General features: G+C 43.5%; 1 protein-coding gene and 2 long non-coding RNA genes across 3 annotated transcripts; 2 read left to right on the forward strand and 1 right to left on the reverse strand.

Moving 5' to 3' along the window:
- Positions 1 to 33644: 33644 nt before the first annotated feature.
- LOC308300032 (limbic system-associated membrane protein-like) lies at positions 33645 to 242748 on the forward strand (the record flags this gene model as incomplete). The annotated part of the gene is made up of 8 exons (XM_080743801.1): positions 33645 to 33802; positions 122617 to 122761; positions 124247 to 124334; positions 160697 to 160822; positions 235065 to 235196; positions 237629 to 237749; positions 241530 to 241678; positions 242651 to 242748. 8 exons carry the CDS (start codon positions 33645 to 33647, stop codon positions 242746 to 242748), a joined length of 1017 nt encoding a protein of 338 aa, XP_080599927.1.
- LOC308300038 lies at positions 89652 to 94921 on the forward strand. The gene is made up of 3 exons (XR_013962794.1): positions 89652 to 89763; positions 93638 to 93777; positions 94598 to 94921. It is a non-coding gene; the product is annotated as an uncharacterized lncRNA (long non-coding RNA).
- On the reverse strand, positions 100115 to 104605 carry LOC308300036. The gene is made up of 3 exons (XR_013962793.1): positions 104494 to 104605; positions 101272 to 101411; positions 100115 to 100451 (listed from the first exon to the last, which is right to left on the reverse strand). It is a non-coding gene; the product is annotated as an uncharacterized lncRNA (long non-coding RNA).
- Positions 242749 to 261199: the final 18451 nt, after the last annotated feature.

Genomic DNA, 261199 nt, shown 5'->3' on the forward strand with positions numbered 1-261199 from the left:
CCTCCTGGCCCACTTGAAAGGAGTCGAGACATTCCCGAAACCTGTCCACCCTCTCCTCTGAGAGACGGGCCGACATGTCGGATGAGTCCAGAAGGACCCCAATGAATGTAAGACGACTTGCTGGAGTCAGCATGCTCTTGCCGTGGTTGACTATGAAACCTAAGGCCTTCAGGTGAGCCAAAACCACTTGTGTGTGACGCGCCACTTCGTGGGCGGAGCTCGCTGAAATCATCCAATCGTCGATGTACGTCGCCAACCTGACGCCCTGCCGTCTCAGCGGGGCGATGGCTGCTTCGGTCACTTTCACGAAAACCCTCGGGCTCAGTGACAGACCGAAAGGGAGTACTGTATACTCGTACAGGCGACCCTCGAAGGCGAACCGAAGGAATTTCCTGTGTGGGGGATAAATCTGGACGTGCTGATAAGCATCCTTCAGATCCACTGAACAGTGGAAATCCCCTTGCCTGACCGACCGTAACATGGTGGGTACTGTTAGCATCCTGAAAACGTACTTCTTCAGGTACACGTTTAGTGCCTTTAGGTCCAGGATGGGACGTAGCCCCCCCCCCTTTTTGGGCACCAGGAAATAACGGCTCCAAAATCCCATGCGGGATTGGGTCCTGTCCAGCTCCACTATAGCACCCTTGCTTAGCAATGAGCTGATCTCTTCTCTCAAAAGACTTGCTTTTAAACCACGTGCTCTGGTATGAATAACCCTGCTCGAAAGCGGGGGTATGTCTGCGAACTGTAACCTGTAACCCCTGGTTATCGTTCGAAATACCCAATGGCTCGGGTTGCATAACTTCCACTGGCGCGCACAGCGTGCTAGCGTGTTTTGAGCGAGAGAAACCCCACCACTGTGCTTCCGTGACGGCGGAGCTTTTTGGCGGCCGGACCGGAAGTGGGGAACCTGCGTATCCGTATACGGAACGACCGGATGCGGAGCGCAAGGGTTCAATAGGCCGCATGGCGGAAACACCTTCTGGTTGTACCGCTTGACTAGCGGAGCTATTTTGCGGCGGGACCGGAAGTGGGGAACCTGCGTATCCGTATCCGGAACACCCGGATGCGGAGCGCAGGGGTTCAATAGGCCGCAAGGTGGGAACACCTTCCGATTGTACCGCTTGACTAGCGGAGCTCTTTTGCGGCCGGACCGGAAGCGGGGAGCTAGCGAATCCGTATCCGGTGAAACCGGAAGCGTTCGGTTTTGGCTCGATAGAGCGACAGGAAGAGCAAAGCGATTCGACTGATAAACAGACTCGCCCACAACTAAAGCATTCTCCCCTGACAGGAGAGGAACTTTTACGTTTAATACCTGCTCTAAGGCCTTTATGCTTGTCCCTTGACCCGGGCTCATAGTAGGCCGACAGAATTTCTGACTCAAGGTTAAATTCATAGCATCGCTCACGCGAGGGAAAATCCACTCGCGCGCATGAGGAACCATATAATTGTTTGACGTTAACATTACTGGTTGTTGATAAAACCTCTGACTGATTAAAGAGTCCTGACGGGACTCCATCATTCTTACAGGAGGCATGCATAAAGGATTCATATTGTCGACGCGAGGGATATCCCACTCGCGCGCTTGAGGAACCACATAATTGTTTGACATTAACATTACTGGTTTCTGATAAAACCTGTGATTGATTATCGAGTCCTGACAGGACTTCATCATTACTACAGGAGGCATGCACGATGGGGTCGTCTGTGCTAGTGCGAGAGAGTTGGACAGAGACAGACTTTGTTCTTTCAACATGTTTATTGCCGACACAGGAGGCATCAAAATTAACATTTTCATTTCCCCGACACGGGGTACCGAAAAACGCCCTCGTTTGGGGGGAGGGGGACCGAGAGACACCTCGGACCCCCGCCCCAGCACAATTCCCCTCTTCAGAGTGTCATTTGCGCTGTCCCCTACCGCGGCCACCGCGGTATGAAGACTGCTGCCTGCCATCCTTGGACGGGCGGCGCGGCTGAGCGCGCTCGGGAACCACAGCCTTGGTGCGGGGCCTGTCAGGCGCCCTGGCTGCAGAGGCTCCCCTGGAGGAAGACGAGTGCTTCTTAAAAGAAGCAGAGCGGCCCCTTTCCTTGGCGCGGGAGGAGCGGGACGTCCTCCTAGCTTGCTGCGGTTCATCCTGTGGCACTGTGGTGGACTCGACGATGTCCTTAGCCGCCTTGAAGAAGGTAACTCTACCCTGCAGCAGCTCCAAGCCCCCACCCATGAGGGTGGTGGGACTGTTCTCCATATTTATGAGAGACTTGTACATCTCCCCGCGAGGACCTAGAGGCTTCTCGCCCACGTCCCTCTTAGGCTCGAGGTCGACATAGTCGAGCCAGCGGGCTCTCTCAGACTGGAGGTTGTAGTCCATGGACCTGCCCATCCACTTAACCGCATGCCAATTGACCTTCAGCATGATGTCAAATAGAGTGTTCAGTTCAGCTGTGTGCTCCCCCGTGGGCAGACCTTTGACCAGGTCCTTGGTGGAAGCGAGCAAGAGCTGGATCAGATTTAGGTCCTTAGCGGCCAGAGCAGCGGACCGGTAGGCGTTACGAGCCCTGTCCGACTGCAGCTTGTCCTCCAGGACAGTGAACCCCGGCGGGTTGGTGCCGACGGGGCCAACAAACGGCCCGTTTTTAGCCGTGCCTACATCTTTGTACTGGGGTCTGACGGAACTCAGAAAAGATTGTGCCAACAGGTGGTCCAGGTTAGGGCAGGTGGACATGCCTGCCTCCGCACCGCCCACCAAATCCAGCACAGAGAAAGGCAGCTTCCTGGGGTCTTTATGTGTCTTCCATGAGGAATGGAGGGCCTTGGTGAAACCTTTCACCAGCGGCAGCCTGGAGAGGACATACGGGGCGGGAACCGAAGGCTCCTGCCCGGGCATTTCATCATCATCCTCTGCCTCTTCAGAGGGGAGAGGAGGTGGCAACTCCTCTCCAACTCTGGCCAGAGCTCTCATGTAGACTGTGAGATGATCCAGCATTTCTGCTGCAGAATCGACGTCCTCTGCTCCCGCTTCACTCGCTTGACTGGCGGGTGGAGGGGCAGTGGTGCCTGAGGAGGCCTGGGAGCTCCCTGCGGCGTCCAGTTGACGTGCTGGAGCCGCAGGGGCATTACCTTTCACAGTGACCGTGAGTCGAGAACCCTCGTCCTCGACGGAGTCCTCCTCCTCCTCGGCCGTGTATCCAGAGTATTCAGAACCAGAACCCTCGCTCTGACCGGAGCTCAGGTCCGACTCTCGCCTGAAGGTCTGGACTGTTTTGGTGATGCTCACGTCGAGGGGGACGTCCCCGACGGTCACATCCAAGCGTTTCTTTTTGGGCACCGCGCCCGAAGGGGAAAAGGCTACCGGAGATTTCGTCTGGGTGTTAGCCTTCTTGGTCGCCTTCTTAGCGGCGACTTCACCAGACCCGCCAGCTCCAGTGACAGTGGAGCTAGCTGCGGTCGGTTGCGCGGCAGGCGGTGTCTCATGTAGCACGGCGCCATCTTGACTTGGAATGGCGCGCTGGTTGTCAAGCGGATCTCCGGAAGGCAGCGCCGCACCTTGACCAACGGTGCGGGCCGCCTGGGGAAGGAAAGACTGGGCTGTGGGGTTGAGAGCAGTGGACCCACCTGGTGGAGCGCAGGCCCCGAGGCCTGCCCTGGCTAGGAAGAACCGGTGTATCAGTACATCGTGGTCGTAGGCCACGCAGCAGTTACAGAAAGGTCCTGCTCTCCCCTGAGGACTCAGTGCAGAGAAGGCGTGTGCAACGCCCATGCAGCCGACACAGAGATGGTGAAGATCCTGTCCGTCGATGAGTCCTGGACAGCCTGGACATTGCCTCGGCAGGAAGGCCAGAGGATCCATGGCGAAGCACTGTAGATAGAGTTAACCAGAAGCAGACGAGCTAACAAGCTAACGGCTAAGGCTAGGCCACGCTTGATTCGGGCAGGGCCTGAACAAGCGGTGAGCAGTGTAGCTAACGTTAACAATAGCAGACGAGCTAACAAGCTAACGGCTAATGCTATGCCACGCTTGCTTCGGCGGAGGCCTGAACAAGCAGTAATAATCCTTTGTTATAAAAGGAAATAACCGTCGATTTAGGACGGAACAAGAATAAGTATTCTTAAGTACGGGTTAATTCAACACTCGCCAGTGGGCGACTCCTAATGCCACCGCTTTAGGCTAATGCGCGAAGAATAATAATACAAAGGCTGAGTTTCAACTTATCTGAATGTGATATCGCAGAGAGTGAAAAGAGGATGTTACTTCCGCCTCCGGGGGCTTATATAGCCTGGAGGCGGGTCACTCCGGTTTGAGTGACAGGCCCTTCCTACCTACGTTAGTACGGGAGCTGAAGTAGTTTCTCTGAATGATCGCCAGGGGGCGTCATTACCCAAGTGGGAGGTCATCCTGGAATATTGACAGTAAACCATCTATGGACAACACACACAGCTGACCAGGCCGCTATAGAGGAAAACGTCTTCAAAGGGGTCCCGATACTTTTACTTCTACTCCACTAGGCCTACATCTCGGAGCTAAATATTCTACTTCAACTCCCTACAACTATTTGAAAACTTTACTAGGCCTAGTCACTTTGCAGATATAAATGATTAAGCCTATTTTAGGCTGTTTGAATCTACGGACTTTTATTTAGGCCTATAACAAACGATTTGTACATAAGTTAGCCTATACTGGACACTTACTTTGGGACAAAATGTACTTTTTTGTTTTTCACCACTGATTAAATGCACTATTTGAAGGAAACCGAAGCCTATAAAGACAGTCCATGTTTTTTGTCTTATCTGAGTTTTATTTTATTTTATTATATGGTGGTTAACGTCTTGTTTTATTGGGGGAGCGTGGGCTGCGTGGCTGCATCTGCACAAAGCACTCAAAGTTTGTTATAATGGGCTTCAGTAGGCTGAGGACTGAGTAAAACAAACAAACAATTATGTTACAAAAAAACCTAATGGTCCAATTATGACTTCAAAGGAATAGAATCCACCGCAGACAATAGCAGACACTCACTCTCACTTTCTGTCTCTCTCTCTCTCTCTCTCTCTCTCTCTCTCTCTCTCCCTCTCCCCCCCTCTCTCTCTCTCTCTCTCTCTCTCTCTCTCTCTCTCTCTTTTTATGCGACGTTCGCGAACGAATCTTTTGAACGGCTCTTTGAAGTGAATGACTGTATTATGTCCATGTAAATATTTAAATGTTGGCTATTTTAAAATAGCCAACATTTAAATATTTATTTATTTGCTCACATGCCCACCCACATTGTGCCAGGCCTAGCCAGTTGGTAAATCCTGGCTATATACGCCGCTAGGGAGGAGCCTGCTTGCCTGCTTGTTAGGTGTTGCATGAATAACATTAAGGTAGCTTAATACACACATGTTTTATAAAAAGGGTAAATACAAAATTGTGATCTCAACTGTCAGCAGAGGAATGTGGTGCTAGACCGTGCCACCTTGTGGATTCATGTTTCAACGAATGCTTAAATATATAAATATGCAATGAGCCAAAAGAGCCAAATGTGCCATGTCTTTTGAACGGCTCTTTTAAGTGAGCCAGATCCATGGCTCTGCATGGCTCACTTCAAGTGCTGTTCTCCTGTTCTCCTGATCAGTTCAACAAATACTCAAACCTGTTGTTTTGTCAGCGATGCTTCTGCTTCTGTGTTATCCAATTCTCTCTCTGTGTTTGGCTCTCAGCAGCTGGTGTTGAGACGCGCATCGTAGCCAAAAGCCAATTTGCTAAACATAATTCACCCGGTGCGCCTAGAATATCTGACTTACAAGCTCACATCGCATTGCGGAGGCTATCGTTGTGAGCTTTGAAGTCTACCGTTCTCTGATTGAACAAAGTATTCATAGCTGTAGGAAATTATGGATCATAATAATTGATCATAATTATGGATCATATCCATTATTATTATGACTGATATTAAATAATGTATTTATTTAACAAATATTTATATTCGGGTTGACGTCTCGAGAGCGTAACATGAAAGATGCTTAACAATAATTACACGCACGAACGCGCGCGCGCACACACACACACACACACACACACACACACACACACACACACACACACACACACACACACACACAGAGAGAGAGAGAGAGAGAGAGAGAGAGAGAGAGGGGAGAGTAGGAGAGAGGGGGAGAGAGAGAGAGAGAAAAAACCGACTGTCAGAACTATTAGGCTACTGACGGTCTTTTGGGCAGTTGGTCAATAATAATTCACCGACGCTGGCAAAAAAAAACTGCCTCCGTCGGTTTTTTTTTCCGGCCGTCATTTAATTTTCCGACAGCCAGTAAAAATATTGACGGTCGTTTTATTGACCGACGGTCGGTAGAATAAACGGCCGTCACTGACGCGCCATTGACCTGTCACTGCCGCGTCAGTGTCGGTAGTGGATCTCGCTGGCTCTCCATAGCCAGCAACATATCCATCCAAACTCCCATAACCCTCCTCACTGACAGTCTTGATGTAGCCAAAAATCTCAACATCTACTTCACCTCCATGGCCAGAAATCTGGTCAATAAACTGCCCGCTCCATCTGGGCTGTTTGGTGTTAGGCACATCCTGAAATTCTACAGGAACCTTGGGGTATGCAAAGACAATTTTAAACTTGCCACGGTGACAACTGATGAAGTGTTTAAAAAACTGCGCACCCTACCTCAATTCAAGGCCGCTGGCCATGACAAAATCGCCCCCAAATTTCTCATAGACTCAGCTGCCACCATTGCCCCAATCATTACCCATATTATTAATCTATCTATCAAGCAGGGTTATGTCCCCCAGGACTTCAAATTAGCTAAGGTAACCCCCCTGCACAAAAAAGGCAGTAAACTTGACCCTGGCAACTACAGGCCAATCTCAATCCTTAGTTCCATCTCTAAGGTAATGGAAAAAATTGTCTATGAACAGGTGGCTAAATATCTTGAAGAGAATAAACTGATCTACGAGTTCCAGTCTGGCTTCAGAGAGTCCCATTCCACAGATACATGCCTCATCTATTTGAATGATTACATCAAACGTGAAATTCACGATGGCAAATATTGCGGCATGGTCATGCTGGACCTCCAGAAGGCATTTGACACCGTCGATCATTCTATTCTGATTGAAAAACTCAAAGCTATTGGTCTTGATAGCACAGCAGTGAGATGGATGCACTCTTACTTGGTGGGGAGGGAACAGATGGTGGAAGTCAACGGAACCCTGTCCCCCCCCCCTCCCAGTAAACTGTGGAGTACCTCAAGGGAGTATACTAGGACCACTGTTGTTCTTAATATACGTAAACGACATGTCATCTGCTTGTGACTGCAATCTGTTTCTGTTCGCGGACGACTCGGCTCTCCTAGTCTCAGGCAGAGACATATCGCAGGTTGAAAAGGCCCTTAACTGTGAACTTAATAAGATCTGCACCTGGCTCAATGACAACAGACTATCAATTCACCTAGGCAAAACTGAATGTATCCTCTTTGGATCTAGTCAGAAACTTAGCCTAGTTGAGAACTTCACAATTAAAGTAGGTGACACTGTGATAGAAAGAAAAAACTACATCTGCTACCTGGGTTGCATCCTGGAGGCTAACCTATCCAGTGAAAAAATGACCACCAAGGTAATCAATAAAGTCAACCAACGAATTCGCTTCTTGCAAAGGGTTGCCCCGCTGATCAATATTAAATCCCGAAAGACACTAGGAGGTGCTCTTATTGGGCCCCTCATTGATTACGGAGTCCTTGTCTGGTATCGCGACGCTCCAGCTGCCTTAAAGTTAAAGCTCCAAACAGCCCAAAACAAACTAATTAGGGTTGTGCTTGGTCTCCCTCCTCAGACCCACCTTACCGATCATCACCACGAAAGCGTGGGATGGCTCAAAGTAGCTGACAGAGTACAGCATCTTGCAATGGGCCTGGTGTACAAGATACACTACACCTCCAAGATTCCCATGTACCTGACAAACTACTTCTTAAAGGTCAAGGATGTTCACAATCACAACACCAGAGGCAGCTCCACTAATCATCATCAACGTAGATTTAACACTAAACAAGGCTCTAACTCGTTCTCCTGCTACACCATCAACATGTGGAACGCCCTTCCACAAGCCCTAAAGGAGAGCAAATCCCTAGCCTCCTTCAAAATTGGTATGAAAAGTCACCTTCAGACAGCTGCTACCCGTGACTTGTAAATAGACTAAGCCCCCATGCTCCCCCCCCCCCCCCTCTTTTTTGTTTTTGATGTTATGCTTTTGAAACTGATATTATCCTAGATAAAGTACTATGTTCTATCCGTCTGTCTGTGTCTTTCAATGTTATATGAGATACTTAAAGTGTGGTTCCTGTGGAAATAAGCCTCGGCTTTCTAGGATCTCCTTTTAGTTGACCTTGTACCAGTGATTTGTACTGTCATGAAACTGTACTTTTTTCTATTGCAAACTTCTAATAAATTCTTCAATCAATCAATCAAAAACGGCCGAAAAAAGCAATACCGCTACTGACCACTAGTTGAGCAGCTTCCACAGTACAGCTTTAACAGCAACTATAAAGATGTCACACAAGTAGGCTACATCTTTGCCTATTAATAGAATGGAAATATACTAAAAGCACTAGAAGATTGTACTTGAGTACACCGTACTACACAGTACTTGAGTAAATGTAGTTCCTTTCCATCACAGATTGTGGCTCGTTGGAGCAAATAGGAAGAACAAAATGTAGAAGAGATTTTCAAGCCACTTTGTTTTGGCAGTGGAACAAAGAGTGTTGTGAATCCATCCCATTAGTAGAGCTGCTAGAGGCCATTTGAAGGGAACAGATAGTAGCAGATAAATTCTCCCACTTATATGGCTCACTTTTGTTTTTGCTCAAACAAATTGCTTTGTAAGTAGAGAGACACTTCAGTGCTTTTTAATAGACTTAAGAGGTCAAAATATAAAGAACAATTTGTATTCAACATGATTCAACTGTTATTTGTGACCCAGTCATCTGATCAATTCCTATCAAGTACGGTCAGCTCAGGCAAATATGGAAGAAGTTCAACAACCATCCGCGCCCATCCATCGCATACTTGATTTCATGTGTCATTCTTTTCCTGAGACAAAATGCTATATGTGTAGCCGTAGGAAGAAAAAACTAAAACATGGCCGTGGGTCAATGCCAGCTGACAACCGAATCAGTCAAGAGTATGGATTTGTAAAATATCGCTGAATAACGACGTGGCAAGGGATTCAGTTCAACCCGACACAAATAATTCACCATCTTTGTGAGCTGTTGTCCTTGTTGATGGTGAAGTGCTGATGGGGACTAGCTGAGGAAAACAAAGGCTGTGGTAAATTCGGACTAATGAACCTTCGGACTAATGAACCTTCGGACTTATGGGCAGTCCCCACACTGACAGCAGCCAGGGTGAAATAGTGTTGATTTTGTCTGCAAATTTTGATTTATATTCTAGTCACATGAAATGTTTTTAGTCGACTAATTCTACAGTTGATATTGTCAACAAAAGTGGTAAACCAGCCATATTGGACTGCCAAAATGGCAGTCCAATATGGCGTTGTAATGCCTGGTTTTACACTTGTTTGAATGCTGAAAATAGACGTTCTACAAGCTTGCCACACGTTGCAGTGCAACGCATTGTAAGCTTGTAGAATGTAGATCGTCTATTTTCAGAGAGTGACACCTGAGCTCAACCAAACATAAAATTACTTGTCTTTAGTTCTCCTGGATCTCTTCTCCACTAGTCCCTCCATAACATTTTAGTCTAGTTTGTATTTGTTGACGAAATTGTCAGTATATATATTTTTTGGTCATAGTTTTAGTCATCGTAGCATAGTTTTTATTCAGTTCTTATTTAGTTTTCGTCAGATTAACATTATTTTGCAGTTTTCTTTTTTTTCATAGAATCAAAGGTTTTATGGTCATGATTCACCAGGATACTGGATGGCTTGATTCTAGGCTTGAAATAATTGATATAAATATGTTTTGTAAAAGTTCACAGGAAAAAAATAATTGCCACCTTTTTTGTGGCACCAGTAAACCGCTGCTATTCCCTATGACTATACCATATCGTCGTTGTCGGGTGGAAACCTTGTCCAAAACCGTTTGTTTTGTATTTATCATTTTAAAAGTGATTTAAACGAGTGAAAACAGCAGATCTACGAGCACACAACGCCTCGCACCGCGAGGCGTTGTGTGCTTGTAGATCGGCTGTTTTCACTACTTTTGTGCGATGGCCTTGTATGATGAAGCAGGGCTTTACTTTGCGAAAAATGTACAAATTTGAAACTCGGAGATACGAGGTTTCTGCCCGACAGTGACGATATGTCTGTTAATCAACTTTATGGTGTGTTTGCTCCAGGCAACACATCCCTCTCCTCTCCTCTCCTCTCCTCTCCTCTCATCTTTAAGCTGTAAATAGACTATGCTCCAGGGTGTGCTTTGAGGTTGCATTGAGTAGGCGAGCCTGTGGGCTGCGCTTTAGGAGAAGGTACAGTATGTCAGCATGGCCTGTCTTTTAAAGCAGCAGGTAACAGTATATTCACACAGACAGTAGTGCACTTGCGGTGAGATGTGGAGGTTCACTCAGGACTATTTGCCTTTTTCCTATTGCTGTCGAAAAATTAAGTGAATGTTGTCCAAACTAAGGCTGGGCGATATTAGGAAAACCTTCGATATTCGATGACATTGTTGAATACCTCGATATCAATATTACTCACAATATTAGTCAAAACATTCTGCTTTAGTCCACTGCCTGACTAACCCAGATAATGAATAGTATATCCATGAATGCACACTGCACAGTACACATAGAATAAAGAAATGAAATGCCTTATTTCTATTTACCGAAAATGGCTCTGGCTCTTCTGCAGGTTGTTAGTGATCAAACTCCCCCCACCTCCCCAGCCTCCTTCTCGCAGCATTTAGTCAGTGTGGTTGGTAATATTGTAATATTGTAAAAAAAAGAAAAGAAAAAAAGAATCATCTAGATCTCGGGATCAACATGAGAACGGACCTCGTGTCACCAGCCTGTGAAAATCGTTGTTTAAGGTTTAAGCCCCATTAAATCAGATCAATTATGTCAAAAAGCATAATTAAACATAGGCTAATATTAATGGAGGTGCTTGACAGTGACCTACTGCTGGCAGTGTGCACATTAACTGTGGTGCTGATTGGACCAGTGGTTTGTGAGATTAGCTACTGACACACAGGCAGACACCTTTAAAAAGTGACTCACTCACTCACTCACTCACTCACTCAAGTCTCTCTCTCAAGGTGGCTCTCCACCAAACTGACTACAACTTAGACTATTGCCAACTCTTTCAGACAGGCAGTCTGTGGCATTTAGTTAGCACAGACTAAGCACAAACTCTAGTTTTCCGAAATAACATTGTTTTTGCGCTGATCTCTGTGTGTCTGTGTTTCCATGTCTGCTCAGCTTGTTTTAGGGTAAAGTGGCTTGTAAATATTCTTAATTGCGGGTAGCTTTGGTTTGGGCTTGTTTTCCGAAGTGTAGTTGCTTATTTTGGCTTGCTTTAAAGATTATATCTTTAAAAAAAGCTGATGTAATAGGGCTCAAGTGGTGAAACCGGTTGCTTCTTTTGGGCATGTTTTCATAGACCTTTTTGCTTCGTTCACTCACAGAACTTAGCAAATGTGACAACACTCTCTGCTTCGACAAAAACAAACACAGCACTAGCTTTGCTTTTGATCAATTCGTTTTCATGGGTTGCATTTGTAGTCCTACACCAGCCATTTTGAGGACCAACACAGGAGTTTTGATTAATGTAGAACATTGATTCTATGCCAATCAGACAAATTGAACACCTGTGTTGGACCTCAATATGGCTGGTTTAGGACTACAACTGCAACCCATGAATAGGAATTGAGAGTTGATATTGAGGTATTGAGAATATGGTATTTAGTTCAAATGTGTGACGGGAAAATGTCTAGAGGCAGACTAGGTCCACTCTTCAGTGGAGTATTTACCCCTTCATCTCTACCGAGGCTAGCCAGGGCGTTCTTCATCGACGCGTTCCGAGAGCGCCAATGATGGCAAGCGTCTCTTGCCGACAAGGTGCCGACGGAAGCTTGTCAGCAGCAGACACTTTCTGACTTCTTCACTGAGTCGGGCCTTCGCACGCACGCACGCACGCACGCACACACACACACACACACACACACACACACACACACACACACACACACACACACACACACACACGCAGAAAGGAGCCCAACCACTCTAACCTTAAACCATTTCTATAGCAACCTAAATCAAAATGCATTTCTCATTAGCATTTGACACGTTCTCACTTGTCAGATGAGTAACATACGTGGTGACATAAGTCAGACAGTTGGAGGCTATAAAAACAGGTGTGAAGAGAATGGCAAACACTTTGTGACAGCCCATATGTGCTGCTGTGCATCATATTGTTGGGTGGAAACCTTGTATGTCCAAAACCGTTCATTTTGTATTTATCATTTTGAAAATTATTTAAAATAGTGAAAATAGACGATCTACAAGCACACAACGCCTCGCGGTTCGACAGCATTGTATGATGAAGCAGGGCTTCATCTTTTGTGTCTTTTTAGACACATTGAGCCGACACATTCTTTATTACCATTTATTACAGTAACACTACTATTCCCCATAAATCACACCTAACCATGAAAGATTGCGGTTCATGTTGGGAATGGGCTTATTGTGTCTAAAAAGACACATATTTAGCTGAAATCAAACTCTCTAAAATATCTAAATCGATAGAAAGCAGTAAATACATTATAACACTAATCTTTTCTGTTTTCTATTTACAACCTAAAATATGAACCCTTGTTGTAAAAAAACAAAGTCTAGAACTAGGCCAGGTTCAGAACTAGGCCAGATCACTGCCCATATGGGGATGATGTTGACGTCATTACTAGGACGTCATATGGAATCTTTTTGACAGGATTATTGTTATTGTTTGTAATGTTAGTTGAAATATGAGCATGTAAGGTTATATTCTGGGACATATCTGACTAGTTATGATATTTATCTGGCCTCGATCGGACCCTCTCTGATTAATCCAGGACGTCTGTTTTTGTGGGCAGGATTTATGTTGGTTGAAATCAGGTGATATTCTAGGCCAGATTTGACTAGTCATGATTTGACTTGATCTGGCCCCAATCGAGACGTCACTGACTGGTCCAGGTCCTGACCGTGCTTGCTGGGATCAATACCGCAATGTAAACAAGTTACAAGTAAACGTCCTGAATTCAAGATTTAAGCCCTTTGCACACAGGACAGTTGCGTTTTTTCCGTTTGCTGTATGAATAAAACGCATTGGATTTGGTGTGCAAGGCTGTGCGGAATCGGCGCTGCGGATCCCAAAAGGAGTCATAAAAGGAGTGATGAGTTTTTTACCGCATGCGACAAGACGCACGAATCGAACTGGGTTCGATCGAGAAAAAAACGCACGGCCGCAGCCACTCGTCGCACGGCCAATTCGGATCCGGTGTGCATGAGGTCGTAGAGAATCATTGTTTTCTTTTTAAAAAGTGAAATTGTCCGTTTTATCCGTACGGATAAACGCGCCTGTGTGCAAAGGGCTTTACTTGAGTAAAAGTAATCAAAATGTACTTAAAGTAGGCCTACCAAAAGTAAAAGTACTCATTATGCAGAATGTCCCATTTAAAGTTTTCAAATATATACAGATCTTTTGAAAATAGCAGATCTACAAGCTCACAATGTGTTGCACCGCTGATGTCCGAAATGAAATGGTTATATGATTTGTAATAATCAAAATCTGCAAAGTAACTAGTAGCTAATGTTTTAAAATAATTGTAGTAAATGTACTTAGTTAGTTTTCCAACACTGGTAATTATTGAATGAAACTAAATGGAGTCAACGGCGCCGCTGGGGCAGATTAAGGCCACATCACGCCACATCCATCCCCTCCCAGTGTGGCTTCTGAAGGATTTATATTTCTCATTTCCATCCACCTGCCGCTGGGGTGTTAGTCAAACGCAATACAGAGATCCGATATGTCACTTTTGATCAACATGATAAAGGATGGTGCTTCGCACAGCGCACTTCTCCTTCAGACAGCACTTTATGGTTCATGTTACCTCTATTCATTTTTCTTTTGGCCCAGAACAGATATTTCAGATGGCGAGTGAGATTTCACAGAGGGACTCTGAGCAAACAGAGAAAACAGACTGTCTGTTCTGAAATAGCTAGGTGCGTGGATGCTCAGTGAAAAGGCATCTGACCAGGGACGTGCTGGGGCCCTGATTCAGCCCGGGAAAAAGAGTTGGAGAGGCCCTCATTGCGCGCTATAGAGAGAGATCTCTCTCTATAGCGCTGCTGCTACTCAAAGATTTCGTCGTTGTCGTGTGGAAACATTGTATGTCCAAAATCGTTTGTTTTGTATTTATCATTTTAAAAATGATTTAAACTAGTGAAAACAGCCGATCTACAAGCACACAACGCCTCGCGGGTGCGAGGCGTTGTGTGCTTGTAGATCTGCTGTTTTCACTACTTTTGTGCGACCGCCTTGTATGGTGAAGCAGGGCTTTGCTTTGCGAAAACATTTACAAAACTTGGAGATACACGGTTTCTGCCCAACAGTGACGATTTACTTTGTTGACTGCCCAGCCCCCAAAATGGAACGAAGGCATTTTATTTGTAATTTTTTCCTAATGGCCGGCCTGGACCGGCCGGGAATGAACCGGCCGTTCGGGAGTTGTCCCGCTTTTCCCAATGGCCAGCATGTCCCTGCATCTGACTCTAGGCTGTGAGACGCAAACGCAGACCCTTTTGATGTGTCTGTGTTTAAAGGATGCTATCCAGTATCCACCCACTGCATTCTTACTGATTGTGATGAATGTTCTGCCCACACGACAACATTTGCATTTGTAGATACACATTAAACTGCAACGACTGGTAGGAGGAAGAAACAAACCTCATTATGTCTGAAACTGTTACTTTTCAGGATTCAAAATCAAAAGCATTTCTATATGGTACTTTTACTTAAACGTCAGACGGCGTCAAAAAATGAACCGGGGCAAATTTGAGCGTTGTTGACGTTGGCAGTGTAGCACTCTTAATTAATTAAAACGGGAGCGTTCCAAGCGATGACGTTGACGCGTTGCTCGACATGCCCGTTGGAGCCGGGGGGTTACCTGGTGAGCAACTTACTATTCAATGCAATTTAAAAGTCAGTGCTGCAGGAACAAGACTGCTAGACAAAAGAGCATAAGTCAATCTCCGATAAGAACATACCATCACCATTCCTCTATTACTTTTGTATTGCTGCAATCTATGGCAGAAGGCCTTATTTTTTGCCATTGAAGATCGTTAACTCTGTTAACATCCCATGTTCAGAGAAAGCGCAGACACACACAGTTTCAACTGGGAGCTAAATAATTACACAACAATGATTAAACTATATAGCCTCAGCTCTGAGCTCTCTTTAGATAGATTGGCCCAAATCAATAGGCACACACACACACACACACGCACACGCACACGCACACACACACACACACACACACACACACACACACACACACACACACACACACACACACACTTTATCTTTATACTGTACTAGAAGCTCGGCCGCCTATTTGGGGACCAGCCGATGTAAATAGGGAATGAATATCCCACCCTTTAATGCAAACCCCATTATAACCGTTGTCATAGGACCCGTTTCGACCATCTGTTTGCCTGTGTCCATTTATGCCCATATATGGACATATCTGTATCTGTCTGACTGCATCCATTTCATGCCCATACAGTATATGGAGATCTCTGTATCTGTCTGTCTGTGTCCCTTTTATGCCCGTATATGGAGATCTAGGTATCTGGCTGTCTGTGTCCCTTTATGCCCATTATGGAGATCTCTGTATCTGTCTGTGCCTCTGACTGTGTTGCAGACACAGTGCCGGTTCCGGAAAACCATGATGTCAGACATCAGCTCCGTATACGGCGATTCCGAAACTTTCGTGCCGGTTCCGGAAAACCGCGTATCAGGTCCGGGCCGGGCACTGCACTCCGCGCTGCGGCGGGGAACGCGCGCGCCAAATTTGAAGCCGGTGGGACACACGGTTCTCGAGATACGTGGGGCACATACTCACATACTCACATACTCACATACTCACATACATACTTACTCACAGAGATTTCTCGCATTTATTGTAAGATGTGTAAGAACATGGCCTGTATTGGCAGGTGTGTGTGTGTGTGTGTGTGTGTGTGTGTGTGTGTGTGTGTGTGTGTGTGTGTGTGTGTGTGTGTGTGTGTGTGTGCGTGCGTGCGTGCGTGCGTGCGTGCGTGCGTGCGTGCGTGCGTGCGTGCGTGCGTGCGTGGTGTTGCGTGCTGTGCGTGCTGTTCTAAGGTAAGACTCAGTTCAGCAACTCACTCAGCAGAATGTGAGACTGGCAGCTCTCTGTCAGTCAGGTGCTAGATTAGATGATGGTCTCTCTCTCTCTCTCTCTCTCTCTCTCTCTCTCTCTCTCTCTCTCTCTCTCTGTCCTAATGGAGTGGGTGGGTATTAAGTGTAGCGTCTGATACATCAGGTAGCAGAGCGGGCACAGCATCCTGCCAGCCTCTCAGCTCTCCGTGGCGTCATTGACTCCAACAGCTGAGTGGAGAAATTAAGATGCAACCAGCATGCACTGTCATCTGTCTGCCTTTCAGCCTGTCCTGTCCATCACTGGCTGACAGCATTTGGAAAAGGCTTATCACCCAAAAAAAGATGTAGAGTGATTTGTTTGTAAGAGTATTTCAAGCTGTACAGATTACCTTGAAATCCATCACACAAGCCACAGCATCAATGCAGTTTGAACTTAAGTTCAAACTGTACAGGTAGTCAAGTACATTTACTTAAGTATTGTACACTAGTACAACCGATTGCTACAGAAAACTAAGAAAAGCCCTCTAAAGGACAGATGATGACCCTAGCCTGTCCACCGATTACAAGATAAAGAACTGTGTATAATTGAGGTCAACATCTACGGCCTAAGAACAAACATTGGACAACTAGTCAACCTGGGCAAGATCAAAGAACCTACCATTGTCATCGCGGTGGAAACATTCCTGCAAGAGATTCAAGATTCAAGATTCAAGATGTTTATTGTCACAAGGGAATGTACAAGTACATGCACTGTGAAAAACTTGTGTTGGGGGGTGCTCCATAAAACACATAATTAAAAACGGTACATAAATAACAATAATAAATGTATCTAAAGTTAAGAACAGTTAAAAACAGTTTAAAAGAACCACAGACAACATACAAGGCCTTGGCACCACAGAAATGTTCATTTCATAGACTCGTTTAGCAGTCTAACAGCCTGGGGTAGGAAACTGTTCTTCAGTCTACTCGTGCTCGCTTTGATGCTTTGATACCTCTTCCCTGAAGGCAACATCACAAAAAGTTCTTTGTGGGGGTGTGTGGGGTCCTTAATGACCCTCAGGGACTTCCTGAGGCAGCGCTGTGTGTACAGCTCCTCCAGGCTGGGCAGCTGACAGCCAGTGATGCGCTCAGCTGTGCGCACCACCCTTCGGAGGGCCTTATGGTCCTTTTCGGTACAGCTCCCATACCAGCTGGTGAAGCTGCTCGTCAGCAAGCTCTCGATTGTCCCCCGATAGAAGGCCTTGATGGTGTGCGGACTCAGTCCAAACTTCTTAAGGCGTCTGAGTCCGTACAGGCGCTGTTGTGCCTTGGAGACCACCTGCCTTGGAGACCACCAGAGATGTATGTACCTCCCACGTCAGCTTCTCATGAATGTTCACCCCCAGGTACTTAAAAGTTTCCACCCTCTCCACCACAGCTCCGTTGATGGTGACAGGAGGTTGTAGCTCCCTCCCCCGCCTATAGTCCACAATGACCTCCTTGGTTTTGGAGACGTTCATGTGGAGATGGTTCTCTCCACACCACTGCTCCAGGTTGCTCACTTCCTCCCTATACGCTGCCTCGTCATCCTTGGAGATCAGCCCCACCACCACCGTGTCGTCTGCAAACTTGACGATGGTGTTTGTAGGATGCAGCGCCACACAGTCGTGTGTGTAGAGGGAGTACAGGAGTGGGCTGAGTACACAGCCCTGTGGCGCTCCTGTACTCAGAGTCAGCGATGAGGAGGTGCAGTCGCCCACTCTCACCACCTGGGGGCGGCCCGTCAGAAAGTCCAGGATCCAGTCACACAGGCCTGCAGGCAGACCCAGGTCCTGGAGCTTACTGACGAGCCTAGATGGTATTATGGTGTTGAACGCCGAGCTGTAATCAACAAAAAGCATTCTCACATAAGTGTTCTTTCCCTCCAGGTGGGAGAGGGCAGTATGAAGGACGTGTGCTATGGCGTCCTCCGTACTTCTGTTGGAGCGATAAGCGAACTGCAAGGGGTCCAGCGTGGGGGGAAGCATGGGGCACATTAATGCTTTTACCAGATCCTCGAAACACTTACTGGCTATAGGGGTGAGGGCTATGGGGCGCCAGTCATTGAGACTGGTCACTTTCTGCTGTTTGGGGATGGGAATAATAGTACTGGACTTGAAGCAGGTGGGAACAGTTCTGAGGGAGAGAGACTTGTTGTATATTCCCGTGAACACCCCTGCCAGCTGGTGGGCGCAGGCTTTCAGGACGCGTCCAGGAATGCCGTCTGGGCCGGCTGCCTTGCGAGGATTAATCCGACGAAAGGAGCGGCGGACGTCAGCCTCACTGATGGTAAGGGGCTGCTCGGCGACAGAGGGGGGGTGAGGGGGGGTCTGCTCTCCCACAAGGGTGGAGGTGAGGGAGGGGCCAGCCGTACGATACTGTACGGAGCCGACTAGACTGTAATATAGGGATACACCATGTACTGTAGTAGAGACAGAAACCGTTTTGGTGGTGGAATTGCTGGGTTTTCCATGCATGGAATTGCCATGCATGATGCACAAAAAGATCCAAAGGCTTGGAACTGATGTGGTTTACAGTCACTTTACACTCCCAGAAGCTCCTCATAGGCATTCCCAACTACTATCCTGACACTGAAACATTGTCCACAATGACACTGTTTGGTCACACTCTGTCATGTTGGTTGAGGATTTAAAGGGATATTTCACTTAAAAAAAAAACTCTTGGTCATTTTATCATCTAATCAGGCTTTTGTGACCACCCTGGACAGTTTTTAATTTGCTTCATTCAGTTTTTAGATATTTGATGTAAATGTTATCAGGCCCTCGTCGTCCAGGCCAGGGCCTGTTCCCATACACATCCATTGTAACTTTAAACTCCATTTTAACCATGATAGATTCATCAAAAATCTTCATCATAAAGAATAATCATAAGATTCATCATAAGATTCGTCATAAAATGACCAAAAGCAGTGTTACTGTACAGCAGTTTCTAACATTTCAAAAGGCCATAACTCGTAAGGTAAGCTCTGTTCTCCAAGTCATCAGTTTATTGTCCCGTTTAGGAGAGGAAAGCTTTTACTCTCCGTTGTGCCTGAAGACCATGTCTCATCACATTCCATTTAAATGGAGAGGGCGTAGAAATGTCAGACTGTGCAAAGTGCATTTTGCACATCCTGCAGTCCTGCAAACTTTTAAAAGCCTGAACCCTGCGTTTCTAAGCTTTATGTTGTATTCTTTATATCATGTGTGGACTTTCTCTCCTGCATGCCTCGAGGATAGCGTTCCCTATCTCCTCTCTCTTCCTCTCCCTCTCCCCTCTCTCTCTCCTCCTCTGCTCTGTGCGTGCATGTGCGCGTACATGCGTCTGTGTGTGTGTGTGTGTGTGTGTGTGTGTGTGTGTGTGTGTGTGTGTGTGTGTGTGTGTGTGTGTGTGTGTGTGTGCGTGCGTGCGTGCGTGCGTGCGTGCGTGCGTGCGTGCGTGCGTGCGTGCGTGCGTGCGTGTGAGTGACTGAACATACAGACATATGGACGGGTTCAGAGCTTTCAAACCAGGCCAGATAATGATTTATGCTATAGCACTCTACAGTAGCTACTGTACACAGCAGTCTGTGCACAGTGCCATGCCCAGTAGCCACACGGTGCAATGCCCAGTACACCAGAGATGGTGAATTGAGGCCAAACAGGTGGTCATTTCATTGTGGACAGAATGATCATGCTGTGTAATTCAAGCAGGTCACAGAGCGTCACATAGAGGAAGTGGAAGTTGCTTTTATGCAGCTGGCAAAAGTGAGGAAGGAGTAGACATTAATGATGGCGTTGTCATCAGTCAGACACCTTGTATGTCCTTGTCCATTTCTGTAAATGAATGCCTTACTTGAGTTCTGTAGCAGGTCTCCAAGCACGCAACTAGATAATAACCAGTAAGACTCCCTAATCGGGAGATAAGCGACCGTATGTGGCTTATCTCCACAAATAGGGCAAAAATGTGTTTTTCCAAAATCTTCCTGATCCATGTTGATGACATGAGTGTAGACATGCTGTGTAGTGATATTCGTGATTTTAGGGCAAAAACTGTAGGAGCAGTGTCCAAAAATGTGTTTTAAAAATCGGCCTGAAGGTGGCGCTAGAATAGGGCCATGTGAGAAATGAGGGGTGGGGTCTCCGCGTTGCCTTGGCGGACGAATAGGTACCGGCCCCGGCTCTCCCGGACGCTCCTAGCCCGAGTTACGGCATTTTATGTGCGCTGCAGTGGCAGGGGGTCCTCCACTGGGGGCGCCACCACTTTTGCATCCGTTCTGGAGCACCAGGAGTCGGTGGTCCCCGGGAATTCCCCGTGAGCAGCCCCGTTGGGGTGGTCATTTGGTCATTTTTGCACATTTGGTCATTTTTTACATCTGGGGGTCCCCCAGGGACCTGGGGGTCCCTGGGGCTCCGGGGGTCCTTGGAGGTTGTAGTTTGGCAGGCAAGGAGTGTGTGTGTAAAATCTGGCATGGATCGGGTCAACGGGTGCGGAGATATAAGCAGGGAAAAAGTGTGACGTGTGACGTGTGAGCACATTTGGTCATTTTTTACATCTGGGGGTCCGCCAGGGACCTGGGGGTCCCTGGCGCTCCGGGGGTCCTTGGAGGTTGTAGTTTGGCAGTCAAGGAGTGTGTGTGCAAAATTTGGCATGGATGGGGGCAACGGTTGTGGAGATATGAGCAGGGCAAAAGTGTGACAGACTCACTGACTCACTGACGCACAGACAGCCGGTGGAGGTTTTGGTAGTAAATGCGACCTACGGTCGCAACTACATTGGAACATCATGTTACGCTTTCCATTTCCCGAAAATAAGCCGTTTTTATTTTTGACCTGAAAAGAAGCCGTTTTTTTTTACAATTGTCAAAACCCTTTTCTTCCTTTTCTTAACAGTTTTACAGTGTGCTGTATAATGTATTGTCCGAACGGCAGACCTTACAGTACATGATAAAATATACAACCGTTGATAAACCAGTTTATAAACAATAATGCAGCTCTATAACTTTTAGCAGTGCATGGTCATGCCACCTAAACTTACTTCATGCAGCACTTGCATTGCATCCACAATAATATTTTTTTTGTTCATGAAAGTTTAGTCATTTGTCAAGGTGTTGTTATGCAAATGCTATTCCGATTCTGTTTTGCTATGTAACAAAAGAGAGAGCCATTTAAAAACTATTATTTGTACTAAATAAACACTATCTTCACATTCTAATGAAAATAAACTAAACAAACAGAACATTCTGACTTCTGACTACCAATTTCTCTTAAAAATACAACAATGAAAAAACACCAATATCCCATATTGTCCTATATCATAGGACTGTTCGGTACAATGTGGCCCCCTGAACAATTGAATACCCCTGTTCTAATAAGTGGTCTAAAAGTATTGCATCTGCAGCTACTGTATGCACGAGTGTGCAGCTATTACTCCTTTATTATTTCGCCAAGATGGAATGGAGTCCTTCACCTCGACTGTTTTGGGGTCATAAAAAAACAAAGGGGTTCTCTGGTGGCTGTCTCTATTTGTAGGTCAGCTAGTTTTACTACTATGCATACATCAAGGCTGTGTTGTTGATACAGTAGTAACATAATGAAGAAATGATCACAGGCATGTCAACTACATCCCAGCACAACAAAATAAGTGTCATTCAAACGTCCACAGAGGCTGTTTGATTTCAAACGTAATCACTTTCCCTTTCATGCATTTACTGTCAGGAAATGAAAGAGAAATACAATGCCTTGAGGCCGGTCGTTTTAAGTTGATTTCACAACTCTTTTTGCCTCGGGTGTTCTTGACAGGGCTGTTGCTACTTAAGCAGTGGATTTGTTTCCTTCTGGCTGGATTAAGGCTCATTTTGCATGCATGATTGACAAATCGGCTGCTTTTGGGAAGGAATGTTTTGCAAGGTTATTATCAGGGTTTATGTGCCAATAGCATTCATGTATGCTGCCATAATATATTTGCAACCAGGGACGTGCTGGCCATTGGGAAAAGCGGAACAACTCCCGAACGGCCGGTTCATTCCCGGCCGGTCCAGGCCGGCCATTAGGAAAAAATGAAAAATAAAATGTCGGCCTTCTTTCCATTTTGGGGGCTGGGTGGCCAACAAAGTAAATCGTCACTGTCGGGCAGAAACCTCGTATCTCCAAGTTTCAAATGCATAAACTTTTTCGCAAAGCAAAGCCCTGCTTCATCATACAAGGCTGTTACACAAAAGTAGTGAAAACAGCAGATCTACAAGCACACAACGCCTCGCGGTGCGAGGCGTCGTGTGCTTGTAGATCGGCTGTTTTCACTAGTTTAAAACATTTTTAAAATGATAAATACAAAACAAACGGTTTTGGACATACAAGGTTTCCACCCGACAACGACAAAATATAACTCATGTACAGTAATTAGCCCACTGGCTTGTGACTTGTCATGATCTGAAATGGCAAATCTTTGAGTAGCAGCAGCGCTATAGAGAGATCTCTCTCTATAGCGCACAATGAGGGCCTCTCCAACTAATTTTCCTGGGGCTGAATCAGGGGCCCAGCACGTCCCTGGCCAATAGCATTCATGTATGCTGTCATAATGTATTTGTGTAACTCTTCTACATGTAACATTCATGCTTTGAATAAAATAAGAAAGTTGATAACAAAAAAACATTCATGTCTGCTGTACCAAGACACTATTGCTGTTATATCTTGCATACAGTAGGTCTCTAGTGCTTGTCTTAAGCGAGATACTGTACTGCATATTATCCTTTGGAATGTCCTGCATTAAGCTAAATTACGAATCAGTACTTTTTAGGGCTGGGACTTGATTAATATATATCTAATTAATTAGAGGCTTTGAATTAATCAAAATTAATCACGTTTAATCGCATATAAATATTTGACGTGAGAATCCATTTTATTTAAATTAAAATACATTTTGGTATACGAGTGAGTTTTTTAAATCAACATTTCTCATCCACTGGGCCGAGCAAATAAGCGGTCTGATCGGCAGCTTCTCCCATTGCGTGCGCTGGGGTTTGTCAGGTGAGAGAGGTTCTATGTTGCAAACAATAAGCACAACTTTTTTTTCATTGCGTACATTTTCTGTAATGAATTAATCAAAATTAATCAGTTAAAGTACTTTTCTCTAATTTAATGACTTGGTTCTTTTAACTCAGCTGAAGAGTTGAGTTAAAGCTTAGCAAACGGTTGCTAATCTAGCATTGGAAGATCACATTGGGGTGGGGTTTAGCGAAGGGTCCCACTCCCACTGCTCCAGAATTTTGAACGTTTCTATTAATAAATTAATAGAATTAATATGTTTTCAGCTTCAAGTTTTAACCCTGCAAGGCCCACTGTCGCTTTTTGGACACATTTATATTTGATTTAAAAAAAAAAATAGTTTAACTAATTTGTTTTTCTGTTATTTTCTCACCTAAACATTAACATCACCATTGGATCCTATTGTTTAGTATTACAATGCCATTGGCCACAATATACTGTATGCATATGAATACCCCCCACAGAGGCTGAAATTCACACAACTTCAAGATCTCTGGAGTCCAGAATCTGGACGAACAACATCTCACTTTTTCACTGAAGCTATTCCTCACAAAAACATAAGTAAAATGCCTGTAATATATATTTTTTGGGTGATCATTAGAATGTCTAGATTAGAACATGTACATTATGTTATTATTGTGAAAGATATCCCCAAAATGAACTCTCCAACTCCTCTCCAAAGTACTCCTACAACACCATCTGAAAGGTTGATTTTTTGTGCAAGTAGAAATTAATTCGGGCCTTACAAGGTGTTTTTTGTGGAGTGACTGTGCTCCTATCATCAAAGGCACTCCAACTAGAATAGGCTGACTATACTCCATACCAGGCCTGGTGTGAAGCCGGATTCAGCTCAGGTTGACAGACAGAGTCCGTGTCTTTGTACCGCTGCCTCCAGCCTGCTTCGTGTCTCACCTCATTAACGATACAAAGGTTCTTGTCGAGGTGATGAAACTAGCAGAGCTGGCTGTAACAGGAGCTGAACTCCAGGTGTCTCAGAAATATTTTTTTATTGTGTCTTTCATACAAAATAAAAGGCAGCTTCTCCTTGTTAGAAGTATGGCAGTTTTTATATGAGAGAAAGACATTCATGTAATGCAAGGAATTACTGTAAAGCGTGCCGTTGACGTGTTGACAGCATTTGGATCAAGGTGTCATGATGGAAATGGACCGAGACAAAGCTGTGTCTTTTTTTAGTTTTTGCGACATGTGAAATGTATTCCCCACAGCGCAAAATCCTCTTTCCATGCCATACCTGAAGGCAGCATTCAAGAAAATCGTCTTCAATACAGCATCTTTGAAAAAATAGCTCCCTCTGTGTAGAAATCTATGCCGTTATGCCACATCTCCAGCATTGACATGATTATATGCTTACTTCAATGTGCTATCAAGCACCGAAAATAGCCGACCTCCAAGCTCACAGCACGACACGTTGTGAGCTTGGAGGTCTGCTATTTTCAATATTTTCTCCCCAAAGCCCTTTTATAAATTTCGGCCCCTGCGCATCCCTGCACCTACGCGTCGCGGGTTTGAATCGGAAGCTTAGGCAGGCACAATGCATGAGATAGAAATGTCATTTCACAAGGACACTCTTTGTTGATAACTCTGCACTTTCTCGTACTCCACAAAGAGCTAAAAGGATGCTCCCCACTCCGCAATATGTGACCTTGTAGATAAGAGCATCAGCTGAAGGTCGCGCAGCACCTGCACCTCCTTCCAGAAGTGGACATCTGGCAGAGGGACGATGACCCGCAGGGGTCAACATAAAACTAATGTTTTACGAGGAGACGTTTGGAGAGTTGTCTAAAATTGTAGCGCGGCAGAGACAGACAGAGAGGGTGTGGGTGATGATGGATGAGTCTGAATTTCATCATCTCCTGGAGGTCGACAACATCCCACACTAATTCATGGAGCTATAGAATAACAAAGTCATGATGTCACGCGCTCATCCCCCGGTTCATGGAAGAAATGTCTCTATGGAGAATAACACTGAGTCATCTTAAAATCGTCTCATATAAGCATTGCGGTACAAAAATAAACAAACGGTCTTCGCGATATTGTCGGCGAGGTGGCTCTGTGTGGTTTATGATAGTCAATCACTCATATTTGAAAAAGCCTGTTTCTAGCGAAAATGTAACTAATATGGCAACAGTAACATTAGCGTTTTCTCACCATCAGTTGATTTTTCATATCCGTATGAGTCAAACCGCTGAGATAATTTGTTTATAAATGGAACACATTCTTCTTATATGACGCGATATGATAAAGGTCTATGGGAATTCAGAATGGGGAAGAAAACCACAGAACAAGTAGGATGTGTAAATTACGTCACACTTCATTCACTACTCTATAGCATCTTCCTCAACCAAGGAGCAGCTGGAGCCATGACCACTGGCACCTACAACTGACCTGTAATGCATTTAGTCCTCAGTTTATTAAGGAATACATTGTGGGAACAGATGAGAAACAATATACATACATAAATTACACACACGCACGCACGCACGCATGTACGCACGCACACACACATACACACGCAATGAAGGCCTCTCACACACATTTGTCATGAGTAGGCCTAATTGATTCTGGGATGTTTTGCTGACGTCTTCCTTTTGTGGTGTGGAGGGTTTTCAGAACATCCAGTCTGCATCGTTGAGGGGAAAACATCAATTAAGCCGATAGACCAGGAACACAGATCTTTAGATTTGAACCACTTCAACCATTATTTTATGCTTTAAATATTAAAAGCGTGTGCACCGAATCGATAAAATGTGTGCAAGTGTTGAGTATATTGACAAGATTCTATAAATGTCTTAGAAATCCTTCTTCTAAATCAGTGGTTCTCAAACTTTTTTCAGGTCAAGGACCCCCGAAATTACATGTAGTAGTGGAGCTAGCGTCCCAGGCAGCATGGACCAAATGGGACCTACCCGAGAGAAAGATCACATGGGGAGATCTATGGAGATTGCAGCCTTTCCGCAGCTCCTTCCTGCTAAGGTCGGCGTATGACACACTCCCCACACCGACAAACTTGCACAAGTGGGGCATGAGGGAGGACCCATTGTGCAAGCTTTGCGGGTAGAGGGGTCCCATATGGCACACATCCTGTCAGTGTGTAAAACCGCACTCGCCCAAGGAAAATCGGGTGGAGCTCGCTAACACCCTGGAGCAGGAAAGATGCAAAATTTGGCCAATATGACCCTGGGCGTAAAACAAACTTTGATCGCTTTGTGCCAAGATGTAGGCCATACCGTACATGTATATAGGCCACATTTCAGAGCCCGGACAAAGCCAGATGTTGGAGTAAAGCTCCTTCCAGGAGCACCGCTCAAAAAAGGTGCTTAAGAGAACTGCTCCTCGCCGCGAAGAGGAGTGCTCCATGGCGTCTTAAATCATAGAAACGCATGGCAGGAAAGCACTGGCAGATCATGAAGCGCTTTCTGTGGGCAGGGGCCGTTGAGGTCTAGGCCCATAGTACGGTAGGAAACCAAGTGTGCCTCTGGTCTGTCCTGAGATGTAACATTAGAACATGGTGTGTAACGTGAAACCTGTAGTCCTGCTTCGTGCCAGCCACACTGTATTGTAGTGCTGTATTTTACTTTCTGCTGACCGAGAGACAAGGAGAAGAAAGGCTTCAGGGGATGTGATTTGTGTGCGTGCGTGGGTGTGCGTGCATGTTGCGTGTGTGTGTGTGAGTGTGTGTGTGTGTGCGTGTGTGTGTGTGTGTGTGTGTGTGTGTGTGTGTGTGTGTGTGTGTGTGTGTGTGTGCATGTGTGTGTGTGTGTGTGCATGCGTGAGTGTGAGAGAGTGATAGCCTACTGCATATCGCAAGTGTGTTGCGTAAGCTCTTTCCTTGGCATCATCCTTTTTGCGGGCAAGTTGCAGGTCTTGATACCAATGCCAGAGTATATTATGCATGCTTTAGTATAAAGAAATGAGAGCCCCCCCCCCCAACCCCCCCATCCCCCTGGGTTCTACATTATGTTCCCCGCTTACATTAGTGTGATGGTCCTCCTTTGCTAGAATAAAAGCTATCTATAATGAGCGTCTCCCTCATTGATCTTCTACAGTATGTACTGTAGTTCATTGATTCTCAAAGTGGGGTCAGGGGACCCCCAGGGGTCCTTGAGGAGTTCCAGGGGCTCCCCAGCTGAATGATAGTTAATTTAACTCTCAGAGTTAAATTAACATTGATTTAACTCTGACAGGCATGTGCACATGCCTGTCACTGTCATAAGCAGTGCTCTGGTATCTGTCATAAGCAGAGCTCTGGCCTCTGGCAGTGATGTGGGTATAATTTACCTTGAAATATAATTCACTATAATCAGTCGTGGAAGAAGTAGGCTACTCTGATTTCTTACTCAAGCAATCCACAATGTGGAAATACCGGTACTCTGTAAAAGTCCTTTTTTTTTAAGTCATGTTAGATCTGCTATCTTTAGAGGAAAAAAACAAATCCTGGAAACCTTTGCAATTGTCTGAAAAACTTTGGGCTTTTCTGAAACAATTTGACTTGAACAATGCCATGCCCAAAATAGGTTGAAAGTTATTCTCTTCATCCAGCTACTTGTTCCTGTACCAGTTTCCCTGTGGCTTTGCATGGAGATTAGACTAGCACTGAAAGCAGGAAAGGAGGTGCAGAGCAGAACATATTCTTTTAGTGTTCATATCAGCTTTGGAGAAGCATTAAAATGTTTCACCCAGCAGCTTGCAGAGTTGTTCTGCAGTTCTCAGTTCTCGCTGATCAGTAATTGGGAGCCATTTCCATATGACTTATGCAAAAGTTTCCCCCACTGTGCTGGAGATGGAATTAAGTATCTGTGATATGGGCTTTAACCCATTGAGACCTGGAATAATGTTATACTTTAGCAGATATACAAGCCCGAGCTTGTAGATGTATGCTATTTTTTTTTTGCATAAAGGTTCTGTTTTGGTCATTTTGACCAGTTTTAAATTTTCATTTGAAAAGAAAAGTGGCTTTCCACCTGAAACTTTCTGGCCTTAAAGATTCTTCTGTGATTAACATGTACACATTTTCTTTTTGCACTACACCCATGCTACACCCTCTTTACCCTCTAAATCCTCTAAAAAATATACAATTTTAACTTAACATATCATCATCATACATCGACTTTGTCTCAATTCCAAACAATTAAGTAAGCAATTTACCCCGAGTGAGAGGACATTATGCTCTCATAATGTCCGCAGTGAGGTTGTTATCGGACGAGGCGCAGCCGAGTCCGATAACAACCTCACTCAGGACATTATGAGAGCATAATGTCCGACCCCGAGTGGTAAATAGCTTTTCTACCACTTTTTCCCGTATACATGAAAGAAAACACATAGTTGTAACTTGCAAGGATCTTAAGTTACAATCATTATTGCCTATAAAACTTCCGCGAGACAGCAGATAGTTCCACAAACAACATCTTCTACTCACCAACAGATGGCGCCAACTCCATACTAATCCATGCGTCTAGCTTACAGCTAAGCTAACGTCAGTTAGAAGTACCGTTCCGGCCGTAAATAGAGGCTGTTCGCTTCCAGAAAGGCATAGGTTCAGAGAAAAGGGGCTTTAAAGTTGGCGGATTGCATTGGATCCAAATAAATCGGCGACTATAGCATGCACGTTAGTAAACATAGGACCGTTGCCACCGTCATTTGTTGGTTGGGGGAAGTCCCCGGATGTACACTGAGGCGCATTGATCTCGGACACACAACTTTGCGGCAGTTGTCCTCTGATAACCTCCGGAATTTAGCCAATCAGAATCCAGTATTTGAACACGTGACTCGAAAAAGTGGTAGAACATGTTCTATATGGTAAAATAAACGTGAGTTGAAGCATCTGGCAAGAGAAAGTGCTGTTCAGTGTGTCAGCAGACAGGAAGTCAGACTGCTTGCATCATTGCTGTCGGACGGAAGCAAATAATGAACCGATGGAAATTTAAAAATCAGAGAGAGAGAGAGAAGTCAACATGCCAAATTTTTCATTTCCTGAAAAGTATTTAAATATTTTTGGACATATATGGTTTCTGCCCGACAGCAGAGATATGGTAAGAAAGAGACATTTCCAATTCTGAACATAAATGTTCAGGACCGCCTGTCTCGATAAAAGAAGCACAACAAGGCAGTAAAATGCTCACTGTCTACCAAACTGAGTATAATTATACATAAACACTCCAATTTGTTTCTGCCACAGCATGTTGGACTGATATTGAGTAGCAGAAGAGTGTCTACACAACTGAGTTTCCCACCGTTTAGTCTCGGCTCTTTGAAGAGCACGGAAAGTAAACAACAAAATAATGGTTAGGTGTGGAACATATTTATGTGTCCACTAAAGTAAGCTTTCAACTCCCAACTCATACCTTTAGTTTGGTGAGGGGCGAAACAGTTTTTGTTATTTTCGGACCAGCTTTCAAGTTTTGCTAAGCCGGGGTGGAGGTAGAGGAACATTAGCGTTAGGGAGAACTCCACTAACTCTATGGACCAGAGCTAGGCATAATTATGATGGCCGACTGGTGTAACTCTGACTCTGCATTTAGGCAGAGTGTGGGATAAACGATGGAACAAAGAGATTCCATTTTGGGGAATGAAGTTCTTTGAAGAGAAAACAGCACTTGATATATTATTCAACACACAGGCACAGGCTGAATTCATGTTTCTAGTTGGTGATCATCTGTGTCAGAGTTTATCTTGATGTGGCTACATGCTTGCAGGTGGTGGACTGCAACAAAACGACTGCCCAGAGATAAGTTTAGACCTCGGGTTTGAAAAACGTATGTTTCTACATATCAGAGGTGTTTTTTTGTCTAGAATGATATGTATTTGACCACGGAACCCCATCTCAAAATATTTTGTTCCAGGGACCCTGAGAAAGAAAGATTTGAGTTACAAATGTTCGCTTTAAAAATATAAAATAATTAGTTACAACATGCTGATGTGTTATAGTTTTACATCTGCATTAATCATTTCCTGAAATAGATCAATGCTAAACACATTAACTTAATCGTCACTTTGCAGTTCATTAAGCGTATGCTTGGATGAGCATTATTAGATAAACAGTGCATTAGGCTCTGATTGGCAAGCAGAACAATGACAAGATGACGTTGTCAGGGACGTGCAGAGAATGTTAGAGAGGCAGGGTCTGAAATTTCTAAAAGGGCACAAAGGGAAATGCAGACACAGATAGGCATAATGAGAAGGTCTATTTGTATACTTATAAGATAAAACAGCAAGGTTACATTGTTTGTACAAGTAAGGTTATACTTTAATGCAGTGCAGTACAGAATTGATATTTCCCTAACACTATCTGATTGGTAATATTAGCTCAAAACTTATATAAAATATAATAGTTATTTATAGTCAGGGAAAATTAGCAGAATACCTGTCAAATCTGGGAATGAATTCCTTACCAAACACATTGATGTCTATGTGTGCACGTGCCTGGATGTTGTGATGAAAGTGAAGCGAGTGCACCTTAAAACATGACATCCTTCATCTGAATGACAGTGTTGTGTTTAAACCACAGTCTCTGCAGGCTGTGTAAACGGACTCGATCAGTCAGAGATGTCTGTCTGTCTACACTGTTTATGTTTTGTGTAGTAAACATGCCTACTCATAAATAGAATAAAGTGGTAATAGTAATATTTTTTACAGAGGTCTTTCTTTGCCCCGTACTAACACAGATGGCTTTTTACTTGCGCCAGTCAGCAAAGCGAGGCGCAGGTATTGCGTTCAGTTAGATGTTTTTTCGTCTGTGTGGCACAGATAATAATATTATAATATAATAATGTAATATAATATATCATGCTCCTCGTCAGAGTGCAGTTGTCTATTCTTGTACCTATACCCAGGGACGTCACACCAAATTCTGGGCCCTGGGTACAAGGATTCACTGCGGGCCCCCCATGAATGTTAACTATTGAAAAATAGAAGAAGAAATAGAAGAAAACTAGACCAGGTCACCTGGTTCTGCCAGACCCGCAATGAAAATCAGAATGCAAGGAAGGGGGGGGGGGGGGGGGGGGGGGGGGGTGGATCAATCTTAGTCTGGCCTCTCTCCTTTGACCTGTCCGGCTGGCTTAGGCTTGTTTACCAGATCTGAATCATGCAACTTAAGGAAGTATTCCTTAGTGGATGTGAAAGCCATTAGAGCCTGCACAGGGCTATTGACGAAACAAAGGTTGCGCTCATCAGGAGAGCCTGTATTGTTAACAAATTTAAGGGGAACTCTGACAGAGTTGCGGCGGAACATTTTCAACACTTAATAGCAAGAGCTTGTAGATCGGCTGTTTTCACTAGTATGGCACTGAACTAACACATGAACACACAGGATTGTATAGGCTGAGCAGCTGGAAATGTTTCTGAGCTTGTAGATGGGCTGAGGAATTTATAGTGTCAGCAGCTCGTCAGCCAACTCAACTCAGCTGGTCCTGTACAGGTGACGGCACTCAAGGCAATCAGCCGAGCAAGGGAAGGGAGGGGCAGATGAGCAGTCAGAGGCAAACACAGGCACACTGAGGAAAAGAGGGACCGACCGACCGACCGACCGACAGACCGACAGACCGACAAAGCCTTTTGTAGGCCGACCCCCTGGGTCTGGCAATGATATGTATTTGGCCACGGACCCCCATCTCAAAATATCTAGTTCCAGGGACCCCCCAGAAGCAAAATTTGAGTTACAAATGTTTGTTAAAAATACATATATTCAAAGATTTGCACACATTTTCACGACTTTTCAAAAAATAGCAGATCTACCCCCCCCCCCCTTGAAACGCCCCTGCCTATACCATCACTTCAGACTCCACCTCACCGCCTATCACTTCACTCTCCCCTTATCCCTGCTTGCCAACCATTCTTTTTTTCCATTGATGCTATAGTGATTGATTGTTCAATATATGGCGACTATACTCTAATGCAATTTTAATGCGATGTTTTAACCTTGTTTATTGACTAGAGTTGGTTTACACCAGTGGTTCTCAACCTGTGGGTCGAGACCCCCATGGGGGGTCCACAAATTATTTTGGTGGCGTCCCCAGATGATTAACTAAATGTGACAGTTATGCAAAATGTAATGCCCCAACTCTTAGTGCTCCTCAGGGTGGGGGGTCTCCAGTTACAATATGATTATTTGGGGGGTTGCGCCCTGAAAAGGTTGAGAACCACTGATTTACTCTACTAATTCCAATGTCATACTTGTAAGTGCTCTGGATAAGAGCATCCTATTTAGCTAAATGGCTAAAACTGCAAATCTCCTGTCTCATCATCCCATCTCCATGCAACCGTTATGTCTCTCCTCCACACCACACAGTGTGTCTGTCTGTCCTCCACACAGTGTGTCCTACAAAGAGCCAGGGACCCCCATGAGGAGGTGCTGTTGTCCTAAAAACCTATAAGGGAGGGACACAAGTCTCCTGAAGGGAGACAGCTGCTGTATGTGTGGAGAACAGGCAAGGGGTTTTACTGATGTGAGACAGTGATTGACAGAGAGAGAGTGAGTGAGACGTGGAGGGGGGAAGAGAGACAGAGATGGAGAGAGACACACAGACTGAGACCTCCCTCTCCTCCCAGAGAGAGAGAGAGAGAGAGAGAGAGAGAGAGATATCGCTGTTGTCGGGTGGAAACCTTGTATGTCCAAAACCGTTGGTTTTGCATTTATCATTTTAAAAATAATTTAAACTTGTGAAAATAGCTGATCTACAAGCACACAGCGCCTCGTACCAGCTATTTTCACTACTTTAGTGCAACACTCTTGAATGATGAAGCAGGGTTTTAATTTATGAAAGAACATACTATTTTGAAACTTGGAGATACAAGGTTCTGTCTGAGAATGACGATATACATGCACGCACGTGCACGTGATGCGCGCCCACGCACACACAGAGGGGGATCAGTGGTGTTCTGCCTCCCCTCTCCCTCTCCCTCTCTCCCTCTCTCCCTCTCTCTCTCTCTCTCTCTCTCTCATTGTAGCTTTGCACTGACTGAGCAGTGAGCAGTGTAGCCTAGGCATCCGTGGAGCCAGACAGACCATAATACCATGTTGCACTGAATAAGAAGCTGTTACAGTATAAGCTGCTGCTGTGTCCGCATACACAGCATCACCTACACAGGAGTAGTTGGACATAACACATTTTGAGAAGTTTGGCTGGATAACTATTTAATTTAATTTAATTTGTCACTTTCTCTTGGATCTATCGCAGCACGCTTCACGCCTGCGTTAAGATGCAGGTTGGACAGAGATCACCGTATTGGAGACAACTGCAGGCTTCTTTTTTCCGACTCCTGTGTCTCATTCCCACAGGGTTCCCCGTCCGGAGTGTGGATATGCAGCGAGCCACGGATAACATCACCATCCGACAGGGAGATACAGCCGTCATCAGGTAGGACTGCCCGCCTGGGTACCAACTTGTGTACTACTACTCGCAACGCAACATATTCTCAGGGTGAAGCAGAGGGGGTGAGAATGGGCTGCTACTCTGTGTGCGAAGTAGGATGGATGCTGAGGAGAGCAACACTGAAAACTGAATGAATGCTTCCAAGTTTACTCCACGGAACGGTTCCATAGATCAGTGGTCCTCAACCTTTTCAGGCCGCGACCCCCAAAATAATCATATTTTACCTGAGGACCCCCTCCCACCCTGACGAGCACTAAGAGTTGAGGCATGACATTTTGTCTAACACGGTTCTATTGTGAAAATAGCAGATCTACATGCTCACAACGCCTCGCGACGCGAGGCGTTGTGAGCATGTAGATCGGCTTGTGAGCATGTAGATCGGCTATTTTCACAATTTCTTCCTCTCTTTAATTGTCATTTTAGAGAAAAAGTCCTTTATACACTTACATTGCATTATGTTGAGTTGTTTGATGTTGAATGAGAAACAATGTTTACGTCTGGGGACTCCCCAAAATAATTTGGTGACCCCCTGGGGGTCCTGACCCACAGGTTGAGAACCACTGCCATAGATGTTATCACTGTGTCTGTACAGCAGAAAGGATGGCTAATAAAGTCACACAGTATCAGTGATGCATTATGGATTAATGAACGAAAAAGCATCTTTATACACAGCTCATAGGGCTGGAATGTATTCTGCTCTAGGTTACCAACTTAGAAAATAATGTATTGTACGGTAATTACAACGATCCGCACTCCTCCAGTCTATTTGATATCTTTGCTTTGTGTCCAATCAGTTCTATCTATGTGGCAGGAAAAAAAGCCATTGATCTTATCGTGTAGACAAATTTGTCCTAGAGACTAATTGAGTACCTGAGACGAATAACAGTATAAGTCCATATTTGATTTTTTTATATATTTTTGGTTTTACCAACAAACTAGTTGTTTTAATCAGTTAAATTGTTAATGCACTCCCCCCTCATTTTGTTTAATTGTCAGTTTTAATGTTATCTGCTCCCTTTGTCTGCTGAATATTGCTTGTACGGACTTAGACTGTTGTTCCACACACTGCTGGAGATATACTGTTTTTTCCACTTTCCATAAGTATTATGTCTTATAATTCATAATATATTTGAGTTAAGTAAAAACATCTAATCCAACAAAATGAGAGGGGAGTACATTAAGACTTTAAGAGATTAAAAACTTCTAGTTTGTGGTTTATAGCCAGGTAAATCAAAAAAATATCTTTATCCAAAAAATTTAAATACGGACTTAGTTATTCGTCTCAGGTACTCATGTTGTACAGCTTCTTTTTCCACTGTATGTAAAGCACTTTGTGAGATCTCTCTGTGAGAGGTGCTGCTGCATACATACAATTAACTTACTTACTAATGCAAGCTGTCAACTGTTAGCTGTCAGTGGACACGTGACTCCAGGCGTGTGTTTGTCTTGGTTATAAAATTCAGAGAGGATTTAGACGTGGATTTATATAAACAAGGCTCTTAAAGGGATATTACACTTTCAAAAAACTTTTGGTCATTGTATGGTCTAATCAGGCTTGTATGAACACCCTGAACAGTTTTTAATTTGCTTCATTCAGTATTTAGATATTTGATGTAAATGTTACCAGCTCCAACACGCCCAGGCCCTCTCCACATACACACCCATTGCAACTTCAAACTCCATTTTAACCATGATAGATTCATTAAAAACACCCATTATTTTTTCTGGTGACTCATAATACCCTCCTAATACGTGAGCAGACCGTGTTTTTTCAATAACTTTTTTCATTTATTTTTAATAATTCTTTGGGAAAATGGAAAACATTAAATACAATAATATTTTATTGAAAATAAATGAAAAAAGTTATTGAAAAAACACGGTCTGCTCACGTATTAGGAGGGTACTATGAGTCACCAGAAAAAATAATGGGTGTTTTTAATGAATCTATCATGGTTAAAATGGAGTTTGAAGTTACAATGGGTGTGTATGTGGAGAGGGCCTGGGCGTGTTGGAGCTGGTAACATTTACATCAAATATCTAAATACTGAATGAAGCAAATTAAAAACTGTTCAGGGTGTTCATACAAGCCTGATTAGACCATACAATGACCAAAAGTTTTTTGAAAGTGTAATATCCCTTTAACCGCCACACCCCATTCCTCCCTTATTTCTCAAAATAGGATTCAAAGGAGTCTGGTGTGTAATATTAGTGATTGATTGATTGATTGATTGATTGATTGATTGATTGATTGAATACTTTATCAGACAAAAATGTAAACAGCACAGGGTCAGTCAGACATTTCGGCTAAAAGGATAACACAATAAACACGTGTGTCCATTGTGGTCTTAACTCAGTTAGCGCCGGGCGACTTTACGAGCGACTAGTTCACTATGGCGTTTGGTGCCGAGCGACTCGGAGCGACTTTTATATAAAAGCATTGTTTAAGCTTTTAATATGTGTTTATAGACGGAGCGAAATGGTTAGCTTACCTCAGCTAATGTCCACACGTAAACCGTGAAAAAAAAGGATACGATTATGACGTCACCTTTAAACCAGGGCTTCCTGTTGACAACAGGCCTCTGCTAGCGTTAGCCTCAATGCAACCATCCGACCCTCACGTAGCTTCACTAGGTCGGATTTTGATTCTGAAACTTTCTGTGTGGCATCTATATACGTCCCGATGCCCATACCAATGGTGGTTTGAGACGATCAAGCACGAATTGAACAGTATTGAGCTGAAATGGTGACCGGCGGCCCGTCCATGTTAAGTCAATGAGGACCAAGTCAGCGTCTCATCCTGTTATGTGGATTTAAACAGGCTTAACATGGGACCATGTCAGTGTATGGTGTATGGTGGTCTCTAGTGGTCATCTGGTGGTATGGTATGGTGAACGTGCATTCGTTAAGGTGGTCTGGTTAAGGTGGTCTGGGGGGATACAAAATAGCTATTTCCTGGCGTTATAAGCGCACATTCATATTCATATTTTGGAAATCTGGCCCTGTATGAGTTAAAGAAAGGTCCTTAAAGGGCCTACACCATGCTTTTAAAACTATATTTTTTGTATAAATATATGCTCAAAATTGAGTCTTAGACAGGTTTTAACCCTCAACAAACACTCTGACCATTCTTTTTGTTTGTTCTAGCTCTACTATAATGAGGCTCTCCAGCTGCAATACCAAAACGGCCTCTGTTTGCTCAGGGGCGCATCTAGTGGGGTTTTTCCAGAAAAAAATAAGTTTTCTGAAAAAGAAAAAGTTTTTTGAAAAAAAAAAGTTTTTTGAAAAAAAAAATTTTTTGAAAAAAAAAAAAAAAAATTAAAAAAAAATGTTTTTTGAAAAGTTTTGAAGAAAACATTTTTTAAAAAATTTTTTTTTTTGACTCTGCATTGCATTTTTTTGAAGAAAAACAATTTTGAAAAAAAAAAATTTTGAAAAAAAAAAAAAAAATGTTTTTTTTTTTTTTGACTGAAAAAAAAAAACGTGAATCCGTGTGACGTCACACGGATCAACTCTCAGAACAGCACTGTTCTGAGAACCTGTGGAAAGCTTTTCATCTCTGTCTTCCCAAAACCAGAGAAAGACACAATGTACAGAAATAGGACTTTGTGAGGATAGAAGGTGCCAGTGGGACCCCAAAAAAAGGTTTTAAAATAGAAAAAGTGAAAATTCATGGTGTAGGTCCTTTAAGTTATAATTATCTCACGGAAGCACCACAGTCAATTGTGGGTTCAGATAATCAATATGGCAACCTTTCACATCGGGAAGCGCTTTAATTTGTGGTGACGAGCAAGCACACGAAACCCCTAAGTGACTCAATACACCCTTTGTCAAGTCCCGCCCGTTGTTCCGCCCCTCTTCACACCCATTGGTTGCAGTGACTCGGTGGGACCCTCCATCCACTACCATTTTAATTCAGTTGCTTCGTATTGTTATTCTGTGTGTTCAATTCTAATTTCAAACTAGGTTTCAGTTAAAATGGAGCTGCTCAGTGCCAGTATAGTTACTCAGTGTGTTTTTAAATGTTTTTATTTCTCCAAACACTATGTTTTTGCAAATTCAACATAAAAAGGCGAACCAGGGCAGGACAAGGCAGATAGAGCCTGGTTGGTCAGTCAAGGACCAACCAGAAGGCTAACACTGGGTGAATTCAGTGATGGAAAGAGGGTGGGGGTATAGGGAGGTGCTTATCCCTGACGCTCACAAATCATTTTAAATACTAGAACTTCAAAAAAGTTAAGAAAAGAAAAAGAGAGAAAAAAAAACCCACTAGACTATTACTTGTCATAGCATCCTCGTAAACACGATGTGTTTCACACTGTGAATGTTGAAAGTCAGCGTCTGAACAGCGAAATCAATATTAAACCAAGTACAGTCGATACTACACTACATTAGTCGCAATATATAACACATTCCCATAGGCTACAAAACAACAGCTCAATAATAACACAATGAAAGAACAATAACAGAACCACACAATACTGTACTTTAACCTAAAGTAAACTATAACCTAGACACACACGCACCAACGCAGAGACGCACGCACAACACACACACACACACACACACACACACACACACACACACACACACACACACACACACACACACACACACACACACACACACACACACACACACACACACGGTGAGAGGATATAGAGAGCAATACATTCACTTAATGGATTCCGTGTGGCGAACAGGTGCCTTCCATTCAATTACAAGGATCCGATTAGTCATTATAGACTCACTGAGCGGTGAACCTGGCCAGAGATCACAGCTTTTCGTTACACATGCTGTGGGTGCGTGCAGTCTGTTTCCAGCTGTTGAGTCATCTCCTGAACTAACACCAGTATAATACCAACCATACAGGCGCTGACTCTAACACACTGCACAGACTGCATTACATTATCAATGTATTCATTCCTCAGTGACACTATGGTGTGGTTATTGGGCTGATACAGATTGTTCTGCATAGATGGTGTGTATTTGAGTTGAGAGTTTGTGTGATTGTTGTTTACTCATTTTGATGCCTAACTATAGTTTTGTTGCTCTTAGTCAATATACTGTAGCCAGGGACGTGCTGGCCATTGGGAAAAGCGGGCCAACTCCCGAACGGCCGGTTCATTCCTGGCCGGTCCAGGCCGGCCATTAGGAAAAATAAATAAATAAATGTCGGCCTTCGTTCCATTTTGGGGCCTGGGCGGCCAACAAAGTAAATCGTCACTTTCGGGCAGAAACCTCGTATCTCCAAGTTTTTTCGCAAAGTAAAGCCCTGCTTCATCATACAAGGCTGTCGCATCATACAAGGCTGTCGCACCGATCTACAAGCACACAACGCCTCGCGGTGCGAGGCGTTGTGTGCTTAATAGATCTGCTGTTTTCGCTACTTTAATTCATTTTTTAAATGATAAATACAAAACAAACGGTTTTGGACATACAAGGTTTCCACCCGACAACGACGAACTATAACTCATGTAATTGGCCCACTGGCTTGTCACTTGTCATGATCTGAAATGGCAAATCTTTGAGTAGCAGCAATGAGGGCCTCTCCAACTCTTTTTCCCGGGCTGAATCAGGGGCCCAGCACGTCGCTGATAGATGGTGTGTATTTGAGTTGAAAGTTTGTGTGACTGTTGTTTACTCATTTTGATGCCTAACTCTAGTTTTGTTGCTCTTAGTCAATATACTGTAGCACTCTTTGTAATCTTTCTCTGACATATTGACTATTCCACCCGATAGCGACAATATCCTCTAATCATTGCCCACAAACCGATGTGTGTGGTTAGACTGACCTCAGAATTTTACTTCAGTCTAACTCATTGTCTGCGTTGCCACATTAAACTCTAACCCTGGAGGCTCAAACAAACAAATAACCAATGTTTTTTTTCACCCCCATTTTCCCACTGAGGAATTGGATAGGGTTAGATTCAGGGCCTCAGTGTGAGCAGCCTGACCGAGAGGCACAATGTGGATGGTAATGTGTTGAATCTGATTCCATAAACTACTGTATGTGAAAGGCTGAGCAGGTCTAGGTGACCTGGAGGAGTAATATATATGTCACGTTTTTTTTTGCGTCTCAGAGAATTAGAGAAACGGAGCGCTTGCCGTGCCGCACAGGGCGGAACAAGCGGTCGCCACAACAACGTCCTCCAGGCGGAGCCACTCGATTGTCCACGACATTGCAAGCGGCGCGAAGGCCAGCGGACCTTGGTCCTGCTCTTCGCCCCCGAGCGCCGCAGGCGCGAGTGGCCGCGAAGCCGTGGTGAATGCAATCGTTTTATTTATGCCCAGGCCGTAAGGCCTGGGCAAGCCCACGATAAACGCCCTGTCCAAGTGACTACAATGGAGCTAATGGCTAAGCTAGGCTAGGCTAGGCTAGGCTAGGCTAGGCTAGGCTAGGCTAGTAAATAAAGAAAGAGAGTCGCAAACGAGTGACGTCAGCGCCTTCACTATTGAATGGCTGCGTCGCCATCTGGTGGTGATTAGTGTGTGGTGAACTACAAAACGAGCGCTCTTACCTAGGTCTCCCTGAGTTACCCAGTTACCCTGTAACATAATCCCTGCTCTCAGTGCGGCAAGGAGAGAAGGGAAATGTATGTTTACTGGGGGGTGCAGCAACAATGAACTTTACTATTTCCTCTATACTATTAATAATGTTTGGAAAAAGTGAATGTCAAAATGTTGTGGGTTGTTTGAGAGCCATTATGAGCGAGTTACAGACGATTGGAAGGCTTAACAAGCTCTCTGAGTTAATTACCATAGTTACCATAGTTATAGTCTTACAAATAATAGTAGTAGTCCACCTGCATAGTAATTGATCCTTATTAATACTCATACTGTAGATGACACATAGCCTACCGTATGTACCACTGGCGCCTATTCAATAGAGCCAAGGGGAGCAATGGCTCCCCCTATTTGCCAGTCGGGGGAGCCCGGCTCCCCCTCCCTGCTTTTATTTATTCACGATCATATAATCACAAAATGTGATTAAGAAGAAGAACGTCAGAAATTCGCCTTGTTTGACCCTTTGAAGCACCCATAGCATGGCTTCTAAGTTCTAAACCAATCACAGCGAATGGGGGGCGGGAGGTACAGTATAGGTCTACTGTGTTATATGCCAAGTCTGTGCCTTTAAGGGGGCGGGCTTAGGAGCAGTACGGGATGACGTTGACGCTGTGTTTTGGGACCAGCGCGGAAGTGAATGTGCGGGTGTAATGCTGGGGAGAATATATTAGTGAGAAGTTAAGTTAATACAAGTGGATTAATAGTGAAAACATGACGTTTATGCTGTATGTTCCTGCCTGGCCCTGGAAGTAATAAATCATCGTTATCTACACAGAAGTTGTATGGACTATTTGAATAAGTTACCACATGACACGAGCCAAGTTATTGCTACAAACAGTGGAAAAGGTAACAACTGGTTTCTCAACCAATCAGTGACTGTCTGAACCTCGGCTGACAGAGCGCTACACAACAACAAACATGGCATGCATGGCTTTATCTAAATAACAGAATGAAACAGTTGTTTCACAGTGGAATATGCTACCTGGGGTTAACTACAGACATCCATAGGACATGTGGATAGCTTTTACATTTACCATACGTGAACTAAACTTTTTGACGCTGTTCAAAGAAGCTGGATGACATGGCACGTTGTGTTGTGTGCCTCCAAGGAACTTTCTTCTGGGCACCTCAATATAAAATTGGATATTTTCTTGTCATTTTCTCAAGGTAAGACATGGCTTTATTTAACTAATTGTTCACTGTGGAGCCTCTTCTCTCCTCCTCCGTGTGTGTGTGTGTGTGTGTGTGTGTGTGTGTGTGTGTGTGTGTGTGTGTGTGTGTGTGTGTGTGTGTGTGTGTGTGTGTGTGTGTGTGTGTGTGTGTGTGTGTGTGTGTGAGTGAGTGAGTGAGTGAGTGTGATGAGATGCTTGCTTGCTTGTAAATATTGGTAGCTGCTGGTTGCAGATCTTTGGTCATGGTTGTGGACTTGTGGTCAGTGTGGTTGTGTTGTGCGCACATTGTGTGTTGGCTTGTTGGGTGCCCCGCGGACCGCAGGGCCGACTTTAGAACCGCAAATATCCGATTTTTCGCTGCGCCAAAAAAAACAAAAAACAAAAAAATGGATTTGTGCTCCCCCTAGTGGGGACAGAGTTAGGCGCCGGTGGTATGTACTATATGGTATACATATATGGATGCACATATCTACATGTTCTCTATCTTATTGGTGGGCTGTGGGCAGTTCAGAAACCTGCCTAAAAAATGACATCATCGATGAGGTTTCCAAGCTAATGGAGACACACGGGCGCCTACAAATTCACGCCCACAATTGAGACAGCGGCCCCACTTTGGGTAAGGGTCGGGAGAACGGTGAACTGCAAGCCAGCCCATAGAAAGTCATTTTAATTCAACTGTGGATAGCCTACTCTTAAAATAATCCTACATGAAATGAAGACATAATATTGATTTAAATACAAAAAAATATGTTTCCAAATGTATGGACTGCCAACATATCTTCTTGTTTTCTAAATAAATTATGTGTGTCACATTTAATTGCCACTTCAATGGATTACCCATAATGTTAACAGAGAAGAGGGGAGACGGCAGACAGAGAACCTGTCACTTTTCAGTGACATCGCTGTCTTTACTGCAATGTATTTATGAGCACCGACCTTGAAGATCCTGACTTTTTCAACTACAGAGTGAATTCTCCAGGTTAGTTAATCAAACAATAACTTGCAAGACTCCGTTTAGAAGAAGCAAGATGCGATAATTTTCCAAAGATAAATAGCCTAATTATACATGAGAGACAAGCATATCTGGGTAATGAAAACCTCAAGGGATGTGTCCATGACGTGTGTACCATGCGGCCACTTAAAATGTCCATTGCTAGCACTTTTGACTCACCGATGAAGTATATTAAAGTATATTGTAGGATAGTATATCAAGATGACCGATATGCCATATTAAACACATGGGACACTATATTAGAACACACAAAAAAATGCTACAGCATCAGTAGTCAACCACTGAAATTATGTTATGTCACGATGCCTCTCATTGGGATTGCATTGGCAGCTGCAGTACACCGTTCTCCCTTACCCGAAGTGGGGCCGCTGTCACAATATGGGGCATGGATTTGTAGGAGCCTGTGTGTCTCTATACAATATATTGTATAGAGGGGAAAATCACACCTAGTGGGAAGTGAGAGGTGCTATTTATGAGTTAAATTCAGGAGAATTGTCCAAAGTCTCCTGAACTTATCTTATGTTGAAAGAATTGCCCTCTCTGTGTAATCCATGCCGTTACACCACATCTCCTACGTATTGACTTGATTATGCTTAGTTCAGTGTGGTATCGTCCAATCTCACAACGCGTTTCAATATTTTCACCAAATTGGCCCTTTTAGGAATTTCAGCCTCTGCTTCTTTAACATTCTCTACACGTCCCTGGACAGAAATGTATCAAATATCAAAGTGCTCGCATACAGTGGATGAGAGTAAATCAGTGCAAACACATAAAGTTTAATAAGCACATCAAGCCTAAAATATATCATATCATAACACAACCTCAGAACCCGAGTCCAATTTCCAAGCTGTTCACTGTCTGCAGCTGAGGAGAAGGACCATTAACAGTCCTGTCTCTGCTCGAAGTGACATTTGCCCCCAGGAGAACCAGAAAGAACATCAATCATAGAATATTAAGACTCGGCTCATCGCCCAATGGCCATGTTTCATATACAAAAGATTTAGGTCGCGGGAAAAATGGCCCACATTTCTGAGAGGCTCCTCAGAAAAATGTGACTTTGCCTCATTTGATAGAGAGGATAAAGAAGACAAGCCAAATGAGCCCATAGTGATAGGAAAAAAGTTCCTTTGCCACAATAGTTTACTTTTTAATTGCTTTTTCCCTGTGTTCTCGTTGAGTGAGTGTTGCCATGTGGGGATTTAAATGCTGGAAATTGCTTATTAAAGCATTAATGACACATTCTGTGTGATTGCTCTCCTCTAGGTCAATTAACTGTGAGGGCTTTGACAATATCCTCTTTCTGCCTCATCATGTTCAGCTATAAGAAATTGTTTTATCGCATGGGTCAATGTCAATGTCACAGCTAAGCCCCCAGATCTTTTAATTTGAGTGTGAAAGCACAGGCATGTGTGTGAATGCTGCTAGAGGCTCAGGCATTACACAGGAGGTGACATTAGACAAATCGAAACTGCCTAAAGGATCACCGATCCTTATTTCAATTTGTCTTTATTTTAAAACTGTCTTGGTGAACAGCTCTCTTATGATTTTTGAGCGGTGGTAGTCTGGTAGACCACTCCTATACGTGGCTGTGTGTGTGTCTGTAGCCTTTTTCCTCAGTGTTTTGCCATAGCAAAATGTGTGTACGTAGCATCATGTTTGTCTAGTGATGTCGTATGTCTGTAGCCTTTTTCCTCAGCATTTTGCCATAGCAAAACGTGTGTGTAGCCTGTACATCCTAGACTCAAATCCTAGTCTGAAGACGTTATGCAAGCACGACCACCGCTCACTTCACTTTGGGTGTGATTTTTTTGTTTAGTTTTACAAAGCAGTGTATTTAACTGTCTTGGTGAACAGCTCTCTTATGATTTTTTTTTGTTTCGTTTTACAAAGCAGTGTATTTCCGAATGCCTCTGAGCCGTTTGAATCTCCTCATGCTTTCATCTGAGGTTCAGTGGGATGCGAAAAGTGTCGCGCTGAGTCGCCTTTGTCAGCAGTTGGATATAAAGTTGTAATGCTCTCATCTGCAGTTCCCGGAGTGGAGCAGAGTGATCCAGTCTCACTGTAGTCAGGGGATATCTTATAAAGTCCTGGAATAAATTCCTTACCAAAAGATTTCATCACCAATGTGTGTGTAAAGGTGTCTAGTAACACATCTCACAAAGACTGAAATTCTGTTTGAGAATCCGTTACAGCTGATGAAAGTTGGGGTCCCATTAAATAAACTATACACGATAAAACACACCAAAATAAATATGCTTTAAGTAGCGTGTGAGGGGTCAAACTAGGGTTTTTGGTAGCACTTTATAATGAAGTACCTCAATAAAGGCTAATTAACAGCTAATAAGGCACTTATTAACAATTAATTGACAGCTAATAAGGCACATTAACAATTAATTAAACACTTAAAAGATACTTATTAACCTTAATATGTGCTTATACATCTTAATAAAGCAATAACAAGGGGGTAGTGTATTTATGAGATACTTAATCGTTATGTGCTTATAAGTTTCTTGTTCTATCTTAATTAATAGTTATAAATGTATTATAATACTATTTAGATTTATAAATGGTTAATAAGACTTAATTAATAATTATTAGTCCCCTTATGGGAAATTTAATATCCGTTGAGTCCTAATATTGCATTTATAAACCCTTTACTATGCACTTATTATGAGATCAATTAACATTAACAAATCCTTAATACAATCTTTATTATAACAGTATAAACAACAACAAGTCATTAATTAAGCCTTTATTAACACTTTATTAGGCAATTTACAGCCACCTATTCTAAAGTGGGAACACATAGGTTACACCCGCCACTTCGACATGTCTCCTTTCCGACATGTCTCCATTCCGACACTAACCCTATCTCTAACCCTTACCCTAAACTTAACCTCTATGGAAGTGTCGCCACTCCGAAATTGACTTCTTATTGTCGGAATGGAGAGCGACACCCGAACACATTGTATAAACGTTAACAAATCCTTCATAAAGTCTTTATTCACATTGTTTATAAGGACCTTATTAAGCATTTGTTAACGTTTATAAGAAGTGATCCCACTTTAGAATAGGTGGCTGCAAAATGTTTAATTATGGTTTTATTGATGTGAATAACACATAGCTCGATTGTTTATAAGGACCTTATTAAGGATTTGTCGGAAAGGAGAGTGAGACATGTCGGAGTGGCGGGTGTAACCGATGTGTTCCCACTTTAGAATAGGTGGCTGCAAATTGCCTAATAAAGTGTTAATAAAGGCTTAATCAATGACTTGTTGTTGTTTATACTGTTATAATAAAGATTTTATTAAGGATTTGTTCATGTTAATTGATCTCATAATAAGTGCATAGTGAAGGGTTTATAAATGCACTATTAGGACTCAACGGATATTAAGTTTCCCATAATGGGACTAATAATTATTAATTAAGTCTTATTTACCATTTATAAATCTAAATAGTATTATAATACATTTATAACTATTAATTAAGATAGAACAAGAAACTTATAAGCACATAACGATTAAGTATCTCATAAATACACTACCCCCTTATTATTGCTTTATTAAGATATTAAGGTTAATAAGTATCTTATAAGTGTTTAATTAGTTGTTAATTCATTATAATTAACTAGTTAATTACGGTTTAATAACGTTTGAATAAGAGTTAATTAATTGTTAATGTGCCTCATTAGCTATTAATTAATTGTTAATAAGTGCCTTATTAGCTGTTAATTAGCCTTTATTGAGGTACTTCATTATAAAGTGCTACCGGGTTTTTTTCATGATTCTGAATCCATTGCAAGCATTTGTTTTGCACGAAAAACATTCCTTGGGGTAAAGGCGGCTCCGACAAAACTGTGAAAAGTGATGACTCACTAAACCATATTTTTGTGTGGCCGTTTCTAGCCCAATGAATGTTTTTCGTGCAAAACAAAATGCTTGCAATGGATTCAGAATCATGAACAAACCCTAGTTTGACCCCTCACATGCTACGTAAAGCATATTTATTTTGGTGTGTTTTATACTGTATAGTTAATTTAATGGGACCCCAACTTTCATCAGCTATCAAGGATTCTCCTAGGGAAACTGAATTTCAGTCTTTGCAAGATGTGTTACTAGACACCTTTACAAACACATTTGTGAAGAAATCTTTTGGTAAGGAATTTATTCCAGGATTTGACACTATTTCTGAAGATATCACCTGACTATGGTCTTGGTGAATAACTCAGGGAGCCCTGTTAATGGAAGGTTAAGGGGCTTTAAGGAAATTTTAAGCCTTTTTGTCATGCCATGCATTCAGAAACGTAGTCAAATAATAGAAATATATCATCGTTGGGTGAAAACCTTGTATGTCCAAAACTGTTCGTTTTGCATTTATCATTTTAAAAATGATTTAAACTAGTGAAAACAGCCGATCTACAAGCACACAACGCCTCGCACCACGAGGCGTTGTGTGCTTGTAGATCTGCTGTTTTCACTGCTTTTGTGCGCCGGCCTTGTATGATGAAGCAGGGCTTTACTTTGCGAAAGAACGTACAAATTTGAAACTTGGAGATACAAGGTTTCCACCCGACAACAACGATATATTTGTATTTTTTTGTTACTTTTCCTTTTTTTATCTTTTATTTGCTACTCTTTTCTTGTTCGTGAATAATGATAAAGACAAGCTGGAGCGCTCCTCTTTGAGTAGTGTTTTAGTTGTGTTAATTGTTAATTACGCATTTGGCACATCGTTCAAACAGTACTCTGTGCCAGTGTTTCTCAAGCACTGTGCCTGGGGACCTTTGGTGTGCCCCTGAGAAGGTAGCGGGGCAGATAAATGCATTTTTGCACTAAAATACTTCACAAGTGGAAAGAAACCTAAAACTTTTCACAAGTACTCCTTAGGGGTTGTTCCTATGATAAAACACGTTAGACACTGAAAAATCAAAATGGCTGCCATGTTTCCAAGATGGCTGCCTCTGAACAGTAAGCCAGCCAGTTAATGTCCGATTTTCATAATATTAGAGTTGTTTTGTATGTTTTAAAACATTCTGAGTTCATTTATTACACTTTTAAAGCAGCCAGAATATCCTTTCTGACTTTTGGTTGGGGTCTTTCCTCACCTGGGACCCCCCAAACAGACCCCTGAGCCTATTTCAGTAATCGCTCTGCTCCTGCTCCAGAGCAATGTTAAATTAGATCATAAATGAAGCATAAAAGTTGTTGTAACTGGGCTCTGAAAGCAAAAATTAGTAGTAGCAAATACCAGGGGTCTTCCACGGGGCATCCGGGACCCGGGGGTCCTCAGAGTTACTACAGGGGGCCTGCCGAATCTTGATGGGGACTTTTCTTTTCTTTTTTTTTTTTACATTTGAAACAGTTTTCATTAGTATTCTCAGTATTATTTACCAGTAAGACTCCCTAATCGGGAGATAACATTTTTTGTGTTAGACAGACAGGTTCACAGCTGTTACTGCAGGGATTGCAAGAATTAAGGTATTGCAACTTCTCACTTTGGGCGCGCAGACTAACATGTCCATTTATTGCTCTACACTCACACTGACAACACAACACACACACACCTCTTTGTTATCATCACCCCAAAACCCGCACCCTATCCTCTTAAAGAGCTCACGGTCAATTGTACCCAAAGAAATTCACTACTATATATGTCCTCCCTAATAGTGTTGGCAGTTTCCACTATAGCATTTGCAGGGAGGGAGGAGTGCAAGGCAGGTTATTGTTTGAGCAGCTGCACCGTCCCTTGTAACCTGCTTTGCAGCCACATTTGATGAGCTCAAGTACTGCCTTTAGAGCAGGGAGGGCAAGAAACCTGACTGGAACATACTAGGCCGGGAGCCAATTCTGAAATTGGCACAAATTGGTACCACCCAAGGTGACCGTACGTTTTTTACATTTTCGTCTTCGTACATGTCTCTAGTTTACATTTTGGTATGATAACCCTTTCTGAGACCCAGCTTAATTGATGTTATCACCCGCTAGAGTCGGTCTCCCATCGACTTTCTATACAGGAGGAAAATACCATGAAAACTTTTTTTTTCTGGGTATTTAAGTAGGATGTGAGGGGTCTAACTAGGGGTTTGTCATGATGCTGAATCCATTGCAAGCATTAGTTTTGCACGAAAAACATTCCGTGGGCTAGAAATGGCCTCAGAAAACAATACACGTATGGGTGAGTATTCATGTTAGTTGGAGGCCTTAGGGTTTTTTTTCTCGTGCCAATCAGTCTAAAAGTGCAAAGTTTTGCACAGATGTAGCTCAGGGCATGCTCTAATGATTTAGCTAGGGCGCCCGAGTCGGCGACCTTCGGGGTCACCACAGCACCCACAAAACTCTGAAAAGTGATGACTCATCACTTTTCATCACTAAAGTCGATGGGAGCCCAACTTGATTTGGCCGCTGTGGCGACCCCGAATGTCGCAGACTCGGGCGCCCTAGCTAAATCATTAGAGCATGCCATGAGCTACATCTGTGCAAAATTTTGCACTTTTAGACTGATTAGCACGAGAAAAAAAACCCTAAGGCCTCCGACTAACATGAATACTCACCCATACGTGTATTGTTTTCTGAGGCCATTTCTAGCCCACGGAATGTTTTTTGTGCAAAACAAATGCCTGCAATGGATTCAGCATCATGACAAACCCCTAGTTAGACCCCTCACATCCCACTTAAATACCCAGAAAAAAAAACTTTTCTGGGTATTTTCCTCCTGTATAGAAAGTCGATGGGAGACCGACTCTAGCGGCTGATAACATCAATTAAGCTGGGTCTCAGAAAGGGTTATCATACCAAAATGTAAACTAGAGACATGTAGGAAGTAAAAAATGTAAAAAATGTACGGTCACCTTGGGTGGTACCAATTTGTGCCAATTTCAGAATTGGCTCCCGGCCTATACCCTCCACTCTCTGAATTTCATCTATTTTCTTCAATTGGTGGAAGCTCAGGGCAATTTATCAGGTATGACAAAGTAGGCTTCATAATACGATACCTTCATCAAGGGACATGATTTTGAGGAAGTGCAAACACGTGAAGATTCCTTATCAAGTCCTTGCCTCCGGTATAGGCGGCCCGCCGGCCATTTGAGGCCCGCGGGGGGTTCTGTCCGGCCCCCACCAACCCCAGTAAAAAAAAGAAACAAATATTTTGGGGGACCAGTGAAAGTTACAGGTATGGTGAGTGCGATATGAAACATAAGCTTACCTTAATCACAGTAATCCTTAATCATTTTCAATCATATTCAAGGGCTTTTGGAGAGAAATGTGACAGACAGAGCACTGCAGAGGGAAGGTGCGTGTGTGTCTGTGTCCAGCTGATGCCATTAAGTAGTTGACAGCCCCTCGTTAATTGATCAAAGGAAGGCAATTACTGTATGTCTGCACTGTCAACTAGCTGCTGTTATACAGTACAGATGCATACTTTTCAAGCAGACTGGTTAATTGGTTCTTAACTTATTTTGTTTCAACTTTAAGGAGTGTATTTGTCATAATAATTATAATAATGGTGGCATAAGAGCAGCAACAACGCTAGTATATCTGAAATGTCACTGGAGTATAGTGGGATCACAGCCATCGCACCCTGCAATGTTGTGGCCCTCGGCTTGGTACCCTAGACATAATTCTTACTGTATTTTAGTGAATCTCTTAGGGCGTAATTGACCATGGGCTCTATAAGAGGATAAGGTGAGGGTTTTGGGGTGACAATAACAAAGAGGTGTGTGTGTGTGTGTGTGTGTGTGTGTGTGTGTGTGTGAGTGTGTGAGTGTGTGAGTGAGTGAGTGAGTGAGTGAGTGAAATAAATGGAAATGTTGTTCTGCGCGCCCACAGTGAGTAGTTGCAATTCCTTCACTATTGCAATCCCTGCAGTAACAGCTGTCAACCATAACTGTTTAACACAACAACTTTATAAATAATACTGTGAATACTAATAAACCATCAAAGTACAATACATAAAACCAGGATACATAAAAACATTCAAAGTTTCAAATGGAAAAAAAAAGAAGAAAGATCTCATCGAGATTTGGCAGGCCCCCTGTAGTAGCTCTGAGGACCCCCCAGGGGTCCCGGACCCCCCATGGAAGACCCCTGTTATTTGCTGCTAGTCATTTTTTATTTCAGAGCATATTTATTCAGATCTAATTTAAAATTGTTCTGGAGCAGGAGCAGAGCGATTACTGAAATAGGCTCAGGGGTCTGTCTGGGGGGTCCCAGGTGAGGAAAGACCCCATCAAAAGTCAGAAAGGTTATTCTGGCTGCTTTAAAAGTGTAATAAATGAACTCAGGATGTTTTAAAACCTACAAAACAACTCTAATATTATGAAAATTCAATATTAACTGGCTGGCGTACTGTAAAACATATCCGAAAAGGCAGCCATCTTTAAAACTGGCGGCCATTTTGAAAATTAAGTGTCTAATGTGATTTTTCTAAAGAATGACCCAAGAGGTACACTCTGTCACATTTTGGTGCTTCTTTCCACAACTGAAGTATTGTTATCCTTAACTGCCCCGCTAAGGGTCAAGTGTGCCCCTTGAAACTGCTTGAAAGCCAGTATTGTATTTATCATTTTAAAAATGATTTAAACTAGTGAAAACAGTTGATCTACAAGCACACAACGCCTCGCACCGCGAGGCGTTGTGTGCTTGTAGATCGGCTGTTTTCACTACTGTTGTGCGACATCCTTGTATGATGAAGCAGTCCTTTACTTTGCGAAGAAACGTACAAATCTGAATCTTGGACATACAAGGTTTCTTCCCGACCGTGATGATATTTACACCCCCGTATTATGTTGGTGTGCCCATGGATTCTTTTGACATGAAAAGTGTGCCCATGCAGAAAAAAGGTTGAGAAACACTGATCTGTGCGATTGGGGGGGGGGGGGGGGGGGGGAGGGTGAAGTTTCAACATTGTTGCATTTGTAATTTATCGCGCTTGCGTTCACTCTTCACTTTGTCATCAACCGCTGCAAGGAACCAGGTGTTTCCTCCCGGATCTGTGCATTTGACGTGGATTGCATTCACACCCACAGCGAACCGCAAGCGAGACCACAGTTCTTTTGTTGATTAGAATTTGTTTGTTTGATCCGCACCAGAAATTCAGACAAGCCTTCACAACCAGCCCAAACGAAGCACACTTTCCGACAATACGCTCCAGGATTCGTCTTAATCGCAGTAAAACATTGTGGTTTTGAACACGCCCTAAAAGGCCAGTTCTCTTGAGTTCCACTTACAGCTTCAGAGTGGTGCTTTTCGTGGTCAAAGGTGACACTCACATGGTGCTTATTACTTTGCTCAGCAACTTATTCTACCCTTGGAGAAGGATCGCCACCATGTAATGATGGCAGCAGGGTTGATGTGTGGGCAGTTATTCTTCATACTCTCAAGGATCCACAAAATTACCATTGTGCTGAGGATTATTATAGCGAAACGGTACTGCGTGGCTATGAGGTCATCGGTCCTGCTGTGTGTGTGTGTGTGTGTGTGTGTGTGTGTGTGTGTGTGTGTGTGTGTGTGTGTGTGTGTGTGTGTGTGTGTGTGTGTGTGTGTGTGTGTGTGTCAGCACAATGCAGTCCACCCATGCATTAACATTCTGCCCTCTTAAATCTCACTGGCATTTTAATAGGATGTTTCCAAGGTTCTGGGCAGAGAAGGGGTGACGTCTTCACTGCTTCCAAAAACACCACCTCTTGGAAGAAGAGCTGCTCAGGGGCGTCAATTGGGTATGGCAGGGGTATGCAGCTGCCATACCCTGGGTCCAGGGGGGAAAATAAAAGGTACTTTTAAATATAAATCCATGAATGTCTCTTTGTCTATCTGTTCTGGTTATTATGTTGTTAAATTACAGTAAAATAACTACAAATGCATTTAACAAAATGGTCACTTTAACAAGGTATTATAATTATATTCTCCACACTTGTATTCTCCCCATCTTGACAGAATGGTATATTCTCAGGTTCCGCAGGTCAGCTGCACAGGTGCAGTGCATTATTGTTAATTGTGACACGTTTACTAACATGCAAACTTTAGCTGCACTTGAAGAAACCGTAGAAACAGGGGGGGGGGGGGGGAAATAGAATGTACTTCTTAAAATTAATGTATCATGCCTGTTGCTAAGGTGTGGCAACAAATTCCACCAGTCATGTTGCCATACCTTAGCTTTTTCTGAACTGACGCCAAGACACCAGTAATGTTGCCATACCTTAGCTTTTTCTGAACTGACGCCACTGGAGCTGCTCTTTCAATAAGGACCCATAATATAATGGGTTTGGTAGTAATTGGATGCTTGTGTGAGCAGCTGAGCGCTGGTGCAAAAATGACTGATATTGTCCTTGTAATGCATGAGGAGACTGCCCTTTGTTATTCAATTTGTTTATTTAATATGTGAATTTGACATTTACTTGTGCATTATAGAAGATATTCACGTGGAGCTTGAAGTTCAATGGGTTTGTATAGGAGGGGGCATGTCTGAACAACTGAATATTGAATATCCACATATTGAAACCACCATCACAACGTGGATCCCTTTTTTAACAGCCAATACATTAGGGCTTATGGTGTAAGTGTATGTTTTATTTAGGTAATAACCTGAAACAATTTACTAAAAACTACAATATTTGCCAGGGACGTGCTGGCCATTGGGAAAAGCGGGACAACTCCCGAACGGCCGGTTCATTCCCGGCCAGGCCGGCCATTAGGGAAAAAATAAAAATAAAATGTCTGCCTTTGTTCCATTTTGGGGGCTAGGCGGCCAACAAATTAAGTAAATCGTCAATGTCGCGCAGAAACCTTGTATCTCCAAGTTTCAAATGTATACATTTTTTCGCAAAGCAAAGCCCTGCTTCATCATACAATGCTGTTGCACAAAAGTAGTGAAAACAGCAGATCTACAAGCACACAACGCCTCGCGGCGCGAGGCGTTGTGTGCTTGTAGATCGGCTGTTTTCACTAGTTTAAATCACTTTTAAAATGGTTTTGGACATACAAGGTTTCCACCCGACAATGACGAAATATAACTCATGTAATTGGCCCACTGGCTTGTCACTTGTCATGATCTGAAATGGCAAATCTTTGAGTAGCAGCAGCTCTATAGAGAGAGATCTCTCTCTATAGCGCGCAATGAGGGCCTCTCCAACTCTTTTTCCCGGGCTCAATCAGGGGCCCAGCACGTCCCTGATATTTGCCTTTGAGATGTAATGGAGTAGTAGTGAATAGTAGTGAAACATTTTCATACTCAAGCAAAGTACCTCAAAACTGTACTTAGTTACTTTCCACCATGCACAAGTCAGTAATTCAGTAATCCCAGACTAGTGTTTATACAGACCAGTAAGACGCCTCAGGGCCTCAGCGCCTCAGGGCGCCAAGGGCACCATGGCGCGCGCCATGTCTTGGCTGTCTGGCCAGTAATGTAAATCGGACCAGTTACCCATACATGGAGATCCATTTACTGTATATGGAGATACGCTGTGAGACCCGTTTAGACCCATGCTTACGCAGTTATTCGTTATGTGAAAATCCTATGACGTCTATCACATCTGACATCATACAATCCCTTTTATGCCGATACATTGAGATCCCTGTCTGAACCAGCCACACATATATGGGCTGTCTTCCTCCATATATGGGCATTCCCATGTGAAGTCCTGTTAGATATGGGCCTATTATTGATGACATCATGGATCTCCATATATGGGCATAGAGTGGTTCCCATGACATCACAACATACAATCCCTTTTATGCCCATACATGGAGAGCCCTGTCAACCAGCCACACCACTGTGATGTCACCTGTTTATGCCCATATATGGAGATCCCTGCTCTGAGTATCTTACACCACTGTGATGTCACAGTGATGTGTCAGGGGAACCACAGTGTCAGGCGTTACTCGTACGGACGACGGACAAGCTGTGACGGTTCTGATAGTAAACTGCGACCATCCAGTGTCGCAATTGGGGCCCTATTATGATCCAGGTCTTATGCCTTATGCCTTAACTTCTTTACCTTTTTTTCACTATTTTGAAAAACATTTTTAAATACTTCAAATACTGATCTACATCTGCACGTTGTGAACTCGCAGATCAGCTATTTGAAATATTTAAAAAACAAAAACAAAATAGTAAAAAAAGGCAAAGAAGTTAAGGCATAAAGCATAAGACCTGGATCATAATAGGGCCCTAGTGTCCTAGACTGTCCTGGGTCACGCAATTCAACTCACTGCTTGTACCCCCTGTCCCTCTGACACATGATGGATGACGCCAAACTGTGACCTTAACCAGCACTGTATGTTTGAGTTTTTGAGCAGAGGATTCAAGCCATAGTGCTTTCTTGGGTTTCGTGTGTATACAGCTCTTATTTTACATGAATTTCAGCCATCAGTAAAAATTCCTAGCTCTTTCAGTACCTATTTAATGTGATCCATCCATCCATCCATCTTCAACCGCTTATCCGGAATCCGGAGTATACCGAGGCGTTCCCAGGCCAGTCTGGAGATATAATCCTTCCATCTGGTCTTAGGTCTGCCACGGGGTCTCCTCCCAGTGGGACGTGCATCGAGGACCTTCCTAGGAAGGCGTTCGGGGGGCATCCGTACTAGATGCCCGAACCAACTAAGCTGACTCCTATAAAGCATAAATGCAAACATTTAGCATTTATATCATATTAATTGTTTGGAATTCAGGCAAAGCCAATGTATGCTGATGATTTGTTAAGTTAAAATTTATATTTATATTTTTTATTTATAATTATATATTTTTTTTTTCTTTTTTTTTTTTAAACCAAATATCCCCCGGGTCAAAATGACCCACAAACAGAAACATGGTGAAGTGAATACTAATCTCTGCGACCCCAATCTACATTGTAAAATCCTCCGTGTTCATTTACATGAGACCCATAATCCTGGTGGTCCCCGGACCCCACACCCATGAAATGTGTCATGACATTTAGAGATGATTTGTTTTTATGTTAAATTGGATGTAAATGTCCACTCACATCGGCATTAAATCGCTCCAAGTCGTGAATTTAGATAATTAGACCATGATTAGCATAATAATGTTAGCTAGAAATACCTCCAACATTACTCCTCCTGAGGCTAGGGCCACCAAAAAACGATGTGTCCAACCCGCTCCGAGGCCTGACCCTTATATTTCCCACCGCTTTTCCCCCTCCTTTCTTTTTCTTGGAAGGAGGGCAGTCACTGATTAACACCGTCTAGCAAACGTGTTCTAATGTGCAGTGCATGCAGCTTGCCTGCTTGTTATCCTTATGAGGCCTATCGCCTACTGTATGTTGATTATTAAATATACTATAACATACACTGCACGTCTGGACTCACTGGCTGCACACTCATCCTGTAAGTTTCTGCGTCTGGAAAATAGCCGATCTGCAAGCTTGCAACGCATCGCGGATGCATGGCGTTGCTCAGTAGACTACACTGCACGCAACTGCCACAAAATAAACTTCCAATGCAAGGTGGGGAACACGGCACCAACAAGCAGCGAGCTCCCTTCAGCAGAGCAACACATTTACCTCAGCGCTTGGGACTGCAAAGATCAGGTGCGGCACTAACTAGCCAATGAGCGCTGTTCACAAGTGCCACAGTGCATTCAAGCGGAAATATGAATGAGTTCGTGAATGATCGTTCATTGAACATGTTCGGGCACAACACAGGGTATGGGTGCGACCAGTGTTCTCAAGGTCAAGGATCTTTAGATTTCTTTGTATCCCTTAACAAGACTGGCTTACTTACCACTCTACGTATCACTTCGCACACCAGACTAGTCTCCATATAGTAACTTGTGATATGACAGAGTGATGTCAAAACGTGACATCATCAGTGACACCAGTATGGCTTATAACTATCTTGTGCGTTGGAATAGTCTCCATATTCACAGTAGAAAGAGAAAGCGGGAATCAGACAAAAGGACACACACACAACAATTACCATGTCCCAACAACCAAATACCCATGAAACTCTACGCTCGTATGGAGGTGGCCAAAGATACCCTGTACTCCCAGGACAGCAGTACCCATCCCACCCCCTGCCTGGACAGGCGTACCCATCGCCTGGACAAGGGTACCCACAACCAACGAGCCATGGAACTCCACCACAGTATGGTGGTGGCCAACTATACCAACTATACCGTGCAATCCCAGGACAGCAGTACTACCTACCCCAAAACGGGGCCCCTGTTAACGCGCAGCCTACTGCCTATGTGAAACCGCCCCCACTTGCAGAGCCGGTCGATACCCACATGGGATACTCCATCTTCACCATGTTGTGCTGCTTCCAGCCTCTCGGCATCGCTGCCTTCATCTTCTCCATCTTTGCCCGTAATGCAAACCAGTCGGGAGACCAGCTGCTGGCGGAGCGGAGCAGCAGGACTAGCAGAACGCTGAACAATGTGGCGCTGGGAATTGGCCTCGCTATCCTCTTCCTGGTCATCATCTACATCTATAACTTCGACGACTGATTTCCCCGAAAGCATCTAACCTATAATGGGGTGGCCAGAGCTGAATGGTTAGAGAGAACCTGGGACTCCGGAGGTCCCGGTACGATTTGATTTTTAGGCCCTCAGCAATGTGTCGAAGTGTCCCTGAGCAAGACTCCTAACTTAACCCCTATACCAGTGACGAGGATATGCCACCATCTGGCGGAGTCAGGTTACATATGAATGTTGTCCAAAGGTAGAACTCTTTAACACTTCCTGCACCTGAACTTTTGTGATTTTGGTATAAAACTTCTGCTTTAGACGGAGATCTCTGGCTTAGCGGGGGGTTTTTTTTTTTCTTTTAAAAAAAAGACAGGTGTCTCTCCTCTGCAGTACTGGCAATCCTGTTGATTGGAATGGGCCAAGCACTGTAGAGGAGGGGTGCCTATTCTGGTTATTTTGTATGTATTTATTATATGTGTTTGGCACCTGACATATATTTATTGAATTATAGTTATTGAAAATACGTTAAAAGGCATAGTTAATTGTAGGTCAAATCATGAGCCATGGTTTGCCTTGTTTGAGCTGATTGATGCAATGTACTTAATTGGTGCTTGGTTTGCCCCACCTGTTTAAGAGCAGGCATGCTGCAGGTGAGGGGAGTTCAGTCTGGCTTGAAGCTTGCAAGAGACAGCATCAGGGGAGAACTGCCAGGGGCCTCATGGAGGCATAGCCTTTTAGCAGTGTCTCAAGTTCCTGTTTTGTTGTTTTTCTTCAGTTTAGTTTCAAGTGTTAATTTCAGTTTCCTCATTTTGGAACATTTACTTTTGGCCAGTGTTTATTTATGTTTGTACCTGTCGCTGGCTGTTCACTGTCTGTGTGTTGTAGAGGTAAATAAAATGCCTAAAAATGCACTCATGGACCTGTCTGCTTTATGGAGCCTCGAACCATCGACCAGCCTTTCCACATGGGTTTGGGGACCATACCACCGTACAGTGCATCCTGACGATCAGGAAGTTCTGTGTCAAGACGAAGGGCACATGCTCCCTCTTGTATCCAAACTTCTTCTTTTTGTGATCCAGGAAATGGCCAAAGTCTATGTGAAACAGCTTATGTGAATATGCAGTTCAATACACCATGTCTAAAACCAAACAATTAGTCCTTGCACATTATAGAAGGCAGTCAGGTGTATGTGTATATAGAGCACAGGCATTGCTGCCCCCGGACGTGGGTTGCTGCTGGTGACGTTTCTGGAGGCATTCTGGACTGTCTTTTTCTTTCTTCTGACACCACAAGTGAAGTTGTCCGAGCGGCCAAGGCTCCCAAAAAACAGTCCAAAATTGTCTTTCAGGGTTTGTATTTTTTCCCCCAGATCTTCACCAATCTCCCAATGCAGATTTTTACAGTGCACACCAAAAGTCAATAGCAAAAATAGGATCGGCCAAAAATGAATAGAGCAATAAATAGGGCAATGCAACAATATAAACACTCAGGCAAACACTAAAACAATACCCAACTGTTTAGGAACTCTCTTCAGGCAATACCAGGCCCTGTAGTTCCCCCACAGGGTTGTTATGCGTGTTTCTGCCCACAACTGGCAGCGGTTGCCGTAGGGGATCCCGCCTGGATCAGCGGCAGCCGTGCCGCGGTTAGACACAAAAGTTACACACTCGCTCAGTGAGTATTTCACAAATATGAACACAATCCATCTCTCACCGCCCGCGTACGCATGCACAAACGAGCATGCTCGCGGGGGATTTCACGGGACCGCGCCCGCTCGCCTCGCCGCCCCAAAACGTCTCTGCGCGGCCAAAATAGCCGCCCGCCTCCCATTGAAAATGAATTGCTTGGAGGCGGTGACCGCGTTCCATCTGGAGGGCGGTTAACACCCATTCCATGTTGAACGATTGTTTATTGAACACGTTGCCGGAAACATTTATAATTTCTCTTTGGAGCTCTACGTACTAGTGCTGTCTGCTATCAGGAACGAGCCGGAATGTGTTTTTGATGTCACTTCATTCTTGTAACCCATTATAAGACCTGAAATTATTTTATTCTTTAGCTATAGCTGCTGTTTTTGAAGTCGTGAAAATGTGTGCAAATATTTGAATATAATTCAAATCTATGCACAGTGTATGTACTTGTACTTTTTCCTTAATAGTGTATCCAGGGTAACAGTGGGCTTATACGTGTTCTTATCCACAAGGAACAGGTGGCAGAGTACTAACAAAAAGTCCCAGAGCGACAGCAAATGACAGCTTTCTGTTGTGTCTTCAAAGACAGAAGGAAAGGCAATGTTTTTGTTCTGCTCAAGCTAAAGAAAAGAGTCTAGCTGCCATTGATGTGTGTGTGTGTGTGTGTGTGTGTGTGTGTGTGTGTGTGTGTGTGTGCGTGCGTGCGTGCGTGCGTGCGTGCGTGCGCACAGTAATAAAATAGTACAGTAATGAAGCATTATAATTGCATTAAGTAAAAAGAACATGTTTTCCTTTTTTATCATTTACTCTTATATTTTAATTATTGTTAAACATCTGCAATACTTAATTTACAAGAAGTCTACACTATTAGAGGATTTAGAAGAATTGTCATTTTGATCGACATCTGCCTGTTATCTCTCCTACGGTACCAACATCAATACAGCATGGCATTGTGGACAAAACTTTATTCAATGACACAATATTCAAAGTTTTGGGTCTTAGAGGTTAAATCTCATCCAATGGTGGTCCATAGAGTTGTGGGGCCCTCCTTAATTGCATAATACAGTATGTATTCATGTGGCTATATGAGTGTGCACAAGCATGTACAGGGCAGGAATTTGATGGTTGCCCCTCAGTTTGGCATTGTGCCCCTCAAACCAATGGCATGACCTGAGGCCACAGTGGCTGTAATGCCCCAGCTGATTGTACCACTTTTTCCTCTGTCTCTTTCTGGTCAATATGTAGACAGTAGACACCGGTGTCTCTTTCTTGTCATGTAGACTTTTGTTGAGATTCTGAAATCTCAACAAAAGTCTCCATCTTTAAACCAATCCAGTGACTTTGATTGATCAGATTGTAAATACAATTCAACAAATTCTTTCAATGGACTAAAATCTTGTTTTATTTGATGGCCTTCCTGCTCTGGCATTTGGCCTTTGTGCCCTCAAAAAATGGACAACACCAAATGCCAAGCAATGACGGAATTCCAGGCTTGATGCACACAATAGGCCTATTTGGTTTGTGTGCATGGGTCTGTGCGTGTGTTTAGCTCATAGTTATGCAGGGTGCAAACCTGTAATTGTTTTAATTATTTAGGTCACCACCATGATGAGTGACCTTATAAACATTAATTAATTAACCAAACATAAGTGTTTTTTGGGGTCATTTTCACCAATCAGCTGACAGGTGGTTGTCAAGTCAAGTATTTCCATGTGTCTCCTATAGTGAAGGGAGCCTGTATGCTAGCCAGGTCTTCAGCTATAAGCTCCTCTCCTTCTCTCCATGCACGCTCACAACTTAAGGAGTGTTCCGTCTTCTTGCTATAGAGCAGGGTTCCCCAATAGGCGGCCCGCGGGCCATTTGTGGCCCGCGGGGGGCTACTGTCTGGCCCCCACCAACCCCAGTAATAATGGTGGTATAAGAGCAGCAACAACACTAGTATATCGTCGTTGTCGGGTGGAAACCTTGAATCTCCAAATGTGTACGTTCTGTCGCAAAGTAAAGCCCTGCTTCATCATGCAAGGCCGTCACACAAAAGTAGTGAAAACAGCAGATCTACAAGCACACAACGCCTCGCACTGTGTGCTTGTAGATTGGCTGTTTTCACTAGTTTAAATCATTTTTAAAATGATAAATGCAAAACGAACGGTTTTGGACATACAAGATTTCCACCCGTCAACGACGATATCTGAACTGTCACTGGAGTAGCGGGAACGCCACCTTCGCCCTCTGCAATGTTGTGGCCCTCGGCTTGGTACCCTAGACATAACTCGGCCCTTGGGGAAAACGAATTGGGGAACCCTGCTATAGAGCATCGCAGTGGGTGTGGTTTACTGGTGCCACTGAAAAATCTCCTGTTCATTTCGTTATAGACTTTCACGAAAAGATGTATGACAATTATGTTAAGCCTAGAACCATCCAGGATGTCAGTGAATCATGACCGTGAAACCTTTGTTTCTGTGAAAATACATTTTAGAAAATCGCTAAACAGAGGTTATTTATTATATGTAGTATATCAAATAATTAAATATTAAAATATGTTTTCACACAACACACACACACACACACACACACACACACACACACACACACACACACACACACACACACACACACACACACACACACACACACAGCCACACTGTAATCACTAATGAGACAAGGATGACCCAAAATGCGGAGAGCACCTCGCTCTGCAGATAGTTAAAACAACACGAAGCGAACTCACCGAAGTAGACGTTGGGAAAACAACAAACAGAATAAATAAAACCGAGACTAATTTCAATATACAAGCTTCGTAATGAGCTCCAGAGTTGCATCTACCACTGCTGACAGTGACCGAGTCCCAACTAAACTGAACACTGTGGGAAGAGTGCAGAGTACAGGGGTTATATAGGGTAACACCAACACACACCCAGGCACACTGGGTGTGTTTAATTAACATTAATAGATGTTCCACTGCAGTGATTGATTACTGTTCCCTCCAGTGGGAGTTCTGGCCAGAATGCTGAACAGGACCAGAGCGTCCATCACCTGTTTGGTTCAGCACCCTGGACAGCACCCTGTAACCATAAGGTTTTCAGTACTTTAAAGGATATAGTCAACGTTTTCTTGAAAAACGGATGCTAAAATAACAATGATGTTTTGAAAATATTTTATAAAGAAAATTAAGCTTCTAATATGTGTTTCTTTTCAAAAATGACCACAAAAAGCATAAAATAATGATAAAATAATCATTTGGGCCGTTGTCAGGCTGACTTTGTTTACATTCCTCTTCTATTCTTGACTTGACTATAGCTCCTTTAACTACAACTCAGAGGCAGATATGGGGGGGGGGGGGGGGGGAGACTGAGTTACTAGGGCCCAAGGTGGAGGGGCCTTAATTATTTTATTCATATTCCTTCCCAGTTCATAGGCATTTTAGAGATCCCAGTAAAACATACAAATTTGAAACTTGGAGATACGAGGTTTCTGCCCTACAGTGATATACCCCAGCGTTTAAATGAACCTGGGCGTTTATTTGGACGAGGTGTTTAATAGGCAAAATGGTCTCAGACCCTCGGTGGGTATTTGGTGCCAGGCGGCTATTTGCCCCCGGGCTACAATTTGGAAATACAGTTTGGTAGCTTCGGTGTCGGTGTCGTGTCGCACACTGAAATTAGCAGATTCACAAACGTACAACCCTCAGGAATGTGTGTTTGGCTCAAGTGATGTGTCCATATCTCCGGTGTCACTAAACTACAGTATGTGGGCAGGCATGTGCACATGCACACTGTGTATGTGTGTGCTTCCATATTGTTTGATCCCCAGACGGCGCCTGACATGAGCGCTCCACTCTAACAGGGTTAAAAGGATTAAATGATCCTCCATTGTTGTCCAATCAGCCGTGTCAGAATCCACCACAGAGGATTGGTGATTGGATGGATGCTCTCCATTGACTCCAACACTAACACCACAGTCTGTCTGCTCCTCTAGATTATAGAACGCTCTGTGTCCCAACCTGTGGCTTGCGCCCCTCTCGGGAGTCGTGCCAAAGTTCAAAGAGGGGTGTGAGGCCTTGTCTGTCTATGAGGACTTGTCTGTCAAATCATAACCCACAAGGGCTGTCACGACATTTTACATGACAATTATTAATTAGCCAGTAGCTATGCCCCTCCCAAAAAACGTTTGTCCAGGTTTGCCTTGGCAACAGCCTTGGCAAGCTGCCGGTTGCTAAGCTAGCATTGGACAAAAGCTTTTAGGGGAGGGGCATAGCTATACTGGCTAATTGTCACTCAGATAATTGCCATTAACGATTTCATTGTGTTTTTGTCATTTACAATTACATTTCTGTTTGGCTTTTAGGCGTTGAAGTTACACATGGCAGATATGACACACAACCTAAATATACAAATAAATTCCTGGCATGTTTGACAACTTTATACTTTAAAAAAAGAACATTGATAGTGGAAATAGCAGTCGCGTCGCTTGCAGATGTTTGAAAATGTTTGAAAATATATGAAATTTTTTCAACATGGAAACAATAACAACGATTATGACAAAGTAATTGCAATTATGTCAAATAATTGTGATTAGACGATTATGTAATAACTGTGATATAGGCCTATAACGCCCACATGTGATTGTGTCATTGTAAAGCACACTCATAAAAAGTGTTAAATACGTTTTCTCGAACGTTTTATAAAAATATAACAAAGGTAGCAGACCTACAAGCTCACAGCGCGTTGCAATGCGAGCATGTAGATTTATTGTCATTATTGCTCGTGCGAGTGCTTAAGTCAGACCAACATGCACGTCCAAAGTCTGTCCCGGACCCGGTCTGACTCGAGTCAAAAGCGATCAAAGCTGAATACTATTGTCTATTGGAATCATGTGTTCAAGCTGGGTGTAGAAGAACTGGTCTGTTCTGTTTGGATGGATGGAGAACGGTGTTGTTCCTTCTGAGGCAGGCATGGGCAACTTGGATGATGGAGAGGGCCACTATATTTCCACTCTCACTCCAGAGGGCCACATTGCATGTTGCTACTGTCGAGCGAATACCTCTCATCTCCAGTAAGAGTAGCAAAAAATAGCCTATCAACAAGCTCAAAACCCGTCGCAGCGCGACGGGTTTTGAGCTTGTAGATCTGTTATTTTTTGCTACTTTTAAATTGGAATCCCGAATTATCTTTTGTTATTTTTTAATTGGAATATTGAAATGTAACATATTTTGTTTAATTTCAAATGCATTTAGTTGTACTTTTGTTAATTTTATGAACTTAAATACAAATACATTGGACATAAAAAAAGACTACTAGTCATTCAACTACATGTACTAATATGGACTGAAGTAATTAAAGCAGGTCATGTTTGTATGTTTGGAATGGTAACAGCTGAAATCAATAATATATCAGTATTCCAATATTAACCTGCGGGCCGCATTAAGCGAAGGTGGGGGCCGCATGTGGCCCCCGGGCCGCCAGTTGCCCATGTATGCTCTGAGGGATGTTTATGTTAATGAACATCTTGGGATCTATTTTCGTCCATGCCTTAACCCCTTATCCCTAAACCCTTTTGCCATTGTGTACTATTTTGAAAAACATTTTTAAATATTTCAAATAGCCGATCTACAGCTTGTAGATCGGCTCTCTACGTGTCAATATAGATTGTCTATTTGAAATATAAAAAAAAAAAATCAAAATAGTGAAAAATGTAGGAATAAGGGGGTCGTCGTTGTCGGGTGAAAACCTTGTATGTCCAAAACCGTTCGTTTTGCATTTATCATTTTAAAAATGAATTAAACTAGTGAAAACAGCCGATCTACAAGCACACACCGCCTCGCACCGCGAGGCGTTGTGTGCTTGTAGATCTGCTGTTTTCACTACTTTTGTGCGACGACCTTCTATGATGAAGCAGGGCTTTACTTTGGGAAAGAATGTACAAATTTGAAACTTGGAGATACGAGGTTTCCACCCGACAACGACGATATAGGGCCTTGTCTCTTCTCAGGCGGTGACTTTGACACACACTGTGACGAGATGTGATGCGATGGCCGATGTGGGCACATGATGGGGCTCCCCGGAATGATTGTTGCACGGCTTGAGTACAAAGACCGAGTCTGAGTGATGAAAAGTCGATGACGCACACAGAAAACTGCTGTATCTCTGTCTCCCAGGTAGCAATTGTGAGAGTTCTGTGCCGCTTGCGTCGGTCACTTTGAAGGTTTGTTTTTTGCATCACGTCTCTCCAACTGCATCTGTGAGCAAAGCCAGATAATGACTGAATAATGGTTGCACTGCACCCTGACAACTATTATTATGGGATAGAGAGCCTCCTCCTCTGTTGTTCTCTGTAGCCTGGACAACAGAGTGCACATGTTCTACGCCACGTATTTACTTGCGCCAGCAGAGCGTGCAAGTACTGCGCTCGGCTGCGTGTGTACGTATGTAGCCTATGTACAGTACGTATGTACAGTGTCGGTGTCTGCCCGTGTTTAAGCCTGTGTTGCCCAATCAGGGACCAGCATTTCTGGCAATTTCATTATTAACAGCCAATGAGGGACCAGCATTAATGGTGATGCCATTGGCATCACCAGTGGTTATTCCAGGGGCGAGCGAACCTCATGGGGCGCTGTGCTGGTGCACAAGTAGGCCCTACAAGGCCTACTTGTGCGTCAGCACAAGACGCAAGTTGGCACCTCGACCGAGTGCAGTTCTAGTTTAACACTGTACTCAGGAGAAGAAGTGTGATGAACTGATGATGATGATGAGTATGATGATGATTATTATGATGATGACGACTGCTTGTCGACTGCTTGTCCTTATCTTTTCTTGCTAAGCCAGGCATATGGAGAGAGAGAGAGAATGTGTTCATCAGCTGTGGGAAGAAACAGAGGCAGAGAGATCATAGGATTGTTGGAACAGTGATGAGTTCATACCCTGAAAACAGACTCAACAGACTCAACCTGAGGGCAGGGGCATAGCCAGGATTTACCAACTGGCTAGGCCCGGCACAATGTGGGTGAGCACAGATGCAAGCTTGTACATCGGCTATTTTAAAGTAGCAAACATTGAAATATTTACAGGGACACAACAGTAATTTTTCATGGAACTTCCCAAGCAATATGGATACGTTTTAATTTCAGAAATCGCTTCATTCGAACTGAGCTATGATCGAATCAAACTGTGGTGTCTTTCTTTGCTTCCTAGATAGCCACGCATCGCCGCATCACGCCGCAATGTTTTACTTATTTTTGGGTGGGCACAAAAACGAAATGGGTGGGCATAGGCCTATCCAGGCCCACCCTTGGCTACGCCCCTGCCTGAGGGCTGTGTTTCCATGCAGACATACTGTAGGCCTGCTTCACCACAGCTCCTGGTGTGCTGTGCAGTGCGTTCCCTGGGAGGTGAAGTTGAAGTAGAGGTGTGTGGTTCATGCGAATGTGGCTCGCTGCCTCTCCCGCGCTGGGTGTGTGTGGCTGCCGCGGTGACGCTGTGTCTGCGTGTGAGACGGAGATAACAAGACAAATACAGAATGAGTAACAAGTTATGTGCTAATTGGCTGTACGAGCGTGCATGCTTGTGTGCGTGAGTGCGTGCATACATATACAATCAAATGCATGATTATGCATGTCCTTTGTCATATTCTTTTTTCTTTTGTTCTTTTTTATATAGTGCCTTTATCCAAGGCGCTTTACAATGATTGTGCCTTACATTCACACACACACACGCATGCACGCACGCACGCACGCACGCACGCACGCACGCACGCACACACACACAGGGGCGCTCTCCATTCCGACATGTCGCCACTCCGACAGTGACTTCTTATTGTCGGAGTGGCAACACTTCCATAGAGGTTAAGGTTAGGGTTAGGGTAAGAGATAGGGTTAGTGTCTGTCGGAAAGGAGACATGTCGGAATGGAGAGATGCACTCCACACACACATACACCGATGGTGGAGGAAACCTAGCCTCGTGAACCACCCTCCCCCCGGAAATCTTGCTTTAGATTTCCGGGGGGAGGTTGATTCATGAGGCTATAAAGGAAACCATGTAAGGCACCAATTAACCTTAACCTGCTCATCGGGAGCAATTAGGGGTTCAGAGTCTTGCTCAAGGACACTTCAACACTAACTCTGGGGGAGCCCAGGATCGAACTCGGAACCTTCCAGTTGCCAAGCGGCGGATCTATCCCTGAGCCACCTGCAATTATGCATTTCTTTAATTTGAACCACTTTCACCTCCTCTCCTCTCCTCTCCTCTCCTCTCCTCTCTTTATTCTAACAGCGTTGGTCTCCTGCCTCCTTTTAATAGTCTGTTATTGTCAGTGCTCAAGGACAACACTGAGAGGAAAGGTGTGTTTGAGTTTATGTATATCTGCTTGTGTGCTTGTGTGCGTGCGTGCGTGCGTGCGTGCGTGCGTGCGTGCGTGCGTGCGTGCGTGCGTCACTCCCACCCAAGAACATAGGGATTTGTGGAGAGAGAGGTCCATAATTATAATCAACCATAAAAGCAAAGCTACTTGTGAGACAGGCAGTCATCCAGTCAACACCCCAACGCTCAGCAGCGAGGGAGACATGCTCTTAGTGCATTTACTGAGTACTGTACTTAAAGGAACACTCATTTCCAACCTTGTCCTCTCATAACTGGTCCTCACCAATAACCAAGTAGACGAAAATATTATAATAAACATGCATTGAGGACCAATTATATGAAGTGCCTCTGGCAGAATTTGCATTAACATTCAGGATGGGATTGTCGATGCTGAAGCCAGCATCTCCATGTGGTAAGAACAAGGGATAGGCAGGGATAGTCATACACAGGGTGGAGTGTATTGATCCCTTAATGTCCATATATGGAGAACACTGACGGCATCAGTAGGACTAAGTCCATGCGTGTCAGTGTGACGTCAGTGTGATGTAAAACAGATATGTGCCCATATATGGAGATCTCTGTATCTCTCAGTCCTTATCCCCTTGTGTGGGGATATTGGTTGGTATCGGCTGTTATACTGAAAAGTGTTGTTTTGTACAACTGTACATCATGCAAGTACAGTAACAGCAGGGGAAGTAGCTATCTGTGTGTGAACGTTGGAGTCTGTAGAACCAATGCATGTGCTGTGAGACCCTGTCCGTGTGACTTGGGGCCCATCTGCCTCTACTTTGCTTCAATAAACCCTTTTGTAAATCCCGCCCCATTCTGCCCTGTTACTATGATGGGACATTAACCCTGGGCAGATTGTTTTTATAGTGGAAGTGGATGGGATTTTTTTTTCCCTTCATAGCCTCATTACAGCTATATAAAGTACCAAAGGAAAAACACCTAGGTGATATTAATAAAAAGGGAAGACAAAGGTACAGTAGTTACATTGCAAAACAGGGGGTTTACCCGAAAATATATGTTTTAATGTGTTTAATCCCAGTGGGACAGAATCCTCTTTGCAGATTCTTTTATAGTGGAAGTGGATGGGATTTTTTTTCCCTTCATAGCCTCATTACAGCTATATAAAGTACCACAAAAAACACATCTACGTGATATTAATAAAAAGGGAAGAAAAAGGTACAGTAATTACATAGCAAAACAGTAGTTTTCCCCCGAAAAATAAATGTTTTAATTAGTTTAATCCTCTGGATCAGAGATAGAAAGAGAAGCGCATTGCATCTTGGGTACTAGGAAGAGGACAGAGAGAATGTTTCTCCTCACATAATAGGCTGGCTTTTCGTAATTCTGCCCATTTAAATTATATGTACCCAATCGTGACTCTTAGACCATTGATAAGGTACATGTGAACTAGTTTGTTGAAGCTTATTCGTTATGATGAGCGAGATCGCTTGACGCTTGCCGTCGCTATCACCGTACCGGCCGATCTCCGTGTCGCGCACTGCGGACAGTTTTTGAAAGCCTGAAGCAACATTCTCCACTGCACAAACTCCACCCCCGATAGCAAAAAGTGAATGTTTTTTTCTGGTTGGCCAGTCAGGGAGTCTCAGGGACCAATCAGAAGGCTGACAAACGGTCTATTAGTAGTTGGGATGGGATGGGATGGGATGGGATATACGTGTACTGTGGGCTTCAATCTGATCGCTGTCATTCAGGTTACTGTACTGTACCTTCCAGCGCATCGACACTGATTAGTTATTTAAATCACAATGTCCTGGGATTGTATATGAGCCTTTAACTGAATGAGATATACAAGATTGTATATGAGCTTCTAACTGAAGGTGATATACAGAGGAGGAAGAGGAACACAATACAGAAACACATAAATGTTGTTGCTGAGGCATCCGGGCCATGGAGACATTGTCCGTGGAAACTCTTGACAGTTCAACTCAATGTTGTTGTTTTTAGATAGTTCAGCACCTTTAGAAATGATGCCGAATGTATGAGGACACGTCCATATGTCAGCTTACTGTATATGCTGGCTGTTGACTGTAGCTATGAATATCATATGTCCTGAATGTGTGTGTTGTATATTACAGCCTTGTCAAGGAGATGTGTGTTTATATTTATCTATAAAGAATCATTCATATTAATCATAGAGCAGCTGATGATGATGAAGATGATGATGATGATGATGATGCTGCTGCACAACAAGACGTGGAGGCGTGGCCAGGGGAAATGAGCCTTGGCTTTAAAAGGATGTGTGAGAGAGACTTGAAGGCTTCATGCATTAAAAGTTGATGTTAATGCTGAGGCGTTGGATTTCATTTCAGTCGGAGAGCAGCGAGAGATGAGAGAAGTTGGAGGAAAGGTCAAAGAAGAGGTATGTTTGAAATAGCATAAAACATGAATGCAAAGAAAATCCAATAGCAGATCCGGCTGGCTCAAGGCTAAATATTCTGACGGCCTGTAAGGCGTAAAATAATTAAGGAAGGAAATATGGCTCTTGATCTTGATACGTGGAATCAAAAGGAATCAAACTGTTGTTAGTGAAAACGAACAAAGGGGTGAGTCAAAGACTGCCAAATGCCAATCACTGCTCAGAGCGAGAGAGAGAGAGAGAGAGAGAGAGAGAGAGAGAGAGAGAGAGAGAGAGAGAGAGAGAATGACTATAAATGGGGAGTGTGTCGATATTTCAACATAACATTTGTTCGACGTTCCATTTGTTCGACGTTCCATTTGTTCGCCGCTGGTGAATGTTAACCTGGTGAAATGCTAAACCTACCAACGTTGGTGAATGCTAACCTGGTGAATGTTAACCACTTTGCCTAAACCTAACCCAAACCCTTACCCTAACCTCAGTAAACCTAACCCTAAAACCTAACCCTAAACCTTAGTCGAAATAATGACACGTAGAAATAACGAGAATTGCCCATATAAATGTCATCGGTCTGGCTCTAAATGTAAAGGAAAAGTATCATACTGATCTTTCTCCCAACAGGCCCCACATTACATCACACCACACCAGCCTGTGTGTCGGTGTGCACCAGTGGAGTTTGGCTCCCCAATTAGGATCCTGTCTCCATCCTCCACCTTGCATTATGTGCTCCCACTTATCATGTGATAACAACTGGCTGCTGGCTGCCTGTCTGTATGGAAATCACAGCTCCAATTAGACTAAATGCTTGAACGGCTGCCGCTCGTCAATACCGTCCTCTCAGCTGAGTGCTTTTGGTTGACTCCTGCCAACTCAGTTCACTGTGTTATGTCTTCATTCAGTGCCGTCACTTGACCTGCACGTGTCTCCTTTTTGTTGGCTTTTTCACCCAGCCATGTCAACAAAATGCCACACAGGAGAAATAATGGAGGCCATTTCTGATGACAAGCACTTCCCCTGTCAAGGGCAGAGCAGGCAGTCTGAGGCAGCTTTTAGCTCACAGACGGACACATATCAAGGAGAATGTCAATATTAGGTTATAAATATTTTCCTTTATCTATACAGTAACAAGAGTGTGCACACATGCTTGTGTGTGTGTGTGTGTGTGTGTGTGTGTGTGTGTGTGTGTGTGTGTGTGTGTGTGTGTGTGTGTGTGTGTGTGTGTGTGTGTGTGTGTGTGTGTGTGTGTGCATGCGTGTGCGTGTGTGTGTGTGTGTGTGTGTGAGTATTCGGAAATAGTCTCACTAAATCTCGCAAACTGCTGGACTGTTCAGCAACATATTTCTGTCCACGTATGTTTTAAGTGTTAAATGTCACTGGCTGGCAGTGTTGGGAAAGTTCACTTTCTACATGAACTAGTTCAGTTCGTATGTATAGTTCATACTGTAATTCAAAGATTTTAAAACGTTCATGGTTCCAAAAAGTTATTATTTTGTTTTCCTTCCCCGATACGTTGCTGTGAGCTATTAGTTGTCCAAATTATTGAACTATATTCTATACCATATAGAACCACATACAGCAATTATTTCATCCACTTTACTGTAACATTTAGGTGCCCACTCTTCCTGCACCCCTTTGCAATGTGAAATGCCACCGAATCTGTTATCCTTTCCACGTCGCTTCTGTCATGTCATAGAGCTGATAAGCTTTTATTGTGAAGGCTAAAGTTACTAAACGTCCCACATCCTGCAAGTTTCTGCACGGTGAAAATAGCTGATCTACAACGTGTCGTGGATGCGACGCATTGTGAACAGCTATTTTCGGCATGCAACACGTCGTATGACCAGTCAGACTTTACTTGGCAGACGTGTGTTACTGTTGGACGAGGTGGCGATTCACACACAGCGCTTTAAAGTGAATGCAATGAAAGACGAGGCGAAGCGCGACCGAACTGAACGAGCGCCGTTCACAACGCCTGAATGAACGCGTTCACATTAACCGCTCATCAAGAGGAAATGCAGTACGTTCAGTTCACGTTTGCCCCAAAATATTCCAAAAGTTCATGAACGATCGTTCATTGAACGCGTTCAGGCACTGCTGGCTTGTCACATAAAGTGTGACATCCACATCAGAGCCAGGCCATTCCCATTTGGATGCAGATCCATATCGATTTTTTTACTTCCTTTTCAACTCGGATGTCCTCTCTGTGTGCAGACAGACCACTAGAGACAGACTAGAGTTCTCAACGGGCCCGAAAGCGTGTCGATATTGTGACGTGGCATTTCACAATATCAGGCTAGATGCCTGGGGACTGCTCATAAGTTTGAAATCTCATTAGTCCTACATCTCATTAGTCGGAATTTAGTTAGGGTAAGGTTTTAGGGTTAGGTTTAGGTATAGTTTTACTGAGGTTAGGGTTAGGGTTTGGGCTAGGTTTAGGTATAGTTTTACTGAGGTTAGGGTTAGGGTTTAGGTTAGGTATAGTTTTACTGAGGTTAGGTTTAGGTTTAGGCATAGTATTTTTCACCAGGTTAACATCACCAGATTCTGACTAATGGGATGTAGGAACAATGAGATCAGATGCCTGAGTAAAGTTCACTTTGAGCTGCATCCAAATCGAGAACTCTATTGCAGGCAGACCACTAGGCTAGATGTCCTCTGTGTGTGCAGACACATCACTAGGCTAGACCCAGAGGGGCTCAGCTATTATACCGTTCTTCCCTCTAATTGGCCAGCATGCTACTCAGTAATCCTCACAGGTCATTACATTTTTTTTTTATTGGACGATCAATCATTAAACGTCCTCCCAAATTTCCCATGGTCAGTGATTCCATCGGGCTGACAGGACAGGCTGCTGTATCCTCATCCAACCTCCAGGCTCCAATTAGTTACCCCCACTGACCTTAGTTAAAGTTGTAATCATATGGGGCGGCAGTGGCTCAGGGGTAGAGTGGCCAGTTTGATCCCGGGCTCCCCCAAAGTCAGTGTCGAAGTGTCCTTGAGAAAGACTCTGAGCCTTTCATGGTTTCCTCAGCCATCGGTGTATGAATGTAATGCACAATCTATCTAAAGCGTGTTGGATAAAAAGCGCTATATAAATACACAGTTTACCATTTATACAAAATGGGGTCCTCAGATTTACTACAGGGGGGCCGGCGAGAGAGAGTGAGTGAGAGAGAGAGAGAGAGAGAGAGAGAGAGAGAGAGAGAGAGAGAGAGAGAGAGAGAATATTATGTAGGGATAATATGTGAAAACATTAGGATTTCCACAATACTCAAGATGCATATTGATCTGGAATGAATGTTATTAGCAGTGTTATCCAATGAAAAATGAACTGGGAGAAGAAGGCTCTCAGCGATATCTAATGAAATGCGTGGACATTAATCAAGTGGTGTAGGAAAGATTATGTAGCATCTAGTCACCAGCTCAAAACTAGCGTTTCATACAGTTTACAGTATTTTCCAAACAACCAATTCATACAGTAGATAGGCTACTCGATCTTATTCAGAACTGTTAGTGTTGTCTTTCTCAATGCTAGGGTGTCTCTGCATCAGCTATTGCTATTGCCTGAATTGTGATCATTACTACCTTTGAAATATATACTGTCATTAAAATCTCCATGCCTCTTTGACCAGACCCTTTGAACAAAATAAGAACCATTAAGAGCTCCTCTGTCCAAAAGGAGCGTTGTGAAGTTCAGAGCTGTCATAATGTCTCCTTAGGGAAACAGCAGAGCGATCGATTCCAACAATGGAACGTCATTTGAGTGGAAAGTACAACCGCTGTTCCACTCCTTATTTAAACTTCCACCTCCACTACTGCCAGCGTTTCATTCATTTACTTATAAACTGATCCCAGTGCAGCCAGTCAGTGTTAACAGCGTTGTATTCCTTTACTTATGAACTGATCCCAGTGCAGGGAGATGAGCTTTGCGCTGTAATAAGGTGACTATGTTTATACTGAGTCAAGTATAATTCTCTTGTTCCCCTAGGACAGGGGTGGGCAACTTTGATGATGAGAGGGCCACTGCATTTTTCACACTCACTCCAAAGGGCCACAATACATATAAACAGCAAAAATAGCCGATCTACAAGCTCAAAACGTGTCACAGTGCGATGCGTTTTGAGCTTGTAGATCTGCTATTTTTGCTTTTTTTGATGTGGAATCCTGAAAAGTAACTTTTTTTTAAATTGTATTTGTTAATTTCAAATGCATTTATATTTTCTTATGTTAACTTTGTGAACTGAAATACAAATACATTGGACATGAAAAATACAATAACATTTTAATACTAGTCATTAAGCTACTAATATAGACTGAAGTAATTTTACTTTTTTGCAGTTGTAACAGCTGAAATCAATAATATATCCGTACTCCAATATCAACCTGCGGGCCGCATTAAGTGAAGGTGGGGGCTGCATGTGGCCCCCGGGCCGCCAGTTGCCCATGTATGCCCTAGGACGTTTTAAATCGGACAAATCAACTTTGGCAAATCAAAACTGTACCTTTTGATCATTTGTGTTATTCATTTACATATTCTCATTTCCTTTGCATATTATTGTTGTGTTTTGTATAGCTATGTTTTGTAAATTTGTTGTAATCTCGGCACTGCTGAAAAAGACGATACCAGCCCCTCAGTGTGTTACCGAGAAATATATCGTCGTTGTCGGGTGAAAACCTTGTATGTCCAAAACAGTTAGTTTCGTATTTATCATTTTAAAAATGATCTACTGTAAACTAGTGAAAATAGCCGATCTACAAGCAACTGCGAGGCATTGTGTGCTTGTAGATCTGCTATTTTCACTAATCCTGTGCGACAGTCTTGTGTGATGAAGCAGGGCTTTGCTTTACGAAAAAAAACATTCAAATTTGAAACTTGGAGATACAAGGTCTCTGCCCGACAGTGACGATATAAAGGTTGAAATAAATGATTAACACTTAATTTCTGATCTGGCCTGAATATGAGCTGAGAGTGCAAGAATGAAGTTGTTGATCAGGCTGATTGGTACAAATGTAAACCATTTGGTTGCATTTGTACACCTGTCTGAGTCAGAAATGGATTTTACAGACCCCTTAAACTTCCACCGACAATGGATAAAAGCCTGCATACAATTATTTTCTAGACGAACAGACGGCAGAAAATTGTGTTTAACCCATTTAGGCCTAGGATTATTGAATGCTTTAACTCGGTGCCGCGCTGCAAGCTTGTAGATCTGCTATTTTTGAAAAGCCGTGAAGATGTGTGAAAATCTTTGAATATATGTATTTTTTAAGCTAAAGTTTGTAACTCACATTTTGCTTCTGGGTGGTCCCTGGAACTAAATATTTTGAGATGCGGGTCCGTGGCCAAATAAATATCATGTTGGGGGTCCTTCACATGAAAAGGTTTGAGAACCACTGACATAGTAGTGTCTCAATTTAAGTGAAAAGGACCTTTTCTTTGACAATGGCTGGCCAGATTGCTGACATAGAAACATAGGTTTTTTTCAAAAAACCTTAGAAGGATTCAAAAGACACTTTATAGAATCGGGTCAAAATTCGAATTTTCACGATTTTTCAAAAATAGCAGATCTACAAGCTCGCAGCGCTGTGAGCTTGTATATCTGCTATTTTTCAATAGTTAAAGCATAAAATAATGATACACAAAATGTGTACCCGTTCTAAATGTGTTTAATGTGGAAGGAGGTGCATTGCTGTGAATTTCTCATTGACACATCTGTCTAGGGAGGAGAGATGATTGCCACAGGCGAATGTACTGTAGATTGCTTAGATTGCTGGGAAACAACAGTTGATTTTGACAACAGGATGCTTCACAATGAACCAACATAACAGTTTAGTGGAAATGTGTCAAAGCACCTGAAGACGCGCCCGTGTTTAACACTTCCAAGGTTAGTGCGATGCAGCACTACAGAGCTTTATTGGGTGACAGCGTGGCACGTTTGTCTATGTAATTTCTCTGAGGACACAGCTGTTAACCAAACCAGATGTATAGTGATTTCTTCCTACCATGTTGCACTTGCTTTTACCTGCTACATGTTTTTGATTATGTCATTTCCGTGATACATGGGGAAATATAAGTAATGAGAGATGGCCATATTGTGCCCTGCAGGGCCAGACTAACCATTGGACTAAACTGTGCTTAAGCGCCAGGGCCCGCCGCCTGGAAGGCCCTGTGTAAATCAAATTAAAAAATAAAAATATTTTTTCGCATCGTTATTTCTATGAAGACGTCTAATGGTGAGTCACAGTGAGGCCGTTATATGCACGCACACTCTCTCTCTCATTATGGTTCATGCTCTCTCTCTCTCTTCCTTTCTCTCTCCCCCTCTCTCGCTCTCTGGCCAAGTGCGCTGCTATGCTGTGCTATGCAGAGAGAGGCGATACGATATGAATCAATGAAGAGAGAGAAGCACTTTCTCCCAAACAGGGAGACTATTAAGGACATGCCTATTATAGTTAACTCATCTGGTGCCGATCCCGAACTAGTTCGGCTTTATTTCAATCCAATACAATCTTTTTTTTATTAATTCACTTACCCCGAGCTGCTTGTAGAGTCGTGGGTGGTCCTGGCTCGCTAGCCGCTAGCCAGCTAGCCGTTCTACTCTGTCCGACGATATATTCCATTAAAAATGGTTTAAAATACATTTTTGAGCTCCCCAATGTTCACCCGATGTTCGGCGCCGCTTCCGATGAGTACACGAGTGTGCCGATCCCGGAGTAGTTCGGCTTTATTTAATTATATGAATAAAATGATAAGAGGCCTTCTGAAGCCTGGCTTGATTTTTGTAGCTACTAGCCGAAAGCTAACAACGTCCCGGCCGGCCGTAATTTGCGAACGCAATCGCCAATCTCCGCCTAATCCAATGAAAGACCGCATCTTTAAAGGCTTATATCTCTTTTTTGTGTTTTAGGAAAGCGGCGCGAGGTTTATTTACGGCGAAATTTTAGATGACAAAATGGGAATAGCCATTCTGTTAGCATCTTCATCCGGGACATTTCCATGCCGTGCATGAACGTGAGCACGTCAGGTCCTGGAAGCTGAAGTCCTGGAAGCTAAAGCGCTCGCCTATGAGAGATGCGCTGGCATTCTTTGGCCCCTAGAGGGCGCTGGCGCTCAAAGAGTTAATACTGCGCCGCGCGCGCGTGTAGGCTACTCCTCCCGCACGGGGGGGTCGAGCGGACGGACGGGAGGCGGGCAGGAGGGCCTTCGATTTGGAGAAGCGCCAGGGCCCAGGGATTCTTAAATCGGCACTGATTGTGCCATCAACTAAGAAATGGAGGAGTTTCATCTGTCTTTTGACACTAGTCTACCTGCCAAGAGGCATTACACAGATGTGTATTGTTTTCATGGCTCATGGCCAGTGGAGGAAAAAGTACTAAAATGTTTTACTCAAGTAAAAGTATCAATACTGCAATGTGGAAAAATACTCTACAAGAAAAAGTCCGGAATTCAAAATGTACTAGAAAGTACAAAAGTATTGGCATCAAAATGTACAAAATGTTTGAAAATAGCAGATCTACAAGCTCACAATGTGTCGTGATGCAACGAGCTATGAACACATGTATGTACAGACAGACATTAACATAGTCCACACTCCAGACACATAACAATCTAAACAGTTTATGATAAATGTTATACTATGCAGAGAAAATAGTTATTTAATTGGACAACACACTACAAATACAACTTCTGTGGTCTTCACTGGCAGTGAACTCTTGTTCACTCTTGAGCATCCACTGCTCTCACAGGACAGATGCTCCATGGCATAATAAGAGTTCAAAATAAGGTTTCAGACCGTGACGTACCTGGCACTTTTATTCAAGGGGGTTATTTAAAAATAATTGGTTATAAGGAGGGCAAGGAATATTAACAATCACGTTCTAAAGTATGTGGAAAACAGGCATGTACAAGTGTAACGTATCAGCAGGGATGCCTTCTGATGGAGTAATTTCAGTAAAAGCTGTTATCTATCATAAACACATTATGTGTCACATATTGTGCCAAGCAAGCAACAAGACACTTGAAGACACAACAAACAGGTTGCCAGGTTACAATAATGGACAAACTAATGACAGCACACAGGCTTTCAACTTTCAGGAGGAAACCAAAACAATACACAGGAAAGACATACGTATTTGCATATTATAACCACACCTGGGGGTCTATTAGAGTAATGTTAACTCCATAGACACATACAAAACAGAAAAACTATTGCACCACCTCTTTAAATGTATCATTAACATCTTAGTTTGTGCCAGTTCATCACTGCTCACCAGTGAGTCCTGACCCACTGGGAATCATTGCTAGATAGACATGGTTGTCTATAACATTAGTGAGGTCTGTTTTAAGATAAAGACCTGGTGGTCTCAACAAGGTGGTAGCATGCATTTTGACAAATATGTTTCTTTGGTCGGTACAATAACTGCCTCTGGTGCTCGCACCCCTTTGCCCATGTGATAGTTCTGCTGCGGAGCATCAGCCAAATCCCAGGCTCAGCCGGCATACCCAGCTCTACAGTAGAGATGTGCCAATTGATTGGTGCGTGATCACAATCGGCCAATAATGCCTCTATCGGCTTTGATCGGTATCGGCTTTGCCGATCTAGCTTGTTGATCTAATCTGCAGTGAAATGGATAAATTATGGTATTTATCTGTGGGACTGAATGTAACCTCAGCTTCAATCCCTGTCTCCATGTCTCCATATATCTCACATGTATATCCCTGTGAGATACATGGATCTCCATATATGGGTATCAGGGGGTCTCCATATATGGGCATACAGTAAAAGGGATTTGGTTAACCTGGCATCACAGGGATCTCCATATCTCCATATATAAAACACACACACCTCCAGTCAATTATTTGAAGGGATTGGGAATACACAAAATCTGAACTAACTATACATATTTCAAAACATTTTGAAAATAGCAGATCTACTACAGGCTCACATCATGTTGGACAATGTGGTTCATTTATCCAAAGAAATTGAGCATGTGTCTGTGTGTGGACGTGCGTCTACAACTGTAGAGGATATAAAAGGTTCTTAGGTTGATGTCCATGAATTGATAAAGCAAGCTACTTTAAGCCAATTTAAGTTAGCCAAGGTGCTTCTACTGTGAGAACGAGGCCATATGGTCATGCTTTTTTCTCTTTCTTTGACAAAAGAGACATGACTCTCAAGGCCCAAGGAACTACATAATAGTGCATTCTATACAGAGGACATATTCAACAAGGACATCTTTACAGCCAGCTCAATGGCTCTGCAAAACCTCAAAAGAGGCAAACTTTTCAACTCCGATTTCCTTATATCCGTGCGTCTTATTCTCATTGCATAGCTGTTCTTGTAAACATGGAACCTTCCATGATTGGGTTGTTTCAAAGGGCCACTCATACATACAGGGACACTTTGGATGCAGAGAGGAACGGTGCCACATGCAACCCTTCTCATGAAGACACAGAGCTGCTTCACAAATTCAAAGAGATGTGTTTCTATATTGTTGCATGAAATATGCATGCTACATATCCTAAAAGCTGACCCATAGGTCTTTGTTATTAAAAGTGTGTACCGGTATGTATTTATTTGTGAGTGCTCATGACTTCTGGTGCCTTTTGGGTGGGCAGACTTGGCATCCATACTTTTGAGTTTTGAGCAAGTTCCCAATTCCCTTGTTTCTTGCTAAAAAACAGACTTGAGGAGGACCTCGCCCACAGCCTTTTTGTTAAATGAGAGGATGGAGAGCAACTTTGTTTTTGGCGAGATAGCGGCAGCATAATGAAAGGAATTACGTTGACATAAAAATACACTTTCTCCTATAAAGGCATTCGGGCAGGTGTTCGAACACTGGCTATCTCCTGTGTGCACACGTGTGTGAGTGTGTGCGCGAACGTGCATGTGTGTGCTGTGCGTGCGTGCGTGCGTGCGTGCGTGCGGGCATTGTCGGGGTAAGAATGGCGTTTCAGGTTTTATGTCAATCATATTTATACAGCGCCTCGCACTTTAAACAGACAGCAAAAGACGGACAATATTAAATCCTGTTGGTTATTGATTAATCACCAGATTGGAGAGATGGGAGCGACTCGAGGTGAGCGTGGTTGGTTCATTCAGTCAACAAATCCTTCTCACTTGCGAAAGTTGTGTTTCAAATCGTATCCATTGACTGGCTGGTTATATAACTTAACCGACACAAAGTATTTATAAACGGACTTGTGTGGATGACAGAGACATATAAGTGAAATCCTGATCAGCGACATGCGCTAAATTGTTTGTGCATTATTCTGCTGTACTCACATTGTGTCAAATGTTGGCAAAATGTGGTTCGCGGGCCCAACAGGAGCGGAATTGGGACGGTCCTCGCACCAAGGAGCTGAGGAGAAACCTTGCTCCTCTCTGGCGCATTTTAAAACTCGCTCGCTCGTGCTAGTATTCAAACGTTGTATTCTTATTCTTATAGGCCTACTCTTATTAAGAATAAAAGGCAAATAAGAACAGGTGATTATTCTTATTTATTTTTTGCACATGAGAGTGGTGATAAATTCATGGTGGGGCACCTTTAAGTCTAGGGTGAAATTCACAGTGCATAATTCGATACTGAAATACAGAAACAGGCTTGCAGGGCTCTAATAGGGTTTAAGGCTTGGGATGGGGCTCCTGGGTAAAAAAAATATCTAGGTTTAAGTCACATCGAATGTAGTTTTACTATGAAACACAGCGGGCAGCGGTCTTTCATGTTTCATGGGATAAGTGAAGACTCCGAGAGGGGTCGAAACGTTTTCACGCTGATGTTTTAAATAAAAAAACTACTCCTGGGAGCTCCTATCCAGTGTGCGGACATTCCTCTCCTTTAATTGTACGTATTTTTTGCCCAGCACCTGGTATCACTATGTTTTGGATGTGCGTGCTCCCTTTTTGAACTCATGGGATATAAGTCTCTCACATCATCACCCCAACAAACAGACCTAACTGTATACAGGTCTGTTTATGAAGCAGCCACCCACACATACACACAAACCCCATGGCAATGGACATACTCCATTTGGTCAAATGTGTACACTGTTGGGTTTGTATGATGGATTTGACTGTGCAGTGTGATAGAGAGAGAGAGAGAGAGAGAGAGAGAGAGAGAGAGAGAGAGAGAGAGAGAGAGAGAGAGAGAGAGAGAGAGAGAGAGAGAGAGAGAAGGGACATGCAGAGAATGTTAGAGAGGCAGGGGCTGACATTTTCTAGTCGGCTATTTTCAGTACTTGATAGAAAGGCAATACTGGAAATGTGGCATAATGGCATGGATTTCTACACAGAGAGGGCAATTCTTTCAACATAAGATGCTGCATTCAAGTTCAAGAGAGTTTGAACAAGGCAATTCTCTTGAATGCTGCCTTCTGGTATGGCATGAAAAGAGGGCATTTGCATTTCTTTCACCATAGTGAAAACTGCATTCATGGTCTGGAGAGGACAATTTTTACAGACGGATAAAAGGGCAGGGGCTCAAGCCCCCTTTCATGTCTATGTGTGCACGTGCATTTCAGAGAGGTGTCTTTTTATTTCTTCTCTCTCCTCTGAGAAAGGAATTTCATCACCTCTGCAAATCCTTTCCTGTCGTTTATTCATCCCGGCTTCAGTTCTGCTCCTCGCATCCCTCGCTCCACCCGTCCATCCCTCGAGGAGAGAGGTGATCAAAGGCCCTGAAGAAGCTATTTCAGGGTCACCGTTGGCCTATTGATTTTTATATTATTCTGTGTTTCTTTTCAATGATGCCCAGTAGAGCTGCCACAAAGATTGATTGGTGATTGGTGATTGGTGAAGGAGAAAGTGTGTGTGTGTGTGTGTGTGTGTGTGTGTGTGTGTGTGTGTGTGTGTGTGTGTGTGTGTGTGTGTGTGTGTGTGTGTGTGTGTGTGTGTGTGCGTGCGTGCGTGAGTGCGTGCGTTCGCGCAAACGCGTCTCATCATTTCATGGTGAATGAAAAGTGCAATTTGAGCTCCGGCTGTCCCTGTTGGCGCATGGAACAGAATGAAACGGCAGACAATCAATACCAGAATCAAATGCACCTGCTATAAAACACAAACACAGTCATCTGTCGAGAGATGTGAAGTTGCCATTTTGCCAACTATGATGTTCGTTCTCTCACTCTGCTATGATTAGAGCCACTGGTGCTGCCTACTGTAAAACTATTTTTTCTTTTTCTTCTTCTTCTTTCTTTGGGTTTTTTCTACAATATTGGTAATTGTTCGGGCCGGGCCCAATTAGGGCCAGGCCTTATACTTTTCAGGCTCTATCCAGCACCGCCCTAGATAGACTATTCAAACATATAGTTCCAAAGCACAAAGGGAAAGGGGAAAAAAGACAAATTCAATTTGAACTTCACTCTCTCTCTCACACACACACAGACACACGCACGCACGCACGCAGCCACGCACGCACGCACGCACGCACACACGCACGCACGCACACACGCACGCACGCACGCATGCACGCACACACACACACACACACACACACACACACGCACAAAGCAATCACTGAAAGTGACTTCATAAAACTCTACTTAGAGCTATCATGTTTTTTTGTGGTGGGTGGAGAACCACTGGGCTAGTGAAAACCGACCACAATATGTAACAGCTAAATAATCTCACAGGACAGACTACAGGATCTTTATATATCAATGTGTTTTATAGAATATACTGTGAAGTCTTTACGTTTTTTATTTATTGCACTTATGATGCTTCATAACACTTGTTATACATGTGTATATTTGTGCATAACAACAACGTGTTGTGCATAACAACAACATGACAAAGACACTTTATAACTAACCAAGTTAAGGTAGTTATAATGTGCTGTTCCACTGAGCTTATAGCGACTTTGAGTATACCTTTAGAAAAGTAATGTCTTGCTGTTAAAAGTCACACTGTGTTTGATGTGTTCCAACAACCTCATGGGATCCAGACACAGAGATCTCAAAATCGTTTAGACATAGGCATGCGGTAAGTCGTTTAATAGGCAATTAAAATGAAGAGTTTTTACAACTCATTGTGTACGTCACATTGCGTACATCACAGCATGGGGCGTGTGGTTGTGAAGCTTTTCATGGACGTCTAACCCCTCTTAATACAAATAATTCAACGACAGCTATGTGCTCTGACTCCTTCCTGACCTGCTCATTAACCTCAAACGTTCCATATGTCACAACACTAGCTAACCTTTTCATCTCTACACCATGGTTACTGAAGCGAATAAATCATTTCCTTCTTAACACGCTACTCAATATTACACTTTGGTTATTACTCTGCCGTTCAGTGGCCTGAGTGTGTTCATGCACACACACTCCCAATGCACGCACACACACCCTGGACAGCACAAATGACCTTATTAAAAAGCACTGGCCTGTTAAATCTCTGTTTTACAGTGTATGTAAGCTTGTTGAAATACACAGAGAAGCCATGCATTAGAACACTGAGTTATTTAATCCGGTGATATGAGCAATGCTTTGTGAAGTAATAACTCAAGAGGCAACTGCAGGCACTTTGTGAACAAAGAAAATACACATTTTACTTGCAAGCGCTAAGCTATTTTGTAATTACCACTATAACCCAAGGCAACCGAAACGGCTGCCTCGCCTCACATACACACAGGGGTGTCGCACCAAATTCTGGGCCCAGGGTACATGAATTCACTGCGGGCCCCCCATGAATGTTCTTCATAGGAGGGGGGGTTAACCCCTGTTAGACTGGGAATGCATTATTTTTGGCTTTAACTCTTGAAAAATAGCAGAGCTTGTAGATCTGCTATTTTTGAATAGTCTGCTAGTCTTTGAATGTTTCAAATCCTTCTAAGGATTTTTGAGAAGTCAATGTTTCTATGTACAGTAAGTGGTGCTCAAACATTGTCATGTGAAAGGACCCCCAAAATGATATGTATTTGGCCACGGACCCCCATCTCAAAATATTTAGTTCCAGGGACCCCCCAGAAGCAAGATTTGAATTACAAATGTTCGCTTAAAAAGTAGACCTACATAATTATATTGAAAGATTTGCCCACATTTTCACGACTTTTCAAAAATAGCAGATATACAAGCTCACAGCGAGTGCCACGCTGCAAACTTGTAGATAAAGTTTTTCAATAGCTAAAGTATCAAATAAGTAAAGCCCCTCCACCTTGGGCCCTAGTAACTCAGTCCCACTTTCCCCCTCCTTGTGAGGCCCCTGCATACACAGTCTCATGGCACTGTGCTGTATTGTTGTTATTGATGCTGTATTGTTGTTATTGATGCTGTATTGTGGTTATTGGAAGAGATCATGGTGGAGAAGTTGCTCACCAAGTACTGATGATGTTGCAGGCGCTGGAGGCAAAGGCAAAGGCGTGGGGAGGTTGAGGGATGGATTCCTGTGTGCGTGCGTGCGTGTGCGTGCGCATGGATGTGTGTGATGTGCAGGCACGTGCACACATAGACATCAAAGGGGGCTTGAGCCCCTGCCCTTTTATCAGTCTGTAAAAAGTGCCTTCTCCAGACCATGAATGCAGTTTTTACTATGGTGAAAGAAATGCAAATGCCCTCTTCCCATGCCATACCTGAAGGCAGCATTCAAGATAATTGCCTTGACCAAACTCTCCTGAACTTGAATGCAGCATCTTATGTTGAAATTGCCTGGCGTTGCCAGCCTCTATCACACACTTTGTTTTGGGAAGAGAGTCTCGGATTTCAGGAAGAGTTTTCATTTCTGGGGTTTGCCCCAAACCACGTGCCCCAAGTCTACAGAAACCACGTGCCCCAAGCATACAACCCTGATTGGCCAACCCTTGAAGCTGGTTGAGGAAATAGAATCTCAATGGATCGGTGCCAGACCGTACTACAACACCACTACCGCCAGGGAGTGTTGTTGTGTTCGGTCTGGTTGGTGGCAATTCAGTATTGACATCCAGTATTGACTTGATTATGCTTAGTTTAGTGTGTGTCAAGCAAAAAAAAAATAGCCGACCCAACGCGTCGCGCGTTGGAGGTCTGCAATTTTCGATATTTTCACCAAAAGGCCCATTTAGACATTTCAGCCCCTGCCTCTCTAACATTCTCCGCACGTCCCTGTGAATGTGTGTCTGTTTGTGCATGCGTGCGCATACCTAGGTGGTGGTGATGGCCAGAATACATTTTCTGCTCAAGGACGCTCCATCTACTTTAGGCCTGGTATGGCTCCTATAGCCTCCCAATCGATAGGGTCACTGTTTTAAACGGCTCCAGTCAGCCCTGTGTCATTCGTCAACAAACTGTCCCTGGAATTCAGGGCATTCATCCACTACCTTCCCCAGACAGTGAAATCAAGCCATGGCCCCCAGAGAAATGACGTCTAAATGACGTCAACAACTACCCTTCCCCTCAGCCTCCCTCCCTTAGAGAAGTTTCTGGATAAAGGTGGATGTGAATGTGTGAAAGGGTGCATTTATTTGAATTCTTTCACGGAAGAAATGCAAAACGGCTCTTTTTTTTCATTTTTGGAAATTCTGAAATGGTCTCCAAGTTTAGGCCTACAACGTTGTGAGCTTGTAGAATGGCTATTATCGTTATTTATTTTGCAACAAATTATGTAGGATTCAAGATTTAAGGTTAAACTTTCTTTTTGTTGTCTAAAATTCAAGCAGCGCACTGAGCGCAGCCAGTAGTCTTTGATTAGTCAGAGGTCTGTTATTGCGACCGTAGGTCTCAGTTTACTATCAGAACCGTCACAGCTTGTTCGTATCTGTCCGGATGGACAGGTAATGCCTGACACTGTGTTTCCCCCGACACATCACTGTGACATCACAGGTAACATCACATTGATGTCAGATACTCAGATTAGGGATCTCCATATATGGGCATAAACAGGTAGTGACTTCACAGTGATGTCAGATACTCAGAGCAGGGCTCTCCATAAGGGCATAAAAGGGATTCTTTTAGGGATCTCCATATATGGGCATAATATCCCACATGATGCCCTGTTAGGAGAACCACACTAACATAATCCATATATGGCCAAGACAGATGGCCAAGAAAGATGGCCGAGACAGATGGCGTGACCTCGCCCTTTAGGGCGAGGTTGGTTTTCACCCTTGGGTGTCTTACTGGTTATTATTAAGCTGAGTGGTCATAACACACAGCTGAATTCAGCGATTGACCAATCAGAATCAAGCATCCAACCAAGCCATGTAATAAAGTGTTCTATCGTCTTTCTTCTTTTCCCCCTGGTGTCCTGCATTGGCTACTGGTGTTTACCTCCATAAACTTGATTCATCTGCTCCTCTTAACCATTCTACTTCAAAGGTAAGAAAGCTCTTCACTTCACTGTACCTCTGCGTCTTGAGCTTTTACAACCCTAAAGCCTTTCAAGGTGAAAGTAAAGAGTTTCGAACATGTAGTACTGTATGTTCAAGAAACGTTAGATCGTGATCCCTGGTGCTCGTCACATAGCATTTGTTCACAATGTCATGTGCTTTCGCTGTGAAGATTATGACTCTATCTCAGTATCTCAGTAGGAACTTGTATCTTGCAGCTGCACGTTGTTTATTCATGCTCACACACTCTCCGGCGTCTCCGCATTACATATTCATGAGCTGTTGAGAACACGTCTCAAATATTCACCTTCCAGATCCATGTCTAACACTAACACATCACTGTACTGTAGGGAGACGTAGCCAGGGTGCCAGATACAATGCAACAGAGAGACAAATATGGGATACGATTCACCCCTGTTCACGATTCGATTCTATATAAGGTGACACAATGCGATACGATGCAATTCGGTGTGATGTAATGGATTTATATTAAAGCCCACACATTCATTTCCCAAAACATACGTACTAAAATGCATTATTACATTTTAATTCAAAGGCTCTGCATCTCATATTCAATTCATCAAGACTTTTTTGTTAAAATATTAATGTCTAATTCTCTTATAACACTGAATTGAGCAGGTAAATGTAGAATGTGTCGGGAAAAAAAGAAAATAAAAGAAAAAAGGAAAAAGAAAAACCTTGTTCTGTGTTGCAATTCCTTCTTCTTTCGTGTGTCATCATCAGATGTCCAGATCAGTAGTGTTCAGCCACGCCCTCGTCTCAGGTCCCACATCGAAAAGGCCGGCCTCTGATGGTGGTTTATACAGGGGACAGGTGGTGATTATGTGGTCAGCGGTCTGCTCCGGCTCCCCACACTCACACGCTGCTCCGTCCGCCAGGCCCCACTTCCGCATGGATGCTTTATAGTGTCCGACACCAGTTCTCAGGCGGTTCAACAGACTCCATTGCCGGCGTGGCAGTTCTTCTCCTCTGATACCTCCTCCTGGGTCCTGGATGTAGCCATGGATGCGTGTTGGCCCAGCCGACTCCCACTCCCGCTTCCAGGCTGCCGCCAACCATGCTTCTGTAGACTGGTCCTCAGGGGTGGACCCGAGCAGATCTTGAGCCGCCTTGCTGTACGGCTGGCGGGACTTGAGTCTATTTGGAGGCAGTGCTGTTGTGGTGGTATTGTGCAGGATATGCCAGTGGTGTTTCTTGGTTTTCCTTGCTAGGGCGAGGGTAGCAGCCTCTCGTCGGAGGCCGGCCGGGGCAATTCCTGCTAGTACTGGCAAGTAGAACACGGGGGTGGGCTTCAGACAGCCAGTTATGGTCCTAAGAGCGTTGTTTATGGCAACGTCGACCTTCTTGGCATGTGGGCTCCTGCACCAGGCAGGGGCACAGTATTCGGCTACGGAGAAGACCAGGGCTTGCGTCGAGATTCTGAGCACGTTGGCGGATGCTCCCCAACTGGTACCGGCGAGACGTCGGGTTAGTGAGACCCTAGATGTTACTTTGGCCGTCACTTCTTCAAGGTGTTGTTTGAAGGTGAGTGCTCTGTCCATACGTACGCCAAGGTACCGCGGTGCTTGCTGGGACTCCAGACGATTGTTGTTAACGAACACATCAAGTTCCCTTCTTGCTTCCTTGTTGTTCAGATGGTAAGCTGCTGAGACCGTCTTGCCAATGCTCAGCTGTAGGCGCCACTTGCACAGGTAGGCTGCCAGGATTTCCATATCCTGGTTCAGGCCAGTTTCCATCGCCTCCCATGTTGGTCGCCCCATCATGATGGCCAGGTCATCGGCGTAGCCGTATTTCCGGGATGTTGTATCCGGTAGATCATGGATGTAAATATTGAATAGCATCGGTGCAAGGACAGATCCCTGTGGGACTCCATTCCTCAGCCTCCGGAGCCTGCTGCATTGTCCATCACTGGTCTTTAAGGTGAAGCTGCGGTTTGTGAGCATCTCCATGATGAATTTCACCATATGCCGGTCGGGGATGGTTTTTAGGAGCTTTAGGTGGAGGCCACGGTGCCAGACAGTGTCATAGGCGGCTGTAAGATCTATCAACACTACTCCAGCCTTCTCCTTTTGCTGAAAGCTGTCCTCAATATCCTGAGTCAGCAGTGTCACCTGGTCGACTGTTGACCGTCCGCGACGGAAACCGGCCTGTTCCCGTGGGAGCTGTGGGTCCACTATAGGCTCGATGCGGCTATGGATAATTCTCTCCAAGACCTTGAATGGGACGCAGAGCAGTGATATGGGCCTGTAGGATTTAGGGTCCTCGGCAGGTTTGTTAGGCTTCGGAAGGGCTATGACATCGGCACGGCGCCAGATTTTCGGGAGCTTGGATCTTCGATAGCATGCGGAGTAGAATAAGCAGAGCCATGCGGACGTACTTGCGCTCTGGTGGACCACAAACTCAGGGTGGATGTAGTCATGGCCTGGTGCCTTCCCTTGTTTGAGCTTCTTGATAGCCGCCTGGAGCTCAGCTGTTGTAAAATCTCCAGACATGTTGGCATCCACACTGGCTGCTCTACACAGGGAGGATACCTCGTGAGATACTGAACGGGCAAAGTTTTTATCTGCACCTGGGAAGCAGCCGTTCTTGAGGAGTTGGGACGCGATGGCATTTGCTGTTATTGGGCACTTGGGGACCGATGGTGTTCTGCCTGTCAGCTGGTTGATGGTCCTCCACGCCTTGCGGCTAGAATGGGTGAAGTCGATTGACTCAACAACTTCAGTCCACCTTGACCTTCGGGTAGCGTCCAGCTTCTGCAGGAGAGCAGTTGCAGACTCATCCACTTCTTCCCTGGAGCTTGCCTGCTGGTGGTGGCAAGCTGGTGGGCCGTGTGACAAACGGCAAAGGCCAGGTCCGGGTTGGTGTGGGTGTTCCAACGTGCGGAAAAGAAGCTTGGCGGTTCTTTTGGGTCAAACAGCAGCAACGCATTGGCGCTGGAGGCCCATTGGCTTAATGTCTCCACCCGCTTCGAACGTTATCAGAACATAGAATGTCCATTATCAGCCTTTATTAACTGCATAGAATGCGCCCATTATGGCCATATTGCCCATACTGAGGAACTCATTATGTTTTTATCAGACATAGTCTCTGTTGATTATGGTACGTCCCATGGAAAATGCCCATACTCTCGTTCAGGCACTATGTTTTAATCAGACATTCTGTCTGTTGATAATGTAACGTTCTATTACATCACATCGGCCGATATGTCAGTCACGTGACTGCTGTTTTTTTTTGTTTCGTTTTTTTCAACACTGCTCCCATAACCTTTATTCTCAGTGTTATATGCAATATTTTACGAAAGTTTCTGCATTATATTGTTCACTGATACAAGACTGACAGTCTTATTATAATTATCTTCAAAATAGCGTTGGTACTTTCTCCCTTTTTAGTCCTTACGTCAACATAAACATTCAGATTTCAAAGATACGGCGTTTGCTCAATAGCCAAGGATGTTACAATTATGGACGGCCCCTCACATGTACGCATAATGTTCCGTGTTGTTTAATAATAATCATTTTTGATCCGATCGGTGGCTTTTAACAACGCGACCCCATCGGCCGTTGGGGTGTATTGCACCTTATAACTCCTATCACTGATCTGATTAAAATGCTTTTTACTAAACAATACAGAATGCACTCGTGCCGAGGTTGGGCCGTATATAATTGTAACATCTGTAGCCCCGGGGAAATAACTCTATATTTGAAATCTGAACGTCTTTGTAGATGTACGGAGGGAGAACGTGCAAAGATTATTTTTTTGAAGATATCACGTTGGGAATGCGATTGATCCCAGGCTGAGACTGACTACTGTATCCGGTTATTTCCACGCGTTACGACGCGTTGGCACAGACAGAGTATTTCCGTATCCTGTCCAGGGCGGAAGTAATGTGTAACGCGAAATTATCACACTCAGACTGAACCACCCGGGACCAACCAGGAGGCTAAAACAGAGGCTCGTGGATTGTTGTTTAACTCGTTTCACAAGAGAAAAGAAGCTCGCTTTCGTGGATATCTTCATATAGCGACTCCATTCAGGTAAGAGACAATAGGCATCATCTAGAATGACTCAATGGGGGTGTATTGTTAAAATGTTAGGCTGTTCTACAGTAGGTCTGTAATGTTTTTTCTTTACCTTGCAACACATGCTAACTCTCATGCTAACTGAAAGCTATTAAAGCTAACAACAACAACAGCTCCCTCCCTCAGCCAGGGACCCCTTCTTAGCTGAGAGAGAGATGAAGCAGGGACCCCTTAGCTGAGAGAGCAGGGACCCCTTAGTTGAGAGAGAGATGAAGCAGGGACCCCTTAGCTGAGAGAGAGATGAAGCAGGGACCCCTTAGTTGAGAGAGAGATGAAGCAGGGACCCCTTAGCTGAGAGAGAGATGAAGCAGGGACCCCTTAGTTGAGAGAGAGATGAAGCAGGGACCCCTTAGTTGAGAGAGAGATGAAGCAGGGACCCCTTAGCTGAGAGAGAGATGAAGCAGGGACCCCTTAGCTGAGAGAGATGAAGCAGGGACCCCTTAGCTGAGAGAGAGATGAAGCAGGGACCCCTTAGCTGAGAGAGAGATGAAGCAGGGACCCCTTAGCTGAGAGAGATGAAGCAGGGACCCCTTAGCTGAGAGAGAGATGAAGCAGGGACCCCTTAGCTGAGAGAGATGAAGCAGGGACCCCTTAGCTGAGAGAGATGAAGCAGGGACCCCTTAGCTGAGAGAGAGATGAAGCAGGGACCCCTTAGCTGAGAGAGATGAAGCAGGGACCCCTTAGCCGGGAGAGATGAAGCAGGGACCCCTTAGCTGAGAGAGAGATGAAGCAGGGACCCCTTAGCTGAGAGAGAGATGAAGCAGGGGACCCCTTAGCTGAGAGAGAGATGAAGCAGGGACCCCTTAGCTGAGAGAGAGATGAAGCAGGGACCCCTTAGCTGAGAGAGAGATGAAGCAGGGACCCCTTAGCTGAGAGAGATGAAGCAGGGACCCCTTAGCTGAGAGAGAGATGAAGCCGGGACCCCTTAGCTGAGAGAGAGATGAAGCAGGGACCCCTTAGCTGAGAGAGATGAAGCAGGGACCCCTTAGCCGGGAGAGATGAAGCAGGGACCCCTTAGCTGAGAGAGAGATGAAGCAGGGACCCCTTAGCTGAGAGAGAGATGAAGCAGGGGACCCCTTAGCTGAGAGAGAGATGAAGCAGGGACCCCTTAGCTGAGAGAGAGATGAAGCAGGGACCCCTTAGCTGAGAGAGAGATGAAGCAGGGACCCCTTAGCTGAGAGAGAGATGAAGCAGGGACCCCTTAGCTGAGAGAGATGAAGCAGGGACCCCTTAGCTGAGAGAGAGATGAAGCAGGGACCCCTTAGCTGAGAGAGAGATGAAGCAGGGACCCCTTAGCTGAGAGAGATGAAGCAGGGACCCCTTAGCTGAGAGAGAGATGAAGCAGGGACCCCTTAGCTGAGAGAGATGAAGCAGGGACCCCTTAGCTGAGAGAGATGAAGCAGGGACCCCTTAGCTGAGAGAGAGATGAAGCAGGGACCCCTTAGCTGAGAGAGATGAAGCAGGGACCCCTTAGCCGGGAGAGATGAAGCAGGGACCCCTTAGCTGAGAGAGAGATGAAGCAGGGACCCCTTAGCTGAGAGAGAGATGAAGCAGGGGACCCCTTAGCTGAGAGAGAGATGAAGCAGGGACCCCTTAGCTGAGAGAGAGATGAAGCAGGGACCCCTTAGCTGAGAGAGAGATGAAGCAGGGACCCCTTAGCTGAGAGAGATGAAGCAGGGACCCCTTAGCTGAGAGAGAGATGAAGCCGGGACCCCTTAGCTGAGAGAGAGATGAAGCAGGGACCCCTTAGCTGAGAGAGATGAAGCAGGGACCCCTTAGCCGGGAGAGATGAAGCAGGGACCCCTTAGCTGAGAGAGAGATGAAGCAGGGACCCCTTAGCTGAGAGAGAGATGAAGCAGGGGACCCCTTAGCTGAGAGAGAGATGAAGCAGGGACCCCTTAGCTGAGAGAGAGATGAAGCAGGGACCCCTTAGCTGAGAGAGAGATGAAGCAGGGACCCCTTAGCTGAGAGAGATGAAGCAGGGACCCCTTAGCTGAGAGAGAGATGAAGCAGGGACCCCTTAGCTGAGAGAGAGATGAAGCAGGGACCCCTTAGCTGAGAGAGATGAAGCAGGGACCCCTTAGCTGAGAGAGAGATGAAGCAGGGACCCCTTAGCTGAGAGAGATGAAGCAGGGACCCCTTAGCTGAGAGAGATGAAGCAGGGACCCCTTAGCTGAGAGAGAGATGAAGCAGGGACCCCTTAGCTGAGAGAGATGAAGCAGGGACCCCTTAGCCGGGAGAGATGAAGCAGGGACCCCTTCGCTGAGAGAGATGAAGCAGGGACCCCCTTAGCTGAGAGAGAGATGAAGCAGGGACCCCTTAGCTGAGAGAGAGATGAAGCAGGGACCCCTTAGCTGAGAGAGATGAAGCAGGGACCCCTTAGCTGAGAGAGATGAAGCAGGGACCCCTTAGCTGAGAGAGAGATGAAGCAGGGGACCCCTTAGCTGAGAGAGAGATGAAGCAGGGACCCCTTAGCTGAGAGAGAGATGAAGCAGGGACCCCTTAGCTGAGAGAGAGATGAAGCAGGGACCCCTTAGCTGAGAGATGAAGCAGGGACCCCTTAGCTGAGAGAGAGATGAAGCAGGGACCCCTTAGCTGAGAGAGAGATGAAGCAGGGACCCCTTAGCTGAGAGAGAGATGAAGCAGGGACCCCTTAGCTGAGAAAGCACTGTTCTTTACTTCAACAGAGGTCCGGGACCCCTAGGGGGTCCCCGGGGTTACTACTGGGGGTCCTCCAAATCTTTGAGTGATATAAACCTTTTTTCTACTCCTTTTTTATATTAACTACTTGAACCCTAGTGTCCATATTCTGAGAACTGTAGCCCAAAATAGCAGATCTACAAGCTCACAACGCCTCAATCAGCTGTTTTTGGCAAAGACCTTTGGTGTAGAGGGGAAAAAGAGCAGACCAAGTACAGAGTGAAAGGTCAAGTTTATTAAGTATTGACAGTTCAAGTGGTTAAATATCTGAAAACACAAATTGACATGAAAATACACTGATGATTGTGCTGTCAAACAATGAAACTATATGGAATCTAATCAATCTATGAACAGGTTGTGGGGGTCCCTGCTTCAATCTCTCTCAACTAATGGGTCCTTGGCCTGAAAACGTTGTTTAATCTGTCAATTATTTAAGCAATTAATCAGATTGTGGCATTTGTTTAGCTATTACCTTATACATTTCTGATTAAAGAATAGCTACACATTTGTCAGGCTAAATTGTAACCGTGTTCTTTTCAAATAGGTAATTTAAAAATAAATATTCAAGGCATATTTTTAGCAGGGTTCCCACGGTCATGAAATTACTGGAAATATTTTGAAACAGTCCTGGAAGGTCCAGGAGAAATAGCTATGCATTCTTTGAATATTAGAGGCAGAAATTGTGAAAATAGCCGATCTTCATGCTCACAACGTTGCGAGGCGTTGTGAGCATGTAGATCTGCTATTTTCACAATAGAACAGTGTTATACAACATTTCTCAACTCTTTAGTGCTCGTCAGGGTGCCGGGTCCCCAGTAAAAACATGATTATTTCGGGGTCACGGCCTGAAAAGGTTGAGAACCACTGGCATACACTACCTGTCTTTGGGCATTGTGCATAGGAGTAAGCAACATGTTATTGAGCTGAATTATTGTTATATAGTCCTGTATATTGGGTTAAATATTCTGGAAAAGTTTTGGAAATTAATTGGAAAACATTTGTGGGAACCCTGAGTAATGTGTGTGTGTGTGTGTGTGTGTGTGTGTGTGTGTGTGTGTGTGTGTGTGTGTGTGTGTGTGTGTGTGTGTGTTTGTGTTTGTGTGTTTGTGTGTGTGTGTATTACTACCAGCGGGGCATCCTGGCCTACCAGTTCAAAGAAAGGCCCAAGAACATTCGCTTCATCGACGAGGAAGATGCAGGCTGCCACGGTGCCCCAGCCCCACAGACCAGCTACGTCACCATCATCCCAGCCAACCCCATAAGCACCAGGTAGGCCTGTCACAATTATTACCAGGGTTCCCACGGTCATGAAATTCCTGGAAATATTTTGAGATTAGAATCATATTTTTCCAGTACTGGAAAAGTTTTGGAATTGATCAAGGCTCCTGGAAGGCCCTGGAAAAAATAGCTATGCATTGTCTTTGGTTATTGATTTGGTTAATACCTCTGAAATGGCAAATTAAACATGGGCCAAATTGTCAAATATTAGAGCCAGAAATTGTGAAAATAGCCGATCTACATGCTCACAACGTCTCGCAGCGCAGTTTTGGAAATTAATTGATAAAAAGCTGTGGGAACCCTGTTTTAGTTCTTTAGCACGGTATTAATAGAAATTCCAGCGATTATGTGCCGATTTGATTACGATTACTAAACTAGTAAGACGCCTCAGGGCGACAATTCTTGGCCATCTGGCCAGTGATGTATATCGGACCAGTTACCCATATACTATATGGAGATCCATGTACTGTACGTCCCTTTTATGCCCATACATGGAGATCCCTGTCTGAACCAGCCGCACATAATATGGGCTGTCTTCCTCCACATATGGGCAATTCCATTATGCAGTTCTGTTAGATATGGGCTTAATCAGGAATCTCCATATATGGGCATAAAAGATTCTGGGGAATACCCATATATGGACTTTTACATAGGTGATGTCACCGGATGTATCAAGGGAACCAACCCATATGTAAAAATGTGTACACACACACGTCTACACGGAGATAAGCTGTGACATTTCTCATGGCAACCTTAAGTCGCAATTAGTTGGGGCACTCCAAATTTACACAAACTCTGTTTTTCTCCACAGATGAAGCCCAAACATGCCAGGAAGGTCAACGTTGCGGCTGACTCTGGATTGCCACAGTGACCTCCGAGAGAGCAGCATGGATCTGTCTACAGCAGGATCAGCATGTGCGACCACTGGAGCACTTTTGGACTGAACTCTTTACATTTGGATTTGGTGGACAGATTTGTGGAGTATTTATCTGCAACTGCCTGAGGACAATGAAACAAAATGGACTTCCAGGAGCTGCTCACCAGCTTCTACCGGAATGGAGAGCACCTCCCACGGTCACCAGCCCATTCGCCTATAACTTATTCGCCTTAACAGATTTCGCTCTTTCACCGTGCATGGAGGAGAGTCTTTTCACGGCCGTTGAAGAGCCATTTCGCCTAAATGTTCAAGGGTCCGTCTTTTTTATCCATTTTGCCTGGCTGCCACGCTGTGGGCAGACAGACAGACAGGTAGACAGACAGACAGACAGACAGACAGACAGACAGAATTTGGCACAGAGCAGAGGAGCGCGAACCAGACACCACTTCACCATAATAAAGCAGCAGTAGTAGGCTATCTTCCAAATCAAATTGTCAGGAGGACATCATGTCATGACTCATGACCTTGCGCAGCAGTGCACGTATCAATTAATTAATTATTTAGACACTGATTCCAAAGCTCTAATCTGTATGTCTGCTCAATTCTGCTGTAAACATAATGTTGGCCTTCGTTCCATTTTGGGGGCTGGGCGGCCAACAAAGTAAATCGTCACTGTCGGGCAGAAACCTTGTATCTCCAAGTTTCAAATGTGTACATTTTTTCGCAAAGCCCTGCTTCATCAAACAAGGCTGTCGCACAAAAGTAGTGAAAACAGCCGATCTACAAGCACACAACGCCTCTTTAATTACTTTATTAAATGATAAATACAAAACAAACGGTTTTCTACCCGACAACGACAAATTATAACTCAAGTAATTGGCCCACTGGCTTGTCACTTGTCATGATCTGAAATGGCAAATCTTTGAGTAGCAGCAGCGCTATGGAGAGAGATCTCTCTCTATAGCGCGCAATTAGGGCCTCCAACTATTTTTCCCGGGCTGAATCAGGGGCCCAGCACGTCCCTGGTTCTCAACCTGTGGGTCAGTACTCTGTTAACTGTTACTCTTGTTGCATCGAGGGCAGACGTTTTGAAAATGGTGCATTATCTTGTGGAAGAATACATGGAAAATATATATATAAGCTGTATCACAATACACAATCTTATCACGATTCTTTCTCATGTTGGTTTTTATGTTTATCTTTCAAGTTACTTAACAGTCAACCTCCTACAAGATAACAAAAAATAAAAGGGAAAAAGGATGAGGTTTGACAACTACTGATTTAGACGAAATTGCTAATTCTCTGTATTAACAATTCAACATGCATTGTATCACGATATATACTGTATATAATATATCTGAAGAGGCGTATCAACGATATGTATCACCAAATGCCAATTGTCTTTGTAAGCTTCAGGTGGTTGTTATGGTAACGCCTGCTGTCAATCAAATTGTTGCCTTCATCTGTCAATCACTGTTGGTTTTCGACCGTGTTATGCTGTGCTGGTGCTTTTGTTTTAAGATCTTTTGCATGTTACTGTTTTTGTATCAATAAATGATTTTTCATATCCAACTTAATATCTACTCTCTGGACTTACTAACCACACACTACATGCGTGTATGTTTTATGCTTGTTTATGCTTGTTTATGCTCGCAGTAGGGCTTATTGGTAAGCCGTGAGTCAGATGATAAACCTTTGTGCTGTATACAGTATGTCTGCTTTACAGTAACAATTAGTGTGCTATTACATAGTAATAATGCAGTGATACAACTAAGCAGTTAAAATTAGCCAAAAATAGCAGATCTACAAGCTCACAATGCCTCGCGCTGCGAGGCCGTGTGAGTTTGTAGATCGGCTATATTCGGCAAAGAGTTTTGTGTCGTGGAGAAAAAGAGCAGACCAAGTACAGAGTGAAAGGTCAAGTTTATTAAGTATTGACGGTTCAAGTGGTTACAGTAAATACTCTGATGATTTTGCTGTCAAATAATGGAACTATGGAATCACTGAAAAGGTTATAGGGGTCCCTGCTTCATTTCTCTCTCAACTAAAGGGTCCTTGGCCTGAACACATTGAAGACCTCTGCTGTAGAGCTCTGTAGACCCTGATATTAGATAGGTGATAGTGGAGGGTTTAGCACACAACACTGTAGAGCTCTGTAGACCCTGATGTTAGATAGGAGGGTGTGGAGTCTATGGTTATCATTCACTATAGGTTATCATTCACCATCGTCGGCAGGTTAATATTCACCAGTGTCAGCAGTTAATCATTCACCAGCGTCGGCAGGTTAGCATTCACCAGCCTCGGACTAATGGGACATCGGACTAATAACATTAAAAAACGCTGCACGCCCCATCTACTGTATCTGTTAATAGACTGAATGTCCTTTTGGACATTAGGATGTCCTAACCCTAACCCTAACCCTAACCCTGTCCGCCGTCTGTCTGCACTGATACTAAACAGTGTCACCACCCACCACCATGGTAATAGCCGCATACTGAAACAATGCACAAATTATATTTGTCATGACTGACATCACTGATACTAAACAGTGCCCAAAATGACTGACATCACGGAGTTGTCACAGACTGGCATGGGCACAGAACACCAAATATGGGCATAACAGAGAGCCAGATATAGATATACAATGGGTATTACACAACTTTATCTGAGCTTTATGAAGTTTATAATGAAGTTCATAGTGTATAATGACATCTTATCATAAATACATAAAACTTAATGAAGTTCTTTCTTTCTTTCTTTTTCCTTTATTAATTCAGGGGAGCCCATTGAGAGCAAGCTCTCTTTTTCAAGGACACCCTGATCACATCATAAAAAACCACACAAGCAATGTAAAATACAATAGACAATCAAACCACAGTATAACGTTACAGATGCAGGAAGTACATAACATATAATATAGTTCTTACACAAAACATGTGCATTCACTATGTAGTGTGCCCTCAAGGAGCACTTTAAATGTCCCTATAGAGACCAATCGAACCAGTTTCAGAGATTCCTGAAGTTTATCCCACTTGTGTGGAGCATAATACTTGAAGGCCGTCTTTCCTTGCTCACTATTCATAGTTGGACAGGAATACCTAATGAATACCTGTGAGCGAGTTGCATGTCCAGTGACTATTGGTTCTACCAATGTGGATAAATACAAAGGAAGTTTACCACAGAAGGCCTTATAAATAAATAAAATACAGTGTTGCTCTCTATGAACTGTGAGAGATGGCCAACCTACTTTTTCATATAATAAACAATGATGGGTAAGATAATCATCACCAGTTATAAACCGCAAGGCACGGTGGTAGACAGCATCAAGAGGCTTCAGTGTGGAGAGTGAGGCATGCATGTACACAGCACATCACCATAATCAAAGACCGACATTATAACAGATTGTTCAGCGAGAGAGAGAGAGAGAACAAAGAAAAGTCTGACGATTTGATAACCCTAACCCTACAGCCCATTAGTCCGAAACTAGTGAATGCTTACCTGGTGAATTCTAACCCTAAACTTAACCCTAACCAATGTAGGACTAATGAACCTTTGTAGTTATGGGTAGTCCCCTCAGATACAGGGGTCCCCATCCTAAATACTACAGGGTAGTATCAACATCTGTTGTTCATTGGCTAGTTGAAAATAGCATATCTTCTAAGGTTCTGGGTTCAACGTTAAACGTTTTCAGGCCAAGGAGGTCCCTATAACCTTTTCAGTGATTCCATAGTTCCATTGTTTGACAGCAAAATCATCAGAGTATTTACTGTAACCACTTGAACCGTCAATACTTAATAAACTTGACCTTTCACTCTGTACTTGGTCTGCTCTTTTTCTCCACGACACAAAACTCTTTGCCGAATATAGCCGATCTACAAACTCACACGGCCTCGCAGCGCGAGGCATTGTGAGCTTGTAGATCTGCTATTTTTGGCTAATTTTAACTGCTTAGTTGTATCACTGCATTATTACTATGTAATAGCACACTAATTGTTACTGTAAAGCAGACATACTGTATACAGCACAAAGGTTTATCATCTGACTCACGGCTTACCAATAAGCCCTACTGCGAGCATAAACAAGCATAAACAAGCATAAAACATACACGCATGTAGTGTGTGGTTAGTAAGTCCAGAGAGTAGATATTAAGTTGGATATGAAAAATCATTTATTGATACAAAAACAGTAACATGCAAAAGATCTTAAAACAAAAGCACCAGCACAGCATAACACGGTCGAAAACCAACAGTGATTGACAGATGAAGGCAACAATTTGATTGACAGCAGGCGTTACCATAACAACCACCTGAAGCTTACAAAGACAATTGGCATTTGGTGATACATATCGTTGATACGCCTCTTCAGATATATTATATACAGTATATATCGTGATACAATGCATGTTGAATTGTTAATACAGAGAATTAGCAATTTCGTCTAAATCAGTAGTTGTCAAACCTCATCCTTTTTCCCTTTTATTTTTTGTTATCTTGTAGGAGGTTGACTGTTAAGTAACTTGAAAGATAAACATAAAAACCAACATGAGAAAGAATCGTGATAAGATTGTGTATTGTGATACAGCTTATATATATATTTTCCATGTATTCTTCCACAAGATAATGCACCATTTTCAAAACGTCTGCCCTCGATGCAACAAGAGTAACAGTTAACAGAGTACTGACCCACAGGTTGAGAACCAGGGACGTGCTGGGCCCCTGATTCAGCCCGGGAAAAATAGTTGGAGGCCCTAATTGCGCGCTATAGAGAGAGATCTCTCTCCATAGCGCTGCTGCTACTCAAAGATTTGCCATTTCAGATCATGACAAGTGACAAGCCAGTGGGCCAATTACTTGAGTTATAATTTGTCGTTGTCGGGTAGAAAACCGTTTGTTTTGTATTTATCATTTAATAAAGTAATTAAAGAGGCGTTGTGTGCTTGTAGATCGGCTGTTTTCACTACTTTTGTGCGACAGCCTTGTTTGATGAAGCAGGGCTTTGCGAAAAAATGTACACATTTGAAACTTGGAGATACAAGGTTTCTGCCCGACAGTGACGATTTACTTTGTTGGCCGCCCAGCCCCCAAAATGGAACGAAGGCCAACATTATGTTTACAGCAGAATTGAGCAGACATACAGATTAGAGCTTTGGAATCAGTGTCTAAATAATTAATTAATTGATACGTGCACTGCTGCGCAAGGTCATGAGTCATGACATGATGTCCTCCTGACAATTTGATTTGGAAGATAGCCTACTACTGCTGCTTTATTATGGTGAAGTGGTGTCTGGTTCGCGCTCCTCTGCTCTGTGCCAAATTCTGTCTGTCTGTCTGTCTGTCTGTCTGTCTGTCTACCTGTCTGTCTGTCTGCCCACAGCGTGGCAGCCAGGCAAAATGGATAAAAAAGACGGACCCTTGAACATTTAGGCGAAATGGCTCTTCAACGGCCGTGAAAAGACTCTCCTCCATGCACGGTGAAAGAGCGAAATCTGTTAAGGCGAATAAGTTATAGGCGAATGGGCTGGTGACCGTGGGAGGTGCTCTCCATTCCGGTAGAAGCTGGTGAGCAGCTCCTGGAAGTCCATTTTGTTTCATTGTCCTCAGGCAGTTGCAGATAAATACTCCACAAATCTGTCCACCAAATCCAAATGTAAAGAGTTCAGTCCAAAAGTGCTCCAGTGGTCGCACATGCTGATCCTGCTGTAGACAGATCCATGCTGCTCTCTCGGAGGTCACTGTGGCAATCCAGAGTCAGCCGCAACGTTGACCTTCCTGGCATGTTTGGGCTTCATCTGTGGAGAAAAACAGAGTTTGTGTAAATTTGGAGTGCCCCAACTAATTGCGACTTAAGGTTGCCATGAGAAATGTCACAGCTTATCTCCGTGTAGACGTGTGTGTGTACACATTTTTACATATGGGTTGGTTCCCTTGATACATCCGGTGACATCACCTATGTAAAAGTCCATATATGGGTATTCCCCAGAATCTTTTATGCCCATATATGGAGATTCCTGATTAAGCCCATATCTAACAGAACTGCATAATGGAATTGCCCATATGTGGAGGAAGACAGCCCATATTATGTGCGGCTGGTTCAGACAGGGATCTCCATGTATGGGCATAAAAGGGACGTACAGTACATGGATCTCCATATAGTATATGGGTAACTGGTCCGATATACATCACTGGCCAGATGGCCAAGAATTGTCGCCCTGAGGCGTCTTACTAGTTTAGTAATCGTAATCAAATCGGCACATAATCGCTGGAATTTCTATTAATACCGTGCTAAAGAACTAAAACAGGGTTCCCACAGCTTTTTATCAATTAATTTCCAAAACTGCGCTGCGAGACGTTGTGAGCATGTAGATCGGCTATTTTCACAATTTCTGGCTCTAATATTTGACAATTTGGCCCATGTTTAATTTGCCATTTCAGAGGTATTAACCAAATCAATAACCAAAGACAATGCATAGCTATTTTTTCCAGGGCCTTCCAGGAGCCTTGATCAATTCCAAAACTTTTCCAGTACTGGAAAAATATGATTCTAATCTCAAAATATTTCCAGGAATTTCATGACCGTGGGAACCCTGGTAATAATTGTGACAGGCCTACCTGGTGCTTATGGGGTTGGCTGGGATGATGGTGACGTAGCTGGTCTGTGGGGCTGGGGCACCGTGGCAGCCTGCATCTTCCTCGTCGATGAAGCGAATGTTCTTGGGCCTTTCTTTGAACTGGTAGGCCAGGATGCCCCGCTGGTAGTAATACACACACACACAAACACACAAACACAAACACAAACACACACACACACACACACACACACACACACACACACACACACACACACACACACACACACACACACACACACACACACACACACACACACACATTACTCAGGGTTCCCACAAATGTTTTCCAATTAATTTCCAAAACTTTTCCAGAATATTTAACCCAATATACAGGACTATATAACAATAATTCAGCTCAATAACATGTTGCTTACTCCTATGCACAATGCCCAAAGACAGGTAGTGTATGCCAGTGGTTCTCAACCTTTTCAGGCCGTGACCCCGAAATAATCATGTTTTTACTGGGGACCCGGCACCCTGAAGAGCACTAAAGAGTTGAGAAATGTTGTATAACACTGTTCTATTGTGAAAATAGCAGATCTACATGCTCACAACGCCTCGCAACGTTGTGAGCATGAAGATCGGCTATTTTCACAATTTCTGCCTCTAATATTCAAAGAATGCATAGCTATTTCTCCTGGACCTTCCAGGACTGTTTCAAAATATTTCCAGTAATTTCATGACCGTGGGAACCCTGCTAAAAATATGCCTTGAATATTTATTTTTAAATTACCTATTTGAAAAGAACACGGTTACAATTTAGCCTGACAAATGTGTAGCTATTCTTTAATCAGAATGTATAAGGTAATAGCTAAACAAATGCCACAATCTGATTAATTGCTTAAATAATTGACAGATTAAACAACGTTTTCAGGCCAAGGACCCATTAGTTGAGAGAGATTGAAGCAGGGACCCCCACAACCTGTTCATAGATTGATTAGATTCCATATAGTTTCATTGTTTGACAGCACAATCATCAGTGTATTTTCATGTCAATTTGTGTTTTCAGATATTTAACCACTTGAACTGTCAATACTTAATAAACTTGACCTTTCACTCTGTACTTGGTCTGCTCTTTTTCCCCTCTACACCAAAGGTCTTTGCCAAAAACAGCTGATTGAGGCGTTGTGAGCTTGTAGATCTGCTATTTTGGGCTACAGTTCTCAGAATATGGACACTAGGGTTCAAGTAGTTAATATAAAAAAGGAGTAGAAAAAAGGTTTATATCACTCAAAGATTTGGAGGACCCCCAGTAGTAACTCCGGGGACCCCCTAGGGGGGGGGGTCTCAGCTAAGGGGTCCCTGCTTCATCTCTCTCTCAGCTAAGGGGTCCCTGCTTCATCTCTCTCTCAGCTAAGGGGTCCCTGCTTCATCTCTCTCTCAGCTAAGGGGTCCCCTGCTTCATCTCTCTCTCAGCTAAGGGGTCCCTGCTTCATCTCTCTCAGCTAAGGGGTCCCTGCTTCATCTCTCTCAGCTAAGGGGTCCCTGCTTCATCTCTCTCTCAGCTAAGGGGTCCCTGCTTCATCTCTCTCTCAGCTAAGGGGGTCCCTGCTTCATCTCTCTCAGCGAAGGGGTCCCTGCTTCATCTCTCCCGGCTAAGGGGTCCCTGCTTCATCTCTCTCAGCTAAGGGGTCCCTGCTTCATCTCTCTCTCAGCTAAGGGGTCCCTGCTTCATCTCTCTCAGCTAAGGGGTCCCTGCTTCATCTCTCTCAGCTAAGGGGTCCCTGCTTCATCTCTCTCTCAGCTAAGGGGTCCCTGCTTCATCTCTCTCTCAGCTAAGGGGTCCCTGCTTCATCTCTCTCTCAGCTAAGGGGTCCCTGCTTCATCTCTCTCTCAGCTAAGGGGTCCCCTGCTTCATCTCTCTCTCAGCTAAGGGGTCCCTGCTTCATCTCTCTCAGCTAAGGGGTCCCTGCTTCATCTCTCTCAGCTAAGGGGTCCCTGCTTCATCTCTCTCTCAGCTAAGGGGTCCCTGCTTCATCTCTCTCTCAGCTAAGGGGGTCCCTGCTTCATCTCTCTCAGCGAAGGGGTCCCTGCTTCATCTCTCCCGGCTAAGGGGTCCCTGCTTCATCTCTCTCAGCTAAGGGGTCCCTGCTTCATCTCTCTCTCAGCTAAGGGGTCCCTGCTTCATCTCTCTCAGCTAAGGGGTCCCTGCTTCATCTCTCTCAGCTAAGGGGTCCCTGCTTCATCTCTCTCTCAGCTAAGGGGTCCCTGCTTCATCTCTCTCAGCTAAGGGGTCCCTGCTTCATCTCTCTCTCAGCTAAGGGGTCCCTGCTTCATCTCTCTCTCAGCTAAGGGGTCCCTGCTTCATCTCTCTCAGCTAAGGGGTCCCTGCTTCATCTCTCTCTCAGCTAAGGGGTCCCTGCTTCATCTCTCTCTCAGCTAAGGGGTCCCTGCTTCATCTCTCTCTCAGCTAAGGGGTCCCCTGCTTCATCTCTCTCTCAGCTAAGGGGTCCCTGCTTCATCTCTCTCTCAGCTAAGGGGTCCCTGCTTCATCTCTCCCGGCTAAGGGGTCCCTGCTTCATCTCTCTCAGCTAAGGGGTCCCTGCTTCATCTCTCTCTCAGCTAAGGGGTCCCTGCTTCATCTCTCTCAGCTAAGGGGTCCCTGCTTCATCTCTCTCTCAGCTAAGGGGTCCCTGCTTCATCTCTCTCAGCTAAGGGGTCCCTGCTTCATCTCTCTCTCAGCTAAGGGGTCCCTGCTTCATCTCTCTCTCAGCTAAGGGGTCCCTGCTTCATCTCTCTCAGCTAAGGGGTCCCTGCTTCATCTCTCTCTCAGCTAAGGGGTCCCTGCTTCATCTCTCTCTCAACTAAGGGGTCCCTGCTTCATCTCTCTCTCAACTAAGGGGTCCCTGCTTCATCTCTCTCTCAGCTAAGGGGTCCCTGCTTCATCTCTCTCTCAACTAAGGGGTCCCTGCTTCATCTCTCTCTCAGCTAAGGGGTCCCTGCTTCATCTCTCTCTCAACTAAGGGGTCCCTGCTCTCTCAGCTAAGGGGTCCCTGCTTCATCTCTCTCTCAGCTAAGAAGGGGTCCCTGGCTGAGGGAGGGAGCTGTTGTTGTTGTTAGCTTTAATAGCTTTCAGTTAGCATGAGAGTTAGCATGTGTTGCAAGGTAAAGAAAAAACATTACAGACCTACTGTAGAACAGCCTAACATTTTAACAATACACCCCCATTGAGTCATTCTAGATGATGCCTATTGTCTCTTACCTGAATGGAGTCGCTATATGAAGATATCCACGAAAGCGAGCTTCTTTTCTCTTGTGAAACGAGTTAAACAACAATCCACGAGCCTCTGTTTTAGCCTCCTGGTTGGTCCCGGGTGGTTCAGTCTGAGTGTGATAATTTCGCGTTACACATTACTTCCGCACTGGACAGGATACGGAAATACTCTGTCTGTGCCAACGCGTCGTAACGCGTGGAAATAACCGGATACAGTAGTCAGTCTCAGCCTGGGATCAATCGCATTCCGAACGTGATATCTTCAAAAAAATAATCTTTGCACGTTCTCCCTCCGTACATCTACAAAGACGTTCAGATTTCAAATATAGAGTTATTTCCCCGGGGCTACAGATGTTACAATTATATACGGCCCAACCTCGGCACGAGTGCATTCTGTATTGTTTAGTAAAAAGCATTTTAATCAGATCAGTGATAGGAGTTATAAGGTGCAATACACCCCAACGGCCGATGGGGTCGCGTTGTTAAAAGCCACCGATCGGATCAAAAATGATTATTATTAAACAACACGGAACATTATGCGTACATGTGAGGGGCCGTCCATAATTGTAACATCCTTGGCTATTGAGCAAACGCCGTATCTTTGAAATCTGAATGTTTATGTTGACGTAAGGACTAAAAAGGGAGAAAGTACCAACGCTATTTTGAAGATAATTATAATAAGACTGTCAGTCTTGTATCAGTGAACAATATAATGCAGAAACTTTCGTAAAATATTGCATATAACACTGAGAATAAAGGTTATGGGAGCAGTGTTGAAAAAAACGAAACAAAAAAAAACAGCAGTCACGTGACTGACATATCGGCCGATGTGATGTAATAGAACGTTACATTATCAACAGACAGAATGTCTGATTAAAACATAGTGCCTGAACGAGAGTATGGGCATTTTCCATGGGACGTACCATAATCAACAGAGACTATGTCTGATAAAAACATAATGAGTTCCTCAGTATGGGCAATATGGCCATAATGGGCGCATTCTATGCAGTTAATAAAGGCTGATAATGGACATTCTATGTTCTGATAACGTTCGAAGCGGGTGATGTCTCTCCGTTTGGTGTTGTATGGCTATAACCCCAATCTGTGTGTTGACAGTTGAAGTCCCCTGCGTAGATGGCGGGTGCAGGTGCCAGCGGGAGCGATGCCATGGTCAACGTTGATGGTGGGGGCTTGTAGACATTGATGACCGATGTGGACTGCACTTTAGTAGACAGCCATTCAATGGATGAGCCTGGTGGGGATTGGCCAGTGGCTGTCCAGCTAAGGTCGTTCCTTACAAAGGTTGCAAGTCCATGCTGTTTGCTGTGAGTGGACCCAGCAAGTTGGAATCCCGGCAGCTTGAGGATGTTATCAGTGTCACAGTGTGTCTCCTGAAGGAGGACGGCTGCTACTTTGTGGGAGTCAGCGAGGTGGCGAGTGACTTCCAGTTTGGCGATGGTGAGGCCTTCTACATTGATCTGGAGCACTGACAGAACCTGGTGCTCGATGGTCGGGATGGCCACCCGTCCTGACGTGGACGTACGATGTCCCTCCAGCCTCTTGCGTCCCGGTCTGCCAGCTGGGTGATGACTGGTTGGCGACATTAGTTTCACAGGCTGGTCTCTCACCATTTCCTGTTACTCACAGAGGAGGCCTCGCGAAGGCTGTCGTCATCTCCTCCAATTGCTCCAGTTGCAATTCCATTCTTCCATGTCCCCCAGGATGCATTATTAGACTATGACATCTCCATTCATAAATAGTGATATGCTACTACTTTAGCCTGCTGGGTAAATCATCATTGACTCTCTCTCTCTCTCTCTCTCTCTCTCTCTCTCTCTCTCTCTCTCTCTCTCTCTCTCTCTCTCTCTCTCTCTCCTCTCTCTCTCTCTCTCTCTCTCTCTTTCTCTTTGGCATTATTGATTTCCAAATACAGTTTATTACATCCCGTCTCGTCTCAAGCTTCAGTCCCTAGTGTGTTATGAAATGTTATGTTACAATGTTAAATGGCGTGTGCGTGTGAGGTGAAAGAGAGCGGCACACCAGGGAGCCCAGATTTACAGAGACTAATCCTGTTTGTAAAACACCACAGGTTGCATAGCAGCTGTGTGCATAACATATGTGTGTGTGCGTGTGCGTGTGTGTATGTATGTGTCTGCGTGTGTGTGTGTGTGTGTGTGAGAGAGAGAGAGAGAGAGAGAGAGAGAGAGAGAGAGAGAGAGAGAGACAGACAGAGAGAGAGAGGTGCCTCCAAAATAATTTGGGGACCCCCCCACAGATTGAGAACCACTGAGTAGAGGGTCGATGGTGGAGGGGCCTTAATTACAGAGCGGCACCGAGTGCCGCGCTGCGTTCTTGTAGATCTGCTATTATTGAAAAGTCATGAAAATGTGTGCAAATCTTTGAATATATGTATTTTCTAAGCGAACATTTGTAACTAAAATGTTGCTTCTGGGGAGGTCCCTGGAGCTAAATATTTTGAGATGGGGGTCCGTGGCCAAATACATATGATTTTGGCGGTCCTTCACATTAAAAAGGTTTGAGCACCACTGACATAGAAATATAGTTTTTTTTTCTTAAAAGTTGTCACGATCTTTCAAAAATAGCAGATCTACAAGCTCACAGTGCAGCACTCGGTGCCGCGCTGTGAGCTTGTATATCTGCTATGTTTCAATAGTTAAAGCACTAAATAATTGAAGTGAATCCTTGTACCCAGGGCCCAGAATTTGGTGTGACACCCCTGCCTATACTCTGTTCAGGTTTCTACTGCTGGGGTTAAGCGTAGCAGCCTCTCATGTCATTCGGTTCAGAGCAGATCATTTAAATTAATATCAGAAGCACTGATGCACAAATATGAGCACTGTGTCATTGTAATGTAAATGACACCCTCCCTGTTCTGTCACAGACAGAAGTCACAAACACACATTTTCAAAAATGGTGAAAACTGCCGATCTACACGCGTGCCATCAATAGAAAATAAGTAATGTTGGGGGTGAACTACTCCTTTAAGCCTTGTTGATGATTGGGGTGACTGAGTGGAGCTTTGGGACAGATTGACTCCAGCACTTATCTGCTGCACAGCACAGTAGTAGTGTAGGAGTGTTGTATTCATGTCACAGCACTACGTTAGTTGTTTAGGAGTGTTGTTTTCATGTCACAGCACTACGTTAGTTGTGTAGGAGTGTTGTGTTCATGTCACAGCACTACGTTAGTTGTGTAGGAGTGTTGTATTAATGAGTGCAACTCTGCGACTATTGCCTTATACGTTGTGGAACAATAGTCAGGGAATATTATCAGCATACCTGTCAAATCTGGGAATAAATTCCTCACCAAACGATTTCTACACCAATGTGTTCGTAAAGGTGTCTAGTAACATATCTAACAAAGTTTAAAATTCAAAATCCCTAGGAGAATCTTTGACAGTCAGCTGTCAAAGATTCTCCTAGGGATTTTGAATTTTAAACTTTGTTGGGTCAATCCCGCCACTCCGACATGTCGCCACTTCGACATGTCGCGACTCCGACATGTCGCCACTTCGACAAATAGGCTAGGCTTGGCTCTCTCTCTCTTTTTTTTTAGTGCGTGCGCATCATAATAGCGGAGGAGGGGGGAGAGAGAGAGAGAGAGAGAGAGAGAGAGGAGAGAGAGAGAGAGAGAGAGAGAGAGAGAGAGAGAGAGAGAGAGAGAGAAGGGGGGGGAGACGATCATAATAGCGGAGGAGGGGAGAGAGAGAGAGAGAGAGAGAGAGAGAGAGAGAGAGAGAGAGAGAGAGAGAGAGAGAAGGGGGGAGGGGACGTCATTTCGAGGAATTATACTAGTCGGAGTGGCGATACGTAGTCGGAGTGGTAGGACGTTTGCAAAATTGGTTTAGTACCGCCACTCCGACAATTAGAAATCACTGTCGGAGTGGCGACATGTCGGAATGGAGAGAGCCCCCCCACTATACTATAAAGGGGAAAAAAAGATTCCCAAAAAAGCTGCTGTAAGTGGGATGTGAGGGGTCTAACTAGGTGTTTGTAATTATTCCGAATCCATTGCAAGCATTCATTTTGCACGAAAAACATTCTTGACTAAAAACAGCCCCAACAAAACTGTGAAAAGTGACGACTCATCACTAAACCATTGACTTGCGGGGCCGTTTTTAGCCCAAGGAATGTTATTTGTGCAAAACAAGTGCTTGCAATGGATTCAGAATAATTAAAAACACCTAGTTAGACCCCTCACAACCCACTTAAACCCACTTTTTTCCCTTTATAGTATAGTGTATAGTAAGTGAATGAGACCCAAAATTACCCTAGCTGTCAAAGATTCTCCTAGAGATTTAGCATTTCAAACTTGTCAGACAGTGAAATAGCATCCACTCTCCATAATGATTTACCCACTCTGCCTTGTGCTCAGCCTGGAGCTCAAGCATGAACACCAGCAATTCCATGCATGTACTGCACGCACGCACGCGCACACAACAGATGTCTACGACATGGCAACCAAATCCCAGTCGTCGCACCTCATTCAACCTGGCAGAGAACACATTGCAATAATCCTACATCTGTCCACACTCTACTCTCTCTCTGTGTCTCTCCTCACACATGATGTCACTTCCTCGCAGGGGTGTCACACCAAATTCTGGGCCCTGGGTACAAGGATTCACTGCGGGCCCCCCATGAATGTTCTTCATAGGGGGAGGGGGTTTGACCCATTTAGACTGGGAACGCATTGTTACGCATTATTTTGTGGTTTAACTATGGAAAAATAGCAGATATACAAGCTCACAGCGTGGCACCGAGTGCAGCGCTGCGAGATTGTAGATCTGCTATTTTTGAAAAATCTTGAAAATGTGTGCAAAAAAAATGTTTTCGAGTGAAGGACCCCCCAAATTCATATGTATTTGGCCACGGACCCCCTTCTCAAAATATTTAGTTCCAGAATCAAAATTTTGATTACAAAAGTTCGCTTAAAAAATACATTGAAAGATTTGCACACATTTTCACAACTTTTCAAAAATAGCAGATCTACAAGCTTACAGCGCGGCACCGAGTATTGTATATCTGCTATTTTTTCAATAGCGAAAGTATAAAATAATGAAGGCCCCTCCACCTTGGGCCCTAGTAACTCAGTCCCACTTTCCCCACCCCTTGTGACGCTCCTGCTTCCTAATACATCCACACACTTGGCATCACTTATAGGGACTCTTCTCTGCAGCTCATTCTCCCTGCCAACGAGCAGGGTCTTCATTTCACCCCCTCGTTTTCGCAAACAACTGTTTTATTCATTTTTATTCCACATATCGCAACGCCACAAGAGCTTTGTTCCTCCTTACACCTTACACACGGTCAGAATGTTTAGCCTTGAGCAAGCTTAGTTCAAAGTCAAATCTATAATAGGATTTTCTTTCGTTACTGTATTTCAATCATACTTCAATCATACTTCTTCTTTGACCTTTCCTCCAACTTCTCTCATCTCTCGCTGCTCTTCAATTGAAATGAATTTTCCAACATGCGCATTATCATCACTCAGGGACGTGCTGGCCATTGGGAAAAGCGGGACAACTCCCGAACGGCCGGTTCATTCCCGGCCGGTCCAGGCCGGCCATTAGGAAGCCCTGCTTCATCATACAAGGCAGTTGCACAAAAGTAGTGAAAACAGCAGATCTACAAGCACACAACGCCTCGCACCGCGAGGCGTTGTGTGCTTGTAGATCGGCTGTTTTCACTAGTTTAAATCATTTTTTAAATGATAAATACAAAACAAACAGTTTTGGACATACAAGGTTTCCACCCGACAACGACGAAATATAACTCATGTACAGTAATTGGCCCTCTGGCTTGTTACTTGTCATGATCTGAAATGGCAAATCTTTGAGTAGTAGCAGCGCTATAGAGAGAAATCTCTCTCTATGGCGCGCAATGAGGGCCTCTTCAACTCTTTTTCCCTGGCTGAATCAGGGGCCCAGCACGTCCCTGTCATCACTTCTTACGGTAATTACTTACCGGTAAGTCTCTCTCTCTTACATGCATACACGTTCCCCTCCCTCCATCCCAATGTCACGTGTTAATTACAACAGTAGGTTGCAAGAATACTAGGAAAACCGGCACATCTTGTCCACGTATCTCTGTACGTCACGCCTGACACTGTGGTTCTATGGGTTTGTCTGTGGTTCTATGGGTTTGTCGCTCTGACATCATCTCTGATGTCACTGTGATGTATAGGGGAACCACTATGCCCATATATGGAGATCGCTGATGTCATCACAAGTCACACTTGCAAATGAATTATGTCCTTGTCCGTTTTATGCCCATATATGGAGAGCCCTGTCCCGATATCATCAATATTAAGGGCATATGGGAATGCCCATATATGGGCATGTTCTACATCACATTGTTGACTATCATTCACGGGTCTCCATATATGGGCAACTGGTCCGATATACCAGATGGCAAAGAATTGGCATGACCTTGCCCATGTCGCCCTGAGGCGTCTTACTAGTAATATTCAGTCTCTCTCCTTTTGTCATCTGCAGCGTTGCGATGCCTCAAAAGAAACCGATTGAATAATTAGGAAAAGAGAAGAGAAGCAGAGAAATTACTCAAGCGTTCTGTCTGTCAGTAACAATGAGCCCAGACAGTGAGCATATCGCTCCATATTACCCACTTATTAATTTGACTCCATGAATGAGTCAACATTATGCTGGGAAAATGACTGGAGATTAGCACTGATAGAGAAGAGAGACTGAAGAGAGAAAATCCTGTAACATCTTTCTCAGATACTCACACAGACATGCATACCATGTACGCATGCACACATGCATGCACAGTGACGTGTCTCTCACACACACATATGCACACACACATTAGTGTGACTCTCTTTCACGTGGATGTGCTCTCTCGTCCGCACCCACCACGACACACACATACACCCACCCGCACGCACGCACGCACGCACGCACGCACGCACGCACGCACGCACACAAAATGCAATTCAATTCAATTCAATTCAATTCAATTCAATTCAATTCAAATGGCTTCATTGGCATGAGAAAAGATGCATTTGCCGGTAATTGCCAAAAGAAAAGCAAAACATCTTTATCTGATCACTCTGGCCTTTGTTTATTCTAGATTGTTTATTGACCAGGATCCCGGGTTAATGATATTCAACTTCATTTACCAGGGGTCTGCACTTCATGGCTCCAAGAAAATAACCACTCAACAAATTCAATATTTTCTGTTTTCTTAAGTCGTTCGCTGCCACGCTTTCTGAGAGATTTTCACTAACCTTTGAAAAATCATAGAATATGATGTGATATGATGAGCCCTCAAAAGATGCACACAGGTGTCCTGGAATTGGAGAATAATCCCTGTCCACTCACGACGATCCACTCCAAACATCCACTTCCGCGTCCACCTATTTAGACTAACACTTCTTATTATAACAAGTATAACTTTTATATCGTCGTTGTTGGGTGAAAACCTTGTATGTCCAAAGCCGTTGTTTTGCATTTATCATTTAAAAAATGATTTAACCTAGTGAAAACAGCCGATCTACAAGCACACAACGCCTCGCACCGCGAGGCGTTGTGTGCTTGTAGATCTGCTGTTCACTACTTTTGTGCAACAGCCTTGTATGATAAAGCAGGTTTTTACTTTGCGAAAGAACGTACAAATTGAAACTTGGAGATACAAGGTCTCCACCCGACAACGACTATATGAATGTTTGTGAAGGTTTGTGGAGTTTGGGTATTTTTTCAGAATAATCATAGATTCCTAGAGTTAATTTAAATGAGATATTCCTCTAAATCTGCGTAGAAATGTAAAAAAAAAGGTGCCCTTTTCAAATTCCAGCCCCTGCCCCTCCAATGCTATCTGTACGTGTCTGCCCTCAATAGTTAAATTATTATGAAGCAGTATGGTGAGAGTGTAAGGGCATGTTTGACGCATGCAGTTGGATGAGTTAATGGTTGTGGTTGTGTCATCATGCAGAGTGGTTCCTCTTGTACCAGCACTCTGTTGAGTGCATAGGAGGACTCTAGAGTTGGTTCCCCTGCTCCTTGAAACACGTTCAACCTGGAATGCGTATTTTAGGCATGTCAAATAAATCGTTGTTGTCGGGTGTAAACAGGGACGTACGTGCTGGCCATTGGGAAAAGCGGGACAACTCCCGAAGGGCCGGTTCATTCCCGGCCGGTCCAGGCCGGCCATTAGGAAAAAAATAAAAATAAAATGTCGGCCCTCGTTCCATTTTGGGGGCTGGGCGGCCAACAAAGTAAATCGTCACTGTCGGGCAGAAACCTCGTATCTCCAAGTTTCAAATTTGTACATTTTTTCACAAAGCAAAGTCCTGCTTCATCACACAAGGCCGTCGCACAAAAGTAGTGAAAACAGCAGATTTACAAGCACACAACGCTCGCGGTGCGAGGCGTTGTGTGCTTGTAGATCGGCTGTTTTCACTAGTTTAAATCATTTTTAAAATGATAAATACAAAACAAACGGTTTTGGACCTGACAAGGTTTCCACCCGACAACAACAAAATATAACTCATGTAATTGGCCCACTGGCTTGTCACTTGTCATGATCTGAAATGGCAAATCTTTGAGCAGCAGCAGCGCTATTATAGAGATCTCTCTCTCTCTCTATAGCGCGCAATGAGGGCCTCTCCAACTCTTTTTCCCGGGCTGAATCAGGGGCCCAGCATGTCCCTGAGTGTATTTCCAAAACCTTCCTTTTTTATTATTAAAGGACAAACAAGTTAAAGTAGTGAAAATTGTCACAGTGCAAGCGCACAACGCCTTGTACTGCGCTTGTAGATTGGCTATTTTCACTACTTTTGTGCAACACTTGTATTGATGAAGCAGGGCTTTAATTTACAAAAGAACATACTATTTTGAAACTTCAGGCGGTGCGGGGGGACACTTTAGAACAGTGGTTCTCAACCTGTGGGTCGGGACCCTATTTTGGGGTTTGGAGTTACATACTTGTAAAGTTCAATTTAGACCTCCCAAAAGGAACCCAGAGAGTCTAGTTTTTGTCAAGTAACTTGAAAAATAACCATAAAACCAACGTGAAAAAGAATTGTGATAAAATCGTGTACAGCTTGGGAAAATATTGTGATATTGTATTTTTCCATATCGCCCACCACTACCTCGAGATACTGTACAATCCAAGCAGTTTAATCGCTATCGTCACTATCATGTTGTGGAAATGTGCTGTTTTCAATGGCTCTGCTGTCACTGTTTGCAGAGATTTTCGTTGATATAAAATACAAACAATAGTTATAATTGTCTCCACCAGCCGAAGGCATGGGGGAGAGTATGTTTTCCCCTTCGTCCGTCCGTGTGTCCGTGCGTGCGTGCGTGCGTGCGTGCGTCCGTCCGTGTGTCCTCGCAGTTTGTGTGCACCTAATCTCAGTCGCCGTTGGCCCGGTCACTGCCAAAGTGAGCACACACATTCCCTGGATGCCAATCTAGTTCCACATGAAATCCTGCCTGATGGGCTTTGATGCCACTAACACAGGGGAAGCTAAATCAATAACAGACAAACGATCACTGAATGAGTGTGAAATAGGATTGCGACTCAGAGTCTGAACAAAATTCAGTGGATTTTATGTGTAAATGGATGAGATCCTCTGATTAGTTGGGAGCGTGTCATCATTTCGACATAGCATCTTTACCACGGCACATCTTTTCGACGCGGGTGAATGTTAACCTGGTGAAATGCTAACCTGCCGACGCTGGTGAATGCTAACCTGGTGAATGTTAACCACTATGCCTGAACCTAACCTAAACCCTTACCCTAACCTCTGTAAAACTATGCCTAAACCTAACCCTAACCCTTAGTCGAAATGATGTGCCGTAGAAAAAGTGTGATTTCCCCAATTAGGTTTTAGCTCTTTTTATGGCAACAGAGAAAGTGCATGGGATGTGAGCTCATGTCATCTTTTGAAAACGTGACAAAGCAATTTGTGATAATAGATCATGCGTTTCGTAATGTCACTGTCTCTCACTATATACCGGTACACTACTTGTCTCCGGCTCTCCTAATATTTCCCCCTCTCTTTTACTTTTCTGCATTGGAAGATGGAGATGAGAGGAGTGTAGGTTTTTTTAACTGGCATCCTCCATCGAAAAGGAAACTTCAGTCAGACAACTCTTGGATTTAATAAATATATTTATTGAGCATAATATTGTATAAAGAGCGTAAATATTTAAGCATATTTGGCATCACGGCTCTGTCACATCTTTCTACTATAATAGACAGGCCAGCTCCTGGTGTTGTTTAAGCATGTCATTGATAGACTCTCACACCACTGCTTCTACAGATTCCTCCTTTCACACATACATCGCTGCATTTCCCCCCTACATTCCTAGCTGCTTTCCCTGAACGTATTGTACTTGCACGATGTACAATTAAACAAAACAATAATTTAATGCTATGACGCAAATTACATCATAGTACGTCCATTATAAACCTTCCGGCCGAAACACAGACTTACAAATAGTTCCACGCTGCAGTGTACTTACGAGTGTAGTAGGCCTACTGTGTCCCCTGGTGGCAGGAACAGTGTAGTGCAGACATTACGACACACACACACACACACACACACAAAATACAAGAAGAAACAGTGCTTTTGGTGGGCAACATGGCTTGGAGCAGTTGTGCGTGTGTGCATGTGAGCACGCGAAGCGTGCGATTTCTAGATATGACGCGGCCGCGATTTTCTAGTTTAATTAATTCTCTAAGCATGAATGAGGATAAATAATTTGCCAACTAGATTTTACAGGGAATGGAATGAAATCGACCCCCATGGGGAATCATAGAAACAGAGCCCACAGGTGGATGCTGTGGCGATGGTAGTGTTATGGAAAAAAATTATCTTTCACAAGGATGAAGGATTGACAACGTTTTAGTGAAAGATCATGATTAAAACAAAATGGTGTGCTAGACCAGCCCTCTCTCCCTGCCCTCACAGGAGCTAAGTGGCGCTCCTTTGAATTGTCTGCCTGACCTATAGCTCTGCTCGCTTCGCAATCATAGATGAGGAGCATTATATGTTTGTACCCCGCCGCCTCCATCGGAGTGGTCATACCACAGTGTGAAGGACTTCATACAAGTTTTCAGTAGTGCCGGAAGTAGGGTGCTTTTGGGGCTGCAGCCCCCTCCTGGTAGCGGCGAAGATAACCTTTTTTGTTGTTGGTAGGAACCATTCTTTACGTATTGCATAGGCTATTCATTATTGTTCATTGCTTCTGCCGCCATGCAGAACTGAAAAAAGGGGTAAAAAAGATTTTGTGCGTGCGCATGTGCGTGCGCGTGTCTTCCACCCACAGCTCCCCCTGGGATTTAAGATTTCCGGCGCCTGCAAGTTTTAGTGGTTTAGACTTTAGAGGAAGTGATAAAGTGACAGTCAGTTAAACCAGGCAGATCATTTGCATCTACAACCCACTGCTGTGTGAGACAGTGTTCCATTCAGGAAGGTGGAATCGAGTGGATTGTTTCTAAATCAGACATATGTGGAGAACCTTGTGGTTCCTCCACTGAAGGACAGCCAGTTTCCATAATGCCTGGCCCTTGCCGAGTTAATTGCAGCCATACATTGAAGTGAAAAACGTTGTATACTTTCAGGGACATGCTGGGCCCCTGATTCAGCCCGGGAAAAAGAGTTGGAGCGGCCCTCATTGCGCGCTATAGAGAGAAATCTCTCTCTATAGCGCTGCTGCTACTCAAAGATTTGCCATTTCAGATCATGACAAGTGACAAGCCAGTGGGCCAATTACATGATTATATTTCGTCATTGTCGGGTGGAAACCTTGTATGTCCAAAACCGTTTGTTTTGTATTTATCATTTTAGAAATGATTTAAACGCGGTGCGAGGCGCTGTGTGCTTGTAGATCTGCTGTTTTCACTACTTTTGTGCAACAGCCTTGTATGATGAAGCAGGGCTTTGCTTTGCGCAAAAAATCTACAAATTTGAAACTTGGAGATACAAGGTTTCTGCCTGACAGTGACAATTTACTTGGCCGCCCAGCCCCCAAAATAGAACGATTTTTTTCCTAATGGCCGGCCTGGACCGGCCGGGAATGAACCAGCCGGGAATGAACCAGCCGTTCGGGAGTTGGCCCGCTTTTCCCAATGGCCAGCACGTCCCTGTATACTTTATGTGAAAGCTGTTTCACATAAATGTTAAACTTGTTGTCTTCATGGTAAATGTTGCTGCTAATATGACTAATTTGTCTTCTTATGCCGCGAGGCTGAAAAACCATTAGTCATCTGAGCGTAGCTCTCTTGCTCTGTATTCAACTGTCTCACACACACATACAGTTCGCTACAGTATCTTATGGTAGTATATACTGTAGCAGGGGTTCCCAAACCTTTTCCAAACCTTTCCAAGCCCCCGCCTGTCTGTGCGTTTGCGTGCGTGTGCGTACCATGCATGTATGTGGTTAATCACGGTAGCTTTAAAGTTGTGTGGAAACAGAAGCACTTCTCACCCACCAAGACGAATATATATATATTTTTTTTTAAATAGAAATAGAACTTCCAAAATGTTACCATCATCTTTAATAACACCTTCCCCAATAAAAGTAAAGTCCAGTGATGGACAAGCGTTCTTGTCCGAAGCCTGAATAGACCTTGACTTCAAAGAAACTTGTATGATTTATGAGAATCCACTTTGGGCTGCTTGGCTGGTAGACTCACTGCTGTCGCTACTCAGCTCACAATGCCACTGTCACAGGTTCTGTGGCTAATTAAGTGTGTGTGTGTGTGTGTGTGTGTGTGTGTGTGTGTGTGTGTGTGTGTGTGTGTGTGTGTGTGTGTGTGTGTGTGTGTGTGTGTGTGTGCGCGTGCGTGCACTACATGCAGACACAGTGGGATCATTGCTACAGGCAGACACAGTGAGATAATCACGTGTGGGTGTGGGTGTGTATGCAGTATGCACAGTTTGCGCACGCACACACTCACACACACACACACACACACACACACACACACACACACACACACACACACACACACACACACACACACACACACACACACACACACACACTAGATGCTGACAAACACTCATTTAAATCTGAAAACACAGCAGTTTTGGAGGAACAAGATTATGTACATCACGTAATCATAAACTGCCTTTTTTTACTCTGAGGGAAGCAATACACAGTCTTCCCCAACAAACATTTGACCAGCATGACATTAAACATGACATTGATGAATGACCACAATTATTAATGCAGCACATATAAGACCCATCCTGTCCCACGTGGGTCTAAAGGGCGCTCAATTGCTTACCCACTCTATGATGGTGCTGCATCTGCAGATGCTCCTAACTGAAATAAAATGAAGAAAAAACCTTTGTAACAGGGAATAAAGTAAAAGCAAACAACATTCATATTGCTGTCAGACCATCAAGTGGAGTTAGGACCAGTGTTGATTTCATCAACTAAAACTGACGTTTTTTTTTTCGTCGACTAGCTTTTTCTTCTTCTTCTTTTTTTTTAAACAATATGTTTATTTAGTTTTTTTCCTTTTTTAAAGACACACAAAACCACATATACAATACAATAAAAGACCACAATCAAAATTCAGACAATACAAAAAAGCATACAATATACAAAAAAACACAAAAAACAAAACACCTGACATCAACACGACACATAAGAATATAAAATAACTATGATACAAAGAGCACATACAACACATCAACATCCAGACTCCAATGCCACAAGGCCAGACAAACGAACGTAGAGAGAAAGACAGCTATCTTACTCCCGGTTCCTCCATCAAATAGGAAAGATCATTTCCCTTAACATACTGAATAAAATTCCCCCATATTTTCTCAAATAGCTCTTGTTTGTTCGACTAGCTTTTTCACACTCACACTTTTGCTGTACTATATTCCGTAAAAAAAAGAATGCTAGGGAGAGGCTAGTGGAGAAGAGATCCAGTAGAGACAAGTCATTTTATATTTCATTGCGCTCGGGTGTTCACTCGGAAAATAGCAGATCTACAAGCTCACAACGCGTTGCGCTGTGCGACGTGTTGTGAGCTTGTAGACGGTCTACAGTATTTTCAGCATGCAACCAAGTGTAAAATCAGGCATTACTATGCCATCAAGGCCTGCCAAAATATATTTTTGTCAACAAAATACTGTAATTTTAGTTGACTAAAATCATGGGATATTTTGTCGACTAAAATTAGACTAAAACTAAAACATTTCAGATTACTAAAATATGACTAAAATGTAATTACATTTTTTAAATGAACTCATAAATAGCACCGCTCACTTCACACTGGGTGTGTGTGTGTGTGTGATTTTTTATTTTAATAATGCCACCATTACATCTGTGCTGAGCCAATGTAAGTCACTAGCAGAGAAGCTACCTTTCATTTACAGTGCTTGTTACTATGGTCTTCTCTCTTTTTGCTTCGCTGCAACTCTGCTTGAAGAAAAGTGTGATATCTATCTATAGTTTCTAAAAGGTTGTGCTGTACTATATGTGAGGTCTTACAGCACTGTGAGAGATGCTATTGTAACATGGATTCTGGGAAGGCCTTTATACAATGCTGAGTCTTGTGGAGGTACGGTTAGGCTCTAATTCAGATAAGTATTTCAAGAAAAAGGCTCCCTTTTCAGTCTCAGTGGTATACAGTAATGCAGGGGTTTTCAAAGTGGGTAACGGGGCACCATGGGTTGCCCCGACGGCAGTCCAGGGGTGCCGCGAGATCATTTGATAGTATGTGGAATTTATTTGGACACTTGAAAAAATATTTAGTATCATTTTAAACTTGAAGTACAAAGTTATTTTCTGTCAGTTCTAACCAAAATGGCTATTATGTCAACGTTTTCCACAACGTTTTCCACGCTGTGTGCTTGTAGATCTGCTGTTTTCACTAGTTTAGTACATTTTATAGATGATAAATACAAAACGAACAGTTTTGGACATACAAGGTTTCCACCCGACAACAACGATATGCTATAAATATAAGGTGCTGGGAGTGAAAATTAAAAAGTAGGGGTGCCTCGGATTAAAAAAAATATTCATGGGGTGCCCTGAGACAAAAAAGTTTGGGAACCCCTGCTCTAATGTACTCGTCTTTCTTCAGTGACATTAAATCACCAAATATCTTATAGAAGTTAACTGGCTGACTTTACATTAAATCTTACAAGATATTACAACATAATGGGCGTACAGTATCAATCCTAATCTTAGGAATTGTACATTGGGTGTAAGAGTAACTGGGTTGTATGGCCAGATATCTTGGACAATATTGTATCCAATCAGACAGGTTTGGTCATTAGGGCTGTAATCTAACCCTGTTTTAGGGATTCGAACCGAACAATCGGACCATCGAACCATCGAATGTACTGTAACCTTTAACCAGCTAAATCCGTATTAGGAAATGTGCGCTGTTTCATCCATTGAAAACGTGTTGATGCGTGACCGCATTAACACGTAGGCTAACACAAATCCAATCCAATCGGAGAAAATGTTGCGCTGTTTGTTGATGAACAGGCTCAATGTATGACGGAGTTGCACGGACGATGATTAGACTTGGTGACTACGTCGGAACGCGTCGTGTTCGGGCTGAACTGGTCTAGATGTAACAACCCCAGAAATCGCATTATGGATCCTTTCAGGGGTTTGCAATGAAATCCATCTTTGCACATGCTTATGAGAAAGGCTGTTTAATCTTTCGGTGCGTGGATGGGTGTTCGCTGTTCGGAGCACAAACAAGTCAGTCTCTGCCCACTCTGAGGGAACGCGGACATTATTTGTTGGCCGGCGGATCTCGCCGCGTCCTCCGACGTCTCAAAATGAAGCAGAGGGGTACATGACTTCTGCTGCTGTCTGCTTTGAGTAAATGAGGAGGGACATGACTCCCCCTGCTGTCTACTTTGAGTAAATGAGGAAGTGATCGGTGGAAAACGACTGATAAATCATAGTGATTTTATCATTATAATGGATAAGCCTAAACAAACCAGTTCACATGAACAATACTGATGTAAAATAAGATATCTGAACGGCTACATTTATTTATACAATTAAAATGTCATGAGCCAGCACAGTTATAGGGGGGTTTGCCCAGACTTCTTTTTCTTCCGGTCACCAAAAGAAGTCTGGGTTTCCGAGGCTAGTCTCTGCCCAGCTCTGAGTGCTCTCACTCTCACTGTCATCAAGCGTGTGTCAGCGAGGCTGGTTCGCGGCCCCAACAGGAGCGGAATTGGAGCGGAGGACGGTCCTTGATCGCTCCAAGATGTTCTGGCGCATTTTAAAACTACTTATTAAAGGTCACCATTAACTGTTAGTGTTTACTGGTAGGCCTAACCTATTTCGTATTTGGCTATCTCTACTACTGTGATATTCTGAATAGGCCTATCACATTCTGATTTTTCGTGTAAAAAAAGTAAAAAAAAAAAATGAACCCATTAATTTAGAACTTCCATTGCCAACGTAACAAACGAACGTTCGAATCCTCGAAATGTTCGCTTGCAGCCCTATTGGTCATGCTTACTTGTCATCACAATATATACATGTAATATAAATGGTATGACAGAATTCATTTCCCAGTTGATTCCTCGTGACTCGTGTCAGTGCAACCACCTTCTCGTGTTTTTTTGCGTACGTGAGTGCACGCACGCACACGCACACACATGCACGCGCACGCACACGCACACACACACACGCACACACACACACACACACACACACACATACACACTCTCTCATATTCTCTAAAGAGAGAGAGATCCCTCAAAGCGTCGACTTCAATCTCTGTTCTCAATCTCTCTTCGTCCCCCGCGCCACTTCAGACTTTATTTATTCCTGAAGCATTTAAATGACTTTGTTATCTGTACCACCACGACTGCTGGGACGACGGGGATGAGAGGCTTTCATTTGAGCACCTCCCTCCCTGGCCCACCTGAAACATCCAAATACGCATCATTAAAATACTGGCTAAAACCGTTCCAGTGTGCTCATTATCAGTCAGTGCAGACATAGACATAGACATCAAAGGGGGCTTGAGCCCCTATCCATCTGTAAAAAAGTGCCCTCTCCAGACCATGAATGTAGTTTTTTTTACTATGGTGAAAGAAATGCAAATGCACTATTTCCATCATGCCATACCTGAAGGTGGCATGATGGGGTCCCTGGAACTAAATATTTTGAGATGTGGGTCCGTGGCCAAATACATATCATTTTGGGGGTCCTTCACATGAAAAGGTTTGAGCACCACTGACATAGAAACATAGGTTTTTCTAAAAACATTAGAAGGATTTGAAATACTCAAAGAATTGCACACATTTTCAATTTATTTCAAAAATAGCAGATCTACAAGTACCCAGGGCCCAAAATTTGGTGCGACTCCTGCGCGCACGCACAAGCGCAACGCATCACAGCCGCACGCACACACCTTGACAGTTCCTTCTCTGACAGCTGATAGGAGGGCAGAACAGGAAGTAGCGAGTAGCCAGCATGCTCGGCAGCACCCTGCAGCGAGTGGAGGGAGAGTGGAATGGCATAAACTTGGAAGTCAGTGCCACACCTGACACCTCACCTCATTGCGCTCGGGTGTTGCACTCTGAAAATGGCCGATCTACAAGATCACAGCGCGTCCCGCTTGTAGACACGTTGTGAGCTTGTAGATCGGCTATTATCAGCACTCAACCAAGTGTGGAATCTGCTATTATCTAAATCAAAAGACTTTCAAAAAAGACTTTGACTAAAACTAAATTTACTGTCCAAATACACACTGGATAGGAAGAGCACTGTCTTGTGTTTGGATTATCTATGCAGGTCGAGGGCTTGAATGCGTAGAGTAGCCCTGCAAATTGCTTTGACTGTTAAATCTAATTGGCGTTGCAAGTTGTTTCAGTACAGTATATCATTGGTTTACAACCCTCGACATGCAAATTGACTTCCACGCTGTCCGCCTACTTATAGTGATCACGTAATAGCCATAATCTCCCCCTCTTTGACGTCTCTTCACTCCTAATGAGATTATAAAAGTGTCCCCTTTTATGTACGCCTTTCTCTTTATCTCTAATGTCGAAAATCATAGTGTTTCTCATTCTCATTAGTGTTTGTCACCTCTCTGTTGTTGCTCTCTGTGTCCACAGGTGTTATGTGGATGACAAAGTGTCCAAGGTGGCCTGGCTCAATCGATCCAACATCATCTTCACTGGTCAAGACAAGTGGTCCCTGGACCCCCGAGTAGACCTGGTGACTAAAGGACAGCTGGAGTACAGTCTACGCATACAGAAGGTGCTACAGCATGACCTTATAGAGAATAATGCACATAGAGAAAGTACAGTACTGTGGTATAACGTAAATAGAGCACTGTTTCCCAGTCGGGACCCATTTGTGGCTAACATACCAAATAACTTTTTTTATGATATCTTCTGCATAGTACTGTGTTATATCTGTCTGTCATTCAATGTTATATGAGTAAAAAAAATAGGGGTGCAACATATCAAACCGAATATTGAAAATCAAACCGAATCGAAAAATATCGAACCGAATGACCCTGTACCGAACAATACAACATCCACATTCTCCTGGAACCCCCTCAAGGACCCCTAGGGGTCCGCAGAGCCCACTTAGAGAACCACAAAAAAATACAGTTATAAAAATACATTTATAAATCAAGGACATTTCTGTTTATTTTTTGTATCGAAAAAGTATCGAACCGTGTCACCAAAATATCGAACCGAAACGAATCGTGAATTTTGTGAACCGTTGCACCCCTAATAAATAAATATATATATATATATATATATATATATATATATATTTATTTTTTCCCCCCAAAAAATATTTTTTAGAACTTCCGACCTCTTATAGATCATCTAGTTTGGGTTCCGGGCAAACGTCTAATTTCTCTTTTGGTTTTTTGAACCGCTGTAACAGAGCGGTATAACTACAGTGTGATCTAATAGAGAACAATGCACAGTCGGTGCTTCATATTTAGATGTTTGTGTCTTCACTGTGTCATACACTTTCTGTGCCTTTGCTGCGCTACGGTTATTATCGTTTTACATTTTAGAGAGTAGTGAGGACCGATCACTTTAACACCTTCTAAGCCTGGCCGTACTCCCTCGGACTTCCTACTTGGTCCAATCAGCCACACGTCTATTCCCGGACTTTTGATATAAATGATAATAATCAAAAAAAAAAACATCGGCCATTCTTCTCTGTGTCATTTTGGAGCCATCTGAAACGGTTAATATCCTCTCTCAATCATTTTCTGGGACTGGGTGTGATGCTCGTAGTATCCAGCAGGCCGCGCCGTTGACTCACATTCTGGATGGATGGGTGGCTAGGAGTGGCCTCCTACTCTCCACGTTGTTGAAACTCGACAAGAAGGGCACACAACATGGCTGCTCTTTGTCTCTGTTCGTGGATCGCGGTCTCAATCATGTTCGGGCGCTGCTTCTCTATCGCTCCTTTCCCTGCTTCGCCGCACGTAAACGAATGGAATTGATCTCCCCTCCGCCTCGCCAAAGTAAGATCGCCGACCTCTGCAGGATGAATATGTACGCTGTATCGAGCACTCCATTACGTGTTGTTATCATGTGGGCTTTGTTTTTTTAAAACATGTTTGTAAATAAATGGCTTATTTCTTCGGCGCTACCTCTGTTCAGAGGGTTCTGCCGCGGCTTTCAAGGTGTTTTAAGACAAGGTTGAAAATGAGTGAAGTGCTCCTTTAAGGTGCACCTGTATATTTCTCTGCTCTCTGTCATTCTATAGGTGAACGTATACGACGAGGGCTCCTACACATGCACCATACAGACCAAACAGCAGCCCAAGACCTCACAGCTCTACCTCATTGTACAAGGTAACGTCTACCTCACTGAGTCTCAACTATAATTCTGGACTAGCCGTTTTATTAATCTGATGTTATGATATCCCAGAACGATTGATAATTTTTAGTTTCCTCTTATGTCTCGAGTCCAACGCAGATTCGACCGCCAGCGGTGCAGGATTTTATGTGAAATTGCTTATTTTGTATCGCTCGACAACACCTTGTTTTGTTTACATCTTTCCTTCATAATGGCGGAGATGTCTCCACAGAGATTTGTCAATAATGGGCCTAAAAAGGCGAACAGCCGCTATAGATCCTTCCACAAGGCCACGGACCCACATTTGATGCCATAATAACCGCTGGGACCCCCAATCTACACTGTAAAATGTTCAGTGTTCAAAATGTTCAGACACTATAATATATAGAATATTAACTTCATATTAGACTAATTATGAAATAAATGGAATCTGTATGATGTGCTCAAAAAGACAGGGGGACAAGTAGTTCTTTTTTTTATTGGCATACATGTGGCATTAGCTACTTCACATGGCAAAGTGACAAGTCTGAATGGCCTCAGGTAAACCGTCTCATGGCCTGAACGGTCAATAACGCAATCAGAATACAGGAATTTCCATTCATCCCCTTTGACCAGAATTAAATAAGTCGGCCAGAGTCTGAGCGGTCGGAGCTAACATAGTTAGTGCTTCCTTCGATTCTGATTGACGATGACGGTGATAGGCAGCTCGTGGTTGTCAGATTGGATGATTTTTTCGTTACATATTACGGCCTGTTTACGCCATGTTTTCGCCTAGAAGGCTCACTGGAAATATGACACACTACTGAACAAAATTATACTGTGAGAGAACGCTGTTCACAAACGCCAGAATGAACGTGTTCGCAAATAACGTTCAACAAGCGGACATACGTTCAGTTCACGTTCACCCAAAAATATGAACGAATTCATGAACGATCGTTCATTGAACACGTTCAGGCACAACACTGCATGACACTGCAGTGTCCTACACGTGATCAGCAATAGCTCAAATGGAAGTAGAGAGTTGGAGAATAAACAAACTTCTCCAGTACCAACAGAACAGAAGTTACAACAGCAGGAAGGTTTGGAGCCAGAAACAAACCAACGCCCAAATCATTAAACCTGGGAGTCCCATCTGAATACGGACACTCTGACATTGCACCATGCATCACTTTATTTACTGGGCCGTGGTATTAATTTAATGTAGTGTTTTAGTGTTGTGGGAACTGGGGGATACGTGTGCTGCTGTGACCCAGCACCATGAAACCTTCTTTACACACGCAGTATAAAACCCCCAGGACAGCAACACAGCACACAGAGCTACTGCCACACTGTCACTGTCCCTACAGAGGCAGGATGTACTGTAGTTATTACCAGTGTTGTAGTGTTACTTTTAGAAGTGTGGGAGCGCCCCAGGATGCACGCGCATTCACGTGCGCAACACACGCTGACACGCACACACTATAAAAACATGTCCAAGATGAACGTTGGATCGTTTTTTTTTGGTGATAAGGCTCACATGTTGGACGGGTGGACGCGTTCCCGCTCGCCTACTGGTTGGCTGGAGAAAGCTGAAAAAAGGGCAGGTTACAACTTGTACCCTCGTCTTTTTTTTTCAGCTTTCTATTTATTCATTGCATGCAAAAAATAGTGTTTATTGTCATGATTCCTCACAAGCCGGGGAGGCTTAAAAGATGTTTAAATACATACTTTATGAAATGTCTATGGATGAAATGAATGGGAAAAACACTTCCGGGTCCAGAGGGAGGACAGGTGGGGCTTAAACTGCGATGCATAGCAGTTTATTATTGCATGTCTTCATGCACAGCCATATGAACACTCGATGCATTTCGTGGAGAGATTATCTCGGCAGCGTTGTAATTGTTATCGTGTGATCAAGTACCAACAACTATGCACCTGTCAATTTGTTTCTCGCATCCATAGCCTATAGGCCTATGGACATATTCATTCATTGGTAACATGATATTGGGTAGACCTCCCTTTGGTCCGACCACCTAAACCTAACCTTAACCCTAACCCTAACCTCAGTAAAACTAACGCTGGTGAATGCTATCCTGGTGAAATGCTAACCTGCCGACGCTGGCGAATGCTAACCTGGTGAAATGCTAACCTGCCGACGCCGGTGAATGCTAACCTGGATAATGTTAACCTGGTCGGACCAACAAGAGATCTTTTGTGTTTGATGTGTTTGCTGCTGCTGAATGTCATCCCTCACAGAGAGAATGTTGTCCAAGTGAATATCATAGAAAAGTGGAGATATTTCACTAGATACACGTTTTAAAACAGCTGTCCCAAAGTCGTGCAATTAATTATGGAAGAGGAGCAAGACACAAGGAGCACAGAAAATGCATTGTGTTTTCTGTGGCTGTGGATCATGTATCTAATAAATGCAATATATGGAATAAGCTGCAACTCTACTGACGAGCGGTATAAGACAGAATGTACAGTAGCATGTTTATCATTTCTGCTGGTTTTATTTTTTACAAGGCCGCACAGTTTTGGGGCGCGCACAGTTTGACTTGAGTTTTAGGATCCCATCTCGATTAGATCCTATAGCCCGAAGGGACAGTCAGATGAGGCAGCCGTTTTATTGGTTGTCAGGGTGATATCACAACCAATTGGCTCTATCTCACCCCCATCATCCACTGCTAGTGTGGGGATTTAAGGGGAGCTAATGCTAATTTCGTGCAATTTTGTCTTAAAGTGCCAAATTTTGCACAGATGTAGCCCAGGGCTTGCTCTAATGATTTAGCTAGGGCGCCCGAGTCTGCGACCTTCGGGGTCGCCACAGCGGTCAAATCAAGTTGGGCTCCCATTGACTTTCTATACAGGAGGAAAATACCCAGAAAAAGATTTTTTTTCTGGGTATTTAAGGGGGATCTGAGGGGTCTAACTAGGGGTTTGTCATGATGCTGAATCCATTGCAGGCATTTGTTTTGCACAAAAAACATTCCTTTGGCGAGAAATGGCCTCAGAAAATGATGCATGTATGGGTGAGCATTCATGTTAGTCAGAGGCCTTAAGGTTTTTTTTTCTCGTGCTAATCAGTCTAAAAGTGCAACATTTTGCACAGATGTAGCTCAGGGCATGCTCTAATGCTCTAAAACTCTGAAAAGTGATGACTCATCACTTTTCATCACTAAACCGATGGGAGCCCAACGTAATTTGGCCGCTGTGGCGACCCCGAATGTTGCAGACTCGGGCGCCCTAGCTCAATCATTAGAGCATGCCTTGGGCTACATCCGTGCAAAATTTTGAACTTTTAGACTGATTAGCACGAGAAAAAAAAAACCCTAAGGCCTCCGACTAACATGAATACTCACCCATACGTGTATTGTTTTCTGAGGCCACGGAATGTTTTTTGTGCAAAACAAATGCCTGCAATGGATTCAGCATCATAACAACCCCCTAGTTAGACCCCTCAGATCCTCCTTAAATACGCAGAAAAAAATATTTTGTATAGAAAGTCAATGGGAGCCCAACTTGATTTGGCCGCTGTGGCGACCCCGAAGGTCGCAGACTCGGGCGCCCTAGCTAAATCATTAGAGCAAGCCCTGGTGAAAGCTTTGTGTCAATGTAATATCAAAGTAAATCAATTGACCAAAACCCAAATCCAATTTTTTCAAATGTGGGAACGCTGTTCCCACACGTTCCCGCACGTTCCCGCTCCCCTAATGGTTGGCTGGTTATTACCCAGTGGTGGAAGAAGTACTCAGATTTATTTTTAATCAGGTCGTAGACGGCCTGGTCATTGAAGAGACGTGCCACTTGTGATCACATGGTCTTATTACCCGGCCTGTTTGGATTCTTGATTCTGATTGGTCGAGCGCTGAAATCAGAGGTCTGATATCACACGATAACAGACCGCTCCGCTCTATAACAGACCGCTGCCTAATCAAAGGCTCAGAGCACCTGCTGCAGTCCAGCTGCACTGCGAGAATCTTAGCTGTATCCAAAATGTCAGCCATGTAAACACACACACAGCGACATTTAGAACTAAATGTTGCTCTCAAGAATGTTTTTCAGAATATTTTAAGCGAGAAATAGACGACGTAGTATCAGAAAATGGATTCTAATCAGCACTTCCTTGTTTTCCAAGGCGACCGTGTCGCGCTGGGGGGACGCCCAGTGCGACACTTGTGGAACACTTCCAGCCGTCAGTAAACAAGGAAATACTTTCTTTTGTTTTTAGTTTTGAGTCGAATTATACATTTTATTTAGTAGCCGGGTAATAAGCGGGATAATGAATGGCTCCTTGGTGAATGACGCTAGATAACATCCCTTCGGTTTGATAACTCCCTCGGCTAGCGCCTCGGGAGTTATCAAGCCGTCGGTCTGTTATCTAGCGTCATTCACCGCGGAGCCATTCATTATCCCTTACATATTACCTCATCACTTACGCGTGAGTTTCTCGAGCACATATTATGTCTGGACGACCTGATAAATATGAGTCATATCTTGTTTACTCAAGTAGCATTTTAGCACAGCAATTACAGCATACAAATATGTATTGATCTTTTTCTTCCCCACAATGTGTCAAGATTTGTCAAACTCTTTCTAATATAGCTGATCTGCAAGCTCACAATGCGTCATATTGATGTTTATTTTATAGTGATTTCAGCTCAGTTCATTTCAGTTCAGCAGAGGTGTTAAAGGTGGAGGTTTCACCTGCACACATGGCCCTCATTTATCAATGGAGTGTAAAAAACTGTCTATTTTTCTCACCAAATTTTGCGTAGGGCAACGTTTGCGTGGCATTTACGAACACGTCCTAAACAGACACACCTGGCCTACATTTGATCCCAGCATTGATAAATGCGCAGGCTGAAATTTAAATAACACGCCCTTAATTATTCTCGAAACGCCCAGATTTTACGACCAGAACAACCCGAATACGATCTAACAACCAAAGAAAAGCCATGTCCGCGTCCCACACAGACCACGCACACATGCACGCACGCACGCACACACCTACACACGCAATTAGGCTACTTGGAACAGCAGCATTTTGGTTTATACAGCAGTCTTTGACAGTGGAAACGTGGGATTAACCAACGGTACAATCTTTGACAAGGAGGCTATAGCACTGCAGCCGACATGAATGACACAAGTCACTGCCATGAATACTTTTGGATATTAATTTAAACCATAACCTACCCGTGTCGTGCGTGCGCAGACAGAGCGCGTTCATTTGGTTACAAGCAGTCATAATTCCCCATGGCCATGATCTTACGGCTCGCCACGTCGGGTTTCATCATTAACTCCAGCATAGTGTACAGCTATTGTATAAATTGAGAGACCCCACGGTTACGTTTTGGATATTAATTGAACCCAATTTCGGCGACGAGCGCAATGCGCGTTTTTTGTGCTTGAACTAGCGATCATGTACCGTTCCTGCGCGGGCTGGTCTTCTCCCCGGTGGGCCGTGGACCCCCAAATAAATCATCCGCAGCTTGCGTGCGCTGGGCTGGGCACAGCCAGGTTTGGACGGCGCCGCGCTGGTCCCGAAAATGCTCTCGCATGCGTTCGTATGTGCTTGTTCTGAACTTCTGAGCCAGATCTCCAATCTTAAGATTTATTCTGTTAAAGCAATTAACAGTAGATTTCTTCCATATCGCTAGATTTAAATTGCTTAATGCTTGTCATTGTAACTTGGAAATAAAATCGGCGTGAATGTCCATGATGTAGCCGGCTATAGGCTATGCTTTTATAAAATGTTATATTTTCACGGGATTATTTATTATTGTGTTGGATATACATTTTCGAGTGGATACATGTGTCCATTGCCTGTTAGACAATACTGCTCCGCACGTCTACAATGGAACAAAGTGGTGTAGGATGATTCCTACACCACCTCAGGACTTGACATGAGATTTGATCCTACCCTAGACCAAAGTCAAAGTCAAGTTGAAATGATAAATGCCGAGACTTGCCTAAATTACGGTGTACACCCAAATTTTGATCTGCACCACGTTGATAAATGAGGGCCATAGAGTTCAGCAGAGGAGCGTTAGGCTACAATGATGACAGCGGAGAATAGGACTCATGGGGAGGCAGCATGGAGTGCAACATTGCAGGAAGAAAGCAACAGAATCAATGTTTGGCTCTAGCTGTCACATTATCAGTGACAGATGAGAGCGCTGACACACACTCAGGGAGTTAAGTAGGAGATTCCAATGCAGCTCAGCACAATCGAACACAATGAATTGTGGGAGAAGAGGCACTTTGCTGCCACAGAACCCACAGCGAGAACATCAATTCACCTTTTGAATGGTTATTAATGGATCATATCTTTAGTTCATAACCAGATGAAAAGACAGGCTGTTAATGGATCATATATTTAGGTCATAACCATAACAAAAGACAGGGTTTACCTGCATACACTGCTGTGTGGTGAAATGATACCAGTACACACAAGAGCCAGACCCATACAATATATCAGTTCAGCCAATTTAGGCCTGCTGTATTGGCCATCATTTGGATTTCTTTTATGACATCGGTATCCAGCTGATGTGTCCTGATTTTAACCACTATCAACATGTTATTTCTATTTTGGGCCTAGCATACTACAAGCTAGTTCAGCTTCCCCAGTATATCTAGCTTTTTCACCCTTGGCTTGCTGCCTAGCTGTTTACTCAGCCATGAAGCCCATCTCCGCCACGGTCTGGCTAGGAGTCGGCTCCTCGTTGGCTTGGACGACAGTTTTGGCACCGAAATGCCTCTGGGTGCATGCTGTGGCTATAACGCCTCAGCAGCCTCAGCACGACCAACTTCAAGCTCACAACTCCATCGCGGACAGCGGCGTGCATGAACTAGGTGCTCGACACCACTAACCCCACCAGCCGCCGCACAGGCGTCTGGTGTTTCCCCTGTCCCGAAGCCGCGCAGCGGCCTGGCACCACACACGGCTCCGGTGCACTCCCAGCGCGGAGGCGCGTCAGCAGAGCATGGTGGAGGACAGGGGTGAGATGCCGTGGGCTCGGTTGGGCTCGGCGAGCCCACACTTCTTTTTTTCAAGCTGCACGTACGCACGCCCCACATGCACGCACACACGACCCGCGCGTTCAGGTTCAGGTTCAGTTTTATTAGTCAAATGCACATCCATACAGGTATAGACATACATTGAAATGCTTGTGCCAAGAGCACTCTCAGCCTTATTACACACAAAAAAACAAGACAACAACAGGTCACCCAGGACAACCCAAAAACAACAAAACAACCATACAGTGTAACAGTGTACAGTTTAAAAACTGCGTATCTTGCACATGACTACCTACGTCTCGCTTCCATCTCTTCGTTAAGCATCCTGATTGCTTGAGCATAAAAACTATTACTGAAACGGGTGGTGTGAGATTTGATGCTCTGGTAACGTTTTTTGGATGGGAGGAGATAGAACAGGGAATGGGCGGGGTGACAGCTGTCCTTTAAGATGTTCTCTGTCTTTTTCTTACAGCGTGTGTTATAGATTGTGTGTAGCTGTGGTAATTCTGTGCCAATGATTTTGGCAGCTTTCTTCACAATTCTCTGTAACTGTGTACTGTCTTGAACAGTCACGTTACCAAACCACACTGTGATGCATCCTGTCAAAACACTTTCTATGGTACAGCGATAGAAATTAACAAGAGCCTTGGTGCTCAGGCCAAATCTCCTGAGGCGCCTCAGAAAGTACAATCGCTGCTGCGCTTTCATAAGGATACCTTCGCTGTTTAGAGACCATGTGAGTGAGTTTGTTATGTGAACACCCAGGAATTTGAAACTGTCCACTATGTCTACAGGTGAACCATTTATGGTTAAGGGACTGTGATTGACTTTAGACTTCCTAAAGTCAACGATGATCTCTTTTGTTTTACTAACATTTAGAGAGAGATTGTTATTCTGGCACCATAGGGTTAGCTCTTCAATTTCCCTCCTATAGGCCCTCTCATCATCGTTGGATATTAGTCCTATAACCGTGGTGTCATCTGCAAATTTGAGAATAGAATTATTGCCACACCTGGCAACACAATCATAGATGAACAGACTATACAACAAGGGACTGAGGCAGCAGCCCTGGGGCGCTCCAGTCCTGGTCAATATCTTAGATGAATGCTTGTTCCCTATTCGTACAGATTGTGGCCTGCCTGTCAAAAAGTCAAACAGCCAGTTGCAGATACTACTGCCAAGACCAAGACCCCTGAGTTTCAACACAAGCTTAGATGGTACAATCGTGTTAAAGGCAGAGCTATAATCTATGAAGAGTAGTCTGACATAAGAGTTCCTATTCTCCAGATGTTTCAAGGCAATGTGTAGTGCGAGAGAAATAGCATCATCGACTGATCTATTAGCACAGTATGCAAACTGTAATGGATCAGTATTGGCAGGGATAATGTGCGTTATATGTGATATAACCATTTTTTCCAGACACTTCATAAGAACAGAGGTCAAAGCCACAGGGCGATAATCATTAAGACATGCGACAGGTTTTTCTTTGCTATGGGTACAATTATGGTTTCCTTAAAACACAACGGTACCACACACAATGACAGTGACATATTAAAAATGTCAGTAAAGACTCCCGAAAGCTGGTCGAAACACAACTTAAGGACACGTGAGGCAATCCCGTCAGGGCCGGCCGCCTTATGAGTCCCAACGCTTTTAAAAGTTTTACTCACATCTCGTTGTGTCACCTGCAGCTCCACCGCACCGGGTGTTCCCCGCACCGGTGTAACTGGGTCCGTGTTGTGAGTTTCAAAGCGGGCGAAAAAGTTATTCAATTCGTCCGGTAGAGAGTCCGAGGTGTTAATAACAGCCGGCTTCGGTTTGTAATCCGTGATCGCCTGCAGCCCTCTCCACATACGCCGTGCGTCACAGCCACTATAGTTGTTCTCCAGTTTGTCCCTATATTGTCTCTTAGCGTCTCTGATCGCCCTCCTCAGGTCGTATCTGGATTTTTTGTACCGTTCCTCGTCCCCAGATTGAAAAGCGGCTCGGCGCTCTCTCAACTTCAGACGAGTATCATGGTTCATCCACGGCTTCTCGTTGGGATAAGAGCGAACGGTTCGCGCTGGGATGCAATTATCCACACAGAATTTAACATAGCTGGTGACAGTGTCAGCGTAGTTATCCAAACTTGTGGCTGAGTCTTTGAAGATGGACCATTCTGTCGATTCAAAGCAGCCCTGTAGTTTAGATACATTATCTGTGGACCAGCACTGAACAGACCTCTCCTTGGGTTGCTCGCTCTTCATTCTCTGCTTGTAGGCAGGTAGCAGTAGCACCGCATGGTGGTCAGATTTCCCAAAGTGGGGCCGTTGGACCGCTCTGTAGGCAGCCTTGATGGTGGAATAACAATGATCCAGCGTCCTTTCCTTCCTTGTTGGGCACTTAACGTGCTGGTAAAAGTGTGGCAGCACCGATTTCAAGTTGCAGTGGTTAAAGTCCCCAGCCACGATTGATATGGCTTCCGGGTGCTTATTTTCCTGCTTGCCTATGACATCGCTCAGCTCGTCCATAGCTTCGGATGCACTCACTTCTGGTGGGATGTAAACAGCCGTCAGCAACACACAAGGAAATTCCCTGGGCAAGTAGAACAGTCTACACCGTAGTGTTAAATGCTCCAGCACCGACGAGCAGTGCTGTGAGACTATATCCACATTAGTACACCAAGAGTCGTTGATGTGAAACAGAACACCGCCCGCTCTTGTCTTCCCCGTGTTTGCCATCGAACGGTCCGTGCGGAACACAGAGAAGCCATCTAGCTGTACCGCCCTGTCAGGAACGTCAACATTCAGCCACGTCTCCGTGAAACAGAGCACACAGCAGTTCTTTATATCCCTTTCAACGCGTAGCCGGGTTCGGAGGTCGTCCATCTTGTTGTCGATCGCTTGGACGTTTGCCAACAATATGCTGGGGATGGGTGGTCGCGAAGGGCGTCCACGTAGCTTCACCAGTGAACCCCCTCGCTTCCCTCTCTTCCTCCTATGGCCCCGCCATGGTGGAACCGTGCTGTTGTTGTTGTTGTGCAGTTCTCGCGGCAAATCCGGTCTGAAAACGTCTGAAGCAACAAATCTCAAGTCCAGTAACGTCTGGCGATCGTAGGTCATCGTACAGGACGCGTTACATGCAAAAACAGTGATATACAACATCAAAACAAGCAATAAGGCCAGAGCAGCTCTCAGCGTGTCGCCATGCCACGGCGCCATCTTGGATGTGCACGCACGCACGTCGTCAAGTTGTGTGACGCCGCGGTCAGCACAAACATTTCAGTCCCACTACCTGGCTAGCTGCTTTGCCTTTGCATAACAATACTCGGGTAGGCAGTTCTCACCTACGTCCTCATTTACACTTGTACACGGCCAGCAGCACGTTCGCCTTGCATTCTTTGCAGACAAAACGTCTCCTTTTGTCTCATCTGTTTACTTCACAAGAGTGGAAGAAAAACAAATCAGTTTGTTGTTTTGTCAGAGCTGCATGCATAGCGGAGGGAGAGTTCCAAAAGTGTAAAGTCTATGTAATATGTAAAGTTATTTTATATTTTATATTAAAAAAAAAATACATTAATTGAAACTAATTAACTGTTCTGCTGCTGTAGACGGCGCTCACCGTCATTGAAAGGGTTAATACCATGGCGCCGTTGACGGTGAGGACTGTCAATCTTACTGTATATACAGTAAAGATATTATTACTTACTGTACGTCGCTCCGGTCCCGCCCGCATCGGTAATGTCCACGATTTGTTTACAACGCACGTCGGGCGTGCACGCGAAGTTAACGTCCTCCATAGTAAATCCATTGAGAGGCCCATAAAGAGACCTCATTTTCTCCAAAAGGGACATTCTTATACAAAGGATGGTCTCCACTCTCCAGTACTGTACACAAACGCTGGGCGCAGCCATGTTCTCTTCTGGGCTCACACTGTCATGTGACTAGATGACGTAATCGTTGCCGTCAAGTGATAATCCAAAAAAACTAAAACAACCCCCTTCCAGATCCCTAACAGAATCCATTTTATGCCCATATATGGAGATACCTGCTCTGAGTATCGGACATCACTGTGATGTCACCTGTTTATGCCTAAATATGGAGATCCCTGCTCTGAGTATCTGACATCACTGCGATCTCACCTGTGATGTCACAGTGACACATCACCTCAGTATCTGTGATGTCACAGTGACACATCACCTCAGTATCAGGCGTTACACGTATACATTGAGCAGGGCAAAGGTGTGACGTGTGTGACGGACGGACGGACGGACGGACGGACGGACGGACGGACGGACGGCCGGTGGAGGTTTTCATACTAAACTGCGACCTTACGGTCGCAATTATTACTTACTGTACGTCGCTCCGGTCCCGCCCGCATCGGTAATGTCCGCGATTTGTTTACAACGCACGTCGGGCGTGCACGCGAAGTTAACGTCCTCCATAGTAAATCCATTGAGAGGCCCATAAAGAGACCTCAATTTCTCCAAAAGGGACATTCTTATACAAAGGATGGTCTCCACTCTCCAGTACTGTACACAAACGCTGGGCGCAGCCATGTTCTCTTCTGGGCTCACACTGTCATGTGACTAGATGACGTAATCGTTGCCGTCAAGTGATAATCCAAAAAAACTAAAACAACCCCCTTCCAGCCCTTCAAAATAATAGTGGCGGCCTATGGAGGAAACGGCGTGGCACCGAGGCACCAAGCAACCTTCAGATTAAGAGGCACTATTAGTGTTAACAATGTAACTAAATAATAAGAAATATAGTTAGGCTACATAAAAAATGTTGTGATGTTGAATACAGTATTTCAACTACGAGCGGCAGGCATGCGTGCACACATGCGCGTGCACGCGCGCGCGTACGTGACGTGCACGTGACGTCATGAATTTAGAGGGGTACCACTTCTAAAATCCATATCACACCACTGGTGGAGGAGGATGTGAGCGACATTACTCCCTACCACCCGCTCCTCCGACGTCACTATTACACACTCCTTTTATTGTTAAGAGTTTTTGATAAGATTTAGAAGCCATGGGGCCACACTTAATGTAGAGCCCCCAGACGATGGAATAAAAGAAAGATTTATGCTCGTATTAGGGGTGTAACAATACATTTTAACAACGATACGATACGCATCACGATACATGGTTGACGATACGATACAAGGACGATATTGGTTCATTCATGGCGATACGCTACGATTTGATTCAGTGATCTAAAATCGATATAGTAACTATTTAGCAAAGAAATGAAATCTGTGTAGAACGTGTAAAAAATCTATTATTATGGAAGTAAATGCTGTGATTATCAAGCAAATACATGAACATTATATTTCAACACATATGGACAAACCCACATTGACATCAACACAGAGATTACACACATTTATCGATAGACCAAGAGTAGCTTTATGGAGTGGAAAGGTAATTATTTTTTTTATTTTATTTAATGTTTATTTAATTGACAGGGACAATACAAAAACAATGTATCAAGTTAAAAAACATGAAACCGTTGCATTGTATGTAGGGTTTGTAGCCTAGGCTAATTTGCAACCCCAGTCCCTGGTTAGGCCTTTCTATGCATACTGTGTCTACCTAAAAATCTATTACAAAAATATACAAATATCTATCTAAAATCTATTACAAAATTATACAATATCTACCAAAAATCGATTACAAAAGTACAGTACAAAATCATTCCAATTTAGTAAAAAAAGCAATGAACATTAACATTCTTAAGTGTCCTACGTATGTTCACAGTTTTGGTTTGATTTTAACCAACATTTAACCTTTTCGTTAAATATTTTGAGGTCAGTTTGCTTTTTTATTTCAGTCGGTAGGGCATTCCACAAGTGTATCCCTTTTACTGAATATGAGGTCTGACCAAACGTGGTGCTGCGCATTGCTGCCTTGTGGTCGCCAAAGACCCCTCTTTTTCTTTTTCCCTCTTAAAATTGCCAAATACAAGGCACATAATTATTTGCATTTCAAAAACGATTCGATTCCGATTACCACATTTTAAAACAATACCAATACGATAAAAGTCAAAACGGTACGATATTTTGCTTTTGCCAACGATATAGTAGATCATTGCAAATTAAAAACGATTTTTCGATTCAGTTACTATTTTGTTACACCCCTAGTTGGTATGCTCTGCTGTGCTACGCAACCTTACAGTATGTACATGTTCATGTGTAGGGCATCTTTCTAGTTTGTGTTTTGTTGTATGAAGTGTCCTATTATTTTGAACATGACCAAAATAAACTATTTCTACTATACTTACATCCAGTGTCGCGTGTGAAAATAGAAGATCTACCAGCTCGCAACATGATGTGAGCTTGTAGACCTGCTATTTTTTTTTAAAGTATAAATCTAGCTCAAGCACAGCAATTCCGATTTACACAGGCGTTGTTGCATTGCATTTTGGTCGAAGAGTATCATTTGACGTTGTATGCCGCGCTGCTTGTGTGCGGGGAAACACAGTCCTATAGCCTATATGTGAGATGGCTTGCTGGTTCAGCCAATTAACGAGCACAGCAATCTCTAATGTTCTGCACGGGAACACAGCTCAAGGACCTGAGATTCATCTCGCTCCTCCTCGCTCCCCATGCCTTCCTGTCCGACTGGAATAAGAAATTGTCCCTTGTGTTTAGTTTATCTTTTAACAGTATCCCTGGGAAGTCAGGGCGAGTTAGAATGTCAGGCAGTGGGCTGCTCTGATTAAAGCTCACAGAATGCCAGGATTAGCAACAACCAGCCCTACCTGTATCTTTTTCTGTTATTTATTTATTTATGCAATGTTAGCTACTTTGTTCAAAGTTAAAGTGGTTATGTGTGTTCCTGTGGGCTTTTAAAATATTGAACCAATGACAAGTATTAACATTAATTGTGTTTTAAAAGTTAAAAGTGTTTGTGACTAAATAATAACCACACTGGATCCATTAGGACACATTGGTTCTTTTTTTCTTTTTTTTCTTTTCCTGAAAAGTAATAGTTTTGGGCATAAGGGTTTCCACCCGACAGCCAAGAGAAAAGGCTCCAGACCTCCCCTTCAATCTTCTTAATGCCCAATGCATCAGGTGCCCTCATGCATTTAAATGGAGACTGTCCCACGGCCTGCCGACACACACATAGCAGTCCCGGGCCACCGACGGAGCTCGCAGGCGCGACGGGTCTGGTGGTCGTATTTCACCGGGCTAAGGGGGCGCGACTCCACGGCCATTAATCCATGCGCACATACCGTGCCTGTCTGTCCTTGCTGTGCCCCTCGACGCTCTCATCTGTGATATACAGTATGAGGAACGTCACTTCTGCCCTCCCCCTCCACTCCACACTCTGTGATCCGGATCCGTGCGTGTGTGCATGTGTTCGTGCGTGCACTTACCTATACCACCAATGACCATACATGTAATTTAGATACCGTTGTTTCCTGTTGAGATTGGCACATTTCACCCAGGTTTTTTCATCTCACTTACGTCACTTTGTCTGCTGACCTCACTCAGCAACGAAATAAACAGAAAATACTGTACACAAAAAGTCGAATAAAACAATTCACAGGAGGCAAGCAGTGATCACCCCATGATGTGCACTGCAATGTTGTTTCAAATGCACTACATTGCAGGGTCTTTTTGAGAGTGAAAAAATAAGAAGACACAGGTGACATGTGTGATCTGGGCAGCTTGCCCCAGGAAATGTGCCAAGCTCAATAGGAAACAATGGTAGCATTTTTATTAGTATTTTTTAGTTTTTTATAAAGTTTTCACTGAATCGTTTTCTTAGACTACTATTTCTATGCATTTGATTTATTGATGTACATTACACCTTGCTATTGTAAATCGCTCTGGATTAAGAGCGTCTACTAAATGCCTAAATTGTAAATTGTTGTGTATGCCGTATGTATTTCAATTGGCTGGCATGGCCAGACGGAGGGCAATGCAATGGTAGATTCGCTTGGTTTGCAGGCTAGTATTTCAAACACGGAAAACATCCTCGCATCTGCCATCCGCTTTTATGCCCGACATGTCATTTTGGGCACACAGTGTGTTGGCGCTCTAATTTGTGCTTGTGCGTTCGTGTGTGCACGCACGTGCGTGTGCTGTCCAGATGTCTGCCATGATATTTAGAGGGACCATATGGTCGCTACTCGCTGACACATTGCTTTACATATAAAACACTTCAACATGGCAGCCCAGTGCTGCTGTACACCACTCTGCAGCCTGTAGTGTAGCATTATGTCCATTTGGATGTGTTTTAATAGAGGTCTGTAATGTAGCATTATGTCCATTTGGATGTGTTTTAATAGAGGTCTGTAATGTAGCATTATGTCCATTTGGATGTGTTTTTAACAGAGGTCTGCATTTTATTTCCCACGGGAGCTTTGGGGAGCAAGTTGCTGATGCAAACTTTGCTGAATGAACAAGCGACTATAGCACTCAGCTCAGGGATGCATTATTTCAACTGAGCAGGCACAACATATTCTCACCTTTAAAGCGTCATACAACCGATGCCTTGTCAAGTACTGTACTGCGTCGGACGATGGGACGCTTTGGGATTGCCTAGTGACAAGCCAGTGGGCCAATTACTTGAGTTATATTTCGTCGTTGTCGGATGGAAACCTTGTATGTCCAAAACCGTTTGTTTTGTATTTATCATTTTAAAAATGATTTAAACTAGTGAAAACAGCCGATCTACAAGCACACAACTGTGTGCTTGTGTAGTGCTTGCCTACTGTGTCAAGGGTTGGACGAATTGGGTATGGCCAGTGGTCTAAGAAGAAAGGAAAAAAAAGTAGTTCCCGAAGCGAGATTCGATACCGCTATGAAGGGTTTACCAGCCACCCGACGCTAACGTTCACGCCACTATAAACGACGGAGCCGCGCCGTCTCAGGCGCCGATGAGCCCCGAGAGCCGCCGCCGAGGGAGCCGTAGCGACCGAGTCGCCGCGGTGCACACATAGACATCACAGGGGGCTTGAGCCCCTGCCCTTTTACCTGTCTGTAAAAAGTGCCCTCTCCAGACCACGAATGCAGTTTTTACTATGGTGAAAGAAATGCAAATGCCCTCTTTCCATGCCATACCTGAAGGCAGCATTCAAGAGAACTGCCTTGTCCAAACTCTCCTGAACTTGAATGCAGCATCTTATGCTGAAAGAATTGTATGTGTAGAAACCCATGCTGCCGTTACACCACATCTCCAGTATTGACTCGATTATGCTTATAGTTCAGTGTGGTGTCAAGCACCGAAAATAGCCGACCTCCAAGACGCGTTGTGAGCTTGGAGGTCTGCTATTTTCGATATTTTCAGCAAAAGGCCCTTTTAGAAATTTCAGCCCCTGCCTCTCTAACATTCTCTGCACGTCCCTGCAACTGAGATAAGATGCAGGGACGCGCTGTCCATTGGGAAAAGCGGGACAATTCCCGAACGGCCGGTTCATTTCATTAAAAATAAAATGTCGGCCTTCGTTCCATTTTGGGGGCTGTCGCACAAAAGTAGTGAAAACAGCAGATCTACAAGCACACAACGCCTCGCGGTGCGAGGCGTTGTGTGCTTGTAGATCGGCTGTTTTCACTAGTTTAATACATTTTTTAAATGATAAATACAAAACAAACGGTTTCGGACATACAAGTTTTCCACCCGACAACGACGAAATATAACTCATGTAATTGGACAACTGGCTTGTCACTTGTCATGATCTGAAATGGCAAATCTTAGCGATCTCTCTCTATAGCGCGCAACAAGGGCCTCTCCAACTCTTTTTCCCGGGCTGAATCAGGGGCCCAGCACGTCCCTGATAAGATGTCAGTTGGTTCGAGAGTGGTATACTCTTGTCATACAGTGAATAAAAAAGGTTTGATCCATTGATGTCATGTATCGTGTTCATCACCAACTAATGTGTCACATCCACAGTAAGTGAGAAAGACAGTGAACCAGCAGCCTTTATGTTTCATTCCGCAAACTCAGCTGATATCCAGGCTTACCTCTCCTCACCTCATCGGTCAGCAGGGGCGTCACAAGGGGGGGAAAAGTGGGACTGAGTTACCAGGGCCTTAATTATTTTATACTTAGCTATCAAAAGAAAAAGCAGATATACAAGCTCACAGCACGGCACCGAGTGCCTCGCTGGGAGCTTGTAGATCTGCTATTTTTCAAAAGTCGCGAAAATGTGTGCAAATCTTTGAATATATTATTGCGACCGTAGGTCGCATTTACTACCAAAACCTCCACCGGCTGTCCGTCCGTCCGTCCGTCCGTCCGTCCGTCCGTCTGTCTGTCTGTGAGTCAGTCACACTTTTGCCCTGCTCATATCTCCACAACCGTTGCCCCCATCCATGCCAAATTTTGCACACACACTCCTTACCTGCCAAACTACAACCTCCAAGGACCCCCGAGCTCCAGGGACCCCCAGGTCCCTGGGGGACCCCCAGGTGTAAAAAAAAATGTCCCTCCGTGAGTCAGACGTCACACTTTTGCCCTGCTCATATCTCCACAACCGTTGCACCCATCCATGCCACATTTTGCACACACACTCCTTACCTGGCAAACTACAACCTCCAAGGACCCCCGGAGCTCCAGGGACCTCGGGGACCCCCAGGTGTAAAAAATGACCAAATGTGCGAAAATGACCACCCCAACGGGGCTGCTCACGGGGAATTCCTGGGGACCACCCACTCCTGGTGCTCCAGAACGGATGCAAAAGTGGTGGCGCCCCCAGTGGAGGACCCCCTCCACTGCAGCTCACATAAAATGCCGTAACTCGGGCTAGGAGCGTCCGGGAGAGCCGGGGCCGCTACCTATTCGTCCGCCAAGGCAACGCGGAGACCCCACCCCTCATTTCTCACATGCCCCTCTTCTAGCGCCACCTTCAGGCCGATTTTTAAAACACATTTTTGGACACTGCTCCTACAGTTTTTGCCCTAAAATCACGCAAATCGCTACACAGTATGTCTACACTCATCCCATCAACATGAATCTGTCCCATATAGCGCCACCTTCAGGCCGATTTTTAAAAACACATTTTTGGACACTGCTCCTACATGGATCAGGAAGATTTTGGAAAAACACATTTTTGCCCTATTTGTGGAGATAAGCGATAGGGAGTCTTACTGGTGTATTTTTTTTAAGCGAACATTTGTGACTCGCAGTGTCACGCTGTGAGCTTGTAGATCTGCTATTTTTCAATAGTTAAAGCACAAAATAAGTGAATTCTTGTACCCAGGGCCCAGAATTTGGTGCGACACCCCTGTCTGTCAACCTCACACTGCGATTCGTTCCATCCAGTAGAATTTAAAGCATTTCAAATGGCTGTTGCTTGCAGGTAATCATATGCTAATGCAATCACACCATTCGCCATGTTTAACAATGCAGTTATTACAATATAACTGTTGTTGCCGGAATTTCATCTTGATAATCCACCGCTAGCAGTAAATAAATGACCCTGTGTGGTGTTGTATAATCAAATAGAACTGCCAGCGCCGCCAGATCAATCCTGATTAAACAATGCCTCACGTTATACCCCCACCCCCCTCCCCGTTCCCACCTACAAACACACACTTTGCCCCATGCGCTTGGGAATCGATATGATACCCTTTTCGATACCATTTTCGATACTTTTTATTTAGGTTTAACGCGGTAGAGCAGAGGTGATGATGATGATCACACAGTGTGGCGGAGCGGAGAGTATAGACGTTGGATAATCATCATAATAATAAACATTATAGGCTATTGTCGGCTATTTTCCACAGTAACGAGTGTAGCCTACTAAAGCAGTCATTAAACTCTCAGTAGCCCAACTGTTACAGATAGTATCGAAACGAGGTATCGTTAATTTTTACGTGAAACGATACCTGATAGTATTGACGTCATGCAATCGAGACCATTAAAAGTATCGCAGACGATACCCATCCCTGGTCAGCGTACATTACATAATATGTTAAACTCAAGGCCCGGGCCAAATCAGGCCCGCAAATGAATTATCTTAGGCCCGCGGGATGATATTTAATTACTATTAGAACTGGCCCGCTATTGCACGTGAAGCGCCTGGTATTCAAACTCGGGTCTCCCGCAATGGGGCTTTTAAGCCGTGACATCATTTTGTAGGCAGAGAAGAACTCTGCCCCCAGAGCATTTTCTGTCCCTCGCTATTTCAACAGATCCGAGACAAAAATAACGACTAAAGTATAATTCTAACACTTTCCTTTCAACAACAAAGAGAAGAAAAATGTGTAAATAGTAAAAATAGTAAAAAGATTCACGGAAACTGGGGGCAGAAATTCTCCTCTGCCTACAAAATGATGTCATACTTAACAGCCCCATAAAGACCAACAGACCAAACAGCGGCATCATCCGGCATGATGATTGTTTTTATTTGGAGCTTGTCAAGGACGTGCAGCGAATGTTAGAAAGGCAGGGGCTGACATTTCTAAAAGTGCCTTTTGGTGGAAATATTGAAAATAGCAGACCCCCAAGCTCACAACGCGTCACGCTGCGACGCGTTGTGAGCTTGGAGGTCGGCTATTTTCGGTGCGTGATACCACAATGAAGTAAGCATAATCAAGTCAATACTGGAGATGTGGCATGGATTTCAACACAGAGAGGGCAATTCTTTCAACAAAAGATGCTGCATTCAAGTTCAGGAGAATTCTCTTGAATGCTACCCTCAGGTATGGCATGGAAAGAGGGCATATGCCTTTCTGTCACCATAGTAAAAACTGAATTCATGGTCTGTAGAGGGCACCTTTTATAGATGGATAAAAGGGCAGGGGCTCAAGCCCCCTTTTTTGTCTAAGTGTGCATGTGCCTGAAGCTTGTTCCAGATGAACCGTCCAGCGAAACATTTCACACGCCTGCAGCTCTGTGGATCAAAGTGAATTGCTGTGTAATAATAGAATAAAGTCCTGTGTGCAGCCCTGTGGATTAACCTGGATCAATTCAGTCCTGCTGTGTCACAGAACAGAGTTCTGTCGTGCAGAGACAAAGGGAGTTTGATCAGTCAATGAAGCTGATGCTTTTCAATGTCCCTTTTCAATCTCCCTGATTGCGACCGTCAGGTCGCAAGTTACTATGAAAAGCCTCCACTGGCTGTCCCTCCCTCTGTCCGTCACATCATGTCACACTTTTGGCCCTACTCATCTCCGGCACCGTTGCCCCTATCCATGCCAAACTTTGGACACACACTCCTTGGCTGGCAAACCACAACCTCCAGCCGTGATTTCTCACATGGCCCTCAGTATCTCTAATGTCATGTCATCAACATGGATCTGTCCCATTTCCAATATTCCCTCCTGATTGGCCACGATTGCCTTCTAAAGTTTGTGTATGCGAACTGACATTAGTGTGACATGATTAGGGAGTCTTGGTATGGTAAATTGATCACCATAGCAACCCCAACCCAGGCAGTCTTGGCCCTCATGTTACATAGAATACAATCTGTTGATTATTACTTGCACCAGCAGTGCAAGCAAATCGCCATTGTCGGGTGGAAACCTTGTATGTCCAAAACCGTTTGTGTTGTATTTATCATTTTTAAAATTATTTAAACTAGTGAAAACTAGTGTTTTCAATACTTTTTTGCGATGGCCTTGTATGATGAAGCAGGGCTTTACTTTGCTAAAAAGTTTTCAAATTTGTAACTTGGAGATACAAGGTTTCTGCCCGACAGTGACGATATGTAGGTAGGTAGGTAGGTAGCAGTTCTAGTTTGATTTGATGATTAATTTAACAAGGAAATGTATTGTTGCACACTTCTTGACCAACTATATGATGACATTAGAAATGTGTTTAACACAGTGTGTGTGTGTGTGTGTGTGCGTGCGTGCGTGCGTGCGTGCGTGCGTGCGTGCGTGTGTGTGTTGTTTACACACTGAAGGCATCATGAAGAGTACAGATAGGGCTGGTTGTTGCTAATCCTGTCGTGAGCTCTAATTAGAGCTGCCCACTGCCTGACATTCTATAACTCACTCTGACTCTTACCAGGGATAAAAGAGACTGTGGAATGCGTTAGAGGAGATGAGTGTGTTAAAGATGAACTAAACACAAGGGACAGTTTCTTATTACAGTCAGACAGGAACGCATGGGGAGCGAGGAGGAGGGTGTGTGTGTGCGTGCGTGCGTGCGTGTGTGCGTGCGCAGTCCTTGAATGGAGCAGAATGGCTGGCTGTCACTTTCCCCACTCCCAATCTAACAGAATGCCTTGTACGTGGGTCAAGGTGTGGCCTAGAAGCTGGAACAGGCAACGTGCACAGATTTGTTGACATTCTATATAAATTTGACAGATTTCTTTTAACCTTTATCTACTCAAAGATAAATGAAACATTGTCTTCTCCAGATAGACAGACTGCCCATGATAGGTGAGAGAACAGTTTTTAGCCAACTTTTTTACAATCCTCCCAAACACACACACACACACACACACACACACACACACACACACACACACACACACACACACACACACACACACACTCCACCAAAAGCCTTCACAAACATGCATGTGCTTCTGTAACATTGCGTACACAAGCAAACATGGCAATTTGTTTTAAATTGGAATCCTGAAAATTAGCATTTTTATTCAATTTCAATTGCATTTATATGTTCTTAACTTTATGAACTTAAATACAAATACATTGGACAATGGACATAAAAAAGTCTAGTACTAGTTATTAGCACACCGGATGCTGACGACGCATGCACACGTCAAACTTGTGTGAAAAAAAGGGGGAAAAAAAACATATATATATATATATATATATATGTCACGGTTAGATAGAGAAACAGTCAGATCGAGAAACGGAGCGATCGTCGTGCGGCGCGGGGCGGAACAATTACGGTCGCTTTGATCCACAACAATGACAACAACGTAGCGTCGGCAGGAATGATAGCGCCTCACCCCACGGAGGTTAGGGTTAGGGTTAGGGTTAGGGTTAGGCATAGTTTTACTGAGGTTAAGGTTAGGGTTAGGGTTAGAGTTAGGCATAGTAAGCAAATGGCTAAACACAGCTGAGCTAGGCTGCTAGTAAACAACAGAGAGTGGTCGCAGACGAGTGACGTTGGGCGACTACACAAGTGAATGGCTGTGGTCGCCATCTCATGGTGACTACGCAGAATTACACAGGTGCACTGATAAGAGACTATCAAAGTGAATTGATCCAGGTGGTGGTAGGGGTGTGTGGTGAACTACAAAACGAGCGCTCTTACCACATTCTGACTGAGTTGCCCAAACTGACTGTAACACACACATATATATATATATATATATATATATATATATATATATATATAAATATATACACTAGACCTTACCCGTTCGAAAATATGTGCTCCAAAATATGTGAGAGTGTGGGTTGTGGGGAAAGTTACTGTAACTGGTGTGTTCGTGAGAATATGTGGGAGCATCATAATATAAGGATCAGCCCATGGAGGAGGGATTTATGATGGATACAAATAATTTAACAGCTAAATAGGTGAATAGAAGTATGCGGATGTATGCGCTTGCTCCACATACTGTAGGTTTTCCAAACCCGTTGGAAGATGAGACACACATCAAACGCACCCGGTGAATGTGTGACCCGTGCATGCCTGCAACCCACGTGAGAGAGAGAGAGAGAGAGAGAGAGAGAGAGAGAGAGAGAGAGAGAGAGACCACGCACATTCCTAACTGTGAGAGAGGGGTGTGTGGGTGTGTGGGGCTACAGATCCCATGGCCTGGAGGAACGGACTGTAACCCTGACAACAGGCTGTAGAGTTGAACAGAAGTGGTGAAGAAACAGAAATTGGGCTCTGTCACAGTCTGTATAATGCTAATGGCCAATGCCATGTGAAATTTGGGATCAGTTGCTGAAGCGAGTGAATAGATAAAGGTGGAAATGCATTGTGTGACTGACCTACTGACTGACCTCTCTAATTATAAATTATGTTAGATATAAAGATTTACACAAATGTTCACGATTTTTCAAAATTAGCAGATCTACAAGCTCACAGCATGGCACTCGGTTCCGTGCTGTGAGCTTGTATATATCTGCAATTTTTTACAGTAATATAGCATAAAATAATGTTGCTCAAATCTAACGTAATAAAAGTTGCATTCCCGGTCTTAAATAAAGGACAGGATTCTGGGTCAACTTTGTTTTGCAAAGGCTGCTTTCTGTGGACAGATATAACTAAGACACCTGGGAGAAAATACATTGGCTGTTATATATTAATAAAGATCCTCTCTTCAAAACTAAATGAAATATGGTTTGCTCATTATTTGGCTGGTGAAGCAGCCCATAATGCAGTAGTTAAAATGCAGCACAAACAGACCCTTAGAGGATGAAATGCGAAGCCGTTTTTATTACCTGGATGATGCTTCAAACGAGGATCGGGTCAGATGTACTGTATATAGGATATGTGCTAAATATCGAATATGAAATAAACACAGTCTGGCAGAGACTGAGAGTTGTGCGAGTATCACCTGCTGTTTGCACTTTCGACTAAAAAGTGATAAGTAAATAGTATGTAAATAATTTCATCCTCATACGGAGGGGTTCCCGAAGGGTTCCCAGTTCGATCCCCGGCTCCCCCAGAAAGTCGAAGAGTCCTTGAGCAAGACTCTGAACCCCTCGTTGCTCCCGGTGAGCAGGTTGGTGCCTTGCATGGTTTCCTCTGCCATCGGTGTATGAATATGTGTGTGTGAATATGTAATGCACAATATCTGTAAAGCGCCTTGGATAAAGGCGCTATATAAATGCACCATTTACCATTTGCCTCTACACCATGTAACACCACCACTGTGTGTTGATGTGTTAAGGCTCTCAAGCACCGGCACGTGCACACATAGACATCAAAGGGGGTTTGAGCACCTGTCCTTTTACCCGTCTGTAAAAAGTGCCCTCTTCAGACCATGAATTCTGTTTTCACTAAGGTGAAAGAAATGCAAATACCCTCTTTCCATGCCATACCTGAAGGCAGGATTTAAGAGAATTGCCTTGTCCAAACTCTCCTGAACTTGAATGCAGCCTTATCTTGAAAGAATTGCCCTCACTGTGTAGAAAGCCATGCCGTTACGTCACATCTCCAATATTGCCTTTTTAATGCTTAGTTTAGTGTGGTATCAAGTACTGAAAATAGCCGACCTCCAAGCTCACAATGCGTTGCGCTGCGGGAGAGTTTCGCTGTTACTACGTGGCATCTGTTTGACACCCAACTCTAACCCTTACCCTAAACCTAACCTCCATGGGGTGAGTCGCTAACCCTCCCAACGCTCCTTTGTCGAAATGATGGTCGTTCGAAAAAGCAAGATTTCCCCTCGCGCTGCGACGCATTGTGAGTTAGGAGGTCTGCTGTTTTCGATATTTCCACCTAAAGGCCCTTTTAGAAATTTCAGCCCATGCCTGTCTAACATTCTATGCCCAAGCATATATACTGTATATATATTTCTTTCTTCTGAGTGGGAACAGCGGTTTGTGGGACAACAGAGAAGCTGTGTTTGTGGAGAGACAAATGGAGGAGGGATGTGGATAGAAGAATATCCTCTCTGCTCTGCTGTAACTCCACTACAGACATATCGATGATGAGACCTGATCCATCCTTTCTTACTCTCAAACGGGGACCTGATCCATCCTTTCTTACTCTCAAACGGGACGAGGGGATGTGGTCAGTCAGATCGATGATGTGTCCAATATTAGACGCACCGTCCAGCGTTCATCCTCATCGCAGAGTGGAATTGGCAAACGGCTCGGATGAACTACGAACGCCGGATACGCGAGACGGCGAGGCAAACTGTGAGACCTCGACGGAAAAGGGTTGGCAATTGAAAGTATCGAACTCGTGTCGTGTTTTGTTGGCATTTGTTAGATTTGTGTTTTTGTTACATCGGGTATAGATCTGAAGCGAAGCAAGTGGTGCGGAAATCCCATGGCACTGTTGACAGTTAACCAATCGGATTGTGTCAATCCAGCGGTTGTTGGATGGGGAAAGGCAGGCAGGGAAACGATAAGTGTACACCTTTGAAACACCCAGTCTCTCTCCCTCTCTCCCTCTCTCTCCCTCTCCAAAGTTTGCAAACAGTTCAGTTGAATGGAGGTCTGCGTTTTTATAATGCCGCTCTCTCTCCATGGTTTATTGTATTTATAAGACATATTAGATCTAAAGTTAAAATAAGATGACTTATCTGTAAGGGGAGAGTGTCCATGAGAAGGCTATCAAGCTTAAAGAAGCCAGTACAATCACCTACTTCATAATAATCCAATTACCGGGTGGAATTCAGAGAGTTTGGACAAGGCAGTTCTCTTGAATGCTGCCTTCAGGTATGGCATGGAAAGGGGGCATTTGCGTTTCTTTCACCATAGTAAAAACTGCATTCACGGTCTGGAAAGGGCACTTTTTACAGGCGGATAAAAGGGCAGGGGCTCGCGTTTGCACGTGCCGGTGTGTGTGTGTGTGTGTGTGTGTGTGCGTGCGTGCGTGCGTGCGTGCGTGTGTGTGCGTGCGTGCGTGCGCGCGCACGTGTGTGTGTGTAACTAAGCGTGGGTGTGTACGCCTCATAAGTGCGTTTGAGCGGGCATGTCAAAAAACGTGTGCTTATCCCTCTTTATCACGTCTGTGAAATTCACGCGCACGGCCGTACACACGCGCACATTTCAGCTTTTATAACCACCATATAGGCGTTTGTGCTTTTCAAAGAGCTGTGGCCTTTCCTTCAGCGTTCCTTAAAGCGGTGACCTTTGACCAATGACTCCATTACTATTCTGTCCTTTCTGCTGCTCTGTTTGCTGAAGAGGTATGGAGTCCAGAGCATGGAGCCACATGCTGGGATCAGGGTGAAAAGCAGAGGCGTCAATTGGGTATGGCAGGAGTATGCAGCTGCCATACCCTGGGTCCAGGGGGAAAATACAAGTTACTTTTAAATATAAATCCATGAATGTCTCTTTGTCTATCTGTGCTGGTTATTATGTTGTTAAATTACACTAAAGTAACTACAAATGCAAAATTTTACAAAATGGTCACTTCAACAAGGTATTATAATTATATTCTCCACACTTGTATTCTCCCCATCTTGACAACATGGTATATTCCCAGGTTCCGCAGGTCAGCTGCACAGGTGCAATGCATTATTGTTAATTGTGGCTACGTTTACTAACATGCCAAGTTTAGCTGCACTTGAACAACGGTACCAGGCTGCCATATCCAGCCCAAGAAACCGTAGAAACATGGGGAAAAAATAAAATGTACTTCTTAAAATAAATGTATCATGCCTGTTGCTAAGGTACAGTATGGCAACATGAATGGTGCTTCGCGCGCGTGCAAGACACCAGTCATGTTGCCATACCTTAGCTTTTTTCTGAACTGACGCCACTGGTGAAAAGAGAGCTTGCTCTCAATGGTCTCCCCTGAATAAATAAAGGTCAAAGGAAGAAAGAAAGAAGGAAAGACAGAAAGAAAGAAAGAAAGAAAGAAAGAAAGAAAGAAAGAAAGAATTCTTCTCCTCTCTTCTGCTCCCTCACCTCTCCTCCCTTCTCTTTCTTTTTTCATCTTGTCTCATCTTCTCTGCTCCCCCCTCCCCTCCCATCTACTCCTCTCCTCTCCCCTCCTGCCATCTCACACCTGGTATCAATCAGTGGTTGAAATCCATGTTTGTGCACCTCCATTTTGTCATGACATGACGAGCAATGGGTACAGTATATTGTCGTTGTCGGGTGGAAACCTTGTCCAAAATCGTTTGTTTTGTATTTATTATTCTTAAAATGATTGAAACCAGTGAAAACAGCCGATCTACAAGCACACAACGGCTCGCACCGCGAGGCGTTGTGTGCTTGTAGATCAGCTGTTTTCACTACTTTTGTGCGACGGCCTTGTGTGGTGAAGCAGTGCTTTGTGAAAGAAAATGGCAAATTTGAAACTTGGAGATATGAGGTTTCTGCCCGACAGATTCGACATACTGTACATCTCTTGTCTTCCCCATTACATTAGGAGCGATCAGACTACGTCAATATGGAAGGAGTCGTTTAATACAAAGACAAACAAATACATGAATTGGAATTCATGTCCAGTCAGACATCTCCCCGCTCAAACCGAAAACCTCTCTCTCATTCTCAGATTTGCGGCGTGGTTTTGGGGTGGTGTTCGTTGTTTTTGAGAGGAGCAGAGGGGGAAAATCCTTTCAGATGCTTCAGTCCAGTTTCCTGTGGCCTCTGCGTCGCTCTTGTCATTACTTCATTTTGGCTCATATTTGACTCAGCTATAACTCTGGCTACTGGCTATATAGGCTAGCGTCTTTTAAATGCTGTTTGGCAAAATTGTGCCTCTTGTTGCTTAACAGTTCTGCTGCTGTTGCCGATCCTCACCGGCATTTAAAGGGTTATCTTACTGTATTTACAGTAAAAGTATTATTACTTACTTTACGTCGCTCCGGTCCCCCCCGCATCGGTAATATCCGCGATTTGTTTACAACGCACGTTGGGCGTGCACGCGAAGTGAAGCTCCTCCATAGTAAATCCATTGAGAGGCCCATAAAAAGACTTCATTTACTCAAAATAATACTTTTTAATCCCAAAGCTGGCATGTTTACTGCACAAACAAGGCTCGGCTGGCGGCCGCCATAAAACACTGTCACATGTGACTAGATGACGTAATCGTTGATGTCATTGATTCACCATTCTAGCCCATCCAGCCCTTCACAATAATAGCGTCTGCTAAGGGAGGGAGCGGCGCGGCAACAAAGACATTTTAACCCTTCATATTAACTCATCCAGAGCCCAGGACATTAACGGATTAGGGGGTCCAGAGTGCCCCCTCCCGGCCCCATTAACGGCCATTGTCTTATTTTGAAGGCCAGAAGTCTAGACCGGAAGTACTTCCGGTCTGACGTCATCGGATCCTGCGACGGAACCGATCATTGTTTACGTGGTGCCATGCTGGATTGCATAGGAGCGTTTATACATGTGTTTTATAAGCGAGCATCTGCCTCCATCTTCGCTTCTAAAGTGTTGTTTTGAGATAATGGACATTAAAGATGAGATCGGCCGTCCACCTCAATGTTATGGGATGACTATTGTGTGCTCGTGGAGCCGTGATGATGACAAATCAGCGCGGATTTCGTCTCCGGAGCGTCGGCCATTGTACTAGGTATTTTTACTCGCCGTTACAGTAATATATTACTTTTCGCGCGACATCGCGCATTCGGCACTATACGTACTCTAGTACTTATTGCGTGACATCACGCGAAAGGCACTAGATGAGTTAAGTGGCAGGATTAGTGATGATAAGGCAGCAAGGCAGCTCCACAGATCACGTCAAACTCAGATTTGGTGAAAACAATGGGTTAAACTAGTAAGACGCCTCATGGCGACATGTGACCTCACCCTAGAGGGCGAGGTCACGCCAATTCTTGGCCATCTGGAGATCCATGTACTGTATATAGTACATCCCTTTTATGCCCATACATGGAGATCCCAGTCTGAACCAGTCGCACAGATATGGGCTGTCTTGTCCATATATGGGCATTCCCATATGAAGTCCTGTTAGATATGGGCTTAATATTGATGACATCAGGGATCTCCGTATATGGGCATAAAAGGGATTCTGTTATAGTGGTTCCTATGACATCACAACATACAATATATTTTATGCCCATACATGGAGGAATTGGAGATCCCTGAACCAGACACACAGATATAGGCCATGTCTTGGCCATCTGGCCATGATATATCGATGACATGCAGGGATCTTCATATATGGGCATAAAAGGGATTCTGGGAAATACCCATATATGGACTTAGGTGATGTCACCTGTGATATCACCTGTGATGTCACAGTGATGTGTCAAGGGAACCATCCCATAGACTGTAAAATGTGTACACACTGCTTCACGGAGACAAGCTGTGACATTTCTCATGGTCGCAAATCGCAATTCATTCTCCTGCTATGCTGCAAAAAAATTGGAACGCCCTACCAAAGGCCTTAAAGGAGTGTAAATCCCTACCCTCCTTCAAAACAGCCCTGAAAAGTCATTTTGTGGCGGCTGCTACTCGAAACTAAAAGAGTAAAAGACAAATCCTATCCTTATACCTCCCTGTGACCTTTCTACTGTACATACCATTTATTTTCTGCATAGTGCTGTGTTTTATTTGTCTGTAATTCAATGTCATGAATTAAAAAAAAAGGACCACAAGCCAAAGGAAAGAGACAGACTGTGTCAAGCTTTTCCTCGGTGTGTGCAGAATTATCATTTGGAACCCTCATTTATGGTAGTGGGGTGAAAAATGAAAGTTGTCCTTGTTTGTCTATTCATTTTCTTTGTCTATGTTGTGTTTTTATCCCATGTTATTCATCATATTCCATACTCATTGATCATTGTTTTTATTTATTTATTGCTCTCCTATCTGCATATATAATGTATTGTACTTCATGGCCCACCTACAGTTGATGATGGTGATATATAGACCCCCTCTGGTTAAAGCAGTCAATAATTCTATTAATTACAACTGAAAGGATGAATTGCTTAAAAACAACAAGGCAATATTTCTTAATCCAGCTGAGCAGGAGAAGAGTTTTCCTCTCTGTGTCTCTCTCTGCCTTTCTGTCTCTCTGTCTCAGCCTCCATGTGTTTGTTTGTTGTACCAGTGTGGGAGTGAGTGGCAGTGATTTCACCTTTTCTCTCTAGATTTAGAATTAAAGACACACACAGCCCAAAATGAACTAACAGCTGTGCTGGGCTCAACAAGAGAAGCAATGTGTTCTCATCTTTCCAGGTGACACTGACACTAGTTCCAAAGAGGCAGAATTCATTTTTAATTCTACTGCATATTGCCATGGTTATTTTTTTTTTACAATTAGCATGGATCTACTGTAGATTTTATAAATGTTTACCAACATACCCTTTTGGCAAAGAGTTGGTGGCTTTTGTGGGTAAATCGTAAGACAGAAATTCTCAAATTCAATTCTCAAAGCACCCACCAAGGCTGAAATGTAGCCCTAATAGTGGAGCGGCGTAGCTCTTGAAACATGACAAATCGTTCAATTTTGCGATAAAAGCGCCAAACTTGGTAGATATGTTGATTGATATATTAGAAACAAATCTGGATATCGGGCCATCAAAAATTTTGATTTTTCAAAATGGCCACTAGCGGTTTGTTAAACCTTCCTAAATCACCCTCTAGAAGCGACAGTTTTAGTGATAGGAAGCTGAAATGTTGCATGCTGTGTGTGCATGTTCATGTCAATTGGTTAAAAGGGGGTGTGGCAATGGGAGTAGCCTATCATAAAAAGGTGCATAACTTTGATATAGATGCACAGATTTGCACAAAATGTTGTAGAAAGGTTGGTCACGACCCAAATAACAGCTGAGTAACTGTTCACACCATCTTCCAAAAAAAGGGGTTTGTCATTAGGACCAGTGTAATACCAGTGTAGTACCAGTACAAAACCAGAAGCTCCCTGCAGTCCAAACACCCAGAGGTCGTAGCGGCACGGGGCAGGGTGGAGGAAGCATGGCTTGGCTTTGCATGTGAGCCTACTGTGGAGAGACGTGGGATACTGAATGAGGCCAAACAGCTTCTCTTCAGTACCTATGATAACATCAAGGGGGAGGAACTAATGGAGAGGGTGCAGAGAGTCCAGGCAGCGCATGGTGAGAGGCAGTATGGAGAAGCCTGGACGAGGACAAGGACCAAGGAAGAGGACCAAGGAGGGACATGTCGAGGGACACACCAGTGAGGAGAGGGTAGCGACCTGGTTCAACCACTTCCGAGGGCTGCTGGGCACAACATCAGATGGAGAGGAGGAAGATATACCATCATTCCTCCAGGACCTCAACATCAAGGATGATCCCTTCACGGTCACTGAGTTTGCCATGGTGAAAAACACTCTGAGAGAGGGTAAGAGTGCTGTGCCGGACGGCATACCCCCAGAGGTCTTAAAGAACTGATGTCTTGACCACATCATCCTACAGTTCTGTAACCTTGCCCTGCTAGGCAACTACCGAGGCATCAGCCTGACCTGTATTGCAGCAAAGGTCTACAACCGGATGATACTAAACCGGATTCGGCATGCCATCGACCCTCACCCGAGGAAAACCAAAATGCCTTTCGAGAGGAGAGAACCACATTATCACAGATCTTGGCCCTGAGGAGTTGAATAGAGGAGGTAAAGAAGAACAACCTGATGGGAGGGAGCTTCTGGTTTTGTACTGGTACTACACTGGTATTACACTGGTCCTAATGACAAACACCTTTTTTAGAAGATGGTGTGAACAGTTACTCAGATGTTATTTGGGTCGTGACCAACCTTTCCACAACATTTTGTGCAAATCTGTGCATCTATATCAAAGTTATGCACCTTTTTATGATAGGCCACTCCCATTGCCACACCCCCTTTTAACCAATTGACATGAACATGCACACACAGCATGCAACATTTCAGCTTCCTATCACTAAAACTGTCGCTCCTAGAGGGTGATTTAGGAAGGTTTAACAAACCGCTAGTGGCCATTTTGAAAAATCAAAATTTTTGATGGCCCGATATCCAGATTTGTTTCTAATATATCAATCAACATATCTACCAAGTTTTGCGCTTTTATCGCAAAATTGAACGATTTTATAGCCACGCCGCCCTACTATAAGTGCATTGCCAAGCAAATAGCATCTCAGGGCTCCAGTGCTATTTGCACTTATTTAAAATGGTAATATCATTCAAACATTTGGCTCCAACTCATCGCCATTCTATTCAAATGAGTCTCATGGCAAAACAGTCCTAACAGCAGCACTAACATTCACATGCAGTTAGAATAACAATTAGTACTGTCTTCAGAGAGTTGATGGGAACTGAAGCTAATTGCCCACATAGTGGACAATATTTTTTTTTTTCATAATTTTCATCCCACGATTTTGCAACCCATTTTTTCACCCAGTGCCAATTGCCTATGTAATCTTGGGCTCTGCTCTCCCTCTGCCGCGCCTGGGGAGACAACGGACTGACCTCATTGTAACCCTTGTTACGTACTAGTAACAGGAAGTACAGGTATGTAGTGTTCAATGGTGTATATCATTAACTGGACTAGTATCAGAAGTATTCTAGATTTTTAAGAGCCAGTATTGCACATCAATAATGACACAGACAACGATGAACTAGAATAGTTGAAAGGCCAAATTATTATTACAACAAATTGTGCACATGAAATATACAACAATTACAATATATGGAAAATAATAAACAAAAAAACAAAAGCCGGCAGAAATGTGAAAACCCTTATGTTCCCAAAGTTGTTATGATTCGAATCGTTGGGGCCCTTTGATCTGAATCGCGATATCGTTTCACTATTTCAAATCTCTTGGTCCTACCTCACTGTCCGTGAGGGAGGGGATCACCATCAGTGTTCAGACTCTGGGTAGCTCGCCACCCCAGTACGAACTGGGGAATCAATGGATCTGGGGATCTGTGTCGATGGGTGGTGGGTAATGGAGACGGTCAAGCCTCACATACTGTACACCTGGTTCTTCAGTAGGTGGAATGGGAAGGGATGTCCTCTTCTCCACACCAAGCTCCAGGGAATCGATGGTGGTCTGAATCTGAATCACCCAAAAAAACCTGACCTATAGTAGGTCAGACAAGATCCAATTGTATGTGTTAATAATAACACACACCATGTAAACCATGTTTCTAAATCTTCATGAATTGGCATGAATTAATACCCTTTAACTTATATTAATTAACCCAATCATGTCTTCTCTTGTAATCATGTACTGTAAAAGTACACTGAAAACATCAAAAATATCTAAAGCGCTTATATTCTCTTCAAAATCTTTCAAACAATCCATATTCAATGAATTGTCTTCCTTTTTAACCAAAAGAATAATTCTATGAAATGCTCCTTTAATATTCACAATAAATTGGGGTAAATTGCATTAAAGTGCATAAAAGTATCAAAATCAGTGTTTTTGTGCAGTACTTGGGGATATTAATGGCTCAAACATCTCTCCCTGGCTAGCAACAGGTGAGAGATTGCACTAATTACCTCCTCAAACACAGAACCCAAAATACACACTTCTTCAGTAACAAACAATGCAATAATCAGTGCTTTCAGCATGTAACATGCGCACAAAATAAATTCTGCCAACCTTATGTGGCTAATACATCATAAACATCAGCATCAGTTTCTTAAATCAACCATACAGTCACATTATTTCACTCACCGATGATCAAAGCAATCAAGGCACAGAATGCAGATTCACCTGGTGGACGGTGAATTGCAACAACTTGGTCTCACACTGCTCTACAAAGTTAAAATGACACAATATTCACATCAGGAGTTGTCTAACAACGTTAGAAATGTGGATGTTTCGAATTGGAAGGTTATTTCTCATTCTTACCAAGCAGATGGCAAAAGATTGTTTCTCTGTGTTTCAGATGCAGCAATGTGGTTCTGGCAGGAACAGGAAGTTCTCTGCTTATATAGGACAGGAAGTGCATCACTAAAAGGGCTGGGCATAAGAGGCTCAGAGCTCAGTGATTGGCCACTTAGGGTGGCAATCACAGAGCCAGGTAATTTTAACCTTTACTGACTCCTACAAGACACCCTGTTTGTTTGTTTTTCAACTTTTTTTCCTTCCATGTATTCAGCTTGTTCTTCATATTTTAACAACTTGTATAGCAATAGATCAAGGTATATCAGTATGACTTAAAAGTATTAAATCAAAACCACTTTTAGGTCGTTTTAGCACCTTGTAAATCAACTTATTTATTCATCCCATTTTCTATTTTCTCCATTTTAAATCCAGGCATGGTCATTTCAAGCCTGGGTTACATCATGCTTCCTTCAATGCATGAGTAGTCCAAGTTGTTTCTTTTCACCTGACAGGGGGGATTTCCCCGGGATGGACGTAGCGCGTGGAAGGAACACGTTATTCCAACCAGTTCCTTTCCCCTCCATCAAGCACCCCGGCTGGCCAGGGGGAGGCATTATTGAGAGGCATTATTGAGACCAGGATTACTGCATGTTTTTGTGAGGGTATCAACCCTAGGAGACACGGGGAGAACATGCAAACTCCACACAGAAAGGCCCTATCGCCAACCCCACCTAGGGTGTGGGCGCTGATGACGCGGAGGGAGAAACACGCCCCCAGCACCCACAGCGTCCCCCGGCGGGAATCGAACCCAGGACCTTCTAGCTGTGAGGCGAAGCGCTAACCACTGCACCACCGTGCCCCCGAATAGTGGACAATATTAAAATGAAAATGCAATTTTGAAAATTAAATAAGAGAAATGCTTTTTAAGCTTAAGCTAATAACAGTAGTTCTCAACCTGTGGGTCCACAAATTATTGTATTGTTTTCTCACTCAACAGTAAACAAACCAACATAAAATATAAGTGTATAGAGGGTATATGGACATTTCTAAAGTGACAATTTAAGGACTTTTTATACCTCTAGACTAGAGGCAGACATTTTTTAAATTAATAATCTTTTGAGACACAAATGAATATATGATTCAAAAAAGCATTTACATGTAATCTCCAGGTGTGCTCATTCTATGATTCTATCACAGGGGCATCAATTGGGTATGGCAGGGGTATGCAGCTGCCATACCCTGGGTCCAGGGGGGAAAATAAAAGTTACTTTTAAATATAAATCCACGAATGTCTCTTTGTCTATCTGTGCGGGTTATTATGTTGTTAAATTACAGTAAAATAACTACAAATGCAAAATGTAACAAAACGGTCACTTTAACAAGGTATTATAATTATATTCTCCCCATCTTGACAAAATGGTTTATATTCCCAGGTTCCGCAGGTCAGCTGCACAGGTGCAATGCATTTGTGTTAATTGTGGCACATTTACTAACATGCCAAGTTTAGCTGCACTTGAACAACTGTTCCAGGCTGCCATATCCAGCCCAAGAAACCGTAGAAACCTGTGTAAAAAAACAGATTTTTTTTTTTTTCATACATTGTGAAAATAGCCGATCTACATGCTCACAACGCCTCACAGTGCGAGGCGTTGTGAGCATGTAGATCTGCTATTTTCACAATATAACCGTGTTATACAAAATGTAATGCATCTTATCCATGAGGACTCCCATCTTTGCCATACCTTAGCTTTTGCTGAACTGATGCCACTGTTCTATCATTCTAAGAAAATGACATTGCTTTATAATTTTTAAAGATATTATATTTTGTTTCATATTCACCTGAAAAAGGAAAAAAGAAAAAAGATTTTTTCTCCAGGGGTAGAATTGTAGCGTGAATGATCAAGCTACAGCCATTAGGGATGGCATATGGAAATTATTGGCCGATACCGAGGTTTACAATAACAATTGAGCTGATAACTGATACTGATGCCGACATTTGTTTACATATTTATTTCCCCCCATTGTGCCAGGGGAACAAGTACATTAGAAGAAATAACTGTTCAGAATCTACAGCTTGGTAGACTGCAGATAACGACTACACCAACATAACAAGTGCAAAATGTATGCTTATAAACAACAGATGCATCTCAGCTACTGTCATCGGTTAATCGGTTAGCTTTATTTGCTGATACCGATATTGACCAAAAACTGCAAATATTGGCCAATACGGATATCTGGCCAATACCGATGGTGCATCCCTGACTGCCATGGTGAACTAGACTGCACTCTGTTGAGGTGACAACTTGCTTCTTGTGCACTCGTGTCGTGGCCATGTACTGTATGGCCTACTTATGCACCAGTAGAGTGTGCAGGTACCGCAATCGGTGTTGTTCGGTGCTCTCTCTACTATGTATGAGGGTGGGCAAGTTGGCACTCTGTTGAGGTGCCAACTTGCGCCTTGTTATCTATATATGAGGTTGCACCATGGAGTATAAAAAAAATGTATTGTGGATGAATCCAGGTGCATTGTGGGGGAAATTGGCACATCCACATGTGCCAAAATGTGTTACGTTGAGACGTAATTACGTCACAAACGTCACTCTGCGTCCATTGAACCCTACTGTAGACCCCAGCGGCACGCTCTTATGCTCGTGCATGTAGTTCCCCCTGCCTGCTGTTCCAGCTTTGGCCAGTATAGGGGCCGGCTGCTTCAATATTTATTACAAGCCGTTGTGGGGGCTTGGGTCGCACTTGTTGTTGGTGACGTCGCCACGAATACTATTCCCTCATTGGCTGTTGATGGTGATGTCACCATGAATGCTAGTACCTGGTTGGCTACGGGTGTAAACACAAACAGAGGACGCGACAGAAACACCGATCGCAGTACTTGCGTTCTGCTGGCGCAAGTAACTCTTTGTAGTTGAACCCTTGAAGCTTTGTAGCTTTACAAGCTACGTACGCTTTCAAAGTAGGCTAGCCTCCCCAACACTAAAACACTAAATGATGACATTCTGTATTCATTACGCTCCTAAATGATCTTTTTGTCTCCTCGTCCCTCCAGTTCCAGCCAACATCTACAAAGTGTCAGAGGACATCAACGTGAACGAGGGCAGTAACGTGACACTCAGCTGTCTGGCCAGCGGCAGACCAGACCCTGCCATCACCTGGAGACTACTCAACCCCTCGGGTAAGGGTTCATTTCCCCCACACGGGGGGAATTCTGTTTCGGCTTCACCGAGCTGATGGCTGCTCAGGTAGTCATCATGAGTTCAGGGGGGGGGGGGGGGGGGGGGGGCTCTTAATACTTGTTCTGCCAATATTGTGCCTGATTCACCAACTTACGAATACGTTCAACGTTCTTACGAATACATTTCTTCTTAGACCCTGTTAAGCAGTTTTTGAGCGGTGGTAAACCGCTCCTATACCGGTAAGTGGCTGTGCGTGTGTCTGTAGCCACTTTTCCTCAGCGTTTTGCCATAGCAATGTGTTTTCCTCAGCGCTTTGCCATAGCAATATGTGTGTGTGCGTGGCCTTATTACATCATATTACAAAATCCTAGACCTATCTGTAGCCACTTTTCCTCAGCGTTTTGCCATAGCAATATGTGTGTGTGCGTAGCCATATTACATCATATTACAAAATCCTAGACCTATCTGTAGCCACTTTTCCTTAGCGTTTTGCCATAGCAATGTGTTTTCCTCAGCGTTTTGCCATAGCAATATGTGTGTGTGCGTAGCCATATTACATCACAAATTATCTGTAGCCACTATCTGTAGCCACTTTTCCTCAGCGTTTTGCCATAGCAATGTGTTTTCCTCAGCGTTTTGCCATAGCAATATGTGTGTGCGTAGCCATATTACATCATATTACATCATATTACACAATTCTAGACCTATCTGTAGCCACTTTTTCTCAGCCCTTTGCCATAGAAATGTGTTTTCCTCAGTGTTTTGCCATTGTAGCGTTGTAGCCTGTATTACAACACCAATTACCAATTGAAGACGTTATGCAAGCACAACCAAAACTCACTTCACATTGGGTGTGATTTTTAAAGAAGATTTGGCATGTTTCTTCAATTCTACAGTTGTATAATATATGATTTAAATCACAATAATATTTGTATCTATCTTTAGAGCAGTGGTTCTCGTTTGGGGACCCCCAGGGGTCCTTTGGGAAGTTCCAGGGGTCCACAGTAAAACGAGGAACAGTTTTACCACTCTAACTCTGTTTTAAACTTTGTTTGAAAATAGCCGATCTACAAGCTCACAAAGCGTTACCATTACAGCCCATTTTGAGCTTGTAGATCGGATATTTTTTAAACATTTTGATAAATCTTGAAAAATCTTCCCAGGCAGAAAATATTTTCAGGTGGGGGTCTGCAGAATGCATGTCAATTTGCGGGTTCTTGACATGAAAATGTTTAGAACCACAGCTTTAGAATAGTTTTCAACAGGTCTGAAAATTGTATCCCAACCCAAAATGACCCGGTTGAGTTGAAGCCGTTTTTCGGCCGGAGTCGTCGCGGACCACCGCCGCGGACCACCGGAGCGGCGCCAGCAAACCACCGCGACCGATAGTAATCCGTGGAGGGGTAGAACGCATGGTAGAATGTAATTTTCTGGCCAGGATTTGTGGATTAAGAGGTTAAAATCCTTCACCATGGTAAACACTGTAGCCAAGCGGAGGCGCTTCCTGGAGACCAGAGCAGATAAGCTGTGATTGGCCGGTAGTGTACCATGTGTGCATGATCGGCGATGTGATTGGGCAACGTATACACAACGTATACAGATGATGCAGATTACGTCATTTTGGCGCGAAATCCCGCCCCTGTCACTGCTAAGAAGAAAACATATAAAGAGAAGGCTTCAGAAGCTGAAAATAACGGAGTGGGTGTTTTAAAACTTTAGCGATTTAACAGTTAGGACAATTTTAAGATTTGTTTTATAAAAAAAGTTACATGGTACAACTTTAAGTCACTGAAACTCTTTTCACACTCTTTACATACAAAGGGTTTTTCCCCACTGTGGACACGCTGGTGCCTCTTCAGGTTACCTAAGTCATTGAAACCCTTGTCACACTGTTTACACACAAAGGCTTTTTCTCCACTGTGGACACGCTGGTGCCTCTTCAGGTTACCTAAGTCACTGAAACCCTTGTCACACTGTTTACACACAAAGGGTTTTTCTCCACTGTGGACACGCTGGTGCCTCTTCAGGTTACCTAAGTCACTGAAACCCTTGTCACACTGTTTACACACAAAGGCTTTTTCTCCAGTGTGAATGCGCTGGTGTCTCATCAGGTTACGTAGCAGACTGAAACCCTTGTTACATTGTTCACAGTGGAAAGGCTTTTTTCCTGTGTCGATACGCTGGTGTGTCGTCAGTTTATCTAACCTACTGAAACTCTTATCACACTGTTTACACTGGAAATATGTTTCTTTGGTGTGGACATGCTGGTGTTTATTCCTCAAGAAAACCTTATCACACATGAGGTTTTCTTTCCTGTGCAAGTCATCAAATGTGTCTTTACTTCTCCCGGCTGAGTTGAAGTCCTCGCAAGATCTTCGTAGGTCTGTGTCTCCTCGTTTCTGGCTGGTTACACAGTTGGTGATTGTCTGCCAGGAAGATAAGGGGAGCTGTCCCTCTGTCATCATTTGACAGTAGAGGTTGTTGTGGCTCCCCTTCATGCCTTCATGGAGGAGGACCTGAGACATGAAGGCGCCTGGACACTCAGGGGAACAGGAGACGTCTGAGTTCTTGGAAGTTTGGCCCATGGTCACCACTGCTGCTATTTGGACTGTGAAAAGAAAGCGTTCCTTGTCCCTTCTTGCAGGCTGGAAAGATTTGTCTTTAATATATTTTATGTCAGTCTCTTTCCCCCCCTCTAGTTGTCTATATCTCAATCCCTGCCTCTCTGACTCTCACAGAACACTCCCTTCTTAAACAATTTATCTTGGGCATACACAGACTAAATGTCATGTTTAAAAGAACACTTCACATCTTATTCAGGTTGACCAGAGCTCTGGTCTGATGTCACACAAAACACAAACCTTTGACATCATTCCTAACAACACTGATTTGCATAGACACAGTTGCGATTCAGTGCATTTGGTGTTGTATGGTATTTACTTGTGCCAGCGTAGCACACAAGTACTGCATTCGGTGATTTAGTATCCAGTGTGTGTCCTCGCTTACGTCATCCAATGGGAAAACCCTTGAAAACTGCGTTTGGTGATTTTGTATCTAGATGTATCCTCACGTTCGGTGATTTCATAATACTAGAGGTTTGCGCCCGGATTTCCCGTTTTATAGTAAGTGAAACCTGACCAATCACTTATAGTCTGGTCAAAGTGTCATGTGAAGCTCATCAATCCACCAATCCTCAAGCTTATCGGACATATGCCCGTTTATGCCCATCTATGCCCATCTAGCATATGCTATGCTACGGGCATAGACAGCCCCTCTCATGGCCCTTATACTGTATGGCTCAATATTATGACATCACCCTTTACGTTTATATCAGGTCACACTTATTGATGGTGACATCACCAAGACTGCTGGTCCCTCATTTGCTTTCATGGGGATGATGACGTCATCACCTGATTGATGACTCTATTTGTTCAAGGGTTTTCCCATTGGATGATGTCACTGTGTTTTCCGAAGGGTTTTCCCATTGGATGACGTCAGCGCAGACACACACGCACGCACACAGGCGTAGATTTTCCCTAATTGTGGGCTCGCCTGAAAGGCGAGAACACTATGTTATCTTCATTATTTATTTATTATAAAGTTCCGCCAGTGTTACCAGATCGTTGTGTGCGGTCCCTCTGGGTGTCACTAACTTTTTGGATATTTTGGTCAGCCTCCAACCCACAAAGTTGTCCTTTAAATAAACAAGAAATACTGTTCCTACGAAACAGTGTGGGCTCACATGGAACACCATGTATGTGCGCAAAGATCTACCCTTTGGCTGCTCCTCATTGGCTAAGGGCCCTGCCCTCGGTCATTTTTGTTTTTTTAGGAAAATAACCTTGGTCTATAAAGCTATGGTATAACATACTGATATAACATACTTTTCTTGAGCCCACGTGTTGTTATTTATGTCAGGTCGCATTTGTCGGTGGTGATGTCACCAAGAATGCTGCTCCTCATTGGCTAAGGGCTCTGCCTTTGTACAGCCGGTAATTATTTTGAGGAGAATAAACTTTACGTATAAAGTTTTGGTATAACATACTCGTCTCGCCTTTCAGCGAGCCCACAATAAAAGTATGTAATCATTACAATTATAAATAAATATTATTATAGGCTCCAATATACATGGTCAGTCCATAAATGTAATTGCAAACGGAGCGGGGGTAAACTTGTTTACAGTTCATTCTCTGTATCACAATATACCTATCTATAGTCTGTCTTGCAGTTCCTGTAACATTGTTTAATTATGAATTAATTAAAATTTCCTTTCATTGATTGTATGTTGCGGCCTGCCATCTAGAAAATATTGGCCCGTGGCCAAATCTATTGCCTACCCCTGCTATAAAAGAATAAGAAAATCAGGAAATTATCTCACAATCCGAATTTCCGAAGAAATCCTCTGGGGAAAAAGAGTCAGCTGCATGTCCCAGACATGTCTCAGGAAGCACGGAGGAAAATGTCAACAGGGACAGGCGGAAGGCGCGCAAATCTCTATAATCATAATAACAAGCTCAAACCGCAACGCTTCGCACCACGTTTCAAGCTAGCATATCTGCTACTTTTGATAATGTTGTGTGACGCTGTGGTACGATCATGTAAGGCATTCATTTATGAAAAGAATCAAACCTCGGTTCGAAGTGAAGCGGTGAACTTTTATTATATGTGTTCTAGAGCTATGAACTCTGTGATCTATACATTCTTTCAATTCTGAATGAATGAATGATTTCATCTGGAGGGCCGAATTGTCATGTGAAGCTTGACCAATCCTCAAAGTATGGTCTCATTGGACATTTTTAATCATCCAATCATCAGACCGGGACGGACGTTACACACATATTCTGGATGTACGGGACAGATAAAAACCTGTTCATTCTGGACTGAAATGACCATATATGGACATGAACGGGACACACACGGGACACACATGTACGGGACAGATAAAACCTGTTCATTCTGGACTGAAATGACCATATATGGACATGAACGGGACACAAAAAGCCACTCCTTGGAAGCGGCTTTCACCGCTTCAAAAAGGGGGAAAAAATAATATGGATTTAGGAGGCCCGACAGAGACAATATGAATATTCATGTTTCCAGGCGGCACAGGGGAGATTTGGGTTAAGTTCCTCTGTGAACCCATCGGCTTGGCCAGGCGCTACACAGAACACAGAACACAATTGGCCGTGTGGCCACACGATTGGTCGCTGTATAAGCGACAGGTACAAGTTGGTCAGGTGCCTGTACAGCAGGGGTCCTCAATAGGCGGACCGCGGTCCAGGTCCGGACCGCGAGGCACCGCCGACCGGACCCAGGACGAATTATAGTAAAAAAAAATCTCCACGTTTTTGTTTCCACTTCTCGTTGTATTCATTCACTTTCATTGCATGCGCTGAGAGTGTGTGACTGTGTGTGTGAGAGAGAGAGAGAGAGAGAGAGAGAGAGAGAGAGACAACACGCTGATTGGCTGATGCTTGGCAACAGACTATTATGGGCTGTCATCTCTATGACAACGAGCACAGACCGCGGAAGTTTACACAACGACGCGCTGCAGCAGCAGCAGCAGCAGTAGCTTCAGCCACCAACAACGCAACTAGTTATAAATCAGTAAATCAGTGGGGTTTCATTCACGCAAAACATCATCAACGTGAATACGTTTGCAGGATTGTAATCTTATCTCCAGAGTTTGTTGCAACGTGCCACGGCCCGACGGCTCGTGACGGCTGCCTCTCTTTCTGCATGGATATGCAGCGATCCGCACGCTTCGTCTCTGACAGTCTGACGCGCGACACCTTGTTTTCATATCGATATTCACGTTGCGACACAAGCATAAATGATTCGAAGATTATCCCAGTTTGTTAAAAGAAACCAGAGCACCAGCGCAAAATATCTCTGCTCCATATCTCTGCTCCACGTTGAACATTCTGTTCTCCCTGCTTTAATGGGTTGTTTCTCTTCAATCAAGTAAGGCCCCCAAATGATTTTGGAGGAGTCCCCAGCCCAGATGACAGTGAAGTCATAATTTAAGGACCCTTTTAATAAAGAAAGAAACAGGAAAAGACCGTTACTGCATCAACAAACTACAAAAAAACAAAAAAAACAATACTCATTGTAAAAAAAATTAAGAAAGGGATCCCTAATTATGTAAGATGAACAATAATGAGGGCAAGTGGCCATGACCTGAGGGCAAGTAGAACATGACCTGTACTTTCCAGGCGGACAAGTGCCTCTGAGACCATAGTGTCAACCCCTGGTTGGTACTTTTTTGTATCTTAGCCTACTATACTATTTAAGATTGACCGACAAAATAAAAATTGCAAATATATATATATATATATATATATATATATATATATATATATATATATATATATATATATATATGTTTTATTTTTTCCCCGGACCCAGACCTGTTTCAAAAGAATATTTGTGGACCTTCAAGATTTGTATTTGAGGACCCCTGCTGTACAGTATAGGGAGTGGAACTTTGATTGATTGATTGATTGAATACTTTATTAGTCAGAAATGTAAAGAGCATTCACCAACTTACGAATACGTTCAACGCTCTTACGAATACATTTCTTCTTAGACCCTGTTAAGCAGTTTTTAAAGAAGATTTGGCATGTTTCTTCAATTATACAGTTGTATAATAATATGATTTAAATCACAATAATATTTGTATCTATCTTTAGAGCAGTGGTTCTCAAAGTGTGGTTTGGGGACCCCCAGGGGTCCTTTAGGAAGTTCCAGGGGGTCCACAGTAAAACGAGGAACATTTTCACCACTTTTACCCTTTTTTAAACTTTGTTTGAAAATAGACGATCTACAAGCTCTCAAAGTGTAACAAGCTCACAGCTCATTTTGAGCTTGAAGATCGGATATTTTTTAAACATTTTGATAAATATTGAAAAATCTTCCACAGGCAGAAACTATTTTCAGGTGGGGGTCTGCAGAATGCATGTCAATTTGAGGGTTCTTGACATGAAAATGTTTAGAACCACTGCTTTAGAATAGTTTTCAACAGGTCTGAAAATTGCTTCCCAAAATGACCCGGTTGAGTTGAAGCCCAAGCCCCATACCCCTCTTTTCTGCACTGTGGACACGCTGGTGCCTCTTCAGGTTACTTAACTCACTGAAACTCTTTTCACACTATATGGATGAAGGGTTTTTCTCTACTGTGGATACGCTGGTGTGTCATCAGGTTACCTTGCTGATTGAAACCCTTGTTGCACTGTTTACACACAAAGGGTTTTTCTCCACTGTGGACACGCTGGTGCCTCTTCAGGCTACTTAAGTCACTGAAACTCTTTTCACACTCTTTACATACAAATGGTTTTTCTCCAGTGTGGACACGCTGGTGCTTCTTCAGGTTACCTAATACATTGAAACCCTTGTCACACTGTTTACACAGAAAGGGTTTTTCTCCAGTGTGGATACGAAGATGTATCTTCAGAGTTGCTAACACATTGAAACCCTTGTCACACTGTTTACACACAAAGGGTTTTTCTCCACTGTGGACACGCTGGTGTGTCTTCAGGTCACCTAACTGACTGAAACCCTTGTCACACTGTTTACACAGAAAGGGTTTTTCTCCAGTGTGGATACGTTGATGTATGTTCAGAGTCGCTAACACACTGAAACCCTTGTCACACTGTTGACACACAAAGGGTTTTTCTCCACGGTGGATACGCTGGTGTGTCTTCAAGTTACTAATTTGACTGAAACCCTTGTCACACTGTTTACACACAAAGGGTTTTTCTCCTGTATGGATACGCTGGTGTGTCGTCAGTTTATCTAACCTACTGAAACTCTTATCACACTGTTTACACTGGAAATATTTTTCTTTGGTGTGGACATGCTGGTGTTTATACCTCAAGAAACTCTTATCACACATGAGGTTTTCTTTCCTGTTCAAGTCATCAAATGTGTCTTTACTTCTCCCGGCTGAGTTGAAGTCCTCGCAAGATCTTGTTTGGTCTGTGTCTCCTTGTTTCTGGCTGGTTACACAGCTGGAGATTGTCCGACAGGAAGATGAGGGGAGCTGTCCCTCTGTCATCATGTGACAGTAGAGGTTGTTGTGGCTCCCCTTCATGTCTTCATGGAGGAGGACCTGAGACGTGAAGGCACCCGGACAACCAGAACAGGAGACGTCTGCGTTCTTGGAAGATTTTTTCATGGTCAGTCACCGCTGCTGCTATTTTGATTGTGAAAAGAATGCGTTCCTTGTCTCTTCTTGCAGGCTGGAAAGATTTGTTTTTAATATATTCTCTGTCAGTCTCTTTCTCCCCCTCTAGTTGTCTATATCTCAATCCCTGCCTCTCTGAATCCCACAGAAAACTCCCTCCTTAAACTGTTTATCTTGGTCACACACAGACTAAATGTCATGTTTAAAAAAAGCTTCACATCTTATTCAGGTTGACCAGAGCGCTGGTCTGATGTCACACAAAACACAAACCGTTGACATCATTCCTAACAACACCGATTTGCATCTAGACACAGTTGCGATTCAGTGAATTTGGCGTTGTATGGTATTTACTTGCACCAGCGTAGCATGCAAGTACTGCGTTCGGTGATTTAGTATCCTGTGTGTGTCCTCGCTTACGTCATCCAAACTGTGTTTGGTGATTTTGTATCTACATGTATCCTCGCGTTCGGTGAGTTTATAATACTAGAGGTTTGCGCCCGGTTTTCCCGTTTTATAGTAACTGAAACCTGACCAATCACTTATAGTCTGGTCAAAGTGTCAGGTGAAGCTCATCAATCCACCAATCCTCAAGCTTATCGGACATATGCCCGTTCATGCCCATCTATGCCCATCTAGCATATGCTATGCTGCGGGCATAGATGGCCCCTCTCATGGCCCTTATATACTGAATGGCTCAATATTATGATATCACCCTTTACGTTTATATCAGGTCACACTTATTGATGGTGATGTCACCAAGACTGCTGGTCCCTCATTTGCTTTTATGCTGATGATGACGTCATCTCCCGATTGATGACGCCACTCTCTATTTGTTCAAGGGTTTTCCCATTGGATGATGTCACTGTGTTTTCCCAAGGGTTTTCCCATTGGAAGAAGTCAGGGCAGACACACACGCACGCACACAGGCGTAGATTTTCCCCCTAATTGTGGGCTCGCCTGAAAGGCGAGAACACTACGCTATCTTCATTATTTATTTATTATAAAGTTCCGCCAGTATTACCAGATCTCTGTGTGCGGTCCCTCTGGGTGTCGCTAGCTTTTTGGAGATATTTGGTCAGCCTCCAACCCACAAAGTTGTCCTTTAAATAAACAAGAAATACTGTTCCTACGAAACAGTGTGGGCTCGCATTGAACACCATGTATGGGCACAAAGATCTACCCTTTGGCTGCTGCTCATTGGCTAAGGGCCCTGCCTTTGTACTGTCTGTAATTTTTGTTAGGAGAATAACCTTGGTCTATAAAGCTATGGTATAACATACTGGTATAACATACTTTTCTTGAGCCCACGTGTTGTTATTTATGTCAGGTCGCACTTGTCGGTGGTGTTGTCACCAAGAATGCTGCTCCTCATTGGCTAAGGGCCCTGCCTTTGTACAGTCGGTAATTATTTTGAGGAGAATAAACTTGACATATAAAGTTTTGGTATAACATACTGGTCTCTCCTTTCAGCGAGCCCACAATAAAAGTATGTAATCATTACAATTATAAATATTATAGGCTCCAATATACATGGTCAGTCCATAAATGTAATTGCAAATGGAGAGGGGGTAAACTTGTTTACAGTTCATTCTCTGTATCACAATATACCTATCTATAGTCTGTCTTGCAGTTCCTGTAACATTGTTTAATTATGAATTAATTACATTTTCCTTTCATTGATTGTATGTTGCGGCCTGCCATCTAGAAAAAAATTGGCCCGTGGCCAAATCTATTGCCTTCCCCTGCTATAAAAGAATAAGAAAATCATATCTGATACTTTTGTGTGACGCTGTAGTACGATCAAATAAGCCATTCATTTATGAAGAAAAGGGGGGAAAAGAATATGGAGTTAGGAGGCCCGACAGAGACAATATGAATATTCATGTTTCCGGGTGGCACAGGGGAGATTTGGGTTAAGTTCCTCTGTGAACCCATCGGCTTGGCCAGGCGCTACACAGAACACAGACAATTGGCCGTGTGGCCACACGATTGGTCGCTGTATAAGCGACAGGTACAAGTTGGTCAGGTGCCTGTACTGTATAGGGAGTGGAACTTTGATTGATTGATTGAATACTTTATTAGTCAGAAATGTAAAGAGCATTCACCAAGTTACGAATACGTTCAACGCTCTTACGAATACATCTCTTCTTAGACCCTGTTAAGAAGTTTTTAAAGAAGATTTGTCATGTTTCTTCAATTCTACTGTTGTATAATATGATTTAAATCACAATGTAATATTTGTATCTATCTTTAGAGCAGTGGTTCTCAAAGTGTGGTTTGGGGATCCCCAGGGGTCCTTTAGGAAGTTCCAGGGGGTCCACGGTAAAACGAGGAACATTTTCACCACTTTAACCCTGTTTTAAACTTTGTTTGAAAATAGCTGATCTACAAGCTCACAAAGCGTAACAAGCTCACAGCTCATTTTGAGCTTGAAGATCGGATATTTTTTAAGCATTTTAATAAATATTGAAAAATCTTCCACAGGCAGAAACTATTTTCAGGTGGGGGTCTGCAGAATGCATGTCAATTTGAGGGTTCTTGACATGAAAATGTTTAGAACCACTGCTTTAGAATAGTTTTCAACAGGTCTGAACATTGCTTCCCAACCCAAAATGACCCGGTTGAGTTGAAGCCCAAGCCCCATACCCCCCTTTTCTCCACTGTGGACACGCTGGTGCCTCTTCAGGTTACTTAACTCACTGAAACTCCTTTCACACTATACGGACGAAGGGTTTTTCTTTACTGTGGATACGCTGGTGTATCTTCAGGTTACCTTGCTGATTGAAACCCTTGTTGCACTGTTTACACACAAAGGGTTTTTCTCCAGTGTGGATACGCTGGTGTGTCTTCAGGTTACCTAAGTCACCGAAACCATTGTCACACTGTTTACAGATGAAGGGCTTTTCTCCACTGTGGACACGCTGGTGCCTCTTCAGATTACTTAAGTCACTGAAACTCTTTTCACACTCTTTACATACAAATGGTTTTTCTCCAGTGTGGACACGCTGGTGCTTCTTCAGGTTACCTAATACATTGAAACCCTTGTCACACTGTTTACACACAAAGGGTTTTTCACCACTGTGGAAACGCAGGTGTGTGTTCAGGTTACCTAAGTCACTGAAACCCTTGTCACACTGTTTACACAGAAAGGGTTTTTCTCCAGTGTGGATACGCTGATGTATCTTCAGAGTTGCTAACACATTGAAACCCTTGTCACACTGTTTACACACAAAGGGTTTTTCTCCACTGTGGACACGCTGGTGAATCTTCAGATCACCTAACACACTGAAACCCTTGTCACACTGCTGACACACAAAGGGTTTTTCTCCAGTGTGGATACGTTGATGTGTCTTCAGGTTACTCAAATGACTGAAACCCTTGTCACACTGTTTACACACAAAGGGTTTTTCTCCACTGTGGACACGCTGGTGTGTCTTCAGGTTACTTAACTGACTGAAACCCTTGTCACACTGTTTACACAGAAAGGGTTTTTCTCCCGTGTGGATACGTTGATGTATGTTCAGAGTCGCTAATTCGCTGAAACTCTTATCACACTGTTTACACTGGAAATATTTTTCTTTGGTGTGGACATCCTGGTGTTTATACCTCAAGAAACCCTTATCACACATGAGGTTTTCTTTCCTGTGCAAGTCATCAAATGTGTCTTTACTTCTCCCGGCTGAGTTGAAGTCCTCGCAAGATCTTGTTTGGTCTGTGTCTCCTTCTTTCTGTCTGGTTACACAGTTGGTGATTGTCCGACAAGATGAGGGGAGCTGTCCATCTGTCATCATTTGACAGTAGAGGTTGTAGTGGCTCCCCTTCATGTCTTCACGGAGGAGGACCTGAGACGTGAAGGCGTCCGGTAAATCAGAACAGGAGACGTCTGCGTTCTTGGAAGATTGTCTCATGGTCAGTCACCGCTGCTGCTATTTGGACTGTGAAAAGAAGGCGTTCCTTGTCTCTTCTTGCAGGCTGGAAAGATTTGTTTTTAATATATTCTGTCAGTCTCTTTCTCCCCCTCTAGTTGTCTATATCTCAATCCCTGCCTCTCTGAATCTCACAGAATACCCCCTCCTTAAACTGTTTATCTTGGTCACACACAGACTAAATGTCATGTTTAAAACAAGCTTCACATCTTATTCAGGTTGACCAGAGCGCTGGTCTGATGTCACACAAAACACAAACCGTTGACATCATTCCTAACAACACCGATTTGCATCTAGACACAGTTGCGATTCAGTGAATTTGGCGTTGTATGGTATTTACTTGCACCAGCGTAGCATGCAAGTACTGCGTTCGGTGATTTTGTATCCTTTGTCTGTCCTCGCTTACGTCATCCAATGGGAGAACCCTTGAAAACTGTGTTTGGTGATTTTGTATCTACATGTATCCTCGCGTTCGGTGATTTTATAATACTAGAGGTTTGCACCCGGTTTTCCCATTTTATTGTAAGTGAAACCTGACCAATTGTGGAAATTGGCCCACTTATAGTCTGGTCAAGGTGTCATGTGAAGCTCATCAATCCACCAATCCTCAAGCTTATCGGACATATGCCCGTTCATGCCCATCTATGCCCATCTAGCATATGCTATGCTACGGGCATAGATGGCCCCTCTCATGGCCCTTATATACTGTATGGCTCAATATTATGACATCACCCTTTACGTTTATATCAGGTCACACTAATTGATGGTGACGTCACCAAGACTGCTGGTCCCTCATTTGCTTTTATGCTGATGATGACGTCATCTCCCGATTGATGACGTCACTCTCTATTTGTTCAAGGGTTTTCCCATTGGATGATGTCACTGTGTTTTCCCAAGGGTTTTCCCATTGGAAGACGTCAGGGCAGACACACACGCACGCACACAGGCGTAGATTTTTTCCCCCTAATTGTGGGCTCGCCTGAAAGGCGAGAACACTATGTTATCTTCATTATTTATTTATTATAAAGTTCCGCCAGTGTTACCAGATCTCTGTGTGCGGTCCCTCTGGGTGTCGCTAGCTTTTTGGAGATATTTGGTCAGCCTCCAACCCACAAAGTTGTCCTTTAAATAAACAAGAAATACTGTTCCTACGAAACAGTGTGGGCTCGCATGGAACACCATGTATGGGCACAAAGATCTACCCTTTGGCTGCTCCTCATTGGCTAAGGGCCCTGCCTTTGTACTGTCTGTAATTTTTGTTAGGAGAATAACCTTGGTCTATAAAGCTATGGTATAACATACTGATATAACATACTTTTCTTGAGCCCACGTGTTGTTATTTATGTCAGGTCGCACTTGTCGGTGGTGTTGTCACCAAGAATGCTGCTCCTCATTGGCTAAGGGCCCTGCCTTTGTACAGTCGGTAATTATTTTGAGGAGAATAAACTTGACATATAAAGTTTTGGTAGACATACTGGTCTCTCCTTTCAGCGAGCCCACAATAAAAGTATGTAATCATTACAATTATAAATATTATAGGCTCCAATATACATGGTCAGTCCATAAATGTAATTGCAAATGGAGAGGGGGTAAACTTGTTTACAGTTCATTCTCTATATCACAATATACCTATCTATAGTCTGTCTTGCAGTTCCTGTAACATTGTTTAATTATGAATTATTACATTTTCCTTTCATTGATTGTATGTTGCGGCCTGCCATCTAGAAAAAAATTGGCCCGTGGCCAAATCTATTGCCTACCCCTGCTATAAAAAAATAAGAAAATCATATCTGATACTTTTGATAATTTTGTGTGACGCTGTAGTACGATCAAATAAGGCATTCATTTATGAAGAAAAGGGGGGAAAAGAATATGGAGTTAGGAGGCCCGACAGAGACAATATGAATATTCATGTTTCCGGGTGGCACAGGGGAGATTTGGGTTAAGTTCCTCTGTGAACCCATCGGCTTGGCCAGGCGCTACACAGAACACAGACAATTGGCCGTGTGGCCACACGATTGGTCACTGTATAAGCGACAGGTACAAGTTGGTCAGGTGCCTGTACAGTATAGGGAGTGGAACTTTGATTGATTGATTGAATACTTTATTAGTCAGAAATGTAAAGAGCATTCACCAAGTTACGAATACGTTCAACGCTCTTACGAATACATCTCTTCTTAGACCCTGTTAAGCAGTTTTTAAAGAAGATTTGTCATGTTTCTTCAATTCTACTGTTGTATAATATATGATTTAAATCACAATGTAATATTTGTCTCCACCAGCCGAAGGCATGGGGGAGAGTATGTTTTCCTCTCCGTCCGTGCGTCCTCGCAGTTTGTGAGCGCCAAATCTCAGTCGCCGTTGGCCCGGTCGCTGCCAAAGTGAGCACACACATTCCCTTTTTGATAAATATTGAAAAATCTTCCACAGGCAGAAACTATTTTCAGGTGGGGGTCTGCAGAATGCATGTCAATTTGAGGGTTCTTGACATGAAAATGTTTAGAACCACTGCTTTAGAATAGTTTTCAACAGGTCTGAAAATTGCATCCCAACCCAAAATTACCCGGTTGAGTTGAAGCCCATGCCCCATACCCCCCTTTTCTCCACTGTGGACACGCTGGTGCCTCTTCAGGTTACTTAACTCACTGAAACTCCTTTCACACTATATGGATGAAGGGTTTTTCTCTACTGTGGATACGCTGGTGTGTCATCAGGCTACCTTGCTGATTGAAACCCTTGTTGCACTGTTTACACAAAAAGGGTTTTTCTCCAGTGTGGATACGCTGGTGTGTCTTCAGGTGACCTAAGTCACCGAAACCCTTGTCACACTGTTTACAGATGAAGGGCTTTTCTCCACTGTGGACACGCTGGTGCCTCTTCAGGCTACTTAAGTCACTGAAACTCTTTTCACACTCTTTACATACAAATGGTTTTTCTCCAGTGTGGACACGCTGGTGCTTCTTCAGGTTACCTAATACATTGAAACCCTTGTCACACTGTTTACACAGAAAGGGTTTTTCTCCACTGTGCATACGCTGATGTATCTTCAGAGTTGCTAACTGACTGAAACCCTTGTCACACTGTTTACACACAAAGGGTTTTTCTCCACTGTGGACACGCTGGTGAATCTTCAGATCACCTAACACACTGAAACCCTTGTCACACTGCTGACACACAAAGGGTTTTTCTCCAGTGTGGATACGTTGATGTGTCTTCAGGTTACTCAAATGACTGAAACCCTTGTCACACTGCTGACACACAAAGGGTTCTTCTCCACGGTGGATACGCTGGTGTGTCTTCAGGTTACCTAACACACTGAAACCCTTGTCACACTGTTTACACACAAAGGGTTTTTCTCCTGTGTGGATACGCTGGTGTGTCGTCAGTTTATCTAACCTACTGAAGCTCTTATCACACTGTTTACACTGGAAATATTTTTCTTTGGTGTGGACATGCTGGTGTTTATGCCTCAAGAAGCCCTTATCACATATGAGGTTTTCTTTCCTGTGCAAGTCATCAAATGTGTCTTTACTTCTCCCGGCTGAGTTGAAGTCATCGCAAGATCTTGTTTGGTCTGTGTCTCCATGTTGCTGGCTGGTTACACAGTTGGTGATTGTCTGCCAGGAAGATGAGGGGAGCTGTCCATCTGTCATCATTTGACAGTAGAGGTTGTTGTGGCTCCCCTTCATGTCTTCATGGAGGAGGACCTGAGACGTGAAGGCACCCGGACAACCAGAACAGGAGACGTCTGCGTTCTTGGAAGATTTTTTCATGGTCAGTTGCTAGTTGGACTTTGAAAAGAAGGCGTTCCTTGTCTCTTCTTGCAGGCTGGAAAGATTTGTTTTTAATATATTCTCTGTCAGTCTCTTTCTCCCCCTCTAGTTGTCTATATCTCAATCCCTGCCTCTCTGAATCTCACAGAATACTCCCTCCTTAAACTGTTTATCTTGGTCGCACACAGACTAAATGTCATGTTTAAAAAAAGCTTCACATCTTATTCAGGTTGACCAGAGCTCAGGTCTGATGTCACACAAAACACAAACCGTTGACATCATTCCTAACAACACCGATTTGCATCTAGACACAGTTGTGATTCAGTGAATTTGACGTTGTATGGTATATACTTGCACCAGCGTAGCATGCAAGCACTGCGTTCGGTGATTTTGTATCCTGTGTGTGTCCTTGCTTCCGTCATCCAATGGGAGAACCCTTGAAAACTGTGTTTGGTGATTTTGTATCTACATGTATCCTCGCGTTCGGTGAGTTTATAATACTAGAGGTTTGCGCCCGGTTTTCCCGTTTTATAGTAACTGAAACCTGACCAATCACTTATAATCTGGTCAAAGTGTCATGTGAAGCTCATCAATCCACCAATCCTCAAGCTTATCGGACATATGCCCGTTCATGCCCATCTATGCCCATCTAGCATATGCTATGCTGCGGGCATAGATGGCCCCTCTCATGGCCCTTATATACTGAATGGCTCAATATTATGACATCACCCTTTACGTTTATATCAGGTCACACTTATTGATGGTGACGTCACCAAGACTGCTGGTCCCTCATTTGCTTTTATGCTGATGATGACGTCATCACCCGATTGATGACGTCACTCTCTATTTGTTCAAGGGTTTTCCCATTGGATGATGTCACTGTGTTTTCCCAAGGGTTTTCCCATTGGAAGACGTCAGGGCAGACACACACGCACGCACACGGGCGTAGATTTTCCCTAATTGTGGGCTCGCCTGAAAGGCGAGAACACTATGTTATCTTCATTATTTATTTATTATAAAGTTCCGCCAGTGTTACCAGATCTCTGTGTGCGGTCCCTCTGGGTGTTGCTAGCTTTTTGGAGATATTTGGTCAGCCTCCAACCCACAAAGTTGTCCTTTAAATAAACAAGAAATACTGTTCCTACGAAATAGTGTGGGCTCGCATGGAACACCATGTATGGGCACAAAGATCTACCCTTTGGCTGCTCCTCATTGGCTAAGGGCCCTGCCTTTGTACAGTCGGTAATTATTTTGAGGAGAATAAACTTGACATATAAAGTTTTGGTATAACATACTGGTCTCTCCTTTCAGCGAGCCCACAATAAAAGTATGTAATCATTACAATTATAAATATTATAGGCTCCAATATACATGGTCAGTCCATAAATGTAATTGCAAATGGAGCGGGGGTAAACTTGTTTACAGTTCACTCTCTGTATCACAATATACCTATCTATAGTCTGTCTTGCAGTTCCTGTAACATTGTTTAATTATGAATCTTATATTACATTTGTAAACTGCAGCCAGCGGTATTTGTTTGTCACCAACAGACCAAATGCAGCACTCCAATTGGCTAGGACTGATCACGTGGCACACAGAGTTCCTAACCGGAAGTGCGTCCGGCGGTCAAATATGTCCGACCGGAAACGTGCGCTGCGGCACAATAGTTCCGCCACAATAGTTCCCCCCCATTTTTTTTTTTTTTTATTAACTTTTTTTTTTTTTTTTTTTTTTTTTCCATTTTTTTTTTTTTAACTAGATGTGAGCGGGCCGAAGGCCCGCGAACCTCTAGTTAATTACATTTTCCTTTCATTGATTGTATGTTGCGGCCTGCCATCTAGAAAAAATTGGCCCGTGGCCAAATCTATTTCCTACCCCTGCTATAAAAGAATAAGAAAATCATATCTGATACTTTTGATAATTTTGTGTGACGCTGTAGTACGATCAAGTAAGGCATTAATTTATGAAGAAAAGGGGGGAAAAAGAATATGGAGTTAGGAGGCCGACAGAGACAATATGAATATTCATGTTTCCGGGTGGCACAGGGGAGATTTGGGTTAAGTTCCTCTGCGAACCCATCGGCTTGGCCAGGCGCTACACAGAACACAGAACACAATTGGCCGTGTGGCCACACGATTGGTCGCTGTATAAGCGACAGGTACAAGTTGGTCAGGTGCCTGTACAGTATAGGGAGTGGAACTTTGATTGATTGATTGAATACTTTATTAGTCAGAAATGTAAAGAGCATTCACCAACTTACGAATACGTTCAACGCTCTTAAGAATACATCTCTTCTTAGACCCTGTTAAGCAGTTTTTAACCCTCTAAGGCCCACGGTTGTAATATTACAACGTTTGTATTTTATCCAAAAAAAGGTTTAAATCATTTTATTTTAGCTCCCCCTACCACCTAAACACCACCATTGGATTCTATTGTTTAGTATTACAATGCCATTGGCCACAATATTTGCATATAAATACCCCCCACAGGGGCTGACATTCACACCCGCCACACCCGCTGAAATTCCAGAGTTTTGACGAACAACATCTCACTTTTTCATGGAAGCTATACCTCACAAAAACATAAGTAAAATGCCTGTACTATTTTTTTTGGTGATCATTAGAATGTCTAGAACATGTACATATGTTATTATTGTGAAAAATATCCCCCATATGTAAATTAGAGCATGATTTATGATTTATGATTTATGGCTATAAAATCTTACAAAAACATTTTTTTGAAAAAAACATTACATTTTCCTCTTAATAGGACTCCTACAACACCATCTGATTTTTTTCAATTTTTTATTTCAAGTATTTCTTAATGCGGGCCTTAGAGGGTTAAAGAAGATTTGTCATGTTTCTTCAATTCTACTGTTGTATAATATATGATTTAAATCACAATATAATATTTGTATCTATCTTTAGAGCAGTGGTTCTCAAAGTGTGGTTTGGGGACCCCCAGGGGTCCTTTAGGAAGTTCCAGGGGGTCCACAGTAAAACGAGGAACATTTTCACCACTTTTACCCTTTTTTAAACTTTGTTTGAAAATAGCCGATCTACAAGCTCACAAAGCGTAACAAGCTCACAGCTCATTTTGAGCTTGAAGATCGGATATTTTTTAAACATTTTGATAAATATTGAAAAATCTTCCACAGGCAGAAACTATTTTCAGGTGGGGGTCTGCAGAATGCATGTCAATTTGACGGTTCTTGACATGAAAATGTTTAGAACCACTGCTTTAGAATAGTTTTCAACAGGTCTGAAAATTGCATCCCAACCCAAAATTACCCGGTTGAGTTGAAGCCCAAGCCCCATACCCCCCTTTTCTCCACTGTGGACATGCTGGTGCCTCTTCAGGTTACTTAACTCACTGCAACTCCTTTCACACTATACGGACGAAGGGTTTTTCTTTACTGTGGATACTAGTGATGCGTGGGTGAGTTTTTTTTCACAACCCGCACGACCCACAGCCCGCACGGAACGTAACCCGCCCGCACCCGCGCCGCAGAACAATATACAAATCAACGAATCCACCCGCCCCGCAACCCGCATTTAAAAAAAAGATGGTATATCATCTCTCCACAATGGCTCATCTTTATATACGGCTATTCTAAGTACCCAAAGTCGCTTTACAGAAACGTTTACAGTAGCACAATATTGTCATGGGCTAAATAAACAAACGTGTTGTTCAAATTGGGGTTTAGCCTAGACATTCATTCAAAGACGTTCATTCTCTCTAAATCGCCGGGCATCGTCGGGGTAAGAATGGCGGTTTTATGTCAATCATACAGCGCCTCGCACTTTAAACAGACAGCAAAAGACGGACAATATTAAATCCTGTTGGTTATTGATAATCACCAGATTGGAGAGATGGGACGACTCGAGGTAAGCGTGGTTGGTTCATTCAGTCAAAAAATCTGCCGCACTTGCGAAAGTTGTGTTTCAAATCGTATCCGTTGACTGGCTGGTTATATAACTTAACCGACACAAAGTATTTAGCTATAAACGGACTTGTGTGGATGACAGAGACATTTAAGTGAAATCCTGATCAGCGACACGCGCTGAATTGTTTGTGCATCTTCTCTGCTGTGCTCACGTTGTGTCAAATGTTGGCAAGATGTGGTTCGCGGCCCCAACAGGAGCGGAATTGGGACAGTCCTCGCACCAAGGAGCGGAGGAGGAGAAACCTCGCTCCTCTCTGGAGGAGCTCGTGCTCGTATTCAAACGTTGTATTCTTATTCTTATAGACCTACTCTTATTAAGAATAAAAGACAAATAAGAACAGGTGATTATTCGTATTTATTTTTTTGCACGTGAGAGTGGTGATAACCCGCCTGCCTGCCGCCCGCCTGAAAAGGTCTGAAACCTTGACCCACCCACCCGCTTGCGGGCGGGTTGGCGGGCGGGTGGGGGCACCGGGTCAGCCCGCGCACCATTAGTGGATACGCTGGTGTCTCTTCAGGTTACTTTGATGATTGAAACCCTTGTTACACTGTTTACACACAAAGGGTTTTTCTCCAGTGTGGATACGCTGGTGTGTCTTCAGGTGACCTAAGTCACCGAAACCCTTGTCACACTGTTTACAGATGAAGGGCTTTTCTCCACTGTGGACACGCTGGTGCCTCTTCAGGCTACTTAAGTGACTGAAACTCTTTTCACACTCTTTACATACAAATGGTTTTTCTCCAGTGTGGACACGCTGGTGCTTCTTCAGGTTACCTAATACATTGAAACCCTTGTCACACTGTTTACACAGAAAGGGTTTTTCTCCACTGTGCATACGCTGATGTATCTTCAGAGTTGCTAACTGACTGAAACCCTTGTCACACTGTTTACACACAAAGGGTTTTTCTCCACTGTGGACACGCTGGTGAATCTTCAGATCACCTAACACACTGAAACCCTTGTCACACTGCTGACACACAAAGGGTTTTTCTCCAGTGTGGATACGCTGGTGTGTCTTCAGGTTACTCAAATGACTGAAACCCTTGTCACACTGTTTACACACAAAGGGTTTTTCTCCAGTGTGGATACGTTGATGTGTCTTCAGGTTACTCAAATGACTGAAACCCTTGTCACACTGTTTACACACAAAGGGTTTTTCTCCACTGTGGACACGCTGGTGTGTCTTCAGGTCACCTAACTGACTGAAACCCTTGTCACACTGTTTACACAGAAAGGGTTTTTCTCCAGTGTGGATACGTTGATGTATGTTCAGAGTCGCTAACTCGCTGAAACTCTTATCACACTGTTTACACTGGAAATATTTTTCTTTGGTGTGGACATCCTGGTGTTTATACCTCAATAAACTATTATCACATATGAGGTTTTCTTTCCTGTGCAAGTCATCAAATGTGTCTTTACTTCTCCCGGCTGAGTTGAAGTCCTCGCAAGATCTTGTTTGGTCTGTTTCTCCTTGTTTCTGGCTGGTTACACAGTTGGTGATTGTCCGACAGGAAGATGAGGGGAGCTGTCCATCTGTCATCATTTGACAGTAGAGGTTGTTGTGGCTCCTCTTCATGTCTTCATGGAGGAGGACCTGAGACGTGAAGGCGCCTGGACACTCAGGGGAACAGGAGACGTCTGAGTTCTTGGAAGATTGGCCCATGGTCACCGCTGCTGCTATTTGGACTGTGAAAAGAAAGCGTTCCTTGTCCCTTCTTGCAGGCTGGAAAGATTTGGTTCTAATATATTTTTTGTCAGTGTCCCCCTCTAGTTGTCTACGTCTCTCTGACTCTCACAGTAGACTCCTTCCGTAAACAATCTCTGTCGTTCACAGACTAAATGTCATGTTTAAAAAACGCTTTACATCTTATTCAGGCTGACCAGAGCTCTGGTCTGATGTCACACAAAACACAAACCGTTGACATCATTCCTAACAACACCGATTTGCACACACAGTTGTGTTTCAGTGAATTTGACATTGTATGGTATTTACTTGCGCCAGCGTAGCACGCAAGTACTGCGTTCGGTGATTTAGTATCCAGTGTGTGTCCTCGCATCCAATGGGAAAACCCTTGAAAACTGCATTCAGTGATTTTGTATCTGCATGTATCCTCGCATTCGGTGATTTTATAATACTAGAGCATAGATGGGCAACTGGCGGCCCGGGGGCCACATGCGGCCCCCAGTGCCTTCACTTAATGCGGCCCTCAGGTAAATATCAGAAAACATATTATTGATTTCAGCTGTTATAAGTCTATATTAGTAGCCTGGTATAGTAGTATTAAAATGTTTTTGAAGCGGTGAAAGCCGCTTCCAAGGTGTGGCTTTGTGTGTCCCGTACCTGTCCCATGCATGTCTGCGCTGTGATTGGTTAGTTTTGTCTGTCCCGTACATGTCCCGTGTATGTCCAGAATGAAGAATTGAGGATTGGCCAAGCTTCACATGACAATTTGGCTCTCCAGGCAATCATTCCAGACATTCATTCAGAACTAGAACTAAAGCACATAGAAAGTATAGATCACAGAATGTATAGATCTAGAACACATAGAATACAAATTCACCGCTTCACTTCGAACCGAGGTTTGATTTTTGAAGCGGTGAAAACCGCTTCCAATGAGTGGCTTTGTGTCCCACGCCCATATATGGTCATTTCAGTCCAGAATGAACAGGTTTTTTCAAAAACAAAATGTATGTCACCTCATGTCCATATATGGTCACTCCAGTCCAGAATGCAGTGATGTTGATAGGTTTTTAATGTAATGAGTCCCGGGACCCAAGAAGGGTCTTTCGGATGAGTCCCAGGGATATTTTATGGGTCCCACAAAAATTCATTTTTGACAAAGTGCAGCATTTAACTTGAATTGGTTATTATATGGTTATGTTCATGTTACGTAGAAATGTGTCTGAAAGAAATGAACCACAATTCCAAATCAAAGTAGACTCAGAGGCAGAGCTAATAATTGGCAATGGAGAGGTAGGCTGTGCACATGCTGTGGCAGGGAGGGGAGCATCACAGGGAAAGGAAGGAGCAGAAGATACTGTATAAAAGAAGAAAGAAAGATTATTATAATTAAATCTAGAAAAATAAAAAAATACAATTTTAAACATGTTAACACATTGGCCGCCATTTTAACATTGACTGTATGGCTCTCCTGCCATTTTGTTTAATAAAAAAATTGATATATTTTTTTTATATTGACATTTTTCCTAAATTCTGTATTTTTTCGACAATGTCATAAAGAACCTCAAATGAAACAGGACAAACTCTAGTCTCACCGAAAAATAAAATAAAGAAATAAAAAGCTTTTTTTTCTATAGTTGCAGCCATCTCAAAATAGCCATTTTTGACCAAAATCCAGCTATAATTGAAAGAACTGGAGATATTGACCTTTTTGTGATTGATGGCTTTTCGAGCGAATAACTCAGTTGATATTTGTATTTATGGCGTCAGGCACTTATCAGATAAGTGTACTAATGTAATTATGTAATAGGAATTATTTTTAGAATTTTCTGTTTAGAAAAATGCAGAGAAAAATATTTTTATATGCTATGTCTGACCAAAAACAGCAAGTTCACATTGATATACTATTACTGCTACAGTATTCTACAAGTCTGCTACAAGTCACTTGGGGGCGCTGTCTCTCTGTTTCTGTGTGTAAATGCTAGTTGCGCTCTGTAGGCCTACAGGTGCACACACACACACATTGACATCAAAGGGGGCATGAGTCTTTACAACCAGTAAGACTCCCTAATCGGGAGATAAGCGACCGTTGGTCGCTTATCTCCACAAATATCACAACCTCCACCTCTCACGTCATACGGGTAGCCATAGTTACACCTGGAATGTTGAATCTCCATATATGGAGATAACCTACGCATCACACAAAGTCTGACCTCACCAGCCCATACTTGGGCATGGACGACTTATATCTCCATATACGGAGATGGCCATATATGGAGATACGATGACATCACAGAGTCCACAGCTGATGATGTGGCGTGATGTCATACAATACACAAACAAGCCCTATATAAAGGGGCAATTCTCACCAGGGAAGAGAGCATTGCCTGGAATGTTGAATCTCCATATATTGAGATAACCTACGCATCACACAAAGTCTGACCTCACCAGCCCATACTTGGGCATGGACGACTTATATCTCCATATACGGAGATGGCCATATATGGAGATACGATGACATCACAGAGTCCACAGCTGATGATGTGGCGTGATGTCATACAATAAACAAACAAGCCCTATATACTGATGCGATACGATGACATCACAGAGTCCACAGCTGATGATGTGGCGTGATGTCATACAATAAACAAACAAGCCCTATATACTGATGCGGAGATATGAGCAGGGCAAAGGTGTGACGTGTGACGTGTGACCGACCGACGGACGGCCGGTGGAGGTTTTCATAGTAAACTGCTCCCTGACGGTCGCAATAACACTTCTAGAATACACCTCTAGAATGGATTGCTATGACATTTGTTCAACAAGGTGATCAGCAATCTCTCAACACGTCGCTCTGCGACACTTTGAGAGCTTGTAGAGCTTGTAGATCTGCTATTTTCACATTCTAGCACATGTTAGAAAATGTCTCCCCCTGCCCCTAAAAAATCCTCTGCACTGCCCTGGCAAGAGCAGGGCAGACGCAGTTTGCTAACGAGGCGAGGCAGTAGTTGATCGATCGCTTGTTGGCTGTAGTTGATGCTTGTTTTGGTGGAGCGTGGGCCAGGGACCCCCACGCCCACCTGGTTCCCTAAGTGTTGGCTGGAGACCAGGGGACCCCCTTTGTGAGACCCCATCGACAGGGACCACTTGTCCCTGCAACTGGATCATGTGAACTTTATGTAACAAATGATCGGCTTATTGATTGATTTTACAATGTTATGTAACTCCGCACTGCTCTGGGAGGTCGGCGAAGCGTTGGACCCGCGGACCCCTTATTGGTTCCGTTAGAAAGGCGACCAGGGACCCCCACCTTTGCAAAGGCGATCATGGCTTGTTTGTGGACTAAATACCATTACAAAACTAATATTATAGCCTGGATATATGGATTATAACCCAGGGTGTGGATTCAAATCAACCATCATCATTATCAGGTACGTTTTAGAAGCATTTATATGGCGAATTGGCGATAATTGTGTGTTTTGTGTCTTGAGAGAGAGAGAGAGAGAGAGAGAGAGAGGCAGATCTCACTGATAGCACTGTTTTTTTATGGGACTGAACACCATCAGGGGGTCCAACAGGGACCACTGAAACAGAGATATAGTGGTCCTGGAGGGAAGCACACACACACACACACACACACACACACACACACACACACACACACACACACACACACACACACACACACACACACACAGCTGTTCTCACACTTTTTTTTCTTCTCTTTTTTTTTCCGGCAGCCAGCCTTTTGAGCTCAAATGCGTCTTTTGCCAGTTCACTGTGGGTTATGGGGAAATTTATACATTTGTATTGCAATTTATACATTATTACAGTATTTTTTTCAAACACACTTACTTTGATGTGTGATATTTTAGGTTCCCTTTAAGATAAAAGGCTCAGACTTTGTGACGGGCTGTGGAAGAATGTAATTAAACATTACATTATATAAAAGCAAATTCTCGGGACTATCGGGCCTGGCGGGGAACGACATTGGGATTTTCTCGGGACTATCGGGGGAGGCGGGGAATGAGTTAAGTTCGTTTTTTAACTAGGCGTTACAAAGAATTACTTGAAAATGTATTTAGTATGAGGCGCAGCTTGCGTAGCTAGTTCATGCAGACAACTCAGGGGGCGCGCCTCCCCGAGCAGGTGATCAGTCACATGATCTCTTCACCTGATCGGGGCGGGTATTTAAACCCCTCTGCCTACTGCTCATTCTGGCTTCTCTCTGGCTGTGTGCGGTCACTCTACTCTGCTCGCTGTTGCTCGCTGCCTGCTGTCATCTGCTGCTGATGTTTTTTCACCTACCGCTCTTCGTCTTCCTCCTCCTCCTCGGTCGGGCCATGTCATCCCCCTCCACCGACTCGGCGAGTGAAGGGGAAAATGATCTTTCAGAAATTGTTCCAGACACTGAGTCTGGTCCGCTCCCCTCTGGCGGGGAACAAGACACGCTGGCCTCTGCCCAACCACCGCGCCGCAGCTCTCGGCTGGTCCAAAATACATTAGCAGATTGGCCGGTTGTTCGCATCCTTGAAGTTCTGTATGCCAACAACATCTCTGCCCCCCCCGGCCTCAGTCACAAGGATCTGTTTCGTTTCCTCCTGGAGAAGGAGGCTGAAGCTGAACCAAAACCGGAACCAAGTAAAGGGAAGGGGAAACAACCGCTTAAAAAGCGTAACGCAACGGCCGCAAAAAACCCCATCGCACCCGCAAAAAAGAGCAAGACGGCTGCCTCGTCCTCCGCCCCTCCGCAGGATGCGGGGGTGTTAATGGCTCTCTCTGATATTAAATCAGCGATGTCTGGCATGTCCCAGAGGCTGGGCGCCCTAGAGGCCAACTCCGCGGACTCAGGCGGCAGCAATTCAACTTCAACACCGACTCCTGGCCCTTCGTCAGCGGGGGCAGCCGACCATGCCTTGCCCCGGAGGAACTTGGGGACGGCAGTCCCTGCGCCAGCCTCCGGAGCTCAATTCCTTTCTCCAGCTGGAGCGATTCCTGATGCGCTCAGGAACCAGATCATAGCAGGTATGCAGCGCGATACTGGCATAATTATTGGCAATAATTATAGGCTAAGTCTATTGCATAGATAAATTAATACGCTTATTATGCATTGCTTGCTTTAACAGGGCAGGATGTAAACCTGGTCAAGATCCTTATATGCGCAGCAGACTCATGTTGCGTTCGGAGTGTATAGAGATACGATATGTGAAGTGTACCCCGAAAGAAGAATTGAACTGGACACGTACATGTCCATCATTTCCGATTTGGCTTTGACTTATGGCGGGGTGTTATTTTACGATTATCATAAAAGTTTTTCTTCTAAATCGGCCATGTTTATCCAGAGGTTCAACCAAAAAATCGATTGGTCCGTGGTGGACTTGGCGCTAATCAGTAGACCACCAAGCGCTCTCTTGCTCCCTGTGCGGTTCATTCAGCCACCGAGCCAACCTTTGTCCCAGATCTGCGTTCCCGACTGCCAACGGCAACCCCAAGCCCAGCACCTCTCGCCCGCAAGCCGCGGGGCCTAACTCCGCCGGCGGAAAAAGACAGGTGCCTTACCTCCCAGGCAATAATACGCCTATCTGTATAGATTTCAATGAAAATGTTTGTACATATTATAATTGTAAATATCTGCATATCTGCAGCTGGTGTGCAGACAGTCATCCACGCTCTGTATGCCCGAGGAGAGTCCGCCCAGCTGTCAAATCCGACAAATAAATGAAAAGCATCCATCCACGCCTGTGAATGTTCCTGCCCTTTCAGCTGCGCTCAAAGATCATCCAAATAAATGTTGGGTTAACTATCTTATCACTGGGTTAGTTCAGGGATTCTTAGCGGGTCTATGTTGGCTCCCTAAAATAACTCAAGTGTGTAAAAATTTGCAATCTGCAATTAAAGAGCCCAAAGTGGTAGACGAACTCCTAGAGAAGGAAACAAAAAAGGGTTTCATGATAGGTCCATTTTCTAAATCTCCTTTTAGCTTAGCTAGGTTAGCCCCATAGGTGTAGCTACAAGGAAATATTCTGGTAAAAAAAACGTTTAATCATAGACCTGTCTGCTCCTCATAAAGGGCCAATTCCTAGTATAAATAGTCTGATTCCTCTAGCGCCGTTCTCTCTGTTTTATGCCACAGTGGATAATGCTATTCAAATGATAAAAACCGCAGGGCAGGGCGCTTGGCTCGGTAAAGCGGACATCACCAACGCTTTTAAAGTGATGCCCCTCCACCCTTCTCAGTGGCATATTTTCGTTGTTAAATGGCGTTCTAAGTTCTACTTTGCTGTCAAATTAACGTTCGGGTGTCGAAGCAGCCCTCGTATATTTGATACCTTGTCAGAGGCTTTATGTTGGATTTTATCCAACACGTACAAGTTGCCTTTTTTGCTGCATCTATTAGATGATTTCTTGGTCGTCAATTTTCCCTGTTCGCCGCCAGCCCGTTGCATTTCAATAGTTAAACACGTTTTCTATTCTCTCGGAGTCCCGCTGTCGGAGTAGAAAACCGTAGGGCCGTGCAAACAGTTAGAATTTTTAGGTATTATGCTGGACAGTGTCCTCATGCAGGCATCTCTTCCCGAAGAGAAATTGTGTCGCATTAGGGATATTCTAAAATCTTTCTCCTCCAAAAAGGAAGTGTTAAAGAGGGACCTTCTCTCTCTTTTAGGCCACCTTAATTTTGCAATGAGGATTATCCCTCAAGGCCGCTCATTCGTTTCCCGATTGCTTGATGTGTCTAAAACTGTTAAAAATCTGCACGATACTATAATCTTAGACGAAGGAAGCAAGTCTGATTTGAGATTTTGGTCCTTGTTTTTAGATCAATGGAATGGCATATCCTTCTTTTATAATGACTTATCAGAAACGTCCGCGTCAATTGAGTTTTACACAGACGCCGCCCCTTCTGTGGGTTTCGGGGGGTATTTAAAAGGAGAATGGTTCGCGGAACCCTGGCCTAAAGAAATTACCGATTTAACAGCTGACAGTAAATCTATTGCGCTGTTCGAACTGTACCCTATTGTGGTAGCGTCTCTATTATGGGGCAATCAGTGGTCCCGAAAAAAGATCACAGTTTTGTGCGATAATGAAGCCACGGTCCATATGATTAATAAGGGGCGCTCTTCAATCCCAGTAATCAATACATTTCTTAGGCGCCTCACTTGGACCTGTGTGTCTGGCAATTTTATTATGCGCGCTGTATATATTCCTGGTCACGAGAACCGCATAGCTGACGCACTCTCTCGATTTAAATTCCAGGAATTCCATCATATGAGTCCAAACGCAAAACCAAGCGGCCTGGCCTGCCCTGCCTTCTCCCAAGTGACGCTAGATTAGGCCTCAAAAGCCCCCTGATGTACCTAATGAGTTCCGCAGCTAAATACATGAGGAATGGTTTAGCCAAAAGCACATTAAAATCATATGACTCTGCTTGGTGGTTCTTTCGTTCTTTCTGTGCCCGTTTTTCTTGCCTGCCGCTACCTGTCAATATTCCCCTCATTTGCGCATTCATAGTCCACTCCTTTGAGTCACGTAAATTGCAGCCACAGTCTATTAAAGCGTTATTATCCGGCATCCAGTTCCACCTTCGTTGCGCTGATCCATCTGTTGGCAGCATTTTAGGAAACCCTTCTATTCATCTGCTACTCAACGGCCTCAAAAAAGAGCGACTTAAAGGCAATGACAAACGCTTACCTCTTACCATTTTCTTGGTGCACAAATTGGTTTCTAAATTAAGATCAGGTCTGTACACTCGTTTGGATAAAATGGTGGAAGCTGTCCTGTTAATGGCTTTTTATGGGTTCATGAGGTGTGGAGAATTTACCACTACTACTCTAAAATTTAACCCTTTGCATGACCTCTGTTTTTCTGATCTATCAGTAGAATCTACGCATTTCACTGTGCATTTAAAGCATTCAAAAACTGATAGAATGTGTAAGGGAACTCCCGTAATTATCGCAAGGAATAACTCTGATTTTTGTCCTTTTTCCTCTATGTTGAGCTACTTGGCAACCCGACCTGTATCTGCTCCTGATGCTCCTTTGTTCCTCATTGATGGCGGCAAACCAATGACCAGAGCCTGGTTCACTGCAAGGCTGCGCGAGCTCTGCTTAAGCTGTGGGCTGTCTCCTAGCGTCTACACGTCTCATTCCCTCCGCATTGGCGCAGCTACAACGGCAGCTCTGCTTGTCCCCTCTGCCTCCCTCAAAGCCCTGGGCCGATGGTCATCTGATGCCTATGTTCGATATATTCGTTTTAATAAGAATGAAATTCTCCATGCTCAAAAGCTTATGAGTGCCCACGCTCTGTAAATTTGCTATTTAAATAAATGTTTGCTTGCCGCACATTTTTTGCTTGCTGTTACTTTGCAGATCTGGTGGATTGCTGGGATTTTTTTTTTAATTTTTGGTGGTCGTTGGGTATGGCTGCTAAATGCTTACTATATACTAAGTATAGTTGGGGTAATTTTAATGTGATCAGTTTAGTCTATGGAGCTCCACCATTCTCACAGATGGTTGGCTTGGCGTCAGACTCTGTTCTCAAGCTTTTTTGGGGGTCTTGCAGTTTTGGGGGTCAATTCATTCCCTGTAATTCTATTTGGTATAATTATTCTATTTGGTATAATTTATCTAAAATGTTTATGCTTACAGGGAATGAATAGAGACAGAGCCCTGACGCCAAACTATGCTTCATATATCATGCTCATGCTATGCCTATGTCATGCTCAGTAATTGCTCAGTAAATGCTCAATAAATATATATTCTAAATTAATCCAAGTGTTGTCTGCCTGGAATGAGGCGCAGCTTGCGTAGCTAGTTCATGCAGACAACTCGGGGGGCGCGCCTCCCCGAGCAGGTGACCAGTCACATGATCTCTTCACCTGATCGGGGCGGGTATTTAAACCCCTCTGCCTACTGCTCATTCTGGCTTCTCTCTGGCTGTGTGCGGTTTCTCTACTCTGCTCGCTGTTGCTCGCTGCCTGCTGTCATCTGCTGCTGATGTTTTTTCAATCCCACCACCTCCCCAGCATCCACCTGTAGGCTCTGTTTCTACATGCCCTTCGGGGGTCAATTCATTCCCTGTAATTCTATTTGGTATAATTATTCTATTTGGTATAATTTATCTAAAATGTTTATGCTTACAGGGAATGAATAGAGACAGAGCCATGACGCCAAACTATGCTTCATATATCAGCTATGCCTATGTCATGCTCAGTAATTGCTCAGTAAATGCTCAATAAATATATATTTTAAATTAATCCAAGAGTTGTCTGCCTGAACTATACTATCCCCCTGACCCTTCTTTGTATTTACCTACTGTATGTTTTTATTTTACTTTTTCTTTAATTCTTTTTTAATATGTTTTCCCTTTTTTTCCCTGACTATATCTACTGCATAGTACTGTGTTCTATCTGTCTGTCATTCAGTGTTATATGAGATACTTCAATGGTTTCCTATGGAAATAAGCTTAGTCTTTTCATGGATCTCCTTTTAGTAGACCTTGTACCAGTGAACTGTACCGTCATGAAACTGTACCTTTTACTATGCAAACTTCTTATAAAGTCAATCAAAACACATATTCCAATTGTCTTTAGATGTGACAGTTTTAACTGTTACTGTAATACATCTTTATTCTTTACATTGTTTATCTCACAAAATACATACAAAAACGAATGAAACAATTAAACTATGATAGTGTAGCGTCACGGCCGGGAGGCGAACCCGGGACCCCGATTTGCCAGGTATGCACGCTGACCAGTCAGCCAAAGTGCCAGGCACGTTGGTGAGAGCCAACGCACATACCGTATAGCCTACAGTCGTCCCCTCTACCTGGAAGCGCGACCACGCGCGCCGGCCAGGATCTAAGATCGACTTTGAAACCGGGGGGTTCAAACGCAACTCAGGGGGGAACAGTCGTCGACTACTAGCCGGACAGGTCTACACCGCCGCCGGGGATGAATACTTCCCCTCTGTACCGCTGCCACCAATGTAGCGTCACGGCCGGGAGGCGAACCCGGGACCCCGAGTTGCCAGGTATGCACGCTGACCAGTCAGCCAAAGTGCCAGGCACGTTGGCGAGAGCCAACGCACATACCGTATAGCCTACAATAGTACCTTGAGATGAAGAAGCAGCAGAGATAGCAAGTGTTGATGCAGCAGGTATGGAGTCCTCCTCATCATCATCAGTTATAGGCCTACTTTTTCTGGGTTTCGAAAATAAGCTGGTTATGTTTTGTTGCCCAGCAACAGGCTTCAATTTCTTCCTTGGTGGCATTTTATGCCAAAATAACCACAACAATCATCAAAGTTTCTTTTTTTATTCAAGTTATTTTCGGAGACCGCTCGTTGTCAATGCGCATGTCGCTGCAGTGTAGAGACGTCACGTTTCTGCGCCGTGCCTTGCCATACACGTTCTGTGGGGGAACCCTTTTTGGTGCATCACCTGACACGCATTGAATTCTGTGACCATGCACGGGCGCACAAAATGGCGTCGGTGGATTCAAAACACACACACTGTCGTTAGTTCTATCGTCTGTTTTAAGACTTTCTACACGGATCTCATTTGTGTTAACGTAGGGTAAAGTAGCATGCCTTCACCCATGAACAATGGTGGCGTCTGTGGACTTTTTAAAATATTCTTTTTTTCGCGACGTGGTAAATTATTTTAACGTGGACTCCAATGGAGGCGATGCGTCCGTGGGACCCCAGGACAATGACGTGAATGCGTCTCTAGGCAACGTGAACGGTGAACGCGTCTAAGACGCGGGACGCGCACATAATGACGTCACTGAGAATGAACAGGTTTTTTCTGTCCCGTACATCCAGAATATCAGTCCAGAATGAATAGGCTTTTTCAAAAAGCAAAATGTGTGTCCCATGTCCATATATGGCCATTTCAGTTCAGAATGAACAGGTTTTATCTGTCCTGTACGTCCAGAATATGTGTGTAGTGTCCCTCCCGGTCTGATGAATGGATACTTTGAGGATTGGTCAAGCTTCACATGATAATTCGGCCCTCCATTCTTTATATATTCATTCAGAATATATAAAGAATGTAGAATTCAGAATATATAAAGAATGAATAGATCACAGAGTCCATAACTGTATAGATGTATAGATCACAGAGTTCATAACTCTAGAACACATACAATAAAAGTTCACCGCTTCACTTCGAACCGAGGTTTGATTTTTTTTTAATGTCCAACGTATTTGTATTTAAATTCATAAAGTTAACATGAGAATAACTAAATGCATTTGACAGTAAATCAAAATGTTACATTTCAAGATTCCAATAAAAAAAAAATCTGGATTCCAATTCAAAAGTAGCAAAAATAGCCGATCTACAAGCTCAAAACGTGTCACATTTTGAGCTTGTAGATCTGCTATTTTTGCTTCTTTTGTATGAAATATAGTAGAATGACAAAGTACAACATAACAATATGCATTGTGGCCCTCTAGAGTGAGTGTGGAAATATAGTGGCCTTCTCCATCATTAAAGTTGCCCACCCCTGTACTAGATGTTTGCGCCCGCTTTTCCCGTTTTATTGTAAGTGAAACCTGACCAATCATGGAAATTGGCCCACTTACAGTATAGTCTGGTCAAAGTGTCATGTGAAGCTCATCAATCAACCAATCCTCAAGCTTATCGGACATACTGTATGCCTGTTCATTCCCATATATGCCCATCTGGCATATGCTATGCTACGGGCATAGATGGCCCCTCTCATGGCCCTTATATACTGTATGCCTCAATATTATGACATCACCCTCTACGTTTATATCAGGTCGCACTTATTGATTGTGACGTCACCAAGACTGCTGGTCCCTCATTTGCTTTTATGGTGATGATGACGTCATCACCCGATTGATGACGTCACTCTCTATTTTTTCAAGGATTTTGGTCAGCCTCCAACCCACAAAGTTGTCCTTTAAATAAACAAGAAATACTGTTCCTACAAAACAGTGTGGGCTCACATGGAACACCGTGTATGGGCACAAAGATCTACCCTTTGGCTGCTCCTCATTGGCTAAGGGCCCTGCCTTTGTACTGTCAGTCATTTTAGTTTTTTTAGGAAAATAACCTTGGTCTATAAAGTTTTGGTATAACATACTGATGTAACATACCTTTCTTGAGCCCATGTGTTGTTATTTATGTCAGGTCGCACTTGTTGTTGGTGATGTCACCAAGAACAAGCTCAAACCGCACCGCTTTGGACCACGTTTCAAGCTAGCATATCTGCTACTTTTGATACTTTTGTGTGACGCTGTAGTACGATCAAGTAAGGCATTCGTTTATAAAGAAAAAAAAAGAAAGAAGAATATGGAGTTAGGAGGTTTCTGCCGGACAGAGACAATATGAATATTCATGTTTCTGGGTGGCACGGGGGAGACTTGGGTTCAGTTCCTCTGCGGTGAACCCATCGGCTTGGCCAGGTGCTACACAGAACACAGAACACAATTGGCCGTGTGGCCAAACGATTGGTCGCTGTATGAGCGACAATAGATTTGGCCACAAGTTGGTCAGGTGCCTGTACAGTATAGGGAGTGGAACTTTGATTGATTGATTGAATACTTTATCAGTCAGAAATGTAAAGAGCATGTGGTACAGCATTAATACTTGTTGACTGCCAACATTGGGCCTGATTCACCAACTTACGAATACGTTCAACGTTCTTATGAATCTCTTCTTAGACCCTGTTAAGCAGTTTTTAAAGAAGATTTGGCATGTTTCTTCAATTCTACTGTTGTATAATATATGATTTAAATCACAATAATATTTGTATCTATCTTTAGAGCAGTGGTTCTCGTTTGGGGACCCCCAGGGGTCCTTTAGGAAGTTCCAGGGGGTCCACAGTAAAGCGAGGAACAGTTTTACCACTCTAACTCTGTTTTAAACTTTGTTTGAAAATAGCCGATCTACAAGCTCACAAAGCGTTACCATTACAGCCCATTTTGAGCTTGTAGATCGGATATTTTTGAAACATATTGATAAATCTTGAAAAATCTTCCCAGGCAGAAACTATTTTCAGGTGGGGGTCTGCAAAATGCATGTCAATTTGAGGGTTCTTGACATGAAAATGTTTAGAACCACTGCTTTAGAATAGTTTTCAACAGGTCTGAACATTGCATCCCAACCCAAAATGACCCGGTTGAGTTGAAGCCCAAGCCCCATACCCCTCTTTTCTGCACTGTGGACACGCTGGTGCCTCTTCAGGTTACTTAACTCACTGAAACTCTTTTCACACTATATGGATGAAGGGTTTTTCTCTACTGTGGATACGCTGGTGTGTCATCAGGTTACCTTGCTGATTGAAACCCTTGTCGCACTGTTTACACACAAAGGGTTTTTCTCCACTGTGGACACGCTGGTGCTTCTTCAGGTTACCTAATTCACTGAAACCCTTGTCACACTGTTTACACACAAAGGGTTTTTCTCCACTGTGGATACGCTGATGTCTCTTCAGAGTTGCTAACATGTTGAAACCCTTGTCACACTGTTTACACACAAAGGGTTTTTCTCCAGTGTGGATACGTTGATGTATCTTCAATGTTTCTAACACACTGAAACCCTTGTCACACTGTTTACACACAAAGGGTTTTTCTCCACTGTGGACACGCTGGTGGGTCTTTAGTGAACCTAACACAGTGAAACCTTTGTCACACTGTTTACACACAAAGGGTTTTTCTCCAGTGTGGATACGCTGATGTATCTTCAATGTTTCTAACACGCTGAAACCCTTGTCACACTGTTTACACACAAAGGGTTTTTCTCCACTGTGGACACGCTGGTGCCTCTTCAGAGAATCTAACACAGTGAAACCCTTGTCACACTGTTTACACACGAAGGGTTTTTCTCCACGGTGGATACGCTGGTGTGTTTTCAAGTTACTAATTTGACTGAAACCCTTGTCACACTGTTTACACACAAAGGGTTTTTCTCCACTGTGGACATGCTGGTGATTCTTCAGGTGACCTAAGTCACTGAAACCCTTGTCACACTGTTTACACACAAAGGGCTTTTCTCCACTGTGGACACGCTGGTGCCTCTTCAGAGAATCTAACACAGTGAAACCCTTGTCACACTGTTGACACACAAAGGGTTTTTCTCCACGGTGGATACGCTGGTGTGTCTTCAAGTTACTCATTTTACTGAAACCCTTGTCACACTGTTTACACACAAAGGGTTTTTCTCCAATGTGGATACGCTGGTGCCTCTTCAGAGTCGCTAATTCGCTGAAACTCTTGTCACATTGTTTACACACAAAGGGTTTTTCTCCACTGTGGACACGCTGGTGAATCTTCAGTGAACCTAATACAGTGAAGCCTTTGTCACACTGTTTACACACAAAGGGTTTTTCTCCACTGTGGACACGCTGGTGAATCTTCAGTGAACCTAATACAGTGAAGCCTTTGTCACACTGTTTACACACAAAGGGTTTTTCTCCTGTATGGATACGCTGGTGTGTCGTCAGTTTATCTAACCTACTGAAACTCTTATCACACTGTTTACACTGGAAATATTTTTCTTTGGTGTGGACATGCTGGTGTTTATACCTCAAGAAACCCTTATCACATATGAGGTTTTCTTTCCTGTGCAAGTCATCAAATGTGTCTTTACTTCTCCCGGCTGAGTTGAAGTCCTCGCAAGATCTTGTTTGGTGTGTGTCTCCTTGTTTCTGGCCGGTTACACAGCTGGAGAATGTCCGACAGGAAGATGAGGGGAGCTGTCCCTCTGTCATCATGTGACAGTAGAGGTTGTTGTGGCTCCTCTTCATGTCTTCACAGAGGAGGACCTGAGACATGAAGGCACCTGGACACTCAGGGGAACAGGAGACGTCTGCGTTCTTGGAAGATTGGCCCATGGTCACCGCTGCTGCTATTTGGACTGTGAAAAGGTGTTCCTTGTCTCTTCTTGCTGGCTGGAAAGATTTGGTTTTAATATATGTTTTGTCAGTCCCCCCCTCTAATTGTCTATGTCTCTCTGACTCTCACAGTAGACTCCTTCCATAAACAACCTCGCTCGTACACAGACTAAATGTAATGTTTAAAAAACGCTTTACATCTTATTCAGGCTGACCAGAGCTCTGGTCTGATGTCACACGAAACACAAACCGTTGACATCATTCCTAACAACACCGATCTGCACACACAGTTGTGATTCAGTGAATTTGACGTTGTATGGTATTTACTTGCGCCAGCGTAGCACGCAAGTGCTGGCGTTCGGTGATTTAGTATTCAGTGTGTGTCCTCGCTTATGTCATCCAATGGGAAAATCCTTGACAAAAGCATGTATTTACGTCATCCAATGGGGAAACCCTTGAAAACTGCATTCAGTGATTTTGTATCTGCATGTATCCTCGTATTCGGTGATTGCGACCATCAAATCGCAGTTACTATCAAAACCTCGACCAGCTGTCCGTCAGTCAGTCCGTCAGTCAGTCAGTCAGTCAGTCGGTCAGTCTGTCTGTCACACGTCACACGTCACACTTTTGCCCTGCTCATATCTCCGCAACCGTTGCCCGATCCATGCCACATTTTGCACACACACTTCTTGCCTGCCAAACCACAACCTCCACCCATTCTCAAATGGCCCTCTTTTAGCGCCACCATGAGGCCGATTCTTGCAAAACACATTTTTGGACACTGCTCCTACAAATTTTGCCCCAAAATCACACAAATCGGTACACACTTGCCCTACACTCATGTCATCAACATCTATCTGTCCCATTTAGCGCCACCTTCAGGCCGATATTTTAAAACATATTTTTGGTCACTACTCCTACAGATTTTGCCCTAAAATCACGCTGCGACCTGACGGTCGCTTATGTCCCAATTAGGGAGTCTTACTGGTTTTATAATACTAGAGGTTTGAACCCGCTTTTCCCGTTTTATTGTAAGTGAAACCTGACCAATCGTGGAAATTGGCCCACTTATAGTCTGGTCAAAGTGTCATGTGAAGCTCATCAATCCACCAATCCTCAAGCTTATCGGACATACTGTTCATGCCCATCTATGCCCATATGGCATATGCTATGCTACAGGCATAGATGGCCCCTCTCATGGCCCTTATATACTGTATGCCTCAATATTATGACATCAACCTCTACGTATATATCAGGTCGCACTTATTGATGGTGACGTCACCAAGACTGCTGGTCCCTCATTTGCTTTTATGGTGATGATGACGTCATCACCCGATTGATGACGTCACTCTCTATTTTTTCAAGGGTTTTCCCATTGGATGATGTCACTGTTTTTTTCCCAAGGGTTTTCCCATTGGATGACGTCAGGGCAGACACACACGCACGCACACGGGCGTAGATTTTTTCCCTAATTGTGGGCTCTCCTGAAAGGCGAGAACACTATGTTATCTTCATTATTTATTTATAAAGTTCCGCCAGTGTTACCAGATCCTTGTGTGCGGTCCCTCTGGGTGTCGCTAACTTTTTGGAGATATTTTGTCAGCCTCCAACCCACAAAGTTGTCCTTTAAATAAACAAGAAATACTGTTCCTACGAAACAGTGTGGGCTCGCATTGAACACCATGTATGGGCACAAAGATCTACCCTTTGGCTGCTCCTCATTGGCTAAGGGCCCTGCCTTTGTACTGTCGGTCATTTGAGTTTTTTTAGGAAACGTTTTGGTATAACATACTGATGTAACTCACTTTTCTTGAGCCCACGTGTTGTTATTTATGTCAGGTCGCACTTGTTGGTGGTGATGTCACCAAGAACAAGCTCAAACCGCACCGCTTTGCACCACGTTTCAAGCTAGCATATCTGCTACTTTTGATACTTTTGTGTGACGCTGTAGTACGATCAAGTAAGGCATTAATTTATGCAGAAAAAAAAAGAAAGAAGAATATGGAGTTAGGAGTTTTCTGCCGGACAGAGACAATATGAATATTCATCTTTCTGGGTGGCACAGGGGAGACTTGGGTTCAGTTCCTCTGCGGTGAACCCGTCGGCTCGGCCAGGCGCTACACAGAACACAGAACACAATTGGCCGTGTGGCCACACGATTGGTCAATTGGTCGCTGTATAAGCGACAATAGATTTGGCCACAAGTTGGTCAGGTGCCTGTACAGTATAGGGAGTGGAACTTTAATTGATTGATTGAATATTTATTAGTCAGAAATGTAAAAAGAGCATGTGGTACAGCATTAATACTTGTTGACTGCCAACATTGGGCCTGATTCACCAACTTATGAATACATTCAACGTTCTTATGAATCTCTTCTTAGACCCTGTTAAGCAGTTTTTAAAGAAGATTTGTCATGTTTCTTCAATTCTACTGTTGTATAATTTATGATTTAAATCAAAATAATATTTGTATCTATCTTTAGAGCAGTGGTTCTCAAAGTGTGGTTTGGGGACCCCTGGGGGTCCTTTAGGAAGTTCCAGGGGGTCCACAGTAAAACAAGGAACAGTTTTACCACTCTAAAGCCCTTTGCACACAGGCGCGTTTATCCACACGGATAAAACGGACAATTTTTTTTTTTAATAGAAAACAAGGATTCTCTACGACCTCATGCACACCGGAACCGAATTAGCCGTGCGACGAGTGGCTGCGGCCGTGCGTTTTTTCTCGATTGAAGCCAGTTTGATTTGTGCGTCTTGTCGCATGCAGTAAAAAACTCATGACTCCTTTTATGACTCCTTTTGGGATCCGCAGCGTCGATTCCGCACAGCATTGCACACCAAATCCAATGCGTTTTATTCATGCAGCAAACGAAACAAAAAAACAAACAAAAAAAAAGCAACTGTCCTGTGTGCAAAGGGCTTAACTCTGTTATAAACTTTGTTTGAAAATAGCTGATCTACAAGCTCAAAAAGCGTTACCATTACAGCCCATTTTGAGTTTGTAGATTGGATATTTTTTAAACATTTTGATAAATCTTGAAAAATCTTCCCAGGCAGAAAATATTTTCAGGTGGTCTGCAGAATGCATGTCAATTTGAGGGTTCTTGACATGAAAATATTTAGAACAACTAATAGTTTTCAACAGGTCTGAAAATTGCTTCCCAACCCAAAATGACCCGGTTGAGTTGAAGCCCAAGCCCCATACCCCCCTTTTCTCCACTGTGGACACGCTGGTGCCTCTTCAGGTTACTTAACTCACTGAAAGTCTTTTCACACTATATGGATGAAGGGTTTTTCTCTACTGTGGACACGCTGGTGTCTCTTCAGGTTACTTTGCTGATTGAAACCCTTGTCACACTGTTTACACACAAAGGGTTTTTCTCCACTGTGGAAACGCTGGTGTGTCTTCAGGTTACTCAAATGACTGAAACCCTTGTCACACTGTTTACACACAAAGGGTTTTTCTCCACTGTGGAAACGCTGGTGTGTCTTCAGGTTACTCAAATGACTGAAACCCTTGTCACACTGTTTACACACGAAGGGTTTTTCTCCACGGTGGAAACGCTGGTGTGTCTTCAAGTTACTAATTTGACTGAAACCCTTGTCACACTGTTTACACACAAAGGGTTTTTCTCCACTGTGGACATGCTGGTGATTCTTCAGGTTACCTAAGTCACTGAAACCCTTGTCACACTGTTTACACACAAAGGGTTTTTCTCCAGTGTGTATACGCTGGTGCTTCTTCAGAGTCGCTAACTCGCTGAAACCCTTGTCACACTGTTTACACACAAAGGGTTTTTCTCCACTGTGGACACGCTGGTGAATCTTCAGTGAACCTAACACAGTGAAGCCTTTGTCACACTGTTGACACACAAAGGGTTTTTCACCAATGTGGAAACGCAGGTGTGTCTTCAGGTTACTCAAATTACTGAAACCCTTGTCACACTGTTTACACACAAAGGGTTTTTCTCCACTGTGGACACGCTGGTGTTTCTTCAGGTCACCTAACTGACTGAAACCCTTGTCACACTGTTTACACACAAAGGGTTTTTCTCCTGTATGGATACGCTGGTGTGTCATCAGTTTATCTAACCTACTGAAGCTCTTATCACACTGTTTACACTGGAAATATTTTTCTTTGGTGTGGACATGCTGGTGTTTATGCCTCAAGAAACCCTTATCACACATGAGGTTTTCTTTCCTGTGCAAGTCAACAAATGTGTCTTTACTTCTCCCGGCTGAGTTGAAGTCCTCGCAAGATCTTGTTTGGTCTGTGTCTCCTTGTTTCTGGATGGTTACACAGTTGGTGATTGTCCGACAGGAAGATGAGGGGAGCTGTCCATCTGTCATCATTTGACAGTAGAGGTTGTTGTGGCTCCCCTTCATGTCTTAACGGAGGAGGACCTGAGACGTGAAGGCGCCCGGTAAATCAGAACAGGAGACGTCTGCGTTCTTGGAAGATTGTCTCATGGTCAGTCACCGCTGCTGCTATTTGGACTGTGAAAAGAAGGCGTTCCTTGTCTCTTCTTGCAGGCTGGAAAGATTTGTTTTTAATATATTCTCTGTCAGTCTCTTTCTCCCCCTCTAGTTGTCTATATCTCAATCCCTGCCTCTCTGAATCTCAGAGAATACTCCCTCCGTAAACAGTTTATCTTGGTCGCACACAGACTTAATGTCATGTTTAAAAAAAGCTTCACATCTTATTCAGGTTGACCAGAGCGCTGGTCTGATGTCACACAAAACACAAACCGTTGACATCATTCCTAACAACACCGATTTGCATCTAGACACAGTTGTGATTCAGTGAATTTGACGTTGTATGGTATTTACTTGCACCAGCGTAGCATGCAAGTACTGCGTTCGGTGATTTTGTATCCTGTGTGTGTCCTCGCTTACGTCATCCTATGGGAGAACCCTTGAAAACTGTGTTTGGTGATTTTGTATCTACTTGTCCTCGCGTTCGGTGATTGCCAGACCCATGAAATGGGTAGGCCTACATAAGCAAATGTCGGTCTGTCCGGGTTTTCTATATAAAGGGTATATATGATGATGACATGATGATGACATGCCTACAAAAGGGCATGATGTCATAAATGATGATGACTATTAGGTTGTACTACTGATTGCATAATAGATTGTACTGAGACGGAACCAGATATAATTGACTATATATTTCAAGGAGCATGTCAGACCTATATATTTAGTAATTTGGTCAAGAAAACCACATATAACAATACAGAACATTTCAGTACGGTCTTACCACGGTCTTACATATCCAAGAACATGAACATGACGTGTGACAATCTATAATATTAACACCCAATGATTAGATAAGCTACATTTACAATTTATTTATTATGAACTCATAAAAAAGAAAGTAGGTTTTGTATTTATTTTTTATTTTATTTATTTACAGATTTTCATTTTAATATTTATTTTATTATTTATTTTATTTATTTACATTTCTTTATTTAAAATCTTTAAATAGATTTTTTATTTTTCAATCTCATAAGAAAATACAAATATAAGAACTTTTATTTAAATACCTTTTTTTAAGAACAGTCATTGCCAGACCCAGAGGGTCGGCCTACATAAGGCTTTGTCTGTCCTGTTTTTCTCCATAGATGGTCATGATGATGACATGATGATGACATGAGGGAGGGATAGACCGACAGACAAAGCCTTCATGTCATCACAATGACATGAGGGAGGGACAGACCGACAGACAAAGCAAAAGGCTTTGTCTGTCGGTCTGTCCCTCCCTCTTTTCTCCATATTTGGTCACAATGATGTCACAAATGATGATGACATGAGGGAGGGACAGACACCATTAAATTTATAGGCCCAGAGGGTTGGCAGAACCGGGGTCTGGCACAACCAGGTTGACCTGGTCTAGTTTTATAATACTAGAGGTTTGCGCCCGGTTTTCCCGTTTTATAGTAACTGAAACCTGACCAATCACTTATAGTCTGGTCAAAGTGTCATGTGAAGCTCATCAATCCACCAATCCTCAAGCTTATCGGACATATGCCCGTTCATGCCCATCTATGCCCATCTAGCATATGCTATGCTACGGGCATAGACAGCCCCTCTCATGGCCCTTATATACTGAATGGCTCAATATTATGACATCACCCTTTACGTTTATATCAGGTCACACTTATTGATGGTGACGTCACCAAGACTGCTGGTCCCTCATTTGCTTTTATGCTGATGATGACGTCATCACCCGATTGATGACGTCACTCTCTATTTGTTCAAGGGTTTTCCCATTGGATGATGTCACTGTGTTTTCCCAAGGGTTTTCCCATTGGAAGACGTCAGGGCAGACACACACGCACACACACACGGGCGTAGATTTTTCCCTAATTGTGGGCTCGCCTGAAAGGCGAGAACACTATGTTATCTTCATTATTTATTTATTATAAAGTTCCGCCAGTGTTACCAGATCTCTGTGTGCGGTCCCTCTGGGTGTCGCTAGCTTTTTGGAGATATTTGGTCAGCCTCCAACCCACAATGTTGTCCTTTAAATAAACAAGAAATACTGTTCCTACGAAACAGTGTGGGCTCACATGGAACACCATGTATGGGCACAAAGATCTACCCTTTGGCTGCTCCTCATTGGCTAAGGGCCCTGCCCTCGGTCATTTTTGTTTTTTTAGGAGAATAACCTTGGTCTATAAAGCTATGGTATAACATACTGATATAACATACTTTTCTTGAGCCCACGCATTTATGTCAGGTCGCACTTGTCAGTTGTGATGTCACCAAGAATGCTGCTCCTCATTGGCTAAGGGCCCTGCCTTTGTACAGTCTGTAATTATTTTGAGGAGAATAAACTTGTCATATAAAGTTTTGGTATAACATACTGGTCTCGCCTTTCAGCGAGCCCACAATAAAAGTATGTAATGATTACAATTATAAATATTATAGGCTCCAATATACATGGTCAGTCCATAAATGTAATTGCAAATGGAGAGGGGGTAAACTTGTTTACAGTTTGTATCACAATACCTATCTATAGTCTGTCTTGCAGTTCCTGTAACATTGTTTAATTATGAATTAATTAAATTATCCTTTCATTGATTGTATGTTGCGGCCTGCCATCTAGAAAATATTGGCCCGTGGCCAAATCTATTGCCTACCCCTGCTATAAAAGAATAAGAAAATCAGGAAATTATCTCATAATCCGAATTTCCGAAGAAATCCTCTGGGGAAAAAGAGTCAGCTGCATGTCCCAGACATGTCTCAGGAAGCACGGAGGAAAAATGTCAACAGGGACAGGTGGAAGGCGCGCAAATCTCTATATAATTATAATAACAAGCTCAAACCACACTGCTTCGCACCACGTTTCAAGCTAGCATATCTGCTACTTTTGATAATGTTGTGTGACGCTGTAGTACGATCAAGTAAGGCATTCATTCATGAAAAAATCAAACCTCGGTTCGAAGTGAAGCGGTGAAATTTTATTATATGTGTTCTAGAGCTATGAACTCTGTGATCTATACATTCTTTCAATTCTGAATGAATGAATGATTTCATCTGGAGGGCCGAATTGTCATGTGAAGCTTGACCAATCCTCAAAGTATGGTCTCATTGGACATTTTTAATCATCCAATCATCAGACCGGGACGGACGTTACACACATATTCTGGATCTACGGGACAGATAAAACCTGTTCATTCTGGACTGGAATGACCATATATGGACATGAACGGGACACACACGGGACACACATGTACGGGACAGATGAAACCTGTTCATTCTGGACTGAAATGACCATATATGGACATGAACGGGACACAAAAAGCCACTCCTTGGAAGCGGCTTTCACCGCTTCAAAAAGGGGGAAAAAGGATATGGAGTTAGGAGGCCCGACAGAGACAAAATTAATATTCATGTTTCCGGGCGGCACAGGGGAGATTTGGGTTAAGTTCCTCTGTGAACCCTTCGGCTTGGCCAGGCGCTACACAGAACACAATTGGCCGTGTGGCCACACGATTGGTCGCTGTATAAGCGACAGGTACAAGTTGGCCAGGTGCCTGTACAGTATAGGGAGTGGAACTTTGATTGATTGATTGAATACTTTATTAGTCAGAAATGTAAAGAGCATTCACCAACTTACGAATACGTTCAACGCTCTTATGAATACATTTCTTCTTAGACCCTGTTAAGCAGTTTTTAAAGAAGATTTGGCATGTTTCTTCAATTCTACAGTTGTATAATATATGATTTAAATCACAATATAATATTTGTATCTATCTTTAGAGCAGTGGTTCTGAGGAACATTTTCACCACTTTAACCCTGTTTTAAACTTTGTTTGAAAATAGCCGATCTACAAGCTCACAAAGCGTAACAAGCTCACAGCTCATTTTGAGCTTGAAGATCGCATATTTTTTAAGCATTTTGATAAATATTGAAAAATCTTCCACAAGCAGAAACTATTTTCAGGTGGGGGTCTGCAGAATGCATGTCAATTTGAGGGTTCTTGACATGAAAATGTTTAGAACCACTGCTTTAGAATAGTTTTCAACAGGTCTGAAAATTGCATCCCAACCCAAAATTACCCGGTTGAGTTGAAGCCCAAGCCCCATACCCCCCTTTTCTCCACTGTGGACACGTTGTGCCTCTTCAGGTTACTTAACTCACTGAAACTCCTTTCACACTATATGGATGAAGGGTTTTTCTTTACTGTGGATACGCTGGTGTCTCTTCAGGTCACCTTGCTGATTGAAACCCTTGTTGCACTGTTTACACACAAAGGGTTTTTCTCCAGTGTGGATACGCTGGTGTGTCTTCAGGTTACCTAAGTCACCGAAACCCTTGTCACACTGTTTACAGATGAAGGGCTTTTCTCCACTGTGGACACGCTGGTGCCTCTTCAGGCTACTTAAGTCACTGAAACTCTTTTCACACTCTTTACATACATATGGTTTTTCTCCAGTGTGGACACGCTGGTGCTTCTTCAGGTTACCTAATACATTGAAACCCTTGTCACACTGTTTACACACAAAGGGTTTTTCTCCAGTGTGGATACGCTGATGTATCTTCAGAGTTGCTAACATATTGAAACCCTTGTCACACTGTTTACACACAAAGGGTTTTTCTCCACTGTGGACACGCTGGTGTGTCTTCAGGTCACCTAACTGACTGAAACCCTTGTCACACTGTTTACACAGAAAGGGTTTTTCTCCAGTGTGGATACGTTGATGTATGTTCAGAGTCGCTAACACACTGAAACCTTTGTCACACTGTTGACACACAAAGGGTTTTTCTCCACGGTGGATACGCTGGTGTGTCTTCAAGTTACTAATTTGACTGAAACCCTTGTCACACTGTTTACACACAAAGGGTTTTTCTCCTGTATGGATACGCTGGTGTGTCGTCAGTTTATCTAACCTACTGAAACTCTTATCACACTGTTTACACTGGAAATATTTTTCTTTGGTGTGGACATGCTGGTGTTTATACCTCAAGAAACTCTCATCACATATGAGGTTTTCTTTCCTGCGCAAGTCATCACATGTGTCTTTACTTCTCCCGGCTGAGTTGAAGTCCTCGCAAGATCTTGGTAGGTCTGTGTCTCCTTGTTTCAGGCTGGTTACGCAGCTGGAGATTGTCCGACAGGAAGATGAGGGGAGCTGTCCCTCTGTCATCATGTGACAGTAGAGGTTGTTGTGGCTCTTCTTCATGTCTTCATGGAGGACGACCTGAGACATGAAGGCGCCTGGACACTCAGGGGAACAGGAGACGTCTGCGTTCTTGGAAGATTGGCCCATGGTCACCGCTGCTGCTATTTGGACTGTGAAAAGAAAGCGTTCCTTGTCCCTTCTTGCAGGCTGGAAAGATTTGGTTTTAATGTATTTTTTGTCAGTCTCCCCCTCTAGTTGTTGTCTATGTCTCTCTGACTCTCACAGTAGACTCCTTCCATAAACAATCTCGGTCGTACACAGACTAAATGTCATGTTTAAAAAAACGCTTTACATCTTATTCAGGTTGACCAGAGCTCAGGTCTGATGTCACACAAAACACAAACCGTTGACATCATTCCTAACAACACTGATTTGCATCTAGACACAGTTGCGATTCAGTGAATTTGGCGTTGTATGGTATTCACTTGCAACAGCGTAGCATGCAAGTACTGCGTTCGGTGATCTATGCCCATCTAGCATATGCTATGCTACGGAAATAGACAGCCCCTCTCATGGCACTTATATACTGTATGCCTCAATATTATGACATCACCCTTTACGTTTATATCAGGTCGCACTTATTGATGGTGACGTCACCAAGACTGCTGGTCCCTCATTTGCTTTTATGGTGGTGATGACGTAATCACCCGTTTGATGACGTCACTCTCTATTTTTTCAAGGGTTCTCCCATTGGATGATGTCACTGTGTTTTACCAAGGGTTTTCCCATTGGATGACGTCAGTGCAGACACACACGCACGCACACAGGCGTCGATTTTTCCCTAATTGTGGGCTCGCCTGAAAGGCGAGAACACTATGTTATCTTCATTATTTATCTATTATAAAGTTCCGCCAGTGTTACCAGATTGTTGTGTGCGGTCCCTCTGGGTGTCGCTAACTTTTTGGATATATTTGGTCAGCCTCCAACCCACAATGTTGTCCTTTAAATAAACAAAAAATACTGTTCCTACGAAACAGTGTGGGCTCACATGGAACACCATGTATGGGCACAAAGATCTACCCTTTGGCTGCTCCTCATTGGCTAAGGGCCCTGCCCTCGGTCATTTTTGTTTTTTTAGGAGAATAACCTTGGTCTATAAAGCTATGGTATAACATACTGATATAACATACTTTTCTTGAGCCCACGTGTTGTCATTTATGTCAGGTCGCACTTGTCGGTTGTGATGTCACCAAGAATGCTGCTCCTCATTGGCTAAGGGCCCTGCCTTTGTACAGTCGGTAATTATTTTGAGGAGAATAAACTTGTCATATAAAGTTTTGGTATAACATACTGGTCTCGCCTTTCAGCGAGCCCACAATAAAAGTATGTAATCATTACAATTATAAATATTATAGGCTCCAATATACATGGTCAGTCCATAAATGTAATTGCAAATGGAGAGGGGGTAAACTTGTTTACAGTTTGTATCACAATACCTATCTATAGTCTGTCTTGCAGTTCCTGTAACATTGTTTAATTATGAATTAATTAATTAAAATTTCCTTTCATTGATTGTATGTTGCGGCCTGCCATCTAGAAAATATTGGCCCGTGGCCAAATCTATTGCCTACCCCTGCTATAAAAGAATAAGAAAATCAGGAAATGATCTCCTAATCCGAATTTTCAAAGAAATCCTCTGGGGAAAAAGAGTCAGCTGCATGTCCCAGACATGTCTCAGGAAGCACGGAGGGAAATGTCAACAGGGACAGGCGGAAGGCGCGCAAATCTCTATAATTATTGCGACCGTCAGGGAGCAGTTTACTATGAAAACCTCCACCGGCCGTCCGTCGGTCGGTCACACGTCACACGTCACACCTTTGCCCTGCTCATATCTCCGCATCAGTATATAGGGCTTGTTTGTTTATTGTATGACATCACGCCACATCATCAGCTGTGGACTCTGTGATGTCATCGTATCGCATCAGTATATAGGGCTTGTTTGTTTATTGTATGACATCACGCCACATCATCAGCTGTGGACTCTGTGATGTCATCGTATCTCCATATATGGCCATCTCCGTATATGGAGATATAAGTCGTCCATGCCCAAGTATGGGCTGGTGAGGTCAGACTTTGTGTGATGCGTAGGTTATCTCCATATATGGAGATTCAACATTCCAGGTGTAACTATGGCTACCCGTATGACGTGAGAGGTGGAGGTTGTGATATTTGTGGAGATAAGTGACCAACGGTCGCTTATCTCCCGATTAGGGAGTCTTACTGGTAATAACAAGCTCAAACTGCACCGCTTCGCACCACGTTTCAAGCTAGCATATCTGCTACTTTTGATAATGTTGTGTGACGCTGTAGTACGATCAAGTAAGGCATTCATTTATGAAAAAATCAAACCTCGGTTCGAAGTGAAGCGGTGAACTTTTATTATATGTGTTTTAGAACTATGAACTCTGTGATCTATACATTCTTTCAATTCTGAATGAATGAATGATTTCATCTGGAGGGCCGAATTGTCATGTGAAGCTTGACCAATCCTCAAAGTATGGTCTCATTGGACATTTTTAATCATCCAATCATCAGACCGGGACGGACGTTACACACATATTCTGGATCTACGGGACAGATAAAACCTGTTCATTCTGGACTGGAATGACCATATATGGACATGAACGGGACCCACACGGGACACACATGTACGGGACAGATAAAACCTGTTCATTCTGGACTGAAATGACCATATATGGACATGAACGGGACACAAAAAGCCACTCCTTGGAAGCGGCTTTCACCGCTTCAAAAAGGGGGAAAAAAGAATAGGCTATGGAGTTAGGAGGCCCGACAGAGACAATATGAATATTCATGTTTCCGGGCGGCACAGGGGAGATTTGGGTTAAGTTCCTCTGTGAACCCATTGGCTTGGCCAGGCGCTACACAGAACACAGAACACAATTGGCCGTGTGGCCACACGATTGGTCTCTGTATAAGCGACAGGTACAAGTTGGTCAGGTGCCTGTACAGTATAGGGAGTGGAACTTTGATTGATTGATTGAATACTTTATTAGTCAGAAATGTAAAGAGCATTCACCAACTTACAAATACGTTCAACGCTCTTAAGAATACATCTCTTCTTAGACCCTGTTAAGCAGTTTTTAAAGAAGATTTGTCATGTTTCTTCAATTCTACTGTTGTATAATATATGTTTTAAATTATATATCACAATATAATATTTTTATCTATCTTTAGAGCAGTGGTTCTCAAAGTGTGGTTTGGGGACCCCCAGGGGTCCTTTAGGAAGTTCCAGGGGGTCCACAGTAAAACGAGGAACATTTTCACCACTTTTACCCTTTTTTAAACTTTGTTTGAAAATAGCCGATCTACAAGCTCACAAAGCGTAACAAGCTCACAGCTCATTTTGAGCTTGAAGATCGGATATTTTTTAAACATTTTGATAAATATTGAAAAATCTGACACAGGCAGAAAATATTTTCAGGTGGGGGGCTGCAGAATGCATGTCAATTTGAGGGTTCTTGTCATGAAAATGTTTAGAACCAGTTTAGAATAGTTTTCAACAGGTCTGAAAATTGCTTCCCAACCCAAAATGACCCAGTTGAGTTGAAGCCCAAGCCCAAGCCCCCCTTTTCTCCACTGTGGACACACTGGTGCCTCTTCAGGTTACTTAACTCACTGAAACTCTTTTCACACTATATGGATGAAGGGTTTTTCTTTACTGTGGATACGCTGGTGTGTCATCAGGTTACTTTGCTGATTGAAACCCTTGTTGCACTGTTTACACACAAAGGGTTTTTCTCCAGTGTGGATACGCTGGTGTGTCTTCAGGTGACCTAAGTCACCGAAACCCTTTTCACACTGTTTACAGATGAAGGGCTTTTCTCTACTGTGGACACGCTGGTGCCTCTTCAGGCTACTTAACTCACTGAAACTCTTTTCACACTCTTTACATACAAATGGTTTTTCTCCAGTGTGGACACGCTGGTGCTTCTTCAGGTTACCTAAGTCATTGAAACCCTTGTCACACTGTTTACACACAAAGGGTTTTTCTCCACTGTGGACACGCTGGTGCCTCTTCAGAGAACCTAACACACTGAAACCCTTGTCACACTGTTTACACACAAAGGGTTTTTCTCCTGTGTGGATACTCTGGTGTGTCGTCAGTTTATTCAACCAACTGAAACTCTTATCACACTGTTTACACTGGAAATATTTTTCTTTGGTGTGGACATGCTGGTGTTTATACCTCAAGAAACCCTTATCACACATGAGGTTTTCTTTTCTGTGCAAGTCTTTACTTCTCCCGGCTGAGTTGAAGTCCTCGCAAGATCTTGTTTGGTCTGTGTCTCCGTGTTTCTGGCTGGTTACACAGCTGGAGATTGTCCGACAGGAAGATGAGGGGAGCTGTCCCTCTGTCATCATTTGACAGTAGAGGTTGTTGTGGCTCCCCTTCATGTCTTCATGGAGGAGGACCTGAGACATGAAGGCGCCTGGACACTCAGGGGAACAGGAGACGTCTGCGTTCTTGGAAGATTGGCCCATGGTCACCGCTGCTGCTATTTGGACTGTGAAAAGAAGGTGTTCCTTGTCTCTTCTTGCTGGCTGGAAAGATTTGGTTTTAATATATGTTTTGTCAGTCTCCCCCTCTAATTGTCTATGTCTCTCTGACTCTCACAGTAGACTCCTTCCATAAACAACCTCGCTCGTACACAGACTAAATGTAATGTTTAAAAAACGCTTTACATCTTATTCAGGCTGACCAGAGCTCTGGTCTGATGTCACACGAAACACAAACCGTTGACATCATTCCTAACAACACCGATCTGCACACACAGTTGTGATTCAGTGAATTTGACGTTGTATGGTATTTACTTGCGCCAGCGTAGCACGCAAGTGCTGGCGTTCGGTGATTTAGTATTCAGTGTGTGTCCTTGCTTATGTCATCCAATGGGAAAATCCTTGAAAAAAGCATGTATTTACGTCATCCAATGGGGAAACCCTTGAAAACTGCATTCAGTGATTTTGTATCTGCATACCCTCGTATTCGGTGATTGCGACCATCAAATCGCAGTTACTATCAAAACCTCGACCAGCTGTCCGTCAGTCCGTCAGTCAGTCCGTCAGTCAGTCAGTCATTCAGTCGGTCAGTCTGTCTGTCACACGTCACACGTCACACTTTTGCCCTGCTCATATCTCCGCAACCGTTGCCCGATCCATGCCACATTTTGCACAAACACTTCTTGCCTGCCAAACCACAACCTCCACCCATTCTCACATGGCCCTCTTTTAGCGCCACCATGAGGCCGATTCTTGCAAAACACATTTTTGGACACTGCTCCTACAAATTTTGCCCCAAAATCACACAAATCGGTACACACTTGCCCTACACTCATGTCATCAACATCTATCTGTCCCATTTAGCGCCACCTTCAGGCCGATATTTTAAAACATATTTTTGGTCACTACTCCTACAGATTTTGCCCTAAAATCACGCTGCGACCTGACGGTCGCTTATGTCCCGATTAGGGAGTCTTACTGGTTTTATAATACTAGAGGTTTGAACCCGCTTTTCCCGTTTTATTGTACGGTAAGTGAAACCTGACCAATTGTGGAAATTGGCCCACTTATAGTCTGGTCAAAGTGTCATGTGAAGCTCATCAATCCACCAATCCTCAAGCTTATCGGACATACTGTTCATGCCCATCTATGCCCATATGGCATATGCTATGCTACAGGCATAGATGGCCCCTCTCATGGCCCTTATATACTGTATGCCTCAATATTATGACATCAACCTCTACGTATATCAGGTCACACTTATTGATGGTGACATCACCAAGACTGCTGGTCCCTCATTTGCTTTTATGGTGATGATGACGTCATCACCCGATTGATGACGTCACTCTCTATTTTTCAAGGGTTTTCCCATTGGATGATGTCACTGTTTTTTTCCCAAGGGTTTTCCCATTGGATGACGTCAGCGCAGACACACAAACACGCACACGGGCGTAGATTTTTTCCCTAATTGTGGGCTCTCCTGAAAGGCGAGAACACTATGTTATCTTCATTATTTATTTATAAAGTTCCGCCAGTGTTACCAGATCCTTGTGTGCGGTCCCTCTGGGTGTCGCTAACTTTTTGGAGATATTTTGTCAGCCTCCAACCCACAAAGTTGTCCTTTAAATAAACAAGAAATACTGTTCCTACGAAACAGTGTGGGCTCGCATTGAACACCATGTATGGGCGCAAAGATCTACCCTTTGGCTGCTCCTCATTGGCTAAGGGCCCTGCCTTTGTACTGTCGGTCATTTGAGTTTTTTTAGGAAACGTTTTGGTATAACATACTGATGTAACACACTTTTCTTGAGCCCACATGTTGTTATTTATGTCAGGTCGCACTTGTTGGTGGTGATGTCACCAAGAACAAGCTCAAACCGCCCCGCTTTGCACCACGTTTCAAGCTAGCATATTTGCTACTTTTGATACTTTTGTGTGACGCTGTATTACGATCCAGTAAGGCATTAATTTATGCAGAAAAAAAAAGAAAGAAGAATATGGAGTTAGGAGTTTTCTGCCGGACAGAGACAATATGAATATTCATCTTTCTGGGTGGCACAGGGGAGACTTGGGTTCAGTTCCTCTGCGGTGAACCCGTCGGCTTGGCCAGGCGCTACACAGAACACAGAACACAATTGGCCGTGTGGCCACACGATTGGTCGCTGTATAAGCGACAATAGATTTGGCCACAAGTTGATCAGGTGCCTGTACAGTATAGGGAGTGGAACTTTGATTGATTGATTGAATATTTATTAGTCAGAAATGTAAAGAGCATGTGGTACAGCATTAATACTTGTTGACTGCCAACATTGGGCCTGATTCACCAACTTATGAATACGTTCAACGTTCTCTTACGAATACATCTCTTCTTTGACCCTGTTAAGCAGTTTTTAAAGAAGATTTGTCATGTTTCTTCAATTCTACTGTTGTATAATATATGATTTAAATCAAAATAATATTTGTATCTATCTTTAGAGCAGTGGTTCTCAAAGTGTGGTTTGGGGTCCTTTAGGAAGTTCCAGGGGGTCCACAGTAAAACGAGGAACAGTTTTATCACTCTAAAGCCCTTTGCACACAGGCGTGTTTATCCACACAGATAAAACGGACAATGTACACCGGATCCGAATTAGCCGTGCGACGAGTGGCTGCATCCGTGCGTTTTTTCTCGATCGAACCCAGTTCGATTTGTGCGTCTTGTCGCATGCGGTAAAAAACTCATCATTCCTTTTATGACTCCTTTTGGGATCCGCAGCGTCGATTCCGCACAGCATTGCACACCAAATCCAATGCGTTTTATTCATGCAGCAAATGAAAAAAAAACACAACTGTCCTGTGTGCAAAGGGCTTTACTCTGTTATGAACTTTGTTTGAAAATAGCCGATCTACAAGCTTATAAAGCGTTACCATTACAGCCCATTTTGAGTTTGTAGATTGGATATTTTTTAAACATTTTGATAAATCTTGAAAAATCTTCCCAGGCAGAAAATATTTTCAGGTGGTCTGCAGAATGCATGTCAATTTGAGGGTTCTTGACATGAAAATGTTTAGAACAACTAATAGTTTTCAACAGGTCTGAAAATTGCATCCCAACCCAAAATGACCCGGTTGAGTTGAAGCCCAAGCCCCATACCCCCCTTTTCTCCACTGTCGACACGCTGGTGCCTCTTCAGGTTACTTAACTCACTGAAACTCCTTTCACACTATATGGATGAAGGGTTTTTCTTTACTGTGGATACGCTGGTGTGTCATCAGGCTACCTTGCTGATTGAAACCCTTGTTGCACTGTTTACACACAAAGGGTTTTTCTCCAGTGTGGATACGCTGGTGTGTCTTCAGGTGACCTAAGTCACCGAAACCCTTGTCACACTGTTTACAGATGAAGGGCTTTTCTCCACTGTGGACACGCTGGTGCCTCTTCAGGCTACTTAAGTCACTGAAACTCTTTTCACACTCTTTACATACAAATGGTTTTTCTCCAGTGTGGACACGCTGGTGCTTCTTCAGGTTACCTAATACATTGAAACCCTTGTCACACTGTTTACACAGAAAGGGTTTTTCTCCGGTGTGGATACGCTGATGTATCTTCAGAGTTGCTAACACATTGAAACCCTTGTCACACTGTTTACACACAAAGGGTTTTTCTCCACTGTGGACACGCTGGTGAATCTTCAGATCACCTAACACACTGAAACCCTTGTCACACTGTTTACACAGAAAGGGTTTTTCTCCAGTGTGGATACGCTGATGTATCTTCAGAGTTGCTAACACACTGAAACCCTTGTCACACTGCTGACACACAAAGGGTTTTTCTCCAGTGTGGATACGCTGGTGTGTCTTCAGGTTACTCAAATGACTGAAACCCTTGTCACACTGCTGACACACAAAGGGTTTTTCTCCACTGTGGACACGCTGGTGTGTCTTCAGGTCACCTAACTGACTGAAACCCTTGTCACACTGTTTACACAGAAAGGGTTTTTCTCCAGTGTGGATACGTTGATGTATGTTCAGAATCGCTAACTCGCTGAAACTCTTATCACACTGTTTACACTGGAAATATTTTTCTTTGGTGTGGACATGCTGGTGTTTATACCTCAAGAAACTCTCATCACATATGAGGTTTTCTTTCCTGTGCAAGTCATCACATGTCTCTTTACTTCTCCCGGCTGAGTTGAAGTCCTCGCAAGATCTTGTTTGGTCTGTGTCTCCTTGTTTCTGGCTGGTTACGCAGCTGGAGATTGTCCGACAGGAAGATGAGGGCAGCTGTCCATCTGTCATCATGTGACAGTAGAGGTTGTTGTGGCTCCTCTTCATGTCTTCATGGAGGACGACCTGAGACATGAAGGTGCCTGGACACTCAGGGGAACAGGAGACGTCTGCGTTCTTGGAAGATTTGGTTTTAATATATTTTTTGTCAGTCTCCCCCTCTAGTTGTTGTCTATGTCTCTCTGACTCTCACAGTAGACTCCTCCCATAAACAACCTTGCTCGTACAAAGACTAAATGTCATGTTTAAAAAACGCTTTACATCTTATTCAGGCTGACCAGAGCTCTGGTCTGATGTCACACAAAACACAAACCGTTGACATCATTCCTAACAACACCGATTTGCACACACCGTTGTGATTCAGTGAATTTGACGTCGTATGGTATTTACTTGCACCAGCGTAGCACGCAAGTACTGCGTTCGGTGATTTAGTATCCAGTGTGTGTCCTCGCTTACGTCATCCAATGGGAAAACCCTTGAAAAAAAGCATATATTTACGTCATCCAATGGGAAAACCCTTGAAAACTGCATTCAGTGATTTTGTATCTGCATGTATCTTCGCATTCGGTGATTGCGACCGTCAGGTCGCGGTTACTATCAAAACCTCGACCAGCTGTCCGTCAGTCAGTCCGTCAGTCAGTCAGTCAGTCAGTCTGTCTGTCACACATCACACTTTTGCCCTGCTCATATCTCCGCAACCGTTGCCCCGATCCATGCCAAACTTTGCACACACACTCCTTGTCTGCCAAACCACAACCTCCACACATTCTCACATGGCCCTCTTCTAGCGCCTCCATGAGGCCGATTCTTGCAAAACACATTTTTGGACACTGCTCCTACAAATTTTGCCCTAAAATCACACAAATCGGTACACACTTGCCCTACACACGTGTCATCAACATCTATCTGTCCCATTTAGCGCCACCTTCAGGCCGATTTTTTAAAACACATTTTTGGACACTACTCCTACATATTTTGCCCTAAGATCACGCAAATCGCTACACAGTATGTCTACACTCATGTCATCAACATGGATCTGTAACATATAGCGCCACCATAAGGCCGGTTTTTCAAATACATTTTTGGACACTGCTCCTACAGATTTTGCCCTAAAATCACGCTGCGACCTGACGGTCGCTAATGTCCCGATTAGGGAGTATTACTGGTTTTATAATACTAGAGGTTTGCACCCGCTTTTCCCGTTTTATTGTAAGTGAAACCTGACCAATTGTGGAAATTGGCCCACTTATAGTCTGGTCAAAGTGTCATGTGAAGCTCATCAATCAACCAATCCTCAAGCTTATCGGACATACTGTATGCCTGTTTATGCCCATCTATGCCCATCTAGCATATGCTATGCTACGGGCATAGACAGCCCCTCTCATGGCCCTTATATACTGTATGCCTCAATATTATGACATCACCCTCTACGTTTATATCAGGTCCCACTTATTGGTCTTGGTGACGTCAAGACTGCTGGTCCCTCATTTGCTTTTATGGTGATGATGACGTCATCACCCGATTGATGACGTCACTCTCTATTTTTTCAAGGATGTTGGTCAGCCTCCAACCCACAAAGTTGTCCTTTAAATAAAAACGAAATACTGTTCCTACAAAACAGTGTGGGCTCACATGGAACACCATGTATGGGCACAAAGATCTATCCCTTGGCTGCTCCTCATTGGCTAAAGGCCCTGCCTTTGTACTGTCAGTCATTTTTGTTTTTTTAGGAAAATAACCTTGGTCTATAAAGTTTTGTTATAACATACTGATGTAACATACCTTTCTTGAGCCCACGTATTGTTATTTATGTCAGGTCGCACTTGTTGGTGGATGTCACCAAGAACAAGCTCACATGCTTTGCACCACGTTTCAAGCTAGCATATCTGCTACTTTTGATACTTTTGTGTGACGCTGTAGTACGATCAAGTAAGGCTTTAATTTATAAAGAAAAAATCAAACCTCGGTTCGAAGTGAAGCGGTGAATCTTAGTATAGAATTGTCTGGAGAGCCGGTATGACAGCTCCTTTTTACCATTCTGTTAGCATCTGTATATTCTTATTGTGCCTTTGCTTTTGCTCTTATGCGGCTATTTGTCATTGCTGCAATAGGTGAGACCTATTGCATGTACAAGACAGATAAAACCTGAAGGCCAAATTATCATGTGAAGCTTGACCAATCCTCAAAGTATCCATTCATCTGACCGGGAGGGACACCGCACACATATTCTGGACGTACAGGACAGATAAAGCCTATTCATTCTGAACTGAAATGACCATATATGGACATGGGACACACATTTTGCTTTTTGAAAAAGCCTATTCATTCTGGACTGATATTTTGCACGTACGGGACAGGAAAAACCTGTTCATTCTGGCCTGGAGTGACCATATATGGACATGAGGTGACATACATTGTGTTTTTGAAAAACCCTGTTCATTCTGGACTGAGATCACCATATATGGTAATTAAACAGACATTCTGTTTTTGAAAAAGCCTGTTCATTCTGGACTAAAATGACCATATATGGGCGTGATACACACAAAGCCACTCATAGGACGCGGTTTTCACCGCTTCAAAAAAAAGAAAGAATAATATGGAGTTAGGAGTTTTCTGCCGGACAGAGACAATATGAATATTCATGTTTCTGGGTGGCACAGGGGAGACTTGGGTTCAGTTCCTCTGCGGTGAACCCATCGGCTTGGCCAGGCGCTACACAGAACACAGAACACAATTGGCCGTGATGCCAAACGATTGGTCGCTGTATAAGCGACAATAGATTTGGCCACAAGTTGGTCAGGTGCATGTACAGTATAGGGAGTGGAACTTTAATTGATTGATTGAATATTTATTAGTCAGAAATGTAAAAAGAGCACGTGGTACAGCATTAATACTTGTTGACTGCCAACATTGGGCCTGATTCACCAACTTACGAATACGTTCAACGTTCTCTTATGAATACATCTCTTCTTTGACCCTGTTAAGCAGTTTTTAAAGAAGATTTGTCATGTTTCTTCAATTCTACAGTTGTATAATATATGATTTAAATCACAATAATATTTGTATCTATCTTTAGAGCAGTGGTTCTCAAAGTGTGGTTTGGGGACCCCCAAGGGTCCTTTAGGAAGTTCCAGGGGGTCCACAGTAAAGCGAGGAACAGTTTTACCACTCTAACTCTGTTTTAAACTTTGTTTGAAAATAGCCGATCTACAAGCTCACAAAGCGTTACCATTACAGCCCATTTTGAGCTTGTAGATCGGATATTTTTGAAACATATTGATAAATCTTGAAAAATCTTCCCAGGCAGAAACTATTTTCACGTGGGGGTCTGCAGAATGCATGTCAATTTGAGGGTTCTTGACATGAAAATGTTTAGAACCACTGCTTTAGAATAGTTTTCAACAGGTCTGAACATTGCATCCCAACCCAAAATGACCCGGTTGAGTTGAAGCCCAAGCCCCATACCCCTCTTTTCTGCATTGTGGACACGCTGGTGCCTCTTCAGGTTACTTAACTCACTGAAACTCTTTTCACACTATATGGATGAAGGGTTTTTCTCTACTGTGGATACGCTGGTGTGTCATCAGGTTACCTTGCTGATTGAAACCCTTGTCGCACTGTTTACACACAAAGGGTTTTTCTCCACTGTGGACACGCTGGTGCTTCTTCAAGTTACTAATTTGACTGAAACCCTTGTCACACTGTTTACACACAAAGGGTTTTTCTCCACTGTGGACATGCTGGTGATTCTTCAGTTGACCTAAGTCACTGAAACCCTTGTCACACTGTTTACACACAAAGGGCTTTTCTCCACTGTGGACACGCTGGTGCCTCTTCAGAGAATCTAACACAGTGAAACCCTTGTCACACTGTTGACACACAAAGGGTTTTTCTCCACGGTGGATACGCTGGTGTGTCTTCAAGTTACTCATTTTACTGAAACCCTTGTCACACTGTTTACACACAAAGGGTTTTTCTCCAGTGTGGATACGCTGGTGCCTCTTCAGAGTCGCTAACTCGCTGAAACTCTTGTCACATTGTTTACACACAAAGGGTTTTTCTCCACTGTGGACACGCTGGTGAATCTTCAGTGAACCTAACACAGTGAAGCCTTTGTCACACTGTTGACACACAAAGGGTTTTTCAAAACTGTGGAAACGCAAGTGTGTCTTCAGGTTACTCAAATTACTGAAACCCTTGTCACACTGTTTACACACAAAGGGTTTTTCTCCACTGTGGACACGCTGGTGTGTCTTCAGGTTATCTAACACACTGAAACCCTTGTCACACTGTTTACACACAAAGGGTTTTTCTCCTGTATGGATACGCTGGTGTGTCGTCAGTTTATCTAACCTACTGAAACTCTTATCACACTGTTTACACTGGAAATATTTTTCTTTGGTGTGGACATGCTGGTGTTTATACCTCAAGAAACCCTTATCACACATGAGGTTTTCTTTCCTGTGCAAGTCATCAAATGTGTCTTTACTTCTCCCGGCTGAGTTGAAGTCCTCGCAAGATCTTGTTTGGTCTGTGTCTCCTCGTTTCTGGCTGGTTACACAGCTGGAGATTGTCCGACAGGAAGATGAGGGGAGCTGTCCATCTGTCATCATTTGACAGTAGAAGTTGTTGTGGCTCCCCTTCATGTCTTCATGGAGGAGGACCTGAGACGTGAAGGCGCCCGGTAAATCAGAACAGGAGACGTCTGCGTTCTTGGAAGATTGGCCCATGGTCACCGCTGCTGCTATTTGGACTGTGAAAAGAATGCGTTCCTTGTCTCTTCTTGCAGGCTGGAAAGATTTGTTTTTAATATATTTTCTGTCAGTCTCTTTCTCCCCCTCTAGTTGTCTATGTCTCAATCCCTGCCTCTCTGACTCTCACAGAACACTCGGTTCTTAAACAATTTATCTTGGTCGTACGCAGACTAAATGTCATGTTTAAAAGCTGCTTCAGATCATATGACCAGAGCTTTGGTCAGATGTCACACAAAACACAAACCATTGACATCATTCCTAACAACACCGATTTGCACACACAGTTGCGATTTAGTGAATTTGACGTTGTATGGTATTTACTTGCGCCAGCGTAGCACGCAAGTACTGCGTTTGGTGATTTTTTTATCCAGTGTGTGTCCTCACTTACGTCATCCGATGGGAAAACCCTTGAAAAAAAAGAAGAAAAAAAACATGTATTTACGTCATCCAATGGGAAAACCCTTGAAAACTTCGTTCAGTGATTTTGTATGTATCCTCGCGTTCGGTGATTTTATAATACTCTAGAATTCGAGGATTGCGCGAGGTTTACGCCCACGGGTTTTCAGTGAATCCTGACCAATCATGGAAATTGGCCCACTTATAGTCTGGTTAAAGTGTCATGTGAATCTCATCAATCCACCAATCCTCAAGCTATCGGACATAGCCTGTTTATGCCCCTTTATGCCCATCTGGTATAGGCTGCTACGGGCATAGACAGCCCCTCTCATGGCCCTTATATACTGTATGCCTCAATATTATGACATCACCCTCTACGTTTATATCAGGTCGCACTTATTGTGGACGTCTCCAAGACTGCTGGTCCCTCATTTGCTTTCATGGTGATGATGACGTCATCACCCGATTGATGACGTCACTCTCTATTTGTTCAAGGGTTTTCCCATTGGATGACGTCACTGTGTTTTCCCAAGGGTTTTCTCATTGGATGACGTCAGCGCAGACACGCACGCATGCACGCACACACACGGGAGTTATTTATTATTATTTATTTATCAAGTTTTGCCGCGACAGTACAAATGCAGGGCCCTTAGCCAATGAGGTGCAATTGGAAATTGGCGGAAAAAACATCTGGGAGTGGTTTTAGCTGGAGTATTGGTTTAGCTTCACATGACAGTTAGCACGCTGTAGAATATAGTCACGAGCGAGCCCACACTGTTTCGTAGGAACAGTATTTCTAGTTAATAGATAGATATTGCCGATGTGCAGACAAGCCTGGGGAGGGGAGGAGGAGGGGAGCAGAGGGGGTCAGGTTGGGGGGGAGGGGAGGCGGGCACGTATAGCTTGGTGGTGGTGAACCAATCGGGAACGGGCGTTGGATTCCAGCGCAAAGTGTATCCGCCCCTCTAGTCCTCAGAAGTGTCCGGCTCGACTCTAGGCTAGCCAATCAGCGCTCAGGATGAGCACTTTTACCTACGGTACCTGATATATATTATACGTATAATTGGTCTGCAGAACATCATCTGGAGCTAAGACAAAATGTCCTCAGAGATGGGGATGGGATGTGAAGGGATGGGGACTGCTGAGACACATAATGATGCCTGACGGCCTGCTCTCTCTCTCTCTCTCTCTCTCTCTCTCTCTCTCTCTCTCTCTCTGCCTCAAACATTTACCCTGTGACCTATTTTTTTAAATTACAAGCACTACTAGAAGCTCGGCCACATCTAGTCGGGGACTGGCCTACTCGGGGAATGAATACCCCACACTTTAATGCAAACCCAATTAGACCTGTTGTCATAGGACCCGTTTTGACCATCTGTTTGCCTGTGTCCATTTATGCCCATATGGAGATATCTGTATCTGTCTGTCTGCGTCCATTGTATGCCCCCCTGTAGTAACTTTGAGGACCCCCTAGGGGTCCCGGACCCCCTGTTGAAGACCCCTGCTCTAGAGGGATTAAGAGGGTTTTTCTCAAGGTGTCACATTGATTATGACATGTCACCAGGTTTCAGTGGTGTCCCCCGCCTTTGTAGTGTGAATATAATGAATGAGATGATAATTGCCATGTGTGTTTTGTTGATGGCAGATGGACAGGCAGAGCATGGAGAGTGGATGGCACATTTACCGGCTTCTGGATGCAGTCAGTAGCAGTATGTGTAATGTGTGCAATTTGTGCATGATAACCAGTGTTGTAAAGCACTGGTTCCCAACCACTGGGTCGTCACCCATTTGTGGGTCATGGACACATTTTTGTGGGTCCCTTAATTTTTAGTTTCCTAAATTTAAATTTTTTTAATTGTTATTTCAAAACATTCCCCCCCCAAAAAAAAGAAATATATATATATGAATTAAAAACTAAATGCAATGGTATTTTGCAATAATTTCTTGAAGAAACTAGAAGCAGTGCTCTTCCGAGCACAGGTCTCCACCAGGCCAGGCGGCCTGTTATAGCGCCACCATGAGGCTGATTTGAGAAGTTTGAAGTGGCATTTCTTCCTCTACCTAGTGGGAATGTGCGTTTACAATTTCACAAAAATTTCACGCTGTTTTGGTGATTTGAGGCATTTTGTTCAAAACTGAACAATCTTACAAACTTTGAAAGCCAATCTCAGCCAATCAGGATGGAATGTGGACAATCAGACAGATCCATGTCGATCACATGACTGTAGAGATACTGTCTACTTTTTTCTGTCTACGATTTGCATGATTTTTGGACAAAATCTGTAGGAGTACTGGCCAAAAGGTGGTTTTGCACAAATTGGCCTCCTGGTGAAGCTAGAACAGGCCCATGTGAAAAATGTGGGGCAGAGGTTCTGAATTGGCATCCAGGGAGTGTGTGTGTTCAGTTTGGCAGCGACCGGGCCAACGCCTCCGGAGATTAGCTGGTAACATACTTTGTGGACGGACGGACGGACACGCGGACGGATGGACACGCGGACGGATGGACACGCGGACTGACGGACGGAGGTGAAAACATAATCTATCCCTGCCTTCGGCAGGTGGAGACAATCAAAGAAATTCCATGAATTAGAAAACAAATGTTTAAGAAGTATAGTGAAATTAGCCGATCTACAAGCTCACAATGTGGCGTGAATATATTGCTTTTAGAAATCCTAGCAGTGTCTTTGTGTCTTTCAGGAAGTTGGAATGAAGAACTATCCAAAGATTCAGAACTTTTGCTGTGGAAGATCACCATCTTCTGTCATCGAATTAGTTACATTTTCACCAGAAACAGACAGTATCAAATATTACTGACTGGCTATCACAAACCATACAGAGCCACCACCCCGACAATATCGCAGAGACCGTTTGTTTATTTTTGGACCACAATATGAGACGATTTTCAGATGACTCCATAGAGAAATTACTTCAGAGAACCAGGGGGTTTGAGCGAGTGACATCATGACTTCGTTACTCTATTACCAGAGGAGAATATGGACAATGCAAGCAAGATGCTGTTTGACAAAGTCAATACAATCAGAGCACCAGTGGCTTGCTGTAGAGGAAAATAGTATGTTATACTATATTTCCTCAAGTACTGTATTTAAGTAAATACTTTAAGTACAGTATTTCATTTTTGTACTTTAAACTTACAACTCCACTAAATCTATATCTGAGGCAAATGTTCCTTTTACTCCACTGTGATTTTTTCAAAGCTTTAGTAGATTTGTAGATGTGATTATTATTATTACAAAACATACAGTACATTAATCTATTAAGCTCTATTTTGGTTATTTGTAGTGGATAAGCTCAGCACGTCTCCTTCAATCAGGTGAGCCGGAACTGTCCTTGGTGCTGAAATCTCTCTTTGGCTCTCTGCTCGCCAGTCTGGTCAGGACCCAAGCAAGACTCCACTGTTTCCATAGTCTGGTTTGAGTGATTAAAAAGAGAGAGAGAACGTTGTGTTTTAAGAAACTGCACATGCAGGCTGGATGCTGATCACATTGTGTTTTGTGTTAAACGGCAGGGACAAATAATGTGTGAATACGCAGAGGAAAACATGTTCACCTTAAAGTACACTATCTTCTCTCTCTCTCTCTCTCTCTCTCTCTCTCTCTCTCTCTCTCTCTCTCTCTCTCCATGTTTAATACACACACACACACACACACACACACACACACACACACACACACACACACACACACGGACACGGACACGGACACGGACACGGACATATATGATTGTATCCGCTTCATTATGATGGGTGTGATCATGATAAGGTCATATATGATTGTATTGACCGGTGTAAAGCTTCTTACCTAAAGATCAATATGAGAACAATGAAGGACATGCGGATTGTGTGTTGTTGGCCCGCCCCATCGCGTGTGTAGGTGCACACACGTACGCAGGCAGGCATGCAGGCAGGCAGGCAGGCAGGCAGGCACGTGTACTTGTATTACCATACTTGTGAAGGCCAACCTTCCCCAGAAGTATAGTGGAGAAATAGAAATAGTTTTTTTGTATGTATAGCAGGAGTGGCTCAGACCCTCTGCCTGCGATCACCAAAAGCCTAATATATCCCCCCGGCCAAGAGGAAGTTCCCCTGCAGGCTAGTGTGGTTCCCAAACACAGGGTTGGGACCCATTTGTGGGTCGTGGACACATGTGTATGGGTCCCTTAATGTTTTGTTTCCCATATTTGGTTTTCAATTATTATTATTTCAAAACATTTAAAAAAAAAAACATGACCAAAAAACTATACAGAGTCGCCTCCCCGACAATACCTCGGAGACATTTTGTTTATTTTTGGACCACAATGCTTATATGAGACAATTTTAAGATGAACCAATGTTATTATTTTATAGAGAAAAACCTCTGCAACTCAGAGGCTGAACTGGGGACGTCCTGACTTCAGTACTCCATACAAATGTGTATGTACTTGCGAGGGGGGGGGGGGGGGGGGGGGGGGCGATTGTGGGTGGATTTTTCAGTATGATCAAATATATGCGCGAGGGGGGGGGGGGGGTTACTTCACACATTGCAGAGGGGTGTGTGGGTAGAGAGTCGGGATGGAACGCTAATCGTTAAAATCGTTTATCGTGATAAAGAAACACTCACAATAATCGTATCGTGGAGATTTAAATGTATTAAAATTATCCTTTGTCATGCACTGGGATCAATTCACCTTTTATTTGCCGAGCTGCATATCTGGTACCACTTAAACCCTCTATAATTGGTAAAACGGACCTGGAAATAACATACTTGATACAGTCTGGACAAGGCAGCCTGGAACGGTTGTTCAAGTGCAGCTAAACTTGGCATGTTAGTAAACGTGACACAATTACCAATAATGAATTTCACCTGTGCAGCTGACCTGCGGAACCTGGGAATAATACCATTCTGTCAAGATGGGGAGAATACAAGTTTGGAGAATATAATTATAATACCTTCTTAAAGTGACCATTTTGTTCAATTTTGCATTTGTAGTTATTTTACTGTAATTTAACAACATAATAAAAACCAGAACAGATAGACAAAGAGACATTCATGGATTTATATTTTACTGTAGTAACTTTTATTCCCCCCCCTGGACCCAGGGTATGGCAGCTGCATACCCCATTATGGTCCCATAGTAGAGAGAGACATGGTGACGGAGAGAGAGAGAGGATTGACAGTGTTTCTTTCATGTTCAGAGCAGACGTCTGTGCTGAGCTCCACTGTGCATATCTTTCTTCTTTAGCTCAAGGAGCATCAAATAAACACCTGTCTGCCTCCGGCTCTGACACTTGTGTTCAGGGGTGTCGCACCAAATTCTGGGCCCTGGGGTACTTTAACTATTGAAAAAAAAAAAAAAAAAATAGCAGATCTACAAGCTCGCAGCGCGGCACCGAGCGCCGCGCTGCGAGCTTGTAGATCTGCTATTTTTTTTTAAATCGTGTCTTTGAATATTTCTAATCCTAAGGTTTTAAAATATATATACTGTATATATACAGTACTGTATGTTTCTATGTCAGTGGTGCTCAAACCTTTTCACGTGAAGGACCCCCAAAATTATATGTATTTGGCCACGGACTCCCATCTCAAAATATTTCGTTCCTGGTACCCACGGCCCCCAGAAGCAAAATTTTAGTTACAAAATGTAATGTTCCCTTGAAAAAATACATATATTCAAAGATTTGTACATATTTTCATGACTTTTCAAAAAATAGCAGATCTACAAGCTCGCAGCGCGGCACTCGGTGCCGCGCTGTGAGCTTGTAGATCTGCTATTTTTCAATAGCTAAGTATAAAATGATTAAGGCCCCTCCACCTTGGGCCCTAGTAACTCAGTCCCACTTCCCCCCCACCCTTGTGACGCCCCTGCTTGTGTTGTTTCAGTGCTGTCAGCGGTGGCAGCGGCTGATAAAGCGTGAACGAGCGCACAGCCGGCGCAAAGGAAACGCTCCCTTTGTCCTTCTGACTGGCGAACAGTGGAGGATCTGCTCCACTGGTATGTTTGTTGCTGAACACACAAAAAGGATTGTGAGATGATACAGGAGGTAAACACGACATGTTTCCATTACAAGGAACTTGGTCGGTGCCCTTTGGGAGCGCTGCTGTTGTGTCTAGTGCAGTGGTGGGGGGGTCCCCAGATGATTTACCTAATGTGTAACATTGTTTTCTCTCCCTCAACAGTAAACAAAACCAACATAAAGTTTAAGTGTATAGAAGGGTGTCTGCACATTTCTAAAGTGACAATTTAAGGACTTTAAGGACTTTTTAATACCTCTAAAATGACAAATTAAATATTGGCTAAATTGTCAAATATTAAAGGCGGTTGCGAGGCGATAGAACTGTGTTATACAAAATTTAATGCCTCAACTCTTAGTACTTGTCAGGGTGGGGGGATCCCCAGTTAAAATATGATTCTTTTGGGGGTCGCGGCCTGAAAAGGTTGAGAACCTCTGGTGCAGTGTATCGTTAGTTCCCACCAGTGGTGGAAAAAGTACTCACATATTTTACCTAAGTAAAAGTAGCAATACTGCAATATAGAAATACATACAATAAGTAAAAGTCTGGAATTCAAAATGTACTTGAGTAAAATTATGAAAGTGTTGGCATAAAAAAAGGACCAACATTAAAAGTAGCCTACAAAATGTTGAGATATCCAATCGACCAATCAATTTTATTTGTGTTGACTCAGAGGTGTGAGGCTTTGTGTGCTTGTAGATCGGCTGTTTTCAAAAGTTTAAATCATTTTAAAAATGATAAATACAAAACAAACTGTTTTGGACCAGTACAAGGTTTCCACCCAATAACGACGATTTGTACATCACGTTTCTCAGAACTTGAAGTGCATGAAAAGTGTTACAGAACAACTCACGTGCACTGCTCCTCCTTGGTTTTCTCCTTTGTACAGTATATGCGTGAAATCATTACGAGCAACCTGGACCAATCAGTGACGTCTCGATTAGCCAGACCACAGCCCATATGGGGATGATCTTGACGTCATTACCAGGACGACATATGGACCTTTTTTGTTTGACTGGATTTATGTTGATTGAAATCAGGTGATATTCTAGGCAAGATAAATGTCATAACTAGAGATATGTGTCAGAATATAACTTATATGCTCATATTTCAACTAACATTTCAAATAAAACAATAACAATAAAATAAAAGTCCATATGACGCTGTTTCTTAGTAGCATTTACGTATATATTATTTCCTCGTAATGACGTCAAGATCATCCCCATATCATATGGGTTGTGGCCCCAATCGATGCATCACTGATTGGTCCAGGTCCTGACGTGTTTGCTGGGGAAGTTTATACATGCTTGCCTTCCTGTACTTGACCCACAGGGGGGCGGTATACAGGGGTGTTCTCTACTGGATTATATTGATGTCATCATGAATCCAAATATGAGGATTTGTTTATTTATAGATATTTTTGGAGAACTGATCTGACCGACTGACATTTTAATTGCAATATCCCTTTAACACATAGAAACACGCACACACGCACGGACACACACACGCACTCACGCACACACATTCTTTCACATTCATGAATTTGACTAAATCAAATAAATGTTGCGTGGGCCCTCTGTGCTACACTCGACTCTAAAGTCCCCCGAATCAGCTGCTTAACATAAATTAGCATTTACTAAATAAATGTTTTGCATTGTGCTAAAGTGATGCCAATGAATGATGCATGAGCCAAATGCAAATGACATCATCCTGCTGCCAGCTACGGAAGTCTGTGATTCAGACTCTCTCTCTCTCTCTCTCTCTCTCTCTCATTCTCTCTCATCAGGAAAGCTAAGTTGATGGAGAGAGAGAGAGAGAGAGAGAGAGAGAGAGAGAGAGAGAGAGAGACACAGACAGACAGACAGACAGACAGACAGACAGACAGACAGACAGACAGACAGACAGACAGACAGACAGACTGAGTGACTCTCTCTCTGTCTGTCTGTCTGTCTGTCTCTCTCTCTCTCTCTCTCTCTCTCTCTCTCTCTTTCTTTCTCTCTCTCTCTCTCTCTCTCTCTCTCTCTCTCTCTCTCTCTCCTCTCTCTCTCTCTCTCTCTCTCTCTCTCTCTCTCTCTCTCTCCCCCCCCCCCAGCTCATCATCAGACACATGTCTATATGTGTATGTGTTCATGTGTGTTTGTGTGTATGAGAAATGCAGAACCAACCATTTCGATGTTTTCCTATGCGTGCAAAGCTTCTAGTTGACATGCAAAGCGACTTGTTGTTGTTGTTGACACAAAGTGTAAATCACTGTCCTGCGGGCATTCACTGAAATGTGTCGGTTTACATTATTCGCCTTCCAAACCCTGATATCGTTCACCCTCAATGTTTCCTACACCCATACATATACTGGACCTTTGCCCGGCGGGCACCAGCCTGCTTGGGAGCGATGCAAGTTGGGAATAGTGAAAATAGAGAAAGCATGCTCCACCCTGTTAAAAGTAGGGTAAGTGATTTCATTTAATTCAAATAATAACAAAATGGGTCTATGTTCTGATAGTACTAGTTACTATAGAGCAGGGGTTTTCAAAGTGGGTGACGGGGCACCCTGGGGTGCCGCGACGGCAGTCCAGGGGTGCCGCAAGATCATTTGAGAATATTTGGAATTTATTTGGACACTTGAAGAAATATTTAGTATCATTTTAAACTTGAAGTACAAAGTTATTTTTGTCAGTTCTAACCAAAATGGCTATTATCTCAACATTTTCCTCGCAACATAATCACTAAAATATCGTCACTGTCAGGCAGAAACAGCAGATCTACAAGCACACAACGCCTCACTGGTTTAGTACATTTTAGATGATAAATACAAAAAGAAAGGTTTTGGACATACAAGGTTTCCACCCGACAGCGACGATATTCTATACATTTAAGGTGCTGGGAGTGAAAATTATAATGTAGCCTCGGATTAAAAAAATATTCATAGGTTGCCCTGAGACAAAAAAGTTTGGGAACCCCTGCTATAGAGTGTTTGGTCCATATTTGGACTATAGCCTTATCCCCTGTGAAGAGAAAACAAAAAACAGTTTCAGTTGCTCCACCAAAATTGTTGGGTGACAGGCCTTCCTCCAATCATGGTCGAGCCCCCACTTGGATCTTGATTGGAGGAAGGCCCCCGCCTGTCACCTACATGAAAACTGAAACTGAAAAGTGAAATCACTTACGCTACTTTTAAACACCCTGGCCACAATATGCCTTCCGGTTGTTTACAAGATTTCTAGCGGAAGTGCTGCGTTTAACGTAAGTTACGTCATGCGGTGCGGGTCTGTTTACATTCCCCAGCGAAAAAACTAAATAGATTGTAGCTCTTAACCTCCTAGAAAGGTCTCTCCTTCATATTTTCTCTTCGCAGATGAGAACTGTAAGCCTGGTTACGCGAGGCTAACTTTTAAATGGCATGTCAACGTCTGTAGAGAATGTGTGAAGAGTTCAAACTGACTACTGTGAAAAGTGTACTGAGTACTAATCAAATGGCAGGTGCTGGAATTTGCCAAATCAAACTTACAGTAGGTTGTCATGGCAATCAATTGGCTCAGGCAGAGCCTGGAAATTTGACAGGTGTGGGGACTTATGCTCATTAGGTCCACTGGCGGCCTTTTGCGGTGGTTCTGGACAACCGTATATCTGACCGACTCGAGGCCAGGCACGGCACTCCCTGTGGTGCTGTAGAACGTGTAGAGCAAAGAACCTTTGCCACTGAGATGTAGTGGAGTATAAGTTAGAAGTTAACCCTTTTACCGCCATTTATATGATGTTATAAGGATCTAAAAGAAAACAACTTTTCTTTTCTCTAATTACAATCTAAAATATGAACCCTTGTTGTAAAAAATGTTGTCTTAACTCATGCCTCGCGATCCCCGTAGAAACCGTAGATTTCCCGCTGTACCGCGCTGCCATGCCCGTAGAGCCCGTAAAGTTTAATTAGCTTTAATCATTATGAAAGGATTAAAAGTATTAGCGCAGATTTTCGCTGATTCTGGCTCTTTAGGCCCGCCCCCCTAACTGTATCCGGTCATTTCCGGTCTGGACCGGATCCAGCTTTCCGTATCCAGTCTGAGCCTGGGCCATAGTCCCGCCTCCATTGGTTTACTGTGTAACAGAAGTGGAAGCTACTCGGCGATGGAACGCTCGTTTTTCAATCGGATTTTTGCGTTTGGAAACTTTGATCCAGTCTCTACACGCCTGGATTATGATCCCCGCACATATCGTGCGTTTTGTGCGCGAACGTGTCCACGTGTTACCATAGCGCATGCCTGGCTTTTTTTCAATGTTTTTTCATGTAAACACTGGCGGATAAGCAGGAATACAGCGTGGCAACGGATATGTCTTTTTCAATGGGGTTTTTTGTATTCGAAAGCTTGTCACCGAGTCTACACGTCTACTAGATGAGTCGCGCACAGATTGTGCACGATGCGTGCGCGTGCCCACGCTAAAAGGTAAGGACAATTTGGCAGCTGCTTACTACAGCTATGTTTAAAATGGCAGAGAAATTGTTAAAGGTGATACACCATGAAAATTCACTTTTCCTATTTTAAAACCTTTTTTGGGGTCCCACTAGCACCTTCTATCCTCACAAAGTCCCATTTCAGACCGTTGTGTCTTTCTCTGTTTTGGGAAGGTGGAGGTTAAAAGCATCCCACGGGTTCTCAAAACAGGCTGTCCAGATTTTTTTTTTCAAAAAGATTTTTTTTTGGGGGGGGGGGGTGGCGTTCAGGCCAAAGGTGGTACTGCAGCTGAAAATGCTCTGAGAGCCATTCAAAAATGAGAGGCTCTCTATTCAGGAGTGGTAATTTAGCCTCAAACCTTTTGAAAAACGTTTTTGGGACATAAACAATGACATAAATGTATCACCTTTAAGGAGGTGAGAGAGGTGCTGTGTGCATGGCTAATTAACATGTCAGCTTGTTAAACTATTAGCTTGCTACATATATACAGTATGCCAGGGTTCCCCAATTAGTTTTCCCCAAGGGCCGAATTATGTCTAGGGTACCAAGCCGAGGGCCACAACATTGCAGGGGGCAACGGTGGCGTTCCTGCTACTCCAGCGACAGTTCAGATATCGTTGTTGTAGGGTGAAAATCTTGTATGTCCAAAACCATTCATTTTGCATTTATCATTTTAAAAATGATTTTAACTAGTGAAAACAGACGATCTACAAATTTGTAGATCTGCTATTTTCACTACTTTTGTGCGACAGCCTTGTATGATTTGCGAAAGAACTTACAAATTTGGAGATACGAGATTTCCACCCGACTACGACGATATACTAGTGTTGTTGCTGCTCTTATACCGCCATTATTACTGGGGTTGGTGTGGGCCAGAAAGTAGCCCCTGCGGGCCGCAAATGGCCCGCGGGGTGCCTATTGGGGAACCCTGCAGTATGCCTTAGCCCCTGTGGTATTTTCCTGCACTATAATGAAACGTTTTCCTTGACATTTGTGCAGATAACTTTTGATTCTAATTGACACCACCTGCAAAGTCTTGTTTTCCTTATGGGTTTTAGTTTTTTTTGCTCTGCTTTCTTAAACAACAGACATGCCTTGTTTATTTTATTTATTTATTTATTTATTTATTTGTCAGGGACAAAGCACATTGATCAACATGTCAGTTTTTCAACATCAATGTAAATATGCCAGATATAGCCATGAGCTAATTTCCATCTGTAGTCCCTGGGCAGGCTGTACAAAAGTGAAGGTTATCCTTACAAAACATACTATACATACAATACGGTACAAAACAAAACATAACAAAACAAAACAGTACAGTACAACATTAAGGGGACATACTTATAGCAAGTTGAGTGACTCCAGTGACAGATGGAGCCGATAGTTACCCATGATTGTAAGTTTGACTTGCTCTAAGCCACCTCTTACGGCCAGAGCCGACAACAGTAACATTTTAGTAAATAGTAATAGTAAATAGTAATAGTAAATAGTAATAGTAAATAGTAATAATAAAATAGTAATAGTAAAATAGTAAATTGTTAAAGGGACTAGTACTAGCCAATTATGAGCAACTCCAGTAACAGATGGAGCAGATAATTACTCATGATTACAAATTTGATTTGATTTAAGCCACCTCTTGAGGTTGAACTTGAAGGTCAGATAGTTGGAGGACTGTCTTACTTCAGTCGGGAGACTGTTCCATATATTGGAGGCTCTAACAGAGAGAACTGTGTTACCAAACACGCTCTGCCTGGATGGTACCTCACAGTCCCCTCTGGTTGTATCCCTTGTTGTTCTGTCACCACTTTCACAACGTTTTATGAACTGTTTCAGTGGTGGAGGTGCAAGCCCATTGAGAACCTTGAACACAAGACAGGAATCCATAAAATGCCTAAAGCTTTCAAAGTTAAATAAATTATATTTTTGTACTATATGGCAATGGTGGTAACGGTTGGGCTTTTGATCGAGTGTTTTTAACGTCTGTTTGTAGAGTGATTCAATAGGTTTCATGGTTGTTATATTGGTCTGAGACCAGGTTGTGAAGCAGTATGATATGTGTGAAAAAATCATTGCGTGCATGAAGAGTTTAGCTGCATCTGTTGTGAGATATGGTCTTATGTGCCTGAAATTATTTAAATTGAATTTAATTGTATTGGTTACCTTTTTGACATGTTTTATGAATGTTAAATGTGAGTCTAGTATGATTCCAAGATATTTAAATTCTGTAACTACCTGGATGCGGTTTCCTCTGACAACAATGTCAGGATCAGGTTCTGTGGAGTTGCGTGACAAAAACATGCAAACAGTTTTACTTGTGTTTAAATGTAAACAGGAGTTCCTCAGCCAGTCAGATACGTGGACCATGGCTGCATTCAGTTTATCTGCAGCTAGTTGTTTGTTTTCAGCTTGTGCATAAAGAACTGTGTCATCGGCATACATTTGTATGTGGACAGTTGGACAGACGGAAGGCAGATCATTAATATACAAACTAAACAAGAGAGGGCCAAGTATCGATCCCTGAGGAACTCCAATGTTACAGTTAAGATATGTTGACTGAGATTTACCAACACGGACACTTTGCTTCCTATTTGTTAAATATGAGTTCATCCATTTGACTGATTCGGTAGAGAAATTAAAAAAAGAAAGCTTTGATAAGAGTACCTGATGGTCTACAGTGTCAAAGGCCTTTTTGAGGTCCAGAAATACCGCCCCCACTATGCCACCTTTATCCAACCGTGACTTAACGCCTTCCAGAAGATAACAGTTTGCCGTTTCAGTTGAATGGTTGGAGCGAAATCCGAACTGCAGGGGGGGGTTTTATGCTTGATACAAATCATTTGCAGTTGAGGAATCGTGGATTTGTAACTGCAACGAGCGTCTGGGAACAGGTGGGCGGGAAACCGAGTGAGTAATGCTCATCCCACTGTCGAGAGAATGAGCTTTTCACAGCCTTCACACCCAGACTACATGGAGAATAGATACTGAGGACTGGTGATAGAAGCCCACAGAATGGAAAGTTGCTCCCCAGGAATATGAAATGAGAAGAGGAAGTAAAACAATACAGAAATCACAGCGAGAGAGAGATGGTGAGATTCGGAACAGAAATGGAGAAAGGTGAAGTGGAGCTGGGACTGCTGCACCACACATACACACACAAACCTACACGCGTCTATGCACGTCCGTGCGCGCACACACACACATGCACGCACGCAAGCACGCACGCACGCACGCACGCACGCACGCACGCACGCACGCACGCACACACGCACACACACACACACACACACACACACACAGAGGAAACAGCTGAACAGGACATTAAGAGAGCGCTGAATGAGACAAATAAGCACGAAAAGTTGCAATTTTCCACCCCCTAGTGTTCACATTCAACCTCAAATTCAGTTATTTGAGTTGAATTAACTCAGAGTTGTTTTCGCAGATTAATCAAACTTCATCGTCATATGTGACAAGTGTTATAATTTAGCGAAGCGTTTTATTATATTTGACCATAACCACTTTCAACGTGGCATTAAAGCCAAACATGTTCAAACATTTTCTCTTTTCGGACAAATAGTGAAAATAGTGGATGTTTTTCATCTCTTCATCTCTCCTCTCTTCTCACCTTTCCTTTGTGGTGATACATCGTCTCTGTGTTGTCCCTCTCGCCTTTCACTCTCTCTCTCTCTCTCTCTCTCTCTCTCTCTCTCTCTCTCTCTCTCTCTCTCTCTCTCTCTCTCTCTCTCTGGTCTCACCTCTCCTCCTCTCTGGTTGGATGTCTCCCTCTTTGTGCAGCCGAGCCGTTGGATGGCGAGGAGTACCTGGACATCACAGGTGTCATGAGGAGCCAGGCGGGACGCTACGAGTGCAAGGCCAGCAACGGTGTGGCCGCGCCCGACGTCAAATATGTCAACCTGATCGTTAACTGTAAGACATGACACCATGGATGAATGGATGGATGGATGGATGGATGGATAGCAGAAAAACAAGTAACACTCCCTAAGGTCGAGTAGCGACCGCCAGAGCTTTTAATGCGACACATTTAAAGCTATACTGTGTAAGTTGCTAAACTAGTGGTCAGTAGCGGTATTGCTTTTTTCGGCCGTTTTTCGCCCGGAGTCGCCGCGGACCACCGCCGCGGACCACTGGAGCGGCGCCGCAAACCACCGCGACGATACGAATCCGTGGAGGGGTAGAACGTAATTTTCTGGCCAGGATTTGGGTATTAAGAGGTTAAGAATCCTTCACCATGGTAAACACTGTAGCTGAGGGAAGCTACTTCCTGAAGATACGGCAGATACGCTGTGATTGGCCGGTAGTGTATCATGTGTGTATGATCCGCGATGTGATTGGCCAACGTATACACAACGTATACAGATGATGCAGATGACGTAATTTTTCCGCGAAATTCTACCCCCCTCACGGCTCATAGAAAGCATATAAAGAGAAGGCTTTTGAAGCTGAAAATAACGGAGTGGGTGTTCTAAAACTTTAGCGATTTAACAGTTAGGACAATTTTAAGATTTGTTTTATAAAAAAAGTTACATGGTATAACTTTAAATAATTGGAGTAACAGCTATTTTCCTATTTTGACTTACCTTTCCAAGTTGTCACGACATATATTTCATGACTTTTTCTTGTCATTGGACAAAGTTACAGGAGGTTGAGAGAAGTTGTTGTTATTGAGCCAGTGGGCGCCGCCATCTTGCCTCTCCTCCAGTGGCAACGTGATCTCTCGCTAGCAGAGCGGACACAGCTGGCTGAGCAGTTGTTGATTAGCGTGACTGACAGACGGACATTTTTGATACTAAATGCTCCCTGACGGTCGCAGCTATTTCATTCTGAGATTATTGTTGTCTGGGGCTATTCATTCATTGAACCAATAAAAATAATGTGACTAATAATAACTACATTGTACTGTACACAAACCATAGGCTAGGACAGGGGTTTTCAAAGTGGGTGACGGGGCACCCTGGGGTGCCGTGACAGCAGTCCAGGGGTGCCGCGAGATCATTTGATAATATTTGGAATTTATTTGGACACTTGAAAAAATATTATTTAGTATACTTTTAAACTTGAAGTACAAAGTTATTTTCAGTCAGTTCTAACCAAAATGGCTATTATCGCAACGTTTTCCTCGCAACACAATCACTAAAATATCGTCACTGTCGGGCAGAAACCTTGTATCTCCAAGTTTCAAATGTGTACGTCTTTTGCCCACAACGCGGCGTTGTGTGCTTGTAGATCGGCTGTTGGTACATTTTATAGATGATAAATACAAAACGAATGGTTTTGGACATACAGGTTTCCAAAATTATAATGTAGGGGTGCTTCAGATTAAAAAAATATTTACGGGGTGCCTTGAGACAAAAAAGTTTGTGAACCCCTGGGCTAGGATATAAATGTATATAGAATGTGAATTGTGCCCAGTGAATACATTTCATAAGAAGCATCACTTATTTCATCACTTTCCTCTCACTAGCTCCTGCCAGGCCCCTGGCCTCCTGTTAAATCAATCTTTTGTCACATCCATTTAAATCTGATGACTTCACCAGCAATGTGTGATAATGAATAATCCATTTAATCACTCCCTACCCTATTATTACAGCCTTAATCGCACATTAGCATGAAACGTGACAGTGGATGACACTCTTTGTTCTCCTTTCTGAAAAGAGCAAAGGAGAAACAGACTGCATGTGCACTATACTGTAGGTACCGATGTCTCTGGTTCACATTGGCACATTTCCTGGGGAATCTGCCCAGATCATGCGTGTCATGCATGTCTTCTTCTTTTTTTCGTTTTTTACTCTCAAAAAAGCATCTGCAATGTAGTGCATTTGAAACTACATTGCAGTGCACATCATGGGGTGATAACTGCTTGCCTCCTGTGAATTGTTTTAATTTAATTTTTGTTTATTTAATTTGTATTTCATTGCTGAGTGAGGTCAGCAGCCAAAGTGACATGAGTGAGATGAAAAAACCTGAGTGAAATGTGCCAATGTCAACCAGAGACATCGGTACACTAGTAAGACGCCTCAGGGCGACAAGCGACCTCGCTCTAAAGGGTGAGGTCGCGCCATGTCTTGGCCATCTGGCCAAGACATGGCTTCCTTGTCCCTTTTATTCCCATATATGAAGATCCCTGATGTCATCACTATTAAGCCCATATTTTGGAATGTCCCTATATGGACACACTGTGTCAATCTCATGTAGTCTATGCGTCAGACATCTATGATGTCAGTCATCAGATGTCAGTTATTTGGGAAAGTTTTCATTTTTATATTCTCCCATTCAAGTCAATGGAGAAAATTTATTCACAAACACATACAAAATGATGTTTCTCCTGTGACTGTGTTTAGATCCTCCCACCATACAGAAGACTCAAAGCACAGAGAGCCAGGTGGGACGCATGGGCATGCTGCGATGTGACGCCACCGCTGTGCCAACGCCAGAGTTTGAATGGTACAGAGACGACAAGAGGTACAACCACACGCACACACACGCGCGCTCGCACGCACACGCACAAAGAAAAAAGAGCAATGGAAAAACAGACTTGTTAGACATATGTCCTCTCTAACACCGTATGTATAAGATTATTATCTATAGGCCTACTGTATGGATACAAAATATGAATTATCATCTACAGTATACTCTGTGTGTGCGTGCGTGCGTGCGTGCGTGCGTGCGTGCGTGCGTACGTGCGTGCGTACGTGAGAGAGAGAAAGAGTAGGGCCTACTGTAGATTGTACAGATCAGCTGTTTTGCAAGAGTGCAACACTCTTGTTTGACATTTATTGAAACAAACTAAACATAAAAAAGTTGAAATATGGAGATAATTTAATTCTGCAATGATATCACTTGTCACTTAATGAGAGTGGAAAGTGACTGTAAATGTTCTCTATATGGGAAATAGTACAATATAAGTACGCTACAGAATGTCCCCGCCGGCATGCTGGTGGGAATGGAAGCAGTTTAAACGAGACATAATGGAATGGCAACATTCAGAGGCAAAGCCAGTCCTCCTTTTCAATACTTGTCATGTAATAACCCTGCAGATTGCTGCTCTTGTCCCCAACTCACTGGCCAGGTCATTTAAAGCAGTGGTTCTAAACCTGTGGGTCGGGACCTCCAGAGGGGTCCCCAAATTATTCTGGGGGGGTCCCCAGATGATTAATTATGCAACATTGTTTTCTCACTCAACAGTAAACAAACCAACAAGAAGTTTAAGATAGAGGGTATCTTCACATTTCTAAAGTGACAATTTGAGGACTTTTTAATACCTCTAAAATGACACCGTTAATATTGGTTAAATTGTCAAATCTTAGAGGCAGAAATTGTGTTGCGAGGCGTTGTGAGCACGTAGATCTGCTATTTTCACAATAGAACCGTGTATACTAAATGCAATGCCTCAACCCCTAGTGCTTGTCCGGGTGGGAGGGTCCCCAGTTCAAATATGATTATTTTGGGGATCGCAACCTGAAAAGGTTGAGAACCACTGATTTAAAGGGAAAGGAAAGTTTTTAATGGCACTGCTGCTGAGGCTGAAGAAAGAAACACAATTCCCACCCGTGTAGAGACCGATCTGTCGGCCCGTTCACTCTCCTTCAGCCCCCCTCTTGTTTTCATTCCTAATAACTCCACACATTGTAGTGGGAGTTGCCAACAGATTGAGCTGTGGAGCTCTCAATCTGTCTTGAGAGATTAGCTAGCAACGTGACAGACAGACACGTGTGAAGGTCGCCGTGCGTGTGTTTGATCACCGTCACATTGTCACACAGCTGCCGACTGCTTTCAATTGCTCTCCCCCTACTCCCATGTGTGATTCCTTTCATCATCATACATGACTCATAACATCACTGTCGGGCAGAAACCTTGTATCTCCAATTAAGTTTCAAATTTGTATTTTCTTGTTCGTAAAGTAAAGCCCTGCTTCATCACACAAGACAGTCGCACAAAACTAATGAAAATAGATGATCTTCAAGCCTCATGGTGCGAGGCGCCGTGTGCCAATCAATATCGGTATCGGCAAATAAAGCTTCTCCAGACCATGAATGAGGTTTTACTACGGTGAAAGAAATGCAAATGCCCTCTTTCCATGCCATACCTGAAGGCAGCACTAGAATTGCCTTGTCCAAACTCTCCTGAACTTGAATGCAGCATCTTTATATGTTGAAAGAATTGCCCTCTCTGTGTGCTTAATTCAGTCTGGTATCTAGACTAGCACCAAAAATAGACTTCCTCCAAGCTCACAACGCATCGCAGCGTGACACATTGTGAGCTTGGAGGTCTGCTATTTTCAATATTTTCACCAAAAGGCCCTTTTAGAAATTTCAGCCCCTGCCTCTCTAACATTCTCTGCAAATCTCTGCTATGATCAAGTATGATGTACTTCAGTTGCTTCCCCTCAAACACAGTCTGATGCTCTTTCCCCATTCACCTGCCAGTCACTATGTTTGACCCAGAGTGCAACACTTCATTTTGCCTCCATTCAACAGAGGGTTTGAATCATCTCAAATCATTTCAAACTGGGGCTGGAGGTTGTCTCTCAATAGAAGAGGCTGACCATAAAGGTTATTCAGTAGGTCAACGCTGCCCTCTGGCTGTGAGCTTTGACAACGACTGTGTGAAGTATATTATTGAGGGGGGAAAAAGCTGAAAGCATATTCCCCAAATTCAGTTCTCACAGTAGGAACATGAATGATATGAGATATAATGTTGTGTTCTCTTGTTGTGCACATGAACGAGTAATGAGCTTTTGTATGTTGGTAGCTGCCCCAGCACAGCTTTGTATACAAACAAACAAATATGTGACTGTCATCTTAATCCTGACACATGCAACACACAATCACATGTGAGGGATGAACAGTTTGTTACAAAAGCAGCATGACATTTTGTGTCTAATGTACAAAGATGATGTGATTCTGGGGCATTCATGTATATAAATATCATCATAATCCATAACACACACAAAAAAGAAGATCTATAGTGACTGCTTGATCAAGTTTTTTGCTGTGCCAAGAAGTCATAAGCAAAAAAGCAAGTCACCCCAAAACAAATCGTATTGGAAAAGTGCAAATATTCCACATCTGCACCAGAGATCCAGCTTGCTGATTATTTATCTGGGGGAACTTTACCTAAAAAAACAAGGGCGATGTATCGCTGCTGACCTGTATCCAGCTTTGTATTCCTCTACAAAGCCTAATAAAAATAGTTTTTTGCTCCGAGGCCTGTGTGTGTAGGTCCTGTCTGTATCTGGGTCTGTCAGACGGCTCTACAGGCCTGTTTAATAGTACCCTTGAAGAGATCTGCTCCTGGCCTTATCATCCAGGGATGGCAAAGCGGCACAGTTATCCTCCTTTACAAAAACACACATGCACATACATACCCGTACGTACACACTCTCTTCCACTGCATGTACGTACACTCTCTCGCTCTCTTCCTCTACACTTACATACACACTCTTCCTGTTCGACTGTACTCATCCTCATGATGTCCCAGGTTCCCGAAAGGGTTCCAAAGTTCAATCCCGCGCTACCCCAGAGTTGGTGTCGAAGAGTCCTTGAGCAAGACTCTGAACCCCTAGTTGCTCCCGGTGAGCAGGTTGGTGCCTTGAAAGGGTTTCCTCCGCCATCTGTGTGTGAATGTGTGTGTGTGTGAATGGGTGAATGTAATGTATCTCAGTAAAGCGCCCTGGATAAAGGCACTGTATAAATGCACCATTTATACAGGGAAGGCCTGTGCCACTTTATCTCTCTGCCAACCCCCTACGCTACGCATTTTCCTTTTTATGCTAATTCCTCGACTCAGGCTAGTGCATGTCAGTGTACTGTGTGTCAGCATAAACTCTGGCTGCCCTTCTTCAAATCCAGATGTTTTTGAGCGGTGGTCACACCGTCTCCATAGCGTGGCCGTGTGTATGTTTGTATGTGGGTGGGTGGGTCTGTATGTAGCCTGAAGCCTGTGGTGTAGTACCTTTTATGACCACACATGTTAAGGGAGGGGCGCTGTTTTCAGGCCAGGCCAGGCCAGGCCAGGCACACACACACACGCACACGCACACGCACACACACACACACGGGGGGAAGGGGGGAGGGGGTGGGTAAACCACCGCTCAGTTCACACGGGTGTGATTTTTCTTTACTGTTTCCTCCCTTCCCTGTGTGTGTGTGTGTGTGTGTGTGTGTGTGTGTGTGTGTGTGTGTGTGTGTGTGTGTGTGTGTGTGTTGTCTCCCTTTCTCTCTCTTTCTCTCTCGCCCCCAGAATATCCAACAGTCAGGCCATCAACATCCAGACCCTCGGTACCTCCTCCGTCCTGACCATCGCCAATGTCACCCAGGAGGATTATGGGAACTACACCTGCGTGGCCACTAACAGACTGGGCATCCAGAGTGCCAGTCTCTACCTCTATAGTAAGTTACTCTACTAAGATGAGACTTAGCCTTTCAGACCCATGTTGTTATTGTTGGATAAAGATTTTGCCTGCAATTCCATGCTGTATTGATGCTGGTACCAGCAATATTGTTCAGCAAATTACAGTCAGTACTTCATAATGGCCACCAGACGTCCCTCACACCTCATGAACCGAAGCTTTGCACAAGCACATATGAAAGTCTTCAAAATGTTCACGACCAGAATTCCATCTCACTATGATACAAAACAGTTGTATAATTTACTTAAAGCCCCCCCCCCCCCCCCCCCTCTGTCTCTCAATGCCAGTCTGCATGCCAGCCCTTTAGGGTTGGGTTTGTGAACCCCCAGCCATGCCAGTCCTGCACCCACTAGCCCGCTACCTACCCATTCTGTTCCTATGTTTCCTGAATCTGTCCCATCTCTCCACTCTTCACCCTCCATCTCGTTTGGCAGAGTGGGGAACCGGGGGCCTGCCAAGGGAACCCTCGCTTCCCAGTGTCCAGGGCCCCTCGCTACCCAGTACCACCCAGTGATATGCTTTGTCAGTATTCCCCGAATCTCTGCTGACATTCGGCCTGTCCAACCCAAGCTGTCGTTGGCTGGCCTAACCAACGTCTTTCCTGAGCCTGAACTGTCTCCTCCAATGACTTGCCTGCACCCACTGTGCCCTCATTAGGCGTAACTGTCGACGACCCACCACAGCCCTCGTCAGTTGCCGACGCCGCCACCAGATGTCCTAGCGGCTGTCTCTGCTGACAGGACCCTCGTTAGTTTACCCCGCTGACAACCCCCATGAACAATTAAACGCTTAGTGTTCAACTATTTCGTCTGTGTTCATTTATGTCCAATTTCTCACCTACCGTAACACTTATCTCAATTTATTTCCCACTTCTCTCTTTCTCCCCCATTCTCTCTCACCCCTCCCTCCTTCACTCACCCCTCCCTCTCTCCCTCCCTCTCTCTCTCTCCAGGACCAGGAACAAGTGGAGACATCAGCGGCTCTGCTTGTGTATCTCACTCACTGTGGCTTCTGTTCAGCTGCATCGTCTGCCTTTTCTTCAAGTGTTAATACCGACCTCCTCCTCCTCCTCCATAGAAGAACCACTATTGAAGAGAGAACCTTTCAGACCAAGGTTCTTGAAAGAACCATTTATTTGAATGGTTCTATAAACCACTTAAACCCTATATAGGGTTCTATTTGTTCTGCCTCTGCTTTTCAATACTGACCCTTCTGGTCAGTAATTGTTTATTGCCAGGGGGATGTGTTTTATTACGGCTTCTGGTCTGAGAATTCAACTAAGACGATTGACCGAGCCTCCCGAGTGAGTTTTATCGTGTGGTTTTATAAATCCTCCCGAGCCAGGAACGATCAGCAAAGGAACCTTGGCGAAGTACTCCTGGCTCCCACTGAGTGGAACTAACAACAAAGACTTGTTTGACAGTGAATAGCAAGATGGAATCACCATAAAATGCAGGCAACAAGTACTGTATTTGGCAAAATGTACAACATATGCCCAGAAAAAAAAGGAGACAAGCAACGTTACTACACTACAATAAATGATGGAACCAGGTGATAGTGGGAGCTGAGGTGTCAGCTCAGCCGCTAATTCTAAAATCCAGACAAATATGAATGGTTAGCTGTCAGTGAGGAGGGGTCAGTAAAGTGTTCCATTCATTTATAATGAACCGTCAAAAGGACAATTTCAGCAATCTTTGGGGCCTTTTGGGGAATGTAGACTTATACATTTATTTATGTTAATGTTATGTCAGTTTCACACTGTTTATTTATTGAAGTTTATTGAAAAATGTCTGGCGCAGGATGCAATCTTCTATGCCAGACTCAACACGATATAAATATTTTATTTAAAAAACGTGTGATATTCATATTCACAATTCACAACGTACTACGCACCACCCCACAAATACATCCGTAACCCACATACAATCATTGATTTTGTAAGGACACCAGACTGACCTTGCAAATTCAAGATGAGATCTCACCAAGGATTTGTATAATGGTATAAATAATTATTTATGTAAATATTTATGTAAATAAATTTACATAATTATTTATGTAAATTAATTAAATTTTTTCAGAGATGCGTGTTTGAAATTGTAATGAATTGTCAACCACAGCTCCAATCCTTTTCTTCCTCTATTGATGGATCAACAAATCTCCAACTGTATAGTAAGCCAAGTTTTGGCACTTATTTTCCCTGTAATTGTTTACATTTGTCTGGATGTATGTAATTTATAACACACACACACACACACACACGCACGCACGCACGCACGCACGCACGCACGCGCGTCGCACGCACACACGCACACACGCACATGCGACCAAGTATCCCCTCTAAACCAAATCTCTCCATAGAAAATAGCAGATCTACAAGCTCAAGCTCAAGCGAATGTTCACCTATTAAGATGGTTGCAGAAGACCCCTGTTATTTAACACATATCTCTCACTCACTCTGACACACACACACACACACACACACAAACACACACGCGCACGCACGCACGCACGCACGCACGCACGCACGCACGCGCACACACACACACACACACACACACACACACACACACACAGGGCCGGACTGGGAAGTAAATTCGGCCCTGGCATAGAAGAACATAGAGGATCTACAAGCCCACACGCGATGCGTCGTGGCTTAATTTGACAGCGAATGTTTTGGTGGGACTCCTGGGCCACAGTAGCCTGTGATTGGGCTACTAGGCTAGTATTCAGATAGACAAGCATGCGATGTCTCTCTGCTCTGTGGACCGGTGCTACTGAAGGATTGGCCCTCTCCCTTAGTCCACTAAGCCAGTGTTTCTCAACCACTGTGCCTGGGGACCTTTGGTGTGCCCCTGAGAAGGGTCATTTGTGCCCCTTGAAACTGCTTGAAAGACAGTATTTTATTTATCATTTTAAAAATGATTTAAACTAGTGAAAACTGCCGATCTACAAGCACACAACGTTGTGTGCTTGTAGATCTGCTGTTTTCACTACTGTTGTGCGACAGCCTTGTATGATGAAGCAGGGCTTTGTTTTGCGAAGAAACGTACATATTTGAAACTTGGAGACACGAGGTTTCTTCCCGACAGTGACGATATTTACACCCCCGTATTATGTTGGTGTGCCCATGGATTCTTGGGACATGAAAGGTGTGCCCATGCAGAAAAAAGGTTGAGAAACACTGCACTAAACCCAGCCCAAACATTACTGTAACTATCCTAAAATGGATATTTCTTTGGCCCACAGGCCCACTTATATATAGTATAGTATATATATATAGTATAGTCGGCCAACCATTCCACCCCTGCACACACAAAGAGATAACATTAACAACTGTATTTCAATCAAACAATCACGCAGCAAGTGAGATACTATCATCCTTTAAAAACGCTCTGAAAGAACACTTACAGATGACTGCAACTTGAAACTGCCGCCTGTAACAAGACAAAGACAAAGCATACCCTTAACCCCCCTTCCTGTTTACTGTACATGTTTTTTTTTCTTTTCTTTTTTTCTGATTTCTGACTGTTATATGATGTTTTGCATAGTATTGGTGTATTTGTCATTTAATGTCTCAATGAATTGAGTACAAAGGACCCCGATGTAAGCAAGCCATAGTGTTTTATTGGGTTTAAATCCTAGTAGTTCACCTTGTATCTGAACTGTGTTTTTCCTATGCAAACTGCTATACAGTTTTTAATCAATTCAAACACATGCACACGCGCAAGCATGCAAGCACACAGACGCACGCGCGCGCACACGCACTCATGCGTGCACACACACACACACACACACACACACACACACACACACACACACACACACACACACACACCACAGCTATGACAGAGCAACGCCTTTTTTTAAATAAAATCTACAGTTGTGCAGACTTCTCTTTACACACAGTAGCACTACTTACAGTAAGGCTTGTTTGCATCGGGGTCCTTTTGTACCCAATTCATGAAAGAAGGCAGCCCATACAGAAAAAAGCTATCTGATTGCATTAAACAAGGTTGAACTCACCAACATCGCAGCTGTAGGAAAAGCTTCAATTATCCTGCAATGTGTTTGTTTGATAAAAATCCACCGTAGACATGCTATGAGCTACTTTCTGTCAAGAAATTCCATGCAGGTGATAAAGTGTTGGAGTTTGGAAGTGCTCGTTGGAAATAACTCAGCGGTCCTGCGTACCACCTGTTTAAATTGCACATAATGCAGGAGGCAGAAGGACGTTGCATTATTGAAAAGCGCTTCCAAAGTTCAACACCAATCACCAGCAAAAGTAAAACAAGTAGTTTTATCAAACAAACACTTTACAGATAGAGGATAATTCAAGCTTATCATACAGCTGCAATGTTGGTTTAGTTTAACGTCGTTTGGATGTATGGGCTTGGCGTTTCAAATCTAGATTCAGCATATTAAAAAATAAATCTGGAGTTTACAATTAACTTGGCTTCTTTGTTCTTGAAAATGCAGATACGGTATATGTATCAAAGATGGCAATATATAGTTGAACATTTGCAGGACTAACCACTTGAACTATAGTGTCCATATTCTGGAGTGGACATTCAGAGGAAATAGCTGATCTACAATCTCACGACACGTTACTCTGACGTTGCGTTTGTCCGACACGCCCCATTACTAACCCTATCTCTAACCCTAACTGTACTCGTAGCCACGCATTCGGAGTAATGAGACCTCAGACTTGTCGATCGGCTATTTCTGTCAGATTTGGTTTAAAGGAAATACAGTAGTCGACCTAGATGGTACAGAGCCCTGGGGTAATACAATAAAGTATTATAGGGTTTAAGTACAGTATTTTCTGGACTATAAGGCGCACCTGACTATAAGGCGCACTGTCAATGAATGGTCTATTTTCAAACTGTTTTCATATATAAGGCGCACCTGACTATAAGGCGCACATAATAGACGCTACCGTTGCGTTATGCATCCAACAGATGGAGCTGTGCTAAAGGGAATGTCAATGTCAATGAATGATCCATATATAAGGCGCACTGGACTATAAGGCGCACTGTAGTTTTTTGAGAAAATTAAAGGCTTTTAAGTGCGCCTTATAGTCCGGAAAATACGGTAGTTAAAATGTTTTGATAAGTAGGGGCCAATACAGTCCCCTGAAATGGTGGAGAAGATAATCAGGCTGTTGCTGTAAATGAGTGCAATCAGTGACACTGCCCACCACCACAAGCCTGTAAAGATTGAGAGATTCTGTTTATTGCAAACAGCAGTAATTTCCTTGCTTTACTTTGTGTGTTTGTAGCACTTCGATGTCCGTGAGCATTCCATGATTTGACATAGGGCACTGGGTTGAACTTGTTTAATGGTGGTCCAACAAGTGTCAGGAAGAGAAGATATGCTACGGTGGAAACGTGGAGAGAGGGTCGAGTTTCTGTGCACATCAAATTCATTTGTTCAAACTTTGCACACACACTCTTTGGTTGCCAAACCAAAACATTTCTCACATGGCCCTCTTCTAGCGCCACCATGAGGCAGATTCTTGCAAAACACATTTTTGGACACGCCTCCTACAGATTTTGCCCTAAAATCACGCAAAGTGGTACGCAGTATCTCTAAAGTCATGTCATCAACATGGATCTGTCCCATTTCCCATATTCACTCCTTGGCTACCATTGCCTTCTAAAGTTTGTGTATGCAACCTGATGGTCGATTATCTCCTGATTAGGGAGTCTTACTGGTACTATGTATTAAGCCGCTCTTGCGCTCACTCATAGTTCTCCCTGCATCAACAGCATCACATTCCAGATACCAGGTTACAGCAATGACAATACTGTAGGCATACTATGTTATAGCAAGTGCTATTTATGTCTCTGTACACATGGCATGCCATTTTACCAAGACAAATATGACAGAATGAATGGAGGGGCTACATGTTATGTGTTCCAACTGTAATGACTGCTGATAACTGGTTTTATAATTATTATAATAAAAAATACACCATACTCCTTCACATCTGGACTTGTACATGTGTAATAGCCCCTGTACATTTTTAGAATGAAAGTTGCAATGTAAGTTCAATCTTGTTCGAATGAGTTTAGCTAGAAGCTAGTGGTCTGGTTTCTGTAGAGGACTGTTTTGTACCAGCAACTGTCTTCATAGACCTGGTCACACTTTGCATTTCAATACATCCTCGGTGTCGATGGGCTATGGTTCCCTATTTGCATCCTGCCTGATCAAAAGTGGACATCTCATAATCTATCTTAAAGGTGATACACCATGAAAATTCACTTTTCCTATTTTAAAACCTTTTTTTGGGGTCCCACTAGCACCTTCTATCCTCACAAAGTCCCATTTCAGACCGTTGTGTCTTTCTCTGGTTTTGGGAAGGTGGAGGTTAAAAGCATCCCACGGGTTCTCAAAACAGGCTGTCAAGATTTGCTGCCGTTTGTGACGTCATAAACTGCAGTTTTTGAAGAAAAACTTTTTTTGTTTTTGTTTTTTTTGTTTTTGTTTTTCAAAAAAATATATTTTTGGCGCAGTTCAGGCCAAAGGTGGTACTGCAGCTGAAAATGCTCTGAGAGCCATTCAAAAATGAGAGGCTCTCTATTCAGGAGTGGTAATTTAGCCTCAAACCTTTTGAAAAACGTTTTTGGGACATAAACAATATGACATAAATACTTTTTAAATGCATGGTGTATCACCTATGCCCTCAAAGAGGACAATCATCTACCCTAATTGAGGAAAGAAAGGAAGGCAGGGACGGCTCCAGAGGGTTAAGGACTAGCTCCCCCTAAGCCCCCCCCTTCTCACAAACCCAAATGTGATGAAAAATATTTATGGAATAAATAAATGAAATATATATGAATATGTGAAAGACAACTGACTGACTTCTATGTAAACCATACTATCAGGGGCTGTTTATTCTGACATAATTTTGTAGGCAGAGGAGAACTTTTGCCCCCCAAAAAAGCAAATCTTTTTACTATTTTTCCTATTTACTAATTTTTCTTCTCTTTGTTGTTGAAAGGAGAGTGGTAGAATTATACTTTAGTCGTTATTTTTGTCTCAGATCTGTTGAAATAGCGAGGGACAGATATTGACAATAAATATGCTTGGAGGTCTGACTACAAAATGATGTCACGGCTTAAAAGCCCCATATGGACAGTTTGTTCCACATGTCACTATGCTGAAAAGCGTCTTCAGCCACACAAAAACCCTATCCGATCACCTACAGTCTACAGATTTGGAGCTGGCATCTGCCAATGATCTGGTCTGTTCATGTATCAATACCCTAAGCGAGAGAATTGCGTTTGTTCTATTAGTATTATTCATTATTGTGTGTTGCCAAAATTCATTAGCCCCCACTCTAAAAAAGCCAGCACCCCCCCCCCATAGCCCCCCCAATCAGAATTCTCTCTAGCCGTCGCTGTGGGTGTGTGTACAGCAGTTTCAACACTACATCTATCACAGCTTTGAGTTTCCATCAGGGCACATCAGTGTTGTTTTTGACAGCAAATTTTGATTTAGTTTTAGTCATAGTCTTTTGAATAAAATGTCTTTTAGTTTTAGTCATAATTTAGTCACCTGAAAAGTATTAGTTTTAGTCTAATATTTGTCGACTAAATAATATAGCCAGTGTAGCTATATGGAAAGGAAAAGTAATTAAACCCCTCCTTTTCATTTTTTCTTCATAAAAATGCTAAATACAATGCACAAGTAGGTAGTATCGATACAATCGATTCTTTGCACTGCCGATTCGATTCGATACAAAATTAAACGATACGATTCGATTTTAGCTGTTTTCATTTCGATATACTTCGATTTTTTAAGTTAAAAACGATATTTCGATACAGTTACTATATCGTTACACCCCTACTAAATATCATACCATTTTAGTCGACTAAATCTACAGTTGATTTAGTCAACTGGAATGTATTTTGGCAGGCCTTGATGGCATCGTAATGACTGATTTTACACTTGGTTGTGTGCTGAAAATAGCCGATCTACAAGCTCAGCTTGTAGATCTGCTATTTTCAGCATGCAAAACCTGAGAGCAACCAAATGTAAAATTACTCTCTTCTCCACTAGTCCCTCCCTAACGTTTTAGTCTAGTTTTTATTTTGTTGACGAAATTGTCAATATATTTAGTCTTAGTTATAGTCATCACAGCTTAGTTTTTATTTCGTTTTTATTTCGTTTTCGTCAGTGAAAAAAACGCAGTCGACAAACATTTTTAGTCATAGTTTTAGTCGACGAAATCATCACTGCACATTGATGCTGCACAGGTCTGATCACGTCTCATAGACATGCAGGATACAACATATACACATTTACCAACACATACAGAATGGAACATATACCATGTTAAAAGATACAACAACTTAAGCCATGTGTTAAAGTGTTAAAAACATACATTTTCAAACATCAATCAATATTTCAATGATAGGCTGATATCTCTATGATTAAATCAGACTGTGACAAAGAAGCAATTTCTTAGCAGAAATATTGGTAACACTTTCTATGAAGCCCACATTTATAATGCATTATGAGTGTAGTTGTGAAGCATTATGAGTGCCCTCATAATGCATTATAAAAGTAGGCTTCATAGAAAGTGTTACCAAAAAATCTTTTAGGAAAAGAAAATGGGATTTTTACTCGAGTCGTGACCCATAGAAATTGGTCTGTGACCCACACATGGGTCCCGACCCACTGTTTGGGAAACACTGTTTTTGAGCATATAGGGTGTAACATATATTATTTAAAAAAATTCCCACAAAAAAGAATTACAAATATCGAAGAAACACGGCCAGCTCACGTATTAGGAGAGTCACCAGAAAAAAAGACGAGTGTTTTTGATGAATCTTGGTTAAAATGGAGTTTGAAGTTACAAAGGGTTTGTACAGTATGGGCCCTGGATGGGGAGTGTCTGATAAAATCAAATATCTAAATATTGAATCAAGCAAATTAAAATCTGTCCAGGGTGGTCACACAATCCTGAGTAGACAATAACATGACCAAACACTTTTTTGAAACTGGAATATCCCTTTAAATATGGTCTGAAAACATGCAAACATTGACAAAAAAAAGTACAAATAATAATACAGATATAAAATCTAAAGAGAAGTCTGGTAAAGTATGGAATCATGATTCATAACATGTAACATGTGTAGGAACCCTGTTCTATGATTCTCTTTACAATGAAACAGCGATGATGGCTTTCACCTTTCATGCATTTAAATTACCATAATGTTACATGAGCACCAACACAACATTGACATTAAGATTAACATGTATTAATAAAACATATAGGCTAAACACATTTAAGATGCTTATATACTGCGTGTAGGCTATATATATATATATATATATATATATATATATATATATATATATATATAGAGAGAGAGAGAGAGAGAGAGAGAGAGAGAGAGATAGAGAGAGAGAGAGAGAGAGAGAGAGAGAGAGAAAACATGTAGGCAGGCCTATTAATAAAACATATAAACGTATATACAATATAACATCTTCATGCATGGAGGTGGAGCAGAGCTGAAGCACTGATGTATACATGTCTTCAACTCAGTGTCTGATTGGCTAGAGAATGGAACACAACCACCCTAACCACCGACACCGTACCACATTTCATGTAGCTTTTCCATTACAGTACAGTATCCCCTCCCACTACCCTCCTCCCCTCCCCTCCCCTCCCGAAAGAAACATATGGATCTAGGATCTTTCTCTTTAAACAATACGGAGACGCTAACTAACGTTAATTACTTTTAGAGATGTGGTGGACAATGTTTTAGATTCCATACACTCACACAGGTCTTCATCGTGTCTTTACAACTATAACGACGACTAACGTTGGGGTGAACATGGTCAAATAATAACTTTATTGGCCAAACTACACAAAGAAGCAAGCTAGAATGTAGAGGCTAGCTGAGTATAGCAGGTACTTTAGCTGTCCTGTTACTGAGCAAAAACACAATAAAGACACTAAACTGAGTCCACAAACTAGACAAAAATAATCACTGAAAACTTGCCCCCTATAAATAGCTCTCTGTCCATTGCACTGGGTCCATTTGGTTACTGTATATCAGTAGACTGCCAGAACAAACACAAACGCGACAGAAATCTTACTGAGAAGAGCCATATGAACTCTTGTATATATTATCTATTGTATATAGATAATTGTATATCTATATACAATTAACGGACAGCCGTTGTTTATTGCGACTCGTGATGATAGATATGTCCGCTGTTTATGTTGGTTATATGTACTTTTAATACCCTGTTTTGTACCACTTTCACACCACTCTACCCAGTTCCTTGTAGTGGAAAACCTGGCACAAGTGTGTGGGGTGGGGACGTGGGGTGGAGTGGAGTGGGGCCATGCCTATGGAAATGCGGCTTTAAAGCCAATACATTTTTTTAGAATTGAATTGAATTGGCTCCCTGGCACGCATAGTTTTACTTAGGTGGTGAAGACATAGTTGCAAAAATGAGAACAGTCAATCACAGCGACCAATTCTGGCCAATCACAGCTGGGTTAACCTAGAACTGCGGTGGGATCCATAATAGCCAGTGGTCATCGCCATCGCTGGCTTGAGGTAAAATGTACAACATATGCCCAGAAAAGAAAGGAGACAAGCAACGTTACTACACTACAATAAATGATGGAACCAGGTGATAGTGGGAGCTGAGGTGTCGGCTCAGCCGCTAATTATAAAATCCAGACAAATATGAATGGCTAGCTGTCAATGAGGAGGGGTCAGTAAAGTGTTCCATTCATTTATAATGAACCGTCAAAAGGACAGTTTCAGCAATCTTTGGGGCCTTTTTGGGGAATGTAGACTTATACATTTATTTATGTTAATGTTGTCAGTTTCACACTGTTTATTTATTGAAGTTTATTGAAAAATGTCTGGCACAGGATGCAATCTTCTACGCCAGACTCAACACGATATAAATATTTTATAAAAAAAAAAAACACAAATACAGGTACATCCGGAACCCACATACAATCATTGATTTTGTAAGGTCACCAGACTGACCTTGCAAATTCAAGATGAGATCTCACCAAGGATTTGTATAATGGTATAAATAATTCTTTATGTAAATCAAAAAATAAAAAAAGTTTCCTTTTTTCTTTTTTTCCCTTCTTTTTCAGAGATGCGTGTTTGAAATTGTAATGAATTGTCAACCACAGCTCCAATCCTTTTCTTCCTTTATTGATGGATCAACAAATCTCCAACTGTATAGTAAGACAAGTTTTGGCACTTATTTTCCCTGTAATTGTTTACATTTGTCTGGATGTATGTAATTTATAACACACAAACACACACACGCACGCACGCACGCACGCACGCACGCACGTACGCACGCACGCACACGTGACCAAGTATCCCCTCTAAACCAAATCTCTTCATAGAAAATAGCAGATCTACAAGCTTGAACACATATCTCACTCACTCACTCACACACACACACAAACAAAATTCGGCCCTGGCATAGAAGGACATAGAAGATCTACAAGCCCACACGCGATGCGTTGTTGCCTTACATTTGACAGCGAATGTTTTGGTGGGACTCCTGGGCCACAGTAGCCTGTGATTGGGCTACTAGGCTAGTATTCAGATGATAGACAAGCCAGTGGGCGAATCATGCGATGTCTCTCTGCTCTGTGGACCGGTGCTACTGAAGGATTGGCCGTTTGGCCCTCTCCACTTAGTCCACTAAGCCCAGCCCAAAAATTACTGTAACTATCCTAAAATGGATATTTATTTGGCCCACAGGCCCACTTACCTGTATATAATCGGCCCACCATTCCACCCCTGCACACACAAAGAGATAACAATAACAACTGTACTTCAATCAAACAATCACACAGCAAGTGAGATACTATCATCCTTTAAAACCGCTCTGAAAGAACACTTACAGATGGCTGCAACTTGAAACTGCCGCCTGTAACAAGACAAAGACAAAGCCTACCCTTAACCCCAGCCCCGGACTGGGGGAAAAAAACGGCCCTGGCATTTGAGGTCCTCAACGGCCCTATGTCAAAACCACGCCCACTGAATGAAGACACTTTACATTATTTTTGGACATACAAAAAAAACAACAGTATAATAGTGTTCTAAATATATATATAGAACGAAACAATGTAATTCTGGCCTCGAAAACTAAACAAAATATTTATATGTGATAGACTATATATATATATATGTGATAGCCTATATCAAATTCTGGTTGGTAAATAGCTCTGCATGGTTGCATTGTCAAGCTTCTGCATGACTGTATCCTAATTAGATCAATCTAAAATAGTAGGCCCCTAGATGTTTTTTCGTTTATAATATTCCATGCTAATTATTATTGAACCATTGTACATGTTAATATTTCACCAACATACACATAGGACACTCTTTTCCATCATTTTTACAGCGATCTAGTCTCAGTCAATGTTGCCAAACTCTGTGAGTGAAACAAGCGACCAGGTCTATGAAAACAAACAAACAGTTTCACCACTTGAGCTCTATTACATTAGCTATTTTCTAGAAGAATGTTGAAAGCAAAGGCCAAATAAGCAACTACACTTCAGAAACAAGCCCAAACAAAAGCAACCCGCGACTAGAGAGTTTAAAGGAAAACAAGACCAAAGTCGCTTATAATGAGGAAACCTGGCAACACCGCAGTTTAAGGCAGCATGCTCACGTGCATCTCGTCTGAATGCAATCTTCCGTCACCCGACTTTTAATTGCCAAGTTTGCCACTAAATGCCACTGACTGCCTATCTGCCAGGAGTTGGAAAGCGTTTCTTGTAGGCTGTTTTTGGTGAGAAGACACCTCAACACTTAATATACAACATCCTCACACACACCACAGACAAATGTTCAAAACCAGACGGAAATAACTGACCACTGCCTCACATCAAGTTCAAATTCACACGCAAAGACCATGCAGCCAAAACACTATCATTGTAACACAACGCACACACCAACACAGTGCTGGCACTGTGCGTAAAGACGCACAGTGGAGAGCTGCACAATACTTGTTTATATCCTACCTTATTGAATGAGCATCCATCGCAGTGCACGGTGCACAAAACGTGATAAGCGGCCATCGTATGGAATGATACAATCCGAAACGGGTGGCAGTGCGCTATTCTCCGCGAGACCGCGACCAGGTCGAGATGCAGTCCTTATTCAAACACACAAGAGTCTCTTTTTCCATTGCCATAAAGCTCCGTGTTCATCATCATCATCACCTATTCCTTCTTGGGCCGCGGCTGTTCCAACGCCACGTTGTTTCGGCGGCCGAGCTTCTAGTAATAATGCACTGTCCTCCACCTCCAGTGTCTGTCCAGCGCCGGGCTCTGATAGCTCCACTTCCCCGAAAATAGGTGACTTGCCTGTGGGTAGACCATCCGATGTAGACAGCACTACTGGCCGGTAGCGACGCCTCCTCGTCCTAGCTGACAAAATAATTATTTTCAGCAGGCTACTGCTGGGCTGCATCTGCCTCCAGATATTTTCGTTTTTTATCTCTTACTTTCTCCGCAATTTGCACGCACGGCTTAACACTGGTCCCATCTTCTATTAACGTAGATCCCGCCACCATTTTTTGAACGGGTTACGTTGATGTACGGAGCAAACCACTTGAGCAGGGGGAATGGAGTCTCTACCTCCCTCTACCAGTCACAATCACTTCACCACCCCCCCCCCCCCCCCCCCCTTAATAACAATGTATAATGGACTGGGCCGGCCCAGTTGTCTCTATTAGGGCCGATGGGTGGTGACTGCGTGCTTTTATAATTACCCGTATTATTAAATCTTTTTGGGGAGGGCTCGGTCGCGGCCCCAGAGACTGTCGGCCCTTCTGGCTTCTGCCAGAAGTGCCAGACCGGCCAGTCCGGGGCTGCTTAACCCCCCTTCCTGTTTACTGTACATGTTTTTTCTTTTCTTTTGATTTCTGACTGTTATATGAAGTTTTGCATAGTATTGTTGTATATTTGTCATTTAATGTCTCAATGAATTGAGTACAAAGGACCCTGATGTAAACAAGCCATAGTGTTTTATTGGGTTTAAATCCTATTAGTTCACCTTGTATCTGAACTGTACTGTCCTGTGCTTTTCCTATGCAAACTGCTAATACAGTATTTAATCAATTCAAACGCATGCACATGCACACGCACACGCGCGAGCACACGTACGTACGCACGTACGCACGCACACACACACACACACACACACACACACACACACACACACACACACACACACACACACACACACACACACACACACACACACACACACACACACCGCAGCTATAGAGCAAAGCCTTTTTTTTTAAATCAAATCTACAGTTGTGCAGACTTCTCTTTACACATCAGGGTCCTTTTGTACCCAATTCATGAAAGAAGGCAGCTATTGGCAGCCCATACAGAAAAGTGCTATTAGTGTGGGGCCTTAGGGGGAGCAAATGCTAATTTTGTGCAAATTTGTCTTAAAGCGCCAAATTTTGCACAGATGTAGCCCAGGGCATGCTCCTAGTTAGATCCCTCATATCCTACTTAAATACCCAGAAAAAAAAAGGTTTTTCTGGGTATTTTCCTCCTGTATAGAAAGTCGATGGGAGCCCAACTTGATTTGACCGCTGTGGCGACCCCGAAGGTCGCAAACTCGGGCGCCCTAGCTAAATCATTAGAGCATGCCCTGGGCTACATCTGTGCAAAATTTGGCGCTTTAAGACAAATTTGCACAAAATTAGCATTTGCTCCCCTTAAGGCCCCACACTATATCTGATTGCATTAAACAAGGTTGAACTCACCAACATTGCAGCTGTAGGAAAAGCTTCAATTTTCCTCTTTCTATCTGCAATGTGTTTGTTTGATAAAAATCCACCGTAGACATGCTATGAGCTACTTTCTGTCAAGAAATTCCATGCAGGTGATAAAGTGTTGGAGTTTGGAAGCGCTCGTTGGAAATAACTCAGCGGTCCTGCGTACCACCTGTTTAAATTGCACATAATGCAGGAGGCAGCAGGACGTTGCATTATTGAAAAGCGCTTCCAAAGTTCAACACCAATCACCAGCAAAAGTAAAACAAGTAGCTCATCTCTACAGTGGATTTTTTATCAAACAAACACTTTACAGATAGAGGATAATTCAAGCTTACCATACAGCTGCAATGTTGGTTTAGTTTAACGTCGTTTGGATGTATGGGCTGCCAATGGTTGGCGTTTCAAATCTAGATTCAACATATTATTAAAAAATAAATCTGGAGTTTCAATTTACGGCTAGTGAATTGTGATCTCAACTGAGAAACAACTTGGCTTCTTTGTTCTTGAAAATGCAGATCTATATGTATCAAAGATGGCAATATATAGCTGAACATTTGCAGGACTAACTTGAACTATAGTGTCCATATTCTGGAGTGGACATTCAGAGGAAATAGCGGATCTACAATCTCACAACACGTTACTCTGACGTTGCGCTTGTCCGACACGCCCCATTATTAACCCTATCTCTAACCCTAACTGTACTCGTAGCCCCGTATTCGGAGTAATGAGACCTCAGACTTGTCGATCAGCTATTTCTGTCAGATTTGGTTTAAAGGGAAATACAGTAGTCGACCTAGTTGGTACAAAGACCTGGGGTAATACAAAAAAGTATTATAGGGTTTAAGTGGTTAAAATGTTTGATAAGTAGGGGCCAATACAGTCCCCTGAAATGGTGGAGAAAATAATCAGGCTGTTGCTGTAAATGAGTGCAATCAGTGACACTGCCCACCACAACAAGCCTGTAAAGATTGAGAGATTTTGTTTATTGCAAACAGCAGTAATTTCCTTGCTTTACTTTGTGTGTTTGTAGCACTTCGATGTCCGTGAGCATTCCATGATTTGACATAGGGCACTGGGTTGAACTTGTTTAATGGTGGTCCAGCAAGGGTCAGGAAGAGAAGATATGCTACGGTGGAAACGTGGAGAGAGGGTCGAGTTGCTGTGCACATCAAGTTCATTTGTTCAAACTTTGCACACACACTCCTTGGTTGCCAATCCAAAACATTTCTCACATGGCCATCAGCCACCATGAGGCAGATTCTTGCAAAACACATTTTTGGACACGTCCTCCTACAGATTTTGCCCTAAAATCACGCAAAGCGGTACGCAGTATCTCTAAAGTCATGTCATCAACATGGATCTGTCCCATTTCCCATATTCACTCCTTGGCTAATGGCTACCATTGCCCTCTAAAGTTTGTGTATGCAACCTGATGGTCGCTTATCTCCCGATTAGGGAGTCTTACTGGTACTATGTATTAAGCCGCTCTTGCGCTCACTCATATAGTTCACCCTGCAGCAACAGCATCACATTCCAGATACCAGGTTACAGCAATGACAATACTGTAGGCATACTATTATAGCAAGTGCTAGTTATTTCTCTGTAGTCTGTACACATGGCATGCCATTTTACCAAGACAAATATGACAGAATGAATGGAGGGGCTACATGTTATGTGTTCCAACTGTAATGACTGCTGATAACTGGTTTTATAATTATTATAATAAAAAATACACCATACTCCTTCACATCTGGACTTGTACATGTGTAATACCCCCTGTACATTTTTAGAATGAAGTTGCAATGTAAGTTCAATCTTGTTCGATTGAGTTTAGTGTGTTTTCATCACTGCACATTGATGCTGCACAGGTCTGATCACGTCTCATAGACATGCAGGATACAACATACACACGTTAACCAACACATACCAGGTTACAGAATGGAACATATACCATGTTAAAAGATACAGCAACTTAAGCCATGTGTTAAAGTGTTAAAAACATACATTTTCAAGCATCAATCAATATTTCAATGATAGGCTGATATCTCTATGATTAAATCAGACTGTGACAAAGAAGCAATTTCTTAGCAGAAATATTGATAACACTTTCTATGAAGCCCACATTTATAATGCATTATGAGTGTAGTTATGAAGCATTATGAGTGCCCTCATAATGCATGTGGGCTTCATAGAAAGTGTTACCAAAAATATTTTAGGAAAAGAAAATGGGATTTTTACTCGAGTTGTGATCCATAAAAAATGGTCTGTGACCCACACATGGGTCCCGACCCACTTGGGAAACACTGTTCTAGAGCATAGGTGTAACACATATTATTTAAAAAAAAAAAGATTAAAAAAAACGTTATCGAAGAAACACGGCCAGCTCACTTATTAGGAGTGTCACCAGAAATAAAAGACGAGTGTTTTTGATGAATCTTGGTTAAAATGGAGTTTGAAGTTACAAAGGGTTTGTACAGTATGGGCCCTGGATGGGGAGTGTCTGATAAAATCAAATATCTAAATATTGAATCAAGCAAATTAAAATCTGTCCTGGGTGGTCACAAAAGCCTGAGTAGACAATAAAATGACCAAACGCTTTTTTGAAACTAGAATATCCCTTTAAATATGGTCTGAAAACATGCAAACATGGAAAAAGTACAAATAATAATACAGATATATAACTAAAGAGAAGTCTGGTAAAGTATGGAATCATGATTCATAACATGTAACATGTGTAGGAACCCTAGTTCTATGATTCTCTTTACAATGAAACAGCGATGATGGCTTTCACCTTTCATGCATGTAAATTACCATAATGTTACATGAGCACCAACACAACGTTGACATTAAGATTAACATGTATTAATAAAACATATAGGCGAAACACATTTAAGATGCTTATATACTGTGTGTATATAGGCTCTATATATATATATATATATATATATATATATATATATATATATATATAGAGAGAGAGAGAGAGAGAGAGAGAGAGAGAGAGAGAGAGAGAGAGAGAGAGAGAAAGAGAGAGAACATGTAGGCAGGCCTATTAATAAAACATATACACACATATACAACATATCATCTTCATGGAGGTGGAGCAGAGCTGAAGCACTGATGTATACATGTCTTCAACTCAGTGTCTGATTGGCTAGAGAATGGAACACAACCACCCTAACCACCGACACCGTACCACATTTCATATGTAGCTTTTCCATTACAGTACAGTATCCCCTCCCACTACCCTCCTCCCCTCCCCTCCCCTCCCGAAAGAAACATATGGATCTAGGATCTTTCTCTTTAACCTGTTAAGCCCTATGTGAGCCGTCGCCGGGTCCCAGGGCTCAGAGGCTGCATTGTTGTCCAAGTACTTCACATAGACCCAAAAATAAATACATTTCAATGTTGATTCGGCTACAGTGGACCTACAGCTCACACAATCGGCTGGCATTGTCTTCCTCATCCACACACTAGCGCACCTTATAAGCATTTCAAAAGCACCGACTACAATTTGCACAATCCGAAAACACGAGAACGACCGACTTTCCGGCTCGCACAGAAACACGTTCCAGTAAGCCAGACGAACGAACAAGGCGTCAAACAGCAAGAGGAGACTTCGCTCTTTCGAACGAGACCGGCCCCGAGCCGATACGACGCAAACCCCCCCCCCCCCGAAACGTAACGAAAACATAAACGCAAAAAAAGAAAGTTTGCGGCTCTTTATCTCCATTTACACAGACACACACACACACACACACACACACACACACACACACACACACGCACACACGCACACGCACACGCGCGCTCCAACAGCCGACCGGAAGAGACGCGCGAGAGCGGCGGGTTCGAGCGTCATTTCTTTTTCACCAGTCGGTGTAACCGTTCGACACGAGTTACGGTCATTCGCGACTCGGCACGATGGCCGGTCCGGAGACGCCGTCGGTGGACGAGGTTCTCGTTCTGTTGAAGAACGATCCCGGAGCGGACGTTTTCGTACAAGACAGCGAAAGCGAATCGGACCCCCCCGAGTTCAGCGACGACGAGGATTTTACCGAAAGCGCCGACGAAGAGGAGACGCAGACCGAAGAGGCCGAACGGGAAACGGTCACGTCCGTCCGTCCCACGCCGACAGATCCTCCGCCCTCCCAAACGCCTCCCGCCGCCTCACGGGAAAGAGGCGCGCGTGGCCGCAGACCGTCCGCGCCGCCGGGCACGTCCTCCGCGGCGGGTTCACCGGCAACACCGGCCGCGTCCGCCGCGCCCTCGGCGGGCGAACCCGCGCGGAGGTCGTCGCGTCGCCCCGCCCCCAGACGGTGGTCGTCGTCAGAGCCCGAGGACGTCTCCGACGTCGAACCCGAAGGTCCCCCGTTCAAAAAGGTTCCGCCGGCCCCGAGGGGGAAGCGCGGACGCGGCGCCGCGGCGGGACCCGCCGCCGCGGCCGGACCCGAGAGATGGCGCAACAGGGAGAGCGAGGACGAACACTCCGTGACCCCTCCTCGCCCCTTCAAGCCGAGGAGAGAGCCCGGCCCCGCGTGCGACAAGACCGTGTCGTGGAGTCCTTTGGAATTATTCCAGCTCTTCTTCAGCGACCGAGTCGTCGGCACTCTGGTAAAGAACACCAACCGCAACGCCGTCAAGAGAGGGGAAACGGAAGCCAAGGCGTACACGAAAAAGTGGACGC

The sequence above is a fragment of the Nannobrachium achirus genome (genome assembly GCF_963921795.1).
Source record: "Nannobrachium achirus genome assembly, chromosome: 15".
In the NCBI taxonomy this organism is placed as follows: domain Eukaryota; kingdom Metazoa; phylum Chordata; class Actinopteri; order Myctophiformes; family Myctophidae; genus Nannobrachium; species Nannobrachium achirus.